This window comes from Urocampus carinirostris, chromosome 4, assembly GCF_059441175.1.
Source record: "Urocampus carinirostris isolate Australia breed hairy pipefish chromosome 4, RoL_Ucar_1.0, whole genome shotgun sequence".
NCBI lineage: Eukaryota > Metazoa > Chordata > Actinopteri > Syngnathiformes > Syngnathidae > Urocampus > Urocampus carinirostris.
The window spans coordinates 14,900,734-15,112,588 of NC_142352.1; the positions used below are offsets into that span (position 1 = coordinate 14,900,734).

Sequence of the window (211,855 nt, forward strand, 5' to 3'; positions counted from 1 at the left end):
CGCTAGATGGCGATGTAATACTAAATGTCATTAATTCATTTTAGGGTCATGAAGTTTCCTGGACCTTCATCATCTTGTATTCTACAATACTGTTAAAACATACGAGGTACTGTACAATTCACACACTACAGCAGTAATCCTGACGCGTTTGGATAAAATTAGTCTAAAAATGTGACTTAAACCATCAAAATCTTCTTGGAGTATCCGTCAATCGTCCAACCTCTCTAAGTATTTTATGCAGTGACTTTTTTTTAATCCCCCGGGATATCATTATTGCATAATCATCATAACAATATATTAATTTGCACTCATAATTATACGGAAGCGAATTTTATTCTGTTTTTCTGACCCATTTAGGGACTTATTGGTTCTATTTTTATTGTCTGTTTTTTTTATGTTTTTTTTTAAATATTTGTTTTCAGTTTTCCATCCACGATCTGCACAGTTTATCCTCAGGGGGGCCACGGGGGTGCTGGAGCCCATCCCAGAAAACTAGTGGTGGGCAGAGGACACCCAGATTTGGTTGCCAGCCAGTCGCAGGGCACACAGAGACAGACAACTCACTCACTCACTCACACCTAGGGACATTTGGACAGGCCAATTAACCTGACGTGCATGTTTTTGGAATGTGGGAGGAAATTGGAGTGTCTAGCGGGAAACACGGGGAAAACATGCAAACTCCACACAGGAAGGTTCTATCTCATTACCTCAGAACTGTGCCGCACACGCGTTAACCACTGTACCACCGTGCTGCCCTGTCTTCAGTTTTACGAGGGGGAAAAAAAATCATTTTTTTTTTAAGTAATTTGGAGTTGTTGGTTTTTTTTCAATATATTTTTTTCTACTTTTTCTGAACAAATAAATTATTTTCTGTTTAAAAATACTGACAACATAATGACAAATGGACCAATCCAACAGGTAGAAATATGCTGGTAAGAAAATTATGTCGATCAACGTCTTTTACGTGCTCTAAATAAGTTTTTACAAATATTAAGAAAAAAGCAAAAATGGCATAAAACATGGTTAATAAAAGAGTGTTATCAATTATAATGCATACATTCTGTTATTCAGGGTAATTATTTTGGGGGTAAAACAAAATGCATTTTTTTTATGGAGACGTTTTTCCCGACTGAAAAAAAACAAAAAATGGAACGAATAAAAATAAATAACATTACCAGTAGGTAATATTTCAAAAAACTAAAACAATATTTAAAAAAAAACATATTCAATGAAAGAAAGTCTAAACAATTTTCAGAGAACCAGAAAAAAAAATTGATTTATGATCCGGCTTGTAAGACTAAAACGAGGATCTCTCTCGAGGAACCAAAATGATAAGTTTAGATATTGTTTAGTAGACAATCGAAATAAGGAGGGAAGACATCAATGGATTTGAACGCCCGAGCCCTTTATTTTTATGAAATCTTCAAGATTATAAATGTAGATATACCCCAAATGGTGTGGGAATCAAATAACAACTGATTCTTTAATAATGACATCAATGTAAACGGTTCATAATAGTCAAGACATCAAACAATGATGCATAATTATACTCAAAATAATGAACTAGCATCTTATAAAATCTCCATTGGAAGTGTCCGATATTAAAAACGGAACAATCTTATCAATACGACTTTAACTAAAAGAACAGAAAATGTTTTTTTCTCTATTGTTGTCATGGCATCTCTTAATCTCAACCCCCAAGCATCTCCCAACACATGATACAAATGAAAACACGTAAACACATTTAAAATAGGATTATCCCCATGAGCTCACATTTTTTTCAGATCAAAACAGATTTGGAGGTAGTCTTATTTGATTTAAGCCATATATGGAAAATGTTGCGTGAGAAAAACTAACTTTGCCCATGTCCAACACCATCTGTTCCATTCCCCGCTCAGCGTGAAGATAAATTCATATGTCAGATATAAAAGATTGCGTGTGGTTGAAAAATAAAGGTGGAGCGGTTATTTTAGCAATTGTGCATGTGACAATGCCCTCACCATACAGTCATGGTTGACCGGATTGGAACTTGAGCAATTTATTTTAGATCAAAGCAAATAGGGCAATTCATTTACTTCTACCAATAGCATCACACTGTTATACAAATATTATCCCTTTTTTTGACATTATCTAGAAACCTTCGCTGATAATAAGAGTGTTTCTCAACCTTTTATGGGCCAAATTCATAACGATAAAAGGGTCGAACCCAATGAGGGGGGAGCGGGTGCCATGTGGGTGTTCTCAAAAAAGATTGGTGTTAACTAATAGAACCCAGGTACAAAGTAACAAGCATGTGGTCTCACAAACGAAAAAAAAAAAAATATTCCTGAGGTGGCAATGACCTGACAACCTCAGCTGTCAGTTTGAGTCAATATAAAGAGCCGGAGTAATAATCGTTATTGAAGCTAGCTAAAATGTATTTTTTATATCTATAGCCGCCAATTGTAGCATAGCTTGTCATGTCCTGCACGGTTGTCATGGCGCCCAGCTGGCCCCGCCCCTTGACACCGGCTGAGACGCATTGGACTGATTGCTTGTGGAGTACTTAAACGCTCCTTTTGGGACTGCCCGTTGCCAGACCATTGCTTTACCTTGTTGAAGACCTGTTCATGCCTGTTTGATCTGAGTAATGCCTAGTTCGTAATTTTGATTGCCTTTAAACCTGTTTTGTTTTGTCTTTGGTCCCTGTGTGTTGGACACCTTTTATTTCCTAATCAAAGTGACAGATCGTCTAGGGATATGAGTTCCGACTTCCTGCTTCCCGGTCCGTTTCCTGACATAGCTTAAATGAGTCTTTGGTTTCTATAGCACTGAATGACAGCCTGTGAGTTAAAGTGGTGGGTGGGTGGGGTTTACCCCTTAACCACTAGGGACACCATTTTCTATGGTTTTCTAAGATATGAAAAAATATTACTGCTGCTCTGTTTATCACTGGAAGACAGCACAGGACAATGAATTCGTAGATTTTTGCAAAAAACAAAGAAACTATGAATTCATTGTCCAACTCGATAAAATTGGACCGTTTCCTGCAGCAAAATGGTTGAGAAACCCTGGTCTAAAATATTTAGCCAAAAAATGCTTATAGTTTCACAGGCTTGTGGTCTGCCACAGGGCGTAGTCAGTCACAGCAGCTAACATAGAAATAAAATGTGGTTGCATTTCTCGACGTGATGCAGAAAGAATGAATCTGCAGGCTGTGCCTATCTTGCTTCACCGGTGTTGGGTTTTAGTTATCTTCTGCAAATGCTTTGATCTGGTGTCATTGATGGTTGGTCTGGTTAATTTGAACTACAGAAATGAGATTTTACTGGGTTCACTTCTAGCTGAGGGAGATTTGAATGTGGAAGTGAATGGTTGTGACCAGGCCAAGTTTTATTTCACATTTTAAGCATTGTCTTGCTGTTAGTTGTTTGTTAATTTACAGCTAGTTAATGTGCTGTATCATCTTTATTTAATGTTTAGTTCATTTAGAGCTAGTGAGTGTGCCAACATATTTGCATTGTCTTCCTTACATCATTTTGTTCAGTTATCGTTAGTAAGTCTGTCTGCAATTTATTTTAGTCTCTCGTTGTTCTGTGTCGTCTTTCCTTTATGTTTTGTCTTATTTGAGCTGGTTGGTGTTGGGACAGTATATAGTTGTTCTATCCATGCATGCGTCACAGACCAGAAACAGACACAGGACTCAATAGCGTACGTTTCTCAGTTTTTATTTGAAAAGAGAGGGAGAGTAAGGCTTGCTTGCTTGATCCGACGACTGAAGGAAAACAGGAGCGAGCGAGGCGGGAGTGACACTTCCGTGTCGGACGGAGATAGGCGGGAATAGTGAGTCGTTGGCCGGGGCTGGAGATCAAAGGCGATGTCATGTTCGTAAGCGGGGTCGTAGGCAGGAGGCAGGCAGAACGGGCGTAATCGGGTCCAGAAACAGGTCAACAACGAAGATCAGGCAGGAAAAAGGCTTAGCAGAAACGGAGTCCGACGAGAATGCTCACTAAGTGGAATGCAACAGTTCGCAACGATCTGACAGTGACCAAGAGGAAGCCGGGGGTTTAAAAAGGGAGTGTCCACCAACCAGCTGTCCGGGCTGTCGGCGCCAATCAAGCCGCCGCAGGTGCTCCAAATTGGCAATCACGACATGCATGAATATGTTCCCTGCAGCCTCGTGCTTTCGTGTTTTGTTCACTTTGAACCAGTTGGTGTTCCTTTGTTTTTTGCTGCTTCTTACTTTCATGTTTGGATCATTTAGTTAGTCTTACAACATTATGTTTTTAGAATACGTAGTTGCAGATCTGTTGGAGTAGGTCTGTTTTAGAAATTTGAAGATCCTAGTAAACATTGTTGTTCTGTTACAGTATACTGTCCGATCCAAATTCTTTTTCTGTAAAAAAATCCTTAACTAAAATCTTTTTTTGTGTCTACATTTATCGGATTCACTTCTCCAGGCATGCAGGAACCTGCAGCACAATTTATATGTTAGGATCATTTTGATGTATTTATGAATTGTCATCATTTATATAATTATTCTATTTAAAATTGGCATAGTGTGACCTACAGGGAAACAGAGGTGCAACCTAATTAGCTTTAGAGCTTTTCCAAAGTAGTCAGCACTAATCCCAACACCGAAACAAGCTGTGATTTCTGTCAAGTGGGGGGAGTCTAACCTTCTTTAGGCCACATCTTCGGCTCAACCAGCTGAGGTCGCATGTTCTGCAACAGTGCCGGGTTATTTTGAGAAGGGTGGCCATTATGGTCTTATAGGCGTGGCTCAATGGGCTCAACGTGGCTTTGAGTCTTCCACCTGAATGAAAATAATTCCTGGCAGACATACATCCCAATGGTCAGGTCAACACTCAATTTCTTTTTGTAAATCAGTCAAAGATTTCTCAGGCCATTTAGAAAAAAGAGATATTACCATCTAGAACACTCTCTACAACTGTTTTCTATTGTCTACTTTTCAGATTTTCTAGAAAATCACAACGAGCCATTGACATAGCCTATTTTGTCCCACTTCTAATAACATCATTTTAATAACAAAATAATTCAATATTAATTCCATAACAGCTGTTATTCCCTTACAGAGAGTCAAAAAAATAATTGGCTGCTCTCAGCCCAGTCTGGTGGACCTTTCTTTTTTTCTATTCTAGCCCAAAGTATCTGCTAATGCTGCATTTTCATTACACTATTTTCTGATGCACTCATAACAGAGGCCAGTCTACAAGCATTACCTTATAAATATTGCCTATTACTCGTAATATTCGGTTTTTATCTTTAAAAAACAACAACATGTTTATCTTGGAGTGCCATGTCTAATCTTGTCACAAACAATGTACACTATGACATGAAGACAAATCTATTCTTTTATATCCTATTCTTACCAGCTCAGTAGCCTAGATGGTAAGGCGCCCGCTTTGAGACTGGGAGGTCGGTGGTTCGCGCCCCGGCCGAGTCATTCCTAAGACTTAAAAAGTGGTCGGCGGCGCCCTCTGTTGGCTGCGGCTGCATCGGCTCGCTACAACGGGTCAGGTGCAATCGACATTTCGTTCTGTGTACATTGTTACACAGAATGACAATACAAGGAAATTATATTATATTATATTATTATATTGTAATGCACACTGCAAAAAAGAAAATCTTACTCACTTGGGCAAAATTTGTGCCAGTTTTATTTTTCTATTTTTGAGATAATTCGACTTAAAGGTTCGATAATCCATTTGAGGTGTCCTGAAAAAGTCAAAAATAGATCATTTTCTCTTTTAGGTTTGCGTTAACAAAGCCTAACTGATTTTAAAGAACCCTTTTCTTTATTTTCCACAGTGCTTCTCTGCTTGTATCTTACTTTTAGCAAAGCTATTCCGGGCTGAACACATTAGGTAGGTGGAATAGGGGGTGGTGGGGAGTGGTGGAGAGTGACGCCATGTTTGTCCCCACAGTTTTTGTTTTGATTGTGTGTTAGTGTAGCATGAACAATGTGAAAGCGTGATAAATCCTGCTTCAAGTACAGTCCAAGCCCCAACCCAAACCCAAAGAAAGATGAAAAAAGAAGAGATTATTGGAGTGCATCTAAGAAATTAACCTGACAGAGGCTGCAATGAAAACACAGGCCAGGAGATAGCATTTCATATAGTGTACGCCGTATAAAAAATTTTGTTTGGGAAAAAATAAATAAAATTAAATAAAAAAAAGCAACATCAAATTTACTGCAAGTGAGGATGAGGTTGACAGGTAAGTGTTCTGTTATGTTCTGTTATGTTCTATTCTATTCTATTCTATTCTATTCTATTCTATTCTATTCTATTCTATTCTATTCTATTCTATTCTATTCTATTATATTCAAGTCATGTCATGTTTATTTGTATAGCCCTTAATCGCAAGGAGTCTCCAAGGGCTGCACAGACCACAGACTATTGCAAACTACAGACTATTATTACACCATCCTCTGATCTAAAACCTACACGAGGGCAAGGAAAACCTCAAAACCCTCAACAGCTACAACTTTGCCTGTTTTATAAATGTTATTACTATGCAGTTTCCGAACTATGTAATTGTTACGTTACCAGATTGTTATTTTGAGAAGTAAGTTCATATTCTATTCTTCTCTATTCTATTCTATTCTATTCTATCCATGCATTTGCCCAGTGCCCATTTTTGAGGAAATTACCTCTTAGGTTGACTGAGCCTGTTCAACCCTGCTTGTAGTGCAGTGCCAGTGGGTATCACATTTGCTTTACAAGCGAAAGATCCTGAGTTCCAGACTGGCTTAAAGAGTGATGGGCCCCACCAGGCTGTACTTGCCCAAGACACACCACAGGAACTTGTGCTCCTACTACCCTAGTGGTTAAGGGGGAACCCTAACAATACCAAAGCAAACACATAATAACAACAATACACTAATAACAATAATAAATGTATAACAGCTTTTATTTCACAACTGCTTATTACATACCTGTCAACCTGTACGGTTCTGCCGTATCAGTTACGTTTATTATGCATTTTAAGATGTGTACGACGTACGAGAAAATCTGTACGGAAAAACGCAAATCTGTCAATTATGGGTACCATCCAGTATACACCGACTATCACAAAACGGCAAATCAATCAAGTCAAACGAGTTCGCCGCGGAAGCTTTTATCTCTGTATCGGTTTTTTCGTTGCAAATGAAGCAAGCAGTTTGATGTAGTGAAAGGAAGTCCGTCCCTTTTTAGAGAACCGGCTCTTTCGGCTCAACTCATCAAAGAGAGCCGGCTCTCAAACGGCTCACTTGCTTTGATGCATTATATTACGAATTATTATGTTGTATAAAGAAGTTAAGAAAAAAGGAAGTATAAAAGGAGAAAATGAAAAAAGACTGGTTTGTGGTTATCCCTTTAATCAGTATATTACCAACAATAATTGAATGCAGAAAATGAATTCATAATTTGAATAAGACAATGTATTATTCTACTTAATTATATTTGCATGTATTTTTTCCTTCTACAATATAACATGTTAAACTACATAAATAAACACGGGCGGCAGTCGCTCAGGAGGTAGAGAGCTCGTCTTGGGATCAAGAGATCGCAGGTTCGATTCCCAGCTCCTCCGTGTTACATGTTGAAGTGTCCTTGGGTAAGACACTGAACCCCTAATACCCCCAATAAGCAGGTTAGCAGCCTTACATGGCTGCACGGCCGCTATTGGGAAATGTGAAGCACACTGTAAAGCGCTTTGGGAAGTCTTGACTTGGAAAGCGCTATATAAATGCAGATCATTTCATTTCATTTCATTTGAAAACAAAAATGGTGTAAGATTATTTTGTATTTTGTAAAGGAAAATACGACAGTTTGTAAGGGCATGGAGCCATGGAGGTTGACAGGTATGTTATTAGACTAGTAGCCCCCACTAGAAACAAGAAAGTATCTCTCTGCCTAAAAAAAATTTCTGACTCCTATGCCAGGTAGATCATTTTCGATTGTTTTCTTTTTCCCTTTGATTATAACGCTAAGACTTCCTCTCCACTTGCTCGCCTCATGGAGTGGGCGGGGCTTAACTAAGTCTCCGCCCCTCCGCTGCTGCTGCTGCTGCTGCTGCGTGACGGACAGAGAACCGTAGCGGTCCTCCTCTTGTTCTCAATCGGCTTGTTTCTATCTCGCCCTCGGAGCGCTTTTTGCAGCTATGCGCGCTTAGATGTGCAAAACCTCTGGAATATTTCCCTTCGCTGCAAGCGACCAGCGTGGAGGAAGCTTTTTTTTGCAAGGAACTGAGGGACAGCCACTGAGAGCATGGCGGTGGAGGAGGAAGGTCTGCGGGTTTTCCAGAGCGTTAAAATTAAAATAGGTAAGAGAGAGAAAAAGAAATCCCCCAACCCCCAATCCCAAACGCTTCTATGGATGGCTTCAGCCTTCCTTTATGAATGGGCCGGGGACAGATCTTGTTCATGTTATTCTAATTCAAATCACATGCGTTTCTGTGTAGACTGTAGTGTATAACCAAAAAAGAAAGAGGACTTCTCCACGCACTGTGGGAATGTAGCAGCTGGGAGACGAGATCCGCTCGTCTGTTGCAATGATTGTTATTTGCCTGCACGTGTACGGAAACTGCATTAAATATCTAATATTTATCTGTAGATTGACTATATTCATGGTCGTTTTTATTAAAACAGCTACCACGTTGTAGTTTTTATAGACCAGGGGTGAGCAAACTATGGCCTGTGTGCCATATATATATATATATATATATATATATATATATATATATATATATATATATATATATATATATATAATTATCTCATCTTATTAGTTGCACCGCTTATCCTCAGTAGGGTCGCGGGGGTGCTGGAGCCCATCCCAGCAATCATCGGGCAGTGGGCAGGGGACACCCTGAGCTGGTTGCCAGCCAATCGCAGGGCACACAGGGACAGACAACTCTCTCGCTCATTCACACCTAGGGACAATTTGGACCGGCCAATCCACCTGAAATGCATGTCTTTGGAATGTGGGAGGAAACCGGAGTGCCCGGAGGAAACCCACGCAAGCACGGGGAGAACATACAAACTCCGCACAGGAAGTCTGGTAGCTGGATTTGAACCCACACAGGAGGTTCCCAAGACCTTAGAACTGTGCCGCACACGCGCTAACCACATATATATATATATGATATACTATTTACTATATATGTGTGTGTGTGTTTTTTGGTGCCATTCATGTCGCCAGTGTCCCTTAGTAGCTGCCTCCTTCATAAAAATATATATTTCACATAATATTATGTACTCCAGTGTGTATATTCACATAATGTAATGTAATTTTTGATATCATTTTCCAGTGTTTGAGACTTGTTTTTAACACGTTTTAATTTTCAATCCATCTAGCTGTTTATATGTCATGCACACACAAAAGAAAACCTTTAGCGTTTGGCGTTTTTTTTTAAATGCATATTATCAAATTAAGTGCTTAAAAAGTGGCAGCATATAATACTTTTTTTAATTCTGAGTTTTTTCAAACCGATCTGATAAAATGGTCTGTTCATAAACAGTTCTAAAAATTTCTTAAGTGCTGGGGTCCTGGGGGAAACATATCATGTTGAAATAAATGTCAGCATACGTATTCATTGATGAATACGTATAGAAAATATAGGATCTAATATTTCTTCATGCATTGCCAAAGTATTGGATCGAACAAATCAATCAATCACTGTGTCCTCCTGGCGCATCCACACTGCTAAATTTTTTAACTGAATGTGGCCAGCGAGTTTGCCCATCGCTCTCATAGACTGTTGGAAAAGCTGGCTATATTTAGACGCCTCTCCTGTGGTTTGCCTTGTAAATGCATTGAGCTATTTGTTATGAATGAAGCTGTGAAAGCATCTTACAGTAAAAGCTCTGTTGAAGCTTTCTTGACCCTTTTTAGCAAATGATCATTCCGGTGCATGAAGCACAAGGTGCCTCCAGGCTACATGTGAACCAGACTGAATGAATGTGGATTGAAAAGGTTGTAATCGATGATTGTGCCAACGATTATGGCATTAAATTATAAACTGCAAAAAAAAAAAACAAATAGGATTTTACCCCATTGGGAGAAATTGTTGCTTATTTTAGGAGCATTTTAATTTATTTTTTTAGATATTTTGACTTTTTTTGTGAAGTGAGAAAAACATAAATTTATACCTAAAATAAGCAAAATGATGTTATATACGTAGCAGCTGGTTGATTGTTTGGCTTATTTTAAGTATTAATTTTTCTAATGTAGTTTGAATACATTTCTATAATAAACAAAAAACAGCAACCAGCAAGATAAGATAATTATTCCTATTTTTAAGATAAATTTGACCTCAAACCTAGACATTTTATACAGTACTGGTTCTTAAAAACAAAAAATATTTCTGCCATTAGGGTAAGAATGTATTTTTTCGTTGTGTTTAATGACTAAGCTATAAAAAAATTAAAATCTTACTCTGCAAAACAAATCTTATTCCATTAGCGGAAAATATTGCCTTTCTCGGCAGTATTTATTCTTAATTTAGGTATTTTAACTCTTTTTTTTTTTTGATTAAACAATAAAATAATAAGCAAAATCGTCTTATCAAGCCGATAGAAAACATTTCCTAAAATGATAACAAGTTAACTGTCTACTGGATAAGATAATTTTACTAATAAATGAGAAAACCTTTACTTAAAAGGAGCAAAAGTTTCTGCCAATGGATTGAGAATTAATTTGTTTTTTCATTTGTTTTACAAAATTAGAATCTTACATTGCAAAAAATAAAATCATATCCCGTTGGCTAAAATATTCAACTTATTTTACGTGTAATAGTTCTAGTCTCGGGCAGCACGGGGCTGAGTGGTTAGCGGGTCCGCGGCACATTTCTGAGGTTTTGAGATTGAACGTTCCTCTGTGGAGTTTGCATGTTCTCCCCGTGCTTGCGTGAGTTTCCTCCCAAATTCTAAAAAGATGCATTTCAGGTTAATTGGCCGGACCAATGAGGGCAGCACGGCGGCGCAGTGGTTAGCGCTTGTGCGGCACAGTTCATGTCATGGGAACCTGTCGTGGGTTCAAATCCAGCTCCAGACTTTCTGTGCGGAGTTTGTATGTTCTCCCCGTGCTTGCGTGGGTTTCCTCCGGGCACTCCGGTTTCCTCCCACATTCCAAAAACATGCATTTCAGGTGAATTGGCCGGTCCAAATTGTCCCTAGGTGTGAATGAGCGAATGAGTCGTCTGTCCGGTGTGCCCTGCGATTGGCTGGCAACCAGTTCAGGGTGTCCCCTGCCCACTGCCCGAAGATGGCTGGGATGGGCTCCAGCCCCCCCGCGACCCTAATGAGGATAAGCGGTACGGCTAATGAGATGAGATATTTAAATTGAAAAAAATGATCTAGAACATAGTAAATAATTGTGTTCGTCCAAGGATTTTTTAAAATCATCGTGAAAAAAAATTCTTATTTTACAAAAAATCATTTAAAAAAAATCCAAAAAGTAAAAAAAAAAACGCAAAAAAAAAATAAATTCCCGGTTTGACGTGGCACTCCAGGATAAAGATGTAACAAAGACTTTAAAGTCAAAATAAGATTAAAAATGAGAATATCGGGATGTATAGGTAATATTTACAAGGTAGTGTTTGTAGATTAATCTGAGTTGTAAATCCATCAGAAAATGGTGCAATGAAAATAGTGAAATAACATAAGCTGCAAAATTGTGCAAAAATAAGAATAAAAGTGAATAAAAAGTGTATTTAGTTTAACTTCTTTTAGATCAAGTAATATTATCAGATTGTCACATAGGCGATTTCATGTTTGCTTGGAATGCACCAAAATGAGGTCAAAAGCCCCGCCCCTCACCCTTTGTAATCATTATTGTGCTATAAAGCTTACATCCAATATATTTTTTTTCCCCCTTTCTAATGTATTCAGTGGCTTACTCACGTCCATGACAGTGTTGTAATTGTTATTCGTGGTCAATAAGGGACAAATCTCCTGACATCTGGCATGCCATTCATCCTGCCTGCTCTGGCCGGATTGTTTTGACTCCAAACGCTCGACAGAAGGGACTCGGGGAGGGACAGAAAGTAAATAAAATGACGACACACTGTAGACAAAAGAAGTCGGGATTAGACAAAATGAGGCTGCATTTCCTTTCTGTTTTTTTTACTCTATTTCAGTTACTTATTGACAGTTGCCCTGGGCCATCACCATCCTAAACAGGCACACAAGACTATGGAAAACATATATATACTGTAAATGTATCTTGCCTATGTATGAAAAAAGGGTATTTATATTGTATTTTTCTACTCTATGTCAGAAATACATTGCTGCTAATGTCATATTGCACTATTTTCTTGCACTGTTCACTTAGGCCAGTCTACCAGCTCAACCAAGCAATCTTAATATTCTATTATTATCTTATTTTTCTCGTTTAATTATATGATTGCATGTTTATTCTGCATTACCGTGTCTAATCTCATTGTAAACTATGTTTGCTACGTTATCAATGACAATAAAGACTAATTTAATATTGGGGTGGCAGTAGCTCAGGAGGTAGAGCGATCGTTTTAGGATTAAGGGATCCCAGTTCGAATCCCGGCTTGTCCGTGTTACATGCCGAAGTGTCCTTGGGTAAGACACTGAAACCCCACTACCCCTTACATGGCTGCACAGATCATGGCCGCTATTGGGAAATGTGAAGCACAATGTAAAGCGCTTTGGGAAGTCATTGACTTGAAAAGCGCTATATAAATGCAGATCATTTCATTTCAATATATTTTACATCAATAGGTTTTATATCAAAACCCCCTAAAACGATAAAAAACAAGCGTCAAATGAGAGAAATCTTCTTTCCAACATTTTTGAAATGAATTATGCATTTTTTTCCCATTATAATATAACAGTAATGCTTGAATGTCCCCCAAAAATATTCAGATATGTCTGATTGCCACAAACTTAAATTGTCGGAAATATTTTTGACTTTCTAAAATCCCAAGTTAAAACAATTACTTAATGTAAAATGAGAGGATTTTTTTTTTACAGATGCTGTATTTTTTTTTTTCAAAATATTCCCCCCTAATTTTAAAACACCCTCTCAATAGCAGCTGATAACGTCACTGATATTGATACCTGTATCGTTATTCTCCTATCCCGACATTCAACTAAGTTAGAAGAAATGTCGTCTTCTTTGAGTGACAAAAGACCGGAGGTATCGGTACTCGTTATCAGTGACTCAAGTTTTAATAAAAAACAACTTTTACATTTTTTCTGCTTACATTTTTGCCAATCACAACAGACATAATTCCACTTTACAGGATAAGAAATTAACTTTACTTCATATTCAGTTTTTTTAAAGAGGTTTGAAAATACTTCTTTTAGAACAAGGGTCCTGAAATGGTGCTCGTGAGAACCATATACCCCCCTAAGAACACAATTGTCTGCGGACATGTTCTAGAAATAGCTCACTTGCGATCAGTCATGGTGTTTTTCACGGAAATTTGCTTTCCAACTGGCATGATGTTTTTGTCTGTGACTGAGCCAATTTTGTCTATCTATCTATCTACCCTGGTCATATCCCTCGAGAGGGTGACCGACAGCAAGACGAACACATACACAAAGCAAAGAAAAGAAAAAAGGAAAAATTAGCAAAAAAAAAAAGAATTGACCATGGCCAACCCAAATTTCCAAACACCCAAACAAGTTAAGCACTTGGGCATCCAAGTTGGTCATGCTTTCGTCCCTCCAGATGAAACGGGACACAAGAAAGCGACCGTGTCACTCCAGCCTATTTTAACCCTACATATAATATTTTTACATTGTAGTAACATAGTAACAACATAGAGATGACACAACATGGTGTTCTTTTATAAATGCATATCAAACTTGCACTAAAAAGAAGCTCTTAAAAATAGGTGGCGAGTCCTGGTTTAATGAGTTCTGGGTAATCTCAGTAATTGGCATTTTCGACCATTATCACCATGGTAACCATTAAAGCCAAAGTATGATTTTCCTAATGCTATGACCCAGAATATCCATAGAAGGGGTCACCAACGTTGTGCCTGCGGGCACCTGGTAGCCCCCTAAGAACAACCCAGTAGCCTGTGTAAATATTTTAAAAATAGGGTCATTGTTGAGGTCTATGAAATTTGATTTATAACAGGCCAGTTTTTAGTGGGTTAACCAAGCCTGTTCTAACTCAACTTTTAGTAATTACAACCTGGTAGTAAGTAATAAGACATATTAACACCATAGTATTAGGATAACTTCTTCTTTTAGAAATGCATTTCAAACTGGTAGTCCTTCAAGCTATTTGAAAATAGTAGCTTTTAGCTTAAAAAGAGAATGACTACCCCTGCATTAAAAAGTGTAGTCACCTCGCAGCCGTCTTGTAAGCAGCCTGTACAACGATTGCATCACGCTGTTTTCAACACATTGTCTTTGGCATGTGCTTGGAGAATGACTCAGACCTGAACTTTTTTTTTTCTATTGAGACAACCTGGCAGTTGATGACTCTCCCGAGATTACCGGAGGAGCTGACGGTTTTTGTAACCCAAAGGACTGGGAATCGGTACTGTCTGTAAAACAGGAAACAGGAAACTACCCGCCAATTCTCTTCCTGATTGGCTTGCGCTAGACTACAAGAGGAATTGTGTTTTTTCCTGCATGGCATCAAGCTAATATGTAGCAGATGTGGTGAGACATAGACAGGGACAGGAGTGGTTAGACTTTGTCTCTCAGAGCTCTGTCAGATAGTGCCATAGGTTGTATTTGCAAAGGACACATATCCTGTGGTTTTTAAGGTATAGACCATAATACAATTATCTCACCTATGATACACCTCTACCCAACTCGTGAAAACAGGTTGGATGCCTTTTGTGTTTACAATTGTGGTTACCCTTCCCTATAAGTTTGTATTCCCAGCCATGCTAGTTATAGCGATACAATTAGCATTTACCAAGGGTAGTTTTAAGTCTACTAGCGTAGAATGTACCGTATTTTCCGCACTATAAGGCACACCGGGTTATAGGGCGCACCCCCAAAAAATAGTTTTTGGTCCTATATTTTCCATACATAAGGCGCACCGGATTATAAGGCGCTACAATGGGAACGTCGACAAAACAGTCAGATAGTTCAGTCAAACTTATTAGCCCCTTAACATTCCGAAAGCTTGCAAAGAAGCAAATACGTGTCTCAGACATGTACGGAAACAGTGTCTGTACGATGTCACCAATCACTCAAATGCATCGTTCCAAATATAATTCGGAAGGTTAAAGTCTTGGGATTCAAGAAATGCCAAACATTTCTTAGTTTCCATTTTATTTTTTGCTGGAAACTCTGTGGACAGCAAAGTAAGAATTTTATTGTGCAGGGAAACGGGGTTCTTTACTCTGCATATGACAATAAACACTTTGAATTGAATTTAGTTTAAAAATAGACTCATCACAGAAACATCAAGATCGTTCTAAAACAAGATACCGGGAAAATAAAAAGCCGCATAGCTCACCTAAGTTCTCTTGCAGCCATCACGTTCAATAATGATACGTAACCATGGTCTTCTCACAACCGTGAGTGTAGTAAATCCAGGAGAGTAAAATATTTACAAATACAGAATAGTAAAACATGTTTTCTCTATGCCGTAGACTCTATTCCGCACTATAAGGCGCACCTACGCCGTAGTGCAACCCAACGTGTGATTCACCTTCATCTTTTTCGGCCAATTGCAGGCTTTTTTTGCCCCTTTAGCCTATGCGAGCCTGTAAATGGGGGAAAATCTAGTCGTCGGCTGCTTGCCTTAGTTGCACTTAGACTTCGCGACTTAATATTGATCCATATATAAGGCGCACTGTATTATAAGGCGCATGGTCAGCTTTTGAAAAAAATAAAGGCTTTTAGGTGCTAACTAAAACTAAAATACGACAGCCAAACGCCAGAGGTTTTTTTTTAATATCCAAAACCCGATGTAGTATTAGAAGTGCCTAAATGTACTTTCCTTTGGCAGTTCTTTTTTGAGGTGATTTCTAAAAGGAAAGGCATATTTTTTTTCAATGAAGGGGTAAAAGGAAATCTTTTTTTTTGTACAAAATGACCCAGATATTTTGTTTTTCACTTGAAAAGATTTTGGCGGAGTTATTATAAACACATATTTATGTATTTATTTTTGAGTTCATAAATCAACCAACTTTGGATGTTTTTTTTTATAGAAACCCAGAAAGTTGGGTTAAAGGACAAAGGGACAAATAATCTGTCTGGGTCATCCTCAAGCGGAAGGTGGAGAAGCACAAGTTTTGGAATATCCCCTAGCTCAGTCATGTTGTCATGGAGGAGGAGTGGGAGAGCATTCCAGTGGCAATTTGTGAGGCTTTAGTGAAATCCTTGGCCAGGAGGATTAAGGTTGTTCTGCAAAATCATATTGGCCATACAAAATTTTGAACTTCAGGACCTTTTACATTAGGGTGTACTCATTTTTATAACCAGTAGTTTAGCTACTAGTGACTATATTTTGAATTTTTTAGGGGAATGATAAATTTACACCGCTATATAAGCTATAGATACTAGCTATAGACTACTTTTCATTGTGTCAAAAGCAATGTTTCTTCAGTGATGTTCACTTTTGTGACATACTGTATAGTGGGTGCAACAATTGTATCCATCCATGTTATATATTTAAGCACAACGTGAAGATACGTAGAAATGGAGCTCATTTTCTGAGGGATAGCAAACAAGCATTGTACTTTGTTGATTTTGTCATGTGAAATCATCCTTTAATTAATGTTAAATAAGTTAAATAAACAACTTCTATCTGATCATGATGTGTTTCCTACTTCGACTTTGCAATAATAATTATCTTTAAAGGCCTTGTATTTGGGTTATTCGGATTGCTATGAGAATCTGTCTCTTGATGCCAGTCGGACTATTCCCTGCCTATAAATGTCAATGTGCCAGCAGCACGCAATCATTTACTATCGCTTGATATCCTCTTGACAGATCGAGTGTATTTCTGAATCTTATGAGAATGCAACATAGTGGATGAAACATAAAGAGTCAAGCAAATGAAGCGGTAATGTGCTAATAAAGCTGAATTTAGGCGCCTCCGGCTATGTGACTTTGGCAGGCTTGAGTGTGTTTGTCTCAACTAAAACCCCTCACTTCTCTCCCCACCTCCTTCCTCACCCTGTCCACAGCTGTCTAACAGAGGTTCCCCAACCTCCCCCCTTTCCAGACCGAATAAGAAAAGTGAGGAATGCTTGTGAAGCAGACTTCTTCTCTATTTCATGGGAAGACTTGTGTATGAGTTATAAATACAATTTGTGTAAGTTGTCCTAGAAAGCAAATTCAGTTGTGTCAACGTTTGCATCGACTGTTCGGATGCAGGCTGTGTTGCGGACACAGTAAGTACAGTACCATATTTTCCGGACTATAAGATGCACCTAAAAACACAAATTGGCTGGAAATATGAAGGTGCAACTTATATACCGGAAAATTAGATACGAAATGCATACTTTATGTTTACAAGTACGTTAGTGGAATGATTACTGTAGGTACTCGAATAACATCACCGACCAAAATTGCAAAACATTGTATAGAACGGTATTTGAACCCAGATATCAGCGGTGAGAGCCCCAGATCTTAACATTTCTAACACTAGTGATCAGGTAATATACAATAAGGCATTGCATTCGATCTCTTTACCACACTATTTTCACTCAGTGCCAGAAATTAATTTTAGAGAATGGAGAAAACAGAAGCCATCTTGAAATATTTGTGGATTCTTTGTACATACTAAACTATAAACGAATCCAATTGTAAGAAGATTCAAGGGCAGGTTGTATTAAAAAAAATCTTAATTCATGTAATGGAATGCTGACAATATGTCTCAATGTTAAAATGGATCCAAGTGTTTAATCAAAATAGAATATAACTGTTAAATTATAAATCGTGCCAACTGCGCGACTCAAGTCGGTTTTCTTTTCAGGCTAGTGATTTTTGCAAAGAAATAATAACTAACAATGCACAGTTCCAGATGGCAGCGTGTCCCTACAAATATAAAACACAGTGTACAGTTTCCTGTGATCTACCAGTACTTCTTCTGAGCTCCACCAGTAGATCACGAGCACCCCTAAGAAGCACCAAAGAGTGGTTTCCCTCCCTTTTTTGTGTTACTTCATATATTTAAGGACGACTTTCTGTTTTCTCCACTTTCTAACGTTTGTCTCTGGTACTGTTAATAAAAATAGTGTGATAATGAGTTTGTATAGTGCCTTTTTGTATGTTTTCTATATCACTGGTTATCTGGTGGTCAGGAGTCAGTGCTTTCAACATCGTGACCCCGGTTTGAGTCTCGTTACGTCCAATGTTTTGTGATTGTTGACAGTTATATTTTTCACCTGACTGATATACGGTAATATACAATACTTAAAATGCATCATTTGGACCCAAAGAAATGTTGTACACGAATAGATACGGTTTGTTTTGTGTGACTTGTCCTAGAAAGCAAGTACAGTTGTGTCAACATTTGCGTGGACTGTTTGGATGCAGGCTGTGTTGCGGCTACTGTAAGTCATCTAGCCGCTACTTGGAATAGCAAGGATAGGCAGCACTTAAGCCAGCATGCGGGGTAGGAATATGTAAATAAAGGTTTTGGATCACACCACTCATTGGTGTTGCCCTTCAGATGTCCTGTGAGATGTGATGGCGCCCTTGGGGTGACCTCTAGTTGCTCGCTGAGGCATAACAAGCACGCAGACCTCACTTTAGTTCTGATTTCAAAGACAATGTGTTGTGAAAACAACCTTTTGCCCCGGTCTACTTCCTCAGTAGGGTCGTCAAGGGAGCGTGGGTGTGTGTCCATATGGCCAGAAAAGACAGTAAGTCGAAATGTTTTCAGATGGTCTGGATGATTATAATTGTAATGTATTTTGAACAATTCCGTAAACCCCTCCGGATACAACATTATTCTATTTTGAGGTGTGGATAACAAAGTTAAATTACGGTATAAAAGGGTATAGAAACCTATGTTAATTAGCTAATGCCTTCCAAACCCCTGGTATGGCAGTACCTCTGATAAAAACTTTAAAGGTGGTGTCTGCAACTTGAAATTTTGCAACTTTCTGCTGCCACCTCCTGGCTTGAAGTCATGACCGCAGCCTAAGTCAACTCGTTCCTCAAGTACTAATAATCTTTTCATTTTTTTGTGGTTTGGGTTAGCATTTGCACTGTATTTAAAAACAAACCTTTTCTTACTTTTACCATTTTCTGGCTACACTAACAAAAAATCCCGGGAAAAAGCATGAAATCACTCTCCAGCCCTCCTCCCCTCTTTTCTTTCCCGCTTCCTAGTGTGTAGCCAGTCCTGAAACAGAGTTGCTAAAAGTAAGATAAAAGCAGATAGGCACAGTGATAGATAGATAGATAGATAGATAGATACTTTATTCACTTTTTGGGTGCGAGCTTGAGGTTGTCTTCCTTGGGGCGAGTAAACACCATCTGCAGGCGTTTGGAGTGCAACTTCCTCTGTTGGGGCAAACACCATCAGATCGTCGAGGTAACATACTAGGCTCATGAGTGGATTAAAGAATATCGAGGCTCTTTGAACTCAGTTGGGCATTGTTAACACATACTTGAAAAAAAATACTGCTTTCAGCTTTTTAAACACATCTCAGACGAAGCACCCCATCTTCAAAGTAAAAAGATAGTATATAGTAAGTACAACTCTTCTGTAATGTATGTGACTATGACTTAATAACATTATCAATCAATAAAAATGACATTTTAATTACCTTTGGTGTTACATGACTTAACATGGTCGAGTGAAGTAGAGGTGGGATGCAGAGGGTGGAAAAGACAGTAACGGAGGATTAATGTTGAAGCTGATTTTAAGACCTTCTTTTGCAAGAATTGTCAAGTCCTTAGAAGATGTCCATGCTTTAATCGCCTCAATCGCCTTATTCTCAATGATAGCCCTGATCGTCAATTGGTTACAACCATATTCTATAGCCAGGGTAAAATGCATTTGCTTTATTTATATTGCTTGATAATCACAATCTTTGGTTCCATGGTTATCATGTTATTGCCTCGCACTTTTGCAAAACTGAAAATCTTGGAACCTATAGCGAATAAATACAGTACAAAAACTAAGGTTTGATATGATAGACTTTACAATGTAGCCACAAGATTGTTCTGATTTTGGCTTTGGTAACCTCATCCGAACATTTCCTCATTTTGGAGATTCTGTGGTTCTTTGGCATCCTCAAAATAGAATCTTCAGTTTTCACTGTGGTTAGCATGAAAATCAGAACCTCTAAATCTGAGACCAAAGTCCGCTGTCAGAAATAAAATGGAATGTCTACACCTAGCCAAACGATTTGATACTGATACAAGTGTTAGGCCGAAGTGATGTTCTTCTGATCTCTTTCAAGCCAGAAATGTCTAAGGGGATATCCTCTATTGAAAGGTCCTGGTGATCAAATAAGACACAATAGAATGGCTGTCTCTCAGTTGCCCTAGGAATGTTTTGGGATTCTCCCAGTACATCTGGACAAAGCGGCTGGGGAAACAAGAGCCCCGGCTTCCCAAATTAACCTGAATAAAGATCAGTGGAAGAAGTAAGATACCGGTAGTTGCTTGTATGGTTATTAGTTGGTTAATTAGTTTGGGGCGGCAGTAGCTCAGGAGGTAGAGCGATCGTTTTAGGAATAAGGCATCCTAGTTCGAATCCCGGCTTGTCCGTGTTACATGTCGAAGTGTCCTTGGGTAAGACACTGAACCCCCAATACCCCCAATAAGCAGGTTAGCGCCCTACATGGCTGCACAGATCACGGCCGCTATTGGGAAATGTGAAGCACAATGTAAAGCGCTTTGGGAAGTCATTGACTTGAAAAGCGCTATATAAATGCAGATCGTTTCATTTCATTAATCATGTTTCCAAGTCTTTTGTAAAAAAAAAAAAATAAAAAAATTCCAATTGAGGCGGCTATCGTATCATGTTTCGAACTTCCCCATATTTAGTGAACTTGAACGTCTCTGGTTGTTTATTTTTCGTCTCACTCAAGTTTTCCATTAAGACTTACCAGATCTGTGTGAACATTAGCTGTTGCCAGCACAAGCTGGGAATGAGTTTGATCAGTAACTCAATACTATTTTTTTTTTTTGCTGCATGAGCAATCATAACTGTAAAAAAAAACAGCACGCTCTTTCCAAATGGATCGTTACTCAAACAGTGGTGTTGATATTGATATTGATGTTAAAAATACCTAGAAAAGGAAAAACAAAGTTTAGTTTATACTTCTCATATAGTCGCTCTCATTTGAAAAAAAAAGTACAGTATCTCAAAAATTTGTATTATTCAGATGGACAAAAACATTATTATTTCGTTGTCACAATATATCCCATGTTGTAACAATGACAATAAAGGTATATTCTATTCTAGTTTATTATATTCTATTCTATTATTAACCAAGCACAAAAACAGATTAGATAGATAGATAGATAGATAGATAGATACTTTATTCATCCCCGAAGGGAAATTCACTTCGGGGATGAATAAAGTATCTATCTATCTATCTATCTATCTAATCTGTTTTTGTGCTTGGTTAATAATAGAATAGAATATAATAAAAGGAAAAGGATAACAGTACAATCCCCAGATATGACATTAATCTGTTCTAAGATTGGGAAATCAAAGTGAAATTGCCGTATAGCGAAGGATAGCAATTTCACTAATTGGCAAATGCGCTCCCAAACCCCGGTATTCCACATATAAACAGTAAAATAACAAAATAGAATACAGTAAGTAAGACTTATTTGTAATATACATGCGTATGATTAAACCACATTATGAATAAAAAATACATGTAAAGAAAAAATGAAAGTTAATGTACTTTTGGTGTGACGTGGTTTGAGCTGGTCAAGTGGAGTAGAGGGTGGACGTGTTTGTGTGTGTGGGGGGGAGGGGGGGTGACAATAGCGGGGTTTAAAAGTGAAACTAATTGTTTGCTGGTTATCGTATTTCTTGATAATTGCAAACTACGTTTCTGTGGTTATTATGTTTTTGCTTGAGACCTTTGCCAAATAAATAGAAGTAAAAAAATCCAGTATTGTATTGCTTATTCAAAAAGTCTTTATGAAGCTTATGAGATTCTGAATTGGATGAAGAGAAGACATTGTAGGAGGTGTTTCAGCCAAGTGCATATCTGTATTTTCATGATGCCTTGTCAACCAATTACAGACACATATTTTTAGAGACATAACTCCTCATACGCACGGATCCGGAATGTTTGAATTGTTCAGTGCATGCAAAACAATTTGTTTTGATGTCTTTTGGTGAGGAAAATCCTGTAAAAAAGGGCCAAAAAAACGTATTCCACACCTTAAAGAGAAACGTCTTAAGGCGGGTGTCTACTGAACTTGTATTTTTTATTTTATTTTTTGACCTTTGTCAAACTTTTCAAAAGTTTCAGATCTGAGAAAATAAAAGTGAGCTGTGTAGCATTATTGCCTGCTCTTCATCCAATAGCTATGAAATAAGTCACACAACAAATGGAAAAGCCCTGGTGATTTCATAACAGTTCACCCGAGTTCACAAAGGAAATAACGTCCCAAAAAAGAGACTGTGATTGAACCAGAAAATTCCAAAGATGGTTTCCGTTCAATTATAGTCTGTAAATGCCCAGAGGTGAAGCTGATTGTCATTATAAGTAAAAGGCAACGATTGTTTTGTTTTTTTGGCCTACTCTTTGTGAGAATGCTGCATGTGTATTCCAAGTATGTGAATGATGTTGAATTTTTACCTGTCAAAAAAAAGTGTTGCGGCACGGAAACGTTGCCTTGAGAGTTTAGACCAGTGGTCGGGAACCTATGGCTCGGGAGCCATATATGGCTCTTTTGATGACGGCATCTGGCTCTCTGAAAATTTCTGAACGAAACAAATCAATCAATAATTTTACTAATAATGTTACTTTAGCAAAATAAATAATAATAAAGTCAGAAAAAAACATGTAAAAAAAAAAATAAAATTAACACACACATTTTAATTTATATATATTTTCACCTACAACTTTTCGTTCAGGCACGCAGCTAAGAGCCAATCTGTTCTCCGGTGAGCGGGAGGGTCCGCTACCCGGACAGTCTAATTTTAATGGATAATTATAAATAATTGTTAGTTTTTGTTATTAACTTACAATGTTGTTCAAAATAAATTCTGTCATATTATACTATAAACTCGTTGATTTTCCTCTTCCATTTAGCTGTTTTTGGTATTAAAATATACATATGGCTCTCCTAGGATTAGATTTTAAAATTTGCGTTTTTTCGGCTCTTTCATCAAAAAAGGTTCCCGACCCCTGGTTTAGACGGTTGACTTTGTGGCTTGAACAATGTCATTGTCTTGTAATTATTATTTGACTTTATTTGTCGAAATAATACTCACTTGTAAAAATAGGACGGGATTGTGGAAAATATAGGAAGCTGACTATCTAAAAAAAAGCTCTACTGTACAACCCGGTTTCGCCTTTTTGTAAATTTGCATTGTGCATTGCATTCTGCTTGGCTAAATGAAATAGAATGAAATGATCTGCATTTATATAGCGCTTTTCAAGTCAATGACTTCCCAAAGCGCTTTACAATGTGCTCCACATTTCCCAATAGCGGCCCTGCAGCCATGTAAGGCGCTAACCTGGGTGGTATTAGGGGTTCAGTGTCTTACCCAAGGACACTTTGACATGTAACACGGACGAGCCAGGATTTGAACTGGGATCCCTTGATCCCAAGACGAGCGCTCTACCTCCTGAGCTAGTGCCGCCCCCTAAACCGTCTTCTTCTTTACCTGAGCCTCAATAACGTTGCTGGTTAATATGTTGGTTGGTTGGTTGCATCCCTTAACCCAGGGGTGTCAAACTCATTTTAACTCGGGGGCCACGCGATAGAACAAACATTCTCTCAGGGGGCTGCCTAATGAGAAAGGAAGAATGAAAAGGAGAGATGGACAGAAAGAAAAAGAAAGAAAGAAAGAAAGTAAGAAAGAAAGAAAGAAACAATAAAAGAATGAAAAGGAAAGATGGGGACAAAGAAAGAAAAAAATAACAAAAAAAAGAAAGAAAGAAAGAAAAACAAAAAAAGAATGAAAAGGAAAGATGTAGGGAAAGAAAGAATGAAAGAAAGAAATAAAGACTAGTAGATTGAGAAGAATTGAAAGGAGAGAGAAAGAAATAAGAGAAAGAGAGGGAGAGAAAAAGAGAGAGGGTGGGAGAAAGAAAGAGAGAAAGGGAGAAAGAGAGAGATAAAAAGAGAAATAGTAAGAGAGGGGGAAAGAAATAGATAGAAAAATAAATCCAAACAGAAATAGAAAGAGAGAAGGGGGGAGAGAGGAGGGGGACGCAATAGAGAGAGAGAAAAGACAGAAAAAAGGAAGAGAGAGCAAAAGAAGGTAAAAAGACACAGATAGAGAGAGACAAAGAGGAACAAAGAAAGAAAAAGAGAGACAGAGTGAGTGAAAGAGAGAGGGATAGAAAGTAAGAGAAGAAGGGAGGAAGAGAGAGAGAGAGAAGAGAGAGAGAGATAAGAGAGAGAGAAAGAAATACAGGTACAGCGTTTGTGAGAGGCGCCTGGCTTTGGCAACATCAAGTGACATATTTCAATTAGCAGCTCATTTTTCTCTTGTGCTTTCCTTGGCGTTGTCTCACGGGCCTGATTAAATCCCTTAGCGGGCCTGATCCGGCCCGCGGGCCGCCTGTTTGACACCCGTGCCTTAACCACTAGTACACATATAAAAAACAGCTTCACCTAACTAATTGCAGACTAGCCTTTTATATGACGTTAACAAATAGCAGACAGGCATCCATACATTTGCACGCACAGTAAGTTGTTGATATCGTATATTGGGGAAAAGGCTGTAACGAATGGTCCAAAAAAACATCTCATTCCACATTGTAAACTGAAAACTCCGTATGGTGGGGTCGCCGTATCCCAGAGGTGTACTGTGTTTAATTGTATGATAATTGTAAGAGTAGATAAAGTGGTCTACTTCACAGGTTCTTTTCGGAATGTAACCCCTACGATAAATGAAGGTTCACTGTATTATTGATGTATAAAACAAAATAATGTGCTTCCGTTAATGGTCAGACATATGTTAAACTTACAAGACAATAGAAGAAAGAAGTGCTAAGAGTTAATTGAATAATAACCTGGCTTTTGTTTTACACACACACGCACGCATATATATATATATATATATATATATATATATACACACATCGTAAATTCCGGACTATAGAGCGCACCTGATTATAAGCCGCAGCCACCACATTTCGGGAGGAAAACCGATTTTGTACACACACAAGCCGCACCTGTATATTAGCCGCATGCGCCCACATTGAAAAAATTCAATTCAATTCAAACACGAAATTAACCCATACCCGATAAAGACCAAAAAACACAGCCGGCAAATTGAACGGAAAATTATACTGGCACTTAAGATTTAATGCAGACCTGCAGAGTCCGGGTGCCCGTTGAAAGTAATCCAAGGAAAAAAGTGTATATTTCCAAAGGTAAGGGTGGGAAAAAAATATAACCACTATTGTCGGCCGCGTCCACAAACACGTCTCACCTTTACTCCACTTCCCGTCAGCCCGCGTTTGCCTCGCCCCTTCTTTCTCATTTGCTCGTACAAAACATATCAGAATAAGTTTCTAAAATAAATACATTACAAAAATATACAGTTGCAAATACATATTATACATGGTTACACATATTTACAAAGAAAGAGTTTTCAAAGCTTTATTAAAAATATTATAACTTTCATCCCAAACCGTGCCTGTGGAGGGTAGCAAAACGCTACTAGCAACACGCTCTCAACACAGTGTACAGCTTTGTTAAAAAAACATACCGTGCTTGTAATAAGCACGGTAAACCATCCTTATTTTCCTCCTTATAACCGACGTCATCAAAGTCGTCTTCCTTCAGTATGGGAAAGAGACTTTGTCACATAGACGTCGTCCCACGTTCCCTCATTTATAAACACGCTAGCATCACGCTTGCAAAGTAAAGTTTAGGTGCGGTAGCTCTGTTTCCTTCTATATCGGACTGCTCGATTGCGTTTAACTTGAAAGTTGCGTCATGTGCCTTTTTCTTTGATGAGGATCTGCCTAGGCTAATTTAATTAGTGCACAAGTTAAGAAGTTGCAGTCCAAATCTTACCTTTTGTACTCGAGTGCCGCTGGCGGCCGTTAGAAAAATTACATAAATTGGCCGCATCACTGAATAAGCCGCAGGGTTGAAAGTTTGGGGGGAAAGTAGCGGCTTATAGTCCGGAATTTACGGTATATATATATACACAGTGAATCCATCTAGGGTTTTTTGCAACTACATCTAAGATCCCGTTGAAATTCCTTTCTCCTCATCTCATTTCCTCTTGTAGCATTCTCCGCTCTCAGCTGCCCTCTCATTCTTTTTTTTCCCTTTCCAAGCGACTCTTGTTCTCATGCAGGAAGACCCTCATTTGTTTTCCGTGCAAGCAGCAACCGCAAATGCTCAGAAACGAGTAGCCTTCCGACGTGTTCACGTCAGCGGAGATTTATAAAAACAAGTCGCTTCGGTGTAACCGCACACGCAACTTGGGAGAAAGATTACTAAAGCAACGCATTTCACGGAAGGCATTGCTTTCAACACTTGTGCTTCCTCCTGCTTTGCTTCTGACATTGCTTCCTGCACTCTCCTGTAATGTAATCATATGTGCATTTGACCCATTGTAGAGATGTCGCAGTCCTTGTTTGTTTGTTTTCCTGCTCATCTTGTTTTGTCTGCATATTTCTCTTGTGCAAACCTTCAAAGAGCCATGTTTGTTTACATACGAGGGCCAGATCTTCTCGAAGGAGAGCAACACTGATGACATTTGTCTGATTGGAGGGGAAAGCTCTTTGTTAGTTGCAAGGAGAGAAAAGAAATCTATCCCTGGAGAAGGAAACTGTGATTGGAATAAAAATGTAGGTAAATGTGGTGAGACAGAGAGAGTAAGTGAGACAGAGACACAAACAGAGAAACAGAGAAGGATTAAGAGACGGAAAGAAAGACAGAGAGAGATACACAGAAAGAGAGAGGGCGGAAAATGCAGAATGAGAGAGACCGAAAGAGAGCGAGACAGTGAGCGAAAGATGAGAAATAAAGAAAGAAAAAGAGACAGAAAGACATATCAAACGAGAGAGAAAAAAGTCAGACAAAGATAAACGAGACAGAGATAGAGAAAGAGAAGCACAGAGAGAGAGAGAGAGATTAATCAGCTGAGAAAGCGAGAGAATAATCAGCTGAAAAAGACATTGAGAATAATTGATGGTATTTGACAGACAGAATGAAAGAGAGAGAGAGAAGAGAGAGAGAGAGAGAGAGAGAGAGAGAGAGAGAGAGAGAGAGAGGAAGAGACACCTAAAACAATAGAGACAGACAGAGCGTTGGAATATGGATGGACATAGACTGAAAGGGAACAGAGAGAGGCAAGTTGAGTGAGAGAGAGAAAAAGAGACCCCAAAAAAAAAACAAGAAGAAAAGAGAGAGACAGCAAGAGAGACAAATTGAGTGAGATAAGGACAGAAAGAGAAAGACTGAGGATTACAGACCATGAGAGGGAGGGAGTGAAAGAGAGATATAGACAGACAGAAAAAGAGACAGAAAACTAGCTTTGTTGTTGATTTCAGACTATCATTTTCAAGCACGGCGGCGCAGTGGTTAGTGCATGTGCGGCACAGTTCATGTCATGGGAACCTCCTTCGTGGGTTCAAATCCAGCTCCAGACTTCCTGTGCAGAGTTTGTATGTTCTCTTCGTGCTTGCGTGGGTTTCCTCCGGGCACTCCGGTTTCCTCCCACATTCCAAAAATATGCATTTCAGGTGAATTGGTAGGTCCAAATTGTCCCTAGGTGTGACTGAGCGAGTGAGTTGTCTGTCCCTGTGTGCCCTGCGATTGGCTGGCTGGCAACCAATTCAGGGTGTCCCCTGCCCACTGCCCGATGATTGCTGGGATGGGCTCCAGCACCCCCGCGACCCTACTGAGGATAAGCGGTGCAGCTGATGAGATGAGATGAGATTTTCAAGATAGTTATAGAAATTTTAAAGTAGATTTATTTCTGTATTTTTAGTTCTAAAGTACTGCAGTCTTAGACAAGACCACATATAACTATCAAGGATTTTCCAGGTAACAAGCTAGCTGATTTTCATACCATATTTGGGTATCAAGTGAATCTCGGTCATGATATTTATAATCTCAATACAGTGTTTAGAGTAGAGCCACAATTCCAGAAAAAGTATTCCTGGAAATTTGATAGTGGGTTTAACAAAACATGGCACAGTAAATAATAGTTTCAAACAAATATTCTGGGATGCTTTTGGCTCTAAAGATAAATTCACAGCTGAATCCAATTCAATTGGGATAGTTCATTCTGTGGATGGGATAAAAACAAATATTGGAAATGAGGGGATTATTGCTGAGTGATATAATGAATGTGAGTGAAAAATGGCCACGCGTGAGGCCTGAAGGGAGTGCTGGCTGAGCACTGATAATGAAAGAGTATAAAAGCATACAATGTAGATAAGTAAAAAAAACATCACGTTATCATGATGGATGGAAATAATCATCGTCATCAGTTAGTGTGGTGTGAGGCTGTTTTTTTCTGATCTATTTTTGAGTTGAACTGTCCCCAGAGTGTCACTATCACACATTACAATTGGAACAGATTCCTTTGTGGCCACTCCATCACACCCGTCCTTGTGCCGTTAGCTTACCGTAAGTTCCGGACTATAGAGCGCAACTGATTATAAGCCGCACCCACCACATTTTGATAGGAAAACCGATTTTGTACATACACAAGCCGCACCTGTATATAAGCCGCATGCGCCCACATTTAAACATGTAACAAACACAAAATTAACCCAAACCCGACTTCATGTCCCGCGATTGAAACTAAATGTGGGGGTTTTTAAGGGTTATTGATCTATCTTCGTTATTCATTATCCATTATCCGTTATCGGTCAGTTCATAATACGCTACAAAGCCTAGGAGCCGGGACAATTACTCTCAGCCAAAAGGCCAAGCTAAGGTCCTAGCCTTAAAGCCTTGCTGCGATCATTGCGAATGCACCGTTCCCGGAGGTACTGCAATACCGGGCCGATGCGTGGAGTGGACAGAGCAAGCTCATATTCCATCTCCGAAATGCAAAAATCAAAGATAGTGACTTCATAGAAAGTACACAAAAGGCCAAGCTAAGGACTTAGCATCAAGGCCAAAGGCCAAGCTAAGGACCTAGCATCAAAGCCTGCCAAGCTAAGGACCTAGCATCAAAGCCTTGTCGCATGCCGCTGTCCCTTTAAAAGCTAATGTGGGGTTTTTAAGGGTTATTGATCTATCTTCGTTATTCATTATCCATTATCCGTTATCGGTCAGTTCATTATACGCTACAAAGCCTAGGAGCCGGGACACTTACTCTCAGCCAAAAGGCTAAGCTAAGGTCCTAGCCCTAAAGCCTTGTTGCGATCATTGCGAATGTCCTTCATCAAAGTCCACAGTCCAAAAATCACAACCGGCAAAATGAACGGAAAATGATACCGGTACTTAAGGTTTTATGCAGACCAGCAGAGTCCAGGTCCCGTTGAAAGTAATCCAAGGAAAAACGTGTATATTTCCAAAGGTAAGGGTGGGAAAAATATATCAGATGAACACATTTACTGACGCAACTCCTTTTTCTTTAACCAACTTTTTACCCCCTCTTCTTTCCTTGTCTGTCCCTCACCTTTAGCGGTCCCCACTTAAACTCGGCACCCCGCGTTTGTTCCGCCCCTCATTTTTCGTTCATCCGATCAAAACATATCAGAATAAGTGTCTAAAATAGCTACAAATAAATACATTACAAAAATTGTTGCAAATACATATTATACATGGGTTACACATATTTACAAAGAAAGACGTTACACCGAGAGAGTTTTCAAAGCTTTAGTAATGATAATATAGCTTTGACAGAGCAGTTATTGGTAGCAACACTCGAGCGCCGCTAGCAGCCGTTAGAAAAATGACATAAATTGGCCGCATCACTGAATAAGCCGCAGGGTTGAAAGTTAAGGAAAAAAATAGCGGCTTATAGTCCGGAATTTACGGTATTTTTGTCGGTTTTGGATCTCAAATAGAAATGCATTAAGCATGGATTGTGTTTTATACGCTCACAACATTTCTTAAAAAGAAGATTGTTCTTGACAAAGTCACTTTTTAATACAGAACCCTGGGATATGGCGTTAATCTTTATGAGGTAGGGATTGCAAAATTAAATTGCCGTATGGCAGGGGACTTAGAATTGTCTTTGTCATTGATAACAACTTTGTGAACATTGTTTACAACGATATTAGACATGGCACTCCTGGATTAACATGCCATAAAGACTAATAAGAAAAGAAAAATAAGATAAGAAAATATTCAGGAAAAAAAGGCAAAAATATTTACAAGGTAGTGCTTGTTGGTGGAAACCTAGGTAATGATTTCTGAACTCTAGATAAAAAACATAAAATTAATATATACTAAGTACTACTTATGTGTAATAAAATGCATATTTTAAATAACATACATAAATATACATGTAAAAGAAAAAATCAATTTAGTTTACCTTCGGTCTGACGTTACTTGAGGTGGCTATTGGAGTAGCGGATGGATGCACAGGTAGGAGGGGACGCCACTGGTTGATTAGAAATGAAACTGATCATAAAACATCCATTTATGAGACTTTCATGCCCTTAGAAGACGTTGTTGCTTTTCTAACCCCCTTCAGGGTATGTACACCTCTAGGTTCGTAGGAGCTTATCGGAACAAATGACTGAACGACACTGTTGGAAAAAAATAGAACTTTAGTAAAAAAAATGTAAACATTTACAACACACTGTATTTAAAGAATATTGGGCCTAAATTAAATCAGGAAAAATAGGATGAGCTTCTCAGTGAGTCTGTTTCAAGAAAAATAATCCCTTATTTTTAGAATAATTAATTTACTACCGTATTTTCCGCACTATATGGCGCACCATGTTATAAGGCGCACCTTCAATGAATGATATATTTTAAAACTTATGCCATACATAAGACGCACCCCATTATAAGGCGCTATAAGTGCATGCTGGTTTAAGATCAGGTAATTGTGCAATTTTGTAATTGTAATCCTGTGCAGTCCTTCGAGACATTTTTGGGATTAAGGGCTATTTACGGTAAATCAATGTGACGACTTGACTACAGTAGAGAATGTAGTTACTTTATGCAACCTCTAGATGTTGCCACGCTCAAGGGAATGTCAACAAACCATTCAAAAAGGTCAAACTTTATTAACAAACAAGCTTTCCACAACTCCATTCACTCCCAAAATAAATAAACAGCCGTTTTATTATTTTCTCTGAGGTAAAGCATTTTCGTGACACATCTTTAACATCTTTGAACAACATCGACATATCAATTTATTTTTTGTCCATTTAGTCAACACGCAAAGAAAAAAACGTCTGATACTGTTATTTTAAATGAAACGTTAGTGCAATCGCAATAAAGTGACACTCGTAATGTGCAAAAACAACGAGTGCAAAGCAATAACATAATAACTGTAAAATGTAAAACGTAAACACACAAAAGAAAAACAAAGATCACTCTATGTTCTCAGCTTAGGGATGCTGCTGGAAAAGTGAATTTCCCTTCGGGGATGAATAAAGTATCTATCTATCTATCTATCTATCTATAAGCTCCTCATCGACGAATCCCTCGAATTCTTCTTCTGCTGTGTTCGAATTGACCATATCTCAGTGAATGGGCCATCCAACACGTCCGGTGTTTTTGTGCCAGCGCTGTTGCCTTCATACGTATAGTTATCGTACTGACACTTCTGCTTGCCGCTCTTTGTTGAACAACCCACTGTTCAAGTGTCTCCTCTAACTCTGGCCATCTTGCTTTATTGCCACGGAAACTTTGTTGAGTTTTCCTTACTTGGCGGAGCTTATCTTCATCCTTTCTCCACTTCCGTACCATCGATTCATTTAAGTTTAACTCTCTCGCTGCCGCTCTATTGCCGTGTTGTGCTGCGTGACTGATCGCTTTGAGTTTAAACTCGGCGTTGTACGCGTGTCTCTTAACAGGAGCCATTTTCTTATACAAATGCACGTATGAAAGAGAATCTCTCTCTCTCTCTCTCTCTCTCTCTCGCTCTCTCTCTCTCTCAAACGTGACATTCTGAATAATTCTGCGTTTGTTTAAGGTAAATTGTGCTTTACATCTTCACCAGTCATAACCCTGGATTCAGACAAATACTGTATTTGTTGAATATGAATTAAGCAGTTTAATGGGGTAGCCATTTTGCCACTTAGTAAACAAATACAACACGAGCCCCGGCAACTACCAATCGTTTAATATTTCCCAGTATGCACAGCGCGAAAAATGGAGTCGGCGGCTGTTTCTCGTAGTTGCGAGACCTTGCGAATTTAATATTGAGCCATATATAAGGCGCACTGTGTTATAAGGCGCATGGTCAGCTTTTGAAAAAAAATAAGACTTTTAGGTGCGCCTTATAGTGCGGAAAATACGGTACCTTTTAAGACGTTTTAAGGATCCGTGGCAACCCTGTTCTAGAATGTAGCTTACTACGATAGGGTCCTTTCCTAATTGGAAAGTGAGTCACATGACTTCTTCGAGGTACGGTGGGCTTCTAATAGGACAGTTTGACCCTTTTCCATTCTTAAAAAAACAAAATAATGTGCCAATAAAAATGATAAGGTTTGCGTACCTTTTTTCTTGTTTTTAATCTCTCACGGAGTTACGACACTTATGCCTGCTATATCTTTTTAGCAATATTAAGCTTAAAAGAGTTATTGCAAGCACAATTTCCGATTTTCTTCCAGTTTCCAAAATAAAATTACATTTCACTTAAAAGTGAAATACAAAAACATACAAAATAAATAAAGGTGGGTTACACTTTAATTGCCTCAATATTATATATAACACTGTAGTCTCGATTGTCATCTGGTCACAGCCATGCGACTTAGAGATTTGTGTTACTTCTCTGCATTTCATGACAATCACAAGCTTCATTTTCTATGGTTATCATGTTTTTTCTTCTCCCTTTAGCATCACCGCCAGCCTTTCTTCCCATTACGATTAAAAACAGTACAATAAAAGGCTTTACGAAGATTCTAAACTAAATTAAGTGAAAGAAAAGCATTATGGGGTGTAGTTCAGCACATAGAATGTTGGCCTTTCCATGATGCCATAAAGCAAACAAATAGATCGGGATTAAGAGGTCGCAGGCTCAATTCCCAGTCCCTATGTGTTTTATGTCGAAGTATCCTTGGGCTAGACACTGAATCCCTAATGCCCCCGGTAAGCAGGTTGTTGCCTTGCCTGGCTGACACTGCGGTGTGTGAGTGTGTATGAATGAGTAAGTGTGAAGCACATTGTTAAGCGCTTTGGGAGGTCTTCATTGACTTGAAAAGCGCTATATAAATGCAGACCATTTACATTTATTTACATTTGATTGCAGACCAGTATTTTATAGGCAGTTGACAGAATACGCAAGAACACCGCAGCAAAGTTAGAATTTTATGAGTTTTTCGGCACACAAAATAAGGTTGTTCTTGACGTTGTATAGTGGGTAAAATACCGTTAAAAATGCCAAAAAGGCGTTGTTGCCATACCCCGGGGTTCTACTCTCCAAGTACGTAAAACAGCTTGTCAAATTTATATTTCTTACGTGCAAATTTTGTTGCAATTTCAAGTTTCTCTAAAACCTATTGTTAAACAAATGCTTGAACCTGTAAAAAGGTTTTTTTCTTTGCTTTTAATGTTTAACAGATTATTTAGCAGTGTAATAATTGTAAAAAAAAAAAAGGTTTTTACTTTAAAGATTTCATGTTCTTTTTGGAACATAACCACGAACTAGACAATTCCCGAATGAGAGTTAACTGCATTCGTATTAACTGGGCAGGGACTTTGAGGGATTTAAGAGGATGTTTTCTCTTCTATAGATATCCCAGAAGAGGTAACAGTGAGTCACTGGAGCGAAGAAAAAAAATAGGACAGCGCGTTCCCTGAGTTGATTTAAAGTGTTGTGAATCTATGTAGCGATTGATGCTAGGTTTTATTTTGGTCGATTACTAAAAAAATAATCCAAACTCAACCAATTTAAAGGTCAACTCAGGATTTAACTGTTACATTTTGATAACATTGGGTCATTCTTATAAGTTAAATAAATAAAAAGATGTTTTATCCAAACTGTAAACCCAATTGTTTTGGGGCTATACTTTGCTTTTGTTTTGTAAAATCTATATGAGATTTTTTTTAAACCTAATTGGGATTTCATTTAATTTGACGATTTATACATGTAATCTTCTTTTAAACCAATTTTTTTTTTTACCTTTAACAAGTAAGGGCTGCACGATTTTGGAAAAAAAAACAATTGCGATTTTTCAGACCTGTATTGCGATTTCGATTTTTTATTTTACATGAAAAGTGCATTTCTGTGCTTGATGATGCCCTTAGAGCAGACCTGGGCACTCCGGTCCTGGAGGGCCATACGTCCTGCCAGATTTTGAAGTTTGCTCTTCTTTAACTCAGTTGATATAAATTATAACCTCGTTAGCAAGCTAGCAAGTGCTCGTTAACGATACTGGTGATTGGAATCACCTGTATTGGATCAGAGAAACCTCAAAGATCATGCAGAACATACGGCCCTCCAGGACCGGAGTGCCCAGGTCTGCCTTAGAGACTGAGAATATACTACTGTAACAAACAAACTATATATCTACAAATAAAAACAGAATTGCAGTTGAAGTCATTATTGTCATTATACAAAAGTTCAACAAAATTGGAGGGCTACTCCTTTGTGTAAGAAAACGATTTAGAGAGAGGCTGGCTAGCTGACTTCTGCAAGTTGTTTGTGATGATTAAAATACAAGAGTCACAAATGTGGCAGTTTTCTACGAGTAGTAGATCCAAGTCGTTCGTTTCATGGGTAATGGATCTGGAGTTGGTGACTGGCCACGTTCGGTAGTGGTGGCCTAAGAATTGTTAGCCTAGCTGTTAGCTTAGCCGTCCGACACCCCTCTGGTCAATTACCGGTTGGATAAAAATCCAGGCAACACCCGCTGTTAATCAGCTTTCTCTTGCGCTTTTCTGACTTTCCTCAGAGTCCAATTAAATTAATTAATCTATTCTCAATGTAACAAGGAACTAACGCTACGAGCTAGGGCATTTGTTTTGACTGGCAACTTCCACTAGCCTATCAAAGTCGTGCACACACGTCTTGAAAACTTTGCCTCGCATAATTGGTTGGTTCCATTAAAACCTGCTTCTGATTGGCCAGCGCTGTTGAACATCAAAATGTGACAATTCTTATTGGCCAAACACTCCATCACTCAAATAACAAACCGGAACTATGAATCCTTGAGAAAATCACAGTGTCCTGCGGTTACACTACATCAAATCCCGACATTGAATTTATTTCGGTTAATCGTGCAGCCCTGGAACAAGTTATCTGTTGGGTTACTAAAATTGAAGTCCCTTTTACGACACTTTGGAATAAAAAATGAGCTAATACTTTACAACTAACTCTTAAAAGTTTGAGTGATTGAGGAAATCAAATCCTCCAAAAGATGACTATAACAACAACAAAAATGACACAAATATAAAAACTTTGGAGCCTCTAAAAAAATTATCATGTCAATAATCGACACACATTTGCAATATTTGAGAACTTGGGTCTAATTGAAACACGAGGATATAATGTCAGTTTTTACCTACATTACCACTAACACGTTAGCTACCACACAAACATTTAAAAAATTCAGCTTTTTAAAGAGATAAAAATAATTCAAAAGATTACAAAAATCACTTTTTACAGCTCTCGGACATCAATTACAAGTGTAAAATTAAGACCAAAGCCATTTCCAGGACAGAACAGTAAACAAAAATGCAGGCTTTCTTGCCATCACTTATGCGTCCAAGCTAAATCAATTTACTACGAGCAACAGAAAAGGTGGAAATCTATCAGTAAAAAAACACACAAACATCAAAAACAACAGTCAGCAATAACAGAAATGTTAACTAAGATAAGCTATTAATTAAGGTAAAATGCCAGTTTTTAGCTTCGTTAGCATCATACCTGTCAACTTATACAGTTTCCCTGTATTTTACACGTTTTTTTGATCATTTATATTTGTGCACGCCATATAGCATTTTTTAAATGGTAATTGGTTTTTAAATTTTTTTAAACCAATCTTGTCTTGCCCACTAATCTGGATCGTCTCGGTCACTGATAGCATACGACAACGTCATTGGATATAATATTGTTGCGGTATTCTACAAAGTCAAGTCAAGTCAAGTCATTTATTTTTGTATAGCCCTAAATCACGAAGAGTCTCAAAGGGCTTCACAGATTGTTACACTATATTACACAGACTATTGTCAACCGACAAGAGGAGTAGGTTATTCGTATGCAATAGAGTAGAGGTGAGTTTTAAGTTTAGATTTAAACATTTCCACTGAGGTTGCAGATCGGATCTCTGTCTGTCTTGCTGTAAGTAAATAGGTGCCATGTAATGTTTAAAAGGTTAATTATTACTTAATACTAGGAATTGCAATTATTAATAACGGGAGCAATTGGCTGACAGATATGTAGCATGAACACATTAGCTAACACAAAACAACTCGCTTTCAGAAGTTCTAAATCAATAAACAAGCAGTAAATATGCTCTCTGAAATCCAAGGCCATGGCTTAAAAAATTGTGCTTAAGACCCCCCCAGGAAATGCAAAATGAATGAAACGTCTTTAGTATTCATGCCCACATTATTGAGTCATAAATCTTTCCGTTTTACAGCCAGTCATTCGGGGTCAAAAGTCAACTATCTGTCCTTCCCCCATCAGCCACATGCAAACAGTGCAGTGCATTATCTCTCCTTATAGCAAAGCGTTTGTATTGTTTAAATATAGTATCTTTTTCACTCGTTTTTATCTTGGAATATGTATAACTAATGTATAACTGGATATAACTTTAAAAGGTCTTCACCCGAATAAATTCTAAAGTTTTCAAGCTTGCATTTTGCAAGTTTTTGTTGTTCTGGAGCCTATTTGCTGACGGACAAATCGGCACATGTGAGCGAGGCATGAGCTAGCACATGTGGAACTCGGACTGCATAGCTCCGCGGGTCCCCCGTGTGAATTTCAACACAATGTGAGGATTGTCATGCCTTGGAAAAATTTTAATAACAGTCCAATTGTTGCAAGCATGCAATGTAGCCAAGGTAGCGATTTGTGCGCCTTCTTCCTATGTCTTGAACATTGCAGGCTTAGTTTCCATGGTTATCCTGTTTTTGCTTCTCCCTTTAGCATCACTGCAAGCTTTGGGACCAATGGCAAAGAAATACGTTACCAAAAAAATACAAAATTGTATCGCTGACGGGCAAAGTCTTTACGAAGCACACAAGATTCTGAACTGAATGAAGGCAAAGGACGGCATTGTGGGTGGGAGTTCAGCCAATAGCGTATCGGAATTTTGAGGATGCTGTTACGCAAGCTAACAGCAGTACGGCATCTTATAGGATGGCTACCAATATAACAACTAACAGAAATGCTAAACGAGGGCTAGACAAATAAATCTGACGTGACATGACTTGACAATATGCTAATGGTTACTGTGTTTGCTAGCTCTTTAGCAGCTAGCTTAGCAACACTGCATGTTTTACATAGATGGAACAACTCACGGGAGAGCTTTTTGCAACATGAAAACATCAATAAATAACTTACATTAGGGCTACTATCAGGTATGACGATGCCAACAATCATGTCGTTATTTTCATGGTGCTGAGATGTGAACCAATAGCAGACCAGCATTTTATATGGCGTCGACTGATAGCACAACTGTCAAGAATGATGATGCTAATGGTTACTGTGCTTACAGGCTCTTTACCAGCTATCTTAGTATATTTTACATGATTGGAACAATACATGGGACCGATACATTTTTTAACTTCTTTATTCGACAAGAAAACTTAAATTTTTAGCTCATGCTAGCAACGCTATAAGTTATGATGATGCTAACGGTTATGTCAGCATTTTCCCAAGGGCGTGACACGAACCAATAGCAGACCAGCATTTTATATGACGTCGACTGATAGCACAAATGTCAAGGATGATGATGCTAACGGTTACTGTGTTTACTGGCTCTTTAGCTGCTAGCTCAATACATTTTACATAAACGGAACAATACATGGGACCGATAAAACCTTCAACGTCTTTTCTCATCAAATAAACATCCATTCTTAGCTCATACTAACAAAACTATTAGGTGTGATGATGCTAACGGTTATGCCGGCATTCCCACGATGGCATGACGCAAACCAATAGCAGACCACCATTTTATATGACGTCAACCAATAGCAGACAGGCTTACGGACGTAACTCTTTGTACGGAAATCGCAAAGTTTGAACTTTTTCGTTTCAGGCTGTACAAAATAAATTAGTTAATGTCTTATACTTGCATACCTGTCAACCTCCACGGCTCCATGCCCTTACAAACTGTCGTATTTTCCCTTACAAAATATAAAATAATCTTGCACCATTTTGTTTTTCAAACGTGTTTATTTATGTAGTTTAACATGTTATATTGTACATGTGTTTCATTATGTCATATATATTGTTAATTAACATTTTGTTGTCAGATCCCAAGTTGCTCGACATGAATGGGGTTTATCATAAAAAAAGTTTAAAAATTAAGTACCTTGGACGTCCACTGTAGAAGGAAAAAATACATGCAGATATAATTAAGTAAAATAATACATTGTCTTATTCAAATTATGAATTCATTTTCTGCATTAAAGTATTGTTGGTAATATACTGATTAAAGGGATAACCACAAACCTGTTTTTTTCATTTTCTCCTTTTATACTTCCGTTTTTTCTTAACTTCTTTTTACAACATATTAATTCGTAATATAATGCATCAAAGCAAGCGAGCCGTTTGAGAGCCGGCTCTCTTTAATGAGTTGAGCCGAAAAAGCCGGTTCTCTTAAAAGAGACGGACCTCCTTTCACTACATCAAACTGCTCGCTTCGTTTGCAACGAAAAAAACGATACCGACATAGAGGCTACCGCGGCGAACTCCTTTGACTTGATTGATTTGCCGTTTCGTGACAGTCAAGTCGGTGTATACCGGATGGTACCCATCATTGACAAATTTGCGTTTTTCTGTACAGATTTTCTTGTACGTCGTACACGTCTTAAAATGCATAATAAACGTACTTTGTACGGCAAAAACGTACAGGTTGACAGGTATGAACTTGGGACAATGCGCTTAAATGGGGCCGGGGTCACTCTATCCAGGGGGTCTACACGTATGTAAAACAGTTCGCCAAATTTATGTATTCCAAAAATCCAATAATAAATGTCAAATACGAATAAAGGTTTCTACTTGAAGGATTTTGCCTGTCGGGGGTTCTTTTTAGAACGTAACCCTGCCATAAATCAAGGTTGACTTGATCTATTCGAGGTTTTGGGAATATAGTTCTTCCTGATGTGGGACTAAAGGCCACTTTTAAGTGCATGCATGCATGTGGATGTGGGCGGTTGGACGGCATTCTTGGGAAAGGGAGTGCTATCCGTCACATATGTTCGAGCCGGAAGAGGGAAGTCCGGCCTATTCGGTTCCCTTTATTCAGACATCAGACATTCACTCATACGCAATAACACCATTCACAAAATGTTTTGAGAACTTGATTGAGGAGCTTTGTGAAAGCTCAGCGTGACAGCATGGCCATTTAAGTGTAACCGCACTATGAGGAATACGCTCATTATGCATGATAATGTCATGATAATGTCATGATAATGTCATGATAATGTAGCTGTGTTTTCCCCCCTTTCAAAACAGGAACAGGTGCTCTACTGTGCAGGATTAAAACTACCATAGCAAAGATGAATACATAAATAATCAACTAAATGAGTGATGACAAAAAGAAATGGAATGTAAAAAAATAATAAGACTAATACAAATGAAAGTTAAAACAACTACATTCAATAAAAGCAAATAAGTACAAAAACAATGAAAAAGATACACAGGGTAAAAGTCCACGCTGCCTCAAAAAAACCTAAATAGAGAATAAATATCAAAATGAATATGCAAATACATTTTGAAAATGTATTTCAAAATAAAATATATTTTTAAAAAGTACAAATGAAAATAAGTACAAAAAAACACAAGGTCCAAAAAATAAATAAATTTATAAAAATATTGAAAGTGTTAAAATTTTCATTTAAAATAGTACATTAAAAAGTAATAAATAAAATTAAAAAACAAACAGACTTACATACACAAAAAGAGAAATAAAAAAATAAAAAAACAAAGCACGCAAAAAATATTTCATAAATATCAAAATATATAAATAATTAAATATGCATATCTATATAAATATTCAAATGTAATTCAAAAGTAAAATGTATTTGATAAAAATAGCATAAACCAAATAAAAATAAAAACTACACAAGTACTTCATGAAAAACAGATTTAAATAAACAAAAATAATGACTGAATTAATAAATGAAATAAAAAAATAAAAAATATATAAAGACAATATTGAAAAACATTTTTTTATATATATAAACATAATATAAAAAGAGAGTATAACATTTGTACAAATACAAATGAAAAGCAACTCCAAATAATTACAAAAAAATAAATAAAATCAAAGCCCCAAAACATTAAAAAAAAATCGATATCGTGGCAACCCGAGGTATAAAAGGCAGATTTTACACTTATAAACACACAACCAAGAGTCCGTTTTCCAGATTTGAGCAAAGAAATGTTTATTTTCTATAACAAAGGGTTTGGGAAGTGGAGGGTGAGGTCCAAAAAACAGGTTTTTCTCCAAACAGAGCTAGATTTCCTGTGGTAGGAGGCGCCCTGGAGTTCCAAGGGTCTCCTCTCCCCCATTTGGGCGAAAACTCTTTGTGCAGAGAGAGCAAAGAGTCACTGTGAAATCATATTAGGCCTGCCATCAAAACCTCCCAGAAAGTCAGGGTTTCGTCCAGGACCTGTCTTCTCTTCACTTTAAACAAAAATCAACTACTATTTGTACCTCCAAACAAAGATTCAGCCACTGGCCACTTACCCAGAGGTTTGGAGAGACAGGTGTCCTCACTCACCAGCCTGGTGACCTCTCCTTCTCCTTCTTCTTTTTTTGGGTTTAACAACAGTTTTGCATCCATGTCTTTGGTGCATTACTGCCCCCTATCATCAGAACCTCGTCACCGTTCCACTTCTTAATTCCTGTTCAAAAGTCCCCTGTTCCTCAAAAAATGTAAAAGAATCCTTACTTTAAGGCCCATTGTCCAAGTGCAGCAATCTTTTCATTGAAAATTCCTTTACTCCTTCTTCATTTCCTCCCTGGGAACGTTGTACTTCATGCAGTCCATTATGACACGCTCCACTGACTCTTCTCTCTGATACTCCTCACACAATCCAGGGACATGCTTCCCCATCAGTTTCAATGTTTTGTCTAAGGCAGTTGTGTCCGATTCTTAATCTTGTCAACACAGTTTCCACTATTCTGCTATTGCCATCAACTCTTGCTGTCCTAACATTGCGTTAAATTGTATACATGTGTCGCTCTGTGATCTCTCCATCCCACACGCTCTGCCGTTTTAAATGTATGCCCCCCTTAATTATACATTTAGCTTCTGCTCTACTAACGCTCACATGCATTTGGCCCTTTTGGCCAACTTGTCTGCTCTCTCATTCTTCTGCACTCCCTCATGTGCCGGCATCCAACAAAATGTGACCTGTCTCCCTTTCCTACGTATTATGTGACCGTGTTAAGAACCAGATTTCTAATGTCCTGCCTACTTGTAGAATGAAAGGACATAATGCTTTCAAGAACTGATGCTGAATCTGAGCATAGCACTGTCTTTTTGTGTACCCCCATTCACACCCCTTTAATGCCACCTCTGGGCCACTGCTCTTAAATACAGCTCCTGGGGCAATTAGTTGATTGGCCTTAGGGGTAATCTTGTAGGGTGGGACCTTAGGTTGCCACAATGAATATAATTTAATATCAAACACTAGTTAGAGATGTCACGCACTCAAATTAATATATTTCAATTAAAATATTATTCAAACAAGGGGGCACTCCTTAGTGTTTCTTGATTCCACTATCTGAAGTATTAGCAGGTTTTTGTTATTATTCTTCTCTAGTTCTGCCATACTTAACATATTGTGCAGAAGTCGGGGGCAATAATTACAAAAGTTCACTACAGCCCCTTTTTATCCTTCAAAACGTGCAATAAGAACCATACACAGGGTAGGATATCGGGATCATAATAATATTTTATTAATGCAGTGCAAATGATTAAAATTGGATGATTTAATAAAAAAATTCACTTCACAACTGTTATTTAAGGTCAACAAAAACATGCTGCCAGAAAACATCCAAAAATTATTCACTTGGAAATCAAATTATAATTTCCGGGCCTGTAGAAAATTCAGAATCCCAAAGGTGAGAACAACCAGGAAAAGTATGTGGGTGTCTGTGTGTGGAGTCAAACTTTGGAATAATTTACAAGATGAGATCAAACAATGTCCAACTATTCATGTGTTCAAATTTAAATACAAAAAAACATGACTAGCGAAATACAGGGATGAAGAAAACGGGATATGAGTGAGATTGGAAATACTGCGTTTAAAACTATGGTTAACCTGTTTTTATTGTTGCTATTATTATATCAGAACTGTTATTATAAATATTATGTTTATTTTTATTGTTGTTATTATCATTGGTGCCGGAGTGATATTTGGTAACTACAGTAGTGGCATTATGACGTTGAGGGATGGGTATTACCAAGATTAGTGTATAAAATATGTGATTTTTGTAATTATTATAATTATTGATATCTGACCTAAGTAATAAGTATATCCATGTTATATTAGACACAAGAGGAGAAGAGGATTTGTAAAATGTATTTAATAGGGAAGATAAAGGGGTAGGGAAAATAAGCATCTGCTTCTGACTACCCCTTTTCGAACATGTTATGTGACATTATTTTGTTGTTGACTCATTGTTTTTGTCCTGTTTTTATTTTAATGTTCGAAATAAAGTTTTCATTCATTCATTATATATTTTTGTCGATTCATTATTTTTTGTATTTTTTTCTTTTATTTGTATGTACAAATATAGTTTTTATTTAACTATTATTTATGTATATATTGCCCAAGACGCACCCCAGGAAATGGTGCCCCTATAACCCTAGTGGTTAAGGGAGAGAACCACCCACCCTCGATATATTTATCCATTTTTATTTTGACTTTTTTATTTTTGGGTCCTTCATAGTGTACAAGTTTTATGACCGTCTGTGTTTTTTAATAAGTAATGACTAGCAGCATTACACTAAGTATACACTTTCTCTCTGCCTACTCTGACGTTCCTAAATTATCCCTTTTCTTGCCTGGTTGCTGCACAGGAGAAGCTAAAAACATCCCTCCATACCCCGGGCCAAACAGGATGAGGGACTGTTACTGCACTGTCAACCTGGACCAAGAAGAAGTTTTCAGGACAAAGATTATCGAGAAGTCGCTCTGGTAAGGTTTTTGAGCCTAAAATGAACTTCACTCGTGCAGCTGCGTTACATCCCCGATCACATATTGCCACGAACGGTTACTGGCAAGGGCCTGGTAGCCTTGGCTTTTTAGCTTTGTAGCTAGCTATCTCCCTGCCTTTTTAGGTATTTAGCAAGCTATTTAGCTGGCATTTAACTTTTTTTAGCTAACATTTCTGTGCAGCCCTTTGAGACTTTTGATTAAGGGCTATACAAGTAAACATGGCTTGACTTATATTTTTCTGTTATTCCCGCCTAAAATGTACTGCACTCGTGTGACCGCATTCCATTATCCCTGATCGCAAATTGCTGTGAGCAGGGATCAGCAGTAGCGGCAGTAGCTCAGGAGGTAGAGGGCTCGTCTTGAGATCAAGGGATCCCAGTTCGAATCCCGGCTTGTCCGAGTTACATATCGAAGTGTCCTTGGGTAAGACACTGAACCCCCAATACTCCCAATATGCAGGTTAGCGCCTTACATGGCTGCACGGCCGCTATTGGGAAATGTGAAGCACACTGTAAAGCGCTTTGGGAAGTCATTGACTTGAAAAGCGCTATATAAATCCAGATCATTTCATTTTCATTTCAGTACACTTTTGTCAGACCTAGTGAATTTTTTTTGCCGTTGTGTCTGCCAAAAATTGAAATGCATTCATGCGGCTGCAATCCATTAGCCCCAATCCCACATTGCTGCGAGTAGAGACCGGTATAAGGCACTTTCGCCGGGAGGCATGCTGTCCTTGGCTGCCGTTCTGGCCTGCCTAAAATGATATGCACTCTTGTGGCCACAATCTATTATCCCTGGTCGACGATTAATGAGAGCAGGGGCTGGCAGAGCCTTTTTTTGAATGGCTCGGTGTGTTTTTTGCCACTATGTCAACCAATAAGTCAATTGTACCCCTTGCTACTTCACTCTTCAGTTCTCTCTGGTTCACTCCTTTGTGGGAAAAAAATAATTGATTTAAAAAAAAAAATACAGCTGATGCTTCCGGCACCTGGGGAATGTTTCAGCCAGCCAAGATTTAAGTCGACTGCCCAGCACCCTTTGACTTGAGAAATCTGATGCCGAACGGCAATTTCATATTACGGCATATTTTATACTGTACCGTGACCATACACCTGCTCGGGCCTCTTTTTGCATCTCGCTTAGAAAGAGTTTGTGTCCCACTCCAATCGTCAGGCTGTCTCAACAATGCATCTCTCGCTCTTGCTTGTTCACTCTCTCTCTCTCTCTCTCTTACTCTCTTGTTCTCTCTTGCTCCCTAGCTCTTAGTCAACAAGGTTTTTAATCAAGGTGCGCCCAAAAAAACATCAACTAATTTAAAGTACGTACTGGGTTTCAATTTGCTCTCTCTCTTTCTCTGTCAATAAGTCATCAAGTCCGCCTCTAATGAAGGCCGGCCACCCCTAAAACCTTTGTGCAAGTAAAGGACATTACTGTAGTGCTTCTTTCCGCCGCTACCGGCTTGTGACGCTGTGAGCGGTCACCCAGCATTCACCCCAAAGAAGAAATCTGGCTTCCTCTACCTAGATCATGTGTAAACATTCTATACTGTATCTCCAGCGTGCTAAGAACTTTGACATTTTTATTGTTTAATATCTCTTGCATCCGTTCAGTATAGTTGGTGTAAAGTGTAAAGAAGAGGTGAGGCGTTTCTTTTGAAATGAAAGTGGAATAAGAAAGCGTGATGCGGTTGAGAAAATGGTTGGATTGCTTTTTTTCGGCCACTTTCTACCACGTAGAAGGAAGTCGCCTAACTCTTGAAGCCCATCTTCCAAAAGTATGTTAAACTTCACTTTATTAATCTTTATCGAGCATATTATTTAATGAATTGTTTATTTTTTTGTACAAAACAATACAGGTTACTTATTGAAGCCTTAAACATACATTCCACACTCAACAACAAATTCAACTCACGAACGATCGTCCGGAACGTATCTCGTTCGTAGGTAGGGGATCATCTGTACTTTGCAAATGTTTACTTTTCGTGGGTGGTTCTGGTCCCAATTAACAGCGAAAACTGAGGGATCTCTGTAAAAGGACAATGAAATCGAGCAGACAGCTGGAGTAAACTTAGTCGCGCTTGACTGACATACCCGTCAAAAGAGTTCAATTTGGTTGCACTGAAGCGGTTCCACTTGTCATTCAAAGATAAAAGAAAAAAAGTCTACACCCTGGTGTGAAGGCGCATTCCTTGGAATTTTACGCCCTGCTATGTGTCCTGTGTTTAGCATAACACATCCAAAAACGTATTTTTTTTATTGAAAATCACAAAAATCAGAAAACAAAAAACAATTTACAATTAAAAAAAATAAAGTATATTAAATTGTTAAAAATCAGAAAGTAAGACAATGGATTTGGATTAAAAATACTAGTGTTTTGTAAGCTCAATAAAGTTAAAAAGAAAAATGTCCTTTTTTGCACCTAAAGTTTCAAAACCGGCAAGCAATCTTGATGTGGTATTGTCAATGATCCAACAATCTCTGTGGTTGAATACAGTTAATATAAAGAGCTGGAATAATGAATGAACTGCAGGTGGGCACTTTCCAGCCACTCCCCCCAGGTGGATGAGTTCTACGGGGTCAAGTCAAGTCATGTTTATTTGTGACGCCCTTAATCACAAAGAGTCTCAAAAGGGCTGCACAGACCACAGATTATTGCAATCTACTGACTATTATGACACCATCCCCTGATCTAAAACCTACATGAGGGAATATAATACACAGATGTTGTCAACATAAAATATAGGTTATTCTTATGCTATAGAATAGAAGTGTGTTTTAAGCTTAGATTTAAACATTTCCACTGAAGTTGCAGATCGAATCTCAGGGGGCAGAGCATTACACAACACCGGGGCCCGAATGGGGAACGCTCTCGAACCTGCGGATCTCTTCTTGGCTCTTGGGATCACTAGTAGACCAGCATTTTCAGAGTGAAGGCTCTGGACTGGTGAAAATTAAATCTGAACAATATGAGGGAGCAAATCCATGCATGATTTTGTATACTATGAAAGGAACCTTAAAATCAAATATTAAGATAACAGGGAGCCAATACAGGTTAGCTAAAATTGGGGTAATGTGATCAAACTTTCTTGTCTTAGTTAAAAGCCTCGCTGCAGCATTTTGTACCAGCTGAAGGCTATTGATTTTGGACTTCGGGAGACCGGAGAGTAGTACGGAGAGTAGTACATTACAGAAATCGAGACGGGAGGTAACAAACGCATGAATTATAATCCCCGCATTGAACTGAGACAGCATAGGGCAAATTTTAGCAATGAAAAAAAAGATGGAAAAAAGCTGTTCTAGGAATATTCTTAACGTGTGTTTGAAAGGACAGATCTGTGTCAAATATGACACCTAAATTCTTGACTGAGTCACTTTGGGAGATATTACATTTTTCAATGTTCAGGGCCGTTTTTTAGAACAAGTCACAGCATTTAGATGGACCGATAACTAACATTTCGGTCTTTTCAGAGCTAAGGAGCAAGAAGTTGATGTGCCAGATCCTGACAGTATATATTTTAAAAGAAAAATCCCTTTTGTGTCCTCCTGCCTAGTTTATAATCGGGACATTTTTTTTTTTGCACTTCTATACGTGAAATTGAAAAAAAAAGAAAAAAAAAGTGTTTTGTTGTACCTGTGTAGGTTCTTCTTTCAGTTCGCGATGTAATTTCACCTTCAATAGATAATAACATCTCAGGTGACTAATGTTCTTGCCCCGAGGTGTTACTTAATGTCACGTTTTTTCCTTGTGGCCTCTTTCTCCAACAGTCCATTTTATGGAGAAGACTTCTATTGTGAGATTCCTCGTAGCTTCAGACATCTTTCCTTCTATATCTTTGACAGGGATGTCTTCAGGAGGGACTCGAGTATCGGTGGGTAAAAAGTTTTTGGGGGGATTCTGCAAAAAATTGAATGGATTTTATTTATTTTTTTAACTTTGAACAATGCGTGTAGGTAAAGTGGCGGTGAAGAAAGAAGACTTGCAGAAATACCACGGGAAAGACACCTGGTTTCAGCTTCAACCCGTCAGCGCTGACTCAGAGGTGCAGGTTAGTGCAGAATCCGCAAGCTTTTTAAATCGGGTTTCTTTGTCGTGATTGCTGCTCTGTTTTTGGGATGTCCATTGTAAACGATAGGCAGAACGGAAATTTAGAATCAAATTTAGGACAGTGTTAGCTGCATTCAGCTAACATCACAAATAACAATACATTAGATACTTCATTTAAATTGTTCTTTTAATTATTTAGCTTCTTGTAGTTTTTTTTGGGGGGGGGGATATTTGCTTACGTCAAAGTTATAGTCCACGATTTAGCTTCTTATGGTTGGTTTTTCTTTTTTCCTTTTGATATTTCATTATGATGAACTTGAAACTATGTTTTTTGCTTCTATTGGTTAATTCTTTAAATATTTCTTTAGAATCTTTATAAGGATTAGGTACTTGGGTTGTGATGTGGCTGCAGTTGGTGGAATGGAGTGCGAGGCATTGCACAGAGTGAATCAAGGAAGCAACGTTTTGGGTGCTCTGAGGAGAGTGATGAGCAACAATAGTATGGATGTTAAGAGGGGACTGTATGAGAGTGTGATTGTGCCGACTGTGTTGTATGGTGCAGAGATTTGGACCCTGAACGCAGATTTGAGAAGCAAATTAAGTGTTTTTTGAAGAGTATGCTAGGATTGACAAGATTGGATAGATCGAGAAATGAAATTGTGAGAGACAGAACTGGAGTAGTAGTGGAACTGAGCAAGCATGTGGATAAGAGAGTACTCGGTTGGTTTGGACACATGGAGAGGATGGATGAGGAGCGAATGTTGAAGAGGATCTACAGAACAGAAGTAAATGGAAGGAGACCAAGAGGAAGGCCGCGATTGACCTGGAATGATGGTGTTATGAGTGCACTGCAGGAAAGAGTTCTAAATCTAGTGGAAGGTAGAGCTCTTGTTGGTGATAAGAATGAGTGGAGAGGTGTTGTAAAAGGATAGTGGGATATTTAGACGTGCTCTAAGGGATGGGCAGGGCACCCGTATGATGCGGCAGGGGTAGACCAGTGAAAGCTGTCGGGCCCTGCTGTCAGTCACCCCCTCTCGAAAGATATGACCAGGGTAGCTAGATAGAATTGATATAAATCTATTTTCCTTGATTTAGCCTTTAGTGGTTAAATGTTTTTTCCTACCTTGTTTTTCTTTGCTTGTTTCTCTATGTTGAAAGTGTTTTACATGATTTAGCTTTTTGTAGTTGATTCATTTTTTATACATACATATATGTATATATATCTATATATATATATATATATATCTCATCTCATCTCATCAGCTGCACCGCTTATCCTCAGTAGGGTCGCGGGGGTGCTGGAGCCCATCCCAGCAATCATCAGGCAGTGGGCAGGGGACATCCTGAACTGGTTGCCAGCCAATCGCAGGGCACACGGGGACAGACAACTCACTCGGTCATTCACACCTAGGGACAATTTGGACCAGCCAATTCACCTGAAATGCATGTTTTTGGAATGTGGGAGGAAACCGGAGTGCCCGGAGGAAACCCACGCAAGCACGGGGAGAACATACAAACTCCGCACAGGAAGTCTGGAGCTGGATTTGAACCCACGCAGGAGTTTCCCATGACATAAACTGTGCCGCACATGCGCTAACCACTGCGCCGCCGTGCTGCCCATATATATATATATATACATATATATATATATATATATATATATATATATATATATATGTGTGTATGTATATATATGTATGTGTGTATGTATGTGTGTATGTATATATATATGTATGTATGTAAATGTATGTATATATATATATATATATATATATATATATGTATATATGTATGTATGTATGTATATATGGGGGATATAGAGCAGCACAGACGGTGCAGTGGTTAGCACGTGTGCGACACAGTTCTGAGGTCATGAGATCGAACCTCCTGTGTGGAGTTTGCATGTTCTCCCCGTGCTTGCATGGGTTTCCTCCGAGCACTCCTGTTTCCTTCCAGATTCCAAAAACATACATGTCAGGTTAATTGGCCGGTCCAAATTGTCCCTAGGTGGTGGAGCTCATCCCAGCTATCTTCGAGCAGTGGGCTGGGGACACCCTGAACTGGTTGCCAGCCAGTCGCAGGGCACATACAGACAGACAACTCGCTCACTCATTCACACCTAGGGACAAATTGGACCGGACAATTAACCTGACATGCATGTTTTTGGAATGTGGGAAGAAACCGGTGTTCCCGGAATAAAAACCACACAGGCACAGGGAGAACATGCAAACTTCGGTAGCTGGAATTGAACTCTGGACCGTGAGGCTGCGCGCTAACCACCCAGCCACCTTGCCACGATATCAATATATTTTGTTACGTTGACATTATTTTTCAGGATTTGCCTGATTCCCTTTTTTTTTATAGTGTTTGATTTCTACACTTGCCTCACAAGCATCCCTGTTCCGCTATTCACTATTCAGCCGTCTGGCTCTCGCAGACAGTACTGTCCAACCCCCAACTCTCAGTATTTCCTCACAGATGCTCTCACACATAACCCCCCCCCCCCCCCCCCCCCCGCCCCCTGAAAACAGTAAACGCTAACATCTGCAGACAGATGGGTTTGTGTCGCCCTGGAAAACAGAGACACACATTGAAGGAGCCAGGCGGAAGGAAGGGAAAACCAACCAGATGAATCAAATAAGATCTCGCTTTCTTTTTTATTAGAGAAGACGCTTTGTTGAGTTCTTCGCTCCGACAGTTTTGATTGAGCGAGACGCCGATGCTGTTAATTAACCCAGTCCTTTTCGACACTGTCATTATGTCATTAATCCCATCGCTTCACGCTCAAAATAACTCAGCGGGAATATTTTCACTCAGAGATGAAAACGCTTCATTCACGAGTGTTTATGTGATGCTATTTCTTTTTTGTTTTTTTTGATTCATCTCATACAAGGGTTTCATTTCACAAAGGTTTCGTGAGAGCTTGGAGTATGTTTGGTCTATTGATTGATTAACTGCTTGATTGACATTTTAATTTCTTCCCATTGGTCATCAAATACAAGGTTACAATTAATTGAAAATTGACTCAGGAGGTAGAGCGCTCGTCTTGGGATCAAGAGATCGCAGTTCGAATCCCGGCTCCTCCGTGTTACATGTCGAAGTGTCCTTGGGTAAGACACTGAACCCCTATTACCCCCAAAGAGCAGGTTAGCGCCTTACATGGCTGCACGGCCGCTATTGGGAAATGTGAAGCACAATGTAAAGCGCTTTGGGAAGTCTTGACTTGAAAAGTGCTATATAAATGCAGATCATTTCATTTAATTTCAAAATTAACAGCTTTGATAGTCAATGGACATAACAGAAGGAAAAAAAGGCAGACAGGGAAAAGCCGGAGTTTATCAATGTTAACCTTGAGTTGTTAGCCAAGATTTGAAGATGTTTGGCAAAACAGGGTAAGTGAAGCCAGAACTATCAGAAGGAGAGGTAATCTGAGATTTGTTACCATAGTAACAGTGTTTTTGGAAATAACCCAGCTCAGTGGCAGGTTTTGGCTTCAATGAACCTCAAGTTTTTCCTCTGACTCCACCCCCTTTCAGATTTTATTTCCTCCTTCCTTTTTTCTTTCTTTCTTTCTTTCTTTCTTTCTTTCTTTCTTTCTTTCTTTTGCTCTATATACCTTTCTAAGTTTTTACCATTTTTTATATCAATCTTTGCAGCCATCTAGCTCACTTCTCTCTCGATTTCTCTATTTATCTTCTTTTTTTCTATCGTTTTCTGCTCTCTCTCTCTCTCTTTCTCTATCTCTTGCTCTCTCACTCTTTACCTGTCTTTTTCAATTTTTTTCTTTTAGTTTTTATCAATCTTTCTATCCATCTAGCTCCCTCCCTTTCTCTTTTTTCACTCTCTCATCTTCCTCTCCTGTAACCCTATATCTCTTCACATTCTTCCTCTCTCTCTCCCTCTTTCTCTCTCCGTTTTGATCTTTCTTTTTCTCAATTTTTATCTCTGTCTCTTTTTCTCTTGCCCCTTTTCTCTTTTACTTTGCTTCCTCTCCCTTTCTCTAGCTACTTTTAATTTCTCTTATCTCTTTCTCTTCCTTTCTCTCTCGTTCTCTTTTTTCTTTTTTCTCTTACTTTATTTTCCTTTCTTTCAGTCATTCTTTCTCTTTCACCATATATATTTCTTTCTATTGTTCTCACTCTCCTTCTCTTTGTCTTTATTTCCTCTTCTTTCTCTGAGTTTTTCTCTCTCTCTATCTATTTCTATTATTTCTTCTCTATCATCTTTCTTTTATTCTTTTTTATCTGTCTTTCACTCTTTTTCTGTCTTTCCCCCCTACTTGCTATTTCTCTCTTTGTCTCTATCTCTCTAGCACATTTTCTCTACTCTCTTTTTCTTTCTTTTTCCTCATTCATTTTCTCATTCTTTCTTTCATTCATTCTTTCTTTCTTTCGTTCTTTCTGTCTGGCTTTCTTTCTATATTTTTTCCCTTTTTTATTTTTATATTTCTTTCTTTTTCTCTTTCTTTCTTTCTTTCTTTTTCACTTTCTTTCTTCTAATTTTTTATTTATTGTGTGTGTTTCTTTTTTGCCTTCTCTCCATTTCTCCCTCTTTCTTAAAATACATTTTCGCAAAGATTGCCTTCTTTTATTCTTGATGAAAGTATCAATAATTCTATTTTTTTTCAGGGTAAGGTGCACCTAGAGCTCCGAGTGAGTGAAGTAATCACAGACAGCGGAGTCATCAACCACAAACTAGCCACAAGGTAAGATTCCGAAACACGATTACGAAATACAAAAATAAAAAGATGAAAATTGTTGGTACTTCTTTCCTTTCAGAATGCAATCGTCATATCACATCAAAATTTGTATTTGTGTAGCGCTTTTCACACAATGAATTGAAACTCAAAGTGCTGCATTAAAAAACAACGTACAATATTAAAAAAAAATCCATATTTTACCCACTTTTGGAGGACCAAATTTTAAGGCGCAGCCCCAAAATATAATCCTTTGTCATATACAGCATATTCATAATTAAGGCGCACTGGACTATAAGACGCTTGGACTTAAAACTACAGTATGAGCTACTGTATTTATTCGTGTATAACTGTTGTGCATTTTATACACGTACGGTATATATGAGTGCAATAATTGATCAGTCTACAAAGATCGCCAACCACAATGGCATACAATTTTATGCAACAGGAGTTGAATCCATGGCGCAGTGATGAGAGCGCTGAAATCTAACACCTAGACCACTAGTGATACAGATGACATCTGAAAAGGCATGAGATTTTATCTCATTATCACACAGTTTTTACAGAGCCAGAATCAGATATTTTAGGCAAAAGAAAGAGAAAAAAGGAGAGTGAGAAACAGAGAGATTTTAATAAATGCAAGTTCGATTCACAGATACATCAAAGAGTAGTTTCCCTTGTCTTTCTTTTTACGTTTATCTGTATCATTAATGGTCTAGTGGTTATATTCCAGCGATCTCATCACCTCTACCAGGGTTCAATCCTGTTGCATACAATGTTTTGCATGACTAGGCAGGAATGTTCTTCGATTGATCAATAATTGCACAAATACGGTAAAACACCAAAAACCATTTGTAATAATGCACATCTACTAATATTGTATGCATTTCCAATTCAATACCCTATTTTGCGATGAACAGTATGTCACAAAATTGAGTACACCCCTCACGTTTCTGCAGATTGTATTATTTAGTTTGACTGAACAGTGAAGACACAATGAAATGTAGTCTATGTAAAGTTTATCTAGCAGTGTAAATGTCAAGTCAAGTCAAGTAATATTTATTTGTATAGCCCTTTATCACAAAAAGTCTCAATTTTTTCCCCCTCAAAAAACTAAAAGTATCGCCACCAGTAGCTAAACCCCTGGTAACAAAAGTGAGTACACCCTTAAGTAAAAGTTCTTAAAGTTCTTGAAGTTCAATATTTTGTGTGGCCACCATTATTTTGCAAATTTACTTTAATCTTTTTGGCCATGGATTTCACCGGAGCCTCACAAATTGCCACTGGAGTGCTCTTCTACTGCTCCATGACAACATGACTGAGCTACCGGATATTCAAGATCTTGTGCTTCTCCACCTTCCGCTTGAGGATGCTCCACAGATGTTCTATTGGGTTTAGATCTGGATACATGCTTGGCCAGTTCATCCCCTTTACCTTTAGTCTCTTCAGAAAAGCCCTGGTCGTCTTAGAAGTGTATTTTGGGTCATTGTCAAGCTGGAGCATTGCCCTGCGACCCAGTTTCTGGAGGGAGAGGATCATTCTCTGCTCCAGTTTTTTCACAGTATATGTTTGAGTTTGTATCCCTTAATGAAATGTAACACCCCAATTACAGTTGTGCTCATGCAGCCCCAAACCATGACATTCCCAACACAATGCTTGACGTTAGACACAAACATTGTTGTACTCATCACACCATCTGAGCCAAATAAATTAATCTTTGTCTCCTCAGACCAGAGGATATCTTTCCAGTAAGCGGTGGCCTTCATTTACTTTTCATTGTGTCAAAGTGATGTTTTTTTTAGTTATGTTCTATCAAACTATATGATAAAAACCCTGCAGAAACATGAGTAGTGTACTCACTTTTGTGACATACTGTATAAAGCGCACTGGGTTATAGGGCACGCTTTCACATTTCTGGCCAATTTGTTTTATTTTAGGTGCCCCTCATTGTCTGGAAAATACGTTAAATAAAATAACAGCAAGCCACAGACTAATGTAGGGGTGTCAATCTCATTTTAATTCGGGGGCCACACGATAGAACAAACATTCTGTCGGGGGCTGGACTTGTAGATTAAAGAGAAAGACAAAGAGAGATAAATAAATAAGAGAAAAGGGAAAAGAAGAGAGGGCGGGACAAAGAAAGAAAAAAAGGGAGAGAGAGGGAGAGAGCGTGAGAAACAAAAGAGATAAAAAGAGAAGTCGTGAGAGAGGGGGAAAGAAAGGGAGAGGAAGAAAGAAATCCAAAGAGAAATAGAAAGACAGAAGTAGAGAAAAGAGAAAAGAAAGCACGAAGGGTAGGAAGAGAGAAAGAGAAAAGAGAGAAAAGGAAAAAAGGAAGTGAGAGCAAAGGAAGTTAAAAAGACAGAGAGAGAGAAAGAGACAAAGAGCAACAAAGGAAGAGAAAAAGAGAGACATAGAGAGTGAAAGAGACAGAGACAGAGAGTGGGAGAAATAGGGTGGAAAAGAGAGAGAGAGATGGGGAGAAATAAATACAAGTACAGTGTCTTTGTTCAAGGCACCTGGCTTTGGCAACGTCAAGTTGACATATTTCAACCTGCAGCTTGTTTTTCTCTTGTGCTTCTCTGAGTGTTGTCTCGCGGGCCGGATTCGATCCCTTAGCGGGCCTGATCTGGCCCGCGGGCTGACTGTTTGACGCCTGTGGACTAATAGGAATTGTTTGGACAAATAATAATAATAAAACAAATATGTCATAGCTGAGTAGAGGCTGGCTGGGCTAGTAGGCCATGCAAGGGTTACGTAAACAAGCTTAGTGTCCAGGAAGTACGATGGCATTAGAGGCGCTTAAGTCAGCTGGGCGGGCAAGCCTTCTTCTTTATTAGGAAATGTCCGCAATGGGTGAAAGGGACTGCATCGGAGTGACACACAGGAAGTGATTTGATGAGAGTGACACACAGGAAGTGATGTCGCGGTGGTCTCGTCCTGCGTGGGTGCGCTAATCCCGTTGCGACACAACCATGATGTCATCAAAGACAAATACTTACAGCACACACTGACATGTAGTATTCATACAAACAACTAAAGCTGTTCCTCTCATTTGTTTTTCTAACTTTCTAAATTTATCCCTTTGTCAGTCTGTCTGTCTCTGTCTGACTGCCTACTGTATTTTTTTTGGTTACGCTATGAGGAGGATAATAATGGAGGCTACATGTTTTGTGATGCATGCACCCAGCGTGACAAAAAAACTGGATTGCATAAATCATTTCGCAAAACGAACTTTCAGAAAAGCACATTGGATCGGCACAACGGCAATGAAAACCACAAATTAGCCATGGAAATTATGTTGCTGCAATTGGACCTTGAGAAGGCATTACAACTGTGGCGGGACAGCAAACCACGAAGAATATATGAACTGAAAAATCTGAAGTGATTAAAACTGCATGAACATATAAACTAATATTTCAGCAATATTATTTTGTATAATGTACAAGATTTTTGTGAACTGAAAAATCTGAAGTGATAACTGCTTTGTATTACCAATTAAGTGTGATGATTAAAACTGAATGAATATATGGATTTGGATATTTATTTATATATTTGTCGCCGATTTACAATTTCAACCTCGATAACACTAAATTTGGGGGATCCATCGATATCTGTTGGGACCCATAGATTTTTGAGCATGCGAGTCCCCGGGACCCATCACTTTTCACAGGTAAAATGAACACTACATATTATAAGGCACACCTCCCAAAAAATAGTCTTTTGTCATACATTTTTTCATATAAAGACGCTGCCCTACTTACGGACGAGTAAGTTAAATTTGTTCTAAGTTGCTTCAGTGTTATATTTTGTATGTTTATGGTTTATATGAATTAAGTTTGTTTAAGGATTGTATAAGTAACCTGTATTGTTTTGTACTAAAGATTAAACGTTTCATGAATAAGTATGCTCTATAACAGGGGTGTCAAACTCATTTTAACTCGGGGGCCACACGATAGAACAAACATTCTGTCGGGGGCCGGACTAGTAGATAAAGAGAAAGAAAAAGAGATAAAGAAATAAGAGAAAGAGGATGGGAAAAGGAGAGAGGGCGGGACAAAGAAAGAAAAAGAGAGAGAGAGGGAGAGAGAGGGAGAAAAAAAAAAGATAAAAAGTCGTGAGAGAGGGGTATAAGAAAGGGAGAGGAAGAAAGAAATCCAAAGAGAAATAGAAAGACAGAAGGGGAGAAAAGAGAAAAGAAAGCGTGAAGGGTATGGAGAGAGAGAAAGAGAAAAGAGAGAAAAGGAAAAAAAAAAGTTAGAGCAAAAGAGGTTAATAGACACAGAGTGACAAAGAGACAAAGAGCAACAAAGGAAGAGAAAAAGAGAGACACAGAGAGTGAAAGAGACAGAGACAGAGTGGGAGAAAAGGGGTGGGAGAGAGAGAGAGAGAGAAACAAAATAGATAAAAAGAGAAATAGAACGAGAGAGAGATAAATACAAGTACAGTGTTTTTGTGAGAGGCACCTGGCTTTGGCAACATCAAGTTGACATATTTCAACCTACAGTTTGTTTTTCTCTTGCGCTTCTCTGAGTGTTGTCTCGCGTGCCGGATTCAATCCCTTAGCGGGCCTGAAATGGCCCGCGGGCCGCCTGTTTGACACCTGTGCTCTATAAAGATACATACATTTAAGTTTAACTTACTTTTGGAAGATGGGCTTCAAGGGGTCCTCCTCCGTGGTAAAAAGTGGACAAAAAAAAGCGATCCAACCATTTTCTCAACCGCATCAAGCTTTCTTAATCCACATTCATTTCAAAAGAAACGGCTCGCCTCTTCTTTACACTTTACACCAACCATATTGAATGGATGCACGATATATAAATATGTCTAAGTTCTTAGCGCGCTGGAGATACAGTATAGAATGTTTACACATGATCTGGGAAGAGGAAGCTGGATTTCTACTTCGGGGTGTATGCTGGGGGACCTCTCACAGCGCCACACGCCGGTAGCGGCAAAAAGAAGCACTACAGTAATTTCCTATACTCGGAAAAAGGTGCACACAATACAAAATTTTCAAGTATTTATTGATATCTCAAAAAAAATAACTGTATTTACAGTTTTTCATTAGTCGAATGGCCGTAAGTAAGGGAGCGTCTGTATTAGGTGCATGGAATTAAAACTATGACAAGAGCTACTGTAATTTTTCATATATATATACTGTAAGTATATATTAGTTCAATAATTGATCAGTCGAAAAATGTTGCTCACTAACACCTTAACATTTCCTGCAACAGGATTAGAACCTGGGTTGCAGCGGTGAGAGCGATGAAACCTAACCACTGGACCACCAGCGATACAGTTGTCATGCAATAAGGCTTATAAATAAACGTAAAAAAGCATGACGAAGGAAACTGGTGTTTCTGATAATTCTTTTATTTATTTCAAGGAAAGGAAACTGTTTTCTCAGTTCTCTCACATTTGTTTCTGGCATTGTGAGTAAAATAGTGTGAAAATGAAACAAAAAATCAGGAAGCAGGAACGCGGAAGTGGCTCTTCCGTGTCGAGCGAGGATTATCGTAGACTGCAGGGATACTGGTCATTAGCCGGGACGGGAGAGAAAGGGCGGTATCGAGTTTAGAAACGAGGGCGGCAACGGGTATCAGGCAGGAAGCGGGGCAAAACAGGTCGGATGTCGGGATGGCAGAACAGGGCAGAAACGGGTCCAAAACCAGGTCGGCAACGGGTATCAGGCAGGTGAAAACAGGGCATGAAAATGTCTGAAGGTATGAGCTTTCCTAGCTGGAAGCATCAGTTCGCAACGATCTGACGGCTTCCTCTTGAAAGCCTGGGGTTTAAAAGGAGTCTCTTAGCCAATCAGCTCTCAGGGCTGTTGGCGCCAATTGGGCAGTCACAGGTGCCTTGAAACAGCAATCGTGACATTCTATGTTTCTATCTCTTTATCTTTTTAGTCTATTTCTCTTGTTCTTTTGCTCTCTCTCTTTCTGTTTCTCTATCACCTTTTATCTCTTTATCTCTTCATCTATTGATCTTTTTCATGTATTTGTCTTTCTATCTCTATATTTCAGTCTCTGTTTCTCACTCTCCTTTTTTCTCTTTCTCTCTAATTTTCTTTATCTCCCCTTTTCTTTGTCACTCTAGTTGTCTGTGTCTTTTTTTTTCTTTATCCCTTTCTATATATCTTTTAATCCCTCAATATTTCAATTTCTTTCTCTGCTTCTCTTTATCTTTCTATCTTACTCTCTCATGCTCCCATTCTCTTTTCATCTTTCCTTTCTCTCTCTTTATCTCTCATTTTCTATTCTATGTTTTTATCTCTTGTTTCTTTTTCTCTTTTTCACTCTTCACCTGCTGTTTTTCTCTTTTTCAGTCTCTTTTTCTGCCTCACTTTCTTTCTTTTACTCTTTTTCTATCTTTTTATGAATCTCTTCTTATATCTTTCTTTAATTATCTTTTTTTTACCTGGTTCTCTTTTGCCGTCTTTCTCGCTATCTCTTTTTCGAGGCGTATTTTAAAAAAAATGCTCTCAAAATAGAAACAATAATGTTGTCATAGGTGTCCTTGTTTTTGTTTACGTTTTCAATGACATTTTAAAGCTGCTGTGAAAACACAAATGCTTAATATGTTTATTTATTTATTTATTTATGTGGTTTCTACTGTGTCGGTTACCCACTACTACTAATGAAGTGAGAATAGTTGAAGTAATCCCAAGAAAACATTGGACTTTTCTGCATCGTACATAGTATTTTCGGTTAACTGTCTATTCTTATTTGGATTTGTTTTCTTTGAATGTCTACAGAGTTCTGGAGTGCCAAGGTCTCCCCATTGTCAACGGCCAATGCGACCCATACGCTGCTGTTTCACTGCTTGGCCCTTCCAGGTCAGGTTCATAAATACATTATTGCTAGTAAAGCAAACACGATTATGTATTATGTATAATAAACGGAAATGATCACCAATGCAGTCATAAAAATTTGTATTGTATTGAAGACGACTTGGCATTTATTGGGCATAAAAAAAAATGAAAATACTTTGTTTTTCTTAATTAAAACATTCAAAATGTTATAATTCTATTTCCCATAGGTCTGAAGCAAAGAAGACCAAGGTGAAAAGGAAAACGAATAATCCGCAGTTTGACGAAGTCTTCTATTTTGAGGTACCAGACACACTCAAAGCTCTTACTCATATTCGTCTAGCCTCTTGAAACTTGCTTAGTACACATTTGCAGTATGAGACAGCGTTGGAATGTGTCTCTCAAGAATAGATTAGGGTGGATCAGTTGTTGTTTTTTCATATACCATTACCATCTTGTTTTGTTTTTGTTTTTCCGTTTTTCTATTTTTTTTTCCATTTTGTATTTTTTTTAATCATTGTTTTTCACTTTTATTTTCTATGAATTGTTTGAATTAGTTTTCATTTTTATTGTTATAATTTTTCTTTTTACTTATTTTCAATGTATTTATTCATTTATTTCTATATATACTTTATATACTGTATATACTGTGTATATATATATATATATATATATATATATATATATATATATATATGTAGTAATGATTTAATCCATCATTTTTATTTTAAATGTCTTTATTTATAATTTGTTATTATTTGATTAGTTTATTTGTTTATGTTAATTGTTTTCCTTTTTTTCATTAATTCATTTTGATTGTATTTATTTGTTTGAAATTTATTTTTTTCCTTTTATTTGTTTTTCTTTTCCTTTTTTCCTTTTTTATTTACTGATTTTTATTTTATTCATTTATTTGTTCATTTATTTCCCCCTATTCCCACCTTAAAATCGTATTTATTTTGTTGTTTTTGTGCAGGTGACGCGGCCTTTGAGCTACACAAAGCGGCAGTTTGATGTGGAAGAGGAAGACGTGGACAAACTGGCTTTGAGGTCAGAATAAAAATAGAAGAATTGATGCTGAATAAGCCTTTTTAACATTTTCCTCAAATTTATGTCCAGGGTGGACCTGTGGAATGCCAGCAACTTGAAATTCGGGGATGAGTTCCTGGGAGGAGTTCGGGTCCCGCTCCGAGTTCTGGGGCAGTTTGGAGTCCACGATGCCTGGTGAGACAACAGCACAACACGGTTTAACATACACTTGCCAGCCCCCACTCACAACGTCGGCCGGGGATAATGAATTGCGGCCGCATATGTGCTGTTCATTTTAATAGGCAGGAAAAAACATGCCTGCCGACCAAATGTCTTCTGTCAGTCACCGCTTGCAGCAAGATGAGTTCGGGGATAATGGATTGTGGCCGCACGAGTGCAGTTCATTTTAAGCGGAAATAACGGGAAAAAAAAAGCCGCCCTGTCTGAAAAAAGTGCGCTCTGTCGCTGGCAGCAATATGCAATCTGGGATAAGGGATCGCAAGCAGATAAGCACAGTTTATTTTAGGTCTAAGTAATCCTCCAAAAATCGCCCGACCCGACAAAAGTGTATTCTGCCAGTCCCTGCTCAGTGCAGTGCAGTTCATTTGAGGCAGGCCACAACTGGCACACTTCAGGGGCTCAAACTGAGAAATAATGCTCCCTGCTGGACGCTGCTCTCAGGAATAGTCGACGAGGGATAACGGATCGCATGCACAATTTTAGGCAGGCTATGATAAAAGTCAGCAACATTTTCCTACTGTTTATACTGTGTAAAATATGAAACGTATTTTTACATATAGACATTGGTATTGATATTAGTGTGGAAATCAGGATGTTATCAGTTATCAATATTCGGTAAGAAAAAAACAGTTCCAGTATTTGAAATGGGAAAACGTTTTCAGGTACTATCTTCAGCCAAGAGAAAACGGAGGCAAATCGGTGAAAGTGGAAGAGCTGGGCTCGCTGCGCCTTAACATCGTTTACACCGAGGACCACGTCTTTCCCTCGGAGCATTACACCCCCCTCCGAGATCTGCTGCTCCACTCCGCAAACGTACAGGTAAGACCGATCCCATTCTTTGCGTCCCTACTCAGCGCACTAATTGTGGGTTTTTTCGTATCGTGCAGCCGGTATCTGCGTCGACAGCCAACATTTTGGGGGAGGTGTGTCGAGAGAAACAGGAAGCCGCCATTCCCCTGGTGCGTCTTTTTCTTCACTATGGCAAGATCGTGCCTTTCATTAGCGCCATCGCCCACGCCGAAGTCAATCGGACGCAGTAAGTATCTGTAAAATAACCGCTACGGATAATTGTAAATTATTTTATGAAGACATGCAATGTTTAGAAAGTATCTTTGCACAATAAGTTTTTTTCCTACTCATACCAATACTAATGTCACAACCGGAACAAGCTGGGGACCCAAATGCATAATGTTTCACACAATGCTTTATTAAGGGATCAGGGAAGTCAGGGCGAGTGGTAATAGACAACAATCTGGTGCTCGCTGGGGAGGAGGAGCAGGAAGCCCTCGCGAACGAAGCGTGGTCGGGGATCGGTAGCATGTTGGGTAGCCGGGACGGGAGAAACAAGCGTGGTCGGGGATCGATACAGGAAACAGGGGACGGAATCAGGCATGTTACGGGTAGCCGGGACAGAGGAAGGGAGCGTGGGTAGGGGATTGATACAAAAACAGAAGACAGAATCAGGCAGGATACAGGTAGCTGAGACAGGAGAACGATGCGTGGATCGGGGGTTGATACAGGAAACGGGTCGGGATCAAATCAGGAGCCAGAGTCAAAAGTGCTTGCCTTGCATGCACTGAGGTTTGCTGACGGACTGACCAGGAGTGAATGAGGATGACATGCTTAAACAGGAGGAGGGCTAATTAGGGAACGAGTGGCAGCTGGGGCAGAAAGGTTGAGCGCAGTTATGGCAATTGACAAATCTCGACAACTATCCTGCTTCCTGATATAAAAGATTGCTACATTTAGAAAGTAGGGATGCATAATGCATGGTTTTCTTTCTACTAACTACTCATAACTGATAAAAATGAAATGAAATGAAATGAAATGATCTGCATTTATATAGCGCTTTTCAAGTCAATGACTTCCCAAAGCGCTTTACAATGTGCTCCACATTTCCCAATAGCGGCCCTGCAGCCATGAAAGGCGCTAACCTGCTTATTGGGGGTATTAGGGGTTCGGTGTCTTACCCAAGGACACTTCGACATGTAACACGGGCGAGACGGGATTCGAACTGGGATCCCTTGATCCAAAGACGAACGCTCTACCACCTGAGCTACTGCCGCCCCCTAAACCCTCCCTAATACCGACAACTTTTTATAACCACTTGCATTCTTTAGGAAGTTAGGATGCACGTTAATCGTTTTTCCTATTAATACCAATAACATAAAATCCTGCTTTTGGAGACTGATACCAATACAGATCACCGATAACTTTTTTGTAACCGCATCCAAAATTCAGAAAGTTAGGGATGGACAATAATTGTTTTTTTCCTACTGATACACTTAATCGATAAAACCCTACTTCAAGAGAACGATATTGATACGGATAACTGTTAACTTTTTTTAAAAACAGTATGCTATATTTCGAAAGTTAGGAATGTGGGATAATTGTTTTTTTTTTCTATTGATACTGATAACATGCAAAGATACGATCCTGCTTCAGGGGACAAATACTGATAAATTAGGGATCCACAAAGGTGTTTTTTCACACCGATACTTGTAACCAATAAAATCCCGCTACTGGAGACTCATGAAGATAACTCTATGCTATATTAACAATGATTTTCTTATAATACTTATGATTATATCAATATTTTTAATATTAATTAGATTTCAATATAGATAGAATATAAATATTATATTTCTATTAATATTAAAGAATATTTTTATCTGAGCGGGCAAAGGTAACTACAGACATCAAAGATCCTTTTTTATATTTATAATATTATTGTTAATGTTAATATTGAAAACTCGCTGTCCTTGGCAGTAGAGCAGCAGTCCTTAAGTGTGTAGGCTGAAGTGTGGACCAGAATCACTGCAGGGCATTACAACAGAGGTTCTTGGCTGGCCCGTCTTCTCTTTGTTCCGGGAGCACTTTCTGTCAGATTAGGTTAGCGGCCCAACACAGAAAAAGCCTGCAGGTTTGACCATTGAAGTCACTGGTTTAAAAAAAAAAACAGAACCTTTTGGTTTCTTGCTGGAAAAGGACCTCCTCTGTTGCTCTTTGCTTGTCACTGTCTCGGTCAGAATTATTTACCTTTCGTAATTCACTTGAGGTTTGACATTGAGATTGATAGAAAATAACTTTTGTAGTAGACCTCTGGTGCATCCTGCTGGTTAATTTGGTAACTGGCGTGGACCACTCTAGAAGTAAAAGAATTAAGATAATGCTCATCTCATCTCATTAGCTGCACCGCTTATCCTCAGTAGGGTCGCGGGGGTGCTGGAGCCCATCCCAGCAATCATCGGGCAGTGGGCAGGGGACACCCTGAACTGGTTGCCAGCCAATCGCAGGGCACACAGGGACAGACAACTCGCTCGCTCATTCACACCTAGGGACAATTTAGACCGGCCAATCCACCTGAAATGCATGTCTTTGGAATGTTAATATGTAATCTTTAGATTATATTTTTTATTAATATTAATGTTAACATTAAAACAGATTCGCTGCCATATCCAGATATATACATCAAAGATTCCTAGGCTAAGTAGGCTAACATAAATGGTTTTTAATGTCAAAGATCCTTTTTAGTGAAGCTAGGAGTGAATGAATTATTATTAATATGAATCATTGAAATCTTGGCAGTATTTATTTTATTTTTGCCGTCAGAGTTCAGACAGTAGATGTTTATTCAATCTTTTTGAGAGCGTGTGTTTATTTGTGTTTCTCTATTATAGAGATCCAAACACCATTTTCCGGGGCAACTCGCTGACGTCCAAATGCATCGATGAGACCATGAAATTGGCAGGGATGCACTATCTGCAAGTCACCTTAAAGCCCATCATAGACGAGGTCTCAAGTCACATTTTCCATGATTGAAATTCAGAATCTAAGTAAACAGATATTTTTCATTGCAGATCTGCGCCGATCACAAGCCCTGCGAAATCGACCCAGTCAAACTGAAGGAATCGGAAAACCTGGAGACTAATCGAGTAAGGCAGGGCTGTCAAACTCTTTTTTTGCTTAGGGGCCACTCAGTAAAAAAAGAAAAAAGAAAAACAAGTATTTTAAAAGTAAAAAAAACAGAAACAAATAGAAAATACTAAAAAGATATTAAAAAGTACAGAAATAGTACAAAATTAGTGTTTAGTACGAAAAAGTATTGAGAAGTTCTGAAGACTATGAAAGTGTTATAAAATAGTATTGAAAAGTAGTAATAAGTAATGAAAAAGTACTGAAAAGTCCTGTCATGTAAAAAAGTGTAAAATGTATGAAATAAGTTCAAACTAATTTAAAAGTACTAGAAAGTACAAACATGTACTAAAAAGTATGGAAGAAGTACAAAAACTAGTGTAAAGTATGAAAAGGATCCGAGAAGTACTGTTAAGTATTAAAAAAATATAAAAGTTATGTAAAGTATGAAAAAGTACAAAAAATTAGTAGATTTTTTTTTTAAATGTATGACTAAAAACTGAAATGTAAAAAAGTGAAAAATGTACTGAAAAGCATGGAAAAGTATTGAAACTTATTGGAAATTATGAAAAAGTAATAAAATGTGTAAAAATATACAAAAAGAGCTCTAAAGTATGAGAAAAGAAGTAGAATGCATGAAAAAAATATAATTAAAAAGTATGAAAAATAGTAAAAAACCTTAAAGGAAAAATCCACTGAAAAGTGTGAAAACGTTCTAAAAGTATTCAAATAAATTGAAAAGTACTGAAATGCATGGAACCATAAAAAAAGTAACAAACAGTATGAACATGTACTAAAAATTATGAAATTGTGTTAAAGCTTTTTAAAAAGTACTATAAAGTATAAACTCACACTAAAGCTTTTGAATAAAAACTGAAATGTAAAAAAGTGAGAAATGTAAGTGTAAAATATGAAACCGTTTTAAAATGTTTAGAACGAATGGAAATTTACAAAAATTCTTGTAAAGTACTTAAAAGTAGTAAAAAGTAGGAGCGGGGTACTAAAAATTATTTTAGAATAAACATAAATGTAAAAAAAATGTTCAGAAAAGAAGTAAAATATGAAAAGGACCTAATGGTATGAAAAAGTACCATAAAGAAAGAAAATATACAAAAAATAGTGAGTATTGGAAAGCGTTGGAATTGTGTACATGAAGATATTTACGACATCTGGTGGCCATATTTAAAACCGCAGCTCATTTTTTTTCTCGATGCACTTCATTTTTTGGTGTGCCACTCAGCTGGATTAAATCACTTGGGGGTCTTGATCCGACCCGCAGGCTTTAAATCCGACTTCCCTGGATTAAGAAAACAATCAAGCGTTTTTTTTGCCGACATCCGACCAATCTTTTCGACAACTTTTCAGGAGAATCTCCGTCACTACGTGGACCGTATCTTCAATGTGATCAGCACTTCTGGCGTTCGCTGTCCGACCGTTATGTGCGACATCTTCTTCTCGCTCAGAGAGTCTGCCGCCACCCGTTTCCAAGGTAACTCATGCCTGACTCGCACAGGAAACCCACTAGAAGCTGTGAACAATGGAATGGGTTCAAGGTTTTGCAATCCCCAACTTACTTTTTGGATATTAGTACATTCTGAGGTGCAAATCCCAAAGACAGATTACTGTATAGCAGGGGTATGGAAATGAAAGGGATGGTAAATAAATAAAAGCAATGTTAAGGATTCTTTTTTTTAATATCCTCAATCGTTTCTTGAAGCGTCAACGGAATTTTATTCATGATAAATGTTTGTTAAAATTGTTGTTTCTCAATCTGTGTGGGTCGGCAGCAGGAAAATTGATGGGTCCCGGGGACTCGCATGTTAAAAAATCTATGGGTCCCAACAGAGATCTATGAGTCCCCAAAATTTAGTGTTATATTGAAATTGTAAATCGGCGACAAATATATAATATAAAGCTATATATTCATCACCGTTTATCGATAATACAAATTAGTTATCACTTCAGATTTTTCAGTTCACAATATTGTACATTATACAAAATAATCTTGCTGAAATATTAATCTATATTTTCATTCAGTTTTAATCACAGTTAATTTGTCATACAAATCAGTTATCACTTCAAGAGTTTTCAGTTCACAAAAATATTGTACATTATACAATATAATATTACTGAAATATTAGTCTATATATTCATGCAGTTATAATCATCACAGTTAATTGGTAATACAAGCCAGTTATCACTTCAGGTTTTCAGTTCATATATTCTTCGTGGTTTGCTGTCCCGCCATAGTTGTAATGCTTTCTCAAGGACCAATTGCAGCAACGGAATTTCCATAGCTAATTTGTGGTTTTCATTGTCGTGGTGCCGATCGAATGTGCTTTTCTGAAAGTTCGTATTGCGAAATGATTTATGCAATCCAGTTTTTTGTCACCCCTCTTCAGGGATATGACCAAGGTAGATAGATACATAGATAGTTTTTTTGTCACGCTGGGTACACGCATCACAGAACATGTAGCCTCCATTATCATCCTCCTCATAGCGTAACCAGGAATATAATTGAGTCCATTTTGGCAGAAAAGTGCTTTTCTTGCAAGGAGTATTCTTTTGTTTATTTTCTTTCGTCTAATCGATCGCTTCAATACACGTGCTTTCCTTGCCAAAATTATTGCCGTTGTTATCTCCTGTACACTTACTGTTTACTCTTTTGTAATATTGTTTTTATCTTGTGTATTGGGGCTTCGGAACACCTACACAATGCGATAGCTTTCTTCCCCCACTACAGTATATGGCAGTATTACTTTCCCACCTTAGAGTGGATCAATTTCTCATCTCGGGGTCTACTTTACTCTATTATACATCAAAACCAAAGAAAAAACCCTTTTTGTCCATTTCTTGGCAAGCTGTTTTACAAACAGTATGTGTACATACAATTGATGCACGGGTAATGGGTTATAGCAAGCGTTTACTCTGCCTGTCTTTCAATGATGATTATTGACGTTGTGAACACTGCTGCCCTCGTATGGCCGCAGTGTGCTACTGCAGTTACAGTAATACATTCAAATTGTGGGCTAATTGTGATTTAATGTGACTTTCTTCCCTCCAGTGGACCAAGATGTCCGATACACAGCAGTGAGCAGTTTCATCTTCCTGCGTTTCTTCGCTCCGGCAATCCTTACGCCGAATCTCTTTCAATTACGGCCTCACCACCCGGTCAATAAGATTTTGTCTTTTTTTTTTTTTACTGGATCCTGTTGAACATTTATTATTTATTGAATTATATTTTATTTTGCAGGATCCCGCCACCTCTCGAACGCTGACACTCATCTCCAAGACAATCCAGACGTTGGGAAGTCTGGCCACGTCCAAATCTGTGAGCACTATTTTTATTTCTTTCCTCCAAAAAATTTTCACAATTAAATCCCAACTTTAATTCCTCATTTCATTTAAGGCCAATTTCAAGGAGCCTTACATGGCGGCGTTTTATGATTACTTCAATGAGCAGAAGTATGCCGACGCGGTGAAGAATGTGAGTCCTTATTATTATTATTATTATCACATCTAATATACTGGCACTGCATATTCGATCTTCTGAAAAGGAAACTTATTTTGTTCATTAAATTGCAAGAAAAATGCAACTTCTGGTTTCTAGCTTAATATATTTTTTTATATTTTTATAGCGTGTTTTATCCTGAAGTAACTAGATATTTTCAAATGACAACGGTACTTAGAAAAATAAATTCTCATCAGTAGAATTTAAAGCTTATTTTAAGAGCGATTTTTCTTATTTTACAAGGTGCCCTTATTTTCTGCACTATAAGGCGCACCGGGTTATAAGGCGCACCCTGCAAAAATAGTTTATTGTCATAAATTTTGCATACATAAGGCGCACCAGACTATAAGGCGCTAAAGTGGGAACGTCAACAAAACAGTCAGATGGTTCAGTCAAACTTATTAACCCCTTAATAGCTCGTAAAGAAGCAAATACGTGTGTCAGACACGTACGGACACGTACGGTGTCTGTTCAATGTCACCAATCATTCAAATGCATCATTCCACATATCTATCATGAGGAAGGTTAAACTCTTGGGATTCAAGAAATGTCAACCATTCCTTAGTTTCTATTTTCTTTTTCGCTGGCAACTGAGTGGACAGCAAAGTAAGAATTTTATTTTGCAGGGAAATGTGGTTCTATACTGTACATATGAGAATAAACACTTTGAACTAAATTGAATTTAAAAATAGACTCATCACAGAAACATCAAGATCAGTCTGAAACAAGATACTGGGAAAATATAAAGCTGGGGTAGCTCACCAAAGTCGTCTTGCAGCCATCACATTCAATAATAATACGCAACCATGGTCCTCTTACATCTGTAAGCGTAGTAAATCCAACCGTGTAAAATATTGACACACTCCAAAACACGCAATAATGCCGACGAATAATAATAATTTTTAAAAAAACGCAGAGAAGCATCCGCATCGATTAACGTTGCTTGTTGATAGCTGTCTATTAAGCCCCGTAATTCATTTTTACAAATACAGACTAGTATAAAATGATTTCTCCAGGCCGTCGAGCAACCAAACATGTGATTCACATCTTTTTGGGCCAATTGCAGGCTTTGTTTTGCCCCGCTTTAGCCTATGTGAGCCTGTAAGTGCTAAAGAGGACCCGTCTCCTCCGAATTTAGCCAATAGTGACCGATTCAAACGATGATGATGACACATTGGTTAGGAAATGAAACGCCGGTACATATATCCCAGCATACACTGCAGACGGGGGGAAATATAGTCGGCAGCTGCTTGCCTTAGCTGCGAGACCTTGCAACTCAATATTGGTCCATATATAAAGCGCACTGTATTATAAGGCGCATGATCAGCTTTTGAAAAAAAATAATGTTTCAATCATCATTTGAATCGATCACTATTGGCTAAAGTTATTCGGAGGTAAACGGGGCGGATCCTTTTTATCATTTACAGGCTCGCATAGGCTAAAGGGGCAAAACAAAGCCTGCAATTGGCCGAAAAAGATGAATGTGAATAGCAAGTTTGGTTGAACTACGGCATAGAGAAAACATGTTTTACTATTCTGTATTTGTAAATATTTTACTCTCCTGGATTTACTACACTCACAGATATAAGAGGACCATAGTTGCACATTATTATTGAACGCAACGACTTCGGTGAGCTACTCCAGCTATATAATTTCCCAGTATCTTGTTTCAGACTGTGTTTCTGTGATGAGTCTATTTTTAAATTAAACTCAATTCCTAGTGTTTATTGTCATATGCACAGTAAAGTTGCGGGCGAAAAAGAAAATAGAAACTAAGGAATGGTCGGCATTTCTTGAATCCCAAGACTTTAACCTTCCGAATGATATTTGGAACGATGCATTTGAGTGACATCGTACAGACACTGTTTCGTTCATGTCTGAGACACGTATTTGCTACTTTGCAAGCTTTCGGAATGTTAAGGGGGTAATAAGTTTGACTGAACTATCTGACTGTTTAGTCGACGTTCCCATTGTAGCGCCTTATACTCTGGTGCGCCTTATGTATGGAAGATATAGGACCCAAAAATAGTTTTTGAGGGTGCGCCCTATAACCCGGTGCGCCTTATAGTGCGGAAAATACGGTACCTAATCTATTATTTACCGAGAAAATAAATAATCTGTTTGTTATCATTCCAGTTTCTGGACCTGATATCAACATCAGGAAAGTGGGATCAGAAGAGTATCGAAACCCCTATCATGCTCAAAGAGGGGTAAGTGGTCTTTATTTTTCTTGTAAACTGAGATTCACAATATCTGCAGTTTAATTGACTATCCGTCGTCATTTCTTTCGTGCGTGCCCGAGCTAAAGAATAGTTTTCGACATTACGCATAGATCACAACCTACTTTTATGCTGCTTTTTTCTGAAACTTGAAAAGAAAAGTTTTTTTCCATCCCCACCTTCTTGTGTTTCTGCCACCGGGATTAGAGTTGTAAAAGTGACAATAAAGAGGGTTGATGGGAAGGGGTCAAAAGGCACCAAGGGCAGGTAAGAGCTTCTCTTTGCCCTTGAGACCGACCCCCCTCCTCCTTTGTGCACTGTAAACCCCACTCAAGTGCTTCGACTCCTTTCCTATGTGACAGCTGCCACGCCTTTTTTATGTTTTCGTATTTTTGTAGTAAATCGAGTGATACAAGCAGGTAAAAATCTGAGCTCCTTCGCTGAAAAATTGTTTTCTGATCCACGCTCTCGATACAATTAGTGTTTATGAAGTGAACCAATTTTGAAAAAATGTAAAGCAGTACTTAGATGTCAAACATATGGGATATAATTTGAAAAAACTTTAACTCAAAAACATTTCATTCCAGAGCTTTTCTTTGAATTTTTGAAAGTACCGAAAACGAGTTAGATCTCCAAGTCCATTGCCCGATTACCCCAATTAACAGGAGATTTTGCTCAAGTTTTGTATAATTTTGTTTTGTTGTGTGTGTGTGTATAAAAAATAAAATACATTGCCAATTCTACTAAATATTTTAAAACTGGGTTAAAAAACAATACAGACGCTGCCCTACTTACGAACAAGATTCCGGACGATCGTTCGTAAATTGAATTCGTAAGTTGCTTCAGTGCTATATTTTGTATGTTTATGGTTTAAATAAGCATGTTTAAGGCTTATATAAGTAACCTGTATTGTTTTGTACTAAAAAAATAATCATTTCATAAAACAATATGCTCTATAAAGATAAATAAAGTTCAGGTTAACTTACTTTTGGAAGATGAGCTTCAAGAGTTAGGCGACTTCCTCCTCCGTGGTGAAACGTGGCCGGAAAAAAGCGATCCACCCATTTTTTTCAACCGCATCAAGCTTTCTTATTCCACTTTCATTTCAAAAGAAATGGCTCGCCTCTTCTTTACACTTTACACCAACTATATTGAATGGATGCACAAGATATTAAATAATAGATACAATTCTTAGCGCGCTGGAGACACACACGAACTAGGAAGAGGAAGCCGGATTTCTTCTTGAGAGTGGATGCTGGGTGAGCTCTCACAGTGCCACACGCTGGTAGCGGCGGAAAGGAGCACAACAGTCATGTCCTGTACTCGGCAAAAGGTGCACACCATACAAAACCTAACTTACAGCACTGTCCGGATATTTTTCGACATCCCCAAAAATATGTTCGTATCTACTGTTTTTCGGAAGTCGAACGGTCGTAAGTAGGGGAGCGTCTCTACTTAAGAGTAAAGTGATCTACCGATTGCTTGGATAAGAAATTTTAGCTTATTTTAAGTCTACATCTTTTTATTTTACTTTACTTTTTTTCCCTTTTTAGATTTATGATAAAGCGAGCGCAAGGAAGAAACCGATTTGGGATGAAGAACTTTAAGAAGAGGTGGTTTCGTCTCACTAACCATGAGTTCACTTACCACAAAACCAAAGGTAACACTTACTTTATATCGATATAATTTTCAAGATTTTCCTTTATAAAGCATCGGTTGTTGGGATCAGCAATTCCAGTGCAGACAAACAGTGATATTTGAAAATGAAATTAAAGTTGGGCGCCACGGTGGATGGGTGGTTAGTGCGCAGCCCAACGGTGCTGAGGTTAAGGGTTCAAGTTGCGGTTCCTGTGTGGAGTTTGCATGTTCTTTCCATGCATGTGTGGGTTTCATCCGGTTAGGGCGTCCGCGGCACAGTTCTGAGGTCATGGGATCAAATCCAGCTACCCGCCTTCCTGGGTGGAGTTTGCATGTTCTCCCCATGCCTGCGTGGGTTTCCTTCGGGCACTCCGGGTTCCTCCCACATTTCAAAAACATGCATTTCAGGTTAATTGGCCGGTCCAAATTGTCCCTAGGTGTGAATGAGTATGAGAGTTGTCTGTCTTTGTGTGCACTGCGACTGGCTGGCAACCAGTTCATGGGGGTGTCCCCTGCCCATTGCCGGAAGACAGCTGGATGAGCTCCAGCACCCCCACGGCCCTACTGAGAATAAGCGGTGCAGATAATGGATGGATGAAATTAAAGGTGATAGGATTTACATAAAGTGCACAATAATGCAGGTGCATACATTTGGACAGCCCAACAAAAAAATGACATTCTTCGTTTTGAAGAAAAAACAGCCCCCATAGCTTCTAATGTAATTACAGAATAGAATTATAGCATTATCGAATAAATAGTAGTGTGAATGTTAGCATATGACAGTGGCGGGCCATGCATTTATTTATAAAAGCACTGAACAACAATCAAGAACCTATTCCCTTCATGCCACTTTTTTCTCTTGTGATTGATCAACATATGTTTTTTTAGAGATTCTGTTATTGACTAAATTTGTTGAGTATAAAAATGGTTAAATTGTTTTGTATTTTATCTTTTTTTGCATATCCGTAAAAATTTAAATTTATGTTTCCTGTGTTTTTCAGGAATGATGTGTTTTACAAAACAAATTTAAAGTTTATTCTTGTATTTCATATTTTATTTGATTTTTCACTGAAAAGACAATAATTTTAATTAAGTCTAGTCACATATATGTTTCTGTAATGCAGTGGTTAGCACATTTGCCTAACATGCTAAAGCTCCCCGGTTAAATATGTTGGCTTGGAGAGGGATGGGCTCCACCAGGCTGTACTTGCCCAAGACACACCACAGGAAACCCGAGTGGTTTAGGGATTCAACCAACCAACCAAGTCGCATTTATTTTTATAGCCGTTAATCACAAAAAGTCCCAAAGGATTGCACAGGCAGCAATTATAACATCCCTTGAAATGAAACCTGCATGCAGGCGAGGAAAAACCAAAAAACCATTAAAGTCACTTAGTATAAAAAAATTCAAAGTTTAAATTAATTAAAAGTTCATTGTGAAAAAATAAAATCTATATATACAATTTAGTAGAATAACCCGTCAACTTTATGAGGACCCGCTGATAAGAAGCAAAGAGGTGTATGAATGATGTCACCAGTCATTGTTCCTTTTGAAGTCTCCAAATAGATAGATAGATAGATAGATAGATAGATACTTTATTCATCCCCGAAGGGAAATTCACTTTTCCAGCAGCATCCCTAAGCTGAGAACAATCGAAAATAACAGAACAATCGAAAATAACACGGGAGCTGCTGGAGTGGCTGCCATTCGTGACGGCGCCGGAGAAACGATTCAATTTGAATCATGTACAAACAAACAAACAATTGAATCATGTACAAGAAACGATTCAATCTGAATCATGTACAAACAAACAAACAATTGAATCATGTACAACAAACAAACAAAATATTTATGTTTCAATAAGTGGAGTGTTAATAAAATGGGGGGAAAATAATTTCTGATACTGATATAACCAGGTAAAACTAATTTTAAGTTACCTGTCCAAATGAATGTTGTGCCATCTCACCTTTCCCACTCTCTCTGCTCGCTCCTGAAACTTTATCAAATAGTCCAAAATTTTACCTCATCTTCTCCGCTCACCTCGTCGAATGACCAGTTTTGGAAACGCCTAGACATACCCTTAGAAAAACGTGTAAAATACAAATGTTTAGTTTCTCAGATTATGGTCAACTTTGACCTGGGACCAGATCAAGCTTAATGCAATTGTCCCAGCTAAAATGCCCATGCTACACTCATCTGCGGGCAAGTGATTGCAAAAAAATCGGGCGAGAATAAAAACCCATTTCTGTGTGTTTTAAATACTATATGTTAGTAGCACTTGCAGTGATTATTTCAGTAAGGGACAAACTTAATAATAATAATAATAATAATAATACATTTTATTTAAAAGCGCCTTTCAGGCCACCCAAGGACACTGTACAGACAATGAAAAAATACAATTTTAAAAAGTTGTAAGCGAAATAATAAATAAAAGACATAAAAACATAGGAAATGGAGATTCTATGTGTTGTAGGCAGTCCTGAACAGGTGTGTTTTTAGACGGGACTTAAAAGTGGAGAGAGGTGTGCAGTTTTGGAGGTCCGGGGGTAGATTGTTCCAAAGCTTTGGAGCAGCGCGACTGAAGGCTCTGGCTCCCATGGTGCTCAGGTGGGCAGGGGGCACTGACAGTCGGAGGGAGGACGAGGATCTGAGGGAGCGAGTGGGGACGTGCACCTGGAGAAGGTCTGACAGGTAAGGAGGGGCCAGGTTGTGAATGGCCATTTATGTATGTAGGATCAGTTTGTAGCGATGTTGAACAGGAAGCCAGTGTAGCTGTTGGAGAACGGGGGTGATGTGCTGCTGGGAAGATGTTTTTGTGATGATGCGAGCAGAGGCGTTTTGAACCAGCTGAATTTTATGGAGGGACTTTTGAGGAAGGCCGAAGAGGAGAGCATTGCAGTAGTCAAGGCGGTATGTGACAGGACTGTGGACGAGAATAGCACTGGTGCGGGGGGTGAGGGAAGGGCGGAGTCTGGTAATATTGCGCAGGTGGAAATAAGCAGTGCGGGTGATGGTGTTGATATGTGAGTGGAAGGTAAGCATGCTATCCAGGATGACACCCAGATTCTTGACCTGGGGGGAGGGGGACACTAAGGAGCTGTCGATGTTGAGAGAGAAACTTCAGTGTGTTTACCTTTCGAAAGAGACCAAAAACCATCCATACTCTTGTAACGGTTCAAAAATGGCCTTCAATTAACTTTGGGTACGTCTTGGAATGGGATTGTAGATGAATTTTACAGGATCGTTAAGGGTTAATAGATTTTAGAATTTGGTCCATTACTGCCCCCTATCTGACTTTTCCATAGGCCTGCAAGAAGGCCTTGCTGATGCCAACTCGAAATCTGAATAGCTAAACCTACAACATTATAGAACACTGATGTTCTGATACAAGGCCTGCAAATCTCATTCTGAAGGCCTCTGGGCAGATTTCTGAGCATGGCACCAAGCAATGGATTAAATGTAATTGGTAAAATGCTAAAATATGAAAGCACACATCTGCTACCCGTGCAACTAGGCTAAAAGCAATGAAAGGAAGCTGACAGACAATTTGTAATTGATATAAATATTAATGGACAAATATAAAATCACATAATTCCGATACTCTTTAGGCCAGCAGAGAAGGCCTTGCAACACCACTGGCATGTGATATTAAAAAAAAGTTGAGAAATGTCAACTAGAGACAAATGTTTACAAATGCATCACATCTTGCTCCCAGGAGAGGGCGCTTTGTGCAGCATTCCTATCGAGAACATCCTAGCTGTGGAAAGACTGGAAGAGGAGTCGTTCAAGATGAAAAATGTATGTGCTCCTCCCAAACATCCAAACTCTTGAGAAGCAGTTCCAAGGTATCACAGCCCTCTCTTTTTTCCTGCAGATGTTCCAGGTGATCCAGCCCGAGCGGGCCCTTTACATCCAAGCCAACAACTGCGTGGAGGCGCGGGATTGGATCGACATCCTGACCAAAGTCAGCCAATGCAACCGAAAGCGCTTGAGCACTTACCACCCGTCAGCTTATCTCAACGGACATTGGCTCTGCTGCAAACTCTCTGCAGACACGGCAGCTGGATGCACGCCCTGCACCGGGTGAGCAGCGCAAGAGAAAAATTAGGCACATCGTGTCAAAAAAATGAGGCTGCGGTTTTAAATATGGCCACCTGACGTCACAAACGTCTTATTCTTTTTGGTATATTGTTAAAGTTAAACATTATATAAACTCTTTGGTGGCAGTATTACTCAAGGAAAAACAGACATTAAGTTTTAAAATCTCCCTCGAGGATGAGCCAGCCCTTTCGGGATGGCATCTTGCCAAAAACGTGTCTCCGACAGAACTGGGGACTTCCGGTGAGGTGTGGTTTTATTGACACAAACAGGAAAAGGAACAAACATGAGCACGACTTCACAATAAAAGAATATAAGATTGATAAACGTATAAAAGATGTACCGTATTTTCCGCACTATAAGGCGCACCGGGTTATAGGGCGCATTCCGAAAAAATAGTTTTTGGTCCTATTTTTGACATATATAAGACGCACCGGATTATAAGGCGCTACAATGGGAACGTGGACAAAACAGTCAGATAGTTCAGTCCAACTTATTACCCCCTTAACATTCCGAAAGCTTGCAAAGACGCAAATACGTGTCGAGAACACGTGCGAATGCGGTGTCCGTAAGATGTCACTCAAATGCATCGTTCCATCATTCGGAAGGTTAAAGTCTTGGGATTCAAGAAATGATAACCATTCCTTCGTATCTATTTTCTTTTTCGCTCGCAACTTTACTGTGCATATGACAATAAACACTTGGAATTGAGTTTAATTTAAAAATAGACACTCCATTCCATCCATTATCTGCACCGCTTATCACAGAAACATCGAGTTCAGTCTGAAACAAGACAATATAAAACCGGGAATAGCTCACCGAAGTCATTGTGTTCATAATAATGTGCAGGCAATGTCCTCTTATATCCGTGAGGGTAGTAAATCCAGGAGAATACAATATTTACAAATACAGAATAGAAAAAAATGCTTTCTCTATGCCATCGGCCACATGCTATACGCATTCATCTTTTTCGGCCAATTGCAGGCTTTGTTTCGCTGTTTAAGCCAATGGCAGCCTGTACATTATAAAAAGGATCCGCCTCTTGACCTCCGAATAACTTTAGCCAATAGTGATCGATTCAACTGATGATTGACACATCTTTTTCGGCCAATTGCAGGCTTTGTTTACCGTTTGAGCCAATGGCAGTCTGTAAATGATAAAAAGGATCCGCCTCTTGACCTCCGAATAACTTTAGCCAATAGTGATCGATTCAACTGATGATTGACACATCTTTTTCGGCCAATTGCAGGCTTTGTTTGCCGTTTGAGCCAATGGCAGTCTGTAAATGATAAGAAGGATCCGCCTCTTGACCTCCGAATAACTTTAGCCAATAGTGATCGATTCAACTGATGATTGACACATTGGTTAGCCAATGAAACGCCGGTAAATAAATCCCACCATCCACCGCGTACTACTTGGCGTTCGGGGGAAAATCGAGTCGGCGGCTGCAAGTTAGTTGGAAAACTTAATGTTGATCCATAAATAAGGCGCATTGTATTATAAGGCGCATGGTCAGCTTTTGAAAAAAATAAAGGCTTTTAGGTGCGCCTTATAGTGCGGAAAATACGGTAATTAGACTGATGTTTGAAACGTGACTTTATGTGTGTGTGTGTGAGAAAGATTGTTTTTATATTTAGGAATATAAAAACAAGTTATTTTCATTGCATTGAATTCTGAGAAATGCACTTATCTAAAACGATCAACTTTAAATATAGTCCTTGAATGAATGAATGAAACTTTATTTCAACATGATTAAAACAAATCAACAATTCAAAAAAACAACGTTAACAAATGTCCGAAAAGGAATAGGAATAAGCATATGCGTATTTAATCCTACCCCCAGACTTCCTTAATAATTGTGTCACAACTAAATCTCTTATGTATTTACATGTACCAAACATTTCATGAACATACATCTTTACATTGGTTCTGCGGATGCACAATCAAATCCATCTTTATTATTATCACCGTGACTATTTTCACCGTCATCATTATCATCATTGCTGTTTTCATACATTTTCAGCATAGAATTTCCCTTCGGGGATGAACAAAGTATCTATCTATCTATCTATCTATCTATCTAAAAGCATCTATTATCATAATAATAATTCTCATAGGTGCTCATGGTGAAAACCGATTGCTTTGTTGTGTGTGTTGTCCATCATGCAAGTATCTTTGGACCTGCTGCTATAGGGGCTCCACCCCCAAGCGGCATAACCACCCATTGCTAAGTGTCCTGTTCTATGAAATAAAAAGACAAGGCACAAGAGCTTGAGCCAGATACCTCCAGCATCAAGCTTCCGCTTGTCTGCCCTAACTATGAGATGTGTAGAACATGTCTGTTTAGTTGTATATTTATGTGATTGTATCCCCAGTTATTTAGTTTTTCACCATCTACATATTTATTAACCTCATTGTTTGTCTATAAATATAGATCCAGATTGTGCTGAATTTGCATAAAATGATGGTGACAGCAATATAATAACAACAATAACTTTAATAGACATATAGTTGATATTGATAATAAGAATAACAACAACAACAAAAATCGTAGTCATGATAATCGTTATAATAATCACAACAAGCTTAACTATCAGCTTTACCAATCTATTGACTGTACTGTATAAGACTTCTGCTTACTTACTGCCATGATCAGAACGGAATCAGGACCAAATGCGTAGCGATAACCACAAGTTTATTGAATAGAAGGAGGAAGGACAGCGCCCATGATCCGGTGCTCGCTGGACGCAGTAAGCAAGTCGCTCTCGCAATCGGATCGTGATCCAAATACGGAGGTGGTTTTTCTTAGCAGGATATGGCGATGTCAGGGATGGAAAAACAGGTCGATAGCCGGGACAGGAGAGCAAAAACGTGGTCGGGATCAAAAACAGATCGTAGCCAGAGACAAACGGGGAGATCAGGAACGGACGGATGGAAAAACGGGTGCAAAAACGGGACAGGCGGGAGTCAGAATCAAAAATACTTGCCTTTTAACAACTGAGGTTTGCTGACGGACTGACAACAGGAGAGTGACAGGACTGGGCTTAGAAAGGGACAGGGAACCAATCAGATGGCCCGCAGTGGCTGGCGCCAAATGAGCGAGCTCAGGTGATCCACATCAGTAATCATGAAACTTACATTGTTGGATATTAATAATACTACTAATAATAACAATAATAGTTACAGAACAATAATCGTCTTTATGATAGTTATAATTTGGTTTTATAGGGGATCCACCTGCAGGCAGCATAACCACCCTTTGTTAAGTGTCCTGTGCAATAAAAAGACAATGCATGCCAGCTTAGTTTCAGTATAATGTTTATACTAAATACTTTTCAGTACTTGTTTAAACATTGCAACACTTTTTTAAAAAAAATAATACATTTTTCAGTGCTTTTTCATACATTTCAGTGTTTCTCAGTACCTTTTCATACTTAACACTAGTTTTTTTATTTTTCCCCATACCTGTCAAGTGCTTTTTATTCATTTCAGGTTTTTTTTTCTGTTTTTTAAAACATTTTCATCTGTTTTAATTGAGTGTTTTTTCTAGCATGTGGCCCTTTGTCAAAAAATGAGTTGGACACCCCTGACATTTTCGGGTGTGTTTTCTTCAGAGGCCTCCCAGCCAACATCCAACTGGATGTGGACGGGGACCGAGAGACGGAGAGGATCTACTCTCTCTACAGCACATACATGACCAAACTCGTCAAGATGCAAGGTCGGAGAGATCAAACCCAACATTGATGATCTAAAACAGTTTTTTCTTTTCTAACTTGTGTTTTTTGGGTGTTTTTTCCTGGCTGCAGAGGCCTGCGGCAGCAAGTCGGTCTACGACGGTCCGGAACAGGAAGAATACTCCACATTTGTCATCGACGATCCCCAAGAAACGTACAAAACCTTGAAGCTGATCGTTTCGGCCGTGCAGACGTTGGAGCAACAGCACACCAAGTACAAGCGGGACAAGTTCAAGAAAACCAAGATTGGAAGCCAGTAGGTTATCAGAAACCTCCCATCCCCTATCCACACCCCAAAAACTAAGAGTAAATGCATTAAAGCAGGGGTCTCCAACAGGCCCCTTAAGGACAGTTGGGGTGTCCGTGGAGCTGTTGTGAAAAAAGCTCACCAATGCCGGGTCATTGTGATTTTCTGGTAAAATTTGCTAGTTAGCAAGCTAAAGTTTGGCCTCCTTTCTAGCTAACTACTTAGTCAAGTCAAGTCATGTTTATTTGTATAGCCCTTAATCACAAGGAATCTCAAAGGTTTTTTTTTGGCTCTCTATCTGGCTATTTTGTCAAAATCAGTTTTATTGTCAATTCTGCAGCATAAAATGAGCTGCAATTTTGCCATCAGGTCGTTTTTGTCAAGAGCAGAACGGAGACAGGAACCACTTGCGTTACGTTTCTCTCAGTTTTATTGGAAGAAAGGAAAGGTTTGCACTCACGATCCGGTGATCGCTGGGAGCGGGAAGCAGGTCGCTCTGAACGCGGAAGTGGGACTTCCGTGGCGAGCGATGGCGGTGTCGGGAATGGAAAAACGAATCATTAGCTGTGACAGGAGAGCAAAATCGTGGTTAGGGTCGGAAACGAGTCGTAAGCCAAGAGAAGAGAGTAGACGTGGTCAGGATCAAAAACGGGTCGAAGCCGGGTAACAGACGGAGCAAAAACAGGGGGGAGTGAGGGTCGAAAAAGGCTTGCCTAGTGTAAACTGAGGTTCGCAGACGGACTGACAACCAGTGACAGAAAGGAATGGGTTTAAATAGAGACAGGGAGCCAATCAGAGTCTGAGGCAGTTGGCGCCAAATGAGCGGGCACAGGTGCATCACATTTTTTCACATAATTAGTGTTATTTTTATTTTATTATAAAAAACAAGCTCACGATAACAAAATAAACAATTAAATACAGCAAAATGATTCCTAAGATTTTATTTCGTTATTGTTTTCAAGGTATTACGTGACCCAAACATTTTGTCAAAGTAACGCAAATGTTTTCCCTTTTAGTTGAAAATAACTGACTTATTCTTCTCACCATCCTTGCCTTTCCAGAATAGCTCATCCAGTGTGGACCACATTCAATATTTCCAATAACATACCACCATTTTCACCTCATTTCCTCAGAGAACATCCGATCGGTGACAAGAGTTTCCAGTGCTACATTCGTCAGCAGTCCGAGAGCTCGACCTATTCCATCTGACTCCGCCTCTCCACGCTACTTCCCACCCACTTTCTACAGGAAGCGGAAAGTGGCCCTTGTATGCTGCATTCAGGGGAAAAAACGAGATCTGAGTTGCCCGGCGTGTAGAACATGTGCCGCCCCCTCCAAAAAATGGAGAAACTGATTTCAGTTCAGTTCATGGAGATGGCGAACTTGCATCGAGAAGGAAGAAGACAAAAAAAAGGGTTCATCCTCGTTTTGATGGGATGACGGGGCAAAACTTTTCACTGGAAGTGAACGCCACGCACTTTAATCACCTCCCAATCACAGAAACTACCGTATTTTCCTGACTATAAGTCGCTCTGGTGTATAAGTCAAAAAATGCAGAATCAAGAGGGGAAAAAAACATATGAGTCACGTTTTTGAGAAATTTATCTGATAAATCCCACACCAAAATATAAATGTCATCTTTAAAGGCTATTAAAAATGGGAAATAATATAATGGTAATAAAAATGTAAAACTCAATGATATATCCATCCATCCATTCATTATCTTCACCCCTTAACCTCAGTAGGGGTGCTGGAGCCAATCCCAGCTATCCTCGGGCAGTGGGCAGGGGACACCCTGAACTGGTTGTTATCCAGTCGCGGGGCACACAGAGACAAATAACTTACTCACACCTAGGGAAAATTAAGAACGGCCAATTAACCTGACATGCATATTTTGGGAATATGGGAGGAAACTGGAGTGCCCGGAGGAAACCCACGCAAGCACAGGGAGAACATGCAAACTCCGCACCGAAGAAAGGCTGGTAGCTGGTTTTGATCCCAGGAACTCAGAACTGTGCCGGTGCTAACCACTCCCCCGCCGTGCTGCCCTCAATGATAAAATAATGTGTTCAAAAATTGACTTATAAGTTACACCAGAGTATAAGTCACACCCTCGGCCAAACTATGAAAAAAAACCTATGACTTATACCCCGAAAATTACGGTAGATTTGATGACGTCCATTTTTGTGTTTTTTTACACCACACAGACCAAAACCTCAGAAGGAGCAACAGTATTTCTTTTCTTTTTGCCTCACCATATCCGAGAAGGTGGCTAGCTTACAAAATACAACTTCTGGGAACAAAAAGTGGCCGAAATCATCTCCATCCTTTCCAATTGGACAGAGAGCGCCCTCATCCATCATCAAGGGTTTTATTTGAAGTTCTGCCCGGCCGGTTTTGAACCCGTGCCAAACTCCAAGCTGGACTGTTTCAAAAGCTGGCGTTGGCTTCGAAAGATTTCTCCGCTGGCGGTCGTTTCAAGGTTTGCTTTCGAATTTCAATTATAGAAATAAATAGATAAATAAAAAGGTGCACGAATAAATATACTTTTTCATTTAGCAGATGATGTTGCCTAATTTAGAGTAAAACAAAAATGGTCATTTAATACTCATCTCCCCCCCTGCTTAAAGGGATATTACTAGGAATATGTCCTATTTAGTGTCTCCTAGTGGTAAAAATTCATTAAATAACAATATTGATTTAAGTCATAAGCAAATGTGAATAGTATTTTCTTAATTGGAACAAAATAATCCACCACTCTCTAGACAACTTCATTTCACTTATTTTAAGGATGTTTTTCTTTTAATTTATTCAAAAAACTAAGATAATCATATCTTGAAATAAGAAAAAAATATACCTAAAATTAGCTAAATTTTGAGCAGTGCCCATAAAGGGACATTGTGAATTATTTAGCGCCTCCTAGTTGTATAACAACTTAAATTCATTTAAAAAAAAGACTATTGATTTGAGTAATAAGCAAAAATACATCAACTATAACACAAAAGCTCATTTTTTAAGATAAAGTTTTATTTATTGTACATACCACGAGGCTCACCTAGAGGGAGCTGACAAGATTGTCGGCCATCTTGCTGCTACGGGTACCTCAAAAACCTTGTAAAAGGATGAGCAAAAAAATAAGAAGAAAAATTGTGCGGTTTGGTCACCATTAGTAGTTTGTATTCTTCCTTGTGCTTTGTAACCCTCGATTACGGTTGCACTACGAAATACATCGACATCTAGTGGTCAAACACACAGTGTCCCTTTAAACCGGAAACAACCTTTTTTGATATTTATAACCTAACCACATACAAAAATATTCTGATTATGATTAATAAAGATAATAATAATACATTTTAACTGAGTCAGATGCTTTTCTCCTGCAAAAGTAGTATGATAATTAAAATAAACTGTTCCCCCTCCTCTGTTATTTATCTTACGACAGAATAAAAACAATTACTTGAACAAAAAAAATCGAATAAGTTATAATTCTAGATGATACACAGGTGTTCAACTAATTATTTGCAGCTGTATCACACAAAGAAATCGTTAAAAAAATCATGCATTGTAATTTCTGGATTTTTCTTTTTAGTTTATCTCTCTTACCGTGGACATACACCTACGATGGAAATTTAAGACCCATCTGTGATTTCTAAGTGGGAGGAATAGCAAAATAGCAGGGTGCTCAAGTACTTGTTTTCTTCACTGTATATTTTAATGTTGTTTTCTAACAAAATGTTAAATTGTAGACTGCTTATTTCAAGAACACCATCTTGCTTTATTCAAGAAACAAAATAAAATATCTTCAAATAATGCCAAATAATGTCTAAATATCTTAAAATGGGCATAGTTTTGAGCTGTGTTTGATTTAAAACACAAAGAAAATTTAAAAAGGATGCTATTGAACACTTTATTGTTACATTTTGAGCATTTATTCATTCGTCTTATGTTTTAGGGGCTTAACATCTCCTTGCGGAAAAAGCTACCATTGCTAGTTCAACTGTTGCATCTTTTTCACAATGTGTTGCTATGGAAACATATTTGAGATTGTGCCAGTCTTGCCATAACCAGCACCTCAGCCTCACCATAAGGTACATCTTTTGAATAATGCGATTTTGTTTTCATGCAAATGAGTGATGTCATCCAGACTTTTTATCATCCTAATCGACTGAAAGTGCTGTTGCCAAATGAGTGACCCCATTCGCACGTTTTCTGGTGAAAACACCCACTCGTGGAGCCTCAATTGTGGTGAGGGCCAGGTTTTTTGGGTGTTTGTGTATATGAAAATGTGGTGGTATTACAATGTGTTTATATATATATAAATATGTATGTATCATAACCCAGATGTTTCAAGAGCGGACTTTTCTGTTGTGTTTTTATGACTTCCACTCTGGCAGGTTGCTGTGCACCGGAGTGGAATGACTGAAGTGTTTGTGAAGGGTGTGCGCGAATGAATGTGTAACTGACGTAAATTGACGCAGTGTTGGCGGTAAAGTATATATATATATATATATATATATATATATATATATATATATATATATATATATATATATAAAGTACCTGCGCTGAAAAAGAATGAAATCTTAACCTATTGGTTGATTTTTTTTTATAAATATTTTCAGGTACAACACTGCTTATTCCATCATATTTTAGTTTATTCTTATAATGAAATAAGAAAAATAATGTCTAAATTGGGCACAGTTATATTTTATTCTTAAAATAAGAAAAATAATTTCTGAATTGACCACAATAATATTTTACTTATGTTTAAAATAGAATAAGAAAAATAATTTCTAAATTGACCACAAGTATATTCTACTTATCCTTAAAATAAAATAAGAAAAATAATATCTAAATTCGGCACAATTATATTTTACTTATCCCCAAAATAAAATAAGAAAAATATTTTCTAAATTGAGCAAAATTATATTTTAACTTATTCCTAAAATAAGAAAAATAATGTCTAAATTGTGCACAATTATATTATAACTTATTTTTAAAATAAGAAAAATAATTTCTAAATTGACCACAATTATACTGTACTTATCCTTATAATAAAATAAGAAAAATAATTTCTAAATTGACCACAATTATATTTTACTTATCATTAAAATGAAATAAGAAAAATAATATCTAAATTGAGCACAATAATATTTTAACTTATTCTCGGAATAAGAAAAATAATTTCTAAATTGAGCAAAATTATATTTTAACTTATTCCTAAAATAAGAAAAAGAATGTCTAAATTGAGCACAATTATATTTTACTTATCCTTAAAATAAAATAAGAAAAATAATTTCTAAATTGGGCACAATTATATCTTATTCCTAAAATAAGAAAAATAATGTCTAAATTGTGCACAATTATATTTTAACCCCTTCTTAATTGTTCTTAAAATAAGAAAAATGATTTCTAAATTAAGCAAAGAATTGTTGTTTCTCAAAAAAACAAAACTTAAAATAAGCAACATTGTCTTATCTAGCGGATGGCAGATATTTGTGCTCATTAAAAAATATGCTCTACACACATTTTACAAAATACATTGAAACTAGAAGAAATAATATAAACATTTCTGGCAAAGGAGTAAGACTTTATTTTTTTCCAGTGCCGCAGGAAATTTTGCTTCAGGCCTTCGTTTTTCTTATTTATCTATATTTTAAACCTATGTTGTGAAAAACATGTGCCGATGTGAAGGATATTAGATAAAGTATCTTAACCAAAAATTAACCACATATTCTCCCAATATAATATGATTTATTTTTTCAGTGTGCACAAAAAGGAAATAATCTTACTTTATTGACAGAAAATTATGTATCTATATTTTTCTTTTTTTTCCAAGTAAATAAAGAAAATAAATTGCTGATATTTCCAAAAAGAAATGTTTTTTGTCTTTCTGCACAAAAAAATATTCTTATTGAACTGGCTGAAATTGTAGCTTAATTTAAAAAGTATTACTTATTTTGTTTTGGGATTCTTTTCCATTTGAAAAAATAAAATAAATATGTCTCAGATGAGATTAATTTTGCTCATTTTAAGTAATATGTTTACCAAGATGATAAAAAATACTTAAATTGAGAAAAATGATCTGCCAGCTGCTCGAAAAACAAATCATATCCGTTTTAAGTATACATTTTTTTATTTTATTATAAAACAGGGTAGAATATCTCGGTATTAAACAGTTACACTTAAAATAAGCAAAATGTTCTACCAATGGGGTAAGATTTATTTTTCTTTTGCGGTGTTATATGTTAAGTCACAGTGTATTTCTCATAAAAATAAAAAAAATGTGCAACTTGTGTCCACTAACTCCTCAGGTTTTGCATTCAAACCACACAACCAACCCCGTTCAGTCTTTTGTTTTTTCTGTTAAAATATCGAAATTTCCCCGACTTGAAGCCTACAAAGGACTGCTTTATGCAATAATGCTTTTCTTTTTTTATCCCATTATTTGCGAATGGACATTGTATTTGTATCAATTTCAAAGTCAAATATATCTTCTTGTAAGTGTCCTGTATATACTATAAAACGTTAGCTGAATGGAAACATGTATTGTGTTTTTTTCTTGACAACAAAATGAAAATATTCACACACTAACGTTCTGTCTCATGTTTTTGTGAAAAACCAACATTTATTGTAACTCAAGCGACAATCTGCTATTGGATTACAATTTTTAACAATTACGATTAGTTAAACATCCATCCATCTATTCATTATCTGCACCGCTTATCCTCAGTAGGGTCGCGGGGGTGCTGGAGCCCATCCCGGCTATCTTCGGGCAGTAGGCAGGGGACACCCTGAACTGGTTGCCAGCCGATCGCAGGGCACACAGGGACAGACAACTCACTCGCTCATTCACACCCAGGGACAATTCAGACCAGCCAAATAACCTGACTTGCGTGTTTTGGAATGTAGGAGTTAACCCACGCAGGCACTGGGAGAACATGCAAACTCCACACGGGAAGGCCGCGGTAGCTGGACTTGAACCCTGAACCTCTGCACTGTGGGGCTGCACGCTAACCATCCAACCACTGTGTCGCCCACCCCAAAAACAATCGTTGACAATTTAATGATTAATTAAAGATGAACTAAGATTAATTTTAAATCTATTTATGGTGTAGTTATCTTTTGCGCTCTTTCAGTCTTTCATACTTGTGAAGTAAAAATAAGATATAAAACTAATTATTTGTCTTTAAAAGGATTGTTAATTTTGTTATTCAATAAAACATTTGGTACGGAGCCTGCTCGAGTTCCTGTAAGAAAACCCACCAGCGCACGGTGACAGCCACATAAAAGATCATCGGTGCCTCTCTCCCATCCCATCAGGACCTGTACACCTCTCGCCTCACCAGCAAAGCTCTTTCCATTGCGAAATTAAAATTTAACGAGGATGAAGCGTTATGATGCAACAAGCAACAAAGATGACATCAGGGATCAGAATTTTCCGCGGATCCGCGGATTTCCGCTGTTTTTGAACCCCAAAGGCATTCCGACTTTTTCACTTTTTCTCTTGCGTAGCAAACAAATTCAAAATCCAACTGTCTCACTCTTTCCTTTATTGCTCTGGCGCACCCTGGCGGCCGTTAGAAAAATTGGCCGCATTGTCGCACAAGCTGCAGGGACTGAACTGCATTTGAACTTATCTTGCAGTATTTACAAAAAAATCAGTTATGTGGGCAAATTATTTTAATCTTCTAAAAATACTTAAACGATAAATATAAGCATGGTTTTGGACAAGTAAATTGCCTAAAACCCAGGTTTTTTTTTTTTGGGGGGGGGGGGGGGAGGGGGGGTCCGCCCTGGTTTATTCCTGGACGCTGGCTATTTCAGCTGAAAATGAAAATCTCCATTCTGATCCCTGGATAAGAGACTTGATGCAGAAAAAATATCTTCAAATTTATGTTTTTGAAGGGTATTTCATTTCATTTTGTCACATTTTACAGTGTGCTCTTGCCCCCCTGTTGACGGTTTAACAGGAAACATTTTTTTTCAGTTATTTGATTTTTGTAGACAATATGATATACCTGTATATACCTTTTGTATGGGTGTCCGAAATGTCTTTTTTTTTTTTTTTTTTTTTTAATAAAATCCAATTTGGGAGAAAGGGGGTGGGGAGGAATATGTCCTAAACTTCTGACTTAGTTTTAAAGTCCGTAATTATCTAATTTATTTGGGTCCCCCAAAACTTGTTTACAAAAATACATTTCAAAATACATAGAGTAAAATAGTGGGCATCACGGCGGCTGAGTGGTTAGCGCGTCCGCGGCACAGTTCTGAGGTCGAGAGATCGAACCTTCTTGTGTGCAGTTTGCATGTTCTCCCCATGCTTGTGTGGGTTTCCTTCGGGCACCCCGGTTTCCTCCCACATTCCAAAAACATGCATGTCAGGTTACAGTAATTGGCAGGTCCAAATTGTCCCGAGGTGTAAATGAGCGAGTGAGTTGTCTGTCTCAGTGTGTCCTTTGACTGGCTGGCAACCACAGGGTGTCCCCTTGCCCACTGGCCAAACTTAGCTGCGATGGGCTCCAGCACCCCCGCAACCCTACTGAGGATAAGAGGTGCAGAGAATGGATGGATGGATAAAGTAAAATAATATAAAATAAAATAAAATAATAAAAAAGCAACAACAATTACGTAAGACAGGTATGTCCAAAGTCCGGGCCGAGGGCCAGTTACGACCTGTGATCAAATTTTGACTGGCCCGCGGCCTCTGTCATAAAACGAATAATATGTGGCCCGCCAGTCATGTATAAACAGTATAAAATAAATGTGTACCAAAAAAATTCACAATTTCACCAAATGATGCCAGTAGCCCTTTGGCCACATTGCCCTTGGCTTTCTGAGGGAATTGAAGCCCTTCTCATTTCCAACATGGAAACTGTAAATAAAAAAAGAAAGTTAACTGTGAGGGACACTGCTTCAAGGACAAGTGAACATTTTAGTATTTTTTACAACAAAATACAAAACACTTGTGTCTGCCTAATTTGCCAAGAGACTGGCAGTTTACAAAAAAATAATATTGATAGCAACTGCCAGATAAAACATGCTGACTACAAAAAGCTTACTGGAAAAAAACGCTGTGAAAAGGAGAAGCAACTGGAAGCTGTTTTAACAGCACCGCAGTGCTTTTTCACAAGACCCTGAGAGTCAAATGAAACTGCTACAAAGGTGAGTTATGAGGTTGCAATGCTGATCTCCAAGCACCGCAAACTTTTTATAATTTATCAAAGACTGTTCAAAGAATTCCAGGCTGAATAGTCCACCCGCACACATTTTCAGCTTACCAAAGCCCGTTTAGTGAAAAGTTGGGACACCACTGACGTAAAAGAAGTGGCGAATGAAAATGATTTTCTGTCACGAAGCGGGACGGGAAGCAGGAAGTTGGAACTCATTTGCGTAGACGATCTGTCACTTTAATTGAGAAAGAAAAGTTGTCCAACACACAAACGGACCAAAAACAAAACAAAGCAGGCTCAAATGCAGGCAAAACTACAGACTAGGATTTTAACAGGATTAAACAGAACTTGCAGGAAGCTCTCAGAATGTTACACCGAAGTGCAACAAAGTCTAACAAGCACAACAAGAATAAACAGGTTTCAAACAGGCATGAACAGGTTTTCAACAAGGGTAAACAACGATCTGGCCAAGGGCAGTTCCAAAAGGCACGTTTAAGTACCCATAGGAGTAATCAGGAAATACAGGTCAGCCGGTGTCAAGGGGCGGGGCCAGCTGGGCGCCATGATAACCGTGCAGGACATGACATTTTCAGAGTCACGCAATTTTCGGCATTTTCTTTTTTCACCTTTTAAATTTAAATTTTCTCCCTAGTTCTTATTACCAAGTAAGTTTAAGAAAACAACATTTCCAGTTGATCGATTTCAGTAGTCAATTTGAGACTGTTTGTTTTTCATAATTTTTTGAGTTAGTAATAAAATCTGTTTTTATTTTTATTTATGGGTCCTAAATTTCTGAGTTAGTAATAAAACCGTACTTTTAATGGTAAATGGTCTGCATTTCTAGGGCGCTTTTCAAGTCACTGAAGACCTCACAAAGCGCTTTACTATATGCTTCTCACTTACCCATTCACACAAACACTCACACACCAATAGCGGCCATGCAGCCATGCAAGGCACCGACATACCTATTGGGGGCATTAGGGATTCAGTTTCTTACCCAAGGACACTTCAACATATAACATGCCCTCTAACTGATACCTGTTCTGTTCCAATTGTGTTGGGCAAGACCACATCTCGTTTTATTGTGATCTACTGTGTTTTATTGCCCATTTGTCATGATATTATTGAATCCCAAGAAGGATGATGTACAACTGCCGTTAAGATTCAATACGTTTTTCAAAGTATTTTACTTTCTACCAGCAGTTTATTCCTCATTACCTACATATTTATTAATAAATGGATTACGTTGGTATTTATAATTTGTGGTTGACAAAAGCATTATTGAGCTGAGTGCTACCGTGCTAGGATTTTATGTAGTTTTTTTATTTATTTTGTTTTGGCTCTTTCGGTCTTCCATACATGGGGGTTCGGGGTTGTGACATAAATTTGTTAGTTTTTGATACAACCCGTTTTCTTTGTTTAACTTTTGGGTCCCAAACTTCTGAGTAAATAATAATACCGTATTTTTATTATTAAAATATGTTCGTATTTGAACTCAAGTAAACTCATTTGTGTTGACCAGCGAGGTGTTGACCTCCCACCGTGCCTGAGTTTAAATCATGTAGTTATTTATTCACTTTATTTTGTCTCCTTCAGTCTTCTATTTTAGTGAACTCCTAAAAATAATCACAATGGCTACAATAATAATAATTAAAAAAAAAAATCGAATTTGTATTTGAGTTTGTTGTTGACCCAAACAGTGTTGACCTAAATCTGTTTTGTGCGCATGCGCCGAATCCCCCGTTCATCCCCTCCCGTCAATTCCCTTCTAGCAAAGTGTTTTCGGGGAAAGAACCGAAAATTTGAGTTAAGAGTTTTTCTTCTCCTACCGGATCCAACGGCGGCCAAGTCGGTACCGGCCACGACTCGACAATGCGGAGTCTGAATCTGTTATCGGCGTGTTTGGTTCTGCTGCTGACGTTCGCCGACGCTTCAAGATGTGAGTCCGTTAGTCCTGGTTTTCAAAGTCCATTTTTGGACCCAAACCCACCAGTTTTTCTCTTCAGCGATTCGCCATTAAAAAAAAGAAACTTCCAAAAACTTTGAATCGCCCACAACAAGAATTTTAGTTTTGAAATGACGCATGTGCACTACGAGCCGCTTTTAAGAAAAAAAACCCGTCGTTTTTCGTGGGGGGAAATATTAGTTTCGTAATGACTTTCTTTTATAAGACCAACTTTTTTAAGAACAAAAGAAGGTTCCTGGCTTCTTTTGTCTTCTGCCAGCACATCACTAACGTGAGCAAATCATTATTAGAGGCAAATTTGCCCCCAGCATCTTCAGCCCTCTGTCATGACGGCATAAATACAGTAATCCCTCTATTTTCGCGGGTAATGGGGATCAGGACCTCCCGCGAAAAGGGAAAATCTTCCAATCAGCGTCGCACCTTCATCATAGTCCCCAAAGGATCAAACTTTTATTGATATGACATCATTACATACTCAAAGTATACAAATTGATTATAGAGCTCAAATTATAAAACACAACACATAATTGCAGTTGAATGGAAGGTTTTATTGTCATTATGATTGGCTAGTTGGGTGGTTGGATCCCTTAAGGGTTTTATGTGGTGTGTCTTGAGCAAGTACAGCCTTGTGGCGCCCATCCCTCTCCAGGCCATCATACAGTGGTACCTCTACCTACAAATGTCTCTACATACGAAAGTTTCAGGTTACGAAGTATCTTCGTGTCACTTCAGAGTTCAGAGACGAGGAGGAGGAGGGGTTCCAGCAAGATGGCAGGGAGGAGGACGCAGCCCAAATGAAAAATAGTCATTTTAGCAAAATTCCATGTAATCTCATGAAAAGTGTTTAACCTGGGACCTTTCGTGTGTTAGGCGAATGTGGTCGTAAAACTAAATTGGAAGGCTTCTTTCAGTGTAAGAAAGCAGATTGGAGCGTGGGTGGGTAGCTACGCGCTAGCATCAGGTGTCCTCGAAATGATTAAAGTAAGACTGTCCCGAAAGTAGCGGTTTCACACAAACTAAGCACCTGGTCATCTGAGAACATGCAAACTCAACACAGGAGGTTCGATCTCATGACCTCAGAAATGTGCCACACACGCGCTCACCACTGCGCCGCCGTGCTGCCCTGCATCTATTCTATATAAAATTAATATTCCTATTGTTATAAAATATTACTATAGATTATTACTATTATTATTATAATCTCTCCCAACACGATTGTGAGTCATATTGCTGTTATGGAGAATCCCAAAAACTTTGTATGAAAATTAGTAGTAAAATTGTGTGGTCTGGTCACTTTGAGTCTCTGTAGTTAGTACTCTTCTTTGTGCGTTGTAGCACTCATGTTCAGTTGCACTACACAATACAGCAACAACTAGTGGTCAAATGTTACACTGTGTCCCTTTAAATATAAAGGGTAAGTCATGTGTATTTGTTATAGCCCGTAATCGCAAGAATTCTCAAAGGGCTTTATAGACGATTATTACACCATCTCCTGATCTAAAACCTACAGGAGGGAAAGGAAAAACTCAAAACCTCAGCATGAGAAAAGGGATGAGAAGGGACCGCACATATGGTAGTCCAACAAAGTGTTATTGAATTTTATTATGATCAAATTTAGATTTCAAAGAATAGTAAGTACACGTTTCATGATAATGACACCCTTGTTTTAAAATTAACATCCCAATTATTTTGAATGGTATTTTGCAAACTGATTTTTTTTTTTTTACTTCAGAAGATCCTTTTTATTGATTGCATTTTTTCCTTAGTTCTGAGCCGGAACGCGGCATCTCACTTCCTGAGCCGACGGCGCCGGGCCAACTCGCTTTTCGAGGAGCACAAAAAAGGAAACCTAGAGAGGGAATGCATCGAAGAGCTGTGCAACAGAGAGGAAGCCCGGGAGATCTTCGAGAATGACCCCGAGACGGTAAGAGAGAAAAAGGCCTTACCTCTAAAATAGGAAAAAAAGGCACCTTTACGCTATTTCCAAGATTCCTGGCAATTTTTGAGAGGGCGAAAAAATGCAAACGCCACACGGTAATTGGTGTTGTGCAGGGAAAAACGCTAGGTGGTGCTAGAGCTCATGCCAATTATGCCCAACATTTTGTGGCCCAAAGGAGGCCATAACAAGCTATAAAACATTTTAAATTATTTTATTTATACATATACATAGGTACACATATACTATTGAAAAATCAAATTATCTTTCACATTTAAGGCATGGAAATAAACTCTTAAAAATCTCGAGTGAATAATGAGAAGCGAGTAATTAAAGGGACAGTGTAAAATATTGAGTGCCTCCTGGTGGTACAAAATAACTTTCATTCAGTAAAAAAAAAACATTGATTTGAATATTGGGCAAAAATACATGGATTATAATAGCAATGTTATTTTTGAGGTTGAGAAATTTGAATTTTCTTTACAAAGTGGAATCCCTACCTAGAAGTTGTTTCTATGTTTGTCTGGCATCTTGCTGCTACTCTGCTCTTGGCAGTGTTTTTTTGTTCGCTTTAGACCAGGGGTGTCAAACCCATTTTAACTTGGGGGCCGCACGATAGAACAAACATTCTCTCGGGGGCCAGACTAGTAGATTAGAGAGAAAGAAAAAGAGAGGAAAGAAATAAGCAAAGGAGAGGGAGAGAACAAGAGAAAAGGTGGGACAAAGAAAGAGAGAGAGAGAGAATGAGAGAAACAAAAGAGACAAAAAGAGAAATAGTGAGAGAGGGGAAAAGAAAGAGAGAGAAATAAATAAATCAAAAGAGAAATAGAAAAAAAGAAGGGGAGAAAAGAGAAAGAATAAAAAGAAAGAAGGGAAGAAAGATCAGAGAGAAAAGAAAAAAGGAAGAGAGAGCAAAAGAAGGTAAGAAGACACAGAGAAGAAAAGAGACAAAGAGGAACAAAGAAAGAGAAAAAGAGAGACAGAGCATTAAAGAGAGAGGGATAGAGAGTGAGAGGAAAAGGGAGGAAGAGAGAGAGATGGAGAATGAGAGAGAAAGAGAGATTGACAGAAAAACATACAACTACAGCATCTTTGTGAGAGGCACCTGGCTTTGGCAACATCAAGTGGACATATTTCATCCTGCAGCTCTTCTTTCTCTTGCGCTTCTCTCAGCATTGTCTCGCGGGCCGGATTGAATCCCTTAGCGGGCCTGATCCGGCCTGCAGGCCGTCTGTTTAACACCCCTGCTTTAGACAATACATTGCCTTCTAGTGATCAAATATTACACAATGGGACTTTAATGGCGTTTTTTTTTTTAATTGAAGTCTTTCAAAATGACATTTTTTCCAGAAGCAAACTGTAAAAAGAAAATATATGGCAATATGTAAATGATTTTGTTTATTCAATATTGATTCATTATTTATATTATTAAACTGATATTTTTTTAGGATTGTATTTCTGTAGAATATGGCTTATGCTTGTAATTAAAAATGGCAAAAAATGCCTATTAGAACATCTCGGCTTTATTTGGGGTGAATTGAAAGCACTTAAAGTTAGAATTGTTTTTTTTCATTGTGACATTGTTTACAACCAAAATAGCTTAAATTATCAAATGTAATAAAATGTATGTAAACAAAATTAAACAATATATTAAATAGCATACAAAACAATAGAAATAGAATATAATTATATTATTATATCTATTCATAATAATATAACTGTCCTGATTCTTATTTGATGCAAATTGATTGTAAATAGGGGTGTGTAGACTTTTTACATAAACACAACAACTTCAACAAAACATTTTTTCTTTTCATCTTTTTTTTTCAGGACTATTTTTATCCAAGGTATCTTGGTAAGTTTTCCCGCTCACCAACACTATGTTATATTTGAATATTATCTGGAATTTTTCTTAATAATTTTTTTTCTTTTTTTTGCAGCGTGTCTGGGCTCCCACCGCGTCGTCACGAACAACCAGGATTCTGTTTCGGCCATCCCGCCGGACCTCCGGATCTGCGTGAAAGGTACGAGCTGCTTCCCCGTAGAAATACTGCTTTCGCGAATGTTTTTTTTTTTTTAAATTCTTGAAAAAATGTTTGTCTTCTGGCAGAAATCAGCAATCAGTGCATGCCCTTCCCGTGCTACAGGGAAGGCACGGAGCGCTGCGTGGACGGCAGAGCTTCCTACACGTGCGAGTGCAAGCCGGGCTGGACAGGACAGTGTTGCGAAGACGGTGAATCACATGACAATCTCTCACCTTTTGGCAAAATTGGTTATTTTAAAGTAAAAAAGGGTGACCTCCATGAATTGTGTGGATCCAGGGAGAACTTTTTTGTGTAACGGAAGGGGGGTTTCATGAAATTTCACAGAGTGTGAACTTTGCGCTTATAACGGTGTGCAATTTTACAGTCAACAGAGTTAAATGAAATGACAATATAACCTGTATGCAAAATTTGAAGTGCAGGATAATTAGAATAATGCAATGGTAATGCTAGAAAAGCCATTCATTTTTCACACGATTGACAGTTGTAGTGCTAATGTATCTCTGTGTGATAATCTTAGCTTGTTTTTTTGCCTAGACTCGAGCAGGTGAGCTATAAAGAATAAATCTCAAATAATCGAGATGTGCTAAATTCAACCTGCTTTCGTGCAACAGACTCCAGGCTAAACTCAGCCAAGATAATTAACATATCCAGGCTTGATCCAATTGTTTCATGCAATACCCCCAAGGGGTTTCAGTGTGTGGTGAATCCTGCAGATCTCTGAAACACAGTGTGGGTTGACAAGGTTTAATATGTAGTCAGCTTGTGTATAGTATACTCATCCACACCCTTCTCACCTTTTAAACCCTTTACCCATTTTCATACCTGATTGGAATAATAATGCGATTTAATGACTTCAAATGATAAATAGCAATCGCTGTGTCCGACAGATATCGATGAATGCACCGATCACAAGTTCCCGGCGGGATGCAACCAGAAATGTGAAAATATCCCCGGGAGCTTCCACTGCTCGTGTAAAGATGGATACTATCTAAGCGACAACATTCATTGTTTGGGTGAGGTGGTTTTATATTGTTTGTAAATCATTTTTATGTATATTTTTTAAAATAAATGTTATCATTTAATCCAGTGGGGCAGCACGGCAGCGCAGTGGTTAGCACGTGTGCGGCACTATTTTGAGGTCATAGGATCAAACCTCCCTGTGTGGAGTTTGCATGTTCTTCCCGTGCTTGCGTGGGTTTCCTCTGGGCATCCCGGTTTCCTCCCTCATTCCCAAAACATGCATGTCCGGTTAATTGGCCGGTCCAAATTGTCCCTAGGTATGTATGAGCGAGTGAGTTGTCTGTCTCTGTGTGCCCTGCAACTGGCTAGCAACCAGTTCAGGATGTCACCTGCCCACTGGCTGATGATAACTAGGATGGGCTCCAGCACCCCCGCGACCCTACTGAGGACAAGCAGTGCAGATAATAGATTGATGTATTGATTTAATCCAGTGGTTCTCAACTGGTCTGACTTCAAAGCCCAACCAGCGTCCCGCCAAAATTACAAGCCACGACCCCAATTAAGAAAGAAATTCAGGACTTCAAATTTATTGAGTGAAAGGATTTTGTAGTTTGAATCAGAGATAGTAGAATGGTATTCACATTTCGGAAATCAAAAAGAAATTGACCAGTGAAAGCCAAAACGACTTCAAGTATTAAATAATATTGCCCTGAATGCTCAATTTGTTGCATTTTTAATCAAATCCAAAATGTTTCACTTCCATTTCTCATATATTATCCGCTGTATCTGCGTTTGGCCATGCTCAACTGTGTAAACAAACATTATCAGTCTGTTCTGTGGTTTGAAATGGTGGGTGTCAAATCACATTTGCAGGGAATTATCACCATTTACTGTGAAGGAGATTAAATTACCTTTAGTTATTTGTTTTTTTTCTTAGCATTGTTTTGCAAAAGCAAGGGGACACTTTTAGGTCTATACCGACCAGTTGAGAAACACTGATTTAATGTATGTATTTATAATGGTAGAATATTTTGCAGATTTTATTATTTTCCTTATTTTTTATTTTATATATATATATATATATATATATATATATATATATATATATATATATATATACAATTATTATTATTAGTATTATTTAATTATTTCTTTAGATCTAATTCTGATTCTTAATATAATAATAATCAAGTATCTGCAAGATTATCTTTTATTCTGTTTCAAGGATTTCATTTTTGTTTAGGGTTACTCATTGAAGACACTATTATAATTATTTTAAATTAAATTTAAAAAATAAACATTCAAAATAATTCTTAAAATAAAATGAATCATTTTGCTTCGTTTAAAGTAACTTATTTTTTACATTTTCTTATTTAAAATAAAGAAATAACCCTTTGAAGTTATGTCATTCTCATTTTTAAAAATCTGCATTCTTTTAGTTAAAATTTAAATGACAATATAACATTTCTTAAGAAAAATAATCATCTCCAATATCAGATAATTTTGCTTGTTTTGAAATAATAAAAAAAAAGAAAAATAATCGTGTAGAGCAGCAATGTTTAAAAACCCATTTGTACTAAAATAAAAATTAAAAGAATATATAAATAAAATAACAATAGTTATTTGCATTATCATTTTTTTTGTGTTGATTTTAAGTATTTTTTCTGGTTTATTGGAAAAAAAACTAAAATAAAACACTATATGGTTTTGAGTTGAATACTTTTCAATACTATATTAGTTATCTGTTATATCAATTAGTAGTTAAATGTTTATGGTAAAAAAATCTTTTAATAGAATTTTGCCCACAAAAAAAGGAAAACTAAACATCCCTGCTTCTGAATCAGTGTTTTTTTTCTTGATTGTCCTGTAAAAACCAATCCACATTTGTCCCTTTACGGACTTTCAGATATCAACGAGTGTCGCATGTACCCCAGCATTTGCCATGAGCCGGCCAAATGTGTCAACACACCCGGTATGTTCGAGTGTCAATGTCCAGAAGGCTTCAAATACAACTTCACCTCCAAAACTTGTGACGGTGAGTCATAACATGGTCCCGTTTGGTCAAAAGTTGTCAACATGGGCCAGTCTCCTGTAAATAGTTTCCTATCTATTCTTTTTTCTCCTTTTTTCCTGTTTAAATTCCTATTATTGCAATATCCAGACTGTACGTCACAATTTTTGCCACATCATATCAATAACTATTAATATTATTTATTTTTGTCATTTATTTTGCAAATCTATTTAATTTATTTTATCACTGGGCAAACTGCTAGGTCATTAACACTTTCCGATGTCGCATGTCAAACTCATGGCCCACGGGCCTAATGTGGCCTGCCCCACATCATTTTATGTTGCCCGCGAGACACAACTAAAAGAAGCACAAGAGAAAACCGAGCTGCATTATGTAAAACAATGACTTGCAGTACAACTAAATGTCCAACCAGGCGCCACTTACAAAGCACCCATTGCAGCTGTATTTGCTAACTACCATTATTAACCAGAGAAAATACCTCTCAATATTTTCCTGTATTTTAAAGTTTGTTTTTTTTAATCATTTCAAATTGTGTACGCTGTATAACACTTTTTGTACTGGATTTTTTTTTTTTAATATATTTTTTAAATATATTTTTGGTTAGACCAATCTTGTCTACCCATTTTAGCTCTATTCTGGATCGTCCCGTTCACCAGTAGTAGACGACAACATCATCATAGATTGCTAAAATCTTTGCGGTATTCTATATAGTCTGTCATGCTGTGAGTAAATAGGTGCCACGTTGTGTTTGTTAGGTTTATTATAGCTTAGCAATCATTAATAAGGGGAGAAATTGGCATCCCAATGTTTTTTTTATTTAAATAATAGTCACATTTCTTTTAAGTCAATGCCCAAAAAAATAGAAATAAAAAAGTGCACTCGGGTGTCTTTGCAGAAAGTTAAAAGACATAGATGTTACCGCAAGGTAAACATTTTCATTAAAAGTAGAAGACTTTTAAATCATTAAATCAATCATTTAAAATCGGTTTTCATATGTTATTTTTGTCACTTTCCAGTCTGCATGAGTTCAGACGTCGATCTAATTCTGGTGATGGATCTTCAGCCCCACTACTGGGTGATCCGGTCACTAGCAAATCCAATTTTAAACCCCCTTTAGTTTGGTATACACACATAATTTTAGTAAGCCTTTTCATAAACATGTATTTATTTTTTGTTAAAGTCAGCATAAGAGAAGCCCAGCCCGACCTGAACTTAATGATTGACATTTGAAGTTCGAGTCACGCTCGGAATTGGCTTTGGGCTTAAGATTTTACCTCTGCTACTGTGGTATCACTGTACTCATATAATCCATTTTTGTCATTTACTTATTTTAAATTGCTTTTTATTTTTTATAACTTCCCTCAACTTGCCAAAGTGCAAGATCGTGACACCTTTCTGATGTGTTATGTGGCCAGACGTGGACGAGTGCAGGGGTTCAGTGTGCGAGGGCACTTGCATCAACAACGTTGGCAGCTACGTTTGCCATTGCGACGGACGTCGGGGTTTTCGGCTGGCGGACGACAATCGCTCCTGCCAAAGGATTCCCGTCTGCGTGGAACTTTCCGACTCCAAATATGCTGAAATGTTGTACCTGGGGGAGCAGTTTGCAGGCCTGCCCGTCATTATCCTTCTCTTCCGGCTGCCCGAGAGCACAAAGTGAGCGTCTTTTAATGACAGTTTTTCATTTTATTTTACAAATTGTTTTTACCCTTATATACCATATTTATTTGTGTAAAACACACATTTTTTAGCCTTAAAAAGACTCAAAAGTTTGGGTGCACGTTGTAACGACTAATCAGTCCACCACAGTCGCAAAACATTGGATAGAATAGGAATAGAACCTGGGTCGCAGTGGCGAGAGCCTTACCACCTGACCACAAGTGATATACAGGGTTTGTACTGTTGCTCAAAATCCTTGAAAATGCTTGAATTCTAATGTTGTGTTTTTAAGAATTGAAAAGTCATTGTTGAATTTTGGGTGGAATGGTTGTAAATAGTTGAAATTGTTGCCATGTTTCTCAACATGTCTGCTTAGAAAGGACGTAGACACTGCTCTCTGGTGGCTTTGCTTTGCATTGCACTTCTTCTTCCCTCGTGATTAACTGCAGCTGGCATTAGCTTGTATTGCGGTGTCCTATGATGCGTCATCGGCCCCCATGGGTGGCACCCAAAAGAACAGGTGCATGCTACACCTAAACAGGGCACTATGAAATGTTTATCTACTATGGACATTGATTAGGAGCCATGCAAAAAACAAATTTAGCATTTCTTAGTGGTAAATTGTCACGACAAGAACTTCCAGCAACTGAAAATGTAAACAACAGGACATATTACTTACATTTTTGCCTATATGGGGAGAGCTTTGTTTTAAAATCCAATGTTTTCGCGATTTACTCAAGATCTGAAAATCATATGCCTTGGCAAATGCACATGCAAGATTTAAAATTGCGCATGTAAATCGCAAAAATGTTGCTGGCTCTGCAAAACACATGATTCACACTGGCTTCTTTCTTTCAATGGTGCTGGAGAAATTGGAAAATTGGCATTGAAAGCCCTTAAAAGTGCTTGAATTTGGCCATGAAAAAGATATACCAACCTTGGATATAATGACATTCAAAAAGGCAGTCGATTTCATCTCATTATCACACTAATTTTAGTCATTGTAGCAGAGACAAATGTTAAGTTCGGTTGCATTTCATATGCTACAATTACAATAAATTTGTCATTTGCAATGCAAAGAATAGAATAAAGGCATAGAATAGAATTTGTTGTCATTTTAACTTGAAATGCCCAACAAAATTAACATTCATCTTTGGCACTGTGACTAAAATTTTTGTGATCATTAGATAAAGTCTAATGCCTTTTCATATGTCGTCCATACCACTGGCAGTACAGTGGTTAGGATTAGGCGCTCTCACGGCCACGACCCCGGATTAATTCCCATTGAATCGAACCACGAAGTTTGAAAGGAGAAAAACTGAAACAACATTTTATACCGATTCTTATTATAAAAAATAGGGGCGCGCCTTATACACAAGCGTGCATGATACATGATTCAATACGATATATTTTATTTAGTATTTCTTATTATGGAGTTGAAAATGTAAAATGGACCCTGGGAAGACATTTTTGAAAAACTGGTTCAAAATTAGCTCAATATATTGATATATATACATATATTTTTTTTCATCTCTCTCCACACGTTTATTTATTCATGTGCAAACATAGGTTCGCAGCAGAGTTCGACTTCCGCACGTTCGACCCGGAAGGGGTGATCCTGTACGCAGAATCGTCTCCGGACGCCTGGTTCATGTTGGGCCTCCGTGACGGCCGCATTGAGGTTCAGTTTAAAAATCAACACACATTGAAGGTCACCAGTGGAGGAAAAGCCATCAACGACGGACAGTGGCACGTGGTAAGAAAATCTGAATTAAAATCATTGCAGGTAAATGAGTAGAAAGAAAATCAGCTTTGTGTGCTCGGTTTGAAAATCAGCTCTAAATCAGAATTGTCCAAACTATGCTGCAAAAGGAGTTTGTGGCCCAGATTATATTAAAACCTTTTTTTGCTGCTAAAAATAGTGATATATACACTTAATGCATTTTTTTTTTTTCTTGGCAAATTTCAATTATTGAATTTTGCAATAGAAATGTTTCTTTTTGCTTCAAAATTAAAAAAGTGTAAGATTTCTATGTGGTGTGCTTAGTAAATGACACCTTCAAAAATATATATTTAAATTATTTATATCATTACATTTGTTTTGCAAGGGGCCTATTAACTAAAATTCAAGGTGGGGGGCATAGTTTTAGGTGTCTTTAAAAAGTTGAAGGTTAAATAATTTATGTGTTAACAATGCCCAATTGAGTTCAAAGAGTCTTTATGCTTAATTTCCCATTCTGCTTATCTTCTCCTTCTTACTTTTATCAGGCCTGTTCGGGGTGGAACGAACCCCCAAAAAACATGAAAAAGGAAGAGTTTATTCTAGCGTGTCAAATCATGTGTTACTCTGCCGCCATTACCTGGCTTAAAGTCGTGATTGTAGCCTTACATTTTCAAATTTAAAAGAGGAACTGAGTGAAAAAATGAAAAATAAATGTAAAAAAATTAAAATACACAGGTAAAATTATATGCAAGGCACATGAAAATGTACTTTGTAAGATTGTAATTTGTCTTATTTCTCTTCATTTTCGTCTTAATTGTTTGGAGCTGTAGGAAATGAGGACCAATCTATTAAATAAGAAAAAAATATATAATCTTGATTGTCAAAAAATGAATACTTGTTATTTTACGAAAGTTTTATCCGTTTTATCAAATTAGCTTTGTTGTTATATTGAGAAATTGCTCCAAAAATTCAAAATGTCTACTCTATTTAAACTATTGGCCCCACAAAAAAAAACATGTGCCGTATCCGAAAAAAAGGATAATCTTTTCATTATTATTATTATTATCCTGATTAAGTGAAAAACCTACAGAGAGCTGGGACCACAGTAACATAGGCTACTATGAGTAATACAATGCGCCGCCAGGGACTAAAATCCGGCCCTGCCAGACGTGTACCCCTGCTGATGCCAGAACACGTCCATGCCCGTCTGCGATTTTCTAGAGAGCTTTTGGGTTGTCCAGGAGAGGACTGGGAGAATGTGTTATGTACAAACGAAACCAAAATATAACTATTTGGTAGAAACACAGGTTATTGTGTTTGGAGGAGAAAGAATACTGATTATCATCTGAAGAAAACCATACCCACTGTAAGGCATGAGGGTGGAAACATCATTGTTTGGAGCTGTTTTTATGCAACTCAACCAGATCGAATGATTTGAGTAAAGGAAAGAAGGATTGGGGCCATGTATCGAGAGAAAATTCTCCTTTCGTCAGCAAGATGAGACGTGGCCGCGTCTTTTAGCAAGACAAAGATCCCAAACTCACAGCCAGGGCAACAAAGGAGTGACTTCGTAAGAAGCATTACAAGATCCTAGAGTAGTCTAGCCAATCTCCAGTTCTCAATCCCATAGAAAATCCATGGAGTTGAAAGTCTGTGTTGTCTAACGACAGACCCAAAATGTCACTGCTCTAGAGGAGATCTGCATGTGGGAATGGACCAAAATACCTGCAAAAGTGTGTAAAAATTTGTGAAGAGTTAGAGAAAACGTTTGGATTCCATTATTGCCAACAAAGGGCGCATAACAAAGTATTGAGATGAAATTTTGATATTGACAAATACATAGTTTCCACCTTGATTTCCTAATTAATTCTTCAAAAGTCAAACAATGTTATTTTCTGTTTTCTTTTTCCCCATTCTGTCTCTCACGGATGAGGTTAACCTATGTTGATAATTACAGGCCTGTCTTATATTTTCAAGTAGAAAAACTTACACAATTAGTGGTTGATTAAATACCTATTTGTTTCACTGTAATGACGAAGATTAGGAAATAATAAATGCATTGGTATTTTAGGAGTGTTTTATTTCATTGTTAAATCATATTTATTTTGACATTAATTGAAGAATTGCTCCACAAAAATTGGAAATTCCTCAATAAGTGAAGCCATTGACCCACCTCGAAAAAATTGCTATGAGTCGCCTTCCCTGCAGGTCTCTGTGGACGAACTTGAGAAGAGCATCAGTGTGAAGATCAGCAAGGAAGCAGTCATGAGCATCAACAGTCCCGAAAGTCTCTTCACGGGCATCAACGGAAAACTGGAGACCAGGGTCTTCATCGCCGGCCTCCCCAACCGGACTGGCAACCTCATCAAACCTGTAATATTTACCGGCATATTTATTTGTTACGGCCGCTTCATCAACGTGAATATTCCTCACTCTGCGTTCGTCAGATTAACCCGCGACTGGACGGCTGCATCCGCGGCTGGAACATGATGAATCAGGGAGCGTCGGGGGTGAAGGACGTCATCCAGGAGAAGGAAAGTAAACATTGTTACGTGCACGTGGAACGCGGCTCATTCTTCACCGGGGATGGATTGGCGCGCTTCAACATTGACTACAGTGAGTAAGTTACGTCAAGCAACATTTTGTGGAGCGGGATATTTCTCTTTAGTGTTTGGCTGTTTCAAAAGATAAACAGGAAGTCCTCAACAGCCCTTTTGTAACCATAAACTACATGAACCTTATTTGCGTTCAAAATTGGGACAAAATATTTATTTGAAAAAAAATCTAAAATGTATTATTGTTTGTTCATGGTCTAAATCAGGGGTGGGCAAACTACGGCTTGCGAGCAACATGCTTTTTCATCCGGCCCGCCAAACAAAAACTGTATTATTCAACCTATACAGTATATATATATATATATATATATATATATATATATATATATATATATATATATAGTATTGTTTTGTACTAAAAAAATAAACATTTCATGAAATAACTTGCTCTATAAAGATAAATAAGGTTAAGTCTATGTTACTTTTGGAACTTCAAGAGTTAGGCGACTTCCTCCTCCGTGGTAAAAAGTGGCCGAAAAAAGCGATCCAACCATTTTCTCAACAGCATCAAGCTTCCTTATTCCACTTTCATTTCAAAAGAAACGGCTCTTCTTTAAGCTTAACACCAACCATATTGAATGGACTCAAAAGATATTAAACAACAAAAAAATGTCAAAGTTCTGTTGATTATTCTGTTTTCATAAATGTGATCATATCTTCAAATGTCACACAGTGAAATAACATTTTCTGAAGAATAAGCTTTTGTCCAGAGAGCGGATTTAGCGGTTTTGTTGAATTTTGTCTCCAAATATATGGTGTGGCTTCCCCCCCCAAAAAAAAATCAAAATATTATGCTTCTTTGGCTCTTTGAGTCAAAAAGATTCCCGACCCCTCGTATAGTGTAACGCTATTAATTGACTTAATTGACTTTCTGAAAAATCTTCCTTGTGTCTCATCTACAATTAGGTGATTCTGGAAGCTGGAAGTTGGATTTAAAGTTGAACATCCGTCCTTCAAGCAGCACCGGCGTCCTTTTCGCTCTCGTTTCCGAGGACCGAGTTCCGTTGTCGCTCGTTGTGATGACGGACGGCGAATATGACGCCGTAAGCGAAGATTCACGAATTTTTCTCGTTTTGATTGTTGGAGATTTTCACATTGATTTTCACTGTATGGCAGAACCTGCAAGTTTTCTTGGACGGAAGGATGGTGGCAACACTGGAATCGATGCTGTTGTGCTATCCCGATCGGTTGACAGTGCTGCTGAGCGTGACGCCGACGGAAATGGTTTTCTCAGCAAATTCCTCCAACGTCAGAGAAATATCAGCCGCTGAAATGCAGGAGGCGCTGCAGCACCTCAATGCTACCATGCAGAATCCTGTCAGCACCTACATTGGTGGCATACCAGGTTAGCAATACACGGTTATTTACAGTAGACCCACAGGATACAGCAACCCTGCTTGAAGACATCTTCACTTTACGGTGTCAAATAAGATTTTTTTTAGTCCCTCTAAAACAGATTATTTTGCATGCCCAAAAATGTGCACATGACTGTGGGAGTTAAGTTTCCAAGATGGCTGTCTGCTAGTGGTTTGCGTCATGGCATAATTAAGAAGCCAAAGTGCTATTGACTTTACTCTCTCCCACAATGTCTTTCTCTTCATTCAGTTCAGAATCTCGCCTGTTTTTTAAAGACTCAGCAATTTAGCAATACAATATTGAATTTTTATTATCTGTTCGCTTTGGGTCCCAAAAATTGCAATAACGATAAAGGGAGAAGAAAAAAACATGATAACCATGGAAACGAAGCTTGAGACTATCAAGAAATACGAAGAAGACACACAAATTGCTACCTTAATGGCTGCAACCATACATGTACATTTAATTATACTGTTATTTATCATATACATAAATATTAAACATAAGTATTACTTATTACACACTTTTTGGTTATTTTAATATATTTTTCTGGGTAACCAGGGCTTCAGAACGCATTAGCTACGCGATTACCATAGGTTTCTATCCGTGACGTGCAGTTAGGAGAGGCAGGTGAGGCTGTGCCTCACCGGATATCATGGAAATAAAATCAAAAATATATTAAATTGTTATATTTATTCTTTCTCATTGAACTTCCCAATGTTTGCATTAACTTTTTCAAAATCACTGAATTTTATAATAATGAAAATCATGAACACAATTAGTATGTGTTATCACATATTACTATGCTGCGTGTCTGCAGATGAAGCGTGAGGCACGCAATTTTATTGCCTCATGGCAGAGGGCGATAGTGTTGCCAAGGATTCTGATTTGGCGCATCCCAAACAATAGAATATATACATATGTATTAATGTTTTTAATTAAAAGGAACAGTGTATACACTTCTTTTATAAGTTAAGTTTCCTATGTTGCAGTTTACATATTGATTTCTTGCACGGTATTCTTTTAATCCACCACTATAAGGCAATTTCACTTTGCATTTCCCATCTCAGAGCAGATTCTCGTTGTATTCTGGGGGTCTACTGTATTTTGTTTAATTTCAGCAACATATGCTCCTCATATAAAGCCAAATCGTAACCATATCTATCCGAATGTCCTGTCTTCCCAAAAAAACGCTTCAAAGCAAAGCTAACATTGTTACAGGAAATGTTCCCTGTAAGCATTTCCAAGTGACTGTGTTGTGATTGATTCCAGGAATCGATCATCTGTTTTTCTTTTCTCTGCGCTGTCATTACTTCAATCTGCTGCTCTAAGCAACTGTAAGAATTTTCTACAGAAATCAGATGGCATTGCAGAGTTTCACCATGATTGATTGTTTCACACAGTTAGCATACTGGAAGTTGGGTCAACCTGTGAAAATATTTGGAGGGAATTATTAGTTTAAAATGACTAACTTGAAACTCCAGAATTTTTAAATCTAAAGGCCTTTAGACTAATTTAGGATTTTGCTTTAAAAGATTTTAAATCAATGTGCGTCACGTCTGTTATAGCAGCAAGCTGATGCAGAACTAGCTAGCACAATTTTAAGCTGCCTAAAATTAACGGCTGGTTACAATTAACAATCGCACTGTAACCATTTTGTCGGAAATTAGTCAAAGCTCATTTTCTCAGTTGTCTTCTTTTAAAAAAAGCATCATATTCTACAAGTGAAATGGGTCAAAAATATAGTGAATCAAAACATGAGCGAAATGTTCTGCCAATGGAATAAAAACACAATATCTTTACCCTATTTTCACTTAATCATAATTTTCTTATTTATTATTTAATTTTAATGATGATGTTTTTCTACTTTGCTGGGCAAAAAAAGGTTTATAATAAAGTAAAGTAAAAAAAAACATTTTATGATAATGGGCTAAAAAGGTGGGCAGCACAGCGGGGCAGTGGTTAGCGCCTTTGCAGCACAGTTCTGAGGTCATGAGATCAAACCTCCTGTGTGGAGTTAGCATTTTCTCCCAGTGCTTGCGTGGGTTTCCTCCGGGCACTCCGGTTTTCTCCCACGTTCCAAAGATATGCATGTCAGATGAATTGGCTGGTCCAAATTGTCCCTAAGTGTGAATGAGCGAGTGAGTTGTCTGTTTCTGTGTGCCCTGAGACTCAGGGGTCATCAGTAATTGATTTTTGGAAAAAAAATTAATACTTAAGTGCGAAAAAATTAATGTTAATTTTTTCGCGGCAAGGCCAATTAATGGGTATTTATTGGATTTCTAGCCATTAATTGGTAATTTAATGGTATACTAGCCGTGTCAATATGGTCGAACAAACTGGTCCCTCTAATCTAATCTAACCATTTTTTCCTTCGGTCCCATAACCGTGCGAAGATTACAATCAATACAGCGTAGTAGTAGTGGTGTACAACGTGTGCGTATGTGCATCCACGACGTACGTGCTTGAGGCAAAACGTGAGCCAATCAACAAGCCCGATTTTGTCCCGACCAATAAAAAGCTGCTTTGCAACCACACTATGTACGTACAGCTACCGTGTTTCCCCGAATATAAGGCCGGCCTTACTTCAAAATCATCGTCAAAAATTGAGGTTTTGAAATAAAAATATGTGCAAAAGTAATAAATTTTCGCTAAAAAATTCTTGGAAAAGCATTGCCGTTGTTAAATAACGTTGATATCTACGGTTTTCATAGGTAATATGAGCCCGAATATTTTCGCAATTAATGGGTCGCAATAATTGATAATTATTTAAATTTTGCAATAAATGGATTTATGAGTTTAAGCAACCATTCCATTAATTGTTCGCAATTAATGGCATTAATTTTTCACCAATCATTTATTGCTGACCCCTGCTGAGACTGGCTGGCAACCAAATCCGGGTGTCCCCTGCCCACCACTAGTTTTCCGGAATTGGCTTCAGCACCCCCGCAACCCTACTGAGGATAAGCGGTGCAGATAATTGATGTATGGATGAATATGAAACATTTATGTATTCAATAAATGATTTTTCTTGTGTTTCATTTATTTCTTTATACATTGAATTCATTTAATTTTAAGTCAATGCCCAGATGGCATGTAGCGCATTTGTACATGTATAACGCACATTTTTTATTTAAAAGTTTGGGAGCGCATTCAACATGAGGTTTTACCTAAGTTGACCAATGATTGATGAAAGGAAAAACACCAAATATCAAGAACTGGTCCAACAGTGCAGGGACAAGGGATGGCAGACCTGGCCAGACATGGGGACTTGAGACTTAGTGACTTGGACTCGAGTCGACTCGAGTCGCTGTTTTTATGACTTGTGACTTGACTTGGACTTGGCAATCTAAGACTCGGGACTTGACTTGTGACTTGACTTGCCCAAGAAAAAAATACTTGGGACTTACTTGGGACTTGAAGGTGAAGACTTGAGACTTACTTGAGACTTGCACATGTGTGACTTGGTCCCATGTCTGGACCTGGCTATTTCCAGTGGAGGTCGGGTGTAGCGGCTTCCCAGGGCAATCTGTATGGGAGACATTGACAGCTCTGGGGATAAGTGGAGAGGAAGGCAGCTGCCCATAGGGTAGGGGAATCCGCGGAGAGAGCCTCTTGCTCTCTGGAATAGGAGGGAGGAGTTTAGCTGTGGATCAGGAGAAGATGGGTAGACTTGTTATCACTGTCGGCCCGCCAACTCGAGGGCGTTGTGGTTTAGGGTCAAAGTGCCCAGTGACAGTTGGACACCACCTGATTGAAGGCTACAGTCACTTTTTGAGCGACTGCAAAGATAGCACTGGTTAGAAGTGTATGTCATAGATCAGTCAAAAAAATAGCGCTGATCACTGTAGCAAAACATTGGATGCAACAGGAATAAAACCCGGGTTGCGGCAGTGCGCCCGCTAAAACGTAACCACCGGACCACCAGTGATTTAGATGACATATAAAAAAGCGTGTTCTTGTATGTGTTTGTCTTGCTGTCGGTCACCCCTCTTGAGGGATATGACCATGGTAGATAGATAGATAGATAGATAAAAAAGCATTACATTTTCTCTCAATATCTCACTATTCTTATTCACAGTACCAAAGACGAATGTAAGAGAACGGAGAAAACAAAGTCATCCTGAGCGAAAAAAACGCAAAAAAGTATGACGAAGGAAACAACTCTTGCGTGTATCTGATAGTAATTTGAAGCACATTTAATAAATACATTATAAATTTTATGTTGGTATTGTGATCATAGTTTACGTTGTCCATAAATTATTTTAATCATGGATGCACGTTTTCACACTTAAACTAGAATATAATTTATTGTCATTGTAACATGTGAAATGTACAAATGAATTAACATTTGTCTCTGATACCGTGAATACTGTGATGGTGACATAAAACCAAATAGTTTTTCCTATGTTATGTATATAATTAGTGGTCCCTGTTTAGGATTCAGTGCTCTCAACACCGTGACCCAGGTTCGATTCCTGTTGAATCCAACCGCCAAGTTTGAGCTGGGAAAAAGTGAAGCAAAACTTTGTACAGATTTTTAATAAAGAATCAGGAGTACAAGTGTGTTACACATATACGGTATTTATTAGATATTTTTTCAAACGTTTTTTTTCCCCCAGTACAAACTACTAAGCAAAATGACACATCCTGGCTCTCAATTTTCGTCTCTTGTCCCTCCAGACGACATCCCTTTGGACGCCACGCCAGTGACAGCGTTTTATCACGGTTGCATGGACATCTCCATCAACGCACGGATGTTGGACTTTGACCAGGCCCTCACAAAACACAACAGTATCAAGTCCCACTCTTGTCCTCCAGCCTCCACCACAGAAACGGATGCTCCTCACCAACATGGAAAGTGACCTTTCATACCCCACCTCAATAGGTAGCATTATCTGTCCCCCTTTGCACTATACCGCCTTGTGGGACCTTCAAAATTGAAGATACAGGGCAAGACAGTAGAAAAAAATGCCACATTAATATAATTTTTTTTTATTTTTAATTGGATGAATTGTGCCGTATGACGACAGCTTATTGTTTTTGTCGGCTGGAAGCCGGATGACGTAGTTGGAGCACATTGCTGCAACTGAATATTTCCAAGAAATGTTGGACAATATCAGAACTCTCCGCAGCATGTGCTAAACAGGTGGACACGTCCCAGAAGACATCTTCCATACACCTGCAGCTTGGCCTCTGTAATTGTGAAATAAATGTTCAAAACATGCTTGCCGATTTTTTTTAAATAACCTACTTTGTAATGTCTCGTTTGAGGTACCCACTTTTTATCGTGAAAAACAAATAAATCATGAAAATATCTTTGAAAACAAAACTAAAGCTTGAAAATGTAAATGTTCTGCATTTATATAGCGCTTTTCAAGTCAATGAAGACAATGTGCTTCACACTTTCCTCGTTTTACACACACTAACTAACCGATAGCAGCGTCAGTCATGCAAGACAACTACCTGCTCAACAAGGTTTTAAGGTTTTGTAGTGAGAGATGGAGTTTTGGCCAACCACAATTGTTCATGTTCGAAATCTAAAAGCGTCAAACAATCAGAGGCAAGTTTTTATAATAGCACAAGCCAATAAACGCGATTCAAAGTTTTCAAGCACCACACTATGCCACACCCACAGTGTGAGCTCATTGAGTGTCATGGCGGACTCCGTAAACATAGTCCCAGAGTCAACAAATGAGAAGGAAACGAAGCTTGCACCGAAGAAGGGCGTATTACAGTACATGCAATACCTTATTTTGTTGGATTAAGCTTTTTTTATGATTTCACTGCAAAAAATAAAAATAACATAATAAATAAAGTAAAAATCTTGCCCACAATTCAACTGAAATCGTGAAAGAAATTTTAATACTGAACCAAAAAAGGCCAACAAGGCAATAAGTTCAGAAATGAATACGATCTTGAATTAATATCTGATTTATTTTGCCAACTCTGCAGCTTCCCTTGCTCTTAAACATGCTGTGCCTATAAGAGACAACTTGAGGATGTCACTGCTGTTCCTTTAGACGTGTGCCTTGGGAAAACAGGCGGGGGGGTCTTAAGATACCTGTTTTCTATTGGTTTACATCAAGTAAGATGCTGGTTTGCTATTGGTTTGCGCCACAGCTTCATGAAGTTGCTTTTATGCAATTGGCTGAACTTTCTCACACAATGCCTTTCTCTTCATTCAATTCACAATCTGAAAATACTGTATTTTTGTGATGTATTCACTATGGGTCCTAAGCTTGATGAGATGTTAAAGTGAGATAGCCATTGAAACCAAGCTTTTGATTATTAAGAAATACTAAGGAACCCTCGCTAGGGAATGTGGCCATGACCAATGGACAGTCAGGACAATTATTCAGAGTAAAGATGTAATTTAAGCAACAAAGTCTTCTAAAAGCACGACTCGCAAGTGAAAGTTTTGAAATAAGTTTTAATTTTAACTCTTCTTGTCCTCCCTCTGCATCCGCCCGCAAACTCCGCTTTACCAGCTAAGGTCATATCATACCAAAGGTAAAGAAACTATTTTTCTTTTACCTATGTATTTGCATATAAGGTTATTGTATCACATTAATATAAGTTGTGCTTATTGTTTACCATTTTGTTAATTAATGTTCATAATGTAAATACGTTGTTTATGTTTTTACCTGGGTTACCAGGAATACAAGATACGTTAGCTAATTAGCTTAAGTTTCTATCCCATTATTTTTACTTTTTCTAGTATTCTTAGCGGGTGGCACAGTTCTGAGCTCATGGATCAAATCCAGCAAACACTCTGCCTGTGCGGAGTTTGCATGTTCTCCCCGTGCTTGCGTTGGTTTCCTCCGGGCACTCTGGTTTCCTCCCACATTCCAAAAACATGAAGGTCAGATTAATTGGCCGGTCCAAATTGTCCCGAGGTGTGAAATAGTGAGTTGTAGTATGTCTCTGATGTCTATGAGTGCCCTGCAACTGGCTGGCAATCTGTTCAGGGTGTCCCCTACCCACCGCTTGAAGACAGCTGAGATGGGCTCCAGCACCCCCGCGACCCTACTGAGGATAAGCGGTGCAGATAATGTATGGATGCAATCTTAGCTTGCCCTTGTGAACGTCCAAAGTATAAGTCATTGCACCGATCATTTGGCCTTGTTGAATATTATATTTTAATCACATTATTTAAGCCCCAACTCACACAAGTACAATTTCTAAGCTTGCCATGAGCACTTTTTAGTCACTCTGGGGTGGACAAGTATGCAGAACTCAATCGTGTTAAAATATTTTAGCAAAATATATTTTAAAAAGCAAACCTCCTGTGTGGAGTTTGCATGTTCTCCCCGTGCTTGCGTGGGTTTCCTCCGGGCACTCCGGTTTCCTCTCACATTCCGAGATTTGCGTCCCCTAGCCACTATAACCACTTTTAACTCGTTTTATCTCACTTTTCGGAAATGTAATGGCGAACATATAACCAAAACCACTTCGTCTTGAAATTGTTGGTAAGGTAATACAAATTAAACCATTCCGTGTTTGTATTTGTTGTGGATGTAATCGAATGGTAATGCACACCGTATATAAATCACTTTTGAGCAGGTAACATGTTTATTTTACCTTTTTCTACTCAAATCGCTAGTATTGAAACTGTGCACTCTACCATAAAGCTTATTTCAGCATAATACGCTTTATGGTAGAGTGCATAACAGTTCTCAAAAGTGATTTATATACGGTGTGCATTACCGTTCGATTACATTCACAACAAATACAAAGACAGAATGGTTTAGGTGTATTACATTCCCAACAAATGCAAGACAAAGTGGTTTTGGTTATATCTTCGCCATTACATTCCCAAAAAGTGATATAAAAGTGAGATAAAACGAGGTAAAAGTGGTTATAGTAGCTAGGGGATGCAAATCTTGGCAGGGATGCATTTCTCGGCATAACACCGGTCCAAATTGTCCCTAGGTGTGAATGAGCGAGTGAAATGTCTGTCCCTGTGTTCCCTGCGACTGGCTGGCAACCAGTTCAGGGTGTCCTCTGCCCACTGCGCGAAGATAGCTGGGATAGGCTCCAGCACCCCCGCGACCCAACTGAGGATAATGGAAGATGGATGGATATTTTAAAAAGACGATTAAACCGTGACGATTGACAAGAATGGCATTTTAGTTTTACGCATTTAATAGAAGGAAAACGATTTGCAGTGCATGCGTGCGTGCAGGCAAACGATGCAGCCTTCACGCACACACACAAACGCACACAAGCGCGAGGAGAAGGGGAAGGAGGAGGTTCAGTCCAGTCCACACTACTCAAAAGAAGCGAACCGCGATGGAACCGAACTAACGGTAGCCCGAGGACGACAAAGGCAGCTTAGAACCGAGAGACATGCGGGAGGACGACACTAACGTATAGCCTTCACCTGAAGACATTAGCATTCCTTTTGAATTTCCTCCCACCAGAACAAGAAACAGAGGACATCTTTATAGTTACTTTTTATTTCATTTTTTTGCGGGGTTGCACGATGCGTGCTTACCGGAGCGAGTGGCTGGCATCGACCGGGCTGCTAATCTTGCTGGCCGCCCGCTGCTCCAGCACCGGCGGTAAGTCAACATGCTAGCTGGCGGCTAACTGGACGCTATTAAGGTTCGCCTCGCGGTTCTGTTGTGATAACAAACGTGGGTCGTCCTTCACGCCGTCCCCCGAACCAACGAACGCGGCGCTGGCTCAGTACGACTTTGCCGAACCGGAGTAACAAATATGCGTAAATGCCTTGTACACCATCGTTTCTTTTTGGTATATTTGCTTTATTTTCACTTGTATTGTTCAAAAATGGTCGAGAAGGAGCCAATGTTCCGTCTTAAAGACATTGTTTCCAAAGCGTCGAAAATAACACTTAGGACAAATTCTACCCTCAGCAGAAACTGATTTAAAATAAGTTAAATATATTTCCCATGTTCCGTCCTTAATACATCTTTTTACACATCTCTTTAGATAAGGCTTATTCCGGGTTGTTAAAAAATGATATAACGAAATTGTGAATATGCTTAATTGCAGTTTAAAGTGTCGAGAAAAATTGTTCAAACCTCACATTGTTTATTTGCCGTTAAAAGTGTCAATAAAATTGTTCAAACCAAAAACCAAACCTTTTTAAAAGGTTAAGACAAAAAAATACTAATTTTGAATTAATTTTGGCAAATGTTTGTTGGGCAAAAACTAGCCGGTTGATAAGACGTTGAAAATACGTCGATAAGCTGTATTTAAACACTTCTGGGGGTCTGAATTCGGACAATATTGGATTATTTCCTTAGAGTAGTAGTTGTTTTTCACTCTGAAAATGTTTAAATCTAAGCTTAAAAATCTATAGCATATGAATAACTAATATTTTATGTTGACAATATCTGTTTATCATTTGTTATTGCAACATCCATTGCACCCTGGTCGTCCTGGAGGTTAAGGTTTCTTCATTTTCCTCATGTTGAGGTTTTTGAGTTTTTCCTTGCCCTCGTGTTGGTTTTAGATCAGGGGATGGTGTAATAATAGTCTGTGGTTTGCAATAATCTGTGGTCTGTGCAGCCATTTGAGACTCCTTGTGATTAAGGGCTATACAAATACACATGATTTGACTTGACTTGACAAAATCAACACTAATACTTTTTTTGATTGTACTCATTTCAGTCTTATTTGGTTGAGCATTAAACCAATTTGAGTTTGGAAGTATTCCACCTAGCAAAAAATGGTTTAAAAAACGTTAAAAATAAGTATTTCCAAAGGCTTTCAAAAAGTCTTTAAATACTTTTTTGGGGTTCGGATCACAATGAAGTTGGTTATGACAAAATATACTTTTTGTTTGGACTCATGTTGCCCCACATTGGGTGGGCTAAATTTAACTTGTTGAAAAGACATTAAAAAGACAACAAAATTCCACTGAAGGCGTCCAATATACGTATCTAAAACACCTTCTTGGTCGGCTAAATTCAGAGAACATTGACCAAGGTTAAGACAACAAATACTTTTCGTTTGACCTAATTTTGGCCAACGTTAGATGGGCTAAACCAACTTAAGTTTAGAAGTATCCCTTCCAGCAAAACCTAGTCAAAAAACATGACAGAGATTCTTCCAATAACTTCTTTTTGGGAGCCATATTGGACAAGGTTAACACAAAAATCCTTTTTGTCTGGATTAATTTTGGCCAACGTTGCATAAACTAAACTACCAGTAACTAGAGTTTAGAAGTATCCCACCCGACGATAAAAAGAGGCACTGTTTCTCTGTACAAAAACGTTTATATTTGGTTGAAAAGTGAAAGTTAAAAAAAATGTCCTTCTCAAGACTACATTGACTTGATAAAATCCGGACACACACAGACTGTATTCTGGGCGGCCCCTATGCAAGTTAAATATGAGCCTCCTTAGGGACACATACAGTGGGAAAATAAATGTGGGAATCAGGAAGCATCATCTAGCAAATTCAAAGAATGCAAGTTATTCCTTATTTATGGCTATAGTTGGAAGCTTGGCCGCTCCATCTGAAGAATTAGTAAAACACATCTAAGAAATTGAATTTGACATTTTTTATTCATTCCACAAAATGCAAAGGTTACTTCAAGGCTTTGGCTAACGTTCGACGTGTACTTAAATACTTTGCCCGCCTCTGATATTTGTTTTTGCTCTGTCCAGTCTCCCTCTCGCACCAAAACGCCAACCAGTTCCTGAGCCGACATCGGAGAGCCAACCAAGTGTTTGAGGAGACCAAACAAGGCCACTTGGAGAGAGAGTGTGTGGAAGAGAAATGTTCCAAGGAAGAGGCCAGGGAAGTCTTTGAAAATGACCCAGAGACCGTGAGTAAAACTTGTGATTGTTTAAAATCAGGTTCACAATTCTGATGCATATAATCCAGCAAAAATAGGCTAAAAAGACACCACTGTTCCAACCAGAAACATCTTAGGTCTTCCAAAGGTTGAAAAGACTGCTTTTAGGGCTGAATTTGAAACATATTAGATGAAGTAAACTATATTTTGATTCAATTTGCTTCACATTAGATTTCTGACATCTGACTAAATCATGTCTAAAACGGACCAGACCAGATTTAGCCCAAAATGGGACATCCTTTAGACGTACTGTGCTGGGTAGGATTACACTACCGACACTTCACTATGCTATTATGCTAGCTTTACTACTATTAGGATATTCTAGTATTCATTGTCATGGTAACAACGTCATGAACATTGTTTGCAATGAGATTTGACATGCTACTCCAGGGTAAACAAGATAAACATGAAATATAGACTAAAAAGAGGAGTAAGTGATATATTATTTGGTAATAATTGTGCAATAAAACTAGTGCATCGTGCAAGTTTGACTACAATTAGCAAGTGTTTCATCTACTTTTATTCTACCTCTCCAACTGTTTACAGGATTTCATGCTAAACCTGATAGAAAAGACGTTGAAAACCGTTTAAAAGATGCCTCGGTCTTAAAGACTCTTTTATACTATTGATTTGGTAGCATTTCACCCTGAAATCGTTTAAAATGCATTGAAAATAACTCAAAAGATGCTAAGGTTCTGTCCAATAGACAACTTTATTTGGTTGGAAAGTGAAAGTTGATTGAATCGTCTTTTTCAAGAGTTTGGAAAAATGAACAATTGCAAGCTAAATTTAGACTATATTTGACACCGTAAACTATTTTTAGAATAAATATAGTCCACGGTAAACGTGACCTAATTTATATACACATATATATATATATATATATATATATATATATATAAAAATAAATAAATAAACTAAATCGTCTAAAAACGACCAGATTTAGACCAAAAGACGTCCGGTGTATGGTGGTATTACTCTTAACACTTATCTTGAATACTGTTGGTAAGCTTTTATGCTACTATTATGCTAGATTGCCCACTGTCTTTGTCCATTTTGTCTGTCTCTGATTGGGTAAACAAAACCCAAGTGTTAAAGGTCTTTTTTTGTGTGTCTGATTAAATTATGGCTAAAACAAACCAGACCATATTTGTCCTAGAGTCTAACGCCCAAAAGATGTCTGGTACTGCCATTGTCGTTCATAGCTGTCTCTGGCAATAAATAAATCGACGCCTGTGACATTTTTAATTGTCAATGGCAGTGAATGAGTCAATTTTAATTTTTTTTCCAGCTATTTTCAACAGAGAGCGAGTGTACTATTTGCTCTGTATAAATGTCAGTCATGACCCAAATGTTCTTTTCTATCTTGTTTTAAGACTTCTGGCATGAGGTGCGAGTTTTATATTGACTGATGATTCACAGTCTGAGCCACTAGCGTTGATGCTACTGTCAGCGCTGACAGGCGCCATGATATTAGGATGTGTTTTGATGGGCATGTTTTTTCAAAAACTAGCGTATCTCTCAGGTTTCTGTGGCGGTCGCTGAGTCAATGTGACTAAGTCGTAGTTGATACTAGGTAGCGTTTTGGGAAAATGCAACTCCTGTTCAGAAGTATGCAAACAAATATGTCACATATGTGTCATTTCCTAATATCTGACGGGGGGAGAAGTTTCAGTATTTACTGGATTGCTTTGGCTTAGATTTCTGCAATGTTTTGGCATCACCGACTAGCCTATTTTGTGTTCACGTTTTTAATCAGCTCCTGATTTGCGGTCTTATTTTAGAACAAATCTGGGTTGAGAAATGTGTTTTGGTTCAGCTCAGTCATGCGTCCCTAATCTGCATACATTCCCTACCACTCTGTTTTACAAGTACAATGCTTGTGTCCACATCCTTTTACAACAGATTAGCGTCGGCGTTGATTTCTTGAGCATACAGCTGAGCCTTTCCTGCCATGTTAGTATGAATAGTTTTACAAATATTTGTATAATCCAGGAAAATTCATTTGCAGAAGGTTTCAAAATCCCATGGGTTCAGATTGTGCAACACTAAATCACTATAAACAAGTATACTAAGGCTCGATCCCATTTCTTCCCCTTTCATTTAGCCACTTTGTCTTGTTTATCTTTGGCACCTTCTGAAGAAATGTATATTCTATAACACATTATTAACCAATATAATTGGTTCATTCCCTCCCTCGATAGCTTCCAGTTGGTCGGTAATGACGAGGGTGCTTGGCTAGGGCGAAGCTGGGGAGCTCCTGACCTCCTTTGGTGAAACTTCTCTCACTCTTTCACCTTACTGTACGCTTTGAGAAAAAATATTTTACCCTCATCATGACCACGCTTTGCTAGAGTAAGGGGTAAAATTAAGGGCAACCGGGAGTAATGGGATTGAGCCTTGAGTTCATGATAGTCAAAAAGTCTCTTGATGTTTTTTTTTTTTTTTATATAGGTGATTAACATTTAATGACCCTTACATGAATAAGAACTCCACTAAAGAAGGCCTAAAGAAAACCGTGAATATCTCCAAAATTTAGGTCTAAATCTGATTATCCCCTGCATGCACTCGCATTTAAACCGTGACGCGATTCTACGCAATATTACGCTCTCCATTGAGTGTAACTATTTTTGGATGTGGTAGGGTTATTTCCAACGAGAGGTAAGACCTTCACAAAAGGTCAAAATGCCCTATCTGTCATATAACGTTTGAAAAAAGAAAAACGCACAGCCACGTGTGTTAATGTGTTTGTCGTTTTCTGCAATGTCACACACAATTACTGCAGAGTCAAAACAAGGTGAATTATTCATCGGGAAAGTGTCCTTGACGCTGCAGTTTGCTCTGCTGCAGGCTCCGACTCTGCAAAAAAGGAGGCTATTCTTTGGACACTTTGTTTTAATTGTAATTGTAAAAAGTTTTGAACTAATTCAACTTTCATTACAGACTCAATAGGCTTAACCTGACCCTTCTATTGTTTTTTATCTCTTTGATTCCCGACACTTTCCTAAGCCACAATGCAGCAGTTTCTTTGAAAAATGTTGACTCTCACCCAAAAAATTGTTTTGGTGAAGGAAGTGACAGCTGCAGCCAGAAGGCAATGATTCTGCTGCTCCTTATCAGGAATTCAGAGAATTCCCAAGATGCCTCTGGCAATTGATGGCGTCCTTTGTGGGGACAGAAAAAGCAATGTGTGGTCTTGAAGTTCATTATTTCATCGACTTGCACAGCACACCTCTATAAAGGGAATAGTTCTGTAGCTCTTTTATGAGGTATATTTTATTAGCTTATTAGCTCAGCTGTTGAAATCCATTAGATTGAATTAAGAGTTGCTGTAATATCCTGTGAATAACATTTATTTCCCAACAGAATAATAATCCCCAATTTTAGTGCGCAATCTACTTTTTAAATATATAGTTTTGGATGCGTTTTTATGCAGAACCATAATATATTTACTTACAAAACATTTTTAACTAGTTTTTCTGACAATTTCTTAGAATAATTTTATGATTTCGTTGTCTCCTTCTTTTGATCTCTGTATTCTAAGTACAATTGAAGAAAACATGAAAAATAAACATTTGGGTACATATCATGCCAGAGATTAATAAAAAATATTGCTAAAATTGCTGTCTTCGGGCCATCAGAATAATCATTTTAAACGACATCCTCAAAATAATAGTGTATAAATCATTTATAAAAAATAATACCATCCATGCCTTGGCTGAGCAATGTTAGGAATTTTCGGGCAAAAAAATGATATTCACATAATTTAGACATTTCAAAATTATGTTTGACATCAGAAAAAAAAACAACTTTGAAGTACATTATACACACAGATTGTGTTATTCAGACTTTATTACAGAAACACAAGTTGGATTATATTAGGACCTTTGAGAAACATATCGTTGCCGTCATGTGGAAAAAAAATGTTTCTTTTTTTTTTCGGCATGATCGAAAAACACTTATTCCCTAAAAACAAATGTAGATTATTTCTTTGCTTGAAAACTATATATTTGATATTGACAGATTTAGGAAACTATTACTCCTCAAATGACTATTCAATAGACTTTCGAGGAACGATTTAAATAATGAACAAACGTTGATGCAGTAGGTTTTTTTTCTTCATATGCCACTAATAAGATGATCTGTCAGTAATTTTAATAATTAAGCACTTTGCTTTCTCTAGGACTACTTCTACCCCAAGTATTTGAGTAAGTCTTATTTTCCTATCACCATGCACAATGACAACCCTCCCCAACGCAACATTTTGATTCATTTTTTTGTCTTTCTTCTTAGATTGCTTGGAGAAGTACGGCGCATCTGCAAAGAAGAAACACGATCTGATCACGTGCGTCCACAGTAGGTTTTTATGTAGTCCGTCTCATGTTTTTCTCATGACCTTAAGTGTCCGTTAGATTTTGGTTTGTAGTCAGAGGTACATCTTCCCTGAGGTTTTGTTGGGAGGATGTGGGTCAGTGGAGCTGCATTGCAGCAGCGAATGCTGCAGAAGGAAATGTCACAAAGCGAGCGGACCGCTCTCGTTTTTGCACGGTAACGTTGCAGCATGATGATGCAGCACGGCGAATGACGCCCCTCTCTTGTCGTCAGAGATGACGCGGTTGAATTCCTACGTGAGTCGGGTGCGAAATTTCTGCTGCGTCAATGACTGCTTAACCCTCATGCCAGGACAATCATCTATAATAGTGTCTTGCAAAAGCATTCGCCGCCCCTTTCAGGATTCAGATATCCAAATAGTATTTTTTTTAATTGAATTGGCTTTATATTGTCATTGATATCAGCGTTGTGAAACATTGTATGCAACAGTATTAGACATGGCACTCAGGGTAAACATGCAACAAGTAGATAAAAGATAAAAGACAATCAGGATAAATAGGCAAAAATCTTCACAGAGACCGACCAGCCCACGCTACAACAGTAGTGCAATCATAACAGTATTGTAATAAAAAGTGTTATAGCATTAAGCAATGAAAAACATTTAGCACCAACAAACAAATTTGGAAATAAGTCACAAGATGTATATTTTCACAATTTTGGACCATTGTTTAGGGTGGTGATGGAAACAACAAATCTGACACATTCTTGGAAGTGGAGAAAAATTCATTAGATATTTAGTACTTTGCAAAAGTGGGGTGTGCAGTTTGAGGTGTCCTTAAAAAGTTTAAATATTTTCTCTATTAAGTATATCTTAACAATGCCCAAATGAGTTCCAAGAGCCTTTATATATATTTTTTTTCATCATGCCTATCTTCTTTTACCTTAGCTTTGTCTTTGGTCTTCCATCCACGGAGCGTATTAGGCTGGAGGAAAGGAAGCGGGGGGTATGGGGGGAGGAGAGTGATTTCAAGCGTGAGGTTGCGGTTTTCTTCCATTCCAGGATGAAAATGTAAAGGTAATAAAAAGACTGTTTCAAATACAGTCCAAGTGACTACCCAAACCTCAAAAAAGATGAAAAAAACAATAGTTTATTCGAGCGCATCTAAGGGGGACACGTACGTGCACTTGACAAACAAGCACTTTAGCAGAGGCTGCGATGATGATTTCAGCCAGAAGATGTTAAAGTTACAGACACCACGTTTAACAAATAAAACAACTTCGAATTGTCCAAAAAGTTAAAAGGTTTACTTTTGCAAGGCCTAGTGTTTCCCAGAAAGAAATGCATGATTTTCACCTAAAAATCATGGGTATTGAAACTTGATCTGCAAATTCTGTTAGAGGTTTTTGGTTTGAGAAAAATAATTAAATAAAAATGATTGATTACATTACAGTAACCCCTCGCTATAACGCGATTTACTTTTCACGGATTCGCTACTTCACGGATTTGCATCATGCATCGTGTTCTGCATTCTAGTTGACTTCACATTTTCCTCGCTTATCATAATTCAACGGTACAGTGGTAATTTGTAAAGATAAATAAAAATGCTTAGATAATACTTTAATTTTGTTCAAGGGACTGTGCTTCATATTTAGTGCCTCCTAGTGGTACAAAAAACTTACATCCAGTAAAAAAATGGTTTGTTTTTTGGTTTCTGTATTTTATTGTACAATATTTGTAAAAAGATTGTTACTTCACAGATTTCGCCTATCAACAGTTTGTTTTTGTAACGTTAGGCCTGCAATAAATAAGGGATTAGTGTATAGCACAGCCTGATGCTCTATCAACATTTTGTGAGACTTTTCACCCGTCAAATGTTCAAAAAAAATATACTGGATGCAAATTTGTTTTTATGACCATATTATCAAAAAAGTCATTACGGCTGCTGTTCAGTAGGTAATGCAATATGATTTTTTACTTGTGTTCTAGTAAAATATATAGATGATACTTAAAATGAGCAAGGTTCTTTACTAGTAGAAACACATTCAAACTACAAACAATGGCTTTATTTTAAAGGGGCAGTGAAAACTCAAATGAGAATAAGCTAACAAAATGATTGAATATGCTGCCTTCGAAATCAGATTATTAGGAAAATAACGAAGAATGACTGCTGTCGTCAAAGAAATTATTTTGGTTTGAACCAGTTCTTGATCCTTAAGATGTTAAGATTGATTGCTTCTTCTGAACATTGGTTATGCCTGAAAGCCAGCCTCCTGTAGTTTGATCGACATTAGGACTCATCCTTCCATAAAAGATAGTCGACACTCTGAATTAGAAAAGCCCTTGCAGAAAGAGAAATGTACACTATTTGTCTAATATCTTATTATAAAAAGTATGATCAAATTAATCAATTTTAAACAATAGTAAGTACGTTTTTCCATAATATTAATAACCCAATTCGAAAAATAAATAGCTTTATTATATAATTTTCTGTTTTCAAGCAAAAACATTTTTATATGGAAAGGTCATTTTTATTAAATTTTGGCACTCTGAGGCTTCCATCCTCATCAGCATTCTTCTTGATGGCGCCATGCAAACTTTTTGGCCTGGTCTCGATGCCTTCTGTATTTTACCAGAAGTTCGAAACAGATCTTTGGCTCTTTACTTTCTCATCTGGGCCGCACACATTGCACAAGCACTTTAGTAGCTGCGCACATCTGGTAACGGCATGTTATTGTTTTGTCGAGACGCCTGCCAACCAGCAAGTGTCATTTTTCAGGCGAGCTGTCAAAACTCCCGTTCGAACACCGGTGCAGCTTTTGGGAAACAGTGGGATTCATACCTTGTAGCGCCATTAATCTTCCTTCAGGCCTTGCAAACGTTTTGCATACTCGCATTGCAATCTCAAGCTGGCATGCACAGACATGCACGGGAGAAAGAAAACAAAATGTTTGACATATTTGACCTAAAGAAGAGATTGTTGAAAAGGGATGTGAGCAAGATAGTGACAGGGGATTAAAATGCTGTTCATTTTCGAACATTCTCATATTTTCTACAATTGTACTGTTGTACTATTTTCTACTGAACAGTGCATTTTCAAATTTGTCTTAAAGAAAAAATAAAACCGAAAAAGTCCTTTAGTGAGGCGAGCCGTGCAAAGCTGGCTTTCACATCGGGACAAGTTTCTGCACGGCACGGCTGTTTATTTCTTATTTTGCAACGAGAAAAAAGGAAATGGGAGCTCTGCCAAGCTTTTACCAAAAAGCCCTTTTCAAACATTTGTGTCCTTCCGCTTCCATGTTTGTTAGTCGATAGTCGGACTTTGGCTAATGTTTACATGCTAACACTACAGTTATTTCTCTACATTCGAGCAGTTTCGATTCATAAACAACTACTTTATGTCTGTTCGTCCCCGAAGTTGATGGGCTGGGAAGGAGAGATACATTTACTGTTATTTTCATTATTTATTTATTTTTTGCAAAAATTATGACTTGTTTGTTGCATTAGACAGCACTGACTACCGGAACTTTATTAAAAGTTCTGTACTTCTTCTGATGTCACTATTTATTGACTTGTCCATTATTAGCTAAAATTACCAGAAAATATATACTTGTTAAAAAAGGAGATATACATTGTCTAGTGCAGCAGCTACAAGCTAGCCTAGATAGTAAGGCGCCCGCTTTGAGACTGGGAGGTCGCTGGTTCGCGCCTCGGCCGAGTCATACCTAAGACTTATAACATTGGCTGCATCGGCTCGCTACAACGGGTCAGGTGTATCGACATTTCGTTCTTACAAAGAATGACAATACAAAGGAAATTATTATTATTATTATTATTATTTTAGTCCATCCCTAGTGGTGTCAATGTAATTGAAAATGCATTGTCTGTTTTTTGTTTTTCCCCCGACGAGACATTCCTGATCAATGCTCACCTTCCCCTTGCCATACCGGAGGAACTGTACGATGTGAAGACAAAAAAGGCGCCTTCCTCTGTCACTGTTTTACCGGCTGGACGGGGCCCTTTTGTGATCAAGGTACTTTCCTCATTGTGTAAAGCTTGACGTTAAATTATTAGCCTTTGGGGTCATCTCATCTTTTGTGATAATTCTGCTTTGGATCTTATTAATGAAAAGCATGGAAACAAACATCAATCTATCCATTTTCTACACCCCTTATCCTAAATAGGGTCGCGGGGGTGCTGGAGCCCATTCCAGCCGTTTTCAGGCAGTGGTTAGGGGACATCCTGAACTAGTTGCAAGATAAACATACATACATCCATCCATTATCTGCACTGCTTATCCTCAGCAGGGTCACAAGGGGTGCTGGAGCCCATTCCGGCTGACTTCGGGCTGTGGACATGGGACATCCTGAACTAGGTGCAGGGCACACAGAGACAGACAAGTCACTCGCTCATTTACACCTAGGGACAATTTGGACCGGCCAATTAACGTAACATGCATGTTTTTTGGAATGTGGGAGTACCCGGAGGAAACCCACGCGAACATGCAAACTCCATACAGGAAGGCAGGTAGCTGGATTTGATCCCATGACTCCAGAACTGTTGCGCGGACGCGCTTACCACTCAGTCGCCGTAACTGCAAAAAAACATTTTAATCATTATTAAGTATTTTTAAGAACTATTCATAATTTATGCCATTGATGGCTGCTGAATAGTACTTTGCAAGCTCTCCTATGCATCATGCAGATTACAGAGAGGAGAAGAGGAAACACGACCAAGTTGTGCTACTCAGTCATACTTAACAAAATCAAAATATTATTTAATTGAACCGAAGTGCTTGAAATATTTCTAAGACTGGTTGTCAGCTGTTTAAAGACTACAGCATGGCTACTGACTAATTATAAAGTCTTTAACAACAAAATATGACCTCCTAGATAATCGTTGTTGCAGCCCTGATTTTAACACATTTCTGAATTTTATTCCACATCCATATTTTGGTAAATGTTTTTGAGAACAGATTTTGATTTAAAATTTTCACCGCCTCTCAATTGTTGTTGACAATACAAGTGTGAATCGCAGTTTTATTTTGGGCCAAAGGTGGCAACATCAATTTGGAATTGAATTTTTTTTCTCATCGCTTGAATTCAAAGTTGCATGAATTCAGTTTTGCCGTTCATGAAATTCTCAATCACTTTTTGTGTAATGCCTTGAGTGTGGGGTCGTAAACTCTTTTGGCAAAAAAAATGTCTGCATCACAATGATTACAATGAAAGCATCGTCTTTGTAATGTGAAAAACAATTATCCAAGAAATTGTTTTTAAATTTTCAGGAGGATGAATAAACAACCTTACAATTTAGCACACAGACAGGTTCACGAAAAAAAAAGCCAAGTTATTTCCTCAGAAATTAAGAAAGATTGGCTCAATATTTCTGCAGTACGTCAGTTTATCTTATCGTTGCTGGTAAATGTCCTAACTTTGGACAAAATTATGTGGAAACTGAGACTTTCTTTTCTGCTTAATCTAAATATGTAATGGCTAAATAGTAAAAATTTAATATAGGTGATGGATGTTTGAGTTCACTTTCAAAAAAACATTTAGAGCACTTTTTAGTCATCTTTATTGATTACAAGAGAATGGCATCGTGTTATTAGGGAATAAAATATGAATAAAAAGGTCCACTTTTAGATCCGGAAATGCATAATAAAATGCCCAACCTCATATTGGAAAGAGTGCACTGTGTGTGAGAGCAGAGCATGTTCCACAGAAACCCTATTGACTCTTTTCCACCCTGACTCACCTCACCACCTCGCCGAGAGTGGAAATCGAGGAGTTTTCACGCCACGCGAGGCTTTTCCATTGCTCAGTCCTAAACCAAAATGTTACTGTATTTTCTTCCTGCAGACGTTGATGAGTGCAGCAAGAATAACGGAGGATGCGACCACGAGTGCAGCAACACCATGGGGAGTTACCACTGCTCCTGTCGCTCAGGTTACGAGTTGCGAGGGCACCACATGTGCATTGGTAAGCAATTTTCTTTTTAATTGATCAGCTAAATTGATCCATCAGCTGGTAGGTTAAATCGGGGGATGATGGCAGTTAAATATTTTGTTATTATTTCTGGATCCATATTAGGATTTTTTTTATGTGCTTTGTTGAACCTGAAAAGCACAGATCAATTATTGGGAAGATAATCTGAATCAGCATTGACCCAAAATAAACAAACACCCAACTTAATTTGCTGACTATCCCTCTTGTGTTTTCATTTTGAAGATGTGGACGAGTGTGAAGATGCCCTGAGCGCATGCGGATCTGCTCACTGTGAGAACGAGGAGGGCGGCTACGAATGTCTCTGCGATCCCGGCTACTTCTTCGACAACGTGAGCAAGAGCTGCATGGGTAAGCTGAGAGCAAAGAATATGTTTATTATTGCTTGACGCCTCTAATGTAGCTGCGTCAGCGGAGGAATGCGACAAAGTTGTGAGAAATCATCTGCTGCTGTCACTATTAATATAAAATGCAGAATTCAATTAAATAAATAAATACATTTAAATGTTTTCTTATTTTAATTATTTTTTTAACCATTTTTTAAATGGATCATTTAATTTCATTATATTACATATTTGTTTTGTTTTAGAAATGTTTGTGAGTACAATCAAACCGTGACTCTTATTCACTTCAATGCAGAGAATTAAAAATGAAGCATTTCATTACTACCTTTGCATCTTTAACATATTTGTATTTAATTGACTTAATTATAAAGTTTATTTTTAAAATGTATTATATATATATATATATATATATATATATATATATATATATATATATTCATTTTGTTTTGGAACCATCCTTTGTGCACAATCAAACCATGACAATTGTATAGATCACTGCATAATTATTACAATATTGTTATTGGAAAAAATATAAATAAATATCTACATTTACAGTTTACATGTATATATATAGATGTTATTAATCTTTTTAACTGTTTTTTTTTTAATCTATCCAACAGTGACTCTGATTTTGCTCAATGCACAATATGAAATGAAATGAAATGAAATGATCTGCATTTATATAGCGCTTTTCAAGTCAATGACTTCCCAAAGCGCTTTACATTGTGCTTCACATTTCCCAATAGCGGCCGTGATCTGTGCAGCCATGTAAGGCGCTAACCTGCTTATTGGGGGTATTGGGGTTTCAGTGTCTTACCCAAGGACACTTCGGCATGTAACACGGACAAGCCGGGATTCGAACTGGGATCCCTTAATCCTAAAACGATCGCTCTACCTCCTGAGCTACTGCCGCCCCAATATCTTTTAACTATTTTAAATATTTAAAAAAAAAACCTTTACAAAAATTTTTTTAACATGTTTTAATTCTTAAAATGTTATCAAGTGTACATTATTTAAATGTATTCATTTTGATTTATTTTTAGAAAAAAGTTCTGAAGGACAATAAACTTTTAGTTCAATGTAGATTATTTTGCATTTAAAAAAATCCTTTTTATTTTTTTACGTTTTTATGTTTTCTACACGTTTTAATTTTTAAATTGCATTTAATTAACAGCATGTAAATATATTTAATTATTTATTTGTTTAAGCGTTCAGATATTTTACCCAAATACAACATAAAATTGGGTGTCCGGTTTTGCAATTTCTCTGTCTTTTTTTTTACAATTTAATTAATCCATCAGGAGACTTTACATAACCGCCGTGTCAGTCGGCTTGGAGAACGATCGAGTTTGTAACAGCCCAACGAGGCATGGCCATGTAAGGTTATCGGCATGCTCTGGGACGATGACGCTCACGTCTAGAAGCACTTGATTCGAGTGTTGTTTGCATTCCTTATCTCGCTGACAGGAAGCCAGTTCCCATATTTAGGGTATTTTTTAAGATGTTATGTTTTGATTAAATCCTGCACTTATAAGCAATGTTGCATCAGATGTTATTTTTGCAACATCTTCTCCCAGATGTGGACGAGTGCGAGGCAAGTGTGTGCGCCGGCGAATGCCTGAACACGGTGGGCAGCTTTCGCTGTTTGTGCGACGGTCGTCAGGGCCTGAAGCTGGAACAGGACCTTAGGAGCTGTAAGGTGAAATACCCAAAATTAGTTTTGCATATACAGCAATTGTATGATTCTGTGAAATGCATCGAAGGACGATGATTCGTGTTTTGGCTCGCTGGTTTGAGGTCTTTGTTTCCCTCCTGCAGGCCATCACGCCTTGCATAATGCCGGCTCTGAAGAGAAACTCTCGCTCTCTCTACTTGGGACGCATGTTCAACGGCTTGCCCGTCATGAGGTTGCGCTTCCGGCGGAGGATTAACACCGGGTGGGCAAGTGTTTTTGTTTTCAATGTGGCAAATCATGTTTTTTGGCTCACGTGTAGAATAGATTTTTGTAGTACCGGGCCCTTGTTTTAACTTGGCTTGTTAACAGTTTGCTATGTGTCAACTTAGATTAATTGTGTTTGTTTAAACAAATATCTAGTCCAGTGTTGTGTAACAGCAAGTCTTTTCTTTTTTTTATTCTCGATGATAATAAAATATATATATATATATATATATATATATATATATGTAGTTGGTGCAGTATAATGTACAGTATGATATATATATATATATATATATATATATATATATATTTATATACCGTGGAACTTCGGTTTTCGAACACCTCTCAGTTCGAACAAACGGTTCTCGACCAAAAAATTTCGAGAAATTCTTGCTTCGCTTTTCGTTCAAAAAATCGGAGTTCGTACGCTAGGGGCGATGCTGAGCGGCGTATGGGTGTAGCTTGCCCCCACCCCTCGTGAAGAACTGTTGTCACGTGAGCGCGCACTCCTTTTTGCTTTCGTTATTAATATCGGTGAACGGAGTGTTTTAACCCCTAATTATGCCTCGGAAGAAGGTCGGTGCAAGCAGCAAAGTTGCTACAGGTGAAAAAAGAAGAGTAGTGCGTACAACTATTGCATTTAATGACGTGTAAACGACCTGATTTTTTTATTTTTACACGTTCATGTTAGCGTAATCTTTCGTACAGAAGATTACACTAACGCGAACGTACAATTAGCCTGGGTTAGCTTCATGTTTACGTTCTTGGTAAACATTTGGGGTGTTGGAACCGGTTCCACTATATATATATATATATATATATATATATATATATATATATATGTATATACATTTTTATTTTTTTTATACCTTTTTATTCTCACACACATTTTGACAGAGGTTTGATTCCTACATCATACAGCAACACAAACAAAAAATATATACAATTGACATACCCATAAATAACAAAAGAAACAACAACAAAACATGTTAATAAAATAAATAAAATAAAAAGTGAGGTGTTTAGACATCAAGTAAAAATTGTGTGATAAGCTTCCATCTTTTCTCGAATTGATCTAGTTTCAGTTGAAGTCTTGCAATGATTTTTTTCCATAACGTATATTTGCTTTAATTTGTCTCTCCATTGTTTTATGTCAGCAGGTTGTGGTTTCAGCCAGGACACTGTGATCATTTTCTTTGCTATCAGAAGCATAACCATTAGTATATATTTATGTTGACCAGTCAATAATTCTTCTGGCAAAATTCCCAATACATAGGTCACTGGGTCCAACCGCAACTCCCAACCAATAATTCATTTCATTTCTGTCTGAATACTTCTCCAGAAATTTAATATTACAGGACAATTCCAGAAAACATGCGTAAAATCTCCGACCCTCCCACAGTTACGCCAACATATATTGATATTATTACAGCTTCAAACCCTATCAACACAATTTGAATAAACCACTAGATGGCACTGTGTTGTTTGGTACGAGCGAGAGCCAGTGTTACACGGTAGTGAAAGAATGTGGCGCCGATCTAAGAAGGGATTCCACGGTGTTAAAGTTTTTGTACCACTAGGATGCATTAAATAGTACACACTGTCCCTTTAAGTAACCAAAGCAGGAAACTTTCAATTATTCTTGCTCTTGTTTAAAAAAAAAACATGCAGAGGTCAGAACGGAAGCTCTCAATTTTATCACTTCATAAGTGAGTAGGGATGAAATTGAAATAATTGGAAATAGGTCTTTTGCGTCATCTCCTATTATTTCTTCTCATTCCCAAGCTTCATTTTTCTTCTTCTGTTGCAGTTTTTCCGCAGAGTTTGATTTCCGCACGTACGACTCAGAGGGTGTGATCTTTTTCGCGGGCGGTCACTTGAACAGCTCATGGATCGTGCTGGCCATCCATCACGGCCGATTGGAGTTGCAGCTCAAGTACGGCATGGTCAGCAGGGTCACCAGCAGCGGACCCGTAGTCAACGACGGACAGTGGAGGAAGGTCGCCGCTTTTTATTCTTTGTATTATCTAATCACGAGTTACGACTAAGGCTATGTTCACTATCTATCTATATACCAAAGCCATATCCCCCTAGTAGGAGGTGTGTTAAAGCTCATTTTTGGGGTGAAATCCAATGTATTTGTGATAGTTTTCATATTTCCAACTAAATGCGACTTGTGGCCTTTACGCAGGAATTGCAAACAGGTGTCCCACATGAGCAGAAGAAGACACCATGTGCTCTTTGTTTGCAGAAGTATTCCTGGATGCTAGCGGCAGAGCTTATCTAGCTATTTCAAAGTTATTGTGCAGCTGACGGCTGAACAGAGTTGTTCCCCACAAATAGGAAAGCAATCCGAAACCTCGCTTTCCCTCCATTAAAGGCTTTCTGTGTTTTCGGTTGCCATGGTAGTTGATATATCGGCTTCCTCCCGCCTATCAAGTAATGCACCTCGAACTTTTAGACACCAGTCAGATATGTACCGGATTCAGGACCGTATATGAAAATGGCCTGGGTCTGATGTGAAAAAAATGGAATCTGTATCATTCTGATGGACTCTAACAGATCGGATACAGATTTCCTTGCAGTGTGAACCTAGCCTAAGTTCTGATTGGAAGCGCCTTGTTTTGCAATCAGATCTCGGTGGAGGAGCAGGGTCGGAGTCTTGTGATCAAGATCGACAGGGAGGCCGTGATGAAAATCGCGGTGAACGGCGATCTGTTCACACTCAAGAAGGACATGCATGAACTCAACCTCACCGTCGGAGGAGTTCCCTTTAAGGAGAGCAGTCTTGTCAGCAAGGTTCCTGCTTACTTTCATCCATGTATCTTGACTCACAACACTGCTACATCCATGGACTTGTCTACATTGATGATTGATTTAGTTACTGTGTCAATGTATTTTTTTTGTAATCAAAATTCACAATACCTTCATACATTGCAAAGGAACAAGGAGATTAATATGTTAAATAACTTTTCTTTGGAAAATGTTCATGTTTCATTGTCTAATTTCTCTATTTCAAATATTTTTCTGATTTTAGATGCTCAAAAAATTGTTCATTTTAGGGTTTTTTTCTACGCATTTTAAGATATTTCTTAAGATATATTTTCACACTTTATTCATAAATAACTGTTAAAATTGGTCAAACAAATGTCCTTTTTTAAAACTGGTATTGATTTAAATCAAAACAAGTTAAAATACTTTGCGATTACAAGAAAATACCCTTAGCAATTAAAATTATCTGCCTGTGTTGTAAGACTTTATTATTTGTAGTGTACAATTTATTGTAATTATTTATTGTAAAATAATAATCACAAAGTAAGCTTTATTATTTCTTACTGTACGAATTTTGTTGATGATTTTTTTAAATATAAAAATACTATAAAAGCATACGAGTTTTCATATTTTATATTTTTTCCATGATTACATCCAAAAAATATAACCCTACCTAAGTGTTTTTATCTGACTTTAAGATATATCTAAGATATTTATTTTGTTTTTCCAAGTAAAAGGAGAAAATGTATTCTATGTGTCTTATCTAGCAATGATAAATCTTTTTGCTTTTTTCAAGGATTATTATTCTAATTTTACGAGGAACGGAAGATAGAATATCTTGAAACAATTATATAGGAAATAACTTTAAACAAAATTGACTGATATGACAGTGATTGAATCTTTATTGTCCCATTTTAGTGCAAACAAACATTTAAAATATCATTAAAATTAGAAGATAAATGCTTAAACTAAATAAAATGTTCTGCCAACGGGTAAAGATTATTTTATTTATTTAACTGAAGGATTTACCCAAATGTAATAGTTTTTTTCAAATATATTAATCTAATGTCTTTACTCTTGATAACGTTTTTAATTGCAGTCTCAGTTTTAGTCCAAATTAAATCGAAATTTTTATCTTGTAGTATTTTATTCGACTAAATCAATCTTTTTAATCCCACTTGACATAATTGCATCTAGTTTTACTCAAGAACCACCCAACACCATTTTAGACTAGTTTTAGTCTGGACAAATTATTTTACACTTAGATTATTTGGCAGAAATTAATATTGAACATTTCCATTTCATGAAGAATAAGTTTATTAGTTATTTTTGAAAGACAGGATTTTAACAAAATCCTTAAATTTTAGTCTCGTCTTTATTTCTGACCTCAAATGTCCATATTTTTAATGTATTTTTTCCTTATGTATTTGCCGTTTGCAGGTGAACCCCCGTCTGGACGGCTGCATGAAGGAATGGCGCTGGATGACTGGAGAAGACCGCTCCATGCAAGAAAGCATCTTAACCAACGAGAACATCCAATGTTTCAGCACCGAGAATCCAGGAGCGTATTATCCCGGCACGGGCTTCGCTCTCTTCAACATCACTTACGGTGCGCTGGCCGGAAAGTGAACTTGTGCTGGTGAGTCATTCTGTGTAGGTACCTTTTGTGAATCAAACTTTTGTTGTTTATCAGAGTCCCAGAACTTGAGTGTCCAATTGAGCCTTTACCCAACCACTGGCATCGGGGTTCTGTTTGCGCTTGTTCGGGAAGACGCCGTCCCGCTCTCTGTCTCCCTGGCTGATTATAACCCGGACACCGACGAGTGGAGAGACGTAAGTTTAACTAAATAAACTGAGGTGATTTCTATGGAAGCCCAAGAGTCCCCAAAAACAATAAATACAACTTTGAAAAAAACAACTTTATAACAGCAATTTTGTGTTACTGACCAGGAGAAGACAATTTTGTTTAAGAGGCCTGCTCTTCTGGCCCGCCTCAGTTGAAATGCATGGTCCATCATCCTCTGATTGACTCTTGTTGAAAGCAGAGCAAGTTTGGCCCTTTTTTCCATTCTTTCCACCCAAGCGGAAAAAGGCAATTTTGTTACTTATAATGAAAATGCATGGTTGTGGCTGCAATACCATATCCCCTGGTGGATTATTGCTAAAAGCAGGGGCTTAGAGCAAAACTGTGTCATGGGTGGCGGGGTTTTTTCCTACTCTGTCAGCCTATAAAGAACAAAACCCGTGTGGTCGTGATCCATTATCCCCGGTCGACTATTGCCATGAGCGTGGTGCCAGCAGAGCGCATATCTGTCGGGCCTGGTGACTTTTTTTTGTGTGTGTGTGTGTTTTTTGCCGTACTGTCCACCAAAAGGAAAAAGAACACTTGCATGACCGAATTCTTTACCCAGAATACCATATTGCTAAAAGCGGAAAAAAACAGAGGGCATTTTTGTCGAGAGGCATGCCCTTCTGGCACACTTAAAATGAAATGCATGGTTGTGGCTGCAACCCATTATCCCCTGGTCGGTTATTGCTGAGAGAAGGGGTCGAGAACAAAATTATTTCATGGGTGGCGGGATTTTCTTTACTATTCTGTTAGCCTATAATGTACAGCACCCTTGTGGTTGTGATCCATTATCCCCGGTCGACTATTGCTGCGAGTGTGGAGCCAGCAAAATGCTCGTTAAAAATAGTGGGAGGTTGGCCGTTTAGTCTGCATATTTTCACATATATGGTTCTGGTCCCAATTAACCGCCAAAACAAGGGATTACAATATGGCAGGCTTTTCATTTTTTGCATTAATTCTATGATAAAAATCAAAAGCCTTAATATTCCTAAAAATGAAAATCACAATTTCATAATTGTCAGTTTTTATAGCCAAGTAGTCAAAAGGGGTCATTTTTATTTACTGCATATTTGCACTCTTGGGCTTCCATCGTTTTCAGGAATTGTTTTAATGACTCGAGTCGTGTTTTTAGTTTGTGCTAGTCACTGCAGGCGGCGTCATCGTGGCCAGCTCGCCGGCACCACTCTGCGATGGCGAGAGTCACGAAATTCAGTTAAAGATTTCCGGCAACCAAACGCTTCTCCTGGTGGACGGGGAACCCGGACGGAGTAGCAGAGATGCAGAAGTGGACCTTCTGTCGCCGTGCAGCACCTTCATTGGTGGACTCCCCGACGGTAAGCGACATTTTTGTGGGGAAAAAAATATTTTTCTCATTTTAAGTATAAATTTTATTTTTTAAGGATATTCTATCTGTTTCTTCTATTGAAATAAGAAAAAAATCCTTAAAATATGCAAATATAACTTGTCAGGTAGATGGTAAATTTATTTACTCATTTTAAGATGAGCTAGATAAGAAAAATAATTTACTATCTGTTAAAGTGCCGATTTTGCTTATTTCAAGTATACAGTATAAAATAAAAACGTAATTAAATGCTACATGAAATAGGCAAAGTGTTTTTCTTCTATGACAACAAATTAATGCTTCATTAAAAGTGTACTATTATAGGGTAACTAAATTTCTTCTGTGTTAGAACGTGGCATTTTTTGGGTACATTTTATTTAAGAAATAAAATTTAATAAATAAAGCTTAAAATAAAATAGTATTTATCTTCTAGAGAAGAAAGTTATAATATATAATAATATATAATATAGTAAAATTATGAAAAACAAGTTAAATACATAGTTGAAGAGGGAATATAAAAAAAACGGGTATTTCTTCAATTACAAAAAAATGTACAAGTAGTAAAATTTAAAAAAACGAGTACATGATGTAGTAAAAGTAAAGGTTTTATATATATATATATATATATATATATATATATATATATACATTATAAGATGGGGAGGAAAATAAAATATTTAACTATACTTTTTGCGCTCTCTTAATCACACAAACGCTTTCGAGCAAGGCACTCAGTTTTTAAAATCTCAATGGTATCAACCGCTTCCATTCTGCAGCGTTTCTCCAATGAGAAGGTGCGGGGAGCGAAGAGGATGGGAGGGAAGGAGAGAATAACTCTTTAAAAATAACTCTTTAAAGTAAAGCTCTCATCTGCTTTTCTTAACAAGTTTTAAATACATTTCATCAGCCGATTAAATTATTAAAACTAGTACCGATATCAGTCAAATACCCAAATATCGGTGCCGATAATTGGTCGACGTCCAGTTCGTCTGTAACCTCCTGGTTGAGCCGTCATTGCACTCTTGGAGTAAACCTAGTTGGTCAACCACTCGTAGGAAGTTCTAATTTCTAATTTCTTCTGGAATTCCTTTGGACCATGGCATGTTAATTGTTGTAGAGATTTTGTAGCCTACTTCACTTTGTTTAACAGATTTAATAGAAGGGATTTCTTGTTTCAACACAGTTGGTGGTAATCAATTTGTGGTGTGGTCTGTGGAAATAAACTCAGCTTTCCCAGAACTGTGGTTGTTCATGGTTACTTTGTTAGTAAACGGGGGGGCTAATTTCCAGTTCACCAGGGCTAAAATAGGATCAACATTTCAAAACTACATTTTTTTTGTGAGTAATGAATATGCAAAAAACACAGAATTCAGGGAGGGGGTAAACACTTTTTTTTTGAGACACTGTACTTCAAATGCTATTTCCTGTCTTTTCTTTTTCAGACTTGCCATTGGCTTCCACGCTGGTGTCGGGACCATTCAGTGGCTGCATGAAGGTGACAGTGAACAGCCAAAACCTGGACCTGGACCAGGCGCTCCACAAACACAACGACATCCGATCACACTCCTGCCCCCTGCTGGATTCCAACCAGTGACCTATGGTTGTCCATGGGTCTCATCCACGATTCCAGGATATTTATAAGATCAAGCCTAGATTTAAGTGAGGTGAAATCTAGGACCACCCTTTCCCTTTCCTCGACTTTGACAACGGTGCTCACTGCCTAAAAGATCGAAGCAGGAACTTTGGGCATCAAAAAACGAGTCAGCAATCTGAAGTTATGGAATGAAATGCTTTGCTTCGAGAATAATAAGTTAGAACAAGCTTGGCTTCAATTCTGATTCTGCTGAGAAACCGATAGATGGTTCAGCCCAAACGGATTGCAGACTGAGCAAGGGAGTCCCGCCCACATATTCAAACCCTGCCCCTTTCACATAATTCTAGAACAGTGGTTATCAAAAGAGAATACGTCAAGATAGCACAGGAGGTACGTGGGATTTTTTTTTTTTTTTTAAAGCATTCGTTTAAACTTTTAAAAGAAATAATTTTTAAATAATAATAATTCAAAAAGTATTATATATAAACGTATATACAAGAGGGGTTTCATTCTGAAAAATAGGACAAGAAATAACCTACTTTTGGTTAAAAATTGGTGCCATTTTGGGGGATTCCTAGGAATTGTATTTTGGCAGATTTGTTTTTAAGTTGGTGTCAAAGCAAAGTTTAAGGAGGGCAACTTGTGTTTTGTGCGACCCCTAGAAATGGTAGTTAACCCTCAATGATTTTTTTTTTAACTGGAACATTTTTTATCTCATTTGGATTATTTTTCACTTGAGGGGTATTTGTTTTTATTTTGCTTCTTTTTTGGGGGGGGGGGTCCAAAGTAGTTCAACCCCACAAAGTTTTGTAGTTTGTTCATGACAACCCAAATCGATAAAAGCATCTTTTTTTTAGTGGGTCAAACCCAATAATTTCTTTAATTAGTCAATTTATGACCCAAGTTTGGTATTTTTCACCTGAGTGTTGTTTTTTTTGTTTGTTTTATTTCTGGGATCTGAGTTAGTTGAAACCCCCCACCCCCAATTTCTCTGTTGGTTTATAACAACCTAAATCAACAAAGGCGTCTTTTTTGGGGGGTAGGTGGAACAAACCAACAATTACTTTAATTGGTCCAAGTAGTGCATTTGTTCATTTTTGACCCAATTTGGGTTATTTTTTATTCAAGAATGTTCTTCTGATTTTGGGGGATTTTTTTAAATGTATTTTTGATATCCCTCGAAAGGCTTATCAAGGTTATTCCGGCGGATTATTATATTTTTTTTTAAATTGGAGAACCACTGTTCTAGAAAAAAACCTTTGCACACGGTTGCAGGTAGACCTGGAGCCATCTTTCCAGCTCATCTCCACATAACTCCATTTGTACTTGCAACCTTTAAAAGAAAATCTACCTTGTGCCTACTTGAGCGCTGGAAAAAAGTGCAACACGTTCTAAAACAGGAGTTCGAATTTGCAAACTGACCTATAAGAAGCTACTGAGATAAGAAAACGAATGCGCTGTAATATAGTAAGTATGTAAATATTGTGACTGTACAATGCTTTATTGAAGGACAGAAACTCGCCATGGCTAGAGAAGAAACACAAGTCTAACAATAACTATAGTCTCAATTTAAGGTTCTTGGTACATAATAAATCAAAAAAACAAACCAAAATAATGTGAGAATGTCCTAAAGGGCTTCGATGTTAGATTTCATTTTCGGTGTACCCATTTCTAGTTTGACCGCGAATGAATGCAAGGATGCTAGATTTCTTTTTTTAGTGCATTTTATTTTTGAAATCATGTATATTGTATTTTTTCTGTCATCTTCGTGTACAACGCCACAGTTATTTTATGACCTTCCAGGGTGAAAATTGTATTTAAAAGCAAAAATAAACAATTCGATGAGCTTCGAAATTGAATTTTTCAAACTGTATACAGACGCTCCCCTACTTATGACCATTCGACTTACGAAAAACAGTAGATACGTTTTTTGGGGATGTTGCAAAAATTTCGGACATTGCTGTATGTTACATTTTGTATTGTGTGCACCTTTTTCTGAGTAGAGGACAGTGTTTTAGTGCTTCTTTCCGCCGCGTGGCACTGTGAGAGGTCACCCAGCATCCACCCCGAAGAAGGAATCCGGCTTCTTCTTCCTAGTTCGTGTCTATACTGTATATCCAGCGCGCTAAGAACTTTGACATTTTTATTCTTTAATATCTCACGCATTCATTCATTATAGTTGGTGTAAAGTTCAAAGAAGAGGCGAGGCGGTTCTTTTGAAATGAAGGTGGAATAAGAAAGCTTGATGCGGATGAGAAAATGGTTGGTTTGCTTTTTTCGGCCACTTTCTACCACTGAGGAGGAAATCGCCTAACTCTTGAAGCTTATCTTCCAAAAGTAAGTTAAACTTAACTTTATTTATCTTTTTTATAGTATATTATTTTATGAAATGTTTATTTATCTGTACAAAACAATACAGGTTACGTATTCTAGCCTTAAACATACTTCTATAAACCCTGAAGCAACTTACCAACAAATGAAACTTACGAACGAGTCGTTCGTAAGTAGGGCAGCGTCTGTATAGTGATTACATTATGTTCACAATGTCACACGTGCTACAAAAACACTTTTCTGCCCTTATGTGCTTTGAAGGTAATATAAATAAAGTCTACATTTTTTAACAATAAATACTGAGTTAGTTTCCGGTCGCTAGACAGAACACAACTTATGCAAACAAAGAATTTTCATGTACACTTGCCTTAATATTCAAAATGAATCAAAACAATCTGGTAACAGCAACCTCTTTTTTCCGCCATATGTTCATTGTAAGGATTATTGTTTCTTATTCACTCGAAAAATAAGTTAAAAATGTTCAAACAACAAAATTCAATGGCAAGTTAGAAACATTTTTTTTTAAAGATATTTTAGTGTCAGGATTTTCAGTTTATATTTTGACCTAATATCCTATATCACAAAGTAATTTGACTTTTTTATGATTTTTTTTTTAATCGACAAAATAATCATTTATTTTACTACAAGATATCTACCACACAACATAATTTCTCCCAAGAATAAAAATACCTTTCAAATGAGCTACAATATGTGATTCGGAAGATAACAGTTTTAAATATGAATTCAAAGAAAATGTGTTATTTTTTGCTAGGTAATGTTCATAATTTGTTTTATTACTATGAATCTAATTATAAATACTTTAAAATAATGAACTTTTGTTACAGTGCTCCATCCACATTATTGTTGTAAGCAAGCCCTTATTTGTAATGCATTCATTGAAGTTTTGAGGGAGCACAAGAGAAAAATATTCAAAAGAAACTGACGTCAATATCAGTTAGGTGAGATGCTGATGGTGAACACATTTCAACTACAGTAAACCCCAGGATATGGCGACCCCAAATGACGTTTCACTTCATGGTGTGGGGAAAAATATTTTTGGCCAATCTTTATGACATTTTCCCCCACTATACCACATCAACAACAATTCATTTTGAATTCCCAAAAACCCAGGATGCCTGTTTCTTATTGGTCACTTCACATAAAATGCTAGTCTGTTATTAGTTTGCATCATGGCATCTTATCTGAATTACTTCCCATGATGCCTTTCACTTAATTCAGTTCAGAATCTTGTGTGCTTTGAAAGTCGGCAATACAATACTGTATTTTCTTGACCTGTATGTTTTTGCTATGGGCTTGCATTGATGCTAAAGGGAGAATCATAACCATGTAAGCAAAGGTTACCATTATAAAGAAATACAAAGGATCGTTACCCATGCTTAGGAATTTACACAAGTTGTGGTATTAAAATCTGTTTAATTTTAATCGGCTGCCGCCGTCTCCTCCCCCTCCTGCATCCACCTGCTACTGAACTCAACCAGCATATGTCACATCACACCAAAGGTAAGTAAAATGCCACTTAAAATTTCCTTTATGTGTATATTTGAGTGAAATGTTATTTAATCCAAAGCACTTGAACTTTTCTCTCCTTACTTTTTTTGTTTCAAATTAGCGTTTTGGTTTAAAGTTAAAGCTTACTTTCAAGTTAGGGCTTTAAATCTGGATTCTTTTTTTCACAATAAAGGTTTGGTTTTAAATTAGGATTAAGAAATCAGATTTTGGTTTAAAATTAAGAGTTTCGAATTACGGTTTTTGTTTCAAATTCGAGTTTCTAACCTGGGCTTTTGTTTGAAAGTAGGGTTTCAAATTGGGTTTTGGTTTTAAGTTAGGTATGCAAATCTGGGTTTTAGCTTCTAAAAATATCCATCCATCCATCCATTGTCTTCCGCTTATCCGAGGTCGGGTCGCGGGGGCAGCAGCGTTAAAAGGGAAGCCCAGACGTCCCTATCCCCAGCCACTTCCTCCAGCTCATCCGACGGGACCCCGAGGCGTTCCCAAGCCAGCCGAGAGACATAGTCTCTCCAACGTGTCCTGGGCCGCCCCCGGGGCCTCCTGCCGGTGGGACATGCCCGGAACACCTCCCGAGGGAGGCGTCCAGGAGGCATCCTTATTAGATGCCCGAGCCACCTCAACTGGCTCCTCTCAACGCGGAGGAGCAGTGGCTCTACTCCGAGTCCCTCCCGGATGACTGAGCTTCTCACCCTATCTCTAAGGGAGAACCCAGCCACCCTGCGGAGGAAACTCATTTCGGCCGCTTGTATCCGGGATCGAGTTCTTTCGGTCATGACCCAAAGTTCATGACCATAGGTGAGGGTAGGAACGTAGATGGACTGGTAGATCGAGAGCTTTGCCTTTCGGCTCAGCTCCCTCTTCACCACGACAGACCGGTACAGGGTCCGAATGACGGCAGACGCTGCACCGACCCGTCTGTCGATCTCCCGTTCCATCCTACCCTCACTCGTGAACAAGACCCCAAGATACTTGAACTCCTCCACTTGGGGCAAGACCTCCTCCCCGACACGGAGGGAGCATACCACCCTTTTCCGACTGAGAACCATGGCCTCGGACTTGGAGGTGCTGATCCCCATCCCGGCCGCTTCACACTCGGTTGCGAATCGCTCCAGCGAGAGCTGAAGATCACGGGCTGAGGAAGCCAACAGCACCACGTCATCTGCAAAAAGCAGTGACGCAATGCTGAGGCCCCCAAACCGGACTCCATCCCCGCCAAGGCTGCGCCTAGAAATTCTGTCCATAAAAGTTATGAACAGAATCGGTGACAAAGGGCAGCCCTGGCGGAGCCCAACCCTCACCGGGAACGAATCCGACTTATTGCCGGCAATGCGGACCAGACTCTGGCACCGGGCATACAGGGACCGCACAGCCCGGATAAGACTGTGCGGTACCCCATACTCCCGAAGCACCCCCCACAGGGCCTCCCGAGGAACACGGTCGAATTCTAAAAATATATTTTTTTTAATTAGGGTTTTGGTTTCAAGTTAGGATTTCTAATTATGGTTTCCAATTTTTAGGTATTACTTTACAAACTTTTGTTTTGGTTTTGGTTTCAAGTTATGACAAAACATGTATACAACAAATAAGTAGTACTTACATATCCGCACTATTTTGGTATTATAATGTTTTTATCTAGCGTATTGGCTAATTACCATAGGTTTTTCTACCCCGCCATACGGCAAATTCCCCACCTCAGAAAAGTTTCATGCTGTATTCCGGGGGTCTACTGTAATTCCAGGATGAAACAACACCTTCCTTTACAGCCAAAACAGGAGGTCACAGACCTCTCTGTTTCCTCAAAGAATCCTGTTTTTTTTTTTTTTTAACTGGACTTTCAGTAATTGTAGGGCGGGGGCTTCTCGAAGGGGTTTTGTGAGGATCCGAAGAAGACTGGTGCGTTGGGGGTGAGCATGAAGCCTCCGTTGGTTTCCTGGGTGCCCCCCGCCTGCAGCGCGTGTGGGACACCTTGCGATGGCGGCTGGCTGTGGCTTTCCTCCGAAGGGCAGGAAGTTCCTCCTGGACCGCCCTCGGGGAGCATTTGAGGGGGGCCCTGGAAACTTGTGCTCGTCTGAGGAACAAAGAGTTGTCTTAGTGTCACATTTTAGCTCAAGACGCATCCACACATTTCTACTAATTAGGTCTATTATGATTGCCATAGTTTCTACGTTAACACTAACCCTAAGTCCTACCCTGACCCTAGCTCCAAACCTGACCTAGCTCCTATGCTAACTCTAGCGCCAACCTTAATCCAAGATCCAAACCTAATCCTCCCACACAACACAAGGATACTGCTGGAAGTGTGAATTTCCCTACGGGGATGAATAAAGTATCTATCTAGACATCTATCCATCTATCTAGACATCTGTCTATCTCTCTATCTAGACAGCTGTCTATCTATCTAGACATCTATCTCTATCTATCTATCTAGACATCCATCTATCTAGACATCTGTCTATATCTCCATCTATCTAGACAGCTGTCTATCTCAATCTAGACATCTATCTCTATCTATTTAGACATCTGTCTATCTATCTATCTAGACATCTGTCTATCTCTATCCAGACATCTATCTCCATCTATCTAGACATCTGTCTATATCTATATATCTAGACTCTATCTATCTCTCTATATCTAGACATCTATCTAAACATCTGTCTATCCATCTATATAGACAGCTGTCTATCTTTCTAGACATCTATCTCTATCTAAATAGACATCTGTCTATCTCTAGCTAGACATCTATCTCTATCTAGACATCTGTCTATCTCTATCTAGACATCTATCTCTACCTAGACATCTATCTCTACCTAGACATCTATCTCTATCTAGACATCTGTCTATCTCTATCTAGACATCTATATCTATCTATCTAGACACCTGTCTATATCTATCTATCTAGACATCTGTCTATCTCTATCTATCTAGACATCTGTCTATCTATCTATCTATCTATCTAGACATCTGTCTAATGTTCGGGTAATGGTTGATATAAGGGTTAGATATGGGATTTAGGCCAGGGTTAGAATAGTGCTTCTCAATTATTTTCTTTCGATAAATTCAGTAATAAAAAAACGGATTTGAGAGGACAGACCATAAGATAGAGAAAAATGCTGAGAAAATGGAGAAAATGCTGAGCAAACTGATGGAAACAAAAAAGGAGCTGAGGATGTTTGGAAAGAAATGACAGAAATCAAGAAAGACAATGGGACTTAAGTGAAAACGGGAAAAGAACTTGAGGAAATCGAAGAGGTAATCAAACCATATTGACAGATAATCAATGAAAAAAACATGGTTCACATAACAATTTTTGGATATGTTGTATTACTACCTGAACCGGGACAGGATAGTTGGGGTAGGCAGGAAGGTTTTGTCCCGGAGGACAGAAGCCAGCATAGGTGAGCATGTGCTGGGTGGGGTTGTATAGGATGTGTGGAGGTGGCACCGGGCTTGGTGCCATCGCTGGAGCTGGTTTTTGCTGGGAAAGGTACAAAAACTTAGGAAGAGTCATCAAAATTTAGATCATGTATGGACACATGTAAGAAATGCACTGAAAGCTGGATAAGACCACATCAGCTTCTTATCAACTCTACTGTAAACAGGCAACTCTGGAGCCAAATGCGGCACTTTGGGTCTCTATATTAGGTCTCTATGTTTGATATTGGAAAATGATATGGTTTCTGTATGGAAACAAACATTCGTAACATTTTCCAATTAATATAAATATATAACGGGCAAGAAAATGGGTCAGGTATACAAAAGGCGAAAACATTGTGGAGGAAATGGGTTCCCACACACTGTACAAGAAAACAAAATATTGAGGTCTGTCGACCCCCGCTGTGTTAAAGCACCACACACCCGTACACCTTGGGGGTATTGCACAAAACCAGGATAAAAGATTAAGCCTGGATATGTTTGTTATTTTGGCTGAATCCAGCCTCAAGTCGGTTGCATGGAAGCAGGTTAAATTAAGCTCGGTTCAGTCACCGTGGTGATCTATTCTCTACAGCTAATCTGCTCCTGACCAAGTTTACGACCAGGCTAATGTTATCCCCAGAATTAGATCTGGCAACTTTACTGTCTATTATGTAAAAAATGAATGGGTTCTATAGCATTTCCATGGACTTTCTTCATATTTTACATTAATTCAACTATCCTGAATTAAAAATGTTACATGTAGGCTATGTTGTTGTATCATTAACCTCTCTTGGATGTATAATTTCAAAACTCATTTTATAACAATTCATGTCATAAATCTATGGCTGTCAGGCCATGTATTTTATTGCTATGCCAATTAAGAATGTTTGTCAAACGGCCATCGGAGTTTTGATGAATATGAATATTATTGCAGTTTTTGACGCAGAAGCTTGAAAAGATTCTCTTTGACAGGCATAATCTAGTTAGATATAGGTCAAATTCACATTTATCTGTTCCTTTGTCAAAGAGAGGGATCAATGAATGATAAAAAAACTATTTAGAATTGTCTTTTTTATTGATAAAGTACATTGTTAACAATGAGATTAGACCTTTAGGGTAATGGTTTTGGTTGAAGCTGGGGTTAGGTTTAAAACTTTCACAGGAATCAGAAACAGCACTCGTAGCTCAAATGGCAAGATGTCTGTATCGCAATCACAGGGTTATGATTTTGATTCTCAGTCAAGCCCGTCTAAATTCTAGGGTTAGGTTTTTATTAGAGCAACCAAAACCACCAGTTGAGCTACCAGTACTTTTTCTGATTTTGAACAAAAACACCAATCGTAATCCTAGCTGCAACCAAAACCATAACTGTAGTTTAAGCCAAAACCCTAATCCAAGCTCCAACAACAGGCACCCAACCCTAGGATGTGTACTGGGGATTGAACCCACAACCCTATTTACAGAAATCAAGCAGCTTACCAGTTGAGCTACAAGTGTAACCCTAGCTCTAAACAAAACCCTAACCCTTGAACTTGCACTGCGTAGACTGGCGAACAAACCCATAATTCTACAACTGTAATACAGGCTACTTAACAGTTAAGCTGCCTGTACTGGTCCTGACCCAATACTCTAACCCTACCCCTAGTTCCAACCATAACCCTAGAATCAACCCTGTGTGTAGAAGACGGGCCCCTTACCAGTTGAGATACCGGTGATGTTCCTATTGATCAAAACCCTAACCCTAGCTCCAGCCTAGATCCTAGGAAAAGGTTTTTGGTTTCAGGGAAGGCTTTCAAATAAGGGTTGTTGTTTCAATTAGGTTTCAGATAAGGTTTAATGTTTCAAATGAGGCTCTCATATACCAAGGTTTTTGTATCAAGTTAGGGTCTTAGATTGTTTTAAGTTTTGTATGAGGGTTTTTAATTACGTTTGTGTTTTGTTTTTTTTACGGTAATTAGGGTTTTAAATTGGGATTTTGGTTTCGAATTAGGACAGCTTTCACTGGTTTACCCCTGCCGCATCATACAGGTGCCCTGCCCATGCGGTTCAAACTAGGGTATCATATTTCAGGTTTTGATTTCAAATGAGGTTAGGTTTTTAAAAAAAAGGTTTCAAATGTATGTTTTAAACTAGGGTTTTGGTTTGAAATCATAGTTTCAAATTAGGGTTTTTTAAACAAGGGTTTCAAATCAAGGTTATGATTTCAAATTTTTGTTCCAAGTTAGGGTTTCAAGTGACTTTTTCCCGTATTTTCCGGTTCCTCACCATGTCCTTATAAGCTCCGAGGATGGCGGCAGCGATGATCCCCAGGAAGAGGCCGATGACGTTGAGGACCACCGAGGCCCACAAAAGACGATGGAGGTGGATCACATCCATGCAGCCGCTGACCCCCGTGAACTCAAAGTAATGGGGGTGGTACTCCTTGCTGTGACACACATACGGTCAAACGAGGTCCGAAATAGGACCCTTTTTGTCCTATCTAGTCCTACCTGTCGCAATTATAAAGGTAGCAGCAGTAGCAAGTGTTGCTCCTCAGCTTCAGCTTGCAGGTTTTGCCTGATGAACTGCATGTCTCCTGTAGGTTTATTTTAACTTTTACTTAAATGTGTTTTCTAGGGTAAGGTTTCAAATTCCTACTTTCTTTGTCAAAATTTTTGGCTGCGGTGAGAAAATTGGAATATAGCTGCTATAGTTGCGTTTTTTCACCACAACATCGAAGTAGATTAAAAGCTTTGGTAATGCTATGTATGAAAAAGGAAGTTAGGAATTTAATACCTTACCAGAGTAACTCAAATGTGCAAATTACATTAAATATATGTGTGTCTGTGTGTAGCTTGACCTCAGTGTAGTAGCTGTCAAAAGCGTAGCCGGAACCACTGGTGTAAAACTCACACATGTCCTCTTGCAATGGTCTGATGTCCTGAGGGATTTAAAAAAAACGACAGTTTTAACAAGGAATAGGGTTTCAAATCATGGTTTCCGATGCATGTTTTGTTTCAAATTAAGGTTTTCCTTTTAAGTTAGATTTGGGGTTTCCAGGTTCTCTCTTCCTCTCTCTGGTTATCATATTACGGTTTTAAATTATGGTTTAGGTTTCAAATCAGGTTTTTAATTAGGATTTCAAATTGAGGTTTAGGTTTCAAACAAATGTTTTAAAGAAAATTTGGGGTTTCCGAGTAAGGTGATCTTTTCAGATGAGGGTTTCACATTTAAATTAGGATTTTAAATTAAGGTTTCAGAATATATCGTTTAAAGAGTTTTGAATTAACTGGGGTTTGAACGTTTGCCTAGGATTCCCATTTGAAGTTGGGATTTCAAACACAGGTTTTAAACGAGATTTGGGGTTTTAAATTAAGGTTAGGGTTTAAAGTAGCAGTTGAGAAGTAAGATTTGAGACTACAGTTAGGGCTGGAACAAAGATCATGGTTTTAATGTTTGGTTCAATACAAGGGTTTGGTTTTGAAAGTAAACCTAGGTTTCAAATTATTGAGATTAAAATTAGTGTTTCAAATTAGGGTTGTGGTTTGGAATAGGGGTTTCAAATTAGGGTTTCAAACTAGTCTCAAAATAGGGTTTAAATTCGGGTTTAAAATTAGCGTTGGTTTTTAAATTGATGTTTTAAATGAACATTTTTGTTTCGATGTAGTGTTTCAAATTAGAAATTTTGTTTCAAATTAGGACTTCCAATTCCATCTTTGATTTCAAATCAGAATTTATTGTCATTGATATGAACGTTGTGAAACATTGTATGCATAAAGATTAGACATGGCACTCCAGGGTAAAACGTGTAATGTAGAGACAGAAGAGAAAAAAAAGATAAAAGATTCTCAGATTGAATAGGCAAAAAATAATAATATTAATTACATACCTGTCAAGCTCCAGGGCTCCATGCCCTTACAAAATGTGGTATTTTCCCTTACAAAATACAAAATAATCTTACACCATATTTTTTTTCCAAACGTGTTTATTTATGTAGTTTAATGTGTTGTATTGTACACGTGTTTCGTTATATCATATATATTGTTAATGGACATTTTGTTGTGAGATACTGAGGTTTATTATAAAAAAGGTTCAAAAATGAACTTGCTTGGACGTTCACCGTAGAAGGAAAAAATACATGCAAATATAATTAAGTAGAATAATACATTTTATTATTTAAATTATGAATTCATTTCCTGCATTAAATTATTCTTGGTAATATACTAATTAAAGGGATAACCAAAAACTTGTCTTTTTTCATTTTCTCCTTTTATACTTCCTTTTTTTCTTAACTTCTTTATACAACATAATCATTCGTAATATAATGCATCAAAGCAAGTGAGCCGTTTGAGAGCCGGCTCTCATTAATGAGTTGAGCTGAAAAAGCCGGTTCTCTAAAAAGAGACGGACTTCCTTTCACTACATAACTACCACATGAAATCTGAGGCGGCAGACGCATGCGCACAGAAGCATCAAACTGCTCGCTTCCTTTGCAACGAAAAAAAAAAACGTACTTTACAGCAAAAATGTACAGGTTGACAGGTATGTAATTACAAAATAATGCTTAGAAATTAGTGATTCAAGGGCGGCACGGCGGCGCAGTGGTTAGCGAGTGTGCGGCACAGTTCTCAGGGCGTGAGATTCAACTTTCCTGTGTGGAGTTTGTATGTTCTCCTCGTACTTGCATGAGTTTCCTCCCACATTCCAAAAACCTGCATTTCAGGTTAAATGGCTGGTCTAAATTGTCCCTAGGTGTGAATAAGAGAGCGAGTTGTCTGTCCCTGTGTGCCCTGCGATTGGCTGGCAACCAGTCCATGGTGTCCCATTGCTCGGAGATAGCTGGGATGGGCTCCAGCACCCCCGTGTCCTTACTAAGGATAAGCGTTGCTGATAATGAATGGATGGATTAATGATTCAAATTCAAATTAGTTTCCGTTTCAAATTACTCTCTGAAGTTATGGTTAAAATTAGGCTTTAGTTTTAGTTTTTTAAAATTAAAGTTTGTTTCAAATTCAAGTTTTACATCTGGGTTTTAAGTAAGTGTTTTGTTACAAATTAGGATCTGGTTTCAAATTGAGGCTTCAAATCAAGTTTGTTTTTCAAACTATGGTTTTAAACGAGATTTTGAGTTTCCAAAAAGGTATTTGTGTCTACAAGTTGAGTTTCAAATTAGGATTTTAGACGAATTTTAGGGTTTGGAGCACAGGTTATCGTTTCAGTGTTTAGTTGCAACCTGATTCTACCGAAGATGAAGGGGCTCACGTTTGCTTGGAGGGGCATTAGCTTTGCTCAAATGGATCAACTCCAAAACACACTGAGAGACCTCCACCTGAGCATGCAGGCTTTCGCAGAATGTATTTCTGCAAGACTTTGGTTTGGAGAGGTGCTGTGGAGGATCAACAGAAAACAAGAGGCTGCTGAGATCTGGGAGAAGACATGGAATATCACCATACAATCAGTAGAGGACGTTCCTCTCTACTTGCAGGAACCTGAGTCTGGACCTTTGTTGGATTCTGCTGAACTTCGCCTTCGAGTAAAATAACTTGGTCCTACATAAGTCCTTTGAAAGGTGAAGAACTAAGTCCTTGCATATTTGGTCGATAGTATACCGTAATAGAAAATGCTGGGTAGATTTTGAAGGATTTTACATTTTAGGTATTTGACTATAAGGGATTTTATACACAAATTACAGTTATTGAATGCAATGAAGATTTTTCACAGAGGAGGCTGAAGTTCGATGACAGGTCGCGCCGTTCCGAGTGTGGAGTGTTTTGGCTGGGGAATTTTGATAGCGGGGCGCTGACGAGGGAATTAGGCCTTGTTTTGATAAACGCTTGCCATTGTTTTGAGCTGATATGAGTTTCCTTTAGAAATGGCGGCGCCTTTCTGCGAGGAGGTGGTGAAGCTGGCACCTGACCCGCCCCATTGGGGGGGGGGGGTCTTTGTGACCCACCGGTCAGACGAGGTGGCGACGTGGGGAGTTCCTGGCCCGTCCATGGGGAGTGGCCGATGTCCCGGCTTTTGAAAAGACGAAGATGGAAGAGAGACGGGAGATCAGATGGGAGATCGAGAATGAGAGGGAGGCTGGACGAAGACTAATTCGACAATATTATCATATTCGGCTAAATTCCATGGAAATCACTTAAATACTTTAAGACAATAAATCTGCCCCCGTGTGAAAATGCCGGCTATCTTCATTTTCCCATTAAGAAAAGAGCATGCATTGTTAGGAGAATGAAGTTTGTGTTTGGTTAATGGAGTCAGATAACTAATTCGAACAATTTGGTAAACGCTACATTTGTAATATAGTTTTTTCCCTAACAATTGTAAAGAGATGTTTGTAAATTTTGGAGAAAAATTGTTGGATTGTGTGAATATCCGAAGAAGATCATTGGATTGTGTTGTTTCTGGTTTATCTTTTGTTTTGGGTATGAACAAACAAGGTGTTGGACAGTTTTAAAAATCACGCAAACGACTCCAAAAATTGATTTTCCCTCTCTTTTTACCGTATGCAGATTTAACTCTTTTGGGTTTGGGGGGCGCCGACCACGCCAGGGTTGGGTAGGGTTACTTTAACTGGATTACTTTCAATTACTTTTGGATCACTCCAACACCAAATATGCTAATAAAAGACAAAAGAAACTAAATATGAATACAATGACCAAATTTTGTGCAGGCTTGGGGAGTAACGGAATACATGGAACGGCAAAAGTAATGTCGGCAAGCGGTTTGGATTTATTTTCATTTTGTTTCTGTCGCATTTTATGTTCGTTTTGCCGGAGATCAAAGCCAGGAGAGAAAGCTTACCACGTGTTGTGAGTCATCATTTTATTCATATTTAGTTTCTTTGGTCTTTTATTCGCATATTTGGTATTGGAGTAATCCAGAAGTAATTGAAAGTAATGCAGTTAAAGTAACCCTACCCAACCCAGGACCACGCGTCAGCATGACCGAATGCAAGACTTTCAAACTGCAGATTAGCAACAGCAGACCTTTCAGCCTGCACCAGCACGATACGAGCAAGGAGCTCATTAAATGATTTAATTGTGAGAAGCTCCGATGAGCAATGAAAATAAATCATGTGAGCGCCTTTGACTGCATGCATACCTGATCGATAGCAGAGAACGAGCGCCAGATTGGTCTATTTAAACCCCTCCGTCTTCATTATAATACTGTTGATATTTGGGGGGTTTAATGGGATCATTTTCGGGTCCTCACAGCTAAAATGTCATATCGTGGCTGCATTGAGCACATTTTTTACTGCACATGGATTGAAATAGGAATTGACATTTGCTTCCTGCTAGAGTTAAGTGGCATTAAAGTAGATTAATTTTGCGCTTCATTGCAGCGAGTTTTACGCATTATCAATCGGGTAATCCACCAATCAAATGGGCCATTTGCTACGGCAGGGCGGGACATTCGAAAATGACGAATGCTTTTTTTTTATACTTTTATTTTCAAACGTTTTATTTTTTATTTTTGGATGGAAGTATTTTTTTTTACTTTCCTTTTTTCCGTTTACTTTATATTTTTTTAAATTATATTGTATTTTTTCATTTTTTTTCCCCTTTTTCCTTCCGTCCTCAGAAATCATCCGGCTGGAAACAAACTGTCTTCTCAAATTTTGTGATTAACGAAACACCGCGAGAATTATCTTGCTTAATGAGAATTAGCGAATATCGCGAGAGTTTTTTCCGGAGTGCAGGGATTGGGAACCTTCTTGACCCAAAGAACCCATCCATTTATCCATTATCTGCACCGCTTATCCTCAGTAGGGTCACGGGGGTGCTGGAGCTCATCTCAGCCATCTTCGGGCAGGGGACACCCTGGACTGCTTGCCAGCCAGTCGCAGGGCACACTGGGACAGACGCTCAGTCAAAGTTAGGGACAATTGGACCGGCCAATCACACCCACCCAAGCACGGGGAGAAAATGCAAACTCCAGGAAGGTTCAATCTCATGACCTCAGAACTGTGCCACACACGAAATATGTCCACTTGATGTTGCCAAAGCCAGGTGCCTCTCACAAAGACGCTTTAGTTGTATTTCTCTCTCTCTCTCTCTCTTTTTCCCTCTCTCTCTTTCCTTGTCCCACACTCTCTCTTTTTCTCTCCCTCCGTTTCTCTTATTTCTTTCTCTCCCTTTTCTTTTCTACTAAATCGACAAGTCCGGCCCCCGAGAGAATGTTCTATCGTGTGGCCCCCGAGTAAAATGAGTTTGACAGCCCTGCTCTAAGAGATACTTTGACATAGGCTATAAAAGGGTCCAATTGTAAGTTGATTTATTCATTTTTATTTATTCGTTTATTTTCATTTTTTATTATTGATAAAAATGACAGAGATGTAAAAATAGTTTCCTTTCACTCACGATAAATTCCGAGGCGATGATGCCGTCCACGATGGCGCAGAAGAAGGAGGCGATGACGCCGATGCTGACGAAAATGATGGCGGCCATTAGCTTGAAGAGAAGAAAAAATGAATTCAATTATTAAAAGGTTTTTATTAAATATATGATTCAACTGAGAAAGATCTTCATTGAAGGTGTACTGCATTGCAGGGCCGACCCGAGCCTTCATGGGGCCCTAAGCAAAAGAAGATTTTGGGGCCCTTATTACTTGATCATCTCATCTCATCGGCTGCACCGCTTATCCTCAGTAGGGTCGCGGGGGTGCGGGAGCCCATCCCAGCAATCATCGGGCTGTGGGCAGGGGACACCCTGAACTGGTTGCCGGTCATTTGCACACCTATTAGAACTCATGTTTTAATCCAAGGGTGGGCTACCATTTGGAATCAGGGGCCGAATTGGGTCCAAAATTTTGGACCAACGGGCCGATCTTGGAAAAAGATCCAATTTTATCATCCGCGAATAAATATACATGCAGACATTTACATGGTGTAGGTATTTTCAACTAGATTAGTCTCATCAAATTGGTTTTGAAACGGTCACAATGAAAGCAAAATAATATATAAGGCCCCTGTTTTAAGAACTTCATTTGATATTTAGTTTTCAAGCGTTACAGTAGTTGCACTTTTTTAAAAGTATTGTTTAGTATTTCTCTAGTCGTATTTCAGTTGGTTCTCGTTTGTTGACTCTGGGACTGTGTTTATGGAGTCCGCCATGACACTCATTGAGCTCACACGGTAGCATTGGTGCTTGCAAACTTTGAATCGCGTTTATTGGCTTGTGCTTTTATTAAAACCTTCCCCTGATTGGTCGGCGTTTTTAAAATTGAACAGTAACAATTGTGGTTGGCCAAAACTCCATCACTCACGAGAAAACCTTGAAAAAAACGCTGTGCTTTGCGGTTTCACAACCGCTCTACGTTCAAACTTCTGACTTTGACTTCGGACTGCCGCAACCCCCTGCTGCCCCCCTACAGCCCCCTACCGCCTTCTTCTTCTTCAACACCTCCCCAGGTCTTTCCACTTTGGGAACCACTGGACTAGATGAATTGAAACAATACAAGGAAATTGAGAAAATAGGAAGGGAAAGCAGAAAAATATAAGAAAAAGAGGAAACTGCTAAGAAAGAAGAACACAAAAGCGTAGGAAAAAAGGAGCAAGAGAAGGAAGAAGAAAAAGCAGGTGAGCGGTAGCCTCCTCACAGATGCCTACCATGCCATTGGGCTAGCATATAAGTTACTGTTGATCCTTTCCTGTACACAGGTTGCATGTGAGCGGAGCTTCTCTGCTTTAAAATGTGTAAAAACTAGGCGCTGCGGTGTTTCGCTCTCTTCCAAGTTCGTTACGTCCATTCAAAATAGAGACTACCGTAGAGTTTAGATAGCAATCAGGAATACAGTATTCACTAAGCGTCGAAAGAAAAGGCGATTTGGTGAATGTGGCAACCGACTCGTGTCCCTTCTTTTTCTCTCTCTTTTTTTTAGAAAAGCTGGGTAAAAATTAAAAAAAATAAAATTCTGCTCACTCTGAGTCTCCGTAGTTTTTAGCCTTCTGTGGACTCATTTCTGGATGCACTACACCAGGGGTTTCAAACTATTTTTAACTCGGGGTCCACACGATAGAACAAACATTCTCTCTGGGGCCGGACTAGTAGATTAGAGGGAAAGAAAAAGAGAGGGAAATAGATAAGAGAAAGAGAGGGAGAGGAACAGAGAGAGGGTGGGACAAAGAGAGAAATAAAAAAGAGAAAAGAGAGAGAGCGGGAATGAGAGAAACAAAAGAGAGAAAAAGAGAAATAGTGAGAGAAGGGGAAAGAAAGAAGAGAGAAAGAAAGAAGAGAGAAAGAAAGAAAGAAAGAAAGAAAGAAAGAGATAAAGCCAATAATGTTTTATTCATTTTGTTTATTTATTAGGGTTTACATTTACGGTTGCTGATACCGAGAGTTTACAGAGAGCGAGAGAGAGAGAGAGAGCAAGCGAAAGAAAGAAAGAAAGAAAGAAAGAAAGAAAGAAATAAAGAAAGAAAGAAAGAGAGATAGAGAAATACAACTACAGCGTCTTTGTGAGAGGCACCTGGCTTTGGCAACATATTGGACATATTTCATTCAACCTGCAGCTCGTTTTTCTCTTGCTCTTCCCTCAGCGTTGTCTCGCAGACCGGATTCAATCCCTTAGCGGGCCTAATCCACCCCGCGGGCCACAAGTTTGACACCCCCTACACTACACATTACAGCGACATCTAGTGGGCAAATATAAAACACTGATCCTAGCTCCATCGCCCCTCTGACTCAGAGTATGAGACCCCTGATCTAGGGGAAGAGCTCGGGACAGATCATGAAAATAAAAGGAAAGTGTGTACTATAATTCATGACTGGCAGCGTAATAACAGGTTTTTATGGGAGCTTTTTATCATGATCCGTAATGTGACTATCGCAGTGGCTTCGGGGAGTTTAAGTGGATAATAAACTCGATTTTTTCCTCGGTTGTTGTGATAATAGAGGATGTTTTGCGGGACTTTGAAGCACGGAATGCTTGGGAACATTTATATAGAATAGAAAAATACTTGCGTGTAAAAATCAGGTCAGCACTAACATGACTCAGTTTGGCTTCATTATGTTTTATTTATTTTGTTTATTTATTAGGGTTTGTATTTACGGTTGCTGATAATGAGAGTTTACAGCAGGGGTGTCAAACTCGGGGGCCAAACGATGGAACAAAAATTCCTTCGGGGGCCGGACTAGTAGATTAGTGAGAAAGAAAAAGAGAGTGAAAGGAATAAGAGAAAGAGAGGGAGAGAAAAAGAGAGAGAGTAGGGCAAAGAAAGAAAGAGTGGGACAGAAAGAGAAATAGAGAGAATGTGAGAAACAAAAGAGATCAAAAGAGAAACAGTGAGAGAGGGGGAAAGAAAGAGAGGGAAAGGAAGAAATCCTAGATAAATAAAAAGAGAGAAAGAGAGAAGGGGAGAAAGAAAAAAGAGGAAAGCAAGAGAAAGAGCGAAAGAAAGAAAGGGAACAAAGGAAGAGGGAGCAAAAGAAGGTAAAAAGACACACACAGAGAAAGCGACAAAGAGTAACAAAGAAAGAGAAAAAGAGACACAGAGAGCGAAAGAGATAGAGAGTGAGAGAAAAAGTAAGGAAGAGCATGACAGAGAGAAAGAGAGATGGAGAGAATGTGAGAAACAAAATAGATTTAAAGAGAAATAGTGAGAGAGGGGGAAAGAAAGAGAGAGAAAGAAAGAAATCCAAAGATAAATAAAAAGAGAGAAAGAGAGAAGGGGAGAAAGAAAGAAGAGGAAAGCAAGAGAGAGAGAGAAAGAGGGAAAAGAGAGTGAAATTGAACAAAAAAAAAAAGAAATACAAAGAGAAATACAAAGAGAGAAAGAGAGAAAATAGTAGAGAGAGAGAGAAGGGGAGAAAGAGAGAAGAGGAAAGCAAGAGAGAAAGAGAGAAAAAAGTGAGAAAAGGAAGAATGAAAGAGAAAGCAAAAGAAGGTGAAGAGACACAAAGAGAGAAAACGACAAAGAGGAACAAAGAAAGAGAAAAAGAGAAACAAAGAGAGGAAAAGAGAGAGAGAGTGAGAGAAAGAGGGAGGAAGAGAGTGAGAGAGAGAGAAAAAGAGAGTGACAGAAAGAAATACAAGTACAGCATTTGTGAGAGGCATCTGGCTTTGGCAACATCAAGTGGACATATTTCAACCTTCAGCTCGTTTTTCTCTTGCGCTTCCACCAGCGTTGTCCCGCGGGCCGGATTCAATCCCTTAGCGGACCTGATCCGGCCCGAGGGCCGACTGTTTGGCACTACTGGTTCACAGGGAAATATGAGATAAAATATTTTGGGGCTTTTTATTGTTTTATTATAACTACTGCAACAAATATACAATAAATCAAAAACAAAAGAAAACAGTTTTAATCATTTCAGACATTTTTTCAATTGTTCTGGAATAGTAAAATAAGAAAAGCAATGCTTAAAAAATACCTAGTTTGGCATATTTAAAAATATTTGAGAAGAATAAAATAAAATCTAGTAAAACATCATGCTCACCATAAAAAAATAATTTCTAAATCATTTTATAAACATCTGTTAAAATTGTAAAATGAGAAAAAAAATTCTAAAATATTAATATAACAGTAAAACAAAATAAAAATCATGCTCAAAATAAGAAAAAAAATGATCTGATGTGGTAAATATTTTCTTGCTGTAGTATAAACGGTAAAATAAGGAAAAATAATGCTTAAAACGAGCATAAGTGCTATTACATAGTAATAACATAAGTACACAGTAATAATATGATAAGTAGTGAATTTATAGAGGCATATGAAATATGTTTGAAACCTAATTGAACGAGTAAGAAAATCACTGAGTAAAAACATAGTTTCATAAATGCATATAACATTTTTTTTAAAACTTCATTGATTATAGTACAATAATAACATAGTAATAACATAGTAATAACATGATACGCTGTTATTGTATAAATGCCTATCAAACGGGGATCCAGTTGTGCTAAACAGTAACAAAAAATTGGTAAGCTAATTAGTGGCTAAATTAGCGCAGCGAGTGGCTCAGGCAATAGAGCCTGATCAATCGACTCGCGATTTCCCGTTAGCTTAGCGCTAACTGTCAAAACATAAAACACGTTCGCTGGCGTATCTTCCAAAGCGCGAAAATGTGCGGCTAAAGTCGCTCCAAGGTCTTGTTGCAGTGATCAGTGACTGCGCAGCAAAGAACAACTTGTAATAAGAATCTAACATTTCATCGGCTGCTAGCTAAAATACGACGGCTCTATTCATGCCGCAAGGTGACCGGGAAGTCTTTATTTTGTGCGTGAAATATAGCGCTCGTGTCGGGAAGCGCCTTTGAGAGGTGAGAACGGAACAAGCGCTTGCTCGAGCGTTCAGTCATAAAGTCAAAGTCTATGAGTATAGATGGAGGGACCGTTTTGTGGGGCTTCATTGGCCCGGCCGTCGCTAACAATGGTTGGCTAACGCTAACAAAGAAAAGGCAATGAAAGGTGGTTCAAGTGAATTATTTTCAACAAAAAAAAGAGGAACCTATTTTGCGAAATAAATAATACGCCGTGTCAAAGGTACGCTTTCTATGCTGTCCTACTTTTTGTCAGGTTCTGTGGGCAGAGAGGTGAATCCCATAAAACAGGGGTGTGCAAACTTTTGAGAAATCGAGCCAAATTTTGGTAAGCTGAGAATATGTAAGGGCCGACTATTCATCCTGGCATTCTTTAGAGTTTTTAATGAATTCATACTGCGGGAAAAGTTTGCAGTTCTTGGCGACCAACATCACAACCTCCTAGCTCGCCTTTGTAGCATTTTCATTTGACTCACAGAGCGCTGCTGTGGTGTTAAAACAGCTTCCAGTTGCTTCACCTTTTCACAGTGTTGGTTTCCAGTTAGCCTTTTGTATTCAGCAAGTTTCGTCTCGCAGTGCCTCTTGATATTATCTCATCTCATTAGCTACACCGCTTATCCTCAGTAGGGTCGCGGGGGTGCTGGAGTCCATCCCAGCAATCATCGGGCAGTGGACAGGGGACACCCTGAACTGGTTGCCAGTCAATCGCAGGACACACGGGGACAGACAACTCACTCACCCATTCACACCTAGTGACAATTTGGACCGGCCAATTTACCTGAAATGCATGTTTTTGGAATGTGGGAGGAAACCGGAGTGCCGGATTTGAACCCACGCAGGAGGTTCCCAAGACATGAACTGTGCCGCACATGCGCTAACCACTGCGCCGCCGTGCTGCCTCTTGATATTATATTATTTGAAAACAGACACAGTCTCTTGGCAAATTAGGCAGCCGCAGTTGTTTCGGATTTCGGTGAAAAAAAATACTCCAATTTCCACTTAGGATCGAGAGGTTGCAAGTTTGATTCCTAGCTCCTCCGGGTTAAGTGTCCTTGGGCAAGACACTGAACCCTGATAAGCAGGTAGTTGCCTTGCATGGCTGATGCTGTTATCGGTGTGTGAGTGTGTGTGTGAATGGGTGTGAAGCACATTTTAAAGTGCTTTCGGAGGTCTTCAGTGACTTTAAAAGCGCTATAGATATATATATATATTTATGCAGACCACATTAAAACCCTTGTCCCGGAAGCGGCAGCCCTCACAGTCAACTTTCCTTTTTTTATTTACAGTTACCGCGTCGGAAATGGGGTAGGTTAAAATTTTAACAGAAAACCAAAGGCACGGTGGCGAAAGGGCTACTGCCATCATATTAATCTTTTGAAAGAGGCCGAGGGCCAGTAAAATATGACTCCGGGCCGTAACTTGGCCTCGTGCCGGACTTTGGACATAACAAACAAGATTTTAGAGAAGGATTTATTTACAGAGGGAGTCTTTATCTGGGAGTGCACAGAAACAGAACCGCAAAGTTCACTCGGATTTTCAAAAGTCCAAAGACATCAAAGCTACGCCAACACAGGCTCGACTATACAACATCTAAAGGGACAAAACATGAAGAAGATGGCACAGGATATGTAAGGACACAAATTAACTGTAATTGAACAAAACAAGAAAGAATGACGACAAGAGAGAGATTCCAATAAGAGGACAGAACAAAATCCAGCGTGCCATGACGACAAAACCTTGAAATATAATGAAGGCACACTAACTACCTGTAACTGAACATAACATGAAAAAAAACGCATAATATGTTAATACTAGTTTTAACCGAAAAAAAAACACGAAGTCAAGAGGACACAGGGAACAATTACATTATGTTCCACTACAAACCAGCTCTAACTGAACATAAACATGAAAGAAAGTCAAAGCAGGATAAGTTGGACCACTAATTAACTAACTGAGCAAAACATGAAAGAATGACAACACAAAATATATTGAAATACTACTTCAGAATAAACAAAACACTAAAGAGTTTGAAGAAAACTTACTCACATGAGGGTAGAACTAAATGAAACATGAAAGGAGGACACCCAAGACATGTTGGGATACTAACTAGCCCTAACTGAACAAAATGTGGAAGGAAGACAACACAGAATGTCTTGGGACAGTAGCTAATTGAACAAAAACAAGAAGGTAATACAACACAGAATATGTTAGAACACTAACTAACTAACTGAGCAAAACATAAAAGTAGGTCAAGGCACAATGTTGGGACACTAACTGGCTCTAACTGAACAAAATGTGAAAGAGTGACACCGCAAAATATCTTGGGAGAGCAACTCTAATTGAACAAAACATGAAAGGGAGACAACCCAGAAAGTGTTGGGACACTATCCCATTGAGCGAAATGATAAAAAAGCCAACGCAGAATATGTTGGAACACTAAACACAACATGAAAGTAAGACGACAGAGTACACATAACCGAACGTTACTAGAATGATAACGGGAGTGCCATGAGAGTTAGGCCATAAAACACTGAAATTACCAGACAAAAGTAAAATGGTGATGATTAATCAAAGTGACTAGAAGGAAACAAAACATGAAAGGAATCCAACAAAGCTAGCCTTGAGCGCCCTAATATACTCCCAACATATCATCAGGTCTTTAAACCCTTAACGAAGAAAATACGTCTGACCGATGTCAACAGTAACTGAAATATATCATGCAACATATCATCGGAAAGTTTAAAGTCTTGGGATTTAAGATATGATAACCATTTTAAATTGTACTCATCGGAGAAACATCACGATCAGTCTGAAACAAGATACCTGAAAATTATAAACCTGGAATAGCTCCCCCAATAACGCCCCTTGGTATTAAGCTACCAACAGGGACTCGTTACATCCAAGACGGTCCAGTGAATCCAACCGTGTCGAATATTTACAAATAATGCCGATCGATGAAAAAAAAATCCTCCTAAAAGTATTTCTGCATCATTAGACCAACCTTGTTGCAATCCGTCTGTTTCGCATCCAGGGTTGGGTAGGGTTACTTTAACTGGATTACTTTCAATGACTTTTGGATTACTCCAATACCAAATCCTGAAAGGGGGATGCCACATGTGCGGTCCCTTCTCAAGGTTTCTTCATTTTCCTCATGTTGAGGTTTTTGAGTTTTTCCTTGCCCTCATGTTGGTTCCAGATCAGGGGATGGTGTAATAATCTGAAAAAAATAGTCTGTGTAATAACCTGTGAAGCCCTTTGAGACTCTTTGTGATTAAGGGCTCTACAAATGAAAATGACTTGACTTGACTATGCTAATAAAAGACAAAAGAAACTAAATATGAATAAAATGATGACTCACAACACGTGGTAAGCTTTCTCTCCTGGCTTTGATCTCTTTGATCTCCGGCAAAACGAACATAAAATGCGACAGAAACAAAATGAAAATAAATCCAAACAGCTTGCCAACATCATTTTTGCCGTTCCATGTATTCCGTTACTCCCCAAGCCTGAACAACATTCAGTCATTTTATTCATATTTAGTTTCTTTTGTCTTTTATTAGCATATTTGCTATTGGAGTAATCCAAAAGTAATTGTAAGTAATCCAGTTAAAGTAACCCTACCCAACCCTGTTCGCATCATAATTCCCGTTTACAGATTAAAACACACTTTTATTCTATAGCATATGAGCAACCTATATTTTTATTGACAATATCTGTATATTATTTGCCCTCATTTATGTTTTAGATCAGGTGATGGTGTCATAATAGTCTGTAGTTGTCATGTCCTGCACGGTTGTCATGGCATCCAGCTAGCCCCGCCCCTTGACACCGGCTGAGACGCATTGAACTGATTGTGTGTGAAGTACTTAAACGCTCCTTTTGGGACTGCCCGTTGCGAGACCGTTGCTTAACCTTGAGGAAAACCTGTTCATGCCTGTTTGTTCTGTGTAAGGCCTAGTTTGTAATTTTGATTACCTTTGAACCTGTTTTGTTTTGTCCTTGATCCGTTTATGTGTTGGACAACTTTTATTTCTCAATTAAAGTGAAAGATCGGCTACGCAAATGAGTTCCGACTCCCTGCTTCCCGGTCCCGTTTCCTGACAGTTGGTTCGCAATAATCTGTGGACTGTGCAGCCCTTTGAGACTCTTTGCGATCAAGGGCGTCACAAATAAACATGACTTGACTCGACTTTGTCGGCCTGGAGAGGGATGGGCACGACCAGGCTGTACTTGCCCAAGACACTCCACAGGAAATGGTGCACCTACGACCTGAATGGTTAAGGGATTCAAACAACCAACCAACAGTTTCAATTACATTTTATGGGAGCAGTAAGGGGTTAAAACACCAAAGAGTAACGTTTCCCCCATGAAGAAGCAAAACACAGAACATGATAATCCAGAAAGTAAAGAACATGAAAGTACAGAAAGTAAAGAACATGAGACTTTTCGGAGCAAACACCGGACACCGTCCCGCGTATTCGAGCTGCCACCCGACACCGTCAAGTTCGCATGAAAAATTCAAGCGCTTGCCTGGAGCGGTGGAGAAGACGGATAAATAAAAGTCTCCGTTTTCCTCGCATGATCTCGAGAACGGACTCCAGAAAGAAAAAAATACAAGTTTGAACAAGTGGAAGAAAGAAAATGAACTCGAGAAACAAAATTAGGGATTTTTGAGGGGGAGATAAATCCTAGAATTCCTTTTCAAATGTCATTTAGTTTAATCTGAGTATTGTTTTTCTTATTTGATGCCAGTTTAAATTTGTTTTGGTAATATCATTTTAGTACTCTTTTCTATGTTTCATTTAAATGACTTAAATATTACTTTACTATATGTTTTAATTATTTTCAAGTATCGTTTGAGATTATTTTTCTTGTTCGACTATATTTGATGTATTTATTTTATTTTTATTTTTCACTCTATTTTAGAAAGTTATTTCTATGCAATCATTTGAGTTTTTACTATTTTTTAGTAATATTTAAATTTTATTCCTCTTGATTTATTTTATTTTAAATTTATTATTTAGGTCATAATTTAAGTTTTATTTTTACATTTTATTATATTTTTTAGATGATTTCATTGAATCCTTTAATTATTATGTCAAATTATTTTCAGAATATTTTTCAAAGATTATTTTACCTATATGACTGTATTATTCTTTCTAATACCAATATTTTTCATATAACCATTTTAGTTCATTATTTTACTATATTTATATATTTACTATATTCTCCACCTACAATTTTAAGGATTATTTTCTTATTTGACTCTGATTTAAAATGTTGTTTTTTTGTTGTATAATTTTAGGACTATTCTTTATATTTCTATATATGATTTTGAAATGATTATTAGATATTGTTTTGGAGATTACGGTACTTTTCTTTTTTGATTATTAGGAAAATGAAAATAAAGTCCTAACGTAATTTGATTTCTATTTTTGTATTTTTCACTTTATTTTTTAAATTATTTGTATGTAATTACTTACATTTCTACTACATTTTGTGAATATTTTAAGTATTATTCATCTTAATTTATTATATTTCTATGTATTATTTAAGTTTTATTTTGTATATTTTATCATATTTTTTAAATGATTTTATAGAAACATTTATTTATTAAAAGATTATTTTTCCTATATGACTATTATTCTTTCTCATACCAATATTTTTTATATAACCATTTTAGTTAATTAATTTACTATATTTATATATTTACTATATTTTCACGTATATTTTTAAGGATTGTTTTCTTATTTGACTTTGCAGTTTATTATTTTTTGTCAAGTAATTTAAGTATTATTTTCTGTATTTAGAAATATTTTTATATAATAATTTCATTTTGGTACAACATTTTAAAAACAATTGTAGTCACATTTTTAGTACTTTTTCTTATTCGAATGAATTTATAATATCGTAATATAATTTAACTGTTATTTTTTTGTATTTTGTTATGCTTTTATCAGATATAGTATATAATTATTCTCTCTATTATTTAAAATATGTTTTAATTTCAGCAATGTGTATTATTCTTCTAGGGGGGAAAAGTAAATAAAATGATACATAAATTTATATCACGTGTGGTTACGAGAAAAATCTTTTTTTAAGGTATGAGAAATAACAAAAATAATATGAGCACCATTATCTGCCATCTAAGATCACACGGGTGTCAAACGGGCGGATCAGGGCCGCTAAGGGATTGAATCTGGCCTGCTAGACAATGCTGAGGGAAGCACAAGATAAAATAGAGCAGCAAATATGTTTACTTGTTGCCAAAGCCAGGTGCCTCTCACAAACGCTGTACTTGTATTTCCTTCTCTCTCTCTCTCTCTCTCTCTCTCTCTCTCTCTCTCTCTCTCTCTCTCTCTCTCTCTCTCTCTCTCTCTCTCTCTCCCCCCTCTATTTCTCTTGAATTTCTCTTTCTCTATCTCTTTGTTTCCTTCTCTGTCACAATTTCTCATTTATCTCTTTTGTTGATCACGTTCTCTCTCCCTCTTTCTCTCTCCCTCTCACTTTCTTTTCTCTCCTTCTATTTCTCTTTGGATTTCTTTCTATCTCTTTATTTCCCTCTCTATCAATATTTCTCCTTTTGTCTCTTTTGCTTATCACATTCTCTCCCACTCTATATATAGATATATCTATCTTTTTCTCTCTCTCTTTTCTCTCCTTCTATTTCTCTTTGGATTTCTTTCTATCTCTTTATTTCCCTCTCTATCAATATTTCTCCTTTTATCTCTTTTGCTTATCACATTCTCTCCCTCTCTATATATAGATATATCTATCTTTTTCTCTCTCTCTTTTCTCTCCTTCTATTTCTCTTTGGATTTCTTTCTCTCTGTTTCCCTCGCTATCACTATTTCTCATTTTATCTCTTTTGTTTGTCACATTCTCTCTCTCTCTCTTTCTCCTTCTCTCTCTCTCTCTCTCTCTCTCTCTCTTTTCTCTCCTTCTATTTCTCTTTGGATTTCTTTGTCTCTATTTCTTTATTTCCCTCTCTATCACTATTTTGCCTTTTATCTCTTTTGTTTCTTACATTCTGTCCGTCTCTGTCTCTCTCTCTCTGTCTGTCTCCCTCTTTCTCTCTCCCTCTCACTTTCTTTTCTCTCCTTCTATTTCTCTTTGGATTTCTTTCTATCTCTTTATTTCCCTCTCTATCAATATTTCTCCTTTTATCTCTTTTGCTTATCACATTCTCTCCCTCTCTATATATAGATATATCTATCTTTTTCTCTCTCTCTTTTCTCTCCTTCTATTTCTCTTTGGATTTCTTTCTCTCTATTTCCCTCGCTATCACTATTTCTCATTTTATCTCTTTTGTTTGTCACATTCTCTCTCTCTCTCTCTCTCCTTCTCTCTCTCTCTCTCTCTCTTTTCTCTCCTATTTCTCTTTGGATTTCTTTGTCTCTATTTCCCTCGCTATCACTATTTCTCATTTTATCTCTTTTGTTTGTCACATTCTCTCTCTCTCTCTCTCTCTCTCTCTCTCTCTTTTCTCTCCTTCTATTTCTCTTTGGATTTTTTTGTCTCTATTTCTTTATTTCCCTCTCTATCACTATTTTGCCTTTTATCTCTTTTGTTTCTTACATTCTGTCCGTCTCTGTCTCTCTCTCTCTGTCTGTCTGTCTCCCTCTCTCTCTCTCTCTTTTCTATCTCTCTTTCTCTTTCCCCTTTTCTCTCTTTCTTGATCCCACCCTCTTTCTTTTCTCTCCCCCTTTCTCTTTTCCCTTTCCTTCTTTCTTGGTCCCACCCTCCCTACTTTTCTCTCCCTCTCTTTCTCTTATTTCTTTCTTTCTCTTTTTCTTTCTGTCTAATCTACTAGTCCGGCCTCCAGGAGAATGTTTCTTCAATCGTGTGGCCCCCGTATCAAAATGAGTTTGACACCTCTGTGCTATCAGATCTTTCAACTATTTCTCCTATTATTTCAAGACATTTGTCATTGTGGAGGTCATTAATAGTGTGTGTTTTTCTTTTTAGTGGTGATAATTAGTGACTGCTTGTAATCTCACTCACACATACTCCATTTGTATTGAAAAATGTACAAAGTTGTGATTAAAAAGTCAAATTTTAGAAATTAATTGCAGTTTTTTTTAATTAATTGAAATTTTTATAAAAAATTCAAATGTAAACACACTGAAGAAATGAAAAACAGGCAACAGGTATAAAGTTTCTAATCTAGTTTTTGGTTTATTAATTTATTTTTTTACTCTTTGAACCCACTCTACATATTTTATTTTCTTGGGGTTCGTTTTATGGAAATTATTAAAGGGGAAGTGTGCAATTATTTTTTCAACAAAATAGTAAGTAAAAGTGGAAGAAATACAGGGTAACATTTCTTGTCTGTATTGGGCAACGTGATTCGATTTTGTGCCTCCTGTTACACTTTGGCTACAAGGACGTTGGCAAGCGACCGATGCTAACCCAATATCTGCTTTGCCGGCAAAAATAGAGCCCAGGAAAATCTTTACGACGGACCGCAAACGCATCGCGCTAAATCACATTTGTCAACCGTTTCCTGTCACGACAAAAAACGCTAACATTGATCTTTCCTTTTCGGGATTATGTAATAACTGGATTATTGTTGTAGGTTTACGATAACAAAGGTCAGCTATGGAAGCCTGAGAGTGCCAAAATGCAATAAACAATTGAAGTTTTGAAATAAAAAAATATTCACGAAATAAAAGGCAACTAAAAACTATTGTTAAAATATCATTCATAATTTTATATTTTAAAATAATTTTGTATTTTATCATTAATTAAATCATTAATTAAAGAATTGACATTTTGAATTTTTAAAAAAATCACAAAATAAAAGGCAACTAAAAACTATTGTTATAATATCTTTCATAATTTTATATTTTACAATAATTTTACATTTTATCATTAATTAAATCACCCATTCTTAATTTAAAAGACAACATGGTTTTAAAGGTTATTCGTTATTGTGTTCAATTTTAGGTAACACTGATAATTTTGGGATATTTAATAACCACAACTGTATTTCTTACATAATGGAAATTAATTATTTTTGTTTATTCTCACTAAAAATAATACTTTGTTTTTTACAGGAATACTTTTATTTTTTAGGCTTGTTTCTAGTTTAGTGTAGTTTGTTGTAGTGTAACTTGATGTTAAAAGGCGACAGCATGTTTGATGAGTTTTAGTTGGTCAATAAAAAAATTAAAAATAAATAAAGTTATCACGTAAACACTTTATTCATAATGGTTTTTTTTTTTTGGTTTAGTGTGGTATAACGTCAAATGGTATGATACCAAATGATAATATAAATTGTGCTATGTGGCAATCGTTTGTCAATAAAGCTTTTAAAAAAGAATGGGAAACAGGACCATAAGTTTCTGGTTATTTTTAGAGCTTAAGATTTGGATAACGTAAATTATCTTAATAACAAAACATAGCAAAACGTTACCATTAGTTTATCAAGAAAGCATGTAAAAACAAAAATAGAAATAAGTGTATATGTCTCCGGGTTTTTTTAAGAAAATATTTTTATTTTAGTGGTAACTTAGTGTAGTTTAAGTTACGGTCATTTTAATAATAATAATAATAATAATTTCCTTTGTATTGTCATTCTTTGTAACAATGTACACAGAACGAAATGTCGATACACCGGACCCGTTGTAGCGAGCCGATGCAGCCGCAGCCAACAGAGGGCGCCGCCTTTATATCGAAAGATGACCGAACATTGTAAATTCTTTGTCAATAAAACATTTTAAAAAGAAAGAAAAAGAAAACTTACCATCGGCCTCCGGTTTTCCACTAAATGGATGCCGACGATGCCCAAAAAGGCCCCGAAACTCAACTGGTGTGAGAAAAAAATAAAATAAAAACAAATTAGGGAAATAGTAATAGTTAGAAGTGAAAGATAAACCGAATTGCATGGAAAACCACTGAAAACATTCATCTGTATTTTATGTTTTGATACGCCCTTTTTTCAATGTTTTATGGAAATTGGGTAGGTAGCTAGCTAGGTAAGGCGGTAGGTAAAGCGATAGGTAGGCAGATAGGTTGATATAGAGGTAATTACAGGGGTAAAGAGGTAGGTAGGTAGGTAGGTAGGTAGAGCGGTAAAAAGGTAGATAGAGAAGTAGGTAGGTAGCTAGCTAGGTAAGGCGGTAGGTAAAGCGATAGGTAGGCAGATAGGTTGATAGAGAGGTAATTACAGGGGTAAAGAGGTAGCTAGGTAGAATGGTAAAGCGGTAGGTAGGTAAACAGAGAGAGGTAGGTAGGTAGCGCGGTAGGTAAGGCGCTAGGTAGAGCGGTAGGTAAGGCGCTAGGAGCAGTAGGTAGCTGTAGAGGTCGGTAGGAAGGTAAAGTATGTAGGAAGAGGTAAGAAGGTAAAGAGGCGGGTTGGTAGGTGGGTAGGTCAGTTGGTCGCTCTGTAGAAATATATGTAGATAGAGAGGTAGGTAGGAAGGTGGGTAGGAAGAGAAGTAAACAGCTAGGTAGTTAGGTAGGGAGGTTGGCTGGTAGGAAGAGATGTAGTTAAGTAGGTAAAGAGGTAGGTAAGTTAAGAGATAGGTAGGTAGGTAGGTAGGTAGGTAGGCAGGGAGCTAGGTAGTGAGTTAGTAATGTAGGAAGGAAGAGAGCTCACAGTAATTCCAGGGTAATAGCCGGCCACCGGGACGTTGTCAGTTCGCGTGGCGGAGATCAAACCAATGGCCAAAACCACCAGTGAAAGAATCAGAAGCGCCACCGTTACCCACAATGCAGTTCTCTTCCTCCTCACGTACGCTTCTGTGGACGGAACAAAATAAGATTTTCATTTTGTAGTTGTTGGAAACCCAGTACTGGGCGTCTTTTGGACGTTCAATTTTAGGTATGAAAATGCTCAGGTCTGTTTTAGACATGGTTTGGTCCAAACATGGCTGTTATGAATTAGATTAGGTTTAATCCATTTTACATGGACTAAACTTTGTCCTAAATGTGTTGTGTTGACAGGGCAGCACGGCGGCACAGTGGTTAGCGCATGTGCGGTACAGTTCTATGGTCTTGGGAACCTCCTGTGTGGGTTCGAATCCAGCTACCGGACTTACTGTGCGGAGTTTGTATGTTCTCCCCATGTTTGCGTGGGTTTCCTCCGGGCACTCCGGTTTCCTCCCACATTCCAAAGACATGCATTTCAGGTGGATTGGCCGGTCCAAATTGTCCCTAGGTGTGAATGAGCGAGCGAGTTGTCTTTCCCTGTGTGCCCTGCGATTGGCTGGCAACCAGTTCAGGGTGTCCCCTGCCCACTGCGTGCCTTGATGGGCTCCAGCACCCTTGCGACCCTACTGAGGATAAGCGGTGCAGCTAATGTGATGAGGTGTTGTGTTGTCCTCGTTTAATATGGTCCAAATGTATACCTCCAAAATTCATCTTTTCAATGTCTTGAAAATTATGTTCATTCACTTTCATGCAAATAAAGACGTCCTTTGGACAAAAAAACTTTGACATTTTTCTAATGTTTTTTTTAAACATGTTTTCCTCCTGATGCATTTTTTGGAAATATGAAAAAGGGGGGGGGGGGGTCTCATAGTCCCAAAAAACGTACATTTTCTGTCTACAATGAGGCATTGTTTTTTTTTTTACTGTTTTTTTTGTTTCATCATTTCCTGCCAAGTGTTTTGTTTGGTGTAATCTTGTTTATTTTTTCGAGTTTCTTTTCAGAATTTTAAAATAATCTGAGCAAAACAAAAACGTATAAATTCATATAATAAGTGTAGAGATATGTGTCGTAGAATAAAATAAAGGATTTTCTCATTAAAAATCAAGTTTCTAACATGAGATGTGATGTTTTGCTTGAGGACATACTTTAAAAAACAGAAAAATGTATTCAAAAATACATATGGAGAATTTATTTAGGGGAGGGGGTACTCTCTTCCCCCCACCCCCAAGCATTTATTTCTATTTAGTGATGTTATATGTATTTTTTTCTTTCAAAATCCTGCCACATAAACTTCGTAAAGCAACAGAAAAAGATACAAAAAAAACCAAGATACAAAAAAAAAAAAAACCTGAAGGAAAATACATTAAAAACAGTAAACATATATTCCCAATAAATCTTATTCCATGTTATTTTGTGGCAGTTAATAACATTAAACTCGTATAAGCTCTGTTCACAATCCCAAAACATTCATCCTCTGGAAAGAATATCCACTACTCAAATTATTTACCCCCCCGAGATTTATGTATACATATTGATATTTTAATGAACAGAATCGTAATGAAACGGTACCTTCGGGATCCAGGACGTCGACATCCGACGGCTGAGTGATCGGGCGCGCTTCTGGCTGTTGCATTTTGTCTTCGACGTGATGAAGGAAAAGTGAGAATAAAGACAACGACAATCTCCCCTGAAATTTGCGGGGTAAATTGTTTTTTTTTTGTAGTCCCTGTTGATTCACTGCGACCGCTGCATCCTCCAAGGTCCGTTCTCACAAACGACACATGATACACGTTGTTGGCCCCAAAAGAGAGGGAGAGCGAGAGAGAGAGAGAGAGAGAATGGAGAGGAAGAGAGCGAGAGAGAGAAAAGGGAGGGAGGGAGAGAGAGAGAAAATAGGGAGGAAGAGAGAGAGAGAAAATGGGGAGAAAGAGAGAGGGAAAAAATGGAGAAAGAGATAGAGGGAAATAAGAGTGAGGTAAGAAGACAGAGAAAAAAATCGAAAGGAGAGAAAGAAATTGCCCAAGAAACAAGAGAGACAAGGGTAGCAAGGTAGAGAGAAAAAAGACACAAAGAAGAATTTGGAAAAAAGAACAGACAGAGAAAAAGGGATACAGAGTAAAAGAGAAAGGAGAGTGACATATGAAAGAGAGTAAGAGGAGAGGGACTGAGGGAAAAGGGGAAAGAAAGGGGCGAGAGAGGGAGAGCAAGAAATGGAGGAAGAGAGAGCAAGTGAAATAAAGGAGGAAGAGAGAGAAAAGGGGGAAGAGAGAGAGAGAGAAAATGGGGAGGGAGAGAGGGATAAAAAATGGAGGAAGTGAGAGAGGAAAATGGAGAAGTGAGAGAGAAAGAGAGAGAGAAATACGAGTGAGGTAAGACAGAGAAAAAAAAAATGAAAGGAGAGAAAGAGACCAAGAAATACGAGAGACAAGAGTAGCAAGATAGAAAAAGACAAACGAAAGAAGAATATGGAAAAAAGAAGAGACAGAGAGAAAGGGATACAGAGAAAAAGAGAAAGGAGAGTGACATACGAAAGAGAGTAAGAGGAGAGGAACAGAGGGAAAAAGGGAAGAAAGGGGTGAGAGAGAGAGAGCGAGAGAAAAAGTGAGGAAGGGAGAGAGAAAATAAGTGAGGAAGAGAGAGAAAGAGAGAGAAAAGGGAGGAAGAGAGAGAGAAAATGGGGAGGAAGAGAGAGGCAGAGAGAGTGAGAGAAAAGGGAGAAAGAGAGAGAGACAGAAATAAGAGTGAGGTAAGAAGAGAGAAAAAAATCGAAAGGAGAGAGAGAGAAAGAGACCAAGAAACAACAGAGACAAGGGTAGCAAGATGGAAAGAGAGAAACAAAAGAGAAAGAAGGATATAGAAAGAAGAGATAGAAAGGGATGCAGAGAAAAAGAGAAAGGAGAGTGACATACGAAAAGGGGAGAGGGACAGGGGGGAAAAAGGAAAAAGAGAGAGAAAAGAAAAAGAAAAACGTGAAACAGGAGAGAAACAGAGAGGAATAAGGCAGCGATAGGAGGGAGAGAAAGAAAGACAAGGAGAGAGACAAAGACAAATGAGAGAAACAAGAAAGGGAGCAGGTAAAAGAGTGAGAGACTCAGAAACAAGAGAGAACAAAATAAAAGTGAGAAAATGTGAGAAAGGAGAGATACAGACAAACAAGAGCAAGACAGGAGAGAGATAGAGAAATGAGGGAGGGGAAAGAAAAAAGGAAGGGTAAAAGTGTGTGTGTGAGAGAGAGCAAAAAGAGAGAAAAAAAAACAGATAATGGAGAGATACATGGAAAACAAGAGAGAAGGACAGAGGAGTGACATAAAGAGAACCGAGGAAGGGAATGGTCGGAGAAAAAACAGAAAATGAGACAGGGAGGGATAAGAGGAAAAGGAGAAAGAGAGAGACAGTGTTTAAGAGAGAGAAAGTAAAGAAGGAAAAAAGATAACAAGATAGAAAGGAGAGAGAGGACAGACAGAAAAAGAAGACAGGAAAAAGAGATAGGAGAGAGATAATTGAGAATAGGACAATAGAGAAAATGACAGTGTAAAGAAAGAGACAAAAAAAAGGAAAGAGCTTGGCCAATCAGCATCCAAAGTTTCATCTCTGCGCTCCCTTCTTTTCGGTTAATGCATCATACATGAGCTTGACTCAGCAGACCGCTTTTATGTGACTGGTCCTGATGCAGTCGGTTGATTGGGACACTTTCAACTCGCAGCGCCCCCCGATGGTCAAATCCAAAAAACTGAAAATACTAATAAACGTCATTTGACGTTATTGTTTAATGTCTTAAACCGCTAATTAACACATATGACATGCGCACAGTTATTGTGTAATATTTCTCCCTTTAAAAAAAAAAATTCTATTTATTAATGCATATATATTTCTATTCCTTTAATTATACTTTTAAATTATTTTTTTGTAAAAAAAAAAAAACTTAAAATGAGTAAATTAATGTTTTTAAACCAAATAACACAAAAAATATTCTAAAATGACACAAATGAATAAAAAAGGTCGAACAAATATATAAAAGAACAAGCAGTTTAATAAATAACCAAATATATTTCCATTGGAAGGAAGTTTTATGAATACATACAGTTGGGGGAGGGGGAAGACTTGTTTGATAAGTACATAAAAAACAATCACACAACCAGGGTTGGGTAGGATTACTTTAACTTGATTACTTTCAATTACTATTATTTTCTGTCACTCCCCCTCTCAGAAGAAGCTCAATATTGATAGTAACATCCATGCCAAATGTACCCATTTCAGCCCATTTCTGCTAAAGAAAAACTCGAGCATCTTATCAGCAGGGTTGGGTAGGGTTACTTTAACAGGATTACTTTCAATTACTTTTGGATTACTCCAATACCAAATATGCTAATAAAAGACAAAAGAAACAAAATATGAATAAAATTACCAAATTTTGTGCAGGCTTGGGGAGTAACGGAATACATGGAACGGCAAAAATGAGGTTGGCAAGCTGTTTGGATTTATTTTCATTTTGTCTCTGTCGCATTTTATGTTCGTTTTGCCGAGGATCAAAGAGATCAAAGCCAGGAGAGAAAGCTTACCACGTGTTGTGAGTCATAATTTTACTGTATTCATATTTAGTGTATTTTGTCTTTTATTAGCATATTTGGTATTGGAGTAATCCAAAAGTAATTGAAAGTAATCCAGTTAAAGTAACCCTACCAGAGTTCTGAATGCAATGAAAATTAGTGCAAGTTTACTCTTTGATGTGCAAAAAATAAATAAAATAAACTAAAATAAAATCAGGAATGGCTTGTAGACCTCTTGTAAATCTCCGGCATGTGCAAATCCTTCCGTTAGAAAATGTAAATCATTTCAAAAGTAATTGTGGAAAGGAAACCCGTGCTATCAAAAACAAACAAACCTAAACTAAATGAACTGTACCATCGCAATATGTGAAGCTTGAATGCACAAAGAGGCACAACGTGTAAATTGGAAGGCCCAAATTCCTCCAGACTGCTCCACAACTTCCGGATATATCACTTGAGGAGACAGTTCCTGAATACATATTAACAGGCCTATTTGGTAAAGGTCCCCGACTTTGCTCTCCTCTGATTCTTGGTGAATGTAAATCGGATGGTGGGGGATTTCACTCCCCCCACTCCCATGTGAGCGTTCTCCGTGACAGCCATTTGTGCGTGGTCACTCTCCAAAGTATCGGTGCCAGAAGCAAGCTGAGGGTGCTGACACTTAGAACCAGCAGGTACACCTGAGTAAGACAGCATGGATTGTTTCCTGTTAGTTTAAACACAAATGCATTTGGCCTCGTAACGCTTTCACTTTCTAAAGGTCATTTTAAGACAAAGGTATAAGGATATTTGCCTCCCCTTCAAAATGCTACAGAAATGTGTTAGGCAAGTGTTATTAAAGTTTGAGGTGTCCTTAAAAGGTTGAAAGTAGAATGTTTTCTATACTAAGTATGCCCAATAACCCTCATAACTCATTTTTCCACTGAGCCTATTTGCTTTTACCTTAGCTGTTTGGGATTCGCAATACATTAGGAAGCAGGAAAACGGTGAGGATGAAGAGTGATTTCATGCTCGTATAGCATGAAAATGGTGAAAGTAAGAAAATGACTGTTTCAAATACAGTCCACACCCAATCCAAACCTTAAAAAAAAGAGGAAAAAAAGAAGAGCGCGTCTAGAAATGCACTTACTTACAAGCACTCAAGAAAGGTTTCAATTATGATTTAAGCCAGAAGATGGTGTCAGCAGGTAAAACATTTTCAAATTCTGGACAGCGCTTTTAAGAAGAGATGTAGCGCGGCTAGTGAGCAGTCTCGAGTGGTGAATAGAATAGAATAGAGAATAGAATACACCTTTATTGTCATTGTTACAAATTGGGTTGAACATATTGACAACGAAATTGGACGTGGCACTCCAGTTTCATATTTTACAGTGAGGATAAAAGAAAACAAAGATGATAAAGGAACAAAGATGTTTGTATTGTCCTTGTTGCAGGCTTTGTATTTCTCCGGAGGGGGGTGAGGGACAGACAGAGATGGCTGGATCCAACTATGTGGGGGGAGGGGGGAAGCTCTGTACGCATGTCATATGTGCAGGGTTGGGTAGGGTTACTTTAACTTGATTACTTTCAATTACTTTTGGATTACTCCAATACCAAATATGCTAATAAAAGACAAAAGAAAACTAAATATGAAAAAAATTACTAAATTTTGTGCAGGCTTGGGGAGTAACGGAATACATGGAACGGCAAAAATGATGTTGGCAAGCTGTTTGGATTCATTTTCATTTTGTCGCATTTTATGTTAGTTTTGCCGGAGATCAAAGAGATCAAAGCCAGGAGAGAAAGCTTACCACGTGTTGTGAGTCATCATTTTATTCATATTTAGTTTCTTTTGTCTTTTATTAGCATATTTGGTATTGGAGTAATCCAAAAGTAATTGAAAGTAATCCAGTTAAAGTAACCCTACCCAACCCTGCATATGTGGAGCAAGATTTTTGTTCTAAACAAATACTGGATATTGAAATTCTTGTTTTTAGAGGTGCTCATCTCGAGAGGTATGACCGTATTTTGTTGTTTTAACGTTTTTAATCGGAGGTACTGGGGGTTTGTAAGGTATTAACGAATTATCATAGGTTTCTATCCCTGGTTATACAGCAATTTGACTTTGCGATCCCCACCTCGGAACGGATTCATGTGGCATCCTGGGGGTCTACTGTACTTTAGTCTTTAAGCTGCTTGAAAAAAAAATAGCTCTCAGTCTCACCTCTCTGGAGATGATGCCAGCACGGCGGGCCCGGCTGCTGAGGACGAAGGAAAACTCGCTGACTTGCGCTAGCCCGGCAGATACAATCCAGCGGATGTGACGAGAGTTGGCCGGCAAGATCACGGAAAGCACCAGCACGGCCATCATGAACTGTCCGTGGAGGAGAAAGACTCGTAAAAAAACACACACAAAAAAACTGAAAGAAATCAAAAGGGGTTACCTTCAAAATGACGAGCGTGAGCGTGAGCGCCACCAGGATGGTGAGTTCGTAGAGCACGAAGGTAGGGAACACGTGAAGACCTGCGGCGTCACAACAAGCGTCACGCCCCACATCCATATTGTTACGAAATAATTGCGAGGATCTCACCGATGGAAGCAAAGAAAATGATGGCGAGGAAATCTTGAATGGGCTCGAAGCATCCCTTGACCTCTACCGTGACCATGTGACCTTGGGAGGACAGCAACGCTCCGGCTAGGAAACACCCCAACTCCATCGAGATGTCCAAAAACTCTGTAACCTTGAAAAGTTAACGCAGCAATAATCAATAACAATAAACTTAACAACAGCCGTCTAGTGACACGATTACAGGCTCATTTTTTTATTACTTCACAGCTCTCACATTTGGATAATGTGGAATAAAACTTTTTTTTATAAAAACTTTTTTCAGGAAGATTATTATTATTCCCCAAAAAGAAATTTGATTTTTTTTTTGCACATAAATGTAAAAATAGATTTAATATTAAGGGGTTTTGTAAAACACCGACACCTCTAAGCTTACAGTGTGCAATAATTAACCACTAGAGATCATAGGTAAAAAAGGAGCTTAAGGGTGTGTATTGTAAGAAGATTTCAGGACAAGAATGGAAACAGGACCCAATTGCGTTACGTTTCTCACAAGTTTTATTAAAGGAAAGAGGAAGGGCTGCGCCCATGATCCGGTGTTCGCTAGGCGCGGGAAACAAGTCGCTCTCGTACTCTGATTGTGATCCGAACACAGAAGTGGATCTTCCGTAGCGAGCGATGGCAGTGTCAAGGACGGAAAAACAGGTCGATAGCCGGGACAGGAGATCAAAAACGTGGTCTGGGTCAGAAACGGGTCGCAAGTCTGGACTGAAGAGTAGAGGTGGTCAGGATCAAAACGGGTCGTAGCTGGAGTCATAAGGGAGCGAAAACGGGACAGGCAGGAGTCAGGATCGAAAAAAGGCTTGCCGTGTAAAAACAGAGGTTCGCAGACAGACTGATAAAAGGGGACTGACAGGGCTGGGTTCAAATACTGACAGGGAGCCAATCAGAACCCGCGGCAGTTGGCGCCAAATGAGCGGGCACAGCCAAGTCACATCAGTATTCATGACAGAAGACAAACTACTAAGGCCCGAAGGCTGACAAAATTTGAATCCGAATTCCCTATTTTTATATTTCAGCTAGCAACATTACATGAAACCTAAGGTGAATTACCGCGAGCGAAAACAAAAGACCAAAGGACCTGAATACACCTGGAGCAATCGAAAAGAGCAAAAAACTGTCAGAGCTGTATGCTAACTTTAGTGTTTAAAGTGAAAAGCTGCTAAAAAGCAAGTAAAAGATTACAAGGGCAAACGAGAATTTGTCAAGCCTCAGGACTCTGAATCACGGAACTCAGCGACATGAGTAGCTAGAGAAGGAACCAGTGGGAAAAAAAAGCAGAGGATTTCTGAATCATGAACATCAGCATCAATCGCTTGCTTGACCAGCTGTGGAAGGCTAGGGACACTTAAGGACGATGCTAGAGCAGCTAACAATCAAAATAGCTACAGGCAATCGCCTACAGCCAGGTAGCTAACATAAGTGGCTAGAAAAGAAAACAGGGGGAAAAGGTCCTAATCAAGGAACTCGTGATATTCGCTTAAATGGGCAGCTGTGGCAGGCCAGTGACACTGGTGAGGACGCAAGAGCAGCTACCAATCAAAATAGCAGCGAGCCAAAGCCTGCAGCCAAGTAGCTAACATGAGTGGCTAGAAAAGAAAACAGTGGGTTGAATAAAGCCAACGATTACTTAATCCCGTAACTCTACATTCGCTTGCATGAGCAGCTGTGGCAGGCGAGTGACACTGAAGGACGACGCAGGAGCAGCTAACAACAACAATAGTGGTTAGCATGACCTGCAACCAAGTGGCTAACATGAGTGGCAAGAGAAGGAAACAACTGGAAAAAAAGTCAAGATTTCCGAATCACAGGACTCCGAAAAATTTGCTTGCATGACCAGCTGCGTTATTGTCTTTGTTGTCATTATTTACAACTTAGTGTGCATTAAACCATAGCCTGCAGCCAAGTGGTTAAAATGGGTGGCTAGAGAAGGAAAGTGCGAAAAAGGGGAAGATGCTTGAAGGACGGGATACGGCGACAGATACATGCATTGATCAGCTGTGGAAGGTAAATGGCTGTTAAGTGCTAAAAGCACCACTGGTATTAGCTACCTTTGCATTCGGACTTCCATAGTAGCAAAACAGTAGTCAAATGTGTCAGCTTCTGCAAAAGGCATCTATAGTTATGTATTATAATAACTTATTCCTAAATCTAGGAGTCTTAATAATCTTTGACATATGTGTTTTTGCTTTTTATTTGGATCAATAGTGTTTAAATGAATGAAGTATTTTAAAACCACTAGGTGTCGCTATGTAATACACACCAAGGGTTCAAATACCTGTAATAAACCCTTGATAATGATTTTGATCAGGGGTAGGGAACCTATGGCTCGGGAGCCATATATGGCTCTTTTCATGAGTACGTACGGCTCCGAAATAAAATGTAACTATTGCACATCTCTCTGTGGCGTTCCAAAGTCAAGTGATTTCATCCTGATTTTGGTCCATATAAAGCTGAAGCAACTTAATGCCGAAATTTGATAAGAAACCATTTAAACTGATAAATAAAAACGCTGGCAAACGACTTTGATTGGGTGAGCAGTACAGGTGGGCGGATCCCTACAGACAGCGCAGGGCACTTCCTTCTCTCTCTCTTGCTCAGTCTACACCGAAAGTGAATATGACAATATGCTTCTCATCGTTTGCAGTAATCTGTGACATTTTTACAAAAGAACTTTGCATGCACATTGTTTTGAAACAGTTATTAAGGACAAATTCCATGGAAAAAAATGCCTCAACACTCTTAACTGAAGGTGGAAGACAAATTGTAAATGCCATATTTACATTGATTTGGGACACAGGATTTGGCATTATTATCATTTCTTACATTTGATTAAATCATCAAATGACACACGGTGAAATAAAATGTGCTGAAGAATTAGCTTTTCTCTAGAGAGCGTGTTTGGCAGTTTTTTCAATTTTGTCTGAATAATATGATGTGGCTCTCCCGATTTCTTTTTAAAACATTTTTTGCTTTTATGGCTCTTTGGGTCAAAAAGGTTCCCGGCCCTCTGATTTAGATAATGAAGAGAAAATAACTATTTGCGAGATATAATATAACATATGATATACTAAAGTGCGTACCGTTAGCATGAAAAAGACAAAAGCCGCCACTCCCAAGACGAGAATCTCCTTGTTGCCTTTGCTTTCGGCGTGTAGCTTTCTGTAAAAAGGTCCAACCAGGAAGGATCTGAGCAGCACACAGAGCAGCATGACGGCAGCCAGCGACGCCAGGACCCGTCCAAGCAGTTTCAGCAGGCGAAAACTCCCATACAGGAAGCTGCTGCGGTGCAAACCACAGTTTGACATCGCCTCGGCATTCCGGGTGACACCAGACTTACGTTTCTGCGTCCCCGCTTTGGGCTTGAATGAGGGTGGGCATCACAGCGATGAAAAGGCCTAGCTGAACGTCTTGCATGACTAAAGTCCCGAGGAGGACGCTGCTGTACTCCAATTCGCCTGTTTCGTGCCAAAGGAACAAGGACAAGAAGTCACTCGAGAACATTTTCAGTTCATCCATTTGTGTGGTCAACAGTTTGCTAGATTAAGGTAGGATCAAAATACAGTCGTGACTCTACTTACGAACTTAATTCGTTCTGAGAGTAGCTCACTAACATTAAAACTTTGTAAGTCGAGACGCAATTTTAATGTGAATGCGCGAATCCGTTCCAAGCCCCCGCAAAAGTACAGTATATTGTTTAACAAATCATAAAAGAGCATCGAAACATGAAACAAATACATGTTAAAACAAAGTACCTCACAATAAATATAAAACAAGTGGCACATACTGAAAAAGGACAAGAATAGAAACATTCATTCATCTTTTTGCCTTAGTTTCTTGAAAAACTGTAAAGTTGGCTGTTTTGGATATGTGCATTTTTCAGACTGACGTTTCAAACATCAGTCTAATTTCATTTGTTATATCTATAAGTGCGTTTTTCTTTCTTATATCCTTTTATTGTGAAGTCGCGCTCGTGTGTGTGTTCCTTTTCCTGTTTTCTGTGACGAAAAATAAACCACGCCTACCGACTGAGAGTTTCAGTCCGCCGTGGAGGCAGCCGGGGTTAGCATGGCTGCGTCAGCAGGGTTGAAGCTTCCACGAAGTAGATTAAAACCAAAATAAGTGCTTTTATTTGAGTAATTCTGCCAACAGAGAGTTTATATAATATATAGCTCTGACAAAAACTGACCCAAAGAAGTCTGCAGCTTTTGATAATGCGTCAGACATGTCAACACTTTTTCTGGATGATTCCTTTACACAAATTACGAGACTTCATGGAATGTTGCTTAAATGTCTTTTGAGTTGATTGAATGATGGCTGCTTCTGCCATCCTGTTATCCTGCCGGAACCCCTCCTTCTCCTCGTCTCTGAACTCGGAAATGTGCCGGTAAAATGAAGAGCATGCTGGGAGCACGCATGTGCAAAGGGTAGCCAGGCAGATCATAAGCGATAGAGAGTTTGTTTACGTTCGGGAAACTCTGGGAGTGTCTAATAGTAGCGTGTACTGCACTGTATTTTGATGTTATATCCTGAAATGCCTTTATAACATAAGGCAATACTTTCCCATTCAGGTACTTTGTAACCTGAAACTTTCATATGTAGAAACATTCGTAAGTAGAGGCACCACTGTATAATTTGTCTTTGGAGTGAAGTTATTCGTTGAAAGGTTTGGAAAATACTGTGTTTAAAGAAACCCCTTGCTACTTCACACTTTGGTTATATCTGGTTCACTTCTTCTTGGATTGTTAAATGCAATGAATTGTCTTTATTGTCATTGATATCAAAGTATCGTGCATTGTGTTTCTAATAAGACTGCAGACAGTGAGAGAGATGAGAAAAGGCGCTCTATGTTGGGTGGGTGGGACTGTGATAGGCTGGTGTATGCTGTTAGTCAAACAACGTTCAGGTGCTACCTCCCAAAGCGAACCAGGAAGCGTAGTGACCACTAGCTTTTAGCGGCTCGTAACATTAAAAATAAATTCTTTAATTAAATCGGACTCTGAGGAAAGTCAGAAGAACGCAAAGAAATGGGGATCACCAGCGGGTGCTTAGTAGATTACTATTGAAACGTCAGGAGGAGCGCTCTCTGAGACGGCTAAGCTACGTACTAACCCTCACAAGCTAACCGTGCGGAATCAGCACTGCCAGATCCTCCATCCATCCATTATCTGCACCGCTTATCCTCAGTAGGGTTGCGGGGGTGCTGGAGCCCATCCCAGCTATCTTAGGGCAGTGGGCAGGAGACACCCTGAAATGGTTGGCAACCAGTTGCAGGGCACACAAGGAGACACAACTCAAGAACTAATTCTCACCTAGAGACAATTTGGACCGGCCAATTAACCTGACATGCATGTTTTTGGAATTTAGGAGGAAACCGGAGTGCCCGGAGGAAACCCACACAAGCACAGGGAGAACACGCAAACTCACACAGGAACGTTTGATCTCATGACCATGATCCTAAACGTACTAAATGGATGAGCTGGAGCTACAACTCGTGGGAAACTGTCGTATTTTAATCATCGCGGAGACATGGCTCAATTTGAGGACACCTGATGCTAGCGTGCAACTTACCAGGCGCTCTGTGTCGAGGACACCCACTGCTAGCGCACAACTAGCCAGCCACTTGGTGCTGTACCAATACGGTGTGGCAAGGGTCCAAGCGTTAAGAATTATGCGTGGGGAGCGACGGGTGATAAGGCCCGGACCACTTAGGGGCAGGAGGGGCGTGCATCTTGAAGTTAAGTGGGCGCTCTTCACTCATACCTGAAGCTGCGGGTGCTTTTGATAAAAGTCCTCCAATGTAATTTTAATTTTGATAAAAATAACATCCATTCAACTGCAATTATGTCTTGTGTGTTATCAATTGAAGATTCATAGTCGTTATTTTGTTCCGGTTGTATACTCTCAGTCGGTAATGACATCATCTCGAGGTATGTTTTTTCGCGGATTTTCACTTTACTGGTTCTCATTTACTGCGAAAACCGAGGGATCTCTGTATTTATAACTTGATAAATAGCAAATTACAGTGGTGTTAAAAAGCAAAAGGTTTCAATTACCGCTAATACTGTCGGTCACAAATGGTAAATGGTCTGCATTTATATAGTGCTTTTCAAGTCAATGAAGACGTCACAAAGCGCTTTACAATGTGCTTCACACTTACCCATTCACACACATACTCACACCCCCAATAGCGGCCATGCAGCCATGCAAGGCGCCGACCTGCTTATTGGGGGCATTAGGGGTTCAGTGTCTTACCCAAGGACACTTCGACATGTAACACGGAGGAGCCGGGATTCGAACCTGCGATCTCTTGATCCCAAGACGAGCGCTCTACCTCCTGAGCTAATGCCGCTGCTTTTATTTTTTACAGAACGAAAGTGACAGAGAGAGAGCTACTTTGAGCCAGCTTGTGTATAGGAAAGAGCCACTCCAGGACTTTGCAGAAGTTGAAAGCATCAATTAGCTTGTGTAGAGGAATTACAATAGAATAAAAAAGAAAGGAAAGGAGATGAACTAGAAGAGGACGAGAAAATTAGAAGAGAAAAAGAGAAGGGAAAAAAAAAATGAGAAAAGGAGGGGAGAGAAAAAAAGGCTATAAGAGAGAAAAAACTAAGGAGGTGGAGAAAAGAAATGACGAGAATGGGGAGGAGAAAGAGGCGAAATGACGAGAAGAAAAGAGGACAAAGGAGGGGAGAAGAAAAGAGGATAAAAAAGAGGACGGGGAGAAGAAGAAGCAAAGGAAAAGTACGAAAGGGAAAGAAGAGCAGAAAGGGGGGAAATGAACACTGGAATCAATTGATTTTTAACACATGCATCTTGATGTCTATTTATTTATCTATTTACCCAGATCATATCCCTCTAGAGGGGTGACCGACAGTGAGACAAACAGATACAAAAACCAATAAAATAAAAAAGGGAAAAAAGTAGCAAAAAACACACAAAATTTTTGGCACCACGGCCAACCCAAATGCCCAAACACCCAAACAAGTTGAGCACCACGGCACCCAAGTTGGTCATGCTTTCGTACCTCCAGATGACACAAGAAAGCGGCCATGTCACTTGGGTTAGAGTGACACAACACACTCTTTTGTTCAACAGCAGGGTCCGACAGCTTTCACTGGTTTACCCCTGCCGCATCATACAGGTGCGGCAGGGGTAAACCCTTAGAACGCGTCTAAACATCCCACTATCCTCTTACAACCCCTCTCCACTCATTCCAATGTACCAATAATTATATATTGAATTAGAGACGAAAGCTTCTGTTAAATGGGTGGTGGCATCTATGTTTTTTTCAGTTTTTTACTGATAAGTTTCTAAAACTAATACTATAACTTGATATTTATTGCTCCATGCCTAATCCTGACTATCTGTAAGACTTACACACTGAAATAAATGTTCAGCTCAAACTAACTGCTACAGTGCTTTTGTTGGATTTACACAATTTTGGGCTGAAATCTCCACACTGACCTTCCTTCTCCCCTCTGATTCCCCCCGCTAGGAAACGGGACACGAGCGGGGTGCTGGACAGGGACAGGCAGGTGGAGATGAAGACCGTCTGGATGGCTTGAATGTGCAGAACTTGTCCCCACAGGAGGCCGCTCAACACCATCAGTAGACACAGGTAGCAGGAACTCTGCAGGGACGTCTTCCAGACCTAGAAATATATAATCGAAAATATCTATATTTCTCCATCTTTCGTCGTACCTCTTAGAAGCCACATTTTTAGTTTACCTTGCGAAGCCGCTCAGGTGAGAACTCCAACCCCACCACAAAGAGGGTGAAGAACACGCCGAGTTCTCCCAAAGTCTCCACTTGAACCATGGACTGTTGCGCACCGCATAAACAGTCTGAGTGAACTTCTGAGTGACGGACGCACAATCGCAATCTCACACACCTTGATACTGTTGAGGCAGGAAGGGCCGAGTAGGACTCCGCAGATGATGTAACCGAACATGGGAGGAAGACCCACCAGGGTGCATATCCAACCGCAGGGGAGAGACAACATGACCACGGACACCAAATCCTACACAAACATATAGGATGCCGTTTTGTAAGATAAGATTCTGACAACCTTAAAATGACAGTGGCATTCATCATTTTTATCATGCCGCGGTCTCAGCAAGTTGCATACCTGTCAACCTGTACGGTTTTGCCGGACAAAGTACGTTTATTATGCATTTTAAGACGTGTACGACGTATGAGAAAATCTGTACGGAAAAACGCAAATTTGTCGATGATGGGTACCATCCTGTATACACAGACTACCACGAAACGGCAAATCAATCAAGTCAAACGAGTTTGCCGCGGAAGCCTCTATCTCGGTATCGTTCTTTTTCGTTGCAAACAAAGCGAGCGGTTTGATGTAGTGAAAAGGAAGTCCGTCTCTTTTTAGAGAACCGGCTTTTTTGGCTCAACTCATAAAAGAGAGCCGGCTCTCAAACGGCTCACTTGCTTTGGGGCATTATATTACGAATTATTATGTTGTATAAAGTAGTTAAGAAAAAAAGGAAGTATTATATATACCACAGCCATATCCCCCTAGTGGGAGGTGGCTAGAGTCATTTCTGACTCTTTTTGGGAGATTGATTCAGAGGAGGGGATTCCCAGCCCCCTCGCTCAACCCAAATGAGGTGTTGGGAGTCATTAGGTGACAGAACCCCCCAATTCCAACCCCTAATGCTGAACGCCAAGCAGGGGTACCGATGTTTTTAAGTCTTAGCTATGACTCGGCCGAGGCTTGAACCACAACCTCCCAGTCTCGGGGCGGGCGCCATACCCCCAAGGCCACCAATCTGGTTTTAGAAGTATAAAAAGGAAGTATAAAATGAGAAAATAAAAAAAGACAGGTTTGTGGTTATCCCTTTAATCAGTATATTACCAACAATACTTTAATGCAGAAAATGAATTCATAATTTGAATAAGAAAATGTATTATTCTACTTAATTGCATGTATTTTTTCCTTTTACAGTGAACGTCCAAGATACTTAATTTTTGAACTTTTGTTTTATAATAAACCTCATTCATGTCGAGCAACTCAGTATCTCACAACAAATTGTTAATCAACAATATGACACATGTACAATATAACATGTTCCATCCATCCATTATCCGCACCGCTTATCCTCAGTAGGGTCAGGGGGCTGCTGGAGCCCATCCCAGCCATATTCGGGCAGTGGGCAGGGGACACCCTGAACTGGTTGCCAGCCAGTCGCAGGGCACACAGGGACAGACAATTGGCTCGCTCATTCACACCTAGGGACAAATTGGACCGGCCAATTAACCTGACATGCATGTTTTTGGAATGCGGGCGGAAACCCGAGTGCCCGGAGGAAACCCATGCAAGCACGGGGAGAACATGCAAACTCCGCACAGGAAGGTTGGTAGGTGGATTTGAACCCATGACCTCAGAACTGTGCCGCACACGAGCTATCCACCGCGCCACCGTGCTGTCCTATAACATGTTAAACTACATAAATAAACACGTTTGAAAAAAAAAAATATGGTGTAAGATTATTTTGTATTTTGCGAGGGAAAATACGACAGTTTGTAAGGGCATGGAGCCGTGGAGGTTGACTGGTATGAAGTTGTTATATTTAAACGGGGAGAAAGAACATTAGACAATTGACTTGTCCCCGGTATCCCTTGTCTGTCTTTCCCGATTTGTGCCAGGGTGTGGTTGTGTGTGTGTGTGTGTGTGCTGTTTCGTGAAAACGTTGTGCTTAAGGTCCCCTGGAGTGGTTTTCTATCAATGCACCGCACCCACAATAAATACCCATAAAATTGCTAAACATCTGCCTCCTCTGCCTACTAGGCAGGCTGTACTGGGTAGGTTGACACACCCATTCCTATTGGGTGAGGTTGTGACCCCCATTACTTTACAGTACACGCCCTGCAATCAATTGCCTCCTGGGAGTGGTTTTACATGCTAATTATCCAGGTAGGTGAATTTGAGGACAGTGCCCAGAGAGAGGAAGAGATCACTAAGTTGGGGAAGAGAGAGCACCAGGCTCATCAAAATTCTGGGGTAGCCGGCCAGTAGCTAACTCTTGTTAGGGAAAGTAAGAAGAGGGATTCTGTTTTGAGTAAAGTGAAGAGAAGTCAGGACTGGATGAAATCCTGACCTTTCAGGGAGCGCTGGAAGGCAGGCCTCATCTGATTTCCTGCCACCTACCACAAGAAGCCTGCCTTCTCTTTTTAAACCACAAGTCAAAAATATTTAACATAGATGCAGGACAGGTGAAGAGAAACGGGGTAAAGAGATGTTAAAGTTATGTTAGAAATGTTGGCAGCGGACAGCATGAAGCCAAATAGATGAGGCAGTCACTTAAAGACATCACATCCCAATCATGCTGATAAGCAGGGTTGGGTAGGGTTACTTTAACTGGATTACTTTCAATTACTTTTGGATTACTCCAATACCAAATATGCTAATAAAAGACAAAATACACTAAATATGAATAAAATTATGACTCACAACACGTGGTAAGCTTTCTCTCCTGGCTTTGATCTAATTGATCTCCGGCAAAACTAACATAAAATGTGACAGAAACGGAATGAAAATAAATCCAAACAGCTTGCCAACCTCATTTTTGCCGTTCCATGTATTCCGTTACTCCCCAAGCCTGCACAAAATTTATAATTTTATTCATATTTAGTTTATTTTGTCTTTTATTAGCATATTTGGTATTGGAGTAATCCAAAAGTAATTGAAAGTAATCCTGTTAAAGTAACCCTACCCAACCCTGCTGATAAGATGCTCGAGTTTTTCTTTAGCAGAAATGGGCTGAAATGGGTACATTTGGCATGGATGTTACTATCAATATTGAGCTTCTTCTGAGAGGGGGAGTGACAGAAAATAATTGAGAAGCACTGACTTAACCGAACACCAAGGTAAGACCGAAGGTCAATTGTTTAGGACTCTAATGTGCATCTTCTCTGTCAGTCTGTTCTCAAAAGCCTCAAGATTTGTTTTTTTCTTTTGCTGCTCCTCCGAGTCAGTTTGATTTTAAGGAGGTACATTTTGCTTTTTCCTTTGGCCTTTTCTCCATTGCTGTCAGCAGATTTGATCTTAGTATTGCTACTAATACTTCATATAGACTGTAAGTTTGCTACCGCTGGTACCAACTAGTAGATCTTTTTAAAAATATGAATTATTATAATAATCTATCTATCTATCTACCTTGGTCATATCCCTCAAGAGGGGTGACTGACAGCAAGACAAACACATACAATAACAAAGAAAATAAAAAGGGAAAAAAATGGAAAAAAAACACACACAAACATTTGGACAACCCCAATACCCAAACACCCAAACAAGTTAGGCACCTCTGCACCTAAATTGGTCATGCTTTTGTCCCTCCAGATGAAACGGGACACGAGAAAGCGGCCGTAACACTTGGGTCAGGGTGACACAACACTTCTGTTCAACAAGTTAAAGTAACCCTACCCAACCCTGATTAAGGGCTATATAAATAAATGTGACTTGACTTAAAGCAAAGTCCAGATATTTTTCAACATCTCGAAAAAAATCTACCGTTTATCGTAAGTCAAATGTTCGCAAGTAGGGGAGCGTCTGTCTTAAAATGTAAACATTTTCCTGGATTTCAAGCACCCGTACGAACCCTGCTTATCTGACTTCGACCAAAAGCATCAGGCACATTTTGAACGTTTTTGCCAACGTATAAGAATTCGTTAATGTCCTATAGTGTAGTAAAGCCTGCAACCACGGGCTGAAAAAGCATTGTATTCCAAACCATAATGTGAATATGTTGTTAGCAAAGGATGGTGATTTTACTGTTTAACTAACTACAGAAGAAGAGTAAAAACAGACCTTGATGAAATGGTGGTCTGCTCTGGGCATGGTGGAATCTCTGGGCTTGGTCAGCACATACTGGTTGTTTTGCGAGTCGATGAGCATGCTCAGGCCTAAATCGTCTTCTGCTTCCTTCTTACTGGATTTGTTTTTTCTTTTGCCTCCGTTTTCATCATCGTCCTCCACTCTCAGCACCGCTTCCACGTTCACTCCTTGCATCTGTACAGAAAAGTGGTGATGTAAAAAATTATTTTGTCTATACAGACGCTCCCCTATTTAATACGATTCGACTTACGTAAAACGGTAGATACGATAATTTTTTTGTCGGGATGTCCGGACATTGCTGTAAGTTAGATTTTGTATTGTGTGAACCTTAATCCGAGTACAGGACATTATTGTGGTTTTTCTTTCTGCCACTACTACCGGTGTGTGGTGCTGTGAGAGGTCATCCAGCATCCATCCCGAAGAAGAAATCCGCTTTCCTCTCCCTAGTTTGTGTGCAAACATTCTATACTGTTTCTCTAGCAAGCTAAGAACTTTGATTTTTTTATATTTTAATATCTCGTGCATCCGTTCGATATGGTTGGTGTAAACTGTAAAAAAGAGAAGAGCCATTTCTTTTGGAAATGGAATAAGAAAGCTCGATGCGGTTGAGAAAATGGTCGGAACGCTTTTTTTCGGCCACTTTTTACCACGGAGGAGGACCTCTTGAAGCACATCTTCTAAAAGTAAGTTAAACTCAACTTTATTTATCTTGATAGAGCATATTATTTTATGAAATGTTTATTTTTTTACTACAAAACAATGCAGGTTACTTATACAAGCCTTAAATATACTTATATAAACCTCAAACATACAAAAAATAGCACCGAAACAATTTACGAACAATTGTCCGGATCTCGTTCATAAGTATGGCAGCGTCTGTATAAAAAGATTCTAGGGAATTACAGCTTCTATATGAACATTTTTTTTTTTTTGCCAACCTGCTTGTTATTGTCAAAGGCGTGTTCTTCTATCTGCTCCTCTAGTCGGTCCGCTGCTTTCCTGACGTCCTCCAAAATCTCGTCAACGATGGACCAGGTTTTATTCCGGTCAAGGACGTTCTTCGCCGCCTCTTGCTGGTGTTTCTCCGCGGCCACCAGTTCCACATATTCCTGCTCCTCCTACATGATTAAAGAACATTATGTAAAATGAAATAAATCTTCACAACGATAAACAGCAACTTGGATACTTATAACAGACAAACTTTGCAAAAAATATTTTGAACCGATAAAGTGGATTGTTAATATTAAGTACTTCTTTATATGTCCTTTTATGTAAAATTTACATTACGTGATCACACCCAAACAGGAAGAAGAAAATATTTGACACTGCTTGGATTATCTCATCTCATTAGCTGCACCGCCTATCCTCAGTAGGGTCGCGGGGGTGCCGGAGCCCATCCCAGCAATCACCAGGTAGTGGGACACCCTGAACTGGTTGCCAGCCAATCGCAGGGCACACAGGGACAGACAACTCACTCGCTCATTCACAACTAGGGACGACTTGGACCGGCCAATTAACCTAACATGCATGTCTTTGGAATGTGGGAGGAAACCGGAGTGCCCGGAGGAAACCCACGCAAGCACGGGGAGAACATACAAACTCCGCACAGGAAGTCCGGTAGCTGGAATTGAACGCACATAGGAAGTTCCCAAGACCTTACAACTGTGCCGCACACGCGCTAACCACTGCTCCGCCGTGCTGCCTTTGCTTGGATTATAATTTCTATATTGCCTCTACCCTGGAAAAAAATCTGACCTCAATGGCAGAAAATTGTGCTAATCTTCAGTGTATTTCTCCAAATCTTAATATATGTAAAAATCACATATAAATAGAAAAATCATACATAAAGCAGTGTCTTAAACTCATGACAAAAAGTTACCGGACAGCCGGGCAGACAACTTTGAAAAATTGCCTGCCCAGCCATAAAGTTGCCTGCCGCATTTTTCACAACTTGAACACGGCTCATCGCCAAAAAAAAAAAACATTGTTGCAAAGTATTAAGGATTGATAATCAGAATTTATAACAGAACAACACTTTAAAATTAAGTTTATTATAAATGTACTTATAACATTCATTGCATGTATATGACATTGCTGTTTTCATTCTGCCATCACTATGGATCTGTATTTACTCATCTTCATTCATACAATGTTTGCGTTGTGTCGTCTGCTACAAGCCACGTGAACTCCTCTTTCCACGATGTTTTTGTACGTTTACGTTTTGTAGAGTCATACATTTTGTTCGCTTCTTTTGAATCTTTCTTCTGGGGCTAAGGTTTGGGCTTGATTCCTGGTCAGGATATGTCAGAGTGTGCAGTTTCCTCATGTGTGAGAAGATAAGCAGGACATTGTGGTTCAGCCTTTGAGCATATCTATTCCTCAACAGCAAGCAAACAAGAACAATACAAGATACTATATACCGTATTTTCCGCACTATAAGGCGCACCTAAAAGTCTTAATTTTTTTCAAAAGCTGACCATGCGCCTTATAATACAGTGTGTCGCAAAGTCTTGCAACTAATGCAACAGCCGCCGACTAGATTTCCCCCCGAACGTGAAGTAGTCCGCAGTGTATGATGGGTTTTATATACCGGTGTTTCATTGGCTAACCAATGTGTCAATCATCATTTGAATCGATCACTATTGGCTAAAGTTATTCGGAGGTAAAGGGGGCGGATCCTTTTTATTATTTACAGGCTCGGATAGGCTAAAGGGGCAAAACAAACCCTGCAATTGGCCGAAAAAGATGAATGTAAATAGCAAGTTTTGTTGGTTGTCTACGGCATAGAGAAAGCATCTTTTACTATTCTGTATTTGTAAATATTTTATTCTCCTGGATTTACTACAATCACGGATATAAGAGGACCATGGTTGCACATTATTATTGAACACAACGACTTTGGTGAGCTACTCCGGCTATATATTTTCCCAGTATCTTGTTTCAGAGTGATATCGATGTTTCTGTGAGGGGTCTTTTTTTAAATTAAACTCAATTCCAAGTGTTTATTGTCATATGCACAGTAAAGTTGCGAGCGAAAAAGAAAATAGAAACTAAGGAATGGTTGGCATTTCTTGAATCCCAAGACTTTAACCTTCCGAATGATGGAACGATGCATTTGAGTGACATCGTACTGACACCCCATCCGCACGCGTCTACGACAGTTATTTGCTTCTTTGCAAGCTTTCGGAATGTTAAGGGGGTAATAAGTTTGGCTGAACTATCTTACTGTTTTGTCGACGTTCCCATTGTAGCGCCTTATAATCTGGTGCGCCTTATCTATGGAAGATATAGGACCAAAAACTATTTTTTTGGGGTGCACCCTATAACCCGGTGCGCCCTATAGTGCGGAAAATACGGTAGTCATTTTGCCTCTTTCTCCTCCTCATTATTGTCATTTCTTTTCTCCACCTCCTTAGTTTTTTTGCTCTTTTCTTATAGTCTCCCAATACAATTCAGTACAACATGGCAATCAACAAGTAGCAAAACCAAAAATGGTGCGTTATGACGTCACACAATGAAAAACGTCTTACCACAATACCACGAGTAAGAGCGCTATTAAATTGACAAATCTTAACAATTCCTAGCCACTTATACATTTTCTTGTGTTCTCTGTGCGTCTACTTTGGAAAATGCTATGCAAATGCGCAACCTTAGAACGCTCGGGAGAGTCCGGAAGCACGAAGTTATTCTATGCAGGCTTCTGACTGGCTGCCGAGTATGCAAATTGCCAAACGAACCGAAATTCCGAAATTTCCAAACGGAACGAAGATTTCGAAATCGGAATAAAACGTTTTATTTGTTAAAAAAAAACAAACAAATAAAAAACGAAAGATTTTTTTATGTTTTGTAAGTTGTACGACTGACGTAAAAGATGCACGCCGTTATTTCAGACACTGCGATTAGGGCCTTATTTTTACAATAATGAATTACCGATCTTTCAAAAATCCGCGAAAGCCTGATTAAAGACAATTTTATTCTATTCTTGTAGCGTGGCTTGACCTGAATTGCTGCTTCCCGGAGAGCCTCCAACCTCTGTTTGCTGCTCTCCTTCATGTTGACCACATCCTTGTAGTCCCCTTGCAACGCCCTTTGCAAACTCTGCACCGCCTGGAAAACCATGTGCTCACTCTCGTTCAACTCCTTCTGGAAAACCTCGATGGTGTGCACCTAAAGTACGAAGGTCAAGGATGCTTATTTTCCTCAGTAGGACAAAAAACTTCAGTCTCCTACCTGAAAGTGACGTTCGGGCTCGGAAAGCGATTGGTCCCTCTTGACGGCAGCGGCGGCGTACGCCAGCTTGTTCACAACCACGTTTTTTCGGCGCAAGAGGATACCCAACCTCATGCAGTTGTTAGCCAACCAGGTTTGACCCGGTGTGGCCACATTCCTGCGGAACTTTTGGAGGGCATAGTTGGCCTCGCGGGTTCTACGCTGCACTGTAGATGCCACAGCCAGGAAAAGGCACAGGAGTAAGTAAACAATCTGCATCAGAACAGGCCTTTCACCCCGCGAGGGAGTGTGTGGAGTAGCCTGAAAGGTGGACAAGAAAAAGGCAAAAGTTGTCAGATTTTACACAAATGAGAAAAGAGGAGGGGAAATAAAAAGAGGAAATAGAAGAGAATAGAAAAGAACAAAATAAGAAAAAAAGAATAAAGGGAGGAAAAAAGATATTACAGTAGAAAAGAAAAGGCAAAAAAGGAAGAGAACAGGAGAAAACGGGGAGGAGTAAGAAGGGGGAGAAGAGTAGACAATGACAAGATGAGGTAAGAGAAAAGAAGAGGCCAAGTAGAGAATAGAAGGGAAGTGAAGAAAAGCTAAGACAAAAAAAGAGAAAAAAAAGAGGAGAAACCAAAAAATGGAGATGGGAGAAAGATTACAAAAGAAAAATGAAATGTAGAGACAAGCAGAAAACAAAGAAAAAGAAGATATAAGGGAAGTGGAAGAGAAATGTAGAAAAATGAAGAGCAGTAGAGAAGAGAAATAAGAGATAAAAGAGAAGAGAAGGTTAAGAAAAAAAAAATTAGGATAAAGGAGAAGAGAAGAAAATAAGAGGGCAAGAGAAGAGAACAAGGAGAGATGACAAGAGTGAAGAAAAGACAAAGAAGAGAGTAGTAGAAAAGAGAGGGAGAGAAGAAGACACAAAAAGAGATGAAATGAGGAGGAAAAGAAGGAAATAAGAAGGGGAGAAGAGAAGACAAAGACAAGATGAGATAAGAGAAAATTAATGAAGAAGGTGCAAAAGAAAAACATGAAAAATGAAGAGAAATAAAACAGAACATGAATAGAGAATAAGAGTAGAGAAAAAGAATAGAAGGGTAGAAAAAAAGAACAGAACAGAAAAGGAGAAGATAAGTTAGCACCACAAAAAAAAATTTGCAAGGTTGATCATGATCAAGGTCATTGTTGGGCAAACTGTGGCATTTTAAATCAGCCCCACCCAGATTAAAAAAATGGAAAAAGCACTACTAAAAAAAATTGACATTGGCGTTTTGGTCCCACTTCAGTGTTAACCTAATATGACCTGTGACTCAATAAAGTTTGCAAACTCCTGATCTGGGTCAAAGCAATTCTCCTTCATGATAGCACGCAAGATATTTCGGTAAGGTGTGTTCACAGGTAAGCAGGTTAAACAACAGCTGTGCTTACTTACGTTAGGTGCTGCCTTTCATTACTGAGGAGCACCCAGTTGACAGCTGGATGACTGAATAAACTGAGTGTTGGGATTCCAGGATGTGTGCTACTTTTTCAACTGGGGTTGTTAAACTCATTGTAGCTGGGGGGCGGAAGGAAGGAAGGAAAGAATGAAAGGAGCAAAGAAATGAAAAGGAATGAAGGAAAGAAAAACAAAGAGAAAAGATTGTCAGAAAGAAAAAAAAGAAAGGGGGAGAAAAGAAAGGAATAGAGGGACAAAAATGGAGGGAGCAAGAGAGAAAGAAAGACAGAAAGAAGGGAAGAAGAAAAGAAAGGAAAAGAAAAGAATGGACGTAAATAATGAAAGAAAGAACAAAATAAGTACGGTGAATGAAAGAGAAAGAAAGAGAGAGAATGAAAGATAGAATGAGATCTAGAAAGAGCCAGAGAATAAGAGATAAAAAGGGACTACAAGAAAGAAATAAAGCACAAAGCAGGGACAGAGAAAAGAAGGGAGAATAAAGAGAGAGAAAGAATAAGAAAGAGAGAGAAAGGACAGGAGACCGAAACAGAGAAATGAAAAATAAGGGAAAAAAAAAAACAAAATGAGCATGAAAGAGAGGGACAAAGAAGGAGAGGAATAAAAAGAGAAAAATAATGAGTAGAGAAAAGGAGATAAAAGTGATAAACCAGTGAGAAGGAATAGGAAGAAAAAGACAGAAGAAAAAATGAGGGAGAAAGAGAGGAAGAGAGAAGGAGTGAGAAAGAGAGAAAACGAAAGAGAGACAGGAGAAAAATAGAGGGAAAGAGGGAGACAAAAGGGAAATGTTATAAAACAGTGTCCAAAAGAGAAATAAGAAAGAGAGTTAAGAAAAGAGAAAGAGAGTTAAGAAGAGCGATACATGTGAGAAAGAGGGAGAGAGAGAAAGAGGTAGAGAAAAAAGGGCCGTCTTGCTGCACCCAGTCTGTTTACAAAATGCCTTCATCCAGGGCTTTCCAGAAATGTATAGATTGATTCAACTGTTGCATTAACTAGAAATGAACTGTAGGACTTTTGCCCAGGGGGCAGAATATAAAACGGAAATGTCCCAGGGGAATCACCTCATACCCATGAGGGTTTTTTGCCAAGTAAGCTGGAGCTTGTGTGTATCCTTATCTTGTCACTTTACTACAAGTCCCACAGTGCTTTGCGGCATCAAAATATCCCATATGAAGTAAGTGCATGTGCGAAGAAATGCTCACATGTAAACAGATACCAGTACAGTAATACCTCGTTTATTGCGGTTAATGGGGACCAAAACCACCCGTGAAAAGTGAAAATCCGCGAAGTAGCGACGCCTCTTCAAAAATGCTTAAAAAAAATAAATAATATATATATATATATATATTTTTTTTTAATTATTTTATTTGATTATTTTTTTTTTTTTTAGACCCAGTTAATTGGGACCAAAACCACCCGCGAAAAGTGAAAATCTGCCAAGTAGCGACACCCCTTCAAAAATGCTTTAAAGAAATAAAAAAAAAACAATAAAAAAAAACATATATATTATTTCATTTTAATAATAATAATAATAATTTCCTTTGTATTGTCATTCTTTGTAAGAACGAAATGTCGATACACCTGACCCGTTGTAGCGAGCCGATGCAGCCGCAGCCAACAGAGGGCGCCGCCATTTTACCAATGTTATAAGTCTTAGGTATGACTCGGCCGAGGCGCGAACCAGCGACCTCCCAGTCTCAAAGCGGGCGCCCTACCATCTAGACCCGCGAAGCTGTGACCCCGCGAACGTGAAACCGCGAAGTCCCACTGTATTATGCTATACATTTTATTGCACACAAGAGCTACTGTTGGTCGAACTCACACCGTCCGTGTGCAAACAGAGTGACTCCAAAGCACAAAGCTTCTGCATCTGTCGCCTCCCTGCTCCCTCGCGCCACATTCTTTCTTAAAGGGACCATGACAGAGCTATGCCCTTGCACAGTAGTATTGCCCTTTACACATGATTAAAAACTCATATTGTTGGGATATGATATGAAATTGTGTGTTTAATTGCTGTTAAAAATGTCGAAAAAATTGTTAAACGTCATGTTTAATTGCTGTTAAAAATGTCGAAAAAATTATTAAAACGTCATATTGTCAGATATAACGAAATTGTGAATATGCTTAATTGCTGTTAAGATTGTGGAGAAAAATTGTTCAGACCTCACATTGTTTATTTGCTGTTAATAGTGTCAATGAAATTGTTCAAAGCAAAAAAATGTGTGAACACAAGCAACAGACATTTCACTACGATTTGAACTTCGCAGAAAATTCACTTGATCCGAATGGTCACGGAACGGGATAACTGCGAAAACACCGTAATTTGTGTTTAAAATCCGCGATGTCAGCCATATTTGACGATTAAATTCATAGCTGTCGCGCTCCAGGCCCTTACAAACTGTCGTATTTTCCCTTACAAAATAATCTTACACCATATTTGTTTTTCATACGCGTTTATCTAAGTAGTTTAACTTGTTATATTGTACATGTGTTTTGTTATATCATATATATTGTTAATGAACATTTTGTTGTGAGATACTGAGTTGCTCGACATGAATAAGGTTTATTATAAACAAAGTTCAAAATTTAAGTAGCTTGGACGTTCACTGTAAAAGGAAAAAATACATGCAAATATAATTAAGTGGAATACTACATTTTCTTATTGAAATTATTAATTCATTTTCTGCATTAAACTATTGTTGGTAATATATTGATTAAAGGGATGACCACAAACCTGTCTTTTTTCATTTTCTCATTTTATACTTCCTTTTTTCTCAACTTCTTTATACAACATAATAATTCGTAATATAATGCATCAAAGCAAGTGAGCCGTTTAATAAGTTGAGCCGAAAAAGCCGGTTCTCTAAAAAGAGACGGACTTTCTTTCACTACACAACTACCACATGAAATCCGATGTTCTTTAAGACCACATGTATTTCAAATGTAGTCAATCAACCCCGCCTGTTGTTTTCAGATCAGAATGAATTACAGTGTTTTAATTCAGGTTCGGCCATTGAGACTTGATTGTATCCAAAGAAAATTCAAACCTATGTTATAATGTATAATTTCGCTTTGTTCACGTGTGATCGGAAAATTGCATGATGAGAAAGCCCCAGGCGGCAGACGCATGCGCACAGTAGCATCAAACCGCTCGCTTCGTTTGCAACGAAAAAAAACGATACCGAGATAGAGGCTACCGCGGCGAACTCGTTTGACTTGATTGATTTGCCGTTTCGTGATAGTCCGTGTATACCGGATGGTTCCCATAATTGATAAATTTGCGTTTTTCCGTACAGATTTTCTTGTACGTCGTACACGTATTAAAATGCATAATAAACGTACTTTTTCCGGCAAAACCGTACAGGTTGACAGGTATGTATTAGTGTTTAAACTCCACGATGTCAGCTACATTTGACAATTAAATTGGCCACTAATACTGCACATTATGCATCATGTCATCATTAAGACTCACCGCCAAGTTGCTTCACACATTCGTGAGCATTACTGTTGTGTGTTGTGAACTTTCCCAGTCCATTCTCATGTGGCCCCGGAATTCTGCTTGACTCCTTAATATTCCCACTGCTGAAGAGAAAACACATTCGTGGAAAAAACGTTACAAATCGCAAAAAAAGGCATTACTCGATGTTGAGTTACAATGATTGAGAATTGTTACTAAACGCAGTGTAAGAATCCAGTCCTAAAATTGTGTACAAAGCACAAAATCCGCGCAGGGAAACCGCATAGATGCGATTGAAATAAATGCCGTCAGGGGAAAAAGCATTACTATATTGAAACAAAAACTGTCAGTTCTTGCAATCGAGGAATGTGATACGTTAAATAAAATCTAATGTAAGCAATATCCAGTCGATGATGCACGGCTTACCTGAGAAATGTTTCTTTGCACCGTGCTAGGCTCTCTGGAGGTAAAAGTGAGTAAGCCCGGAACAATCAGCTTGTTGTATGGGACGAACTGCTCCCCCCTCCTAGTCGTGTCTTTGCACATTTGCAGGGAAGAGGGGGATGAAAAAAAGGAAAGAAAAAAAAGAAGCCAACCTCCGTGCAGCTTTGCAACGACCTACTTGGTCAACTTTTACGTTGACTTCCGTCCAGCGACGGTTGCGCTGCTCCTATAAGAAGAACGATCATCGTGCGAGTAAGTGAAAGTATTCCTGTCCTTACGAGTTTTTTTTTTTTGTTTTAATTTGAATCATGTAGTTAAAAGTTGTAGCAGGTTCCTTTTCCTTTGAGCTGTCAAACTAGTTGCGTCAATTCAGACACCCGCGAGCTAAAGCTAACACCAATTTGCTAACAAGGCAACTTATACGAGTTTTTCCACACAGTGCTTGGTTATTTTACTGCTCTTAATGCTAATATAATACAACTAAACAACAAAAATGCATTTGGTTGTGTTCTTTAACTTTATGTCATTTAAAATTACTTCCGAAACAGGTTTTCTACTTATGGGAGTTGTAGTTTTGGTTTCCCCCGAGCACTTTCGCGTCGGTTTAGGTCTAACGTTGTGGATAAAAATTATTAAATCTAGTTTTAAAAATATATGTAAACATTATCAGTACGTGTTGCTTTAAAAAATGTATAGCATTTGTTTTTGTATTATTTATTTATTCGAATTGTTTGTGTATTTAGTGTTTTAGGCCATTAGTCGGAGCAAATGTTTGTTTATTTCCATGTACATCTCGAGTTGAATATCGTCTTGAAAGGTTAGAAACATATTCCGTATATATTAATAGATTGAATTAGTTTCTACCATACGATCTCGTCTCCGAACTACATATCCCATGATTCAGCTGCAAACGCGGTAGTGCAGTGGCTCGGCGCATGCGCAGCAAGGCAAAAATAGAAATGTTGGCCAAAACAGCGGGTGATAAAATGGTAGGTACAATTCCAGAATACTAGAAAAAGTGACTCAAAATGCATATCCGGTTAATGCATCATGCGAGGGGTCTGCAAAGAATGCTGGAAAATATTTTCTTTAGTCTTGTGTGGCATTGCATGGGATTTGCATTATGATGGAAGGGGAAGGTCAGTTGTTGATATATTTGGAAGGTGCACGACAGCACTTGTGGCACGCACCTTTCCCTATTTAGTAGCTGACAGCCTCCCAAGTCGTTCCTTCGGGTCAGGGGACCAGTCAGAGATTTATAGTCGTTCAATCCCCTGTGAGCATTTCTGCAAGACTTCCAGTGGCTGACCTTCGAGGTTAATTCCCCACTCGAAATTCTGCAAATCATCGGGAGGTGTTGACACATTTAAATATATTTGAGGCTTTACGTGTTTGCATAGCAAGTGTGCAACTATTTTGTTGAAAAATACAAATATTTCAGATGCTCTGAAATTGAAAGAAGATCATTGAGAAGGATGTCAACTGGATTTTGATACTGAAGTGTAAGATGAAACATTCCCTCGAGTTTCACGGTTGATCAGTTTTGAAACACACGTGTTAAGTTATTTTTTTAAAGTAGGAACCATATACAGTAGACCCCACAATCTGTTCCGAGGTTGGGATCATAAAGAGAAATTGCATAGGATTTAATCCATTGCTAATTAGCTATTGTGTTCCAATCCATTGGTACCCCAGATAAAATAGTATATTTATTATATAAATTATAAGAGCATATTTCAAGTTCTAGTTACATGTATTAAACGTGTTTCTGATTTAATAACATAGATAAAGATACAGGTAAGGGAAAATTTAATCACATTTACCTTGGATGAGCCGTAACTTGAGCTGGTATAGTGGAGTTAGCCGGTGGATGCAAAGGTCGCTGCTTTTTTTTTTTAATAGTAGCCCGATCGTTGGTTGGTTAGCTTATATTGCTTGGTGAGTGTAATGATGCATGTGACTTCTTTGTATTTCTTAATCATCACAAGCTGGGTTTCCATGGTGATGCTTTTGCTTCTCACCTTAGCATCGCAGCAAGCCTTGGGACTTATAGTGAACACAGTCACAAGAATACAGTATTAGACCACAGACTGGAAAAGTGTTATCAATGCGCATGAGATTCTGAACTGAATGAAGATGAGCATTGTGGGAGGGAGTTCAGCCACCAGGCTATCAGCATTTTCATGCTGCAGTGACGCAAACCAACAGCAGAAAATATTTTATTTGACTAATAGCAGACAGGCATCTTAGAGACACGACTCGTCATACTCTCGAAAACCACAAGGTGTGAAAATGAGTAATTACTAAATAATTAGTTGTTGTCGTATCGTGGGGAAAAGCTGAAAAATACATCTTGTTCCACAACCTTAAAGTGAAAACGTTGTATGGCAGGGATGCTGTACCTTGTGGGTCTACTTTGTTATACAAACACTTTGCAGCTGCACAACATTTTGTCAACATTCTGAGTAATAGTATCATATGTAACGTTAACTTTGCAAGCTGCTTCTCAAAGTTCCTTCATTTCCTCATTCTGAGGTTGAGTTTTTCCTTGCCTTCATGTAGGTTTCAGATCTGGGGATGGTGTAATAGTGGTCTGTGCATCCCTTTGGAATTTTTTTTTGTAAATAAGGTCTATACAAATAATCATGACTTGACAATATAGTATATTAAACTGCAGCATTATTGACACACATGTGGAGAAGAAGAAGACGACAGACTGCTTAGCCAATAATAATGCAGAACACAATGCAATCTAGTAAAGTAGTGAAACCTTGGAAAGTGAACCGCGTTATCGCAAGGGTTGAATAAATGAATGAATGAATAAATGAATGAATGAAATTTGATTTAAAACCCAAGAAAACAAAAATAAAACAAAGCAACAAGTCAAAAAACAATGTGAACGTAACATGTGCGAAAAAGAATAAAAGGAAGGATATGGTTATTCGATCCTACCCCACTACCTGAATAATTGTAATAATGAAATGAAATGATCTGCATTTTATATAGCGCTTTTCAAGTCAATGACTTCTCAAAGCGCTTTACAATGTGCTCCACATTTCCCAATAGCGGCCTTGCAGCCATGTAAGGCGCTAACCTACTTATTAGGGATATTAGGGGTTCAGTGTCTTACCCAAGGACACTTCGACATGTAACACGGACAAGCCGGGATTCGAACTGGGATCCCTTGATCCCAAGACGAGCGCTCTACCTCCTGAGCTACTGCCTTGTATCTTATAGCTAAATATCCTCTGTATTTACATGTAACAAACATCTCAAGAATATACATATTTACGTAAGTTTTGTGGATACACACCCACTCCATTATCACCATCACCACTTTCAACGTCATTATCATTATCATTATCATTATCATTGTTGTCTCCATCCATTCTCAGCATACTATATAATAAGAGTATCCTTTTTAATAACAATAATTCTTATTGGTGCTCATAGTGTGTGTTGCCTGTCATACAAAGTATCCCCAAGCAGCAGGATCACCCATGGCTCAGTGTCCTGTTCCGTGCATTAAAAAGCTTGAGCCAGATACCACCAGCATCAAAACTCCCACTTGTCTACCCTAACTAAGAAATGTGCAGATGGTTTGTTTTGTGTTCTTATTTAAATTTATCTCTATGTGATTGTATATCAATTTATTTAGTTTTTGTGTCGTTTTCACCATCATCACCAACATATTTATTCACCCCATTGGTTTGTTTTTAAATATAGATCTAGATTGCAATGAATTTGTATGATTAAATGGTGACAGCAATGTAAAAACAATGACTATAACAATAGTCACATAGTTGATAACAATAGTCATAACAGTAACAACAAAAATATTGGTCTTGACAATAGTTATAATAATAACAAACTTAATTATTAGCTTGACCAAATCTACCGACTGTATAAGGCTGTTCACTAATAGTATTTGGATACCAAGAATACTATCCATCCATCTATCTATCTACCTTGGTCATATCCCTCAAGAGGGGTGACCGACAGCAAGACAAACACAAATACAAAAACAAGTAAAAGGAAAAAGTAGCAAAAAAACACAAAAAAATTGACCATGGCCAACCCAAATACCCAAACAAGTTAAGCATCTGGGCACCCATGTTGGTCATGCTTTCGTCCCTCCAGATAAAACGGGACACGAGAAAGCGGCCATTTCACTCGGGTCAGGGTGACACAACACACTCCTCTCTTCTACAGCAGGGCCCTACAGCTTTCACTGGTTTACCCCTGCCGCATCATACGGGTGCCCTGCCCATCCCTTAGAACGCATCAAAGCATCCCACTATCCTTTTACAACACCTCTCCACTCATTCCTATCACCCACAAGAGCTCTAGCTTCCACTATATTGAGACCTCAATAATACTACTACTAATAATAATATTAACAGTAATAGTCACATAGCTTATAATAATAGTCATCATCATCACAACAGTTGGAATGATACCCGACCGTTGACAGAGACAGTTTCTTCCCCAGAGCCATTACTACCCTAAAACAGACACCGCACAAAAAACTGAAACTCTTGCAAAAACCCTACCTCATACGAACGTAAAATGGTCCTCGTGTCTATGTTTCTTGCACATGTTGACTGCACTATGTTTACTGCTCACCTTGCACAATGTTGACTATTTTTTTTGTAACTATGATGACTATTTTTGCACCAAATGCATAATTGCACAAACCCTTACGATACCAATCTGTATTACGATACCAAACTGTATGTAACAGCCTACATGCCGACATTTCTTGTGTAAATATTGTGTAAATTATAACTATAACCTTATCCTCCTTGTTTTATAACCTTATCTTCTCTGTTCCTTTATCTTCTTGGCTTTTTTACCTCACTGTGAATGTGTGAAACTGGAGTGTCATGCCCAATTTCATTGTCACAATATGTTAACCCATTTTGTAACAATGACAATAAAGGTATATTCTATTCTATTCTAATGCTCATCCGATTTCCTCTTGGTTCCAGCACAAGTTAAAGTCATCACAGCGAGACAAAGTTCGGCAGTTCATGTCCTTCACACAGGCAGGAGAAAGAACTGCCGTTTACTGCTTGTCACAGAATGACTGGAAACTAGAAGTGGCCACGGACAACTACTTCCAGAATTCCGACCTTTACTACAAAGAATCCATGAAAAATTCCGTAGATCGCAAGAAGCTGGAACAGCTCTACAATAGATACAAAGGTGCTGCTAATTCTCAGTGACTGTTCGCAGCATTCCTATTCCATTGTTATCTACATTGTTATCATACCCTTTCAGATCCGCAGGATGACAACAAGATCGGCATTGACGGGATCCAGCAGTTTTGCGACGATCTGAACCTGGACCCGGCCAGTATGAGCATTTTGGTAGTGGCGTGGAAGTTCCGAGCAGCCACGCAGTGCGAGTTTAGCAGGAAAGAGTTCCTGGATGGGATGGCAGACATAGGGTGAGTTGGGTTTTTTTTCAATTGCAACTGAAACAATTGCTTTACGTTTTTGAGTAATGGTCATTTTGAATCCCTAGCTGTGACACTCCAGAAAAACTGAAGGCCATCCTTCCAAGACTAGAGCAGGAACTCAAAGACACGGGGAAGTTTAAAGATTTTTACCAGTTTACGTTTAATTTTGCCAAGAATCCTGGGCAGAAGGGTTTAGGTAAGCCGCTGAAAAAAAAATCCTTTTACAGTAGACCCTCAGAATATAACGACCCCGCTTTACAACGTTTTTACTTTACGGTGTGCAAAAATATATTTTTTACCCTGCGTTTAATGCATTTTCCCCAATTTATGACAACGAATTATTTTGCGTGCCCAAAACATAAACAATTCAAACTTTGAGGTCTTAGATGTAACTCCTCATACCCACTATCATATAAAATGCAAGTCTGCTATGGGTATGCGCCACAGCATCACGGAAGCTATTATGCTATTGGCTGAACTACCTCCCAAAATGCCTTTCTCTCACCTCGTTCAGAATTTTCATGAATATTTAGCGAGTCAGCAGTACCATAAAAAAAAAATGGTACTGTATTTGCTATCAGTCCTAAGACTTGCAGTGAAGGGAGAAGCAAACACATGACAACCATTGAAAGAAAGCTCAAGATTATCAAGGAAAACGAGGAGAGCACACAAGTACGTAATCGGACGCCAATCAATCGGGATGATTATTGAAAATAAGGAGGCGATTAAGCAATAAAGTCTTATGCGGGCGTGACAATCCTTGCACATGCTATGTTTTAAATAAGTTTTAATTTTAAGCGGCCATCTCCCCCCTCCTCTGCATCCGCCCGCTACTCCACTGTACCACCTCAAAACACGTTACACCAAAGGTATCTCATCTCATTAGCTGCACCGCTTATCCTCAGTAGGGTCGCGGGGGTGCTTTAGCCAATCCCAGCAATCATCGGGCAGTGGACACCCTGAACTGGTTGCCAGCCAGTCGCAGACACCAACGTATATCAAAAGTTATTTTTCATTTGTATATGTATAATGCTATTTAATTTGTTATAGGTGTATAACACAAGTAGTACTTACTATATACTATCTTTTTTGATGTCTGGGAAGAGTGGGTTTCAGAACACATTGGCTAATCACAATAGGTTTCCAACCCACTTTATACGGCAATTTAACTCTATGTTGTATCCCGGGGGTCTGCTCTATTGGGGTATTTTTTTTCAAACTGATTGTTTTATTTTGTCTTTTTTATTTTCTCAGAGTTAGAGATGGCTGTGGCGTACTGGAATCTAGTTCTTACAGGTCGCTTCAAGTTTTTGGATCTTTGGAACCGATTCCTTCAGGTGAGTGGAAAAACGCTCGGGAGGGAGTCAACGTGTCGTTTGTCTCTCTCGGATATGTGATTGCTGCACAAAATTCAGGAACATCATAAGCGCTCCATCCCTAAAGACACGTGGAATCTCCTTCTGGACTTCGGCAATATGATCGCAGATGACATGTCAAACTACGACGAAGAGGGTAAATTCACTGCTTTTACGATAATACACTATCAGTGTGATTTCTGTGAAAAGTCATACTTTTTAAGAATCAAATGACTTGCAAGAAAAATGGAAAGTATTGGCGAGACATTGAGAAGGTTAGAAATAATGATTTTTATTTGGGGAAAAAATTGTCCTTCTAACTTTGCTTTTGTGAAAGAATGGAAGTTTCTAAGCGATCCATAACAGTAGTGTATGTTAATGTTTCCCTCAAGGTGGTAAATACATTTAAAAAAACATCACACAAAGCATTTTGTGAAAATAACATTTTAAACTGGCTGTATTGTAAAAAATACTGTTTGTGGTTTGTGCACAAAAATGCTGCCTGTGCCCAATGACCGACGCTCCCCTACTTACGACCACTCGACTTACGAAAAACGATAGACACAAACATTTTTTTCGGGACGTCCAAAAATATCCGGACATTGCTGCAAGTTGGAATTTGTATTGTGTGCACCTTGTTCCGAGTACTGTAGTGCTTCTTTCCGCAGTGTGGTGCTGTGAGAGGTCACCCAGCATCCACCCCGAAGAAGCTTCCTCTTCCTAGTTCGTGTGTAAACATTCTATACTGTATCTCCAGTGCACTAAAAAATATTAGACATTTTTATTGTTTAATATCTCGTGCATCAATGCAATATGGTTGGTGTAAACTTTAAAGAAAAGGGGGGGCGTTACTTTTGAAACGAAATTGGAATAAGAAAGCTTGATGCGGTTGAGAAAATGGTCGGAACGCTCTTTTTCCCTCCACTTTTTACCTCGGAGGAAGAAGTCACCTAACTCTTGAAGTGCTTCTTCCAAAAGTAAGTTGAACTTTATTTATCTTTATAGAGCAAATTGCTTCATGAAATGTTTATTTTTTTAGTACAAAACAATACAGGTTACTTGTACAGTACTGTCTATACGATGTCTATACTATCTCCAGCGCGCAAAAAAATATTTGACATTTTTATTGTTTAATATTTCGTGCATCAATTCAATATGGTTGGTGTAAAGAAGAGGTGAGACATTTCTTTTGAAACAAAAGTGTCATAAGAAAGCTTGATGCGATTGAGAAAATGGTTGGATCGCTTTTTTTTCGGCCACTCTCTTAACACGCAGGAGGACCTCTTGAAGCGCATCTTCCAAAAGTAAGTTACTCAACTTTATTCATGTTTTATAGAGCATATTATTTTATGAAATGTTATTTTAGTACAAAACAGTACAGGTTACTTAGACACGCCTTAAACATACAAAATATAGCACTGAAGCAACTTGCGTCCGTAAGTCGGGCAGCGTCTGTACAATTCACTTCATATTTTTTGTAAACCACCCAATCTAAAATTATAACCAGCACCATTTCTTAAATTACGTCACGGATTCCAGGATCAAGTGCATTTTCTCTTTTTAAAAAGGCAAATTAAATATTTTTAACTGAAGCTCTAATACCTTTTTCATCTCTCTTAGGGGCATGGCCTGTACTCATTGATGACTTTGTGGAGTTTGCACGGCCGATTGTAACGGGAGGCAAGAGTGGCATGACATAGTGGCCGACTCTTGCTCCGATTGGACTTCCCTCAGTTTTTTTTTTCTTTTGAATTTCTTTTTGAACACATAAGCCAAAAAGACGGACAGGACACATCGTTTGTGTCTTATTTGCAGAGTTGTCAAATGTTGAGCCATTAAGATGTTTTTTTTTTTTTTTTTATGACAACTTGGAGTGGACCCGAGATGTGACGGTCCTCCGGTACTTTAAACATTCATCACGCTGCTTGCAAACTTTGCTCGTCGACCCGATATTTTTTTGCACAAGGCGGGACAGCGAGGAGTGAGTTTTTAGTGCAGCAGCAAGTGCCGTCTTCCTTTTAAGGACGTACGACTTTTGCATGTTCCCGTCGAACGAAGCCGATCTCGCTACGATCACAGCGAGAGAATATGTGCAATGAATGTGAGTGTCTGAAATTTTCCTTGAATTATTACAGTAGACCCCGGGGCTATGACATTTATCTATTCTGAGGTGGGGACTGCAAAGTGAAACCGCTGTAGTGAGGGAAAATAACCTATGTTAATTAGCCTAGAACCTCCAGTTCCGCATTTAAAGACGAATGACGAACAGTTTATAGTACAGGCATGAAAATCTCTCACTTTTAGAAGAAATTCCCCATTTTGAAGTAAAAAAGGGTGATCCGTGTGAATTGTATAGTTCCGAGGAGAAAATGTTTTATATTAGGTAGGGGGATATTGTGGGATCCCATAGGGAATTGGGCATTTGAGGTGGTGCGTTTGAACCCAAATCAGTGTGTTTTGCACGGGCAAGAGTACTATATTTATTTGTGTGAAACGCACATTACATTTGATCACATTAGCACACTATTTTTGTTCACGGTGGTTAGCACGTTTGCCTAACACGCCAAAGGTCCCTGGTTTGAGACCGTGTGAAAACATTTGTTGGCCTGGAGAGGGCTAGGCACCACTAGGCTGTAGCCCAAGACAAACCACAGGAAATGGTGTCCCTATGACCCTAGCGGTTAAGGTATCTAACTACTCAAGACAAGTGCTTGAGAAAGATATAAATGCAAATAGTTAAGTCGGGTCAAGTCATGTTTATTTGTGACACCCTTAATCACAAGGAGTCTCAAAGAGCTGCACAGACCACTGATTATTGCAAACCACAGACCATTATGAAACAGTCCCCTGATCTAAAACCTACACGAGAGCAAGGAAAAACTCAAGAACCTCAACATGAGGAAAATGAAGAAACCTTGAGAAGGGACCGCACATGAGGTCATCCCTCTTCCAGGATGACCATGCTGCAACAGATGTTGCAATAACAAATAATTTACAGATATTGTCAACGTGAAATATTGGTCATTCATAAGTTATAGAATAGACGTGTGTTTTAAGCCTAGATTTAAACAGTTCCATTGAAGTTGCAGATGGAATCTCTGTGGGCAGAGCATTTCACAGCACGGGTGCCCGAATGTAGAACGGTCTCGAACCTGCGGATCTCTTCTTGGCTCTTGGGATCACTAGCAGACCAGCATTTTCAGAGCAAAGGCTCCGGACCGGAACATAGGGGGAAATGAAATCTGAAAGATATGAGGTAGCAAGTCCATGATTTTGTATACTACCAACAAAACCTTAAAACCACATCTTAAGCTAACAGGGAGCCAATGCAGGCTAGCTGAAATCGGGGTTATGTGATCAAACTTTCTTGTCTTAGTTCAAAGCCTCGCTGCAACATTTTATACCAGCTGCAGGCTCTTGAATTTTGGACTTCGGGAGACCGGAGAGTAGTGCATTACAGTAATCGAAACAGGAGGTAACAAGCGCATGAATTATAAAAAAAACACCAACAAGGGAAGCAGCTCTTTGGTGTATCCAAGGACAAATCAGACTTAAGGACAAAAAACATTGTAAATTTTATGTGGTTATTGTGTTCGCAGTTTAGTGTCATTAAGTTATTCGAATCATAGCTGCACATATTCAACAAGGTTTGTCACTTTTATTGCTAAGTTTGAGGTGAGAAAAAGTCAAAATTTTATACCAATTTCTTATCAAAAATAAGTGGTGCGCGTTATACACAAATGAATACAATATTTCCTCCACACCCATCTCACCTTATTAAGTCCTGACCCGTTTTCATGCCTGATAGTAATCACTTTGCTACATATGTGTAACATACGTGCAGATGATTATATAACAAATATAAAGGAAAATTGAAATTCTTTTCACGTTGGTGTGACGTGACTTGAGCTGGTACAGTGGAATAGCAGGTGGATGCAGAGGATACGACGGATGTAAAAAGGAACTTATCTTAAATCTTCTACTTGCTAAAATTGTCTTGCTCCAGTCGCCTCTTTTTTAATCATGCTCCTAATCGTCGATTAGTTACGACCATGCAACTTGGCGAGTATTGCTATTTGTGCCTTTTTATTTCATAATTGCAAGTTTCGTTTCCATGTTTAACATGTTTAGCATCACAGTACGAATACAGTTGAAAAATACGGTATTACATCTCAGCCTGGCAAACAGTTTCGAAGCACAAAGATTCCAAACTTAGGAGAAAGGCATATCAGCATCTACAAGATGCCGTGATGCAAACCAATAGCAGCCCAGCATTTTATAGGACATCGACCAGTAGCATGCAGGCCTTTTAGGGATGCAACTTATCATACGTACTAACACAGTTGGAATTTTACACGTTTTTGGGCATGCAAAATAATTTGTTGTTGTTCACGCATAGTAGTGAAAATGTCATAAAGAGGGGGCGAAAACATCTTCCACACCATAGAGTTTAAACAACCTGGAGGGGGGCCATATCCTAGGGGTCTACTGTAGTAACAATGTCATCCATGTATCAAAGTAGAATAAGTTAAATATCCAGCTTTGCGTTTTTGTACTTGAATTTGAGAGCTGGGCTAAAGGGTATGCATTTAGTGTTTGATGCCAGCAAAACACAATCATTTCAATACTGTACCTAATCATGAGAAGTTATCTATTGCAGACTCTTCAAATCCAAATGCCTTTTACTTTTCAATAGGTTTCAGAGTGTAAATCAGTGCACAGTAAGAAACTGAGAGGCAAGGATACTTGCCAACTGCAAAACTAAGCTGCTATATTTTACATCCACAAACAAGCTATCAGTATTTTTGTTTACACTGTTCGAGTTTTTAGTTTGATACTAGAAAGCAGTTCAGAAAAAGACACACTGACATTGTTGCTGCCATCCAAGGATGACTGTAAACATGACTACCTGAATTTGATTTACTTAGGATTTAGGCTCAATTTGATTACTTCCCTTAACCTCTGGTTTTAACGCTTACTCAGGCAAAGAGCTTTCACAATAAGGGTAAGAAAGTCCGATTACTCCACAAAGCATAGAGTAAGGGGGAATAATGAGGGACACAAGCTCGATTATACGAGTTAGCCCCAGGGGCGCCCGAGCTTCTCCCTAGCCGCATCCTCTCGGGATTATTGACCAGCTAGAATAAATTGAGGGCATGTTTGAACTAATTATGAGTTATAGAACTTCAATTCCTATAGAGGGTGCTACAGGACAGGGTAAAGCACAGGGTGGCAGGAGGGGGGATTGCTGTGAAGACGAGGAAGAATAACAAGCGAAGCGCAGTGGTTGTGTAGCGGTATACTTATTTCTTTTGCAAGGTAAACAGTAGAATTTATTGTTGCAACCAGTTCAAATGTTACTGTTTAACAGTGAAATCCTAATGGATTTATTTTTTGCACAATTTTGCGTCATAAACGCAGCTCAAAGTCGTGACGTAATAAACAGGAAGTACATTCCTTGAGTAGAATCATTACCTTTCCCTAAGCAAAGAAGAAGTGGAGAAGCAAGATTAACAACTAAACGGTTGGGGCGAGGGTCAGCAACCTGCGGCTCGAGAGCCACATGTGGCTCTTTATGAAATGAAATGATCTGCATTTATATAGCGCTTTTCAAGTCAAGACTTCCCAAAGCGCTTTACATTGTGCTTCACATTTCCCAATAGCGGCCGTGCAGCCATGTTAGGCGCTAACCTGCTTATTGGGGGTCTTAGGGGTTCAGTGTCTTACCCAAGGACACTTCGACATGTAACACGGAGGAGCCGGGATTTGAACTGCGATCTCTTGATCCCAAGACGAGCGCTCTACCTCCTGAGCCCCTTTAGTGCTGCCCTTGTGGCTCTCAGGACCGTTTTCAGATATTTTGAAAAAGGCGAAGGGAAACACTTTGGTGATTATTTCTGTAGGAGGACAGGCATGACCTTGATTTGAAGGTTTCCCGTTGCTTTGAAAATATTAAGAATAAACAAGACATATCAAATGACATATTTCTATGTCTCAATCCCTTTTTGTTTTAATTAACAACAGGTTTATATGAGGCTTTGCTTCTTTGGAGGCTCCAGAAATATTTGTTTCGTCTGTTATGGTTCTTAAGTCATTTTGGGTTGCGGACTCCCGGGCTAGGGGAAAGGGGAAGTAATGGGATTGAGCTTAATAAAGGGTAACACGAACTCTAGTTGTTTTCCACCCACATGCATTTTCTTATTACCCTGCAATATCGCACTGCTGTTCTCACAAAGCTGTGGTTTTGTTTTTTTTAAACTCACTAAGCCTATATATGAATGTGAATGCTGGAACACAAGTTTTTATCGACATGACGCGGTACTCCTATTTAGCTCCACCAGGAATATTACTACAATGTTCTCTTAAGTGAACACTCAAGAAAATATGCAGACGATGTCATGCCTCAACTTAGTAACGGACTTCTGGTGATTTCACCGCTCAACTTTGTGGCCCCAGACCAGAAAATGTCCCATGCTCCAAATGGGCTAGGTATTACGCTAGGTACAAGTTTTACATGGTAAAGGAAAAATTGTTACGTCCCAAATGTGTAATTGTTTTACAAACAATGTCAATAAAGCATGTGTGTGGAATGTGGTTGTGGCTACTTTACCCAGGTGACCCAGGTGAACTTTGGAGGAAAAAAAGGCATTTTTTGACTAGTTTGTTTTCAATTCCTGTTTTCTATTAATTGAATCCAATAAAAACCATGCACAGTAAATATAAAGTGTGGAATCAGAAAACAATTAAAGTATATATATATATATATATATATATATATAATGTATTCAAAGGCGGCACAGCAGCTGGGTGGCTAGGACGAAGGTCAAGGGTTCAAGTCCAGCTATCGCGGCCTCCCCGTGTGGAGTTTGCATGTTCTCTCCGTGCCTGTGTGGGTTTCCTCCGGGCACTCCGGTTGTCCCTAAGTGTGAATGAGTGAGTGAGACGTCTGTCCCTGTGTGCCCTGTGACCGGCTGTCAACCAGTTCAGGGTGTCCACTGCCCGAAGATTGCTAGGATGGACTCCAGCACCCCCGGGACCCTACTGAGGATAAGCGATGCAGATAATGAAAGAATAATGAGTGCCCCCTCTGGTATAAAATGTAACTGTAGCCTCTGTGTCGCAACTATTGCAAAGAAAAATAATAATACATTTTCCACTGGAAGAGAGTTTAAGCCATTTTCTGCAATATTCTTTTTCCTTATTTTAATATATTTCCTTTTATGTTTATGTTAAAATTCGATTATTTTGAAAAAAAACATGTTCCTGTTTTGGTATAAAATTATTCTTCTTCTCTGTAAATGAATTTTGCCAATATAATATAATTTTATATAATAGCTTTATTTAAAGTAATTAATTAAAATTAAAATGTGAAAATATAGTTATAGTTACAGTTTGAAAAATGATTTTAAATATCCATCTTTTTTTAAGTTTTAAGAATCTTAATTTCTCAGTTGACTTGAACAATACTTGATGGAAGAAAATGGCATCATAAGTATTAGTTTTATTTATCATTAATGAACTGTTAGAGTGGCGGTAGATTTCCTTAAGTTTTAGGTTACTAAGCAGCATTTATTGAACTTGTATTTAATTGAGGAATTTCTGTTTTGTTTTTCTCAATGAGAAGTAGCGCCAGACACTTGTTTATTTCGGTGGGACGGTCAGAATCTCCTCAGCAACAGCTTACTGTCTCATTCCAATTTAATAACATCATCATCATCATAAGCTCTTGCGGTAATGCTTTGTCTCCGGTTACTTAAGACCAGGGGTGGCGAACACACGGCTCTATAGCCGCATGCGGGTCTTGGCCAATAAGAATGCGGCTCTTTGTTTCATCATCTATGTACTGTGGCTCTGCCTTGTTTCATGTTGAGTTTTTTTTTGTGTCTATTGAGGGTGGACACTTTCCTTGAAATCAACATAAGAACAATATTTGTTGTATTGTAAGGAGAGGAGTGTGTTATGGGAAATAATATGTTTTTAATTGTGTGTGTTTGGGTGTGTCTGTCTGTCATGGCAGGTCAGTGTGTGGTGTGGCTCTCACAGTTAAAAAGGGAAGGAAACCATGAAAAAAAGGTTAAAGATGGCAGGATCAAGGGATTTGGCAACGTTCACTTGCGTGAACAATCGTGGAAGGCGACTGACGATGCAGGAATAACTCACAATAACAAAAGCGGCTAGCAGTGAGGCTTAGCCTGCAGTCATTAAGCTAACTTGAGCTGTTCTAGAAGTAAACAGTAGAGAAAAAAGAGACAGATGGGTGTATCATGAAACTCAGCAGTTGCATAACCAGCTGTAGAAGGCGAGTGATATTTAAGGACAAATTAGGAGCAGCTAACAATAAGCTAAGTGACTAACATGAGTAGCTAGAGAAGGAAACTTGAGAAAAAAAGTGGAAGATACCTGAATGATGGGATTCGGCCACCATCATATACAGGGCTCTATTGTTGAAGGTAAGTAGCCATTAAATTCTAAAAGCATCACCTGGACAAGCCACCGTTGCAAAATGGTCTATGGGGCTTCCGTAGTAGCAAGATGGCGGGGAAGCATGTCAACTTCTTCAAGTCGTTTCACGTAGAATAGAATAGAATAGAATACACCTTTATTGTCATTGTTACAAAATGAGTTAACATATTGTGACATCGAGATTGGGCATGACACTCCAGTTTCACACATTCACAGTGAGGTAAAAAACCCAAGAAGATAAAGGAACAGAGAAGATAAGGTTATAAAACAAGGAGGATAAGGTTATAGTTATAATTTACACAAAATTTACCCAAGAAATGTCGGCTTATAAGATGTTACATACAATTTATTATTGTAGGGTTTGTGCAGTATGCATTTGGTGCAAAAAAAAACTATTTCTAAACCTAAAATAATTTTACGAGATAGTAATGTGTTTTTTGCTATATATGTAGCAATAGTGTTTTAGATGAATGAATCGTCAAGTCATTTTTATTTGTATAGCCCTTAATCACAAAGAGTCTCAAAGGGTTGCACAGGTTATTGCAAACCACAGACTATTATTACAGACTATTATTACACCATCCCCTGATCTA

At 38.5% G+C, this 211,855-nt stretch overlaps 6 protein-coding genes and 1 pseudogene across 11 annotated transcripts; 4 read left to right on the forward strand and 3 right to left on the reverse strand.

Moving 5' to 3' along the window:
• Window positions 1–8,085: 8,085 nt before the first annotated feature.
• On the forward strand, window positions 8,086–86,345 carry rasa3 (RAS p21 protein activator 3). The gene is made up of 25 exons (XM_088333737.1): window positions 8,086–8,310; window positions 43,430–43,547; window positions 47,333–47,436; window positions 47,519–47,613; window positions 52,241–52,317; window positions 59,066–59,146; window positions 59,350–59,422; window positions 60,096–60,169; window positions 60,239–60,343; window positions 61,051–61,207; window positions 61,276–61,424; window positions 64,069–64,183; window positions 64,249–64,323; window positions 65,669–65,792; window positions 67,368–67,474; window positions 67,557–67,634; window positions 67,713–67,790; window positions 69,951–70,024; window positions 70,241–70,300; window positions 71,587–71,693; window positions 75,388–75,470; window positions 75,547–75,755; window positions 79,385–79,488; window positions 79,577–79,760; window positions 80,885–86,345. The coding sequence occupies exons 1-25, from the start codon at window positions 8,256–8,258 to the stop codon at window positions 80,958–80,960; spliced, it is 2,562 nt and encodes an 853-aa protein (XP_088189863.1). The 5' UTR covers window positions 8,086–8,255; the 3' UTR covers window positions 80,961–86,345.
• Window positions 29,055–29,223, reverse strand: LOC148366917 (U2 spliceosomal RNA; annotated as a pseudogene).
• Window positions 86,346–90,658: 4,313 nt separating the features above from the next.
• On the forward strand, window positions 90,659–110,443 carry pros1 (protein S). Its single transcript, XM_088333181.1, has 14 exons — window positions 90,659–90,863; window positions 92,657–92,814; window positions 94,657–94,681; window positions 94,767–94,850; window positions 94,937–95,059; window positions 95,759–95,884; window positions 97,738–97,866; window positions 99,279–99,519; window positions 101,092–101,278; window positions 103,454–103,618; window positions 103,693–103,861; window positions 104,767–104,903; window positions 104,977–105,205; window positions 109,900–110,443. The coding sequence occupies exons 1-14, from the start codon at window positions 90,797–90,799 to the stop codon at window positions 110,079–110,081; spliced, it is 2,022 nt and encodes a 673-aa protein (XP_088189307.1). The 5' UTR covers window positions 90,659–90,796; the 3' UTR covers window positions 110,082–110,443.
• A 3,009-nt stretch (window positions 110,444–113,452) lies between these two features.
• On the forward strand, window positions 113,453–138,079 carry gas6 (growth arrest-specific 6). Its single transcript, XM_088333742.1, has 15 exons — window positions 113,453–113,783; window positions 115,860–116,020; window positions 120,234–120,258; window positions 120,344–120,406; window positions 124,291–124,413; window positions 126,242–126,361; window positions 126,611–126,736; window positions 128,307–128,428; window positions 128,548–128,666; window positions 130,479–130,668; window positions 131,303–131,467; window positions 132,881–133,049; window positions 133,134–133,273; window positions 134,422–134,623; window positions 136,074–138,079. Exons 1-15 carry the CDS (start codon window positions 113,705–113,707, stop codon window positions 136,223–136,225), a joined length of 1,956 nt encoding a protein of 651 aa, XP_088189868.1. The 5' UTR covers window positions 113,453–113,704; the 3' UTR covers window positions 136,226–138,079.
• Window positions 138,080–141,598: 3,519 nt separating this feature from the next.
• On the reverse strand, window positions 141,599–169,164 carry tmem255b (transmembrane protein 255B). Of its 2 annotated transcripts, none has more exons than XM_088333183.1 (9): window positions 168,968–169,164; window positions 167,345–167,487; window positions 166,490–166,552; window positions 151,846–151,935; window positions 146,340–146,420; window positions 145,990–146,075; window positions 145,766–145,925; window positions 143,415–143,561; window positions 141,599–142,136 (listed from the first exon to the last, which is right to left on the reverse strand). In XM_088333183.1, the coding sequence occupies exons 1-9, from the start codon at window positions 169,029–169,031 to the stop codon at window positions 141,921–141,923; spliced, it is 1,050 nt and encodes a 349-aa protein (XP_088189309.1). In that variant the 5' UTR covers window positions 169,032–169,164; the 3' UTR covers window positions 141,599–141,920. The 2 variants fall into 2 exon arrangements, with proteins under 2 accessions (XP_088189309.1, XP_088189308.1); XM_088333182.1 differs by having other exon boundaries at window positions 141,599–142,154.
• Window positions 169,165–171,410: 2,246 nt separating this feature from the next.
• On the reverse strand, window positions 171,411–197,285 carry slc9d1 (solute carrier family 9 member D1). Of its 4 annotated transcripts, XM_088333739.1 has the most exons (17): window positions 197,171–197,285; window positions 196,159–196,206; window positions 195,963–196,072; window positions 195,552–195,661; window positions 190,639–190,938; window positions 190,408–190,575; window positions 187,347–187,526; window positions 186,382–186,582; window positions 182,446–182,574; window positions 182,283–182,375; window positions 182,019–182,205; window positions 177,892–178,009; window positions 177,635–177,833; window positions 174,516–174,666; window positions 174,369–174,448; window positions 174,149–174,298; window positions 171,411–172,625 (listed from the first exon to the last, which is right to left on the reverse strand). In XM_088333739.1, the coding sequence occupies exons 5-17, from the start codon at window positions 190,894–190,896 to the stop codon at window positions 172,506–172,508; spliced, it is 2,034 nt and encodes a 677-aa protein (XP_088189865.1). In that variant the 5' UTR covers window positions 190,897–190,938; window positions 195,552–195,661; window positions 195,963–196,072; window positions 196,159–196,206; window positions 197,171–197,285; the 3' UTR covers window positions 171,411–172,505. The 4 variants fall into 4 exon arrangements, with proteins under 4 accessions (XP_088189865.1, XP_088189864.1, XP_088189866.1 ...); XM_088333738.1 differs by having other exon boundaries at window positions 195,963–196,206; window positions 197,171–197,268; XM_088333740.1 differs by lacking the exon at window positions 197,171–197,285 and having other exon boundaries at window positions 195,552–195,658; window positions 195,963–196,523.
• dcun1d2b (DCN1, defective in cullin neddylation 1, domain containing 2b) lies at window positions 195,991–208,175 on the forward strand. 2 transcript variants are annotated; one of them, XM_088333748.1, is made up of 7 exons: window positions 195,991–196,232; window positions 200,972–201,188; window positions 201,264–201,432; window positions 201,510–201,640; window positions 202,699–202,781; window positions 202,860–202,956; window positions 204,420–208,175. In XM_088333748.1, exons 2-7 carry the CDS (start codon window positions 201,014–201,016, stop codon window positions 204,497–204,499), a joined length of 735 nt encoding a protein of 244 aa, XP_088189874.1. In that variant the 5' UTR covers window positions 195,991–196,232; window positions 200,972–201,013; the 3' UTR covers window positions 204,500–208,175. The 2 variants fall into 2 exon arrangements, with proteins under 2 accessions (XP_088189874.1, XP_088189873.1); XM_088333747.1 differs by lacking the exon at window positions 195,991–196,232 and adding an exon at window positions 196,896–196,969.
• Window positions 208,176–211,855: the final 3,680 nt, after the last annotated feature.

Coding starts and splice junctions, on each gene's coding strand:
- pros1 (XM_088333181.1), top strand. CDS start 90,797: ATGCGGAGTCTGAATCTGTTATCGGCGTGTTTGGTTCTGCTGCTGACG. Junction 95,885..97,737: donor CGACAACATTCATTGTTTGG/GTGAGGTGGTTT, acceptor ACGGACTTTCAG/ATATCAACGAGTGTCGCATG. Junction 105,206..109,899: donor CTACATTGGTGGCATACCAG/GTTAGCAATACA, acceptor TTGTCCCTCCAG/ACGACATCCCTTTGGACGCC.
- slc9d1 (XM_088333739.1), bottom strand. CDS start 190,896: ATGCAGATTGTTTACTTACTCCTGTGCCTTTTCCTGGCTGTGGCATCT. Junction 174,449..174,515: donor CATTTTCTTTGCTTCCATCG/GTGAGATCCTCG, acceptor GTGACGCCGCAG/GTCTTCACGTGTTCCCTACC. Junction 172,626..174,148: donor CTGGCATCATCTCCAGAGAG/GTGAGACTGAGA, acceptor TGTCTTACTCAG/GTGTACCTGCTGGTTCTAAG.
- rasa3 (XM_088333737.1), top strand. CDS start 8,256: ATGGCGGTGGAGGAGGAAGGTCTGCGGGTTTTCCAGAGCGTTAAAATT. Junction 43,548..47,332: donor ATTATCGAGAAGTCGCTCTG/GTAAGGTTTTTG, acceptor TTTCTCCAACAG/TCCATTTTATGGAGAAGACT. Junction 52,318..59,065: donor AACCACAAACTAGCCACAAG/GTAAGATTCCGA, acceptor GAATGTCTACAG/AGTTCTGGAGTGCCAAGGTC.
- gas6 (XM_088333742.1), top strand. CDS start 113,705: ATGCGTGCTTACCGGAGCGAGTGGCTGGCATCGACCGGGCTGCTAATC. Junction 133,050..133,133: donor TCTCTTCAACATCACTTACG/GTGCGCTGGCCG, acceptor GTTGTTTATCAG/AGTCCCAGAACTTGAGTGTC. Junction 134,624..136,073: donor CATTGGTGGACTCCCCGACG/GTAAGCGACATT, acceptor TTTCTTTTTCAG/ACTTGCCATTGGCTTCCACG.
- dcun1d2b (XM_088333747.1), top strand. CDS start 196,916: ATGCGCAGCAAGGCAAAAATAGAAATGTTGGCCAAAACAGCGGGTGAT. Junction 201,433..201,509: donor GATGGGATGGCAGACATAGG/GTGAGTTGGGTT, acceptor TTGAATCCCTAG/CTGTGACACTCCAGAAAAAC. Junction 202,782..202,859: donor TTTGGAACCGATTCCTTCAG/GTGAGTGGAAAA, acceptor CACAAAATTCAG/GAACATCATAAGCGCTCCAT.
- tmem255b (XM_088333182.1), bottom strand. CDS start 169,031: ATGCAACAGCCAGAAGCGCGCCCGATCACTCAGCCGTCGGATGTCGAC. Junction 146,076..146,339: donor TTGACAGCTACTACACTGAG/GTCAAGCTACAC, acceptor ATAAACCTACAG/GAGACATGCAGTTCATCAGG. Junction 145,926..145,989: donor TACCTTTATAATTGCGACAG/GTAGGACTAGAT, acceptor TGTGTGTCACAG/CAAGGAGTACCACCCCCATT.